This window comes from Tachyglossus aculeatus, chromosome 23 (genome assembly GCF_015852505.1).
Source record: "Tachyglossus aculeatus isolate mTacAcu1 chromosome 23, mTacAcu1.pri, whole genome shotgun sequence".
In the NCBI taxonomy this organism is placed as follows: domain Eukaryota; kingdom Metazoa; phylum Chordata; class Mammalia; order Monotremata; family Tachyglossidae; genus Tachyglossus; species Tachyglossus aculeatus.
The window spans coordinates 10,523,054-10,811,411 of NC_052088.1; the positions used below are offsets into that span (position 1 = coordinate 10,523,054).

The 288,358-nt window shown below is 46.0% G+C and overlaps 3 protein-coding genes and 1 pseudogene across 3 annotated transcripts in view; 2 read left to right on the forward strand and 2 right to left on the reverse strand.

Annotated features, from left to right (window-relative positions):
- LOC119944560 (S-methylmethionine--homocysteine S-methyltransferase BHMT2-like) overlaps positions 1–2,888 on the reverse strand; it is a 15,641-nt gene extending 12,753 nt beyond the window's left edge. The window contains 2 exon segments of the mRNA XM_038765556.1: positions 493–584; positions 2,708–2,888. Coding sequence (XP_038621484.1) covers positions 493–584; positions 2,708–2,888 — 273 coding nt within the window.
- Positions 2,889–6,865: 3,977 nt separating this feature from the next.
- On the forward strand, positions 6,866–71,186 carry DMGDH (dimethylglycine dehydrogenase). The gene is made up of 16 exons (XM_038765484.1): positions 6,866–6,995; positions 10,886–11,060; positions 15,125–15,223; positions 16,386–16,550; positions 17,945–18,149; positions 24,794–25,042; positions 29,131–29,329; positions 31,839–32,008; positions 32,620–32,773; positions 34,418–34,583; positions 37,134–37,264; positions 40,673–40,890; positions 46,592–46,749; positions 47,677–47,736; positions 66,633–66,767; positions 70,632–71,186. The coding sequence occupies exons 1-16, from the start codon at positions 6,880–6,882 to the stop codon at positions 70,842–70,844; spliced, it is 2,613 nt and encodes an 870-aa protein (XP_038621412.1). The 5' UTR covers positions 6,866–6,879; the 3' UTR covers positions 70,845–71,186.
- A 2,753-nt stretch (positions 71,187–73,939) lies between these two features.
- On the forward strand, positions 73,940–217,893 carry ARSB (arylsulfatase B). Its single transcript, XM_038765558.1, has 8 exons — positions 73,940–74,233; positions 84,829–85,015; positions 90,312–90,502; positions 93,996–94,203; positions 147,934–148,177; positions 160,393–160,463; positions 214,570–214,692; positions 215,646–217,893. Exons 1-8 carry the CDS (start codon positions 73,940–73,942, stop codon positions 215,909–215,911), a joined length of 1,584 nt encoding a protein of 527 aa, XP_038621486.1. The 3' UTR covers positions 215,912–217,893.
- A 6,989-nt stretch (positions 217,894–224,882) lies between these two features.
- On the reverse strand, positions 224,883–225,723 carry LOC119944562 (annotated as a pseudogene).
- Between the last annotated feature and the right edge of the window lie 62,635 nt (positions 225,724–288,358).

Genomic DNA, 288,358 nt, shown 5'->3' on the forward strand with positions numbered 1-288,358 from the left:
ATCCTCCCCAGCGCTTAGAACAGTGCTTTGCACATAGTAAGGCTTAACAAATGCCATTATTATGGCATTTGTCTTCTAGTCTATCACAGTCTATCTAGTCTATCACAGTCTTCTAGACTGTGAGCCCACTGTTGGGTAGGAACCGTCTCTGTATGTTGCCAACTGGTACTTTCCAAGCACTTAGTACAGTGCTCTGCACACAGTAAGCGCTCAATAAATACGACTGATTGATTATTATTATTATTATTGATGATGATGATGAATAAATATGATTGATTGATTGATTATTATTATCGGGGAATGGAAGACTGCTGGTTCCTCCAGAGGAATGGGGGAGGGCTGGGGCTCACTTTTTCTTGGTGCGGTAACCCTTGAGAAAAGTAGATAATGTCCCTGGATGAGAAACTCAAGGATGTTTTCAGGCCATTTCTGCCAGGTCCCACTAAGAAGATATTTTAATTGTGGAATTTCTTGTTCTGCATCAGAGTCTACCTTGCAGTCCAGAGAGTCCTCCCCAGCGAAAAAGGTAAATGTCTGCATGACATTTGATCCGGCCCGGAGGAACTCACGATGAAGCTGGAGAACTGCAAGATTAAAGGAGAAATTATACCGATGGATCCCGTTCTCACACCCTCCCCGGCCTCGCATCTCATTTACTGCAAAATGCTGTACCCATTTACTTGACAAAAAGACTTCAATTAAGGTGAGTATCACCCTGAGCAGCGGTCGTTTGGGGAGGGAGTGTGGCTTCATGGAAAGAGCACAAGCATGGGGAATCGGGAGACCTGGGTTTGAGTCCCAGCTCTGCCACTGGCCTATTGTGTGACCTTGGACAAGTCACTTTAACCTCAGTGGGCCTCAGTTTCCCTATCTGAAGGATAGGGATCGACTAGATCCCGAGTCCCCTGAGGGACAGGGAGAAGCAGTGTCGCTTAGTGGAAACAGCACAGGCTTGGGAGTCAGAGGTCGTGAGTTCTAATCCTGGCTCCGCCACTTGTCTGCCGTGTGACTTTGAGCAAGCCACTTCACTTCTCTGTGCCTCAGTCACCTCACCTGTAAAATGGGGATGAAGACTGTGAGCCCCACGTGGGACAACCTGATGACCCTGTATCTACTCCTGCGCTTAGAACAGTGCTTGGCATATAGTAAGCGCTTTATAAATACCATCATTATTATGTTTGATCACATAACCACGTGCCTACCCCACGTAGCACACTAAGCAAATAATACTAACGATGATGATACTATTTCTTAAACGCTTACTGGGTGCCATCATCATCATCATCAATCGTATTTATTGAGCGCTTACTATGTGCACTGTACTAAGCGCGTGGGAAGTACAAATTGGCAACATATAGAGACAGTCCCTACCCAACAGTGGGCTCACAGTCTAAAAGGGGGAGACAGAGAACAAAGCCAAACATACTAACAAGGTAAAATAAATAGAATAGATATGTACAAATAAAATAAATAAATAAATAGAGTAAAAAAAAAATATGTACAAACATATATACATATATACAGGTGCTGTGGGGAAGGGAAGGAGGTAAGATGGGGGGATGGAGAGGGGGACGAGGGGGAGAGGAAGGAAGGGGCAAGTATTGTGCCAAGTGCCAAGTACTGAACTCTGCTCTGGGGTAGATACAAGAGAATTGGATCGGACATAAATCTTGTCCCACGTGGGGCTCACAAATCCCGTAAGGATTATTACGGTTTCATAGGACAGCCGCAGCCTCATCCTCCAGGTCATTGCTGTGAGAGACCAGGCCGGTCTGGCACAAAAACAGACTTAATTGGGTTGAATCAGGTTCAGTCATTACCTCAGTTTCCACAGTCTCACACCCACGCTAAACCCTTGTTCTAATCCCGGCTCCGCCACTTGTCAGCGACAAGTTGGACCAGGCCGGGAGTTTCAGCCCCTACAGGGCTGTAGTTGAGGGGACCTTGTATAAGGCTGAGCAACCTCTGCTCTCCTGCTCTACAGGGACTTGCACTTAATAATAATAATAATAATAATAATAATAATAATAATAATAACATTGGCATTTGTTAAGCGCTTACTATGTGCAAAGCACTGTTCTAAGTGCTGGGGGGGTTACAAAGTGATCAGGTTGTCCCATGTGGGGCTCACAGTCTTAATCCCCATTTTACAGATGAGGTAACTGAGGCTCAGAGAAGTTAAGTGACTTGCCCAAGGTCACACAGCAGACATGTGGAGGAGCTGGGATTCGAACCCATGACCTCTGACTCCAAAGCCCGTGCTCTTTCCACTGAGCCATGCTGCTTCTTATTTAGCTCTTGGTCATCTGCCGCCCACTTACATACAATGAAAGTTTCCAGGAGGGTGAGAACAGAGGTCCCATCTCTCAAGCAGGTTTTGAAAAGGGGAATCATCAGAGAAGCAGCGTGGCTCCGTGGAAAGAGCACGGGCTTGGGAGTTAGAGGTCATGGATTTGAATCCCGGCTCCGCCACTTGTCAGCTGTGTGACCTTGGGCAAGCCACTTCACTTCTCTGGGCCTCAGTTCCGTCAGCTGTAAAATGGGGATTAAGACTGTGAGCCCCACGGGGGACAACCTGATTACTTGTATCCCCCAAGTGCTTAGAACGGTGCTTTGCACATAGTAAGCGCTTAACAAATACCATCATCATCATTATTATTATTATAAATGCATTTTCCTGCTGGGCAGTGGCAATGGAGAAACTCACCAGCTTCTGGGTGCTCTACGACCGCTTCTGGGGTCCAGGGTCCAGCTTTCACATACCCCCTCTTCTCCAGGGCGAAGACAAACCCTCCATCTCCAATCACCACCTCGCCCCCATTCAACCGGTCTAGAATCCCCTGTAAAAGGAAGGAGGGAAACAGTTCACAGGAGCTTTTGGAGAACATTCATGTTCTTCAAAGACAGGGCTTTGGGCTGATACCCACTGAGTAATGACTTATGTTTCCCAAAGACACATTAATTGCCCCCATTGGGCTCCTGAAGAAGCTATAATAATGATAGCATTTATTAAGCGCTTACTATGTGCAAAGCACTGTTCTAATTTTGTTAATATGTTTGGTTTTGTTCTCTGTCTCCCTCTTCTAGACTGTGAGCCCACTGTTGGGTAGGGACTGTTTCTATATGTAGCCAACTTGGCTTAGTACAGTGCTCTGCACACAGTAAGCGCTCAATAAATACGATTGATTGATTGATTGATTCTAAGCGCTGGGGAGGTTACAGGGTGATCAGGTTGTCCCACAGTCTTCACCCCCATCTTACAGATGAGGTAACTGAGGCACCGAGAAGTGAAGTGACTTGCCCAAAGTCACACAGCTGACAATTGGCGGGGCCGGGATTTGAACCCATGACCTCTGACTCCAAAGCCCGGGCTCTTTCCACTGATCCACGCTGCTTTTCCAAGCTATGGCCCTGCTACGGAAGTCTGGCAAGGAGTCTGCTGCATTCGGGCTACCGAAATGTCACAACCACTCTAACTCTCTTCAGTGAGATTCCTGCTGCACCACAAAACTGGAAAATGTCTCCGACGGTGAGGGCTCTATGCTTGCACATGCTATTTTTCCATCACAAGTCATTCTAGTAGTAGAAACATTTCATACTGGCCACAAGTAACCATGAAGGGGACAGCCAATTGTCATGTGTGACTTTGGGTAAGTCACTTAACTTCCCTGTGCCTCAGTTCCCTCATCTGTAAAATGGGGATTAAGACTGTGAGCCCCCCGAGGGACAACCTGATCTCCCTGTAACCTCCCCAGCGCTTTGAACAGTGCTTTGCACATAGTAAGCGCTCAATAAATGCCATTGTTATTATTATTATTATTATTACTCTCCCTTTAATGCAAGTAAGTGTCTACTTCAAACGAGAGCCGAAGGAGCAACTGAGAATTCCCTCAGGAGTGTCAGGCCGAATAGGTAGTTTGAGAATATTCTGGAATTTTACAGTGCTGTTCTATCAATCAGTTGTAGATAAGCTCATCGTGGGAGGGGACTGTGAATGTGTCGTCTGTTTATTGTTACACTGTACTCTCCCAAGTGCTTAGTACAGTGCTCTGCACACAGTAAGCGCTAGATAAATACAATCGAAGGAATGGTATTGGGGAAGCCGCATGGCTCAGTGGAAAGAGCACGGGCTTTGGAGTCAGAGGCCGTGGGTTCAAATCCCGGCTCCACCACTTGTCAGCTATGTGACTTGGGGCAAGTCACTTCACTTCTCTAGGCCTCAGTTCCCTCATCTGTAAAATGGGGATGAAGACTGTGAGCCCCTCATGGGACAACCTGATTACCTTGTATCTACCCCAGCGCTTAGAACATAGTAAGCGCTTAACAAATACCAACATTATTATTATTATTATTATTTAATGAGCGCTTACTGTGTGCAGAGCAGTGTACTAAGCACTTGGCAGAATACAATGTAACAGAGTTGGTACGTTCTGTGTTGTAGTTCTTTACAGAGCCTTGCTGACTAGTCATCTCACTCTGTGCACTCCCGGGGAGGCAGGATATGGGCAAAGAGATCCTCTCCCCAAGTGGACAGCACAGTGACGTATTTCCCACCCTTCCTACCTGATGTCACCCAAAAAAGGAAGCACTCTGAAATCCTGTGACATAGGAAGATAAGAGTAAGCTAAGCGTGCACACGGAATGGTAGACACAGACAGGCACACGCGTGGGGTAATCCCAGTTCCCCCTCCATCACCAATTGCACCAACTCCACCTCCACCACTACTCAATGGTATTTATTGAGCGCTTACTTTGTGCCGAGCCCCGTACTAAGCGGTTGGGAGAGTACAATATAACTATAGAGCAGGTAGACTCTGGGAGGGCTGGGGCCTGGGGGACTGAGGGGACTGGAGTCTCCCAGGACTGGGGGGCAATGAGGGCTGGGAGGATTGGGAACTGAGGAAACTGGGGGCTGGGAGGACTGGGGCTGAGAGGATGGGGGCTGTGGGGACTGTGGCCTGTGCAGACTGGGGGCTGGGAGGACTGGGAGCTGGGAGAACTGGGGCCGAGAGGACTGTGAGCTGGGAGAACTGGGACTGAGAGGATTGTGAACTGGGAGAACTGGATCCGAGAGGATTGTGAGCTGGGAGAACTGGGGCCGAGAGGACTGTGAGCTGGGAGAACTTGGACTGAGAGGATTGTGAGCTGGGAGAACTTGGACTGAGAGGACTGTGAACTGGGAGAACTGGATCCGAGAGGATTGTGAGCTGGGAGAACTTGGACTGAGAGGATTGTGAGCTGGGAGAACTGGGGCCGAGAGGACTGTGAGCTGGGAGAACTTGGACTGAGAGGATTGTGAGCTGGGAGAACTGGATCCGAGAGGATTGTGAGCTGGGAGAACTGGGGCTGAGAGGATTGTGAGCTGGGAGAACTTGGACTGAGAGGACTGTGAACTGGGAGAACTGGATCCGAGAGGATTGTGAGCTGGGAGAACTGGATCCGAGAGGATTGTGAGCTGGGAGAACTGGGGCTAAGAGGACTGTGAGCTGGGAGAACTTGGACTGAGAGGATTGTGAGCTGGGAGAACTGGATCCAAGAGGATTGTGAGCTGGGAGAACTGGATCCAAGAGGATTGTGAGCTAGGAGAGCTGGGACTGAGAGGACTTCTGAGCTGGGAGAACTTGGACTGAGAGGATTGTGAGCTGGGAGAACTGGATCTGAGAGGACTGTGAGCTGGGAGACCTGGGACTGAGAGAATTGTGAGCTGGGAGGACTGGGGTTGGGAGAATTGTGAACTGGGAGAACTGGGGCCTAGAGGATTGTAAGCAGGGAGGACTGGGGTAGGGAGAATTGGGGGTGATGGGGACTGGGGCTGAAGCCTGGGAGGACTGGGGTGGGGGTGAGACCTGGGGAACTGAGGATTGGGGGCTCAGGGAGATGGAAAGCTGGAAGGACCAGGGGCTGGAGAGCCTGGGAGCTGGGGAGCCTGGTGATTGGGGGCTGGGCAGTCTGGGGGTTCATTCATTCAATCGTATTTATTGAGCGCTTACTGTGTGCAGAGCACTGTATTAAGTGCTTGGGAAGGACAAGTTGGCAACATCTAGAGACGGTCCCTACCCAACAGTGGGCTCACAGTCTAGAAGGGGGAGACAGACAACAAAACAAACCATATTAACAAAATAAAATAAATAGAATAAATATGTCCAAATAAAATAAATAAGCTGGGGAGCCTGGGGATTGGGGGGCTGGGGGTTGGGGAATCTGGGGGTTGGGGGGCTGGGGAGCCTGGGGGTTGGGAGGTCTGGGGGTTGGGGGGCCTGGTGATTGGGGAGCCTGGGGGTTGGGGGGTCTGGGGGTTAGGGGGCTGGGGAGCCTGGGGGTTGGGGGGTCTGGGGGTTGGGGGGCCTGGTGATTGGGGAGCCTGGGGGTTGGAGGGTCTGGGGGTTAGGGGGCTGGGGAGCCTGGGGGTTGGGGGGTCTGGGGGTTAGGGGGCCTGGTGATTGGGGAGCCTGGGGGTTGGGGGGCTGGGGAGCCTGGGGGTTGGAGGATCTGGGGGTTGGGGGGCTGGGGAGCCTGGTGATTGGGGAGTCTGGAGGTTGGAGGGCTGGGGAGCCTGGGGGCCTGGTGATTGGGGAACCTGGGGGTTGGGGGGTCTGGGACCCTTCGGGCTGAGAAGAGGGGTTTGGTGGTGGCTCCGTTGGGAGGCTGGGGGTGGCAGAGGGTTGTGGGCGCCCAGGACCTACCTTGTTGCGGGCAGATCGGGCCATGGCGGAGGGGCGGGGGGAGGCCACAGGAGCCCGGAGGGCCTCCCGCCCCGCCCCGCCCAGGGGAGGGCCCCGCTCCCCGCTCCCCGCTCCCCGCTCCCCGCTCCCCGCTCCCCTCTCCCCTCCGCCGTGCCCGGGCCCCTCCCGTGCCCACCCGGGCCCACCTTGGCCGGCCATGCTCCGGGCCGTCGCCGCCCGCCAGCTCCGGGGGCAGCGGGGGGCAGCCCTGCCGGGACTCTCCAGGGGCCACAGTCACCGCCCCCACAGCAACAGCTGCAGCAGCCTCCAGCGGTGGGTACCGTGCCCTGGGGGGCGGGGGTGGTGGTGGTGGTGGTACCAGGGGGCCCTGCACCAGTTGGCCCCCTCCATCATCATTATTATCATTAGTAGTAATAGTATTTGTTAAGCGCTTACTAGCTGCCAAGCACTGTTCTAGTAGTAGTAACGGTGGCATTTGTTAAGCGCTTACTAGGTGCCAAGCACTGTTCTAGTAATAGTAACGATAGCATTTGTTAAGCGCTTACTAGGTGCCAAGCACTGTTCTAGTAATAATAACGATGGCATTAAGCGCTTACTAGGTGCCAAGCACTGTTCTAGTAATAGTAACGATGGCATTAAGTGCTTACTAGGTGCCAAGCACTGGTCTAGGAATAATAACGATGGCATTTGTTAAGCGCTTACTAGGTGCCAAGCACCGTTCTAGTAATAGTAACGATGGCATTTGTTAAGCGCTTACTAGGTGCCAAGCACTGTTCTAGTAATAGTAACGATGGCATTAAGTGCTTACTAGTTGCCAAGCACTGTTCTAGGAATAATAACGATGGCATTTGTTAAGCGCTTACTAGGTGCCAAGCACTGTTCTAGTAATAGTAACGATAGCATTTGTTAAGCGCTTACTAGGTGCCAAGCACTGTTCTAGTAATAGTAACGATGGCATTAAGTGCTTACTAGTTGCCAAGCACTGGTCTAGGAATAATAACGATGGCATTTGTTAAGCGCTCACTAGGTGCCAAGCACTGTTCTAGTAATAGTAACGATGGCATTAAGTGCTTACTAGGTGCCAAGCACTGTTCTAGTAATAATAACGATGGCATTTGTTAAGCGCTTACTAGGTGCCAAGCACTGTTCTAGTAATAGTAACGATAGCATTTGTTAAGCGCTTACTAGGTGCCAAGCACTGTTCTAGTAATAGTAACGATGGCATTAAGTGCTTACTAGGTGCCAAGCACTGGTCTAGGAATAATAACGATGGCATTTGTTAAGCGCTTACTAGGTGCCAAGCACTGTTCTAGTAATAGTAACGATGGCATTTGTTAAGTGCTTACTAGGTGCCAAGCACTGTTCTAGTAATAGTAACGATAGCATTTGTTAAGCACTTACTAGGTGCCAAGCACTGTTCTAGTAATAGTAACGATGGCATTTGTTAAGCACTTACTAGGTGCCAAGCACTGTTCTAGTAATAGTAACGATAGCATTTGTTAAGCACTTACTAGGTGCCAAGCACTGTTCTAGTAATAGTAACGATAGCATTTGTTAAGCACTTACTAGGTGCCAAGCACTGTTCTAGTAATAGTAACAATGGCATTTGTTAAGCGCTTAATGATGGTATTTATTAAGCGCTTACTATGTGCAAAGCACTTATCTAAGCACTGGGGAGGTTACAAGGTGATCAGGTTGTCCCACGGGGGGCTCACAGTCTTAATCCCCATTTTACAGATGAGGCAAAATGAGCGCTTACTATGTGCCAAGCATTGTTCTAATAATAACAATGGTGGCATAGTACAGTGCTCTGCACACAGTAAGCACTCAATAAATACGATTGAATGATGGCATTTGTTAAGCACTTACTATGTGCCAGGCACTGTTCTAAGCGCTGGGAGGATGCAAGGTAATCAGGTTGTCCCCTGTGGGGCTCACAGTCTTCACCCCCATTTTACAGATGGGGGAATGAGGCCCAGAGAAGTGAAGTGACTTACTCAAAGTCACACAGCTGACAAGTGGTGGAGCCAGGATTAGAACCCATGACCACTGACTCCCAAGCCTGGACTCTTGCCACTGAGCCACGCTGCTTCTCTGAGGGCTGGGGGATATCCAAGGCCAGCAGACCGTCCCCCGTGGGGCTCACAGTCTTCATCCCCATTTTACAGATGAGGAAACTTAGGCACAGAGAAGTGAAGTGCTTTGCCCATGGTCACACAGCAGACAAGGGGCAGAGGCGGGATTAGAGCCCACATCCTCCGACTCCTAAGCCCGTGCTCTTGCCAGCGAGCCATGCCGCTTCTCCTTTTATTACTCTTTCTGTACTGGACTTTCCCCAGCGCTCAGTACAGTGCTCTGCACACAGTAAGCGTTCAATAAATACGACTGAATGAATGCATGAATGAATGAATGAAAGGTGGGCGGTGGGAGGTGCTAGGCGCCCCGGACTCCAGGGCCCAGGAGGGAATGCTGGGGCCTGGAGGAGTACAAAGGGAGGATCTCGCTTCGGTCCGGCGCTTAATACAGTGCCTGACACATAGTAAACCCTTAACAGATACCATAATTATTACTAGGTTGTGAGCCCATGCGGGACAGGGACTGAATCCAACCGGATGATCGCCTGTCTACCTCAGCGCTTAGTACAGTGCTCAGCACATAATAAGCACTTGATCAGCGTGGCTCAGGGGAAAGAGCCCGGGCTTTGGAGTCAGAGGTCGTGGGTTCAAATCCCGACTCCGCCAATTTCAATGGCATTTGCTAAGCGCTTACTGTGTGCAAAGCACTGTTCTAAGTGCTGGGGAGGTTACAAGGTGATAAGGTTGTTCCACGGGGGGCTCACAGTCTTAATCCCCATTTTACAGATGAGGTAACTGAGGCACAGAGAAGTTAAATGACTTACCCAAAGTCACACAGCTGACAGTTAGCAGAGCCGGAATTTGAACCCATGACCTCTGACTCCAAAGCCCGTGCTCTTTCCACTGAGCCACGCTGCTTCTCAGTTGTCAGCTGGGTGACTTTGGGCAAGTCGCTTCACTTCTCTGGGCCTGATTTACCTCATTTGTAAAATGGGGATTAAGACTGTGAGCCCCCCGTGGGACAACCTGATCACCTTGTAACCTCCCCAGCGCTTAGAACAGTGCTTTGCACATAGTAAGTGCTTAATAAATGTCATTATTATTATTATTATTAATAAATACCATACATTTTTTTTAAGCAGAGCAGAGTCCAGGTTCCAGAGGCGAGAGGTAGAGCCGTCCAGCTCCTTGGTTCATTTAGGTTGCAGGTTAATGACTGTGTGACTTGTCCGCCATGTGACCTTGGGCAAGTCACTTCACTTCTCTGGGCCTCAGTTCCCTCATCTGTAAAATGGTGATTGAGACTGTGAGCCCCACGGGGGACAGGGACTGTGTCCAACCCGCTATGCTCGTATCCTCCCGACTGCCTAATACAGTCCTGGCACATAGTAAGCACTTAACAAATACTATTATTATTATTATTATCAATGCACATTAATTGGAAATTTTTTGCCACTCATCCCCGGATGACGGGATTACTTAATCAATCGTATTTATTGAGCGCTTACTGTGTGCAGAGCACTGTACTAAGCGCTTGGGAAGTACAAGTCTCTAGAGAAGCAGATGAATTATACTTAATAAAGAGACATAAACTATGGTTTGGAAGTCTTCACTGGGGAATCCATAAGCAAGAATCAATCAATCAGTGGTATTTATCCAGTGCTTACTGTGTGCAGAGTACTGTACTAACCAGCGCTTAGAACGTGCTTGGCACATAATAAGCGCTTAACAAATACAATAATAATAATAATACTAATAATACTTGGGAAAGTGCAGTGCAATGTGGATATGATCCTTGCCCTCAAGGAGCTTCCAATCTAGTAAGGGAGCTAGACATTAAAAAAGATTAAGTTTGCTGTGGGCAGGGAACATGTCTGCCCACTCTGTTATACTATACTGTACTTCCCCGAGTGCTTAGTACAGTGCTCTGCACAGGAAGCATTCAATAAATACCATCGATTGACAGTTTACAGACAGGGGAAGCATTTGTTGACGGGCATCTTCCGTGACCTTAAAGATGCTCATGAGGCTTCCTAAAATGCTCAAATATAATCCCAAATGGAATGTGATCCTGGGAAGATAACTAAGTAACTTCTTGGTGGTCCTTTTTTTGCTTTAATCCCCCAGAAACGAAAACCCATTTTCCATTTCCGAAACAAAATGGAAAGATGCAGCAGAGACAGTAATAATTGGAGGGGGGTGTGTGGGTGTGAGTCTCGCTTACCACCTGGCCAAAGCTGGCATGAAGGATGTGGTCCTGCTGGAGAAATCCGAACTCACCGCTGGATCGACGTGGCATGCAGTAAGGACATCTTTTTTCAAACCGGCACCTGTAAATCCACTGTGTATAGTTTTTTTTTATATAAAAGGGCACATTACAAATACCAAGTTCTACCAAGCTCCACCCTCAGGAGCACTGTTGCCGGGGAGTCCGTTTTCTTTCACACACCCCCGCCGTCCTTGGGCTGCTGCCATTAAATGGCCACTTTCTCCACCCCAACCCTTCGCACTGCTTCAAGAAAACGTGCAGAGGAGCGGAGCATCCGCACCCGAATTGTGGTATTTGTTAAGCACTTACTGTGCGCCCAGCACTATACTGAACGCTGACAAGTGAATCATTCATTCATCATCATCATCATCAATTGTATTTATTGAGCGTTTACTATGTGCAGAGCACTGTACTAAGCGCTTGGGAAGTACAAATTGGCAACATATAGAGACAGTCCCTACCCAACAGTGGGCTCACAGTCTAAAAGGGGGAGACAGAGAACAAAACCAAACATACTAACAAAATAAAATAAATAGGATAGATATGTACAAGTAAAATAAATAAATAAATAAATAGAGTAATAAATACGTACAAACATATATACAGATATACAGGTGCTGTGGGGAAGGGAAGGAGGTAAGATGGGGGGATGGAGAGGGGGACGAGGGGGAAAGGAAGGAAGGGGCTCAGTCTGGGAAGGCCTCCTGGAGGAGGTGAGCTCTCAGCAGGGCCTTGGCATTCTGAGGCATTCATTCATTCAATCGTATTTATTGAGCGCTTACTGTGTGCAGAGCACTGTACTAAGCGCTTGGGAAGTACAAGTCGGCAACATATAATATAATAATGATGGCATTTATTAAGCGCTTACTATGTGCAAAGCACTGTTCTAAGCACTGGGGAGGTTACAAGGTAATCAGGTTGTCCCTCGGGGGGCTCACACTCTTAATCCCCATTTTCCAGATGAGGTAACTGAGGCCCAGAGAAGTGAAGTGACTTGCCCAAAGTCACACAGCTGACAATTGGCGGAGGCGGGATTTGAACCCATGACCTCTGACTCCAAAGCCCGGGCTCTTTCCCCTGAGCCACGCTGCTTCTATAGAGACGGTCCCTACCCAACAGCAGGCTCACAGTCTAGAAGGGGGAGACAGACAACAAAACGTATTAACAAAATAAAATAAAGAAGTCCAAGAATCAGATCCCACGTGAGCCTCACAGTCTAAATAGGAGGGAGAACAGGGAACACTGCCCTCCTATGGATATTTTCCCGTTTGATGTGACAAAAACCAAGTGGCAAAAATCCCCATTTTGCAGGTAAGGGAGCTGAGGCACAGAGAAGTGAAGTGCAAGTGCCCAAAGTCACACAGCTGATGCGTGGCGGAGGTGGGATTAGAACCCAGACCCTCGGACTCCAGGGCTGGTGCTCTTTCCACTCTAGTGGTACAGACACTCCCTGCTGGCCTACTCCAAACAGCACTAACCTCCTTTAGGTGCCCACCCTATACCAAGATTAAGGCACAATGTCTTCACAGCAGGCAGGATTTTCTCCGATCCCCCTCACTTAAAGTTCCCTTAGGCTGTTTCTGGTTTACTCTCCCCAGTATTTAGTATAGTGCTTTTCATTCAGTAGGCCCTCAATAAATTGAACTGATCTATAGAATGATTAAATAATAATAATAATAATAGTATTTGTTAAGCGCTTACTATGTGCAAAGCACTGTTCTAAGCGCTGGGGAGGTTACAAGGTGATCAGGTTGTCCCACTGGAGGCTCACAGTTTTAATCCCCATTTTCCAGATGAGGTAACTGAGGTACAGAGAATAATAATGATGGCATTTATTAAGCGCTTACTATGTGCCAAGCACTGTTCTAAGCGCTGGGGCGGTTACAAGGTGATCAGGTTGTCCCATGGGGGGCTCACAGTCTTAATCCCCATTTTACAGATGAGGTAACTGAGGTACAGAGAATAATAATAATGATGGCATTTATTAAGCGTTTACTATGTGCAAAGCACTGGTCTAAGCGCTGGGGAGGTTACAAGGTGATCAGTTTGTCCCACGGGGGGCTCACAGTCTTAATCCCCATTTTACAGATGAGGTAACTGAGGCCCAGAGAAGTGAAGTGACTTGCCCAAAGTCACACAGCTGACAGTTGGCGGAGCTGGGATTTGAACCCATGACCTCTGACTCCAAATAATAATAATAATAATGATGGCATTTATTAAGCGTTTACTCTGTGCAAAGCACTGTTCTAAGCGCTGGGGAGGTTACAAGGTGATCAGGTTGTCCCACGGGGGGCTCACAGTCTTAATCCCCATTTCACAGATGAGGTAACTGAGGCCCAGAGAAGTGAAGTGACTTGCCCAAAGTCACACAGCTGACAGTTGGCGGAGTTGGGGTTTGAACCCATGACCTCTGACTCCAAAGCCTGGGCACTTTCCACTGAGCCATGCTGCTTCTTTTGGGGAAGCTCTGGTGAGGTATATTTCTTCCCTGAGATTTTGTAAAAAAAAAAATCGTTCATCGAACAGGAAAATATCTATAGGAGGGCAGTGCAATAAGATCTGTAGATTTTTACACTTTGCATATGCACTTCATTCCTCTAACACCAACCTACTTGTGCCTTGCTCTCATCTCCCTCGCCGTCTATCAGCCGTATGTACATATTATGTACATATCTTTAAATTATATATCATAAATTATATTAATGTCTGTCTCCCCTCTAGACGGCAAGCTAATTGTGGGCAGGGAACATGTCCATTAATTCCCTTGTGTTGTAATAATAATAATGATGGTATTTGTTAAGCGCTTACTATGTGCAAAGCACTGTTCATTCATTCAATCGTATTTATTGAGCGCTTACTGTGTGCAGAGCACTGTACTAAGCGCTGGGGTAGATACAAGGTGATCAGGTTGTCTCACAGTCTTAATCCCCATTTTACAGATGGGTAGTACTCTCCCAGGTGATTAGTATTAGGGTCTGCACATAGCAAGTGCTCAATAAATACCATTGATTGATTGCTGTGTTCTGACAAAACGTCTGGGTAAAAGCACACCTGGAGTTAGGGTGAAGGTGCCAAGGGTGTGTATTTAATCAAGGAAAACCAACTGGCCCTTTTGAACCTGACTTTGTAGTTTCTAGAACAAACCTTTCAAAGAAAGCTGTCAGAATCCTAAAGGAATAGTGGTGATAAGCTTCTCGCACTTGTCGTATCCCACCTCGACTACTGCATTAGCCTCCTCTCTCACCTCCCTGCTTCCAGCCTCACCCCTCTACCATCACTCTACTGCCTGGATTATTTTTCTCAAAACGTGTGATGTGCACATCTCCCCACTCTTCCAAAACTCACCAGTGGTTGCCCATCCATCTCCACGTCAATCAATCAATCAATTGTATTTATTGAGCGCTTACTGTGTGCAGAGCACTGTACTAAGCACTTGGGAAGTACAAGTTGGCAACATATAGAGACGGTCCCTACCCAACAGTGGGCTCAGTCTAGAAGGCAAAAACTCCTGACCGTCGGCTTTCAGGCACTCTATCCGCTTCCCCCCCCCCACACACACCTATCTTTGCTTTTTTCTCACCAAAAACCACCCACGGACTTTGCTCCTCTACCACCAACCTATTTGTGCCATGCTTTCGTCTCTCTCTCTATCAGTCGCTCCCTCCTTCCCTCTTCTTGCCTGCCTGGAACTCTCTCCCAACAGACCACCACCCTCCTCATCTTCAAAGCCCTACCAAAATCATATCTCTTCCAGGAAGCCTTCCCTGACTCTCCTCTCGTGTCCCTTCCTTATTGTCCTTCCCTTCTATATCCCCTTTACACTTGTGTCCATACCCCTAAGCACTATGACACTCACCCTACCTCCACCTTCAGCACATTTACGTACAGATCCTTATACTTCCTCACTTCCCCTTGCTGTAATTTAGTTCATGGCTCCCTCCCAACTATATTGTAACTATCACCCAACACTATTGTACTCTCCCAAGAGCTTAATACAGTGCTTGGTCACTGATTGATACCATTAAATACAAATAAATACCATTATACCCTAAATACCATTGATTGATTGGATGTCTTTTTTTTTTTCCTCTTTCAAGGCAGGTTTAACCACTTACTTTCATCCTGGAATCAATCTGAAGAAAATACATTACTACAGCATTAAACTGTATGAAAAATTAGAAGAAGAAACAGGGCAGGTAAATGACTTTCAGTTAAGATTTATTCAGTGGCAATATTGGCTTGGAAGAACAAGTTTTATGAAAAATCTAAAGAAGAAAAGCGTTGTTTTCCTCTTCTTCATTTATCAATACCATTTATTAAATTTCTTTTCGTAGGCTTTTTTTGTGGCCAAGCAATGCCTTCAGTTAATTATAACGATAATGATAGCAGTAATTATTAGTATTATTAAAGTGCTTGTGGGCAAACATCTTCAGTTACATATGAAATAGATACTCTGTTATAGAAATGCTTAAATTTTACTGCAATGATCTTGTGGGTTTCCTTTAAATCAATATATCTTGACATTTTGGATTATGTTCTCTATAACTATTCTTTTAAAAATCCCATTTTTCTTGTGAAAAATTAAGCAGAGATACTGCTTTAAACAGTGAATGACAGCAACAGTTGGACTAGGGATTTTGGATTTTAACTCCATTGTTTTATTAAACTTGGATTTCAGTTTGGCTAGCAAGTTTCCAAAACTCCATTATTCCAAAAACACATTAAAGCATTAAAACATTTTCTTCTAAATTTAACCAAGTATAGCTTATACTTAAAGATACTCAGCACATGACTGGCAACATGTAGTATACTTATTTACTGATCGGATCAGTCGAGCTAGTTCTAAGAAGCCTGTACCTCAGAAGGGACTTAGTAAATGTCAACAATAAAGATACTAATATAGTTCCAGATAACGAGTATGGTTTTGCAAAGCAAGTACAAGCGCTTAGTACAGTGCTCTGCACACAGTAAGTGCTCAATAAATATGATTGAATGAATACATGGCTTCTGAAAATATTGAAAAATCACTTTTGATAGGAGCAGGGTCTCAACTCCGACGCCCTCCAAGGATCAAAGATCTCAAGAATCTCCACGTCCCTTTCCCTCCCATGTGATTTAATCCTCACTTGCACATTACACGTTACTCAGCTAAAAATATGAGATGCCCTTGGGAACATTTCAGATTCTGCAACCTCTTTCGAAGGTTTACTGAATCCATGTTGGCTTTTATCTCCATTTGATAACACATCTTTCCCCACATGCTCGAATTTTTTCATTACATCACGTCGCTCATGATAACTAGGCTCCCGTTGTTAACTCCAGTGAGATCATAAACTTCTGCTGTGCGTGCCTTTGTAGGTGGTGGGATTCCATCAGCCGGGCAGTATCAGAATTGCTACTACCCCTACTCGAGTGGATGAATTTAAATACCAAATGACTCGTGCTCGCTGGCACCCGACCGAACAGTATCTTATTGAGCCGGAAAAAGTGCAGGAGATGTTTCCTTTATTGAATATGGAGAAGGTACGGTATTCCAGTCTTCTTGCCTATGGATGCAAAGCAGGTTGCTCACTGGGCAGTGCTCACTCATTCTGAAGGGAAAAATTGGGGGAAAGAGTGGTGGAAGTTTGGCCCTTTTGTGCACAGACTGTCGGGTCTCGAACAGTAATAAAGAAAAACCTGGATCCTCCTTAGAGTCTTCCTCCTATCTATAAATCACTTTGGGTCTCTCTCCCCTGTTAAGGAGTAAACTCCCTAAAGGCAGGGATTGTCTCTTCGATGTCTACTGCACTCTTCCAAGGGCTCAGTACTCAGCACACAGTTGGCACCAAGGAAATACTAATGGTGAATTGAGTGGATCATTTCCCTCTAATGCCAAACAACCAATAAGTCACCTCCCACCTCTTATCCATATCCCTCCAGAAATATTTCAAATCTGAGATCCTTTTCATTTTCTACAGAGCTTTACGCACAGTAAGCGCTCAGTAAATACAATCGAATGAATTTTAAGTCCAAACGATCTCTTTAAGGTGGAAAGGGTTGATTTGGGGAAGCACAGAAGTAAGGCCCTGGAGCCTGGGTTGTACATGGGGTATGGATCTGGAGGGCTTGAATCCATAAAGCATTTAAAGTAAAACAGAAGCAGGTTTAGATGTTCTATTTTGTGATTCCTTCTCGAGTTATATTGACCTCCAACAGCACATTGAGACTGTTTTTCTCTCTGGAAGCCCCGACTCCAGTTCTGCAATCCATGACATTGCACAGCGCTTAGCACAGTGCCCGGCACATTGGAAGGGCTTAACAAATACTATAAAAAAATAATGTGGCAGGCTACCTTAGGGGCCATACTAGTCCACAGGGAGGCTCTCAGCGAGCAGGAAACTTACGGATTTGGGCCCCTGAGCGAACCAAATGTGAATGCTTCTCCAAGAATATTTAAAGTGGCTGGTTAAGCTGTATTAAGAGCATTTCTGCTTGATTCAGGAGGTTTTACATTATGCTGTGAAACCTCCCGCCTCTGCTGGTCTTTCTCTAGGGCCTTCTTCATTCATTCATTCAATCGTATTTATTGAGCGCTTCCTGTGGGTAGAGCACTGTAACCTAAAGCCGTGGGTTCTGATCTGACATAGAGACAGCTTTCTGCTGACGGGACCCGAACTGAGAACCCTAATGCCAACTCTGACCCATTTATTGGGAACTGATTAAACACGTTTTCTTGTCCCACCATCCTGAATTTGAATTTTCCACAGTCCACATCTGCATTTTGAGAGTGGAAAACAGAACCTTTAGGAAATGCATCTAACGCCATGCTAGAGGAGGCCTTTGACCATTGAAAGGACAGTATTTTTATAGCAGAAATGTTTAGGGAAGAAACTCCAATTCCGTCTAAACTAATTCATTTTGTGTGATCCATTCAGGTCCTTGCTGGACTGTACAATCCAGGAGATGGCCACATTGACCCTTATTCTCTTACGATGGCCCTGGCTGCTGGGGCGAGGAGATACGGTGCTTTATTAAAATTTCCTGCTCCTGTGGCCGGTCTCCAACCCAGGTCTGATGGCACCTGGGAAGTCGAAACGCCCCAAGGAACAATCCGAGCAAAAAGAGTTGTGAACGCCTCCGGTAAGCATCGCGGACTGTTTAATTATCGCCTCAAATTAATAAATCATTTAATAGCTACAATCTCTCCCCTAGCTCACTCCTCTTTACTAACTGCTCTCTTCTCTGGCTCTACCCCAATTTTTGCTCTCTACTCCAACCAGACTAATGTACTTCATCATCATCTATCCTCGGTCCCCCGTCCGCTGGGCCATTAAACACTCTTTCCCTCCCTCCCTTGCAAAACATTACTAAAAATCCCATCCCCTCCATGAAGCCATCCCAGATTAACAGTAATAATTATCTTACTCTGTGCTAAGCCCTAGGGGAGATGCCAGATAATCAGATTGGGCACAGTCCCTGTCCCACGTGGGGCTCACACTTTAGGAAGGAGGACAGGCACTGAATCCCCATTTTACAGGTGAGGAAACTGATAAGTGACTCGTCCAAGATCACTTCAACCAGTAAGTAGGAGGACTAGGACCAGAATCTTCTGACTTATTCCACTAGGCCATGTTCACTCCCCTAAACCCTGCTCGATTTCGGTCCCTTTAATCAATCCAGAAGTCCTTTGCCATTTTTTTACCTCTTTGAATGATACACAATCATGTATTTCTGTCTTCTGTCTTCTCATTTATCATCTGTGTCTAAGATTTAGTCGTTTGTGTTTTATCTATCTTCATTTGAAAATTTCAGCATTCCAACTTTCTCCTCCATTAGAATGGGAGGTCCTTGTGGGCGGGAGCAACGTTCATTTAGTCTTACCTTCCTTTGGCAGATTTTGAAAATTTTATAGGCATTGTGTAATGTACAACTTTCTACTGTGATACGTAGTATAGTGTTCTGCATTCATGAGTGGGAGCTGTTCAGTAAATTCCCGTGATTGGCTGACTAATGACTGATTCTGCAGGAAAGCCAGTTTAGTCATTGTCACTATTCGATGATGATGATGGCATTTGTTAAGCACTTACTACATGCAAAGCACTGTTCTAAACTCTGGGGAGGATACAAGGTGATCAGGTTGTCCCAGGTGGGGCTCACAGTCTTAATCCCTATTTTACAGATGAGGTAACTGAGGCCCAGAGAAGTGAAGTGACTTGCCCAAAGTCACACAGCTGACAATTGGCAGAGCCGGGACTTGAACCCATGACCTCTGAGTCCCAAGCCCCGGCTCTTTCCACTGAGCCACGCGGTGATTATGGATTCCGGGGGCAAACTGCTTCCTTTTCTTAAGCCTTTTCATAATCTAATTACACCAAAAATATTTGGTTTACACTAATGTGCAGCTCGGTTTTCACCCCAAATCAGGTACTTAACGCCTACAAAGTCTTTTTGTCAAATCTCAAAAGCCGTTTGTAAGCATTACTTGCCGTGAACGGTATCTTTTTTTCGACTTTCCTGTCATCCCCATTTCTATAAGTCTCTGCTGATAAGTTCCCAGTCAGTCTTGGTAGAGCTAACAGTGCTAATTCAGAATTTAGCAGAGTTCATTGGCAGCTGTTTGTTTTTTCTAGCATCATTAACAGCTGACGTGGAACCAGAATGCTCTAGTTTAAATCAGTTTGCTCAGCCCAGACCCCTGGGAATCTTTCCGGTTACCAAAAGGAAATATACTTAAAATATCCTAAAGAAGAATTCCAGAGATAAAATAATTATACTAGCACTTGCAAAAAGGTGTGTGAGTACAAATGCCTGGACTATATCACTATCGATAAATTCCACGTAAATGTTTATTGATGAAATTAATAAACTAGCAGAGAATTGGCCTTTAATCATCTAGTGTAAACTAATCAGTGGGTGGGAGTGGAGGGGGGAAATATTTGTTTTAAAGATTTAAGAGTAATAAAACCCTGGAGGTAATAGTGTTGACAATGACTGTGAAAATGGCTTCCTGCTAAATATTCTTGTTTTATATGTTCTAAATTCCTACATTATAAGTCTGTAAAATGGTCCTTTAGCCAGAGTATATTTATTCTTCCTCGGGGTCCTAATGTTTTGACATATGTTTATAATTAAAACATCATTACAGAATAACGTTTTTCTAATAGTATTTTGCTGTTTCAGTTATATATCTTGGTATGATTTATAAATCTCACTGAACAATATCCTACTGTGTGCAGTGTAGTAAATCTCAATTGTTTGTGTAATATGCAAATGAAATAGGCAAAACACACTAACTCGTGAGTTTTCTTTTCCGCTGAAGTAGTTTGACGAACCATATGAACTTGGATCTTTCAAGTGATAAGTGCAACACCGGGAGGTTTGGCTTTTATGGATACAGCAGCGCAAGCCATCAATAATCTAATGCAAAATCATTTTCAAAAGCATTTATTAGCACCATTTATCTCATAATACCCATCTACGCATCTAAGTATTTCTGGGTTATCACCGAAATGCAACAGTTTAAACACTCCCCGAGTAGCCCTTCTGGCTAGGTCTGAGATTCCAGAAGTTATGGGTCCAGAAATTATGAGACAGGGACATCTCTTCTCGGCAAACTCGGCCTCCTTCTCCAACTCTGTGCTTTGTGCACAGTGAGCGCTCAGTCAATTCAATTGAAAGCAATATGATTGAATGAATTCTGGAAGGCCAGTTCATTTCCAGTTGAGCCCCAGGAGTGTGGGTTCAAATAAGTTGGCCCTGGCAGAGTTTGGGTAACGAAAAAGGATAAGATCATTTTTCTAGCCCAAGTTTCTCCCATTTTGAGAGACTCAGTGGAGTCTGGCTCCCTTTTTTTTTTTTTAAAGAAAATGGTATTTGTTCATTTATTCATTCATTCATTCCTTCAATCGTATTTATTGAGAGCTTACTGTGTGCAGAGCACCGTACTAAGCGCTTGGGAAGTCCAAGTCGGCAACATCTAGAGATGGTCCCTACCCAACAACGGGCTCACAGTGTGGAAGGGGGAGACAGACAACAAAATAAAACATGTGAACAGGTGTCAGGTCACCGGAATAAGCACTTACTATGTGTTAAGCACTGTTCTAAGCACTGAGGTAAATACGAATTTATCAGGTTGGACACATCCCCTGTCCTACATAGGGTTCAAAGTCTAAGTTGGAAGGAGGAGGATTTAATCCCCATTTTCCAGATGAGGTAACTGAGGCACAAGATGTTAAGTGACTTGCCCAAGGTCAGACAGTAGACAAGTGGCAGAACCGGGATTAGAACCCAGGTCCTCTGACTCTCAGGCCCGTTCTCTTTTCATTAGGCCGTGCTGTTTTTCCATATGTCTGGTTCACTTATGCAATTGAGTCAGAAGAAGTGACTTGTAGATTTGGTCCAGTCATCTGGTTCCCTACAATGGGCCCAAACCACCGGAAATGGTTCCGAAAGCGCTCAGGTCCCACTGAGATCCTACTCGTTGTGAACAGGGAATGTGTTGTCTGCTTATTGTTCATTCATTCATTCATTCAATCGTATTTATTGAGCGCTTACTGTGTGCAGAGCACTGTGCTAAGCGCTTGGGAAGTACAAGTTGGCAACATATAGAGACGGTCCCTACCCAGCAGCGGGCTCACAGTCTAGAAGGAGGAGACAGAGAACCAAACAAAACATATTAACAAAATAAAATAAATAGAATAAAGATGTACAAATAAAATAAATAAATAGAGTAATAAATACGTACAAACATATATACAGGTGCTGTGGGGAGGGGATTCTCCCCCACACTGAGTAGAGTGCTCTGCACACAGTAAGCCCCCAATAAATGCGATTGAAAGAATGAATAAATAAGTGCAAAGGTTGATGTAACTCAACTGTAAATCCTCCACCCTCTTACCAGGACCTTCTGATCAGTTCTTTCTGTTGCGAGGAGAAGGAGCACTCTGATGGCCCCTGACTGGAAAAATAACCACCAGGACACCCAGCTTTCTGTACATTCAATCAATCAATAATATTTATTGAGCACTTACTGTGTGCAGAGCACTGTACTAAGCAACATTTCTCTCCCACCACATGACCATGCCCCCACTTAGCTGGGCATTATTGTGGATTGTCTAGGGCAGCAGTTCATTCAAAGACTGCCCTTCTAGAACCAGAATAACGTTTCAGTTCATTGCCTTCTGGTTATTTATCTGGTCACCAATTAAGGCTCAAGTTATAGTATAACCAGGAAAACTCAGCTCATCCTGACTGTTAAGGAGATGCTGGTTTTAGTCTGTAAAATTGACCTATCGCTTTCTTCCTCGAGGATGTACTGCATAATGCTTATAAATAACTCTCTGGTACATACTTTTCTATGCTGCGCACATCATTTTTATAAAACATCCTGAATGCATTTCTCTACTTCTCAGAATCTACGAACGATTACCCATTCCTCTCCGCGTCAAGCAGAAATTCCTGATCATTAGCTTTAAGGCACTCCAACATTCTCCCTCTTAATCAATCAATCAATCAATCATATTTATTGAGTGCTTACTGTGTGCAGAGCACTGTACTAAGCGCTTGGGAAGTACAAGTTGGCAACATATAGAGACAGTCCCTACCCAACAGTGGGCTCACTCTTACTTACCAGCTCCCTTTTCCTACTATACTCCAGCTCTCACTTTTCATTCCTCTTAAGCTCACCTGTTTCTATGGTATTCGTCGAGTACATACTATGTGTCAAACACTGTTCTAAGCTCTGGGATAGGCGAGCTAATTAGGTTGGACTGTGTCCCCGTCCCACATGGGGCCCACAGTCTAAGTAGGAGGGAGAATACGTATTTAATCCCCATTTTACATTTGAGGAAACCGAGGCACAGAGAATTGAAAGTGACTCGCCCAAGGTCACATGGCAAACACTTGGCAGAAATTGGCGGAGCCGGGTTTAGAACCCAGGTCCTCCGACTCCCAAGCATGTGATCTTTCCACTGGGCCATGCTGCTTCTCACTTTTCCTCGTTCTCAACTTTCCCTTGGCTCTTACCCTTCTTTCTGCACGGAGCTGCCGCTCACTTCCAGTCTCTCAGACCACAGTCCTCCCCATTTTCAAAGTTCTTCTGAAATCCCACCCTTCCAGGAGGCATTCCCTGACTAAATTCCACCTTCCCAGACCATAGGCATCTAAAAGCTGTCCTTAGCCCTGAAGTTTATTCATCCCTCCTTAACACTTGAGCAGATTCTAAATTAACGTTAACTTACACCTATTTAATCTATTTCTGTCTCTAACTTTTGCTTTTAGCAACCATAGCAATTTGTGGCTGTCTTGTCAGCTGTTTCCCCATTAGATTGCAAGCTCTTTGCTGGGATTGCATTGCAAAAAGCCCCCTCCATCCTCTCCCCTTCCCCATCCCCCCGCCCTACCTCCTTCCCCTCCCCACAGCACCTGTATATATGTTTGTACAGATTTATTACTCTATTTATTTTACTTGTACATATTTACTATTCTATTCATTTTATTTTGTTAATATGTTTTGTTTTGGCTTTCTTTCATTAACTTGCCACAGCGAGTGGCCCTCATTAGCATCTATATAAGCTCTCTGCAGCCTTTTTGTAATTTCTCTAGATCAGCAACAATTTCTGTTTTCCAATACCTCAGGAGGTTGCAGATTTTTACATAATGAATGAGGAAAACAGAAAGAGAAACTGCCTTTGCCTCTACTCTGAGAAGCAGCGTGGCTCAGTGGAAAGAGCCCGGGCTTTGGAGTCAGAGGTCAGGGGTTCAAATCCCGGCTCCGCCAATTGTCAGCTCTGTGACTTTGGGCAAGTCACTTCACTTCTCTGTGCCTCAGTTACCTCATCTGTAAAATGGGGATTGTGAGCCCCCCGTGGGACAACCTGATCACCTTGTAACCTCCCCAGCGCTTAGAACAGTGCTATGCACATAGTAAGCGCTTAATAAATGTCATTATTATTATTATTATTATTATTATTATTATCATTATGTGCAAAGCACTTGTGTGCACACATACGCACAACTTCGGACACGGTAAATATTAGAACACAAATTTTCCTTCACGTGGAGTTTTGCAAGAACCTAGTCCCCAGGTTCTAGGAGAACGGGGTGTACTGTACAACCAAAATGTTCAGCCCAGCCTCAGTTAGTGATTTAAGTCAATCGCCTTTGACTGAGTTCAGGAACATAGTGTGGAGGAGCTACTGTTTAAGCGATTGTCCACACTTTTGCCAGAAAACCAGGGCCCATACTCCTCCACTGGAGTTGACTAATGAGGTTAATGAGGATGGGACATTAGGATTCACAAGGGTTCACAAAAGTGAACAGAGGTGGTTGAAGTGTTGACCTGCTTTCTGCATCTTTAGAGGTCAAGAGGACCATCCAACTTATCCTTCCCAAGCGCTTAGTACAGTGCTCTGCCCACAGTAAGCACTCAATAAATGCGATTGATTGATTCATTAATTCATTCTGTCATATTTATTGAGTGCTTACTGGGTGTCGAACGCTATACCAAGGGCTTGGCAAAGTACCATACAGCAATAAGCAGTGCCATTCCCCTGCCCACAGTGAGCTTACAGTCTAGAGGGTCTCTTATTTCACTTGCCAGACAGTGGGTGATGGAGTAAGGGAACGCTTGATCACTCCAGCTGCTTGGCGAGAGTCTGAGATGCAGGTTGGAATGGTCCAGGTGGTGGTGGGCAGAAATTTTTTGCTGTAATTAAATTACTGAAGGGAAACGTTAAAACTAAAGCTCATGGCTTGGCATTTCAACATCTGTTTATTTATTTTAGGATTCTGGGCTAGAGAAGTTGGCCAAATGATTGGGCTGCAGCATCCTCTCATTCCGGTCCACCACCAGTACGTCGTCACGTCCACCGTACCTGAAGTGAAAGCTTTGAAAAGAGAACTCCCCGTTTTGAGGGACCTCGAAGGGTCCTACTACCTCCGCCAGGAAAGAGACGGGCTTCTCTTCGGTCCGTATGAAAGTCAGGAGAAGATGAAACTCCAGAGCTCCTGGGTAACTGATGGAGTCCCACCTGGTAGGTTTTCACCACTCTTGTGTGTGTTCCTCAGCCCTCCTCTGCTCTTATTCATTCATTCAATCGTATTTATTGAGCGCTTACTGTGTGCAGAGCACTGTACTAAGCGCTTGGGAAGTACCAGTTGGCAGCATATAGAGACGGTCCCTACCCAACAACGGGCTCACAGTCTAGAATTTGGGACTGGCCCTCTCTGGGGGTTCAGCAGTAGCCAAGACTGCACAAGTACCCCCTGGGTGGCATAAAGTGTGCACTTGGGGATGTACCAGAGAGCTCGTCCGGGCTCAGGGCCTCACTCAGGTCCGGTCCTCCTCAATCCAAGCTCCTCCGGAGCTGAAAAATTCCGAATCTGTCCCATCTGAACCTCAGGAGAACTGAGGAGAATTTCCTGCCCTCCTTGTTGAGAGATTTCAGGCAAAAGGTGGAGCCTGCCTCAGGCCATTCAAAGCCCCGTGGCTCAATGGAAAGAGCCCGGGTTTGGGAGTCAGAGGTCATGGGTTCAAATCCAGCCTCCACAATTTGTCAGCTGTGTGACCTTGGACAAGTCAGTTCACTTCTCTGTGCCTCAGTGCCCTCATCTGTAAAATGAGGATTAAGACCGTGAGCCCCACGTGGGACAACCTGATCACCTTGTATCCCCCTCCAGCCCTTAGAACAGTGCTTTGCGCATAGTAAGCGCTTAACAAATGCCATCATTATTATCATTCTGGGACAGCCCTATCCTTTTCCTTGGGCTCAGGGAGAGTTCTGAGGGGGCAAGTGGGTTTCTTTCCTTTCCTCCATTTGAAGGAGAAATACGAATCCCTGAATTTCCACTCCCTCTCCCTTGTGCGGTAAGGACGGGAAAACACAGCTTCAAAAGTTTCTGCTGTGGGAAAGGAAGATTTCTTCTTTAGATAAATGAAAATTGCCTTTAAAACAGCCGGGGATGGTTGGAGTTAAAACGAGAAAATACCAGGTTCTCGCTAGGATATTAGATTGTAAACTCCTTGGGGTCAGGGAATTGGGGAAGGCCTTTTGGAGGAGAGGTAATGGAGTGTACTGAGAGCCCACCATACCCACCCTCCCACCTCCAAACAGTACCTCCCTGTTACTACAACAGGTCTTGTTACTGTTGTATTCTCCCAAGTCCTTATTACAGTGCTTAATACTTATCAGGCATTTAATACGATTGATGATAATGGACGGTGAATTTGTGAAATATTCTGCTGTGCTCACTAAGGAATCAGTACTTGATTGGCTAAAGGGCCTTCCTTTGCTTAGTTCTTAAACTTATTTTCTGCTAGTAATCCACCTGGTAGGTAAAAAGATCTCATGACCTGCAAAATATTTTACCAGCCTGCATAATTTCCTACCCATTGCAACACAATATCCGATACCAGAAACATCGGTTTCAAAAGTTATCAACTGTGGGAGACAACTTCCGTTTCCATTAAAAGTATTTCTTTCAGAGCCTATCGTTTCTATTAGGTTTAGACTAATTATTTCCTGGCAAGGTTGATATATATGTGCATATATTTATACACGCATATTTACCAATTCTTTTGTACTTTCCCAAGTGCCTAGTACAGAGCTCTACACCCAGTAAATGCTCAATAAATACCATTGATTGATTGCGTGCTTAATACATCCCTGAGGGGCTATATATAGGATAGTAAGGAATGGTTATTTCATTAAGGTTGGAATGAAGCTGCACCTACATGCCTTGGGGTAAAGTTCTGCAGACATTTTTGAAAGAAAGGCCTGATTCTCTGGTTTTATAGAACATTTGGAAAGTTTGCTTTTTCTGAAAAAAAGAAATCATGTTCTCATGCTGATATTTATTAGCATATTGTTTGTCAGGGGAAAATGAGTTTTAGAAAATTCATAAAAACGGTCTTTTAGTAGGTGACTTTATACAGGGTAGGCCTCCTACACAGATTTTACTGTACCCCATTGTAATGCTTTCAACCTGAGCCAGGACCATGACAAACTTTTCATTTTAAGAACGTTTTTATGCCGAAACTGTCTCTGCTTAATTTAGGAATATATATATCACACGTTCAATCTGTCCCCAGACCTTTTCAATCAGTCAGTCAATTGTGTTTATTGAGCATTTCCTGGATGCAGATCACTGTAATTAGTGCTTGGGAAAGTACAACATAACAGAATTGGTAGACACGTTCCCTACCTGCAGTGAGCTTACAGTCTAGAGGGGGATACAGACATTATTAGAAGCAGCGTGGCTCAGTGGAAAGAGCCCGAGCTTTGGAGTCAGAGGCCCTGGGTTCAAATCCCGGCTCCACCAATTGGCAGCTGTGTGACTTTGGGCAAGTCACTTAACTTCTCTGTGCCTCAATTCCCTCATCTGTAAAATGGAGAGTAAGACTGTGAGCCCCCGTGGGACAACCTGATCACCTTGTAACCTTCCCAGCGCTTAGAACAGTACTTTGCACATAGTAAGCGCTCAATAAATGTCATCATTATTATTATTATTAATAGAAATAAATAAATTACAAATACGTCCGTAAGTGCTGCAGGGCTATGGGAGGGGATAATGAAGGATGCGACTCCAAATGCAAAGGTGATGCAGAGGGAGTGGGAGGAGACAATATGAAGGCTTAGGCAGGGAAGACTCCCTGGAGGAGATGTGCCTTCCATTACGTTCTGAAGACGGGGAGACTTATCATCTGTCGGATGACAGAGAGAGGGCATTTCGGGCTAGAGGAAGAACGTGGGCAAAATGTCAACAGTGAGATAGACGAGATTGAGGTACAGTAAGTATGTTGGCATTACAGGAACCAAATGTGTGGTTGTAGTAAGAAATCAGGAGGTAAGGTAGTAGTGGGTAAGGTGATTGAGTGATTTAGGCCTATGGTAAGGAGCTTCTGTTTGATGCAGAGGTGGATGGACAACCACTGGAGGTTCTTGAGGAGTGGGGAAATATAGACTGAATGTTTATGTCTAAAAATGATCTGGGCAGCAGAGTGAAGTATGGACTGATGTGGGGAAAGACGGGAGGCAGGGAGGTCAGCAAGGAGGCAGAAGCAGGAGTCAAGTGGGATAGGATAAATGCTTGGATTAATTTGGCAGCAGTTTGAATGGAGAGGAAATGGTGGATTTTAGCAATATTGTGAAGGTTGAACCGAAAGGATTGTTGACAGATTGATTATGTGGTTCTAACGAGAGAGATGAGTCAGAGATCTATACTATGGCTAGGAGCTGTACTATGGCTCCGTGGAAAGAGCCCGGGCTTTGGAATCAGAGGTCATGGCTTCAAATCCCGGCTCCGCCAATTGTCAGCTGTGTGACTTTGGGCAAGTCACTTCACTTCTCTGGGCCTCAGTGACCTCATCTGTAAAATGGGGATTAAGATTGTGAGCCCCACATGGGACAACCTGATCACCTTGTATTAGGGAAGCAGCGTGGCTCAGTGGAAAGAGCACGGGCTTTGGAATCAGAGGTCATGGGTTCAAATCCAGGCTCCGCCAATTGTCAGCTGTGTGACTTTGGGCAAGTCACTTCACTTCTCTGTGCCTCAGTGATCTCATCTGTAAAATGGGGATTAAGATTGTGAGCCCCACGTGGGACAACCTGATCACCTTGTATTAGAGAAGCAGCGTGGCTCAGTGGAAAGAGCACGGGATTCGGAGTCAGAGGTCATGGGTTCAAATCCAGGCTCCGCCAATTGTCAGCTGTGTGACTTTGGGCAAGTCACTTCACTTCTCTGGGCCTCAGTTACCTCATCTGTAAAATGGGGATTAAGATTGTGAGCCCCACGTGGGACAACCTGATCACCTTGTATTAGAGAAGCAGCGTGGCTCAGTGGAAAGAGCACGGGATTCGGAGTCAGAGGTCATGGGTTCAAATCCAGGCTCCGCCAATTGTCAGCTATGTGACTTTGGGCAAGTCACTTCACTTCTCTGCGCCTCAGTGACCTCATCTGTAAAATGGGGATGAAGACTGTTGTCCCCGTGGAACAACCTGATCACCTTGTAACCTCCCCAGTTCTTAGAGCAGGGCTTTGCACATAGTAAGCTCTTAATAAATGCCATCATTATTATATTGTATATATCAACATGATCACATAACAATCAAATGCTTTCCAGGTTTTGGAAAGGAACTTTTCGAGTCTGATTTGGACAGAATCATGGAACACGTTGAAGCGGCCATGGAGATGGTGCCAGTCCTGAAAAAGGCAGACATCATCAATATCGTTTCTGGTCCTATCACCTATTCTCCAGACATTCTTCCGATGGTAGGACCCCATCAGGGAGTCAGAAATTACTGGGTGGCTATCGGTTTTGGGTGAGTATCTCGGTCGAATTTAGTAATGTTAGTAATTTTGGTAAAACTTCCAGTAGTCTCTAAGCTCTCTGTGGATAGGGATTGCGCCTATCCACTGTAGTGTATTGTATCCTCACCGTACCTCGTTCTCGCCTGTCCCGCCATCGACCCTCGGCCCACGTCCTCCCCCGGGCCTGGAATGGCCTCCCTCGGCCCATCCGCCAAGCTAGCTCTCTTCCTCCCTTCAAGGCCCTACTGAGAGCTCACCTCCTCCAGGAGGCCTTCCCACACTGAGCCCCTTCCTTCCTCTCCCCCTCGTCCCCCTCTCCATCCCCCCCATCTTACCTCCTTCCCTTCCCCACAGCGCCAGTATATATGTATATATGTTTGTACGTACTTATTACTCTATTTATTTATTTATTTTACCTGTACATATCTATTTTATTTTGTTTGTATGTTTGGTTTTGTTCTCTGTCTCCCCCTTTTAGACTGTGAGCCCACTGTTGGGTAGGGACTGTCTCTATATGTTGCCAACTTGTACTTCCCAAGCACTTAGTACAGTGCTCTGCACACAGTAAGCGCTCAATAAATACGATTGATTGATTGATTGATTCTCCCAAGTTCTCAGAGTAGTGCTTCACACAAGTAAGCACTCAATAAATGGCATTGATCGATTAACATTTTCCAGGCTCTAGTGCCAGCTTGCTCACTGTGCCTTGACCTCATCTATTTCAGCACTTCCCAAGCGCTTAGTACAGTGCTCTGCACATAGTAAGCGCTCAATAAATACGATTGATGGATTAGCCCGTGTTCTCCCTCTGGCCTGGAACCCCCCTCCCTCCACCCCCGCCCCATATACACTGTAGACTACCACTCTCGCCACCCTCAATGCCTTATTAAGGTCAAATCTCCTCCAAGAGGCCTTCCTCGATTAAACCCTCTTTCCCCGACTCCCTCTCCCATCTGCATTAGCACGAGCCTAGGAGTCAGAAAGTCATGGGTTCTAATCCTGACTCTGCCACTTGTCTGCTCTGTGACCTTAGGCACGTCACTTCGCTTCTCTGTGCCCAAGTTACCTCATCTGTAAAATGGGGATTGAGACTGTGAGCCCCACACAGGACAGGGACTGTGCCCACTAAGTTTCCTTGTACCCATCCCAGTGCTTAGTACAGTGCCTGGCACATAGTAAGCGCTTTATAATAATGATGGTATTTGTTAAGCGCTTACTATATGCCAAGCAATGTTCTATGTGCTGGGATAGATACAGGGTTATCGGGTTGTCCCACGTGGGGCTCACAGTCTTCATCCCCATTTTACAGATGCGGTAACTGAGGCACAGAGAAGTTAAGTCATTTACCCAAAATCACCCAGCTGACAAGTGGCAGAGCTGGAATTAGAACCCACGTCCTCTGACTCCCAAGCCCGGGCTCTTTCCACTAAGCCACGCTGCTTAACAAATACTATTGCTATTATTATTATTAAGTTTTTTTTACTTCTCTTCATTCTCTTCCTGAGAAGCAGCGTGGCTCAAGGGAAAGAACACGGACCTGGGAGTCAGAGGTCATGAGTTCAAATCCCGGCTCGGCCACTTGTCAGCTGTGTGACTTTGGGCAAGTCATTTAACTTCCCTGGGCCTCAATTACCTCTTCTGTAAAATGGGGATTAAGACTGTGAGCCCCACGTGGGACAACCTGATCACCTTCTATGCTCCCCAGCTCTTAGAACAGTGCTTTGCACTTAGTAAGCGCTTAACAAATGCCATTATTATTATTATTATTATTATTATATCCTCCTCTTTTCTCTCCTCCTCTACCTCCTCCTCCATCTCCTCTATTTCCTCCTCTTTCATCCCTCCCCTTCTCCTCTAACTTTCCCACCTCCTCTTCCTCCTCCATCTCCTCCTCCGTCTCCTCTATTTCCTCCTCCTTCATCCCTCCCCTTCCTCCTCTAACTTTCCCACCTCCTCCTTCATCCCTCCCCTTCCTCCTCTAACTTTCCCACCTCCTCTTTCTCATCCATCTCCTCCTCCTCCTTCTTCATTGCTCCAAATCCTCCACCCTTTCCTTGTGATGAAAACCTTGTGCTTGAATCCTGGAGACTGGAGCTAGCTGGAAGGCACATGCAGTCTGTGTCTCCCGACTGTCTCTAGAAAGGCCCGCACTGTAAAAAGGGCAGTCCTTAGTTCCCCAACAGCATTTTAGCCCAAATGAAGATGATGATGGTATCTGTTAAGTGCTTACAATGTGCCAGTTGCTGTACTGAACTCTGGGGTGGATACAAGCAAATCAAGTTGGACACAGTCCCTGTCCCATTTTACAGAGGTAACTGAGACCCAGTGAAGTGTAGTGACTTGCCCAAGGTCACATAGCAGACAAGTGGTGAAGCCGGGATTAGAACCCAGGACATTCTGTCTTCCAGGCCCGGGGTCTATCCACTGGGCCACGCTGCTTCTCAACGAAGAGTCAAAAAGCCCATCATGGCAAAACCAAGTGTATTTCCAAAGCTCAGCCTCGGATTCTGTGCTTTTCAGCTATGGCATCATCCATGCTGGAGGTGTCGGAAAGTACCTCAGCGACTGGATCCTTGATGGGGAACCTCCTTTTGACCTGATAGAATTGGATCCCAACCGGTACGGGAAATGGACCACCCCACAGTACACAGAAGTTAAAGCCAGGGAGTCTTATGGATTCAACAACATCGGTAAAATGCTCCTGGAGATGTATTCTTGTTTGCAAAATAATGTTTGAAACCGCCTCCATATCAGACGATTTAAAATTTCATACTTAGCTTGATAGGAAGCCTAGCCTGACTAAAGTGGAGAGCATTAAATGAATGTATAGCATGTATGAAATATCTAGTGAGCATTTGTGGTAGAAATGCATGAAATTCTAAAACAAAAATCATGATAATACTGTATATTTATGCTGATAGTGCTCATTATTCCAAAGCGTGTTCACGTCAACTATCTCATTTTATCCACACAAAATCTCTGGGAAGAAGGAAGAGGTAGGCTTTATTGTCCCCATTTTTCAGATGAAGAAACTAAGGCCGAGAGAGCGTAGGTGGCTCACCCAAGGTCACACGGCAAGTCCTAGATCGAGGACTCAGATCTCCTGACTCCCGGCCTATTGCTTTTCTTTTTTTTCCTTAACCCAGCTAGCTAGAAGAATGGATTTCAACTTTGTTCATCTAATGTAAACAGAGCATGAACAACAAATAGATGTTCTGAATCCTCTATTTATTTCACATTAGCATGTATGACGGCAGAGTTTTTGCTCGATTTCTGCATTTCTATATTTTCCCCTTTCTAGTTGGCTACCCTAAAGAAGAAAGATTTGCTGGGAGACCTACTGAGAGAGTCAGCGGGATTTACGATGTTCTCAAGTCTAAGTGTTCAATGGGTTTCCATGCTGGATGGGAGCAACCTCATTGGTTTTACCAACCCGGACACGAGGCCGGATACAAGTAAAGGGAAACCCTGACTTGGCATGTTGTCTGGAAGCCCAGAATCAATCAGGGATGAGGGAGGTTATTGATGCTTTCTATTTAGCTGGAGCAGGCCTCTCAATCGATCCTTTGCTTTCTTCTAAAACCCTGCAAATGCTATTATGCTTTCAGTTAAAATGATTCTGCTCTTTAAGACGTATGGCGTCTGAAAAATACCAAATAGGCAAATATTCAGTCTTTAGTTCTGCAGTGATTCATTCATTCATTCAGTCGTATTTATTGAGCGCTTACTGTACCAAGCGCTTGGAAAGTACAATTCAGCAATAAAGAGAGATAATCCCTGCCCACACCGGGCTTGCAGTGATGGCACAGACATGCAGGCAGGATACTTTTTTTTTTTAAAATGGTATTTGTTAAGCACTTTCTGTATTCAAGGCTGGGATAGATACAAGATCATCAAGTTGAACACACGTCCCACGGGGGGATCACAGGTTTAATCTCCATTTTACAGATGAGGGAATAGAGGCACAGAGAAGTGAAGTGGCTTGCCCAGGGTCACACAGCAGACAAATGGCAGATGCTGGATTAGAATCCAGGTCCTCTGACTCCAAAGTGCATACTTTAATCACTAGGCCACACTGCTTCCTTTGTGTAGAGGGCAACAGACAAGCGGCAGAGTCCGCATTGGAACCCAGTTTATTGTAACAAACTAACTGATGTTTAACTCCTACTCTAGAGTCGGTTTATCAGCCCTAGGGGAAGTGGAGGTAAATCATCAACACTTTGTTATAAATTTTGTAGATTGTCAGTCTAACACCATAATTCTCTGATTAATTCGGTAATCTTTCATTTGCCTTAGGCAGGGTAGAAGCCTTTAACTTATTGCAGCCAAGATGCCATTTTACACAAAAGACAAAACACCATTGTACGTCTTATTTTCCAGTTTGATTAATAATAATGATGGAATTTATTAAGCGCTTACTATGTGCAAAGCACTGTTCTAAGCGCTGGGGAGGTTACAAGGTGATCCAGTTGTCCCACGGGGGGCTCACAGTCTTAGAGAAGCAGCGTGGCTCAGTGGAAAGAACACAGGCTTCGGAGTCAGAGGTTGTGGGTTCAAATCCTGGCTCTGCCACTTGTCAGCTGTGTGACTTTGGGCAAGTCACTTCACTTCTCTGTGCCTCAGTTCCCTCATCTGTAAAATGGGGATGAAGACTGTGAGCCCCCTGTGGGACAGCCTGATTGCCTTGTAACCTCCCCAGCGCTTAGAACAGTGCTTTGCACATAGTAAGCGCTTAATAAATGCCACTACCATTAATCCCCATTTGATGAGTTAACTGAGGCCCAGAGAAGTCAAGTGACTTGCCCACAGTTACACAGCTGACAATTGGCGAAGCCGGGATTTGAACCCATGAACTCTGATTACAAAACTCGGGCTCTTTCCACTGAGCCACGCTGATTAGTCACCTCTTTCCACATAAGGAAGGCTAGCAGATGAATGAATGAAATTAGAGTGGAGTCCATCCCATACAATTGTTGGCCAAGCAGACTCTCCAGGCACATTTCCTGGATCGAACAGGACTTCGCAGACCCAGAGAGTATCTTATTCAGGATCAGAAAGGAGGTGCTCATTCTTTTAAAACATCCACCGTTGCATTACAGGCCAAGTTTTCGACGCACCAACTGGTTTGAACCTGTGGGCTCCGAGTATAAACAGGTTATGCAAAAAGTCGGGCTAATTGACCTCTCACCTTTCGGCAAGTTTAACGTCCAAGGCAAAGAGTCGATGAAACTGTTGGATCGCCTTTTTGCAAATGTCATCCCCAAGGTAAATACGGCATTGCTAAATGTTGCGTGTTCACCTCAAGCCCAGGGATCCTGGGGATGGGTCAGAAATTGGAGGCCAGGCCAGGCGAGGGCTGAAAAGAGCTGGAAAGGAGAATAGAGTACATCTGGGCAGGGACTGTCAATCAATCGTATTTATTGAGCGCTTACTATGTGCAGAGCACTGTACTGAGCGCTTGTCAGCTAAGCTTGTCAGCTAAGCTTGTAAGCGCTTGTCAGCTAAGCTTGTCAGCTAAGCTTGTCAGCGCTTAGTACAGTGCTCTGCATACAGTAAGCGCTTAATAAATATGACTGAATGAATGAACGAACTGGTGTATAGCTGTAATTGTATTTATTTGTATTGATGTCTGCTTATTTCTATTGATGTCTGTCTCCCCGCCCCCAGACTGTGAGGTCATTATGGGCAGGGATTGTCACTGTTTATTGCTGTATTGTATTTTCCCAAGTGTTTAGTACAGTGCTCTGCAAACAGTAAGCGCTTAATAAATACGATTGAATGACACTACACATTCAACAGAGCATCACTCTGTCACTCTTTACTGCTGTATTGTACTTTCCCAAGTGTTTAGTACAGTGCTCTGCAAACAGTAAGAGCTTAATAAATACGATTGAATGACAGTACACATTCAACAGAGCATCACTCTGTCACTCTTTACTGCTGTATTGTACTTTCCCAAGTGTTTAGTACAGTGCTGTGCACACAGTAAGCGCTTAATAAATACGACTGAATGGCACTACATATTCAACAGAGCATCACTCTGTCACTCTTTATTGCTGTATTGTACTTTCCCAAGTGTTTAGTACAGTGTTCTGCACACAGTAAGCGCTTAATAAATCCGATTGAATGACACTACATATTCAACAGAGCATCACTCTCCCCACCTTCAAAGCCTTATTAAAATCACATCTCCTCCAAGAGGCCTTCCCGACTAAGCCCTCATTTCTCCGACTCCTTCTGCATCATCCTTGCTCTTGGATTTGTATACTTATTCATTCATTCGGTCATATTTATTGAGCACTTACTGTGTGCAGAGCATTCATCTCACCCTCTGCTCCATAGCCCTTATGTTTATATATTTATATCAGTGTCTGTCTCCCCTCTAGACTGTAAGCTTGCTGTAGGCAGGGAATGTGTCTGTTATGTTGTTATATGTTGTACTCTCCCAAGAACTTAGTACAGTGCCCTGCACACAGTAAGCGCTCAGTAAATACCATTGACTGACCTTAGACTGCAAGCTTGTTGTGGGCAGGGAATGTGTCTGTTTATTGTTATGTTGTGCTCTTCCAAGGGCTTAATATACAGCTCTGCAAACAGTAAGCGCTAAATAAATACGAGTGAATGAATGAATGAATGAAAGAATATTACATATCCATAATTTATTTTTATGTCTGTCTCTCCCTGTAGACTTTAAACTCCTTGTGGACAGGGAACGTGTCTTCACAACTCTGTTATATCATACTTTCCCAAGCACTTAGCACATAGTAAGCGCTCCATAAATATGACTAAATTGATTGAAGCTAGTGGCAGAGTTGGGACTAGAATTCAAGTCCCCGGATTCCCAGGATTATGATCTTTTCGTGTGGTTAGGCTGCTTCCCCATGTCTTCTTAGCCAACATAAAGTTCAATAATCAAATGAAAAATTAGAAAGAAAGCATCATTCGATTCGGGGGGAAAGGAAGTACAACAGGAAACTGAGTTAAAAAATGCCTTTGATCAACACTGCCTTATTTGCACATCCAGCCTCCTGGTAATCATTCAAGTATGATTCTCCAAACCGTTTGCTTCTCTTGTCCCTCAAGAGGCCTGGCATTTGCCATGTGAGCTCGTCGTGCACAGGGAATGTATCTGTTTATTGTGGTATTGTACTCTCCCAAGCACTTAGTACAGTGCTTTGCGCACAGTAAGTGCTCAATAAATACTACTGAATGGATGAATGAATGAATTTCCCTGCTCTTTTACCCCTCCACCAAAACCTAGACTGGTGAAATGAATAAACCAAGTTCAGTTTTGCTCCTCCTCAGCAGTGCTGAAGAAAGGCCACCACTCGTCAGCTGTGTGACTTTGGGCAAGACACTTCACTCCTCTGTGCCTCAGTTCCCTCGTCTGTAAAATGGGGATTAAGACTATGAGCCCCACGTGGGACAACCTGATCACGTTATATTCCCGCCAACCCTCGCACTTAGATCAGTGCTTCGCACATAGTAAGCACTTAACAAATACCCTCATTATTAAATATTATTATTATTATTATGTGGGAAGAGCAGCAGTGTTTGACTGGGAGCCTCTCCCCAGCCCCGCTGAGACCCCCAGATCTTCCCTTCCACTCTGAGCATGTCTTTGGGTGGCCGTTCCCCCCCAGCAGGCCTCTTCTTCGAGTCTTCGAGTCTCTCCAATCTTTCCCTAATTTTGAAACACTCTAGAGATTTCTCTATCTCCTTCTCCTGAGGCCTCCGAATCACGAAAATGTTTAAGAGACTTTAGGCTCTAGGCAACAGAACATGCATCTGTGTGAAATGATTTTCTTCTCCTAGGTTGGCTTTACAAACATAAGTCACATGTTAACACCCAGAGGCCGAGTGTACGCTGAGCTCACTGTCTGTCAGAAGTCCCCAGGGGAGTTTTTACTGATAACCGGCTCTGGCTCAGAGCTCCATGATCTGAGGTAAGTGTGCGTTTCGTTTAAGGCGGGAAGTGCAGGCTTAACCGGCCTTAAATTTATTCAGATGGCATCAGGCCTCTATTTATTTATTTTACTTGTACATATCTATTCTATTTATTTTATTTTGTTAGTATGTTTGGTTTTGTTCTCTGTCTCCCCCTTTTAGACTGTGAGCCCACTGTTGGGTAGGGACTGTCTCTATATGTTGCCAACTTGTACTTCCCAAGCGCTTAGTACAGTGCTCTGCACAAAGTAAGCGCTCAGTAAATATGATTGATTGATTGATTGATTGATTGATTGATCAGGCAAAAACTCCTCACCCTCGGCTTCAAGGCTGTCCATCACCTCGCCCCCTCCTACCTCACCTCCCTTCTCTCCTTCTCCAGCCCAGCCCACACCCTCCACTCCTCTGCCGCTAATCTCCTCACCGGGCCTCATTCTCGCCTGTCCCGCCATCAACCCTCAGCCCACGTCATCCCCCTGGCCTGGAATGCCCTTCCTCTGCACATCCTCTTCCTCCCTTCAAGGCCCTACTGAGAGCTCACCTCCTCCAGGAGGCCTTCCCAGACTGAGCCCCCTCCTTCTTCTCCCCGCCATTCCCCCGCCCTCCCTCCTTCCCCTCCCCACAGCACCTGTATATATGTTTGTACAGATTTATTACTCTATTCATTTATTTTATTTGTACATATTTATTCTATTTATTTTATTTTGTTAATATGTTTTGTTTTGTTCTCTGTCTCCCCCTTCTAGACTGTGAGCCCACTGTTGGGTAGGGACCATCTCTATATGTTGCCAACTTATACTTCCCGAGCACTTAGTACAGTGCTCTGCACACAGTAAGCGCTCAATAATTACGATTGAATGAATGAATGAATGAATCTTCATTACACAAAAGACTGAAACGAAATGATTGTATTCTTTAAAAGATGCTTTTGACTTCATTTTCAGGGAAATATTTGCAATAATTCTGAAGCAAGAGCCAAAAACGGTACTCGGTTACTCAATCCACCCCAATCTTACTGCCCTAGTGTTGGGTTTATACCTCCTGATACTTTGAAATGACAGGTCTCCCCGTTTTCATCCTCTTGTATGCCAGTTTTCTACTAGATTGAAATTAAAGCCTCATCAGACAGAAAACATGTATGAGTCAATGTAATATAAACTCGTAGGTCCTCGATAATTGCAAAACTGCTTTAAAATTACTAGAGGTTTGGCAATCAATCTGTCACCACATCCTGTGGGTTCTACCTTCAAATCTCTAAAATCTGCCCTTTCCTCCATTCAAACTGCAACAAAGCACTTATCAAACCCCACCTTGATTACTGCATCAGCCTCCTCGCTGACATCTCTGCCTCCTGGCTCTCCCCACCCCATTCCTTATTCATTCATTTAATTGTATTTATTGAGCGCTTACTGTGTGCAGAGCCCTGTACTAAGCACTTGGGAAGTACATGTTGGCAACACATAGAGACGGTCCCTACCCAACAATGGGCTCACAGTCTAGAGAGGGGAGACAGACAACAAAACAAACCATGCGGACAGGTGTCAAGTCATCAGAACAAATAGAATTAAAGCTAGATGATAAATCTGCTGCCTGGATAATTTTTCTTGAAAAACGGTCAGTCCACATCTCCCCCACTCCTCACAAACCCCCAGTCCATCCACCTCCGCATCAAAAAGAAACTCCTTGTCAATGGCTGTAAGGCAGTCAATCAGCTCTCCCTCGCCTGACTGGACTGAATTTTCCTTAAAAAAATAATCCAGTCAGCAGAATAATCCGAGAGACAATTACCTCCCCCAACAACTCCTCCAAGAGGTCTTCCCTGACTAAGCCCTCCTTTCCTCTTCTCCCACTCCCTTCTTTGTCACCCTGACTTAGTCCAACCGCTTAGTACAGTGCTGTGCACACAGTAAGCGCTCAATAAATGCGATTGAATGAGTGAATGACTTGCTCCTTTTATTCATCCCCACCCCCAGCCCCACAGCACTTATGTACTAATCTGTCATTTCTTTATTTCTATTAATATCTGTTTCCCCATCTAGACTGTAAGGGAATGTGTCTGTTTATTGTTGTGTTGTACTCTCCCAACTGCTTAGTACAGTGCTCAATAAATACGATTGACTGACTCACAGAATGAATATTGGACTGGAGAGGGGAGACGCAGGAGGGAAGGAGGTCAGCGAGTAGGCTGACGCGGGGGTCAACATTGCACGCAATGAGTGCTCAATAAATATCGTTGATCAAAGCGGGTAGTGATAGATGCTTGGATCGGCAGCGTAAGAGTTTGGTTGGAGAGGAAAGGGCAGATTCTAGAGATGTTGTGAAGGTTGAACCGATAGGATTTGGTGACTGATAGGAAGGCCGGTTGAATGAGAGAGATGAATTGAGGATAATCCCAAGGAAACAGGCTTTTGAGGGGAGGGTTAAAGGCTTTTGAGGGTGGTCATGATGTCTACAGAGATGAGAAGCAGCATGAATAATCCCAAGGTTACAGGCTTTTGAGGGTGAGGGTTACAGGCTTTTGAGGGTGGTCATGATGTCTACAGAGCTGAGAAGCAGCATGACTTAAGGAAAGAGCACAGGCCTTGAAGTCAGAGGACCTGGTTTCTAATTCTGGCTCTGCCCAGTACTTTCTATGTGACACTGGGCAAATCACTTAACTTCTCTGTTCCTCAGTTCACTCATTCATTCATTCAATCATATTTATTGAGCGCTTATTGTGTGCAGAGCACTGTATTAAGCGCTCAGGAAGTCCAAGTTGGCAACATCTAGGGACGGTCCCTACCCAACAACGGGCTCATGGTCTAGAAGGGGGAGACAGACAACAAAACAAAACATGTGGACAGGTATCAAGTCATCAGAACAAATAGAATTAAAGCTAAATGCGCACCATTAACAAAATAAATGGAGCAGTAAATATGTACAAGTAAAATAGAGTAATAAATCTGTGCAAACATTCATTCATTCATTCAATCATGTTTATTGAGCGCTTACTGTGTGCAGAGCAATTAATCAATCAATCAATCGTATTTATTGAGCGCTTACCATGTGCAGAGCACTGTACTAAGCGCTTGGGAAGTACAAGTTGGCAACATATAGAGACGGTCCCTACCCAACAGCAGGCTCACAGTCTACAGGTCTCCTGTTCTCCCCGCTACTTAGACTGTGAGCCCCATGCGGGACAGGGACAATGAACAACCTAATTGATGCGTCTCTACCTCATCGCTTAGAACAGCATTTGACACATAGTAAGCGCTTAACAAATACAGCACAGGGTTTGAGCGGGAAGATGAGTCCTGTTTTGCTGCTAGCACAGTGCGTCTTTTCCACGGAACACTCCAAGCCCTGAAATGATAAAGGATCTGATCCAGGCCCCAATTTTGATCCCCCTGCTTGGGGCTCATCTTCAGATGGATAGAGGAAGAGGCAGCCAGTGGAGGATTCGACGTTGAGATCAGAAACGTCACAGACGAGCTGGGAGTTCTTGGGGTAGCAGGACCACGTGCGAGGAAGGTACTGCAGAAACTGAGTTCCGAAGATCTGAGCGATGCTGCATTTAAGTTCCTTCAAGCCAAACCCTTGAAGATTTCCAGTATTCCCGTGACCGCTATTCGGATATCCTATACAGGTGAGAATGGAGCGACGATTCTGCCTCCCCTTTTCTCTCTCGCCACTCCCCACAACCCCCTCCCAAAAGGTAGCCGGGACAGCTGTTCCTGTATCTCCGATTTTACTCCAGACTCGTTCATTATCTGTGAGTAATGATGTTATTAAATGTGCTATTTGACAAGAGCTTATTATGTCCCAGGCATTGCTCCAGGTGCTGAGGAAGGTCAAAGATAATCAGGTTGGACTTAGTCCCTGTCCCACATAGGGCCCACAGTCTTAATCCCCACTTTACAGATGAGAGAACTGAGGCACAGGGAAGTGACGTGACTTGCCCAGGATCACACAGCAGACAAATGGCAGAGCTGGGACTGGAACCCAGGTCCCCCTTACTGCCAGGCTCGTGCTGTATCCGCTAGACCACACTCTTTCTTTTAAGCCAAGCTGCTTCTCTCGTGAAGATGCTTCCGTGCCTTCGAATGTATTACAAATGTATTACTTTCCTGAGTCTAACCCTAGATCCAGCTAGCAACTAGGCATACAAGTAAACCCCACCTCCTCCAGGAGGTCTTCCCTGATTAATGTTCTCCCCCCAGCCGCTTGTCTGCTGTGTGACCATGGGCAAGTCACTTCACTTGCCTGGGCCTCAGTTACCTCATCTTTAAAATGGGGATTGAGGCTGTGAGCCCCATGTGGGACAGGGACTGTGTCCAACCTGATTTGCTTGTATCAACCCCAGCGCTTAGTACAGTGCCTGGCACACAGTAAGTGCTTAACAAGTACCACAATTATCATTAATTATTATTATTATCAGGTCATGTCTCCCTAACTACCTCCTCCTCACTTACACACTCAGACACCTGTGATAATTTTGATTAGATCAATTTAAATACTCTACTATTTATTTATTCACCTATACATCTTTTGGTTCTCTTTTTCCTCCCGTCTATCATTTATTCTCTCTGTTTCCCCCGTTAGAGTGTGAGCTTCCGGGATTCGGTCTTTGTTGTCTCGTGTACTCTCCCGAGCGCTTCATTCAGTGACAGGTTCACAGGAGCTCAGTAAATACTCGATTGTGGTATTTGTTAAAGTAATTTGTTAAATGCTTACTTTGTGCCAGGCAGGTTGGTGAGGAGGGAAGGGGTGTCGTTGTATGGCCTGGGACTGCACATCCAGTCAGGGGTTTTGCCGCTAGTTTGGACTCACAGGCAGGAAGGAGCCCCCCAGTTCAAACCCTCTTGCGTTGCTCTTTTTTATGGTATTTGTTAGGTGCTTACTATGTGTCAAGCACTATTCTAAGTGCTGGGGTAGGTACAAGTTAATTAGACACATTCCCTGGCCCATAAGCGGCTCACAGTCTAAGTAGGAGGGAGAATGGGTATTTAATCTGCATCTTACAGTTGAGGAAACCGAGGCCCAGAGAAGTGAAGTGATTTGCCCAAGGTCACCCAGCAAGCAATTGGTAGAGCTGGGATTAGAACCCAGGTCCTCCAGGCTCGTGCTGTTTCCAGTAATAATAATAATCATCATCATAACGATGGCATTTGTTAAGCACTTACTATGTGCAAAGCACTGCTCTAAGCGCTGGGGGGATGCAAGTTGATCAGGTTGTCCCACGTGGGGCTCACAGTCATCATCCCCATTTTACAGATGAGGTAACGGAGGCTCCGAGAAGTGAAGTGACTTGCCCAAGGTCACACAGCAGACGTGTGGTGGAGCCGGGATTCGAACCCATGACCTCTGACTCCAAAGCCCAGGCTCTTTCCGCTAAGCCACGCTGCTTCACTAAGCCACTAGGCAACACTGCTTCTCTTCCCTACTTTTCCTGGTCAGCCCGTGGAAGATTGACCCAACATGGAAAATGAGCTGCAGGCCCCCAGGCTGATTGCTGAACCCCTTCTCCCTCATTCATTCATTCATTCAATCGTATTTATTGAGCGCTTACTGTGTGCAGAGCACTGCACTAAGTGCTTGGGAAGTACAAGTTGGCAACATATAGAGACAGTCCTTACCCAACAGTGGGCTCACAGTCTAGAAGGGGGAGACAGAGAACAAATCAAAACATAGTAACAACATAAAGTAAATAGAATAAATATGTACAAATAAAATAAATATGATGGATGATGCTTGTAGCTGTAGACAATAGCCCTGCTGCTTTGCTGCCATTGAGAACTAGATGGGAAGTGTTTTAAGGGGCGTATGGAGGCTGCCTCCTCGCTATTAGAGAATCAATCAATCATCAATCGTATTTATTGAGCGCTTACTGTGTGCAGAGCACTGGACTAAGCGGTTGGGACAAGCCGGCAACATATAGAGACGGTCCCTACCCAACAGTGGGCTCACAGTCTAGAAGGGGGGAGACAGAGAACAAAACCAAACATACTAACAAAATAAAATAAATCGAATAGATATGTACAAGTTAAATCAACTTACTCTTCCAAGCTCACTCCAGGCTGCCTCTATGCCTCTCTCATCCTTAGCCTCCTTGGAAGGGGGAACTGCTCGCATTTTACTGAAATCACACCAAACTCTCCATTACCTGAGGAAACGGAACCAAGAGCATGCCAGGAACTGCAGCTCACAGATCATTCCTGAACTTCACTTTTTCCAGGGTATTTACAGAGCATTTACTTTTGGGAAACAGCATGACATAGTAGAAAGAGCCCAGGCCTGGAATTCAGAAGGTCATGGGTTCTAATGCTGGCTCTGCCATTTGTCTGCTGTGTGACGTTGGGCAAGTCACTGTACTTAGCGCTTAGTACAGTGCTCTGCACACAGAAAGCGCTCAATAAATGCGATTGATTATAAGTCACTTCACTTCCCTGGGCCTCCGTTCCATCATCTGTAAAATGGCGATTGAGGCTGTGAGCCCCACGTGGGACAGGGACTGTGTCCAAAACCCAATTTGCTTGTATCCACCCCAGTGCTTAGTACAGTGCCTGGCACATAGTAAGCACTTAACAAATACTAAGCACAGGGTAAGAATACACAAGTGGGAATTAGATATGATCCCTGCCCCCTGTGGGGAGGTCACATCCTCCCCCTACAAATTTGTTTATTAGAACTGCTAATAAGGGGTCAAAGCGTGGCTCAGTGGAAAGAGCATGGGCTTTGGAGTCAGAGGACATGGGTTCAAATCCTGGTTCCGCTGCTTGTCAGCTGTGTGACTTTGGGCAAGTCACTTCACTTCTCTGGGCCTCCGTTCCCTCATCTGTAAAATGGCGATTGAGGCTGTGAGCCCCACGTGGGACAGGGACTGTGTCCAAAACCCAATTTGCTTGTATCCACCCCAGTGTTTAGTACAGTGCCTGGCACATAGTAAGCACTTAACAAATACTAAGCACAGGGTAAGAATACACAAGTGGGAATTAGATATGATCCCCGCCCCTTGTGGGGAGGTCACATCCTCCCCCTACAAATTTGTTTATTAAAACTGCTAATAAGGGGTCAGAGTGTGGCTCAGTGGAAAGAGCATGGGCTTTGGAGTCAGAGGACATGGGTTCAAATCCTGGTTCCGCTGCTTGTCAGCTGTGTGACTTTGGGCAAGTCACTTCACTTCTCTGGGCCTCAGTTCCCTCACCTGTAAAATGGGGACGAAGACTGGGAGCCCCCCCGTGGGACAACCTGATCACCTTGTAATCTCCCCAGTGCTTAGAACAGTGCTTTGCACATAGCGCTTAATAAATACCATCATTATTATTATTATTAAATAAGAGTTTCCTTTTCTTTTCATTTCCCCTATTATTATGATGACATTTAGTAGGTGTTTACTACTAGTACTACTAAGTTTGGTACTTGTTTAGCACTTACTGTGTGCCTAGAACTGTTCTAAGCGCTGGGGTAGATACAAGGTAATCGGGTTGGACACAGTCCCTGTCATTCATTCATTCATTCATTCAGTCGTATTTATTGAGCGCTTACTTTGTGCAGAGCACTGGACTAAGTGCTTAGGAAGTACAAGTTGGCAACATCTAGAGACGGTCCCTACCTAACAGTGGGCTTACAGTCTAGAAGGGGGAGACAGAGAACAAAAGAAAACATATTAACAGAATAAAATAAATAGAATAAATATGTACAAGTAAAATAAGTAAATAAATAGAGTAATAAATACATACAAACATATATACATATATACAGGTGCTGTGGGGAAGGGAAGGAGGTAAGGCGGGGGAGACGGAGAGGGGGAGGAGGAGGAGAGGAAGGAGGGGGCTCACAGTCTTTGTCCCCATTTTAGAGATGAGGTAACTGAGCCCCAGAGAAGCGAAGTGACATGTCCAAGGTCACACAGCAGACAAGTTGGGGAGTCTGGATTAGAACTTCAGTCCTTCTGACTCCTGGGCCCGTGTTGTACCCACTAAGCCACGCTGCTTCTCTAGATATGCCAAGCACCATGCTAAACCTGGGATAGATAAGAAATAATCAGATCTGACACCATCTCGGTCCTACCCAGAGCTCACAAATTAAGAAGTAAGAATAGCAGATATTTCTTCATTCCACCTATGCTTGGAGGGCTCATCGATGATATTAACTGAGCGCTTACTGTGTGCAGAGCACTATACTAGGTGTTTGGGAGAGAACAATACAGTAGAGTGGGTCATCACATTCCCTGTTGTCAAATAGCTTACAAGACTAGAAAAAAGGCCGAAAGGCAGGAAGCAGGAAAGCAGCAAAGGCACTAAAAATCCTGTATAATAGAGATCTAGGACCCCACACACCTGAATAATTAAAAGTAAGCTCTATCTTCAGCAAGTTCTCCTTCTGAAAGTTCTTCCCAAACTATTCTCTCTAGACTGTAAGCTTCTTTTTGGGTAGGGAACACATCTGCTAATTCTGTGGTACTCTCCCAAGTACTTAGTGTAATGCCCTGAACATAAGCACTCAATAAATATGATTGACTGATTGATTCTCAACTTGAAAATTCTGATTTGGAAAGCTACTATTTAATGTTTTCAATGTTAGTCTTTGTTTTCCTGCGGGTCTGTCAACCTGGGTCACTAAAACAGATTGCTCTGAACAAAATAGCTCTTTTTTATGAGATATTTTTGATATGACCGGTGTTTCTGGTCTCCAAAATTGAGTTACTGTCCTGGCTGGGTGGTCATTCGGTCATATTTATTGAGTCCTTACAGGGGGCAGAGCACTGTACTAAGCGCTTGGGAGAGTACAATACAACAATAATCAGAAACGTTCCCTGCCCACAGTGAGCTGACAGTCTAGAGTAGGAGACAGGCATTAATATAAATAAATAAATTACAGATGTGGATGTCAGTGCTGAGGGGTTGGAAGTGGGAGATGACTAAAGGGAGCTAGTCAGGGTGACACAGAAGGAAGAGGGAAGGAGGGCTTAGTCGGGGAAGGCCTCTTGGAGGAGATGGGCCTTCAATAAAGCTTAGAATTGGGGGAGAGGAATTGTCTGTCAGATTTGAGGAGGGAGAGTGGTCCTGGCCAGAGGTAGGATGTGGGCGAGGGGTCAGCGGCAAGATAGACGAGATGGAGGTACAATGAGGAAATTAGAATTAGATGAGTGAAGTAGGAGGGGAAAAGGTGGTAGAGTGCTTTAAAGCCAGTGGTGAGGAGTTTTTGTTTGACGCAGAGGTGGATGAATAACCACTGGAGTTTCTTAAGGAGTGGGGAAACCCGGTCTGAACGTTTCTGTAGAATATTCCTACTTAGCAGAAGGGAGGGACCAGGTTGACTGGGTGTTGACTTTGGGTTTATTTTAGGTGAGCTTGGCTGGGAACTGTATCACCGGCGAGAAGACTCTGCCGTCCTTTACGATGCCATTATGAGAGCGGGCCAGGAGGAGGAAATTGACAATTTTGGAACTTATGCCATGAACGTCTTAAGGCTGGAAAAGGCCTTCAGAGCCTGGGGATCAGAGGTCTGACATTTTAATGATGTTATCGGGTATTCTGTTTTTCTTTTGGCTTTAATCTGTCCTCCCAGAACTGGCATTAGAAAACGGGATTAAAGTAAACCCCAATAAGAGACGGTCAAGGATTCTCTGTTTTATGCTTTCTTCATGATCTAGTTTGTGTTTAGAAGCTTGAATGTCTTAGTGGTGTTTATATCACCAACCCTCAATTATGAACATAAGCTTCTTTGTTTACCAGTTTAGAGTCTGCCCACAAAACAACACTTACTGAAATATTCTGAAATACCATCTTTAGGCACAGCTTGAATTTTCACCAAATGCCTTTGGAACACACATTTTTCTCCAACCCCCGTCTCTTTCTATCTCGTGCTCTTTCTGTTTTCTCCGTCTTTTCACCTTTCCCACCTTCTCTCTCGTTCACTCGTGATTTTCTCCCTCTGTCTTCTTCCTTCCTCCTTCTGACTGTCTCTCTCTCCCTCTCTCCACTTCTCTTGGCCCACACTGAAGGATATGAGAGCTTCTTTTGACTTTCTTCATTCATGACCAGTGAGTTTTATGTCAGATGAACCACTTACACTAAGTTCCTTTTCAGGAATTATTTAGCAGTGTTAAAATGATTTTATGAAGATGGAATAAAATGGCCATGTATATTTTGTGAAGCTCTATATGAGCGCATTAAACAAAATGAAGGAAAAAATGAAAATTTGAAATTCAGGAAGTAGAATTATTATTGTTGGTGTCATCCAGTTTTCTCTGGAAAGAAAATTTTAATAAAATTTCAACTGAAAGGAAGATTAAAAACCAGAGCATCATTAAAGAAAAAGTGAGGCAACAAAATAACGCTTTTGCTTAGGATAAAGTTTGAGGAAAGATGCATTGTGAAAACTTCAGTGTGATTACTGATGGTTTAAAATGTGAATTTTTCCATTTTAGATGAACTGTGATACCAATCCTTTGGAGGCTGGACTAGATCATTTTATAAAGTTAAATAAGGTATGTCTGTTATCCAAAGTGGAGACCAAATTGGAGCAAAATAGTGTTTATCTACTCTTAAAGCTAAATTTAAGTTAGTTATTAACAATAATCATAATCATGTCATTTGTTAAGCATTTACTGTCTGCCAAGCACTATGCTAAGCACAAGATAATCAGATCAATTATAATTTCTCACCTAAAAAAATGTAGGCATGTATTAAGAAATGCGACACTTGGCTTTCTTACAATGAATTTCATTGAAGATGAAAAAGACTTAAAATTTCTCCATTGTTTAAATCTTATATAATAATAATAATGATGATGATGATAGCATTTATTAAGTGCTTACTATGTGCAAAGCACTGTTCCAAGCGCTGAGGAGGTTACAAGGTGGTCTGGTTGTCCCACAGGGGGCTCACAGTCTTAATCCCCATTTTACAGATGAGGTCACTGAGGCCCAGAGAAGTTAAGTGACTTGCCCAAAGTCACACAGCTGACAATTGGCAGAGCCAGGATTTGAACCCATGACCTCTGACTCCAAAGCCCAGGCTCTTTCTACTGAGCCACGCTGCTTCTTATATATCTCATATATCTCATATATATCATATCAGACAGTTAGATAGTCAACTCTACAGATTATTCAGGAGTGAATTTTCCCCTTTTCCTTTCTGGACTATCCGTGGAAGAACGTGTTTAATCTGTCAGGATCTCCAAGCCTCCCTTCTTCTTCTTCAAATGCTGTCCAGTCATTTCCAACCCATGGCTATTCCATGGACATACGCTCTTCAGAGCGTCCAAACTTCTGTCACTTAACTGATTCCCTAAGAGTGTTCTATCAAAAGCACATAGCAAAAACATGTGCACTGGGAGAACTGAGGATATATTTTTAAAAAATAGATGTAAAATATAAAAATATATTCTATGACTTTATATATAGATATAATATATTCAAGTAAATGTATTTGAAATATATTTGGTTTTGCTAAATCTCTACTGTAAGGAATGGAAGGACTTTGAATAAGATGAGAAGCAGCGTGGCTCAGTGCAAAGAGCCCGGGCTTTGGAGTCAGAGGTCATGGGTTCAAAGCCTGGCTCTGCCAATTGTCAGCTGTGTGACTTTGGGCAAGTCACCTAATTTCTCTGTGCCTCCGTTACCTCATCTGAAAATGGGGGATTAAGACTGTGAGCCCCACCGTGGGACAACTTGATGGCCTTGTAACCTCCCCAGCGCTTAGAACAGTGCTTTGCACATAGTAAGCGCTTAATAAATGCTGTCATTATTATTATTATTCAGTCCTCAGTCCTCTGATGCCATCATCAATCAGTTGTATGAATTGAGTGCCCATTGTGAGCTTTCAACACGCTAGCCACTGCCCAAGCTAGGAATGGAATGGCTAGGCCTCTGCTCGACTCTCCCTACCATAGTGGAGATGGGTACAGTACTGGAAACTCTCCAGGTGTGATTTTGAGAGGAACTTAATAAATACCAGAGTTGTAATTATTATTATTATTATTTTTATTGAAAGGAATCACCATACGGACTGGTCCCAGGTGAACAGCAGCAGTGGATACACATTTTGAGCCCGGGAGGGAGTGTCGAGGATGAATAGATTGAGATGAAGCAGGGGGGAGTGGGTTGGTGGTCCTGGGAGTTGCCACGACAATGCCAGCTTAACTTTATCATTAGCAGACGAACCAATCAATCAGTAGAATTGATTGAGTGTGTACAGCACAAGTAGAACACATGATCCTGTCCTCCGGGAGTTTACAGTCTAATGGGTAGACAGATACTAAGTAATCTATTTAACGAAGCGCCGATCTTACTGATCGCCAGGGTCTTCGCCCCCTTCGGATGCCCAATTCGCATCGAAGGCTAAAATCCCATCCGATAAAATCGGGAGCGTCTGCGTAGGAACTAGTGCTTGGGACCTTTTCTAATGACCCAACATCAGTTACCAGCTATGCAATCTGCATATTTATAGTGTTTGACTGAGCCAATGTCCTGAAGTGTTTTCCAAAGAATGTGTTTCGGGGCATTCTTGGCAAGGTTTTTATTTTTACGGCAAGCCATCTGCCCGCCGATCGGCAAAACAGGTGCACATTATTGACCAGGCCCCAAGTGGCTGGTTGGGCTTTCGGGTAGCAGAAGTTTGGATTTAGTAGTTAAAACTATGAATAAAAATTGCCTGGCTCTTGGAAGCTGTAAAAACATCTTGCGGGACACCAATGTATAGACACATGGCTGATCTTTTTGCTTCATTGTCTGGATATTTTAGCTTTGGGAGAAAGCCTGGATAAATTTTCTCTTTCCTGAAATTATAACTAAACATAAAACTCCCTGTATAATTATTAACAGGTGTGAGGGTGATACATTTGCTGATCTCTTCACATTATTTCAATAATTGTAAAGAATATGAAGCCATTTAGCTGATAATATTTTCAACTTGCAAGGTTTGTCAATGTTGTTGGTCCATGTTTTTGGTTTCCAGAGTGTTTTTCCTGTTGAAGTCACTCAGTTGATTGGTTTTTCTAAAGTGTGAAAGAAGATAGTATACAGTAAAGACTTAATATATTTAGTTCTGCCTTAACAGAGTGGTTGCATCCTACTTTCAGGAAGGCTTTTTTGTGGTATTTGTTAAGCGCTCACTATATGCCAAGCACTGTATTACGCGCCAGGCTAGACACAAACTAATCAGGTTGGACTCAGTCCCTGTCCCACATAGGGCTCACAATCGTAATCCCCATTTTACAGATGAGGTAACTGAGGCCCAGAGGCACTGAGCTTCCCCAAGGTCACACAATAATAATAATAATGATGGCATTTATTAAGCACTTACTATGTGTAAAGCACTGTTCTAAGCGCTGGGGAGGTTACAGAGTGATCAGGTTGTCCCACGGGGGGCTCACGGTCTCAATCCCCCTTTTACAAATGAGGTAACTGAGGCACAGTGACTTGCCCAAGGTCGCATAGCAGACAAATGATGAAGCCGGGATTAGAACCATGACCTTCCGACTCCCAGTCCCATGCTCTAGCCACTAGTCCATGGTGACTTGCTCAGGGTCACCTGACAGGCCACTGGCAGTTGAGAATAAAACCCAGATTTCCTGATTCCCAGTCCCCGGCTCTTTCCCCATTCCTTCCTGCCTGGGAATTCTCTCCCTGAGGGATCTTACTGCTCTCAGCTTGAGGGATTCTTGTTCAACGTGACCCGTGCTGCCATAGGGAGCAAAAATCCAGTTTCACCAATTTTGGTGAAAGTCCTGATGACTTAACTGCGGTGATTTCCAAGTCGGGGGGAACCCAACTGCAGGTGACCTTTGTAGAGGCCCTAGTCAAATGGACCAGTGTAGATCTGAAATCAATCAATCAATGATATTATGAAGAGGTGACTCTGTGCCCTAGCACTGAACTAAGTGCTTGGGAGAACCCAGTAGAATAGAGATGGTAGACACGATCTTGCCCTCAAGAAGCTTGAAAGAGCTGTCGCCCCTCAGTTTCCTCATCTGCTGTCCCTCCCTCTTAAAGTATAAATCCCGTGAGGGCCAGTAACACTGTCCAATCTGATAATCTTGTATCTGCGTTAGCACTTAGCACCATGATGGGCAGCTCTGGCACTCCAGAGGCCTTCTTCAGGTACCGTTCCTTCACCTCTGCCCAAGGACATGAGAGCCCATTTGTACTTCCCAAGCGCTTAGTACAGTGCTCTGCACACAGTAAGCGCTCAATAAATACGATTGAATGACATCTCCTCACCGTACCTCGTTCTCGCCTGTCCCGCCATCGACCCCCGGCCCACGTCATCCCCCGGGCCTGGAATGCCCTCCCTCTGCCCCTCCGCCAAGCTAGCTCTCTTCCTCCCTTCAAGGCCCTGCTGAGAGCTCACCTCCTCCAGGAGGCCTTCCCAGACTGAGCCCCTTCCTTCCTCTCCCCCTCGTCCCCCTCTCCATCCCCCCATCTTACCTCCTTCCCTTCCCCACAGCACCTGTATATATGTATATATGGTTGTACATATTTATTACTCTATTTATTTATTTATTTATTTATTTTACTTGTACATATCTATCCTATTTATTTTATTTTGTTGGTATGTTTGGTTTTGTTCTCTGTCTCCCCCTTTTAGACTGTGAGCCCACTGTTGGGTAGGGACTGTCTCTATATGTTGCCAACTTGTACTTCCCAAGCGCTTAGTACAGTGCTCTGCACACAGTAAGCGCTCAATAAATACGATTGATGATGATGATGATGATGATGATGATGATGAATGAATCCCTCATTTTCTTGGGGGATTTTGGAGAAGACAGGGTCTTAGTCCTGCAGCTACAGCTGCTAATAATAAAATGATGGCATTTGTTAAGCGCTTACTATGTACAAAGCACTGTTCTAAGCGCTCGGGGGATACAAGGTGATCAGGTTGTCCCACGTGGGGCTCACAGTCTTAATCCCCATTTTACAGATGAGGGAACTGAGGCTCAGAGAAGTCGTGACTTGCCCAGTGTCACACAGCAGATGCTAATGCTTCTGGAATTACTGGCTGCTGACCTCTGTAATAGCCGGCACTCCAGCCATCCTCCAGTCCATCAGTCATCAATATTTCTAGTAATAATTGTGGTACTTTAATAACCGTGGTGCTTGTTAAGCACTTACTGTGTGCCAAGCACTGGACTAAGTGCCAGGATAGATACAAGATAATCAGGCTCCACCTCGGGGGTTGGATCCCCATTTTGTAGATGAGGAAACTGAGGCCCAGGGAGGTTAAGTGGCTCGTCCAAAGTCCCACAAGAGACAAGCAGCGGAGCAGGGATTAGCACCCAGGTCCTCTGATTCCCAGGCCTGTGTTTTAACGGCTAGGCCATGCTGCTTCTCATCTGAGAGCCAGTCCTTGTGGCCAAACTTACATCATCATCATCGATCGTATTTATTGAGCGCTTACTGTGTGCAGAGCACTGTACTAAGCGCTACACAGAACGCAGCTGCTCTGTGCCTGGGTTTACTGTTAACCCCCACTTTAGGAATCTGGTTTTCAGCATTCCTACCTCAGCCCGTTAGTCTGGTTCTCTATCTTTAAAGGCTGGCCCCATCCAGCCACCTTGCGGGGTACTGAATTCACAACCCGCTCCAGGTTTCATCATCATCATCAATCGTATTTATTGAGCGCTTACTATGTGCAGAGCACTGTACTAAGCGCTTGGGAAGTACAAATTGGCAACATATAGAGACAGTCCCTACCCAACAGTGGGCTCACAGTCTAAAAGGGGGAGACTCCTTTTCCTCTTTCATCCCCGCTGGAGCAGGCCTTGTTTGGCCTCCCGAAAGTGATCATCCCTGTTTCTTGCCCAGACACCTTTGGGGTGGGTGGAAGAAATGAGAAGCAGCGTGGCTCAGTGGAAAGAACGCGGGTTTGGGGGTCCGAGGTCATGGGTTCTAATCCCGGCCCCGCCGCTTATCAGCTGTGTGACTTTGGGTAAGTCACTTAACTCTTCTGGGCCTCAGTTCCCTCATCTGGAAAATGGGGATGAAGACTGTGAGCCCCAAGTGGGACAACCTGATTACCTTGTATCTCCCCCATCATCATCATCATCATCATCATCAATCGTATTTATTGAGTGCTTACTGTGTGCAGAGCACTGTACTAAGCGCTTGGGAAGCACAAGTTGGCAACATATAGAGACAGTCCCTACCCAACAGTGGGCTCACAGTCTAGAAGGGGGAGACAGAGAACAAAACCAAACATACTAGCAAAATAAAATAAATAGAATAGATATGTACAAGTAAAATGAATAAATAAATAAATAAATAGAGTAATAAATATGTACAAACATATATACATATATACAGGTGCTGTGGGGAAGGGAAGGAGGTAAGATGGGGGGGATGGAGAGCGCTTGGAACATAGTAAGTGCTTAACAAATACCAAAATTATTATTATTATTAATAATAATTAATATTAATTAATAATATTAATAATTAATAATAATAATAATAATAAATGCAAGGAAAGACCAGCTATCTGTGATAACCCAAATTAGACACTGGGAGGCAGCAAACCCCCTCTGCGACAGTATAATGTCACTTTAATCCCGTTTTTAGCTGTAAGTGTGAATGTGAACATAGAATGGATGCATATACAGGCTCTGTTTATATATAACTTTTGTTTAGGGTAGAAAGCGATTAGGAAATTTTCTTCCGCCAGAAACGAGTCTTTTCAGGCTCAAGGTGCTTCTTAATCAGAAGCAACGGCTTGACACATGTGCGTGGGGTTGTAACTAGTGAATACTGTACCATTATCCTTCATCTTTATCCCGAGGCTTTAGAAGAATGTATTCATTCAGTCAATCGTATTTATTGAGCACTTACTGTGTGCAGAGCACTGTACTAAGCGCTTGTGAAGTACAAGTTGGCGACATATAGAGACGGTCCCTACCTAACAACGGGCTCACAGTCTAGAAGGGGGAGACAGACAAGAAAATAAAAGATGCGGGCAGGTGTCAAGTCACCAGAATAAATAAAAATAAAGCTAGATACACATCATTGGCAAAATAAATAGAATAGTAAATACGTACAAGTAAAATAAATAGAGTAATAAATCTGTACAAACATATATACAGGCGCTGTGCGGGGAAGGAGGTTTAGGGCCAGGGGGGATGGGAAGGGGGACAGGAAAAAGGGGGCTCAGTCTGGGAAGGCCTCCTGGAGGAGGTGAGCTCTCAGTAGGGCTTTGAAGGGGTGTTTGTGTGTCTCTGTGTGTGTGTGTGTGTGTCGGTGTGGGGGGGACGTTGTGTGTAAAAGTCTTCTAGAATGTGAGCCCATTGTTGAGTAGGGATTGTCTCTGTTGCCGAATTGTACTTTCCAAGTGCTTAGTACAGTGCTCTGAACACAGTAAGCGCTCAATAAATATGATTCAATGAATGAATGAATAAAAACATATATATGTATACATATATTCCTAGGTAGATAGATATAGCTATATGCTCTCATTCTTCCTTTCATCATCAGTGGTATTTACTGAGCACCGAAAACTGTACTAAGCATTTGAAAGCTTTCGAGAATACAGTACAACAGAGTAGGTAGACATGTTCCCTGCCAACCATTAACTTACAGTCCACAGAGGGAGACAGACATTAATATCAATGAATAATTTATAATATTTAATATATAGATATGGACATGAGTGCTGTGGGGTTGAAGGTGGGATGAATATCAAATGGCCAAAGGTGATAGATCCCAGTGCATAGATGATGAAGAAGGGAGAAGGGGCTGGGGAAAAGAGGGCTTTTCATTCATTCATTCATTCAGTCGTATTTATTGAGTGCTTACTGTGTGCAGAGCACTGTACTAGGCGCTTGGAAAGTACAATTCTGCAACAGAGACAATCCCTATCTCTATCACAGTCTAGAAGGGGGGAGACAGACAACAAAACAAAAAAAGTAGACAGGCAGCGTGGCTCAGTGGAAAGAGCACGGGCTTTGGAGTCAAAGGTCATGGGTTCAAATCCCGGCTCCGCCACTCGTCAGCTATGTGACTTTGGGAAAGTCACTTCACTTCTCTGGGCCTCAGTTACCTCATCTGTAAAATGGGGATTCAGACTGTGAACCCCATATGGGACAACTTGATCACCTTGTGTCCTCCCCCAGCGCTTAGAACAGTGCTCTGCACATAGTAAGCGCTTAACAAATGCCATCATTATTATTATTATCAATATAAGTAGATAGAATTATACGTGTTTATATATATATATTTTATTAATAAAATAAATAAAATAATAAACATATTGGGGTAGATACAAGGTAATCAGGTTGTCCCACGTGGGGCTCACAGTCTTCATCCCTATTTTCCAGATGAGGTAACTGAGGCACAGAGAAGTTAGGTGACTTGCCCAAAGTCAGCCAGGTGATAAGTGGCAGAGTCGGCATTAGAACCCATGACCTCTGACTCCCAAACCTGCGCTCTTTCCACCGAGCCATGCTGCTTCTCATTTCCTCCACCCACCCCAAAGGTGTCTGTGTAAAAATATGAACATGGATACACAAGTGCTGTGGGGTGGGGAGGGAGGGAGTCGGGGAGATGGGGAGGGGAGGAGGAGCAGGGGAAAAGGGGGGGCTCAGTCTGGTTTCGTAGGTAGTGGTCTGGTATATATGGAGAGGAAGGGGGTTCCAGGCTAGGGGGAGGATGTGGAAAAAGGGTGAGTGGCGAGATAGTGAAATCGGGGCACAGTGAGTAATGTGGCACTAGAGGAGCAAAATATGCGGACTGGGTTATAGTAGGAGATCAGCAAAATGAAGTAGTAGGGAGCTAACTGAGCTAGTGCTTTGAAGGCAACGGTGAGGCGTTTCTGTTTGATGTGGAGGTGGATGGACAACCTTTGGAGGTTCTTGAGGAAACATGGCCTGAACATTTGTTTTAGAAAACTGATCTGGGCACCAGAGTGAAGTATGGACTGGAGTGGGGAGAGACAGGAGGCAGGGAGGTCAGCAAGAAGGCAGAAGCAGTAATCAAGGTGGGTTAATGTGGTAGCAGTTAGGATGGAAAGGAAATGGGGGATAATAATAATAATTGTGATGGTATTTTTTAAGCGCTTACTATGTGCCAAGCACTGTTCTAAGCGCTGGACTTTAACAGTGTTATGAAGGATGGGAAGGGGGATGAATAAAGGAAGTTAGGGTGATGCAGAAGACAGAGGAAGAAGAGGAAAGGAGGGCTTTGACGGGGAAGGCCTCTTGGAGGAGATGGGCCTTCAATAAGGCTTTGAAGAGCGGGAGAGGAATTGTCTCTCGGATATGAGGAGGAAGGGTGTTCCAGACCAGAGGCAGGATGTGGGGGAGAGGTCGGTGGCGAGATAGACGAGGTGGAGGGAAAGTGAGAAGGTTGGCTTTAGAGGAACAAAGTGTGTGGCTGGTTGATAGTAGGAGAGTAGCGAGGTGAGGTACAAGGGGGCAAGATGATTTAGTGCTTTAAAGCCAACGGTGAGGCGTTTCTGTTTGATGCGGAGGTGGATGGAGAACCTTTGGAGGTTCTTGAGGAAACATGGCCTGAACGTTTTTTTTTAGAAAACTGATCTGGGCACCAGAGTGAACTATGGACTGGAGTGGGGAGAGACAGGAGGCAGGGAGGTCAGCAAGAAGGCAGAAGCAGTAATCAAGGTGGGTTAATGTGGTAGCAGTTTGGATGGAAAAGAAATGGGGGATAATAATAATAATTATGATGGTATTTTTTAAGCGCTTACTATGTGCCAAGCACTGTTCTAAGCGCTGGACTTAGTGTTATGAAGGCTGGGAAGGGGGATGAATAAAGGGAGTTAGGGTGATGCAGAAGACAGAGGAAGAAGAGGAAAGGAGGGCTTTGACGGGGAAGGCCTCTTGAAGGAGTTGGGCCTACAATAAGGCTTCTAAGAGCGGGAGAGGAATTGTCTCTCGGATATGAGGAGGAAGGGTGTTCCAGACCAGAGGCAGGGCGTGGGTGAGAGGTCGGTGGCGAGATAGACGAGATGGAGGGAAAGTGAGAAAGTTGGCTTTAGAGAAACAAAGTGTGTGGCTGGTTGATAGTAGGAGAGTGGCGAGGTGAGGTACAAGGGGGCAAGATGATTCAGTGCTTTAAAGCCAACGGTGAGTAGTTTCTGTTTGATGCGGAGGTGGGTGGGCAACCACCGGACTTTCTTGAGGAGGTGAGATAGACGAGATGGAGGGAAAGTGAGAAGGTTGGCTTTAGAGGAACACAGTGTGTGGCTGGTTGATAATAGGAGAGTAGCGAGGTGAGGTACAAGGGGGCAAGATGATTCAGTGCTTTAAAGCCAACGGTGAGGAGTTTCTGTTTGATGCAGAGGTGGGTGGGCAACCACCGGACTTTATTGAGGAGTGGGGAGGCATGTCCTGAACGTTTTTATAGAAAAATGAACCGGACAGCAGAGTGGAGTATGGACTGGAATAGGGAGAAACAGGAGGCAGGGAGGTCAGCAAATAGGCTGATAGAGTAATCAAGGTGGGATAGGATGAGTGATTGGATTAACTCGGTAACAGTTTGTATGGTAAGGAAAGAGTGGATTTTAGCGCCCTTATTTTTGGCCATACCCTTCCCTTTTGGTCTTACTCTTCCTTCCCCATCATGAGGGCTCCCACCTCCATCCCTTTACTCCCATATCCTACCCCAGTTAGGCCCATGACATACTGTTTCTGGCTTTTAGGACTTCCACTGAGAGAGTCTACAGATTTCTGGATTTTATGGGAAAGGCACTTTGAAAGAAAAGGGGGTTAGACAAATGAGTATATTTTTTAATGGCATTTGTTTAGCATGTACCATGTGCCAGGCACTCTACTAAGCGCTGGGGTAGATACAAGCACAGCACGTCCCACAAGGAGCTCACAGTCTTAAACCCCATTTTACAGTTGAGGTAACTGAGGTCCAGGGAAATGAAGTGACTTGCCCAAGATTACACAGCAGAGAAGTGGCAGAGTCCTTCTGATTCCCAGTCCTGTGCTCTATCCACTAGGCCGTGCTGCTTCTCATGCATTTCTTAGAGAAGCAGTGTGGCTCAGTGGAAAGAGCCCGGGCTTTGGAGTTAGAGGTCATGGGTTCAAATCCCAGCTTCGCCAATTGTTAGCTGTGTGACTTTGGGCAAGTCACTTAACTTCTCCGTGCCTCAGTTCCCTCATCGGGAAAATGGGGATGAAGACTGTGAGCCCACCGTGGGACAACCTGATCACCTTGTAACCACCCCAGTGCTTAGAACAGTGCTTTGCACGTAGTAAGTGCTTAATAAATGCTATCGTGATTATTATTATCAATCCATCACTCTGCCCACTGGCAGATCCTGTTGATTGCTGAAGCTACATCTCTTTCTCCCACTCCCCTGGTCCCCCCAGTCCCCCACAAGGCTACTTGAAGGAAACTGTGATGTTGTTATTCAGGGGCCGTGATTTATGCGTGTCACCGGTTTGAGGCTCTATTTTAGGCGTGTTTGTGGATGGCACAAAATTTGACCATTCATTGTCTTGTGAGTCCTTTAGCACATGAGAAAGGCTGTGGGATCTGACACATTGACCCAGAACTGCAACCTTTTGTCAGCTGATTCTCAAAGCCCGACAAATAAAGGAACGATCCGAGTGGGGGCATTCTGCCTGGGTCTGGGGAGAGCTTTTAATACATCCCATTTTTCTTGGAAAATTAATTTCAAATTGCTTAGATGTGAACAGCGTTATGTAGATTTAAAACTGGCAGCAGAGGATAAGGAAAGCAAGATAAAGCATGTGTGACTGAGAAAGATATCCAGCATCTTGGCTGGGGGCTGTTAGAGCCTATTTTCTGTAACATCTTTATTAATGAGCTCTATGAAGGGATAGCCATGGTGGTAAATTGGAAGCCACTGACAAACATCTTGTGGCGAGGATTGAAATGAGTTGGACATATAGAGCGCAAGTTAGAAAATGACACCAGACTTGGAAAAAGCCCGTAATAAGTCCAGACAGCATTGCCTAGCGGAAGTAGTTCGGGACTGGAATCAGAAAGCCCGGTTAATAATAATAATGGTATTTGTTAAGCTCTTACTATGTGCCAACCACTGTTCTAAGCACTGGGATAGATTCAAGATAATTGAGTTGGACACAGTCCCTGTCCCATGAAGGGCTCACAGTCTAAATTCCCATTGTACAGATGAGGTAACTGAAGCACAGAGAAGTTAAGTGACTTGTCCAAGGTCACACAACAGACAAGTGTCAGAGCCGGGATTAGAACCCGGGTCCTCTGACACCCAATCCCGTGCTCTTTCCACTAGGCCACCCTGCTTCCATACAACTTAACCTCTCTGTGCCTACATTTCCTCATCGGTAAAATGAGGATCAGATCTATTGTGAGTCCCAGGTGGGATCGGGGCCATAGCTGATCTCACAATCTTGTATCGACCTCCTGTGTTTAGTACATAGTAAATGCTTAATAGATGCCACAGGTATTATTATTAAAAGAAAATGATTCAAAGCAGATCAGGTTGGTAGGCAGATGACCTTAGGAGAGCATCGGGGCAGGGGGAATAGGACGTGGCTATTTGTCAGGGGAAAATCAGAAAGGGGTTTACAATGTGATTTGGTAGTAAAAATGCAGAAAGAGGGCCCAGCTCTGCCACCAGCCTGCTGTGTGACTGTGGACAAGTCACTTGTTGCCTCATTTACCTCATCTGTAAAGTGAGGATTAAATCCTACTCAGTGCGGCTCAATGGAAAGAGCACGGGCTTGGGAGTCAGAGGTCATGGGTTCAAATCCCGGCTCTGCCAATTGTCAGCTGTTTGACTTTGGGCAAGTCACTTGACTTCTCTGTGCCTCAGTGACCTCGTCTGTAAAATGGGGATTTAGACTGTGAGCCCCCCATGGGACAACCTGATCACCTTGTATCCTCCCGAGGGCTTAGAACAGTGCTTTGCACATAGTAAGCACTTAACAAATGCCATTATTATTATTATTATTATTAAACACCAAGCCTCTTGTGGGATAGGGACTGTGCCCAACCTCATTAACTTGTATCTACCCCAGCATTTAGTACAGTTTTTTGATATGTAGTAAGGACTTAACAAGTATCATTATTATTATTATTATTATTATTACTAAGTGCTTACTTGATGCCAAATGCTGTACTACGGGCCGGCGCAGATCTGACCCAATCCCTATCTCGCACAGAGCTCACGATCTAAGAAGGGGGGAACAATCTCATCTCCATTTTACAGATGAGTAAATTGAGGCCCACGGAGGTTAAGTGATTCACCCAAGGTCACACAGCCAGCCAGTAGCAGAGCTGGGACCAGAATCCCAGCCTCCTGGCTCCCGGCCCTGGGCTCTTTCCCCTATTTCAGTTCTCCTTGTCATTCCGGGCAGGTACATTCAAGCCTATTGGTTTGTGTGGAGGGAAAAGCGTCCGGCTAGAATGAGTTGGATTTGTGGGTACTCACCGTGGCTTTACAAACTTTTCCAAACGTGAGAAAATGAAGTGCACAGTTTTCTAAAAAACAAACCTACTTCTGCAGCAGGACCTCGCTTCCCTGGCACCCGCACAACTGGATGTCACCTGGATGTCCAGTTAATCCGGACGCTTTGTGGGTAGGGGGAACCAAGGCCCATAGGCCCCAGTCCTTTCCCCACCCCTCCCTTTCTGCCCCCTCGTCTTACCTTTCTGGTCCCCCCGTCCTGTCTCCTATAGCTTTACTATTAAATTCATGCAGAAAAGTATGTACTGTAAACCCCTCCTACCTCACCTCCCTTCTCTCCTTCTCCAGCCCAGCCCGCACCCTCTGCTCCTCTGCCGCTCACCTCCTCACTGTGCCTCGTTCTCGCCCGTCCCACCGTCGACCCCCGGCCCACGTCCTCCCCCTGGCCTGGAATGCTCTTCCTCTGCACATCCTCTTCCTCCCTTCAAAGCCCTACTGAGAGCTCACCTCCTCCAGGAGGCCTTCCCAGACTGAGCCCCCTTCTTCCTCTCCCCCTCCCCATTCCCCCCCGCCCTACCTCCTTCCCCTCCTCACAGCACTTGTATATACATTTCTACAGATTTCTTACTCTATTTTACTTGTACATATTTACCATTCTATTTATTTTGTTAATGATGTGCATATGGCTTTAATTCTATTTGTTCTGACAGTTTTGACACCTGTCTACATGTTTTGTTTTTGTTGTCTGTCTCCCCCTTCTAGATTGTGATCCCGTTGTTGGGTAGGGACCGTCTCTTTATGATGCCGACTTGTACTCCCCCAGCGCTTAGTACAGTGCTCTGCACACAGTAAGCGCTCAATAAATGCGATTGAATGAATGAATGAATGAAAAGTATACGATGAGTATGGGCTTGCTGGGATTCTTGGACGGGGGGTAAACGAGTGGAAATGAGAAGTGACTAATAAAAAAGTCACATGTTACAAATTCAGGAATATAATATTTGTGGAATAAAGTAATGTGGATGGTCCGGTTGGGGTTTAAGGCAGATTTCAGGGACCCATCCAGAACGACTAACAAGTGATAGCATGAACTAGTGGAAAGTGCACGAGTCTGACAGTAAGAAGACCTGAGTTTGAGTCCCACCTCTGCTACTGGCCTGCTGTATAACCTCGGTCAAATTGGCGAACATCTCTCGGCCCTCAGTGTACTCCTCTGTAAAATGGGGATAAGACCCATACCCTAACTCCTTAATCTGTGAGCACCAAGTGGGAGACGGGTTGTCTCCAATCTGATGCCTTGTTTCTACCCCAGCATTTAGCGCGGTGCTTGGCATCTAGTAAACACTGTATTCATAGTCATTATTAATATTAGAATTGAATAGTTGGAGCTTTCAGTGGTCTGTCTCTTAGTTGCGTAGTTTATATCGTTCTATTTGCCCTTTTGGGGGATAAAATATTGTACTGTACAGTCCCAAAAGTGCACACCGGAGTTGGCAGACCTGTTTCCTGCTCACAACGATCTTACAGTCTAGAGCAAGCAGCGTGGCTCAGTGGAAAGAGCCTGGGCTTGGGAGTCAGAGGTTGTGGGTTCAAATCCCCGCCCTGCCACATGTCTGCTGTGTGACCTTGGACAAGTCACTTAACTTCTCTGAGCCTCCGTTCCCTCATCTGTAAAATGGGGATGAAGACTTTGAGCCCCACGTGGAACAACCTGATCACCTTGTATCCCCCCCCCCCCAACAGTGCTTAGAACTGTGCTTTGCATATAGTAAGCGCTTAACAAATGCCATCATTATTAGTATTATTAGAGAGCTTAGTGCAGTGCTCTACACACAGTAAACACTTAGTAAATACCATAGATGAATTGATTCCTCTCCTTATCTCTGCCAGACCAATATGGGGCTCTGAGCTACTCTGGATTGGAAGCAGTGAAATGAACTAGGAGGTGATTTGGTGCAAATGATCAGACCATCATCAATCATCAATCATATTTATTGAGCGCTTACTATGTGCAGAGCACTGTACTAAGCGCTTGGAAAGTACAAATTGGCAACATATAGAGACAGTCCCTACCCAACAGTGGGCTCACAGTCTAAAAGATCAAGGAGCTTTCCCTGTTTAATTCACAACACTCCAGTCACGTCAACCCAACGCCACCCTCGGCACGTTCATATTTTATTCCCCTCCTCAGCACTCACGTACATATGTATATTCTTATTCAATTGTTCAATAATCTCTATGCTTTTTGTGGTACATTGCTTTGACTCTCTATGACAGACTTGTTTATCCTCCTGCCCCCACTCTTTCTAAATAATGTTAGTCAGCCTCCTCCATTAAATTGTACTGTTCAGTGGTACTTATTGGGTGCTTCCTGTGTATAGAACACTGTATTAAGCGCTTGGGGGAGTACAATACAACAGAGATGGCCGGCATGTTCCTACCCACAGAGAGCTTGTATTATCCTGCAGGGCAGGGGATGCACGTCTTGTTTCTGGCATACTCTCCCAAATGCTTACTACAATGATTTATGCTGGTTAGGTGCTCAGTAAATGCCATGGATGAGGAAACTGGGTAGGAGGAATCCACATGGTGGAAGGGACCGAGAAGTAAATGCCATGGATGAGGAAACTGGGTAGGAGGAATCCACATGGTGGAAGGGACCGAGAACAGAAGCTGCCATGCCCCAAAATCCTTGCCTAGAAAGTCAAGCACCTTTCGGGTTCCTTTCCCCCTCATTCAGAAATTCAGTTTTCAGGCGCTGGTTTGAATTGAATTTTGATTATTTATAATTTTCCTATGCCTTTGGGTCTGGATGTGATTTTAATCAATCTCAAAAATCATGAATAATTACAAGGCCTGAAAAAAAAATCTCACCTTTAATTTGGGGATATGTAGAGTTCAGCCTTCTGGCTTAATGGCTTTCATTAATTTCTCAAGTTGATTAATTAAAAGGTGCAAGTCAAAATTACCTTTTAGCTGTCAGCCTAAATGTTCCTGGGATTTGTATACCTATTGAAGTGGTTAACTATGATCTGTACTGTTAATTTGGCAGTGACCCATTAAAAGAGTGCGCATCTGTTGTCAGGCCTCCTCAGAGCTCCAATTAAAATGATCACATTAACCTCTGAGCCTACATTTTTTTTTCCTTAATGGAGCGGTGAAATATGTAATTGTGGCAAAAAATGTGAGAATGAGAAATAGAAAAAGCTCTAGGCCAAATCTTTCCAAACCAGGAATACCATTTTACTAGCAGGAAAAGAGAATGAAGAGAAGAACTGTGGGGGCCTGCTCCCTTTTGATGCTTGAATATTTATGCATGAAATGCTCATTTACCCTTAATTGTAGGCACCTGTATGGTATCCATCATTTTTCTCTAATACCGAACTCTGGTATTTAGCGCTTACTTATATTTAAAAATGCCCTGGCTGATTCTGTTTCTCCCTGTGGTCATGGATTCCTGGCTGTGTAAACGTAAGAAGTCGGTCAAATCTTTCTTCAAGAGGGATGTCATCATCATCATCATCAATCGTATTTATTGAGCGCTTACTATGTGCAGAGCACTGTACTAAGCGCTTGGGAAGTACAAATTGGCAACATAATCATGTCATCTCATGTCTTCTGAGAAGCCCGGCAGAAACAAAGCCGAGTCCCATCCCTCAATCAATCAATCAATCAATCATATTTATTGAGCACTTACTGTGTGCGGAGCCCTGTATTAAGCACGTTGTGAGCCCCACGTTGGACAGGGACTGTGTCCAACATGATGATCCTGTATCTACCCCAGGGCTTAGTACAATGTCTGGTGCCTAGTAAGTGCTTAACAAATACCATTAAAAAATAAAATAAAATAACAGAGTTGGTAGACATGTTCCCTGCCCACAACAAACTTGCTGGAGGGACCTGATTTTTGTACGTTCTGCTGTTCTCTACCATGAAGGGACCTAAAAAGGAGTCACTTCTTCCCAACTACCATCATTTCAGCACATTCATTCATTCAATCGTATTTATTGAGCGCTTACTGTGTGCATGCATTCAGTCCCCAAGACCACTAGTATACATGCTGCTGCTGCTGCTGATGGTATTTGTTAAGCGCCTACTATGTGCCGAGCACTGTTCTAAGCTGTGGATTAGATACAAGGTAATCAGGTTGTCTATAAACCCATCAAGTGTGATGGGTAAATAATCCTGATGAAACAGTTCAGGAAACTGGATATTCTATTTATGGGCAGCTCCTGTCCTTTTAATAATCAATCAATCAATCGTATTTATTGAGCACTTACTGTGTGCAGAGCACTGTACTAAGCGCTTGGGAAGGACAAGTTGGCAACATATAGAGACGGTCCCTACCCAACAGTGGGCTCACAGTCTAAAGAAGATTGGCTTTGTGGGCAGGAAATGTGTCTATTTATTGTTTTCCTGTACTCTCCCCAGTGCTTAGCACAGTGCTCTGCACTCAGTAATTGCTTAATAAATATGATTGAATGAATGGAAACTATCCCTCCTCTCAGTACCTTCTGCTTGGTCTGCCAGTCTCCCAGAGGAATTGTTTACTCTTAAACTTTAGTTTTCTATGTAGCCATCCCAGGGATCATTAGGTGTTGAATTCCACCAATGTAAGAGGCAGAATTTAGGAACAGCCCTTGACTTGGTAGTGGTGTTCAATCAGTGAGTCAACCAATAGTGTTTATTGAGTGCTTACTGTGTGCAGAACGCTGAGCTAATTGCGTGGGAGAGTATAATGCGACAGGTGGTAGACACGTTCCCTGCCCACAGTGAGCTTTCAGTCTGTAGGGACTGTGAATTCTAGTCAATCAATCAATCAATCAATCAATCGTACTTATTGAGCGCTTACTGTGTGCAGAGCACTGTACTAAGCGCTTGGGAAGTACACGTTGGCAACGTATAGAGACAGTCCCTACCCAACAGTGGGCTCATGAGTAGAGGGTCCCTGGAGGGGGCCGGTAGGTGACCTCGTTTTTCTTTTCTTTCGGCTTGTCGTCAGTTCATTGTGCTGTCTTGATTCTGCAGAGGGGTTTATTGCCTCTTGCACACTTTGTGAGTGTGAGAGGGTGTACTTTCGGACTGCAGTTGTCAACATCCGGGAGCCCCGAGGAGTCTGCTCGATGATGCTCTTTATCTGTTGAATCGCAAGAATTTCCCAGAGGGCAAAGAAACAGAGCCCTACCACCGGCCGCCCCAGGTCCTTTGAATTTTTGAGCAAGTCTGGGAAAACAGGTTAAATGAGATTAAAACTGAAGAGGAACAAAATTTTACAACTTAAACTCTGGCTCCATTGCACATGCCATGGGACGCAATATTTGTTCTTCCTTCTCCTCCCTAGAGAGAGAGAGACACACACACACTCACATTCTCTCTCTCTCCCCCGACCAACCCCAGCTCTGTAACTGGCCTGTTGTGTGACCTTGGGTAAGTCACTTCATCATCATCATCAATCGTATTTATTGAGCGCTTACTATATGCAGAGCACTGTACTAAGTGCTTGGGAAGTACAAATTGGCAACACAATTCACTTCATCTCTTTAGGCCTCAGGTTCCTCATCCATAAAATGGAGATAACGCCACCCGCTCATCCTTACCTCCCAGCGATTGCGGGAAGATGAAATGAAGTAAATGAGGTGAACGTGTTTTGGAAAAGCGCTCTGAAAATTCAAGATATTATTACTGAGCTCAGAGTCCATAAACACAGGGGTTTCTGGAGTGTGCTACTCTTATTGCATCACTCTTATGGCTCTGCTGCCCGGGTGGCTGGGGGAATATTGAAATCATACACGACTAGGCCGAAACCTAACGGCTCGTGGAAAAAACAAGCACCGATCGTGCCACTTGGGGCCCGAGGAATATTACGTGCCCATCGTTTTGATTGAAGCCGAGTTTTGTGTTTTCATTCATGTTTAATTGGAGAGAAAATAGTAAAGAGAAATTTAAATGCTGGCATCTATAACCTTGTCACAAAGCCCGAACCATCATTTATCATCATTATCTTCCACTTCTGCAGCCGGCAGACTTCATAGGAAAGCAGGCACTGAAACAGATTAAAGAAAAGGGACTGAAACGCCGACTGGTCTGCCTCACCTTGGAAACAGATAATGTGGATCCAGAGGGAAATGAGAGCGTCTGGCATGATGGCAAGGTAAGTCCTAGAGATCGGAACGCGGAAAACCACAAGACCGGCAGCTGGGAGCCCAACCAACACAACTTCGCTTCTGGCAGGGTGAGCTCTGTGGATCACATCATGTCACGGCTGCCAATTTTCATTTTCCCGAGTGCAGGGGCGAGAAGGGGACAGTAGGGAGGGGGTAGGATTTGGGGAGCTCACAGGCCAGAAAGCCAATGTTCTGGGTCTTTTCCACCCAGATTAGACATCCTCAGGGACTGAGGAATCAGGCTGTCCAGCTCAAATAACTGTAAGGGAATCACTTCATTCAAATGACTTAACTTCTCCGGGCCTCAGTTATATCATCTGTAAAATAGGGATTAGGACTGGGAATCCCGTATGGGACAGGGACTGTGTCCAATCTGATTATCTTGTATTTTGCCACCCCAGTGCCTGGCTTGTACTAAATAAACAATTAACAAATACCGTATTAAAAAAAAAACTTAGCACCTGTAGTTCACAATAAACCCCAACGCCTTGATGGGAACAGAACACAACTTTGTTTCAGGTTTGCTTTTCCTTCAGAACAGGACTTTTCGATCATAGTCCCTCAATCTATTAATCAATAATAATAATAATAATAATAATAATGGCATTTGTTAAGCGCTTACTATGTGCAAAGCACTGTTCTAAGCGCTGGGGGGGGGGGGATACAAGGTGATCAGGTTGTCCCGCATGGGGCTCACAGGCTTCATCCCCATTTTACAGATGAGGTAACTGAGGCTCCGAGAAGTTAAGTGACTTGCCCAAGGTCACACAGCAGACTGTGAGCCCACTGTTGGGTAGGGACTGTCTCTATGTGTTGCCAATTTGTACTTCCCAAGCGCTTAGTACAGTGCTCTGCACATAGTAAGCGCTCAATAAATACAATTGATGATGATGAGCCGGGTTTCGAACCCATGACCTCTGACTCCAAAGCCCGTGCTCTTTCCACTGAGCCACGCTGCTTCTCTATAGTAATTATAGTAATCGTGTGCTTATTGCGTGCAGAGCACTGTACCGAACACTTGACTATACTTTCGAACTGAAGGTCCCCAAGTAATTAAAGCTGGAAGAAAGTCACCGACCCTTCAAAATAATGATGGAATAGTCCGAGTTCAAATCCCGCGAGCGGTGATGAAAGGGAAAATGGATCTAGAAAATATCTCTAGACCGTAAGCTTGTTGTGGGCAGGGAACGATTGGCAGGAAATGCGTGGACAGGGAAGAGGCCTTCCAACTCTGTTGGTTTGTACTCTCCCAAGCGCTTAGTACAGTGCTCTGCACACAGCAAGCGTTCAATAAATACGATTGATTAATTGATCTAACACAAACGGGCGCTGCTAGGGGGACGCAAGGATAGAAGTGGAAACAATTTCATTCCCCTGACGCTGCTCGGTGACTCCTACATACAAAAAAGCAGCATACTGTAATCTCGTTGGGGGCAAGGGAATGTGTTTATCGTTGTATTGTACTCTCCCAAACGCTTAGTGCAGTGCTCTGCACACAGTAAGCGCTTAACAAATATGATTGAATGAAATACGATTGAATGATAAATCTCCAAATATAAATATTATGGATTATAGGGTGCAAAGAAAGGGAGAGGAACGATTGAGGCAGGCCTTCAGTCTGATCTCTTTAATGGTTGGCTCTTGAAAGGTAAAAGAGGGAATTCAGAATTAAAAGCCTCGTAAAAAAAATAGGCGGCAACTCCAAGTGGGAATTGCCGACCCCGCCACCCAACTGAGCAACTTCCAAGCGCTCAGGACAGTGCTCTGCGCGCAGTAAGCGCTCAATAAATATGATTGATTGAATGAGTGAATGAATCGAAAGATCGCATTGATTTCCACTGGGGAAGTTTCGGTTGGATTTTTGTCGAGCGACGGCAGAGTTGAGGGAAGAGGATGACAAAGAGACTCGGCGGTGTTCTTTTCTTCATCGTCTAAAAATCGTGAGCCTAGTTCAGAGTTACGTGTTCGGTCCAAAGGCTTGTAACGAGCCCCTCCCCACGCCCCCCACCAATTTGAACTCCTCAGTATTCCCAAGAAATTGATTGGATCTGTTCCCTTCTTGGCCTCTCTGCCAACCCCAGGCATTCTGGAGTGTTGATGGAAATAAGGTTGAATAGAAGCATCCAGCGAGGGACATTAAAAATACCCTGCCTGCCACCGTGGGAGCATCCTACAGGGGCCAAGTAACAATTTTCAGCCACCACGGAAGCATCCGAGTCTACACAGCTTGGGCTCCCCTACCCCATTGTCAGAGGCAGCTTGGCGTGGTGGAAAGAGCACAGACTTGGGAGTCGAGAGACCTAGGTTTTAATCCTGACTTCACCACTCGTCTGCTGTGTGACCTTGGGCAAGTCACTGACGCTCTTTGTGCTCAGTTTCCTCCTCTGTGAACTCCAGGGATAGTATAGCTTGTTTTTTTTGTTTTTTTTTTAATGGCATTTATTAAGTGCTTACTATGTGCAAAGCACTGTTCTAAGCACTGGCAAGGTGATCAGGTTGTCCCATGGAGGGCTCACAGGCTTCATCCCCCTTTTCCAGATGAGGTAACTGAGGCCCAGAGAATCAATCAATCAATCGTATTTATTGAGCGCTTACTGTGTGCAGAGCACTGTACTAAGCGCTTGGGAAGTACAAGTTGGCAACATATAGAGACAGTCCCTACCCAACAGTGGGCTCACAGTCTAAGTGTGCTCTGCACATAGTAAGCGCTCAATAAATACGATTGATGATGATGATAAGTGACTTGCCCAAAGTCACGCAGCTGACAATTGGCAGAGGCAGGATTTGAACCCGTGACCTCTGACTCCAAAGCCCGGGCTCTTTCCACTGAGCCACGCTGCTGCTCTTGTTCTCCCTCCCCCCATGAGCCCTGTCTACCCCAGTCCTCCGCACAGGGCTCTCAGCGTCCTTTTTCCAAATGCAGCGCGGCTTCACTCACTCCACAAAAAGCTGAGAAGTAGAACCCAGAAAGGCAGTGACATGGGGGAGGTGATTGAGAGAAATAATAAGTGTATATAGAGCACAGGCCTGAGAGTTAGAAGGTCTTGAGTTCTAATCCCAGCTCCATCACGAGTCTGCTGTGTGACCTTGGGCAAGAAGTCACTTCTCTGGGCCTGTTCCCTCATCTGTAAAATGGGGATTAAGACTGTGAGCCCCATGAGGGACAGGGACTGTGTCCAATCAATCAATCAATCAATCAATCAATCGTATTTATTGAGCGCTTACTGTGTGCAGAGCACTGTACTAAGCACTTGGGAAGTACAAGTTGGCAACATATAGAGACAGTCCCTACCCAACAGTGGGCTCACAGTGTAAAAGGGGGACACTGAGAACAAAACCAAACATACTAACAAAATAAAAGAAATAGAATAGATATGTACAAGTAAAATAAATACAGTAATAAATATGTACAAACATATATAAATATATACAGGTGCTGTGGGGAAGGGAAGGAAGTAAGATGGGGGGGATGGAGAAGGGGAGAGGCCCTCCCCAGCCCAGCCCCAATGTGTCCAGCCCCATTTGTACATGTTTATTACTCCATTTATTTATTTATTTTACTTGTACATATTTATTCTATTTATTTTATTTTGTTAATATGTTTTGTTTTGTTGTCCGTCTCCCCCTTCTAGACTGCGAACTCGCTGTTGGGTAAGGGACCGTCTCTATGTGTTGCCAACTTGTACTTCCCAAGCGCTTAGTACAGTGCTCTGCACACAGTAAGCGCTCAATAAATACGATTGAATTTCCTTGCATTCACCCCAGCTCTTAGTACAGTGCCTTACACAGAATAAGTGCTCAACAAATACCATTATTATTATTATAGAAATGTCTTGTGTTGTATTTTTCAGGTTGTAGGTAACACGACATCTGGGACTTACAGTTATAGTGTCCAGAAGAGTCTGGCTTTTGCCTACGTCCCCGTGGAACTCAGTAAAGTGGGACAAAAGGTGGAAGTTGAGCTCCTAGGCAAAAATTATCCAGCAGTCATCATACGGGAACCATTAGTGCTAACGGAGCCAACCAGGAACCGCCTTCAGAAGAAGGGCCAAAATGGCATGTGAAAAAATAAGGGCCTTCAAATAAGCAGCCACTGCTGTAGCTCTGTTCTAATCACACAAAGCAAATCAAATCAGACCACTGTAGAAATAGTTCTCTTTAGGAATATATTTTGCAGTGGACTGAAGTGGATTGTTGAACTGAATTCAAAAAAAAAAAACCTAATCTGAATGTCCTATTGACCCCCCTTCTCTGTGTTATAAGAACAGAAGGATTTTCCTTGGGGAGATTGAGAGTTTCCAAACCAAGCAATCCAAGGTGAAAGATTCTCTCTGAACAGCAAACTTCCATGGTTTCTCTTCTCTGCAGATTATCTGGGCGCATTTTTCAGAAAATGATTTTTCAAATAACTCTAATTTTACTGTTCAATTTCTTTAATAATCTGTCGACTAAATCAATACGTCTGTGCCGTTATTTGAAACAGCTTATTGTGCGTCTAAGCTTTTCTGTTTGTGTGGGGCCCAAATTTGACCTGTAGCCCTGTGTTTTGATGATCAGTTTTCCAGGTATCCAGACACTGAGTTGGGTAGTCAAGTTTACCATTTTTATTAAAACTTTGTATTATATCAGATAAACAAGAAGATTAGATATTACTACTACTCGGGTGTAGGACGCAGGATAGTAAATCAAGGGTTTTCCTGTATGGCACAAGCCTTTCGCATATGAACAGATATTTTTTTAATATTCCTGGAAAGAGATGTATGGCCCAGTGGAAAGGGCACGGAGGACTTGGGTTCTCGACCCAGCTCTGCCAGTAGGTCTGCTGGGTGACCTTGGGGAAGTCACTTAACTTCTCTGTGCTTCAGTTACTTCATCTGTAAAAACGGGGATTAAGACTGTGAGCCCTATGTGCCACAGGGACTGTGTCCAATCCCATTATCTTGTATCCACCCCGGCGCTTAGTACAGTGTCTGGCAGAGACTAAGTGCTTAACAAATACCATTAAAAACCCCCCAAAACGAATAATCGTGGAATAACTTAGAGGCATCTTTTTTCCAGAAACAGAAATGTTTTTAATTGTACAAAATGTTCATTATTTTCATATTGCCTGTCTTGGAGATACCTGAGGCGGGACCCCATAATTGTCCTTTTGCAAGGTCGTTTCAGAATAAAAACTGCTAGCAGGAACAGTCTTCCCGGGGAATCGAAAGTTGGAAGCACTCTGGAAGAAGCTGAGCTTAAAAAGATTTGAGATGGTAGAAACACAGTTTGAATAATGAACACCTATCAGTGGGAAGGAATTAATGCAAGCTGACACCACGCTGTGCCATGCTGAATATCATTTTACAACACAGGTCAAAATAAAATATAGGAGTCGACGGGCCTGCACAGAGTAGTGCTGTGAGTGAAAAATCCATCTGGAAATTAGCTTTTTGTCATACTTTCAGAAATGATTTGGGTCTAGTTTGCTGAACCAATCAGAAATATTATTATCTAAAAGGTGACACCATCAATCACTCTATGGGCTAGAATGCCCAAACGTTGTTGTTTTTTCTTCCAGTTACCGAAGTAGAGTAGAATGTGAAACACGCAATGAATTCTATACTGATAAAATGGAATAAACCTTCATGAAAATTCCTAATGTGAAGATCTTGAGAATAGGCCAGACTTTTCAGATCCCAGTGCAGAAGAGTTGATCCATTCACTGAGTTCCCACTGGATTCAAAGCACCGTGCTAAGCTTTTGGGAGAGAATGACAAGAACATGAGGTGTATTCTGTGACCATGAGGCGCTTATGATGATGATGATGGCATTTTTTATGCTCTGACAGAGGAGGTCAAGGCCAACAGTGGCCCAAGGCGGCAGCTGTCAGTGAATAATAATCGCTTATTATGTGCAAAGCACTGTTCTAAGCACTGGGGAGGATATGAGTTGATCAGGTTGTCCCACGTGGGGCTCAGTCTTCATCCCCATTTTACAGATGAGGGAACTGAGGCCCAGAGAAGTGAAGTGACTTGCCCAAAGTCACACAGCTGACAAGTGGCAGAGCCGAGATAATACTTGTTAAGCGCTTACTATCATCCTCATCATCAATAGTATTTATTGAGCGCTATGTGCAGAGCACTGTACTAAGCGCTTGGGAAGTACAAGTTGGCAACATACAGAGACAGTCCCTACCCAACAGTGGGCTCACAGTCTAAAAGGGGGAGACAGAGAACAAAACATATTAACAAAATAAAATAAATAGAATAGATAGGTACAGAGTAATAAATACGTACAAACATATATACAGGAAGAGTATTATCTGTCTGATATAATGAGGGAGGGCTTTCCAGGCCAGACACAGGGTGTGGACAAGAGGTCAGCCGTGAGATATATGAGATCGACTTGTAGTGACAAGGTTAGAATTAGAGGAGTGAAGTGTGAGTTATTTTGTTAGTATGTTTGGTTTTGTTCTGTCTCCCCCTTTTAGACTGTGAGCCCACTGTTGGGTAGGGACCGGCTCTATATGTTGCCAACTTGTACTTCCCAAGCGCTCAGTCCAGTGCTCTGCACACAGTAAGTGCTCAATAAATACGATTGATGATGATGATGAGGGCCGGGTTGTAGGAGAGCAGGGAGGTGAGTCAGAAGGAGACAAGCTGATGGAGTGCTTTAAAGGCAACGGTGAGGAGTTTCTGTTTGCCGTGGAGCTGAATGGGGTAACCACTGGAGTTTCTGGAGGAGTGGGGGAAAACACTGCCTGAACATGCTCTTTCCACTAAACCATGATGCTTTCTCTGTGCTAAGTCTTTTAGACTGTGAGCCCACTGTTGGGTAGGGACCGTCTCTCTAGGTTGCCAATCTGTACTTCCCAAGCGCTTAGTACGGTGCTCTGCACATAGTAAGCGCTCGATAAATACGATTGATGATGATGATTTGCAGCGCACCGCGGTAGGCGCTTGGGACTAATCCACTCCAGACTTCCGTAGTGTTGCGCCCCGGGGGTGACTTCACAGGATTGGGCTTCCCCCAGTGCCATCCTCGTTATTATGATTATTATTGTTGTGTGTGTGGGGGGGTGTTGGTGTCGGTTGGGGTTGGTTTTTGCCCTGCCCGCGGGTTTCCGGAGGGGCGGGGACAGGGGGCGGGCCGAGCCGGGTGCCGCGGGGGGCTGAGGATGCTGCTGCCGTTGCTAAGGCTGCGGCCGTTGCTAGGGCCGCGGCGGTTGCTAGGGCTGCGGTTGCTAGGGCTGCTGCTGTGGCTGGGGTGGGCGGGCGGGGCTGGGGGTCCCCCGCACGTGGTGCTGGTGCTGTCCGACGACCTGGGCTGGCACGACGTGGGCTTCCGGGGCTCGGGCCTCCGCACCCCGCGGCTGGACGCGCTGGCGCTGGGCGGGGCCCGCCTCCACAACTACTACGTGCAGCCCCTCTGCACGCCCTCCCGCAGCCAGCTCCTCACCGGCAGGTACCAGGTACGGCCAACGCGCATGCGCGGGCGCCGCCGCGGGACCCCCCCCCCCCCGGCCTCACCGACACCGCGCATGCTCCGCGGCGCCGGACACGCCCCCCCCAGTCACGCGCCCCGCGGACACCGCGCATGCTCCGCGGCGCCGGCCCCGCTCGGACACTGCGCATGCCCCACAGCGCCGGACACGCCCCCTAGTCACGCGCCCCGCGGACACTGCGCATGCTCCGCGGCGCCGGCCACGCCCTCTAGTCACGCGCCCCCGGACACCGCGCATGCTCCGCGGCGCCGGCCCCGCTCGGACACTGCGCATGCCCCACGGCGCCGGCCCCGCCCCCTAGTCACCCGCCCCTCGGCCCTGCACGTGCTCAACGCCGTTGCCCCCACCCCTTCTTCTCAGGGGCGGGGCCCGTCTGGCCCTCGGCCACCGCGCGTGCTCGATGACGCCGGCCCCGCCCTCCCCTCGTGCCCGCGCCCCTCGGGCACTGCGCATGCTCCGCGGCGCCGGCCCCGCCCCCCGTCACGCGCCCCTCGGACGCCGCGCATGCTCCGCGGCGCCGGCCCCGCTCGGACACTGCGCATGCCCCACGGCGCCGGCCACGCCCCCTAGTCACCCGCCCCTCGGCCCTGCACGTGCTCAACGCCGTTGCCCCCGCCCCTTCTTCTCAGGGGCGGGGCCCGCCTGGCCCTCGGCCACTGCGCGTGCTCGACGACGCCGGCCCCGCCCTCCCCTCGTGCCCCCGCCCCTCTGGCACTGCGCATGTTCCGCGGCGCCGGCCCCGCTCGGACACTGCGCATGCCCCACGGCGCCGGCCACGCCCCCTAGTCACGCGCCCCTCGGACACTGCGTATGCTCCGCGGCGCCGGCCCTGCACATGCTCAACGCCGTTGCCCCCGCCCCTTCTTCTCAGGGGCGGGACCCGCCTGGCCCTCGGCCACCGCGCATGCTCGACGACGCCGGCCCCGCCCTCCCCTCGTGCCCCCGCCCCTCGGGCACTGCGCATGCTCCGCGGAGCCAGCCACGCCCTCTAGGCACGCGCCTCCGGACACCGCGCATGCTCCGCGGCGCCGGCCCCGCTCGGACACTGCGCATGCCCCACGGCGCCGGCCCCGCCCCCTAGTCACCCGCCCCTCGGCCCTGCACGTGCTCAACGCCGTTGCCCCCGCCCCTTCTTCTCAGGGGCGGGGCCCGCCTGGCCCTCGGCCACTGCGCATGCTCGACGACGCCGGCCCCGCCCTCCCCTCGTGCCCCCGCCCCTCTGGCACTGCGCATGTTCCGCGGCGCCGGCCCCGCTCGGACACTGCGCATGCCCCACGGCGCCGGACACGCCCCCTAGTCACGCTCCCCTCGGACACTGCGCATGCTCCGCGGCGCCGGCCCCGCTCCCCGTCACGCGCCCCCCGGACACTGCGCATGCTCCGCGGCGCCGGCCCCGCTCGGACACTGCGCATGCCCCACGGCGCCGGCCACGCCCCCTAGTCACCCGCCCCTCGGCCCTGCACGTGCTCAACGCCGTTGCCCCCGCCCCTTCTTCTCAGGGGCGGGGCCCGCCTGGCCCTCGGCCACCGCGCGTGCTCGATGACGCCGGCCCCGCCCTCCCCTCGTGCCCCCGCCCCTCGGGCACTGCGCATGCTCCGCGGCGCCGGCCCCGCCCCCCAGTCACGCGCCCCCCGGACACTGCGCATGCTCCGCGGCGCCGGCCCCGCTCGGACACTGCGCATGCCCCACGGCGCCGGCCCCGCCCCCTAGTCACCCGCCCCTCGGCCCCTGCACGTGCTCGATGACGCCGGCCCCCGCCCTCCCCTCGTGCCCCCCGCCCCTCTGGCACTGCGCATGTTCCGCGGCGCCGGCCCCGCCCCCTAGTCACCCGCCCCTCGGCCCTGCGCGTGCTCGATGACGCCGGCCCCGCCCTCCCCTCGTGCCCCCGCCCCTCTGGCACTGCGCATGTTCCGCGGCGCCGGCCCCGCTCGGACACTGCGCATGCCCCACAGCGCCGGACACGCCCCCTAGTCACGCGCCCCGCGGACACTGCGCATGCTCCGCGGCGCCGGCCCCGCCCCCAGTCACGCGCCCCCGCGGACACCGCGCATGCTCCGCGGCGCCGGCCCCCGCTCGGACACTGCGCATGCCCCACGGCGCCGGCCACGCCCCCTAGTCACGCGCCCCTCGGACACTGCGTATGTTCCGCGGCGCCGGCCCTGCACATGCTCAACGCCGTTGCCCCCGCCCCTTCTTCTCAGGGGCGGGGCCCGCCTGGCCCTCGGCCACTGCGCGTGCTCGATGACGCCGGCCCCGCCCTCCCCTCGTGCCCCCGCCCCTCGGGCACTGCGCATGTTCCGCGGCCCCGGCCCCGCCCCTTCTAAGTGACCCCGCTCACTCAGGGGCGGGGCCCGCCTGGCACTCGGCCACTGCGCGTGCTCGACGACGCCGGCCCCGCCCCTTCATCGCCTGCTCCTCGGACACTGCGCATGCTCGACGCCGCCAGCCCCGCCCTCCCCTCGTGCCCCCGCCCCTCGGACACTGCGCATGCTCCGCTGCGCCGGCCACGCCCCCTAGCCACCCGCCCCTCGGACACTGCGCAAGCTCGACTCCACTGGCGCCTCCGTCCCCTCCTGTCCCCTCTCCCCTAGGGGCGGGGCCTGCCTTCCCCTCGGCCCTGCGCATGCTCAACGCCGTTGGCCCCGTCCCCTTCTTCGTGGCCACCACTCCCTCAGGGGCGGGGCCCACCTGCCCCTCGGCCACTGCGCGTGCTCGATGACGCCGGCCCCGCCCCTTAATCGCCTGCCCCTCGGCCACTGCCCCAGCCCCGCCCTCCCCTCGTGACCCCGCCCCTCGGACACTGCGCATGCTCCGCGGCGGCGGCCCCTCCCCTTAGCCGCCTGCCCCATGGCCACTGCGCATGCTCGACAGCGCTGGCCCCGCCTCCTATTCGTACCCCCCCCCCCCAGGGGCGGGACCCGCCTTCCCCTCGGCCACTGCGCATGCTCAACGCCGTTGGCCCCGCCCCTTAGCCCCCTTCCCCTTGGGCCCTGCTAATGCTCAACGCCGTCGACCCCGCCCTCCCCTCGTGCTCCGGCTCCCCCTGGGGCGGAGCCCGCCTGCCCCTCGGCCACTGCGCATGCTCACCTCCACTAGCCCCGCCCTCCCCTCCTGCCCCCATCCCCCAGGGGAGGGGCCTGCTTGCCCCTCGGCCACTGCGCATGCTCAACGCCTCGCCCCCGCCCCTTCTTCGTGCCCCTGCTCCTTCAGGGGCGGGGCCCGCCTGCCTCTCGGCCACTGCGCATGCTCAACGCCGCCGGCCCCGCCCTCCCCTCATGCTCCGGCTCCCCCTGGGGGGGTGGCCCGCCTGCCTCTCGGCCACTGCGCATGCTCAACGCCGCCGGCACCGCCCTCCCCTCATGCTCCGGCTCCCCCTGGGGGGGGTGGCCCGCCTGCCTCTCGGCCACTGCGCATGCTCAACGCCGCCGGCCCCGCCCTCCCCTCGTGCTCCGGCTCCCCCTGGGGGGGCCCGCCTGCCTCTAGGCCACTGCGCATGCTCAACGCCGCCGGCCCCGCCCTCCCCTCGTGCCCCGGCTCCCCCTGGGGGGCGCCGCCTGCCTCTAGGCCACTGCGCATGCTCAACGCCGCCGGCCCCGCCCTCCCCTCGTTCCCCGGATCCCCCAGGGGCGGGGCCCGCCTGCCCCTCGGCCACTGCGCATGCTCAACGCCGCCGGCCCCGCTCTCCCCTCGTGCCCCCTCTCCCCCCAGGGGCGGGGCCCGCCTGCCCCTCGGCCACTGCGCATGCTCAACTCCACTAGCCCCGCCCTCCCCTCGTGCCCCCGCCCGCCTCCCGGCCACTGCGCATGCTCGACGCCGTCGGCCTCGCGCACCCTCGTGCCCCCGCTCCCCAAAGTGGCGGGAATGGGCTGCTTCCCCTCAGCCGGTCCGGCCGGGCGGCCGGCCGCCATGGAGGGGGGGACACGATGAGGAGAGGCCGGCCTCACCCACAGGGACTTTTCTTTCGTACATTTATCATTCCCTCAGGCCTATTTATGGAGCGCTTACTGTGTGCACAGCACTGGACTAAGCGCTTGGCAAGGACAGTTCAGCAACAAATAGGGACAATCCCTACCCAACAACAGGTTCATAGTCTAGAAGGGAGGGGGGACAGACAAAAAAAAAACAAGTCGACAGGGCTCAGTATCATCAGAATAAATAGAATTATAGCTATATATACATCATTAGTAAAATAGAGTAATAAATATGTACTCTCCATCTCCCCCATCTTACCTCCTTCCCTTCCCCACAGCACCTGTATATATGTATATATGTTTGTACATATTTTTTACTCTATTCATTTATTTTATTTGTACATATCTATTCTATTTATTTTATTCTGTTAGTATGTTTGGTTTTGTTCTCTGTCTCCCCCTTTTAGACTGTGAGCCCACTGTTGGGTAGGGACTGTCTCTATATGTTGCCAATTTGTACTTCCCAAGCGCTTAGTACGGTGCTCTGCACATAGCAAGCGCTCAATAAATACGATTGATGATGATGATGATCATTAGTAAAATAGAGTAGTAAATACGTACAAATAAAATAGAGTGGTAAATACGTACAAATAAAATAGAGTAGTAAATATGCACAAATAAAATAGAGTAATAAATATATACGAATGCTGTGGGGAGGGGAAGGGGGTAGAGCAGAGGGTGGGAGTGGGGGTGATGGGGTGGAGGAGAGGAAAAAGGGGGCTCAGTGTGGGAATCAATCAATCAATCGTATTTATCGAGCGCTTACTGTGTGCACAGCACTGTACTAAGCTCTTGGGAAGTACAAGTTGGCAACGTATAGGGGCAGGAGGGGGAGAGGAAGGAGGGGGCTCAGTGCAGGAAGGCCTCCTGGAGGAGGTGAGCTCTCAGTAGGGCTTTGAAGGGAGGAAGAGAGCTAGCTTGGCTGATGTGTATATATAGACTGTGAGCCCACTGTTGGATAGGGACCGTCTCCATATGTTGCCAACTTGGACTTCCCAAGCGCTTAGTACAGTGCTCTGCACACAGTAAGCGCTCAATAAATACGATTGAAATGTGCGGAGGGAGGGCATTCCAGGCCGGGGGAAGGATGTGGGCTGGGGGTTGATGGCGGGAAAGGCGAGGACGAGGCCCAGTGAGGAGGTTAGTGGTGGTGGAGGAGCTGAGGGTGCGGGCTGGGATGGAGAAGGAGAGAAGGGAGGTGAGGGAGGAGGGGGCGAGGTGAAGCTTCCCTGCCCTTCCCCACAAAGAAACCACACTCCTCCCCATGGAGCTGCCCACCTCTTTCCCCCTCAAGAAGCCATCCCCTTCCCACAGAGCTGACCCCCCTTCCCCAGAGAGCTGTCCCTCCCCCAGGGAGACATCACCCCGGTGGGGTGGTGAGGGAGAGGGCAGTGACCCTGGAAAGGGCTGCGGCAGACCTGCATTTTGACTTCTTCCCGGAGAGGGAAAAGATTATGCATCATCAGCCCGTGGAGCAGTAGCATTTGAAGGCTCACTGTATGCCGAGCACTGTACTAGGCGCTGGGGTGAGTACAATTCCTCCCTGAGGTCCCTGACTCATGTGCATTCAGTGCCCCTGTAGGCCCAGTTGGCAGGTTTTATTGGGGCACTGAGCGGTGGAAATCTAGTTTTGTTTTCCCCACGACATTGCCTCCTCCACCACCCATCAGTTGTTTAATAATAATAATAACGATGGCATTTGTTAAGTGCTTACTCTGTAAAGACTAGACTGTGAGCCCACTGTTGGGTAGGGACCGTCCCTATATGTTGCCAACTTGTATTTCCCAAACGCTCAGTACAGTGCTCTGCATGCAGTAAGCGCTCGATAAATACAATTGAATGAATGAATGCAAAGCACTGTTCTAAGCGCTGGGGAGCATACAGGGTGATCAGGTTGGCCCACGTGGGGCTCACAGTCTTAATCGCCATTTTTATAGATGAGGTAACTAAGGCACAGAGAAGTTAAGTGACTTGCCCAAGGTCACACAGCTGACAATTGGCGAAGGGGGATTTGAAGCCATGACCTTTGACTTCCAAGCCCGTGCTTTTTCCATTGAGCCACGATTTCTTTCTCTTTACCCGACACATATTCTTTTGCCAAGGACAATTTCCAGTTCTTTAACAGTGGGGTTGCCTTCTTGCAGGAACCCACATTAAGGAAAACTCACTCTGAAGTATTTACCCATTGCTCCATTCATGCACCCAGCTGTTTCTTCTTGCTGTAACGATAATAAGTGCTTTTCTAAGAGCCAAGAACTGTACTAAGTGGAGTTATAGATTCAAGATAATCAGGTCAGACACAGCCCAGACCTGCACATTGTCAGAAGAACATTCTCTCCTCTTCATCAGTGGTATTTGTTAACATCTTGAACTAAGCATTCAGCATTCCCTGATTTTTTTATCGCGTTCTAGCCAAAATGTGTAGTGAAAGCAAGTATTCTGGCAGAACTGAATGTAATTTGTGTCCGGACCCAATTCTGGGACCTTTGGGATAGCCATTTGGCACTGCCTAGGTTTGAAAGTTACGATAGATTAAGCATTGTCCATAGTAGGAATTTCTGCCTGTAGGTCAAAGGAGGTTTCTTCCTCAGGTACCCCAGACTTCATGCTGGATTGATGTCTGTGACTGTGATCCCCTGATTCTTTTATGCCTTTCTCTGGTCAGGATCTCCAGTGACTTCTGAATCAATTAATCAATCAATCGTATGTATTGAGTGCTTACTGTGTGCAGAGCACTGTACTGAGCGCTTGGGAAGTACAAGTTGGCAACATAACTTTTCTGAAGCTTTTCTGTGGCTAGTAATGGAGGCAGACAGGCACAACTTGGTAGCACGTGAGCATTTTAGCCAAAGGCCACTAGAAACAAAATGGAAAAGCGGCCTATTCGTCAGGAAAAACGTGACACAAAGGATCAAAGTGTGAATGGAGTATTCAGTATGGTATGGGTGTGACCTATTAGGAGAAAACGGTAGTCAAAAGGCCGCACAAAGCCATAATGATGATGATGATGATGATGGTATTTGTTAAGCGCTTACTATGTGCGAATTCCAAGCCTCAGAAATGAGGTGGCACTCTCCACCCCACCAAAGCAGTGTGCCTGATTGAGAAAAGAAAGCTGTGAAAAACAGCCCCCACAATGAGGGGAGTAAAATAATAATAATAATAATGACATGTAGAAAACCCCATATGTTCCCAAACGTGGCCCCAGCTGTGGCAGAAGTGAAGTCAGAGCTGGTGGTGTGTGTGTGCCCCCCACCCCCGAAAGGTGGTCTGTGCTGGGGAGAACATGCCAGCTTGGGCATGGAGAGCCCTGCAGGGCTCTACCCATGGGTTTACAGTGCCCAAGGAGACTTTTACTGGCCAAGCAAGGACTTCCATGGAGAAGCAGCACTGGAGAGATGATCTGGAGGAGGAGGAGGATAGAGGTGTGCGGGGAAATTTGGGAATAAAACTCTCCTTTGGTCAAATAATAATAGCGATGGCATCTGTTAAGCACTTACTATGAGCCAAGGACTGTACAAAGTGCTGGGGTAGATCCAAGCTAATCAGGTTGGACACAGTCCCTGGCCCACACAGGGCTCACAGTCTTAATCCCCATTTTACAGATGAGGTCACTGAGGCACAGAGAAATGAAGTGATTTGCCCAAGGTCACGCAGCGGAGAAGTGGCCGAGGCAGGATTAGAACCCAGGTCCTCCGTACTCCCTGGCCCGGGCTCTATCCACTAGGCCACGCTGCTTCCCTAGTCCGTCACCCGCTAAGCTATTCTGTTTAGACCAGGCTTTGGAAATGATTGGTGAGCATATAAATCCTACAGCTTCCATAGTTAAATGCTCTAATAGACCCGGAACACATCTTTGAGGGTGGTCCAGGATTTTGCTTCAGCTTTCCCAGTAATGTCATAAATCTGTCCGGCCCAATAAATGCTTAAGGACAGAAAGGAACAAATTCCCTGTCAGCTATTACCATAGATAATGGAGTGAGGCTTCAGCTGATAGCCTGGCGTGTTGCCTGTTGGTGAGAAAAAGCCAAATCACAGACCGTTCTCTGGCACTGCTTTGTGGTGATCAGAATTAATTTTCTGTCTAACTGATGTATTTCCATTTTTATCCACATAGCATCCTCCTCAGTAAATCTGCCAGGATCCGATCCTAGCTAGGCTCTTGGTTTTCTTTGGTGTTTACCTCCCCGCCGCCCTCCACCCATCCATGTTCCGATTAAGCAGATAACACACATCTGCACAACTGCTTTTTACAAGAAATGTGGTCGTTTTTCATCACAGCCTACTTGTTGCAACATCCCACTCGCTGATCCAAGCCAACGACCGTTGGTTCACTGTCTGAGCAGTTGTGAGGGCTACGTGTGCCAGGGAATAAAAATTACGGTGTGTGTTTGCTGCCAACAATAATCCCCAGGTCACACTTTGTAGATCCATCCTTTGTTCCATTGGGTGTGAACAGTCCCTCTAGACTGTAAACTCGTTGTGGGCAAGAAATGTCTATTGTCATACTCTCCTAAGCGCTTAGTAAAGTGTCCTGCACAAAGTAAGCACTCAGTGAATATGACTGAACAAATGAACCGCTCAGGTGGGGAGGAGGGCGAGTTGTGGAATACTTTTCAGGTGTAATTGGAGTTCTTCGCTCGTCTCTGTCCAGGATATGTGCCCTCTTGCTTGAATGCTACCAAATCCCCACACACCGAAAGAGAGCAGGTAACCATAAGTCCCTGTAATAATAATAATAATGGCATTTGTTTAGTGCTCACTATGTGCCAAGCACTGTTCTAAGCGCTGGAGGGATACAAGGGAATCAGGTTGTCCCACATGGGCTCACAGTCTTAATCCCCATTTTACAGATGAGGTAACAGGCCCAGAGAAGTGAAGTGACTTGCCCAGAGTCACACAGCGGACAAGTGGCAGAGTGGGATTGGAACCCATGACCTCTGACTCCCAAGCCCATGCTCTTTCCACTGAGCCACGCTGCTTCTCTAAGCTTTTTCTGTAGAGGAAAAGCCTAGATGAAAATCCTTCCCATGAATTCCATTTCAATGAGAATTAATGAAAATTTAATTCCATTAAATTGGAAGACTATTTATTTATTTAATTCCAAAGCTGACTTTCTCTTGAGGACACTTTCAGAACTCTACATTTATCTGTATGCCTGGAAGGGCAAACACTAAGAGGAATTTGGAGTTTGTGGCACCTAGATAAGGCAGAAACAAACTCGCATCCTCTTTGTGACTTTTGTGTAACTTTAAGGAAATTGAAAACACCTTTCCCTGTGTGTTTATCAGGTGTGAGAGGGCAGGATTTGAATCTGAGTCTTCTAATAGAAAGGAAGGAATTAAGGCAGTAGTAATACCAGGTCTCAATCAATCAGTCAATCAATCATATTTATTGAGCGCTTACTGTGTGCAGAGCACTGTACTAAGCACTTGGGAAGTACAAGTTGGCAACACATAGAGACAGTCCCTACCCAACAGTGGGCTCACAGTCTAGAAGGGGGAGACAGAGAACAAAACCAAACATATTAACAAAATAAATAGAATAGATATGTACAAGTAAAATAAATAAATAAATAGAGTAATAAATATGTACAAACATATATACAGGTCTCCATAAGTGGTACATTATCCTCAGAATCAGCAGTATTTCATCTTGGGAAAATTTCCTCAGAATTAATCGAAGCGAGTTGATCTTCCACGTCCCCCTTTATCCCACCTTCCTTCTCCCCACCATTAGCAACAATCTTGTTTTAGTAGCTGTCTTTCTCCCCTCACATTCAGTCTGTTGCTAAATCCCACCAGTTTTCCCTCCACGACATTTCCAGGCTCCCCCTGCAACCTCCTCATCCAAATGAAGGCACACCCTGTTCCAAGAGCTAATCGTAACTTGATTAGACAAAGCTTATCAGCCTCCTCACTGGTTTCCCAATTTCCAGACTCTTCTCTAGTCCAGACTTCACTGCTGCCCCAATCGTTTTTCGAAAATGTCACTTGGCACACATCGTCCTACTCCTCCAAAACCTGGAAGGTTTTGCGCACAAGGGCCCTCAGTAAATTCCCACTGGTGGACGGATTGAGCTCTCTTCTGAACACTGTAAAATCATCCATCACTTCTAACGATTAAGCCAAGCGTTGTGTTGAGCTAAGAACTGCAGGTATTCGATCCTTGAAGAGGCGAGAAACGTTCTGAGCGTGAGAGCTTCCACTTCAGGGGACAAACAGCAGCTTTTCTTGGACTCCAAAGTAGAGTCATTAGGCCTGCTGCAGGAAGGAAGAAACCGAGCAAAGGTTTTACTCAGTCTTCCTTACCGGGTTCTGTTCCCCGGGCCCTTGCTGACTCATTGAAACTTTTGAGGTCACTAACACCTGACTCTGTATTTATCTTTTCAAGATCCACACCGGGCTACAGCACCAGGTCATCTGGCCTTGCCAGCCTAACATTGAAACTTTTGACATCACTAACACCTGACTCTGTATTTATCTTTTCAAGATCCACACCGGGCTACAGCACCAGGTCATCTGGCCTTGCCAGCCTAACATTGAAACTTTTGACGTTACTAACCCCTGACTCTGTATTTATCTTTTCAAGATCCACACCGGGCTACAGCACGAGATCATCTGGCCTTGCCAGCCTAACTGTGTTCCTCTGGATGAGAAGCTCCTGCCCGAGTTTCTGAAGGAGGCGGGCTATGCCACCCACATGGTGGGGAAGTGGCACCTGGGCATGTACCGAAAAGAATGCCTTCCGACCCGCCGAGGATTTGATTCGTATTTCGGTAATGAAAGTACCCGGGACTTTTCACTGCTAACTGTAGCTCTTTTATTTGTTTGCTTTTATTGGGTTTACTGTGTGTCGAGTACAGTTCTAAGTACTGGGGTAGAGATACACATTAATCAGGCCAGGTAGGGTCCCTGTCCCACACGGGGCTCACGGGCCAAGTAGGAGGGAGAACAGGGATTCAGTCTCCATCGTACAGTTGAGGAAACTGAAGCACAGAGAAGTTAGGTGACCTGCCCAAGGCACACGCGGCAGTCAAGTGTGGGAGCCGGGATCAGAACCCAGGTCCTTGGGCTCCCGGGCCCGTGCTTTATCAGTAAAGCACCCTGTTAAACACAAGCGAGAAGTGGGAACTTCAGTGCCCAACTAATCAGTCAGCCCAACTTTGCCTACCTTAACTTTTCCTTGCATTGAGAGTGTAGCAGGTGTGATTCTTTGGAAGGCAGGTGGTTACCTTTTACAAGGAGCTAAAGGTCTTCGTACAGAGCTTGGCATATAGTAAGCGTACCCATTTTTTTTTTAAAAAGTATAGTTCTGCTCATTCCTCCAAGGGATGACCACACTTCCCCAGTGGGTCACTGCAGAGTACCGCCCAGTTGTCTGATGAAGTTTTCAGAAATTCGAATCAAAAGTTCAGACAAGCCAAGTTGTCTGAACCATGCCCTTGGTCGAACACATACCCATGGGCCCGTGTTTAGAAGTTGTCTCTGGCTCACGTGTTTTAAGTGTGGCTCAGTGGAAAGAGCCCGGGCTTTGGAGTCAGAGGGCATGGGTTCAAATCCCGGCTCCGCCAATTGTCAGCTGTGTGACTTTGGGCAAGTCACTTCACTTTTCTGTGCCTCGGTTACCTCATCTGTAAAATGGGGATTAAGACTGTGAGCCCCACGTGGGACAACCTGATCACCTTGTATCTCCCCCAGTGCTTAGAACAGTGCTTTACACATAGTAAGTGCTTAGTAAATGCCATTATTATTATTATTATTACCCTGGCACAGTTCCTGAGGAACGAGCTGCCTTTAAAATGAATGGAGGGAGAGAGACACCCCCCCCCAGCCAAAATCTGTCTTTTCTCCCTCTTGCTAAGAGAGGACAGTGGTGCTGCCTGGGGTGCCATTTTGCTCTGCGATTGGCTAGGAGATGGCACCCGATGGGAATTGGTAGAAGTTCTGGGGGCAAATGGTTAGGGTTCGAGGATGCTCAGGTCGCCATCCACATTGCGCAGCAGGGCCGTCTGCCCCACGGCTGCGGTGGATTACGGGGTGCGTGAAAACCCCAGCGGCCGTGGGCCCAGTCCCGCTACCGTCTCCCCGCAATGTCGTAGAGTCCGCGGAGGGTAAAAGTATCGTCTGTGGAGCATGCCAGCGGCTGTGGACCCGAGGGAGAAACGATAAACCCTCTCCGGCATGCGGCAGCTCGGTCCCGTCTCAGGCGGGACTGGAACCGAGACTCACCTTGGAGAGCAGCGGGGCTAGAGAGCCAGGTGGAGAAGCGTCTGGCCTCCTCCTCGCCATGGCCGGCTCCAGACCGTACATGAGCAAGGGGGGCACTGCCAGGCGGTAAAAATATGCCAGGGGGAAGCGGTAAAAATATAGAGAAGGGCCCAGCTTCCTTCCGCTGGACTTGGAAATGGCACCGATGTTAACAGGGATCTGGCAGGGGAACGCAGTGCCACTGGAGCAGGGGGTTGGGCACGCCCACTCATTCATTCATTCAGTTGTATTTATGGAGTGCTTACAGTATGCAGAGCACTGTAATAAGTGCTTGAGAGAATAATCATAATTATGGTATTCGTTAAGCGCTACTATGTGCTGGGCACTATTCTAAGCACCGGAGTAGATACAAGGTAATGGGGTTGGACACAGTCCCTGTCCCGTCCCACATTGGGCTCATATAACAATATAACAGGCACATTCCCCTCCCAGAACGAGCTTAAGAGAAACGATCTTTGGATAGGCTTTGGGAAAATGATGTGTGTGATGCCATTATGTTACAGGAGCCAAGAAAGTCACCTCTGCCTTGGAGGAGAACTGATCAATCAATCAATCAATCAATCAATCGTATTTATTGAGCGCTTACTGTGTGCAGAGCACTGTACTAAGCGCTTGGGAAGTACAGGTTGGCAACATATAGAGATGGTCCCTACCCAACAGTGGGCTCACAGTCTAGAAAGTACAAGAGTTGGAAGATATGATTCCTGCCCTCAAGAAGCTTCTGATCTACCCTCATCAATCCATTTGAATTGTGAAAAATAACCAGGCAGTGAGAACGTGAGACCAAAAATCAAAGCTCACAATCACTGTACTCAAGTACAGTGATGATGCGCACACTCACACACACAGTCTCTCTCTCTCTCTCCCTCTCTCTCCCTTCCTCCCCACCCCAGACGAATGAGGAAGCCCCTTTACCACAAATGGTAGTATCCTACGGGAAATAGTTCGACAATTCTATAATCTGTGACCTTTGGACATTTGGAATTCACCCCACCCTTAACCCCACAGCACTTAGGTGCAAATATTTAAATGATTTATTCCTATTCATGCCTTTCTCCCCCTTTAGACTGTAGGTTCATTGTGGGCAGGGAATGGGTCTGATACTTTCTCTTCTACTCTCCCAAGTGCTTAGAGCAGTGCTGTGCACATTAGTAAGCACTCAAAGATACCATGATTGATTCTAATAACAAATTCCTACTAAATCCTTGGGGTTTTTTTCTAAATTTGCCCCTTTGACCTTTTAGTGCATGTGTCTTTTGTCAGAGCATTGTGCTCGGAAGGGACAGCTCAGCTCTGAATTTCCCCCAACCTTCCCAGACTGAGCCCCTTCCTTCCTCTCCCCCTCATCCCCCTCTCCATCCCCCCATCTTACCTCCTTCCCTTCCCCACAGCACCTGTATATATGTATATATGTTTGTACATATTTATTATTCTATTTATTTATTTTACTTGTACCTATCTATTTATTTTATTTTGTTAGTATGTTTGGTTTTGTTCTCTGTCTCCCCCTTCTAGACTGTGAGCCCACTTTTGGGTAGGGACTGTCTCTATATGTTGCCAGCTTGTACTTCCCAAGCGCTTAGTACAGTGTTCTGCACACAGTAAGCACTCAATAAATACGATTGATTGATTGATTGATTGATTGATTGACATAACTGTAGTGGCAGCTGCCATTATTCAAATTAAGTTTTGGATGTCGTGATGAAACAAACCCAAAGATGGAATTGCCCCAGATATTTTTCTTGTTTTTTTCCTCTCTCCCTTATCTTTTTTTAAGACATGGGCAGTAGTCATCTCAAGATTTAATTGCTTTCAGAACATAAATTAATGTTTATAAATTTGGGTAATGATGGCAAGCTCTGGGTAACTCCTATTATTATTATTTTATTACTTGACATCAGGTTAGCAATTAAGGTATTTACAACTTAATGGAGCAGAAGAATGTGAACAGGTAGCTGGCATTTTCCTGGCATCATCTTAATTTTAGTACTTAACATCTTTTCACTGGGTATCAGATCAATCAATCAGTGGTATTTTTTGAGTGCTTACGATGTGTACCACACTGCACTAGATAATAATAATAATAATAATGGCATTTATTAAGCGCTTACTATGTGCAAAGCACTGTTCTAAGCGCCGGGGAGGTTACAAGGTGAACAGGGTGTCCCACAGGGGACTCACAGTCTTAATCCCCATTTTACAGATGTGGTAACTGAGGCACAGAGAAGTTAAGTGACTTGCCCAAAGTCACACAGCTGACAATTGGCGGAGCGGGATTTGAACCCATGACCTCTGACTCCAAAGCCCATGCTCTTTCCACTGAGCCACGCTGCACTAGGTGCTTGGGAAAGTACAACAGAGTTGGCAGACATGTTCCCTGCCCACAGCGAGCTTATAGTCTAGAGTGGGAAATATGTATTAATAAAAATAAGAATATCAAATAGATGGATTCGCCGAGCTCCACCTATCCCTTACAAATACAACATCCTGGTCTTCCCCTTGGTCCCTCATTTATGGAGCAAGGAAAAAAAAGCCCCGTTCTCCAGAAGTCCCTGTTCACCCAAGTAAAGACCCAGATTATTTTCTTGGGAACATTTCTTCTTTTCCTTTGCAAGTTACAATAGCAGCCAGCTGCTTCAGCCATATGGAGGGAAACAGCATCTCTTTTGGGGAACAGATTTCCCTGAGTGTGTTTAATATATATTTCTCTCTTTGTTTCCCAGTGGATTTTGCACATACATCATTTAACCGGGAAACAAAAGCATTAGTCCCATGTAATGTTTTGAGAATTCGATGAATCATGGAAAATGAGGAGTTGTGCAAAAACAAATCATTTTCTTTGATAATTTATGTTGTATTGCATGACAAGAGTTCTGGAGCCAGGGGAGATCTTTGGCCGACTCCAGTATTGTTATTTAAGATCAGTTTCTGCTGTTTGCAAGGATTTGGCTGCAGAGAGCAAGAGGAAGTAGGATCGGCTGATTAAAACCTTTGAGGAAAAGAGAACAGGAGTATTTCCAAAAACAACCCGTCTTGGAGACTTCTTTACTTAGGTTTGATGGTGAAGTTATGCAACTAATCATATATTTATCCAGGATAAATTTGGCTTAATAGATGGGCACCTAATTTCAGGATTACTGTACTGAATATGGGTGTTTTTTGTGGTTTCTCCCCACCATCGTTTTAAGTGATACTGTGTACACTGTTTCTCTCTCTCTCTCTCTCTCTCTCTCTCTCTCTCTCTCTCTCTCTCTCTCTCTCTCTCTCAGAATTGATTTGTTTCTTCCACCATTTGGTGTCAGTATCTGATTAGAGATGACTTAACTGTATGTAGGACTGTCGTTCCTGTGAACAACCTAAATTGCCCATTTTGAAAATGATTTTAGTATTGTTTGCATCGCACAGTGGGATGTCAAAAATGCAGTTATTTTCATGAACAAATAATTCATGGACTTTTGTCTCTCTTCCCTAGGCCTTTCCTAGACAGATGGTTTTACTTTGTTCCAGGCCTGAAATTTTTTACGTAGGTGATAGGTGTCAACCAGATACATCTGAGGTTACTGAACTGCTCCTTTCAAGACCTATGTGGGCAAATAGGTTGGGAGCTTCTCATCAAAATTCATTTTCGACGCTTTATCTTGTCAAACGAAGAGTCATTCAGGAGACCTGCTCCTATTAGCCTTGTCTTCTGATTAGCTTTGTCACGGGTAATCCAGTGCATTAGGCGATTAAATGCTGAAACATTAGTTTACATAAGAAGTTGTGTACTGTGCTGACTGCTTTCATCTTCCATCCCTGTTCTAGGATATCTCCTAGGTAGCGAGGATTACTATTCCCACGAGCATTGTGTGTTAATCAGAAGCTTGAATGTCACCCGATGTGCCCTTGATTTTCGAGATGGAGAAGAAGTTGCAGTTGGATATAAAAATATGTATTCCACCAATGTATTTACGAAAAGGGCTACAGACCTTATAGCTAGCCATCCACCTGAGAAGGTATGCTTCAGCCGTTCCTATACTGTTGAAATGCTCTCCAGCAAACATGTAGATTGCCAATTCTAATGACCTGCCAAATTAGGTAAATACAATTAATTATCCATATAAAGTTCGAACTCATCCCACTGGCAGCAACCATTAAGAACCAACAAGACTTGTGACTATTTTTTACTAGTCTCAAGACCTTTTCTAAAAGCCCCCTGAGCCTTGGTGACTGGGAGAATTAATTATAATAAAACATTCCTTGGGCAGGGAACGTTTTGACCAACTCTCCCAAGTGCTTAGTTCAGTGCTCTGCACATAGTAAGCACTCAATAAATGCCATTTTTGATGATGATGATATCTTCAATAGGCTGGACGTAGATTAGGAATGGGTGGCACCAGGATATTCAAGGAACTCCTGGATTGTGGCTGAAGAGAGACCTCTGTCATCATCATCATCATCATCAATCGTATTTATTGAGCACTTACTATGTGCAGAGCACTGTACTAAGCACTTGGGAAGTACAAATTGGCAACATATAAAGACAGTCCCTACCCAACAGTGGGCTCACAGTCTAAAAGGGGAAGACAGAGAACAAAACCAAACATACTAACAAAATAAAATAAATAGAATAGATATGTACAAGTAAAATAAATAAATAAATATTTATTTATCAGGAAGGATACAACAAGGATGAAGGATTCCTTCATCAGGAAGGAGACAACAAATTAAGACTCAGTGAAGCAGTCTCACTGTCATTCGCAGTAGCAAACAGCTGCCAACAGACCCACCAAACTGATTTTTGGCAGTGAGGTAGTGAAGGAATTATTCTTTTTGAGCAGAGGTTTAGGGAAGAACATGATATCAGAAGCAAGCTCTCCAACAGTGACAGGCTCTGTAATAGTGAACACGTCAGTCAGGACAGGGCTCCCTTCAAGTGTCCACGGTATTAAATACACTGTCAGGCAAAGATTTATTATTCCAGTCACTCCTGCTCGCAGGATTCGATTTGACTGTCACTGATGTAATCTTCAAGCGCAAACAAAAATGAAAGAAAATATACATGTATGCACACACATACACGCATATAGACTGTAAGCTCATTGTGGGCAGGGAGCATGCCTGCCAACTCTGTTATATTGTACTCTCCCAAGCACTTAGTACAGTACTACAGTACTGTGTACGTAGTAAGCACTCAAATACCATTGATGTTGATGATATAAATATCTAGGGATATTTCAAAGGGAGAAAACCCTACTAAAATAGCAGCATCTTACAGGGAATTTTAAGGAAGTGAATGATTACGGGCCCGGGGTTGAAGCCCGCTGCATCAATTGGGAAACCTCACCCAAAGATCCCTTTATGATAGGAGAGCTAATGATAGGCTCGAAAGGTAGCATACACTCAGAGTCAAAAACTTTCCTTATGAAACGTGCCTGGAGTAGCGAAGGTTTTTTTTTTTTTTAGGTAGAAACTAGTTATCTTAGCAAGGGGAGAACCTCTTTGGATATATGCCTCAATTAAGCATCCAGTATGATTAGAAAAGAGCTTCTTTGTCTTGTCTAGAAAATGCTACGATGTTAGACTAATGAGTTTGAAGAAACTGGTCAAAAGATTAACTTCTAACTTTATTCGAAGCAGTTTGGCAGTAGCAACTTATCATCGCTGGGGATTTATTAATAATAATAATGATGGCATTTTTTTAAGCACTTACTATGTGCAAAGCACTGTTCTAAGCACTGGGGAGGTTACAAGGTGATCAGGTTGTCCCAAGGAGGGCTCACAGTCTTAATCCCCATTTTAAAGATGAGGTAACTGAGGCACAGAGAGGTTAAGTGATTTGCCCAAAGTCACACAGCTGACAATTGACGGAGCCGGGATTTGAACCCATGACCTCTGACTCCAAAGCCCGGGCTCTTTCCACTGAGCCACGCTGCTTCTCATTGATTCTTATTGCTTCTTATTGATTTCTGTTTATTTAAAGCGCTAGTTAAGCAAACCATAATGAGATTTTCTTTTATGGGTATTTGCAGTGCTCTCTAGGAAAACCCCAGTGTAAAACCAAGCTTTCAAATGGGATACATTGAATCTGGAGTGACTTGCTCATGTTTGAGGAGGTAGTTGGACCCTGAATCTAAACTCCACTTCTGAATTTCCACCACTCATGTGTTGCGGTGTTGCACCAAGTAACTTATCCTTTTTGGGCTTCAGTTTCCTTTAACAGGAAAATGAGGGTCATAGCCAGCCTACTAAGCCGCTGTGTAAATCTAGACAATACAGTGATAATTTTTGGTGGAAGACCTGTGGCCCAGTTTGTCGATGAAAGGTCTAATAGAAAGACAAAACACAGAGGTGGAATATGGGACAGGAGTGGTTTGGAAGGAGGGAGAAAAATATCTAAAGGTGAAGGAAAGACTGGTTTAAATACCATAATAATAATGATAATGATAATGGTGGCATTTGTTAATGATAATGATGGTATTTGTTAAGCGCTTGCCATGTGCAAAGCACTGTTCTAAGCGCTGGGGAGGTTACAAGGTGATCAGGTTGTCCCACATGTGGGGGCTCACAGTTTTAATCCCCACTTTACAGATGAGGTAACTGAGGCACAGAGAAGTTAAGTGACTTGCCCAAAGTCACACAGCTGACAGTTGGCGGAGCCGGGATTTGAACCCCTGACCTCTGACTCCAAAGCCCGGGCTCTTTCCACTGAGCCACACTGCTTTGTTAAGCACTTACTGTGTGCCAAGCATTGTACCAAGGGTTGGGGTAGATACAAGGTAATCAGGTAGGGCATTCTCTGTCCCACATAGGGCTCATAGTCTAAGCAGGAGAGGATAAATCCAGCATTCAGAACAGGAAGGAGGAGGAGAGAGAGGAAACAAATGGTATCATCCACTCCATTTCCCGATTTTAATAATAATAATAATGATGGCATTTGTTAAGCACTTACTATGTGCAAAGCACTGTTCTAAGCACTGGGGAGGTAACAAGGTGATCAGGTTGTCCCACAAGGGGCTCACAGTCTTCATTCCCATTTTACAGATGAGGTAACTAAGGCACAGAGAAGTTAAGTGACTTGCCCAAAGTCACACAGCTGACAATTGGCGGAGCCGGGATTTGAACCCATGACCTCTGACTCCAAAGCCCGGGCTCTTTCCACTGAGCCACGCTGCTTCTCCCCGAGAAGCAGGAATTTTGAGGAATTAATTTTGAGGAGTTTTGATTTTGAGGAATTAATTGGTGACACATTTAATCCTCAATCGAAGGCTAAGAGCAAATGGTTTCTTGTGTTCTCCATTCTCCCCTGTAAAATATGTGAGCAGAAAAGTCAAACCTTTCCCAAGAAAGTGGGTGACCAATCCTCCTTTTATAGGAGTCTCCTTGAGCAAAATGGGAAGAGCAGGGAAAAAAGGAAAAGCAATCACAGTACTAATAAGATGATTCATCCAGGCCTACATTTAATGCATGGGTGCTTTCTTAACCAGTTTCTGTGACTTTTTTTTCCAGCCTCTTTTTCTTTACCTCGCCTTCCAGTCTGTTCACGAGCCCCTTCAGGTCCCAGAAGAATACGTGAAACCCTACAGCTTCATCCAAGACAAAAAGAGGCGTCATTTTGCAGGAATGGTGTCCATAATGGATGAAGCAGTGGGAAATGTCACTGACGCCTTAGAAAGGCATGGGCTGTGGAACAACACTGTGTTGATCTTCTCCACGGGTAAGTCTGACAGACGTTAAAATCACGTCCAGGCCACGTGTTCGATAAACTGAAACGAAGAGAAATTGGAGAATTTAGCAGCTTCTTATGAAAATAGAGTCTAACTGCAGGCCTGGAGCCAAATAGCATAGGGTAAAATGATGTCCCTGAAGTGAGAGACATGCAACCGCTTTCCCTTTTAAATGGCAGAACGTTTGAGGATGTTCCGAAAAGCAAGAAAATAATGACCCACTGCGGGAATGGGTAGACATTGGGCAAACCTGGGTAAATGGAGCCCAGCAGCCCTCTGGTCTTAGCCCCCTTTGCCCAGTGTGGCTCCCTATTGATAAACCTGAAGAGAGTTCTGCAAAGATGATTTGCAGAAAGATAAGCAAGAAAATGGATAACTTTCCTGGTTTTTTAAGAGTTGAAAGCCAGTTGTTGGTATTCTTGATGAAAGGATCTGTTTGTCAGGGAGCGGTATTAACATGTTTTTGTTTATCTTCATATTGCATTTTTGACTGAATGGGATTTTTACTTCGGTCCTTATGAATTTCCAATCTTAAAACAACTTCCAGATTCTCTCCCCTTCTGATTGAATTATCTTGTGTCTCAGCACGGAATACAGGTGCACTTAATATCTGCTTACCAAATTCCATAGTAATTATTAATATTATTGTTATGTGTTGAGCAGGATCCTGCAGAATAGCAGGAATCCATGTAGGCCTAGTAGAATAGGCAGCCTAGATGCCAAAGTCAGGATCTTGCCTTAGGAAAATGATGGAATGCTAGTGTCACAAACCGTGGGGAATACGGGCCTTTTTTTGTAGAAGAGTTATTTCAACAGATTGTGGTTTTAGACAGTTGAAAAGAGCAGGCGCCGAACCTTGAAGAAGACATCCCAGATTAATTACCGTTCAAATGAATTGATGCCATGTTTATACAATTCTGTTATGGTTCCCATTGGTACTATATGTTTTTAATAGCAGCTATCAACACAATCAATTTCTGTTTACTCCTAGACAAGGGCCAGGCTATTAGGAGAAACTAGAGTTGCAGGTCTATTCCCTCGGGAAGTTTCCCTGTGATAACTGACAATTTATTCGGCCCAAAGTGAAATCTAATAGTATGATTGAAACCCAAGGAAATTGGGCATAGATCTGGGAAATCACAGGACAATGATTCATTTTTTCCAGTCTCCTCACTTCCCTTCACGCAGCAATACTTTCTAGGCATAGGAACATCACGTGCATTAGAGACGCAGCTTCCAATTAAACAAGTGTTGAAGCCCTTTAGATAGAGAAAACCGTGAAGTGCATTCAGCCTCTCAGTATTACCCTTATGTTATGTGGTGATTTGGGGGAGTCAGAAAGACAAGGTTAGAAAAAGAGCCACGGGGATCGCAGAGGGCATTGCATCCGCGGACATTGTGGAATGGGCTGGGCCGGTGGTTCTTAGATTACTCCTTTTCCCCCCAAAACACACACCCCACACTTCCCACCCCCTGATTACATGGTGGCTGCATTCCTGCTAACCAGCCATTCAATCAGTCAATTTTATTTATGGAGCGCTTACTGTATTCGGAGCACTGTATTAAGCACTTGGGAGGGTACAATATAACAATATAATAGATACATTCCCTTCCCACCGTATTGCCCCTCTAGATTATAAACTCATCGTGGGCAGGGAATGGGTCTACCAGCTCTGTTGTACTGTACTGTCCCAAGCTCTTAATACAGTGCTCTGCACAAAGTAAGTGCTCCTTGATTGATTATCTAGAAATTATGCCGGGGCACCAGTTGTCACAGAGGGGAAAATGGAGTCTCCCGTCAGGATGGGGAGGGACAGATGGATCTTGATCTTTAGACCACAGGACTGAGGAATCTGGGTGGAAGGATTGAATGTAGAGCTCGTGGTTTGTGCAGTGCCACTTGCCAGCGGGCTCTCTTTCTTGCCACCAAGTTCCCACCGGGCCACGGCATTCAGTGAAAAAAAGGGGTTTGGAGAAGATGGTTCGGAAACATTTGAAACAGTATACGACTTAGAGTAGAAGCAGCCTAACTTAGTGGAAGAGCCCGGGCTTGGGAGTCAGAGGATGTGGGTCCTAATCCCGGCTCCACCACTTGTCTGCTGTGTGACCTTGGTCGTCACTTCACTTCTCTGTGCCTCAGTTACCTCCTCTGTAAAATGGGAATTAAGACCGTGAGCCCTGTGTGGCTGTGTCCAACTTGATTAGCTTGTATCGCCTCCAGTGCTGAGTACACAGTCCCTGGCACATAGCAAGCCCTTAACAAATACTATAGAAAAATGCAGTTGTGATTTGGTTCTCTTAGCAGTGCTAAAATAAGTCACTTTCTTGTAGGAGTGCCTAGCGTGTCACTGTTCATTCTTTCAGTCATATTTATTGAGTGCTTACTGTGCGCAGAGCACCGTGCTAATTGTTGAATTCCATGTAGATCTAGAATGAAACAACTTTGTAGTGTAATGGTTTTTGCATTAAGAAGACATCCCATTTTTCTCTTAGAAGCCCCTGGGAACCTTTCTGTTATTGTCTCTCCACTCTCACCAGAGTGAGGGAGGGTGAGGTCATGGGGAGATCGGCGAGCGATGATTTCAGTCTTGAATTACCGAGGACTATGGTGGCCAGATTCCAAGGAGGATCTTGTACATATTTATTACTCTATTTATTTATTTATTTTACTTGTACATATCTATTCTACTTATTTTATTTTGTTAGTATGTTTGGTTTTGTTCTCTGTCTCCCCCTTTTATACTGTGAGCCTGCTGTTGGGTAGGGACTGTCTCTAGATGTTGCCAACTTGTACTTCCCAAGCGCTTAGTACAGTGCTCTGCACACAGTAAGCGCTCAATAAATACGATTGATTGATTGATTGATTGAATTGATCTAAAACCCAGCCTTTCTTCTGTAAATGCAGAATTTTTGAAGCCCTATTCCAGACACGAGGTCTTTCCCTAGGAGGACTTCCTTGCAGGGATTAGCATATAAAATACACCTAAATTTGGCTACCTCCCCCTGACTCTCCTTCCCACCACCAGCCTTCTACAAAGCTCCATCATAATGCTGTAGGTGTTTAGAATCTCACCCTGACAGGCAGTGAAACTGATGCATAGTGATTTCCTTTTGATGATTTGTTGGCTTGACACACACACTTTGGTTTCTATTGTTAATGATGGGCCCTAGATTTGTATTCATTCATTCATTCAATCGTATTTATTGAGCGCTTACTGTGTGCAGAGCACTGTACTAAGCGCTTGGGAAGTACAAGTTGGCAACATATAGAGACGGTCCCTTATTAAACTCTCCAATAGTGCAATTAGGAGTCTTAATAAAACCCTTTCCAATCGCTTCCCCCCTGAATAGGATGCGTTACACAGCCCCCCTGCCCTTTCCCCCACTTCCCCCCCAAACACACACACCTGGTTAATTAGCACATGGAACTCTGAACATTTTAAAAGGAGTTTACATGTTTGAAGAGGGATCTAGATCCCTTTAATTAGCATCCTACAGTGTGTCCCAAGATAGCTGACAATGAGAAAACCAATTACAGAAGCCTTACTACGATTTTCACATGGGTACGTGATTTTTTTGTTGTTGTTGTTGTTTAGTTAGGCTAAACCTGCCGGGCCCATTAGTCCCCAAAGATTTTCCCATAGCAAAAAAACCTGCATTACTCTCTGTCCACTGCGAAGGCCAGTGTGAGTTTGGACACCGATGGTTCAAAGTCGTTTGAGTGACAGAGATGAAGAGAATTCCCCTTAGCCCCAACCAGATGTATCTGGACGTTTTCATGGTATTCAATACCAACCTACTGTCTGCCTCGTTCTTGTCTCTGTCACTGTGGACCCCGTCTTCCTACTTGGAACTCCCTTCCCCTTCGCATCCGACAGACCACCACTCTCCCAATCTGTAAAGCGCTCCTAAAATCCCATCTCCTCCAGAAAGGCTTTCCTGACTAATCTCTTTTCTCCCCACCCTATTTTTCCTCCCTTCCTATTTTTCCTCCTCCCACATAGGCACGGAAGTGTGTACTCCTTGAGTATTCAGGTACTCCACCCCACCACCCCCACACCACTTCTGTAGTAATAATAATAATGATGGTATTCGTTAAGCGCTTACTATGATGTGCCAAGCACTGTTCTAAGCACTGGGGTAGATACAAGGTAACCAGGTTGTTCCACATGGGGCTCACAGTCTTAATCCCCATTTTACAGATTAGGGAACTGAGGGACAGAGAAGTTAAGTGACTTCTCCAAGGTCACACAGCAGACAAGTGGCAGAGCTGGGATTAGAACCCATGACCTCTGACTCCCAAACCTGGGCTCTTTCCACTAAGCCACGGTGCTCCTTATACTCAGTTGCCTCCCCTCCTGTAATTTATTTTCATGCCTGTCTCCCCAACTAGATTATAAAATCCTAGAGGGCAGGAATCATGTCTTCTTACGCTGTTGTACTCTTCCTAGTGCTTAGCACAGTGGTCTGCACACAGTAAGCAATCCATAAACATCATCGATTGATGATCCGTGGACAGAGCCGGCTTGAGGCAAGCTTAATGGCAAGTTAAAATGTTTTTAGATAAATCAGCAATTTTCTTAACCGCTCTGATGATGTCGTGCTTCTTAGCCAGCTAGTTTGATGCTATTATTTCATGTCTCATCTGTGCGTAGGAGGACTGAAAAGCATTGTGCCTGCCTGGGACCAACAAGGGATATTCTTTTCATGAGGTTGCGAGCTTATAAGGGTCTCCTGTTTGGTCCAACAGCCCACCAGGTTGACAACTCCAGCTCTCCCCCGTCTATCACTGGCCTTGGTCGGAGCACCTGGATTGTGGCTTTTCAGGGTAATGGAAGGGTGATGGGGTGAAGTCAGGCTCAGGAAAGCCTCAAAGTCCATCAGGGGAGAGTGCTGTCTTGTGAGTTCTCCAACTAATGGTCTACAGCTTTAAAAGCATTTGGTTCATCTGCAGGGCACAATCCCTACCCACATCAACGTGGCGTGGAATATTAGGTTTGCTCAACACAGATTCAAGCCAAAAAATCCATCTACTCCTTCTCTGACAGGGAGTTTGGTAGGAAACAAGATATTCTGGCTCTATAAAGTAGGTTTCATACCAGAGTTTCTCATAGCACTCTCAATACTGACCTTGATGTTAATAACGGGCAAGGTAGATGGTATACATGGAGCTGTAGCAAAACCCCAAACTTTCCATATTTGGGTCCATTTAAGCAGAGGCCCTGCTTTCTTGCAGCTGGCTCATAATTCGACAGAACTTGCCTACATTTGTCGTACGGGTGGACGTTAAATCCTTACCCTTATGTAGAAAGACGGCAGTCTGAGCCCAGAGAAAGACTGTAGCTTCACCAGCTCTTCAGATCACGTGGAAAGTGAAACGTTACCGAATAGCACCCCTCCATCAACTTTACTACTTACTGGACACTGACGTTAATTTATCTGTGTTTTCCTTCCGGCAACTATAAAAGACAAGGAAACAAAGACAGAAAAGTAAGAATTTGTCCTGCTTCTATCGATCGATCAGTCATATTTATTGAATGCTTTCTGTGTGCAGAGCATTATACCAAAAGCTTGGTAAGTGTACAGTAGAACAGAGTTGGTAGATAAGTTCCCTGCCCGCCAGGAGTTTGCAGTCTAGAAGGGGAGACATACATTAACGTAAGTTATGGTTATATGCATTAGTGTTGTGGGGCTGAGGATGGGTGAATAAAGGGTACAAATCCAAGTGCAGTGGAGCAGAAGGGAAGTGTAAGCCCGTCGTGGGTAGGGAACACATTTACCAGCTCTTTGGATTGTACTCTCCCAAGTGCTTAGTTCAGTGCTGTACACTCAGTAAGTATTCAATATATACCATTGATTGACTGAAGTGTCCTTTCGTCCTTGTGCTTTTCATTCATTCAGTTGTATTTACAGAGCGCTTACTGTGTGCAGAGCAGTGTACTAAGCGCTCGGAAAGTATAATTCAGCAATAAAGAGAGACAATCCCTGCCCACACCGGGGTTACGGTCTAGAAGAGGGAAGACAGACATCAAAACAAGTAAGCAGGTTTAAATATAAATAGAATTGTAGATATATGCACATCAAAACAAGTAAACAGGCATCAGTATAAATAAATAGAATTATAGATATATACATCTAATGCATAAGAGCTGTGGGGCGGGGAGAGGTGGGTAGAGCGTAGGGAGCCAGTCCAGGTGATGCGCAGGGGAGGGGGAGCTGAGGAAAAGGGGGGCTCAGTCTGGGAAGGCCTCTTGGGGGAGGTGAGCCTTCAGTAGGGCTTTGAAGGGAGGAAGAGAGCTAGCTTGGCGGATGGGCAGAGGGAGGGCATTCCAGGCCAGGGAAAGGATGAGGGCCGGAGGTCGATGGCGGGACAGGCGAGGACGAGGCCCAGTGAGGAGGTTAGCGGCAGAGGAGCGGAGGGTGCGGGCTGGGCTGGAGAAGGAGAGAAGGGAGGTGAGGTGATGGAGAGCTTTGAAGCCAACAGTGAGGAGTTTTTGTTTGCTAGATTTTGCTAGCTTTTGATTTGGGGGCACTGTGGCAGTATTTCAGAGGAGGGTAGCGGCAGAGGAGCGAAGGGTGCGGGCTGGGCTGGAGAAGGAGAGAAGAGAGGTGAGGTGATGGAGAGCTTTGAAGCCAACAGTGAGGAGTTTTTGTTTGCTAGATTTTGCTAGCTTTTGATTTTGAGGCAATGTGGCAATGTTGCTCTTCCCAAGCGCTTTGTACAGTGCTCTTCACACAGTAAGCGCTCAATAAATACGATTGAATGAATGAATGAATTTCAGAATTACCACTAGAGGGTAGTAAAAGACGTATTAATGGATAAACTGCCTTTCCCACTACATTTTGAATTAGATTAGGTCATTCAGACACATTCTTCTCCTTGTCTTCAACGGAATATAAAACAATATTCATTCAGTCGTATTTATTGAGCACTTACTATGGGCAAAGCACAGTACTAAGCGCTGGGGGAGAGTACAGGATGACAGACATACTTCCTGCCCCTAAGAAGCTCATAAAAGGAACATTGTTTTCACATTCTTACCATGGCCATTTTGCATCGTTGCATAAAATGTGGCCCAGATTATATTCATCTTTGCATATAATGAGAGTCTTTTTGGTTTTTTATTTTTAGGGCATTTGTTCAGCACTTTGGGCAAGTGACTTAACTTCTCTGTGCCTCAGTTCCCTCATCTGTCAAATGGGAATGAAGACTGTGAGCCCCACGTGGGACAACCTGATAATCTTATATCTCCCCCAGTGCTTAGAACAGTGCTTGGCACATAGAAAGCGCTTAACAAATGCCATTATTATTCAGCGCTTAGAACAGTGCTTTGCACATAGTAAGCGCTTAATAAATGCCATCATTATTATTTTTATATGACAGGCACTGAACTAAGCACTGGGGTAGCCTCAAGTTTATGCGGTTGGATGAAGTCCATAGTCCTAATCCCCATTTTACAGATGAAGTAACTGAGGCACAGAGAAATGAAGTGACTCGCCTAAAATCACACAGCAGACAAGTGGCAGAGCTGGGATTAGAACCCAGGTCCTTCCAACTCCCAGACCTGTACTTTATCCATTAGGCCATATTTTCTCATTTGTTGGGAAAGGGTCTCAGAATTTTTTTCTTTTGATTTTACTTTCTCTGGTGCATCTGTATTCTATTTGAAAGGTCGTATTCCCGCCAAAACCATTTTTCATCTTGCTCCACTCCTATCAGTGAGCCTGTTCCCTCCCTTGGAAGGGTGCAGGAGTTCTGGGCTTGGATGAACTCTGAAGGATAGAGTGGGAAGAGAAGGGCAGCCAATACAGAAAAGTCATCTGGGAATTAGGGTTGACCATTGATTATGTTAAGTATGCTCCATTCCATCTGATTAAAATAAAATCTAGCCAGAGCTGCCCTTATCTGTGAGACATCTTATCTGATGCCTAAAACTTGGCCGGTAGCTAAGCAGCCAGATGCGATATATGCAGAGACAGCCCCGCAGTGGAGTCTGCCTGGCTGTTTAATATTTGCCTGTAAACTCTGTTAAACCCTTTTATATTGCCTTGCAAAATGTTATTAAAAATGTTTCCATAGTGGGCACCCGCCCCATGACAGATACAAATTCTTTTACAACCAGACGGAAAAAAAAAAGCGGTTGCAATCGCACTCCGAGGGGAAGCATTAATCTGCAGGGTGGAGTCTAGCATGCTTTGTTTCAGAGGTACGGAGGGCACAGTCCTCTGCAGGAATAGATTAATCAGCCTCTCTGCCGAAGACATCTTCACCAAATGTAGTTAACCGTGAAGGTTTAAAGGTATAGTTTGTTTGTGCTTCCACCTTAGGGATTACATTTAGAGGTCTGATTTATTAATACAATAAAACTGTGTGATCTGGCACCTTACCAACCAGAAGTCTGTACTAACGGGGACTTAAATTATCCTCCATTTGGGGCCATCCTAGATGGATGCCTGGTGGAGGAGAACCCCCAGTGAAAATGCAGGCCCCCTGGGACATTTGCATCAACTCTCTGCTAATGTAATTAGGAAACAGCTTCAGATCCTGCTGCCAATTAAGGGACCCCCCTCTTTCTCTGATGTCTGTTATTCTCATTCAGACGGCCCACACTTCCCAGGGGCGCATGCTCCATAACCCTTCCTGGAATCTTTGCAGGCCTGGTTTGCGCTGCCCGGGATATGCTGGGATGCTAAAGTGAGCAGTCCTCTTCCTCCGACAGTTTCAGAGCGGGAGTTCTCCTCATCTGACTAGCAAACCGTCCTGAATTTAAACACAACCCCTGAATACCGTACTGGGGCTTCTAGAGGTGCTTTACTCGAACCCGCTTGGGGAATGATGCTGAAGGAGCCTTGACTCTTGTTAACTACAATTTTAAGTGGAGGAGCAGCGTGGCTCAGTGGAAAGAGCACGGGCTTTGGAGTCAGAGGTCATGGGTTCGAATTCTGACTCCACCACATGTCTGCTCTGTGACCTTGGGCAAGTCACTTAACTTCTCTGAGCCTCACTTACCTCATCTGTAAAATGGGGATGAAGACTGTGAGCCCCACGTGGGACAACTTGATCACCTTGTAACCCCCTCCCCAGCGCTTAGAACAGTGCTCTGCACATAGTAAGTGCTTAACAAATGCCATCATTAATTAAGTGACACCTACTATTCTGGAAGCATGAAAGTTAAAAATCAAGGGGGCACAAGCCCACCTTTTGAAGAGTGAAGTTGGAATTATTCATCTTTTTCTGCCCTCCTAAATAATCTCTAGAATTTTTCCCCTTCCTTGCCCTTCATTTCTACTATACATTTCGGTTACCAAGCTGTTGCTGGAGATTTGATTTTTACTGTAGTCCATTCAACCTGAAGTGATCATACTGCACACCTGTAGGAGTGGCATATTTTACTCATTTTCTATAGGTTTTATATTCATTTGACACCTCTGCTCTTCTCGAGTGCTTCTGAGAAAATTCAGCCATAAGCCTAATTCCATTTTCATTGGTTCCAGAAGGAGTCCAAAGAAGCAAAAACCCCATTAAATTCATTTTTTAATCAATAATAAAATGTAAGTGTATATTAAATGCAAAACATTTATGGTATGCTAAGATATCCTTTCCTTCTTGGTTCTAGTAACATTATAGAAATTCATTATCTTACCAATGCATCAATCGATCGATCATATTTAAAGAGCATTTACTGTGAGCAGAGCACTGTACCGAAATGCTGGGAAGAGTACAGTGTCGCAGAGTTGGTTAGTCACATTCCCTGCCCACAACGACCATACTGTCTAGATGAAGAGACAGACATTAAAATAAATTACGGCTCCAAATCCAAGTGCAAGGGCGATACAGGAGGGAGAGGGAATAGGGGAAATGAGGGCTCAGCCGGGGAGGGGCTCTTGGAGGAGATGGGATTTTAATAAGGCTCTGAAGAGCGATGGTCTGTTGGATATGAAGGAGGTGGGAGGGATTGTAAGCTCATTGTGGGCATGGAACTTGCCTACCAACTCTGTTTTATCATACTCTTACAAGCGCTTAGTTCCACACCCTGCATACAGTAAGCACTCAGTGGATATCACTGATTGATTGAGGGAGTTCCCGGCCAAAAGTGGGCCATGGGAAAGGGATCAGCAGCGAGAAGATCGAACCACAGTGAGTAGGTTGGTGTTGGAGGAGCAAAGCGAACCTGCCGACTTGTAGTAGGAAATCAGCGAGGTCAGTTAGGAGGGGGCAAAATGATTGACTGCTTTAATAATAATAATAATAATGATGGCATATATTAAGTGCTTACTATGTGCGAAGCACCATTCTAAGCACTGGGGACGTTACAAGGTGATCAGGTTGTCCCACGGGGGGCTCACAATCTCAATCCCCATTTTCCAGATGAGGTAACTAGGCCCAGAGAAGTGAAGTGACTTGCCCAAAGTCACACAGCTGACAATTGGTAGAGCCGGAATTTGAACCCGTGACCTCTGACTTCAAAGCCCGGGCCCTTTCCACTGAGCCATAAAGCCAATGGTAAGGAGCTTCCGTTTGATGCAGCTAGATGAGCAACCACTAGAAGTTCTTGAGTGGGGAAACATGGACTGAATGGTTTTGCAGAGAAATGATTCAGGGAGCAGAGTGAAGTTTGGATCAGAGTCAGGAGAGACGGGAGGCAGGGAGGTCGGCAGGGAGGCTGTTGTGGTAGTTGAGGCAGGATAGGATAAGTGCTTGGATCAACTTTCTAGACTGTGAGCCCACTGTTGGGTAGGGACCGTCTCTATGTGTTGCCAACTTGTACTTCCCAAGCGCTTAGTACAGTGCTCTGCACACAGTAAGCGCTCAATAAATACGACTGAATGAATGAATGAATCAACTTGGAGCAGTTTGGTTGGAGGGGAAGGGAAGTTTTTAAGCCATGTTGTGAAGGTAGAATCGAAGGATTTTAATGACAGACGGAATACGTGGATTGATCGAGAGAGATGAGTCAGGGATAACACTGAGGTTAAATCTTGTGAAACAGGAAGGATGGTAGTGTTTTCTACAGTGATGGGAAAGCCACGAGGAGGACAGGGTCTGGGTGGAAACATGAGGGAGCTCTGTTTTGGACATGTTTAGTTAGAGGTGTCGGCGGGACGTCCAAGTAGAGAGGTCCTGAAGGCAGGAGGAAATAGGAGGCTGCAGAGTAGGAGAGAGATCGGGGCTGGGAATGTAGAGTCAACCGCCCTGAGATGGTAGTCAAAGTCACGGGAGTGAATGAGTTTTCCACGGGAGTGGGTGAAGATGGAGAATAGAAGGGGACCCGGAACTGAGCCTTGAGGGACACTCACAGTTAGTGGGTAGGAAGCAGAGGAGACGCTCGTGAAAGAGACGAGAATGATCGGCCATAGAGATAGGAGAAGGACAAGGAGAGACAGTGTCAGAGAAACCAAAGTTGGGTAAGGTTTCCAGAAGAAGGCATCTGAGAGATTGAGGAGGATTAAAATAGAGCAGAGGCCATTGGATTTGGCAAAAAGATCATTGGTGATACATGACAAATTGATGGCAGATATCTCATAAAAATTATTTCGGTGGACATGCGGCCTTTTTTAAGAAGGAAAATTTGGAGGAACAAGTCGCCCATCGTTCTCCATTTACTTTACTATACAAAGCCACAAACACACATTCCGACAAATAAAAGTGTAAAATGAAGTCTGGCTCCATTGAACAGCCTTCTCACATAAAGAATGTAGAGAAGCAGCATGGCATAGTGGAAAGAGCACGGACTTGGGAGTCAGAGGTCATGGATTCTAATCTCGACTCCACTCCTTGTCAGCTGTGTGACTTTGGGCAAGTCACTTCACTTCTCTGTGTCCCAGTTACCTCATCTGTAAAATGGGGATTAGGACTGTGAGCCCGACCTGGGACAACCTGATTACCTTGTATCTCTCCCAGCGCTTAGAACAGTGCTCAGCACATAGTAAGTGCCTAACAAATGCCATCATCATCATCATGTGATAATAAACTGGACACATAATCTCTAAGCTAACATCTTTGAAAAACCAGATAACAGAGTATGTCACAATTTTCTTCTTCTTCTAAGAAGGTTGTTTACAGGTCCATAATTTTGAATGATAAAGATGATTAAGGGTTTTAAACTGCAGGCCTTTTTGTGTGTGACAGAGTCCAGATATGAACAACTTTGAATAAACAGACGACTCCTGGGGATAAAACTCCCTGCCTTGAATTCCAAAGAACATCCCTATTATGAGTTGTACGCTGCTCATATTTTTCCTAACTCCTTGAAATTAATCTTTAAAGTATGTGATTCATTCCATTCAATTGTATTTATCGAGCGCTTACTGTGTGCCGAGCACCGTACTAAGTGCTTGGGAGAGTACAATACAACAATGATCAGACACTTTCCCTAAAGACAGCGAAACAGGTTCCCTTTTTGGTAAACTACTCTCTGCCTGTAAGCGAGGGAGGTTGGAAAGCTTCTTGTTACCACGTCATTGTTGCAGATGGATGAGGGGCAAGAGGTTTGGATTTGGGGGTTACGGTTTTAATATGGGTAAAAATCAGGCTCAACTTTGAAAAAATATTTTAAATTTTATAATTTTCTAGTGTTATTGGAACTTTTATTTTTATGATTCCCATACAGCCGTATCAGCAGGACAAGTGTTTTTCGACTGTATGGTCGTAATGGGCAGGGAACATGTCTGCCAACTCTTTTATATTGTTTTCTCCATAGTGGTTAGTACAGTGCTTTGCACAGGGTAAGTGCTCAATAAATACGAATAGTTGATTGATAAATGGGCGTCAACATGTTAAGTCCTTACTATGTACTAAGTGCTCAGATAGATACAGGATAATTAGGTCAGATACAGTCCCTGGCTCACAATTGAAGTATTGTATCAGTATTAGTACTAATTAGTACTGAGTATTCCTTTCCAGTTTTTATAAATGAAGCAAATGGCAGAACAGCCCCTCGATATTCGTTGGCACGTTTAGCAATGTTACGGCAATCTCACTTTATGTCGGGTATCAGATTGCAACTGAAATTCCAAAATTTCATCATCTTAGTTTTGAAATGAGGGCAGAGATAAGGAAAGGCTGACCATGGGAACTTGCTACCCAAGGAAACTCCAGTCCCTTTTCAAAGTGGTAGAAGGGAAACCTCCCTGCAAAAAAAAGTTAAATTTATATATACATATAAACACTTCCATATAAACCTTCCAGATAGCACATTCCAAATAGTTGCTTATGCTATTGATGACAGCGGAGGTAATGACAGTTTGACATACAAATGTGTGAAATCTACAGTAGCAGATTTTGGTGTCAATTTCAGTATGAACTATTTGTAGTGAAAATTTTTAAAAAAATTTTTTGATTTTTTTTCCAGGATTAATCTAAATTAAAAGAAAAAAAACAGCAACCACAGATTTTAGGGGGTATAATAATCAGGTAAACCCCTAAATAATCCGTACCCTGAATTTCTGTAGTGCTTCTAGATAAAGGAATCTACTTAAAAAATTGCATTATTCATTCATTCAATTGTATTTATTGAGCACTTACTGTGTGCGAAGCACTGTACTATGCACTTGGGAGAGTACACAGTAAACAGAAGCATTCCCTGCCCACAACAAACTTACAGTCTAGAGGGGTAGACAGACATTAATATTAATAAATGCTGCATAATGCTGCCTCCACAAATGAAAGCTTGGCCCACAGAACCTATCTGCATTTGCTCAAAATGGTTTTCATTAATTCATTCTCCCTGCCTCAAAGAGTTTATGAACTACATTTTTTAAAAAACAAAATAGGCTCCATATCCCCCAGGCCACCCTGTGAATAAGCCACCCACTGTCACAGGAATTCTTATATATTGGGAGTTTTGGTTGTCCCCATGGCTGGGGAAAATGGGTTCCATCTCAGGACTCTGAAAACTACGCTGGCTAACCTTGAGAGGACTCCCCTTGATAATTAACTTTCCTTAGTTAAAAACACGTTTGACAAGTGTTCGTTGTCATGTTTTATTTTCTACTGCTCAGGGTCTATATCAACCCCATCTTCTCAGGGAAGAATAAATCAATTAATGGTATTTATTGAGTCTCTGTTGAGTGCTAAGTATTGTTTTTAGCCCTCGGGAGAGTACAACAGAAAAAAGACATGCCTCAGATAGGAGTTTTTTCTTGACTTTTTGGCTCTCTGGGGTTTCCCAGAACAGGGAGATATAACCAGAAGGAGCCCGGATAATACCCAATATGGATAATTGCAGCATGGCCTGGTGGGAAGAGCCTGGGCCTCGGAGTCGGGGGATGTGAGTTCTAATCCTGGCTCTGCCACCTGCCTGCTGTGTAACTGTTGGTAAGTCAATTAGCTTACCTCTGCCTCAGTTGCACCCATAAAAAGGGGATGCAATACCTTTTCTCCTTATCCCTTAGGCTTTGAGCTGACATGATGATCTTTTATCTACTCCAGCACTTACTACAGTGCTTGGTACATGGTAAGCATAATTATTATTATGATTAGGATTAGGATTATTGTTCACTATTGGCCCCTGACTAATTGAGGGTGGTCTATTCAGCCTTTCCTGTCAGCTAGCATAGAGATATGTATTGATAATTATGGCATTTATTAAGCACCTACTATGTGCTGAGTGTTGAGATAGGGCCTCAGAGGGCTAACAGTCTGTAGTCCATCACGTCTCCATTCACAGATGAGAGAACTGAGGCCAAGAGAGTGACTTGTCCAAGGTCACATAAAAGGCCAGTGGCAGAACTGAGACTAGAACCTCCCAGTTTTTTGCTCTTTTCCCTAAACCCTGCTGCCTCCGTCTTCATTGTCAGATTGAAGTGATTAATAATAATAATAATAATGGTATTTGTTAAGCGCTTACTATGTGCAAAGCACTGTTCTAAGCTCTGGGAGGATACAAGGTAATCAGGTTGTCCCACGTGGGGCTCACAATCTTAATCCCCATTTTACAGATGAGGTAACTGAGGCACAGAGAAGTGACTTGCCCAAAGTCACAAAGCTGACAATCGGCGGAGCCGGGACTTGAACCCATGACCTCTGACTCCAAAGCCCGGGCTCTTTCCACTGAGCCACGCTGCTTCAGCATCAGATTTTTTATTTGAGCAGAAAAGTGAGAACAAAGAGAAATAAAACAAATTCAATTTTCTAATGATAATTGTGGTATTTAAGTGCTTCTTTATTTCCCTAGCACTGTACTAAGCAGTGAAGATGACACAGGATAATCAGGTCAGATACAGTCTCTGTCCCTCATAGGGCTAAATCTAATTAGGAGGGAAAACAGGGATTCCCCATAGTATAGTTGAGGAGCATGAGGCACAGAGAAGTTACCTGATTTGCCCCAGGTCACACAGCCTGCAAATTGTGGAGCTGGGATTAGAACCCAGGTCACCTGACTCCCAGGCTCTTGCTGCTTGCGGTTCTCTACTTCCACAAGCATGGAATTCCCCTCCCAGATTTAAAAGTATTAACGAAAATGTAAAAATTCACCCCTTACTCCTCTTGTTGACTTTGGCCATGTTTACCAGCACTTCATCCAAACCCAGTAAACAGAAACTCTGCCTTCCAGTTTTTCGCCTCCTTCAGAACAGTCCTTAACTTCATGTATTTTAAGAAGTAAATATTTCAGAAAATATTGACACCGAGCAATTCCTTCCCTTTTTTAAAAAAATCCCCAATTCCTGGATTCTCCTTGATCTCTCGCTTTTTTATTTTAGTCTCTTCCTAGGACATATTAACACCCCCAAAGCCCTTTGATAGTTATTGTGGTGTTCTTCCTATTATGCTTTTCCCTCACACAACCTTTTTTCTTCTTCTAATGAAAGCCCCCTACAGCACACCATCTCTCTCATAGTCACATCAAGGAAGAGAGGGGGAAAACAACACAGCTTGAATTGAATGCACAGATGGGAGAGAGATGATAGAGAATCCTAAAGGTGGGAGGGACTCTCGAGCTATCGTCTGGTCCACTTCAGTGAGGGATTTGGCCTCCTGCTTTGAAGACAGGTCCACTGTAGGGACCCCAAGGGGATCAGGGTGGAATTCAGGCCCTGCCTGTTGCCAGAGCCCATCGGGATCGAAGCCAGCGTTCTGGGATTTGAATTCCAGGGAAATTGGTAGCGGGGACACGGCGGGATGCTGGCTTGGGATCCAGTTACCATGACTGGTAACTGATAAGTGGGAATCCCATTGGCCACCCCGGAGGGACCGGAAGGATCCCAGACTCTTGGCCAAGAGGTTAAACTGCCTTCCCTGATCTTCTCTCTCCCTTGGCCTCCCCGCCCCTCAGCCCACAGCATGACGTAGATCCAGAGCAGGAATGTCCAATCAAAGCCTTAACTTAACCTGGAGAACCTTAGTTCCCACTCCTCCACCGGCAGAGTCAGCCATGACCATCACCCAGGGAAATTCCCGTGACCCCGCAGCAAGTCCGAGCTGATGGGGGAGGTGGAGAAGAGGAGGGGCAAGGATTCTCGTGGCCCTTTCTGGAACTGGACCGGAGTCCCGGATGGCCCAAGGGGTGGGCTACTTCTCTCCCCGGTGGTGGGCCTCCGGGCTCCGGTGATGGGGAGGTCACCAAAGCCAAGCGCTGCCTTGGTTGCTCTTTTCGTGCTCTGCTCTAGCAGGTCAGGGCGGGAGCAGTGGTTGGTGTGTGGGGGTTGGGGGGGACGTGTGTGAGTGGGGGGCACAGCGTCTCTCTTGGGTGGTGGGCTTCAGGGCTCAGATAGTTGCCAGGGTCGTGCAATACTGCACCAATTCTGCTAGCAGGACAGGGCAGCTTGTTGTGGGCAGGAAACGTATATGCTTATTGTTGTACCCTCCCAAGTGCTTAGTACAGTGCTCTGCACACAGTACGTGCTCAATAAATATGAGTAAATGAATGAAGTTATGAGTGGTTTTGATGCCGGGAGGGAAGGGGAGTTGGAGTCTCTCCCCAGTGGCATAGTCACAATCTGAGTAAGTCGAGGTTGGCTAGAAATACATATGTTGACTGGAGACTAGACTGTGGAGTCTAGACTGTAAGCGCCCCTTCTAGACTGTAAACTCGTTGTGGGCAGGGAATGCATCTGCTTATTGTTATCAATCAATCAATTGTATTTATTGAGCGCTAACTGTGTGCAGAGCACTGTACTAAGCGCTTGGGAAGTACAAGTTGGCAACATATAGAGACGGTCCCTACCCAGCAGTGGGCTCACAGTCTAGAAGGGGGAGACAGACAACAAAACAAAACATATTAACAAAATAAAATAAATAGAATAGATATGTACAAGTAAAATAAATAAATAAATAGAGTAATGAATACGTGCAAACATATATACATTATATACATGTGCTGTGGGGAAGGGAAGGCAGTAAGGCGGGGGGATGGAAAGGGGGAGGATGGGGAGAGGAAAGAGGGGGCTCAGTGCAGGAAGGCCTCCTGGAGGAGGTGAGCTCTCAGTAGGGCCTTGAAGGGAGGAAGAGAGCTAGCTTGGCGGATGGGCAGAGGGAGGGCATTCCAGGCCCGGGGGATGAAGTGGGCCGGGAGTCGATGGCGGGACAGGCGAGAGCGAGGTACAGTGAGGAGATTAGTGGTGGAGGAGCGGAGGGTGCGGGCTGGGCAGTAGAAGGAGAGAAGGGAGGTGAGGTAGGAGGGGGCGAGGTGATGGACAGCCTTGAAGCCCAGGGTGAGGAGTTTCTGCCTGATGCCTAGGTTGATTGGTAGCCACTGGAGATTTTTGAGAAGGAGAGTAACATGCCCAGAGCGTTTCTGGACAAAGACAATCCAGGCAGTTATATTGTACTCTCCCAGCACTTAGTACAGTGCTCTGCACCAAGTGAGAGCTCAATAAATACGATTGAATGAATGAGCGAGTACTAGAAGTTGCTCTTGGGTTGATAGACATTGGGTGCTGGAAATTATTCAGGGGAGGCTTATTGGACAAGGTGGGGTTTGAAGAGGGCTTTGAACGTGGGGAGAGCTGTGACCTATTGGATGGCAGGGGGAAAGGGTTGCCGGCTAGGAAAACAGGATGAGTGAGGGATGGATGGGAGAATCAAGAGAAGTGGGGTTAAAAAGGTGAGCTCGAAATGAATAAAGACAGTGATCTGAGAAGCAGCATGGCATGGTGGATAGATCATGGGCTTGGGAGTCAGAAGGTCATGGGTTCTAATCCTGGTTCCACCATTTGTCTCCTCTGTGACCTTGGGCAAGTTACTTCACTTCTCCGGTCCTCAGTTACATCATCTGTAAAATGGGGATTGAGACCGTGAGCCCCACACGAGACAGGGATAGTGTCCAACTAGATTTGCTTGTATCCACCCAAGTGCCTAGAACAGTGCCTGGCACATAGCGCTTGACAGATATTATCACTTTAAATTTTTAATCTGGGAATTTAGTGGGTCAGTCACTCAATCCTATTGATGTTTTTTGATAAATAATATTGCGAAAGGCATTTTAAAGAGATTTTGATGAATACCAAATGCCAGCTTCTCACGTTATTGAGTCCCTTGATGTGTCCATTATATCACCTGTATATATGTTTGTACATATTTATTACTGTATTTATTTATTTATTTTACTTGTACATATCTATTCTATTTATTTTATTTTGTTAATATGTTTTGTTTTGTTCTCTATCTCCCCCTTCTAGACTGTGAGCCCACTGTTGGGTTGGGACCATCTCTATGTGTTGCCAACTTGTGCTTCCCTAGTGCTTAGTATAGTGCTCTGCACACAGTAAGCGCTCAATAAATACGATTGATTGATTGATTGATTGATCATCCATATAGGTATCCATTATATCTCATGGATGCTCGAGGGTCAGTCGGCCAGTGTTTTGAATGCGTACTGTGGCTAGAGCAATGTAATATATGCTTGGGACATGGTTCCTGCCCTTAAAGGGTCTTACAATCTAATGAGAGGGACACAGAGACACTTTTGTTGTAAATAGTGGGAGTAGGAGAGAAAACAAGAATGTAACTGGTAGGGGCAAGAGTGTGAAAAGAGGGATAGAACAATCGATCATATTTGTTGAGCGTTTACTGTGTGCAGAACACTGTACTAAGTGCTTAGGAGAGTTCAATACAATAGAGTTGGTATACACATTTCCTGCCCACAAGGAGCTTCCAGTCTAGATAGATGAATAAGTGAGTATCCACATATGTAGAATTTGCCGAGAATGGATGTACTGTATCATTCTTTATCAGTTGCAAATATAGCTTTGAAAGTGGTTCGGCTGGTTTTCTGATCGCATTACATGGTTCATATGCACCTTCATCCTCTGAAGAAGGTTTTTGGTTTTCCACTATTTGCAGTGTGGCGTAGTGTAAAGTGTAAACTCTGCCTCCTGAGGGATCTTCCACTGCACAAGTCACTTAACTTCTCTGCACCTCAGTTTCCTCGTCTGTAAACTGAGGTTGGCATACCCGCCATCGACCCCCGGCCCACGTCATCCCCCGGGCCTGGAATGCCTTCCCTCTGCCCATCCGCCAAGCTAGCTCTCTTCCTCCCTTCAAGGCCCTGCTAAGAGCTTATCTCCTCCAGGAGGCCTTCCCAGACTGAGCCCCTTCCTTCCTCTCCCCCTCGTCCCCCTCTCCATCCCCCCCATCTTACCTCCTTCCCTTCCCCACAGCACCTGTATATATGTATATATGTTTGTACATATTTATTACTGTATTTATTTATTTTACTTGTACATATCTATTCTATTTATTTTATTTTGTTAGTATGTTTGGTTTTGTTCTCTGTCTCCCCTTTTTAGACTGTGAGCCCACTGTTGGGTAGGGACTGTCTCTATATGTTGCCAATTTGTACTTCCCAAGCGCTTAGTACAGTGCCCTGCACATAGTAAGTGCTCAATAAATACGATTGATGATGATGATACCTGCCTTCCCTCCCTCTTGGATTGCACGTCCCATGTGAGACAGTGGCTATATCTGCTCTGATTATCTTGTGCCTACCCCCAATGCTCGAGACCTATTAAGTGTTTAATAACTATCATAGCTCGCTTAACTAACTGTAAAAAGAAAGAAGTCCTGAATTTTAAAGAGAACCAAGGTATTGATCTTGGCCCTTTTCCTTTTGTGAAATGGTAATGAAATAGATTTAGATACCCCTGCTGGTTATTTAAGGCAGGTTTCCTGGGGTGTCATGAAACCTTCATTATCCTATTCTTCTTGCTTTCCTTTTCAGCTCGTATTCTTGAGGAATTTAATCAGTTTCGTGGGCAGTGTATGTCTAAAATACCAGTGGCATTCATCCACTCCTTGGGAACTTATTTCACCTTCCTTTTGAAGGGAGCCTCTTTGCTGATAATGTGCTCTCAAGTTTTGAAGCACTGATTGATTTCTAAGCTTAAGCAAAATCAGTGGTTTCAGTGACACCCCCTCTCCCCTCTGGCCATAATGTAATCATTGGGTCTGTAAACCATGGACCCCCAGAACATTATAAATTAGAAAGAGATGGTGGGATTGATAATACTTGATGGTGGCTTGGAAAGGACAAAAATAAATGATACTAGAACTTGGTTTTTGGAGCATTTGAGATGTTTGCTAAATATACAGTGTGTTGTTTGGACATAACGAATAGTAAAACCTTTCTTCTAGCAAACACAGCAATGGCTTTGCACGCCTAAACCTCCTGTGCCGATCAGGTTGTAGAATTCCCGATCATTTGGCGGTACGTGATTTCCAATCAGGTTCACCTAGGGATGAACTCATTTTGAAAAGGAAGCATCTGTTTCTATTAGCTCTGTCGTATGCTCCCAAGCTCTTAGAAGAGTGTCCTGCATATACTAGGTGTTTAGTTCATACTGTTGATTTCGGTTCACTAGAAGTGAATGTTTTAGTTTCAGAATTTAGATCCTTCCCTCAGAGGTTGTGGGTTCTAATCCCGGCTCCGCCACTTGTCAGCTGTGTGACTTTGGGCAAGTCACTTCACTTCTCTGGACCTCAGTTACCTCATCTGTAAAATAGGGATTAAGACTGTGAGCCCCATGTGGGACAACCTGATTACCTTGTATATATCCCAGTGCTTAGAACAGTGCTTGGCACTTAGTAAGCGCTTGTCTTCTTCAGAGCATCTTCCAAAGCTTTCATCTGTGTTCCAGTGTAATTGTTCCCCTGCCGATGTCATCCCTTGGCTGCTTGTCATCAATGCTTGAAAGGCTTGGTAGCCAACCAGCATTGCCATTCAATATCAATCAAGACATTTCCATTACATTTCACCAGATTGTCCAATCCCAAGTGCTTTATTAGAGCACGCCCCTAGCATAACAAGAATGAAAAAAATGTCTTACTGCATCAGACAGATGGTCCACCCTGTCTGGTACTCATTCATTCTTTCATTCAATTGTATTAATTAAACGCTTACTGTATGCAGAGCACTGTACTACGTGCTTCCTTTGATGCTTGGAGGAGAAGCATGACACCAATCATATTTATTGAGCACTTACTGTGTGCAGCATACTGTACTAAGTGATTATCCCTCTTGACATCCATCCTCACATTTAGGTTTGTACCATCCAACATCCTTAACTTTCCTTTTAGCAACACAATATGGATCTCTCATCCATGAATAATCCAAGCCCCCTTGTCCCTACAGACACTTGCAGCCTCCATAGCATCCTTGGTAATGAATTCCATGTGCCGACCACCCTCTGTGAAGATGTGTTTCCTTTTGGTCGTGTTAAAGCTACCACCGTCAAGCTTCGTTGGGTGCCCTTTTTCCCAGCGGAGTGGGATTTGGTGAACAGCAGTTCTTTGTTCACCCTTGATCTGTTAGACTTCAGCCGTGCCCTCTTCAGCCTTCATCTTTCCAGACTTAAGAGGCCGAATCTTTTCTGTGTTCATTCATTCAATTGGGTTTATTGAGCGCTTACTGTGTGCAAAGCACTGAACTAAGCACTTGGGAGAGTGTAATATAACAAAAACAGACACATTGCATGCCCGCAGAGAACTTCAGTATTAGAGGGGGAGACAGACATTTGGTTGCCTCATGCCCTTCCCCTCATGTGGTGGTAAAACCTGCCTGCAGTGGTCTGGGTACTGATGTACCCAAGCTTTATCTAGGGCAGAATTATGCCATTAGCTCCCTTGTCTGTCTGTCCCCTTCTCGGTGAACATTGCAGAAAGGTAGCAGGATTCAGTCAATATGAAGGGGAAACCCTTCTTCCCCCTCCTGCCCTCCAGTAGCCAACCGCAATTGCTCAGAATTACCCCTCGAACCATGTAAAACTATCTCAGGATCATTGTGATCGGAAACAGGAGGAGGCCACGTGTCGGCCACAGCACATATGGAATCCAAAAGCAAATCTTTAAGTAGGATTCACTGTAGATGAAGGCTGAACAGACCAGGCTCAGAAACGTGTCGGGGACTCATAAAGAATCTGGTCTTTACAATAAAGTTAAAGGCCGCCTACTTCCCTCAATCCAACCATGCAAATTTCATTCGCTGTATTGCTTTATCAAGTAAGTCACTTTGAGTCGTGTTATTTCCATATTTTTTTTCAATTCTTAAATTTCAATTGCTGAGGTGTGCCTGTAATTCCATAGCAGGGTTAACAATTGGCACCTCCAGTGCGTGGAGGGTGAATGCTTTTTGCACATATCTTAAACTGGAAACTGTCCATTTGTAGTGGGTGGTCAATCAAAGTACAGGCATGTCCCTTAAAATTCACCACTGTGCTGGAAAAAAGCTGGGAATGAGAACTCTTCTAGACTGTAAGCTCATTGTGGGAAGGGAATGTGTCTGTTTATTGTTGTGTTGTACTCTCCCAAGCGCTTAGTAGAGTGTTCTGCACATGGTAAGCTCTCAATAAATGTGACTGGATGAATGAATAGATTTTGCAACATTGTCAAAATTAACATATTTTCAATTAGAAGCAATTCATAGTAGTAATATTGTTTATTAAGTGCCTACTGTGTGCAGAATTCTGTATTAAGCACTGGGAAAGAAGTACTTGGATGAGCATGGTTCTGGCTCTCGGGTCCACAATCTAAGCGTAAGGGGCTATTTGGATCAAGTAACAGACGAATAAGCAAAGATGAAACAAAAATATAAAGGACAAGGATGACCTTATAATTTTCTTCCAACTTTATAATACATTCCACAATCCTAAGAACATAATCAAAATAGTCACCTATCTGTACTGCTTCTCTTTGACAAGTATCCTACTCCGAATCTCTGACTTCTGGAAACAGGAAGTTCCAATGGAAACAATCATTTGGATTTTTAGGTCTAATGCATCTTTCATACTCAGATCATCTCAAAAGATTATCTTGTATATAATCATCCAGCTCTGTATTATTGTAAGAGTCATTACAGGAAGAGTCTGAAAGAATTTCCCCACAGGGATGACAATATTCTGCATTTACCTAATAATTTCTGTCTTCTGTCTCAGTCTCAGACACTTGCTGTTTTCCTCTTTGAGGGGGTCAAGCTTTTATTTCAATATTTAGGAAAGAGCCTATGGAATAATTTGCCTGAAAATGAAAAAAGATCTTGAGATCATCCGATGCTTGAAGAATAGAATACTGTATTAACTCTGAAGTTGCCAACCAAAGATGTGGGGCGAAAGGACTTTAGATAATTGCAAATTAGGACCAAATTAGAAATCACAGGAGCAGCCCGATCCAGTAATCGATCAATCACATTTATTTAGCACCTACTGTGGGCAGAGTATTATAACAGGCACTTGGGAGAATATAATATAACGGAATCGGTAGACACAATAGTAGCCACACACTCTGTCACCTACCTGTCAGTCAGTCAGTCGTGTTTATTGAGCACTTTACTAAGCACTTGGGAGAGTACAGTACAACAATAAACTGGCATTCCTTGCCCACAACGAACTTGCAGTCTGGAGGGGAAAACAGACATTAATATAAATAAATGACAGATACGGATATAAGTGCTGTGGGGCTGGGTGGTGGGGTGAATAAAGGGAGCAAGTCAGGATGAAGTCTATTATCTTATGCCTAACCTAGTGTACAGGGCAATACTTTGGCACACAATATGTGCATAAAAATGCCATTATTGTTATTCAGTGGAAGCCATACTGTAATAGGTGATTATTGCTTATTTTCTAAATGAGGGATAAATGTGAGGTGGATAGAATATGTTTTCGGAAACGTATTCCTCTACTTTTCTCATTCTAATTTTTATGCTAATCCCAAAAAGGAGTGATGGACCAGAAACAAACAAGCAAGTGCCAAGCACTGTGTAAAGTTTTGAGGTAGTTAAAAGATAATTGGACACAGCCCCTGCCCCCACAAGGGGCTCACAGTCTAAGAGGGAGGGAGAATGGCTATTTTGTCCCCATTTTATAGATGAGGAACTGAGACCCAGAGAGATTACATTGCTTAGCACCACGCAGCAGGCCAGTGGCTGGGATTTGCCCTACAAAGGCTGAAAAATCCAGGAGTTCCCTCATCTGCAAATTTGGGCTTCGGTACCTCTATTCCCACCTACTTAGAATGTGAGCTCTATGTGGGACCTGATTATCTTGTGTTTTTTTTAATGGTATTTGTTAAGCACGTACTATGTGCCAGGCACTTTACTAAGCGCCGGGGTGGATACAGGATAATCAGGTTGGACACAGTCCCTGTCCCACATGGGACTCACAATCTTAATCCATATTTTACACATGGGGTAATTGAGACACAGATTAGTCAAATGACTTGCCCAAGGTCACAGAGCAGACAGGTGGTGGAGCTGGGATTCGAACCTAGGCCCTTCTGGCTTCTAGGCTTGTGCTGCATCCACTAGGCCATGCTGCTTCCCTTGTATCTACTCCAGTGCTTAGTACAGTACTTTGCACAATTTAAGTGCTTAACAAATGTTGTTTTTCTGAGGAAGAAGGGAAAAGGGGATATGTGAATGAATTAGCGCTTAAATAATACATGGTGTAGGGAAGATATGTATGTTAGAGCTAGGAGTAGTACTTACATGAGTAGGTGTCTCGGAAGTGCTGAACAAAGAGAGTTGAAGAGACATAAGCAGGGTAGATTAGAAATTGATTGGGGAAGGCCTCTAGGAGGAGATGGGATTTCATAAGGAGTTGGAAAATGGGGAGAACTGAGGCTCAAGAAAAAAAGAGGGAAAACATTTTTTGGATTGGCTAGAAAGGTTTTGGATTGATCTGTCAAAAATGAAAGTTTCTAGAAAGTATCATGGCTAGAGCAGAGCCATGATTCTCCATTGGAACCTCCAGGCGCGTATTTAGAAAGGAAAGGCCAATTAGATGTTGGTGGGTTGAAGAGTAGGTATTTGGAGAACTTAGTAAAGAACCTGAGAAGTGAAGGCATATTAAGGGGGAGGCAATACAGACCATGTTAACAGTCCGGCACACTGCTTGTGAGCAGTTTGCTTCTATTCACCGACTGCAGGCCTGGGATTTGGCAAGGCAGAAGGAAGAGGCTAACCCAGGTATTACCAGCTTGTTTCATTCTCGGTTGTAAGAGTAGAGCTCTGTAACATGGCAAGTCTGCCTTAAAAAGGCTCCAGGTTGGATCCAGCTCCAGCTTTTTTTTTTTCCATTTTTTCCAAGTGTTCGAAAAGCAATCCTCTCTCCAACCTTTGAACCATCAAATACCATCTATCGATTAATTGGACATATCAGTTTCATCCCGGACGACGTCCACCTTGCTCTGGGACAGAAACAAGCCCAAGTAGCTGGTTCAGTAGCAGTAGAGTTAACGCTCAAATGGAACCAGAAGCTAAATTTGAAATTTCCTGCTGTATCCTCCAGCATGGCTGAGTGCAGCGGATTGGGCCAAATTGTCTTAACTTCCCTGTGCTACACACCTCTGGTAACAGGAAGTGGCTTCAGCGTGGCATCATTAACTTAAACTTGATTAGCCACACTACTGTTAATGAACCTGTATCCAAACCTGTAAAAAGGTTCTAAGGAACCTGTATGTCACCATTATTATTTGAATTTGCTTTTCACAGATTAAACTCGTCTGAACAGACTATGTACTATAATAATATAGGCAATTAACTGAGGCCACTCTGATTTATATCTGCTGTTGAGGTAACAATATCTTGGTTATGTCACAACTGTCTTTGACAGGGAATGTGTCTTATATTATTATGTTGTACTCTCCCAAACGCTCAGTACAGTGCTCTGCTCACAGTAAGCACTCAGTAAATATGATCGACTGACTGACTGCTGCCTCTTCATTCATTCATTCAGTCGTATTTATTGAGCGCTTTTCATTCATTCATTTCATTCAATCGTATTTATTGAGCGCTTACTGTGTGCAGAGCACTGTACTAAGCACTTGGGAAGTGCAAGTCGGCAACATATAGAGATGGTCCCTACCCAACAACAGGCTCACAGTCTAGAAGGGGGAGGCAGACAACAAAACAAAACATGTGGACAGGTGTCAAGTCATCAGATTGAATAGAAATAAAGCTACATTTACATCATTAACAAAATTAATAGAATAGTAAATTTGTACAAGTAAAATAAATAGAGTAATAAATCTGTACAAACATATATACAGGTGCTGTGGGGATGGGAAGGAGGTAGGATTGGGGGAATTCGGAAGAGGAGAGGAAAAAGGGGGCTTGTTTTGGTTGTTGAAACCAACAAACAATTGTGTGCAGAGCATTGTACTGAGCACTTGAGAGAGTATGGTGTAATGGAGTTGGTGACTAGCCATGCTCCCTGCCCACAACGAGCTCACGGCCTAGAGGGGGGAGACAGTCATTAATATAAATGAAACTTGGATATGTACTAAATTGCCGTGGCGCTAAGGAAGGGGTGAATAAACGGTGCAGATGCAAAGGCCTGGGTGATGCAGAAGGGCGTGGGAGAAGAGGAAATGAGGGCTTAGTCGGAGACGGCCTCTCAGAGGAGATGTGCTTTTAATAGGGCTTGGAAGGTGGGGAGAGCGATCATCTGTTTGATACAAAAACATATGGAACGCTTCACAAATTTGCGCGTTATCCCTGCGCAGTGTTCCTTATGATTTTTCACTAATCCCAGGTCCTTAAGATTTTTAACTCTTAGGTTGTTTGGAAACAGCCCTAGCCACCGAGCTGATAATTGGCTCTACTCGCTAAATTTCAACCTCCATCTTTGATTCACTTTTTTTTACCAGGCCCACGTGCTTTTTTATCCACGGAGTAAAGAACAGCAAGATCAATAAGTCCCACTGTTGTATTAAATTTGATTGGACAGCAGAGTGCCTCCCCTGAGGACTTGAATTTGTTGTTCAGGGACCATGTTTCAGTCTTAATTTAATTTTATGGAGGTGGGGCTTCGCATGTTCTTTGGATCATATTTATGGTCCAAGCTACTTATTCAGTAGCTTGCTTTTGAAGGCTAGCTCTTTAGTTCAGTCTTGGTAATAATAATAATAATAATAATAATGGTATTTGTTAAATGCTTACTATGTGCCGAGCACCGTTCTAAACACTGGGGTAAATACAAGGTAATCAGGTTGCCCCACATGGGGCTCACAGTCTTTATCCCCATTTTACAGATGAGGTAACTGAGGCACAGAGAAGTTAAGTGACTTGCCCAAAGTCACACAGCTAACAAACGGTGGAGCGGAGATCAGAACCCATGACCTCTGACTCCCAAGTACATGCTCTTTCCGCTAAGCCACGCTGCTTCTCTGTTTCTGTAATGTTTCTGTTTCTGTCGATTTTACTCACAGCAGCGTCTTCAAAACTCATGTTCGCTTGTCTTGGCAGCGGTCTACTCCTTCAATATGTACTTTTCCTTCCACATTTCCTCGTGATTTTTTATTTGGTGGGATTCACCCATTCTGCACTACTAAAGCAAGTCTCATCAGAAAGTCCCAGTGCACCAATACATTTAGACTACTCATCTAGAGAAATGTTGGCTACCCTAGATCAGTTTCCAAGTACTTAGTGTACGGAACCCTTAAAAATCCTATGGATTTATTGATTGATTGACGTGGAAGGTACCATACAGCTTTTTGTTTCTTATTATAATAATAGTGGTATTTGTTAAGCACTTACTGTGTGCCAAGCACTGTTCTAAGCACTGTGGTAGACACAAAGGTAATGAGGTTGTCCCACATGGGGCTCTCTGAAGCAGCATGGCTTAGTGGAAAGAGCCCGGGCTTGGGAATCAGAGGTCATGGGTTCTAGTCCTGGCTCCGCCACTTGTCTGCTGTGTGACCTTGGGCAAGTCACTTCACTTCTCTGTACCTCAGGTCCCTCATTTGCAAAATGGGGATTAAGATTATGAGCCCCATGTGGGACTACCTGATTACCTTGTATCTACTCCAGTGCTTAGAACAGTGCTTGGCACATAGTAGGTGCTTAACAAATACCATTATTATTATTATTATTAATCCCCATTTGACAGATAACTGAGGCACAGAGGAATTACAGATGAGCTAACTGAGGCACAGAGAAGTTAATTGACTTGCCCAAGTCACACAGCTGACACGTGGCGGATCCGGAATTGGAACCTATGACCTCTGACTCCCAAGCCTGTGCTGTTTCCACTAAGCCACACTGCTAGCCTCTGGTCCCAGATACAATTCATTCATTCATTGCCGTATTTATTGAATTCTTACTGTATGCAGAGCATTGTACTAAGCTCTTGGGAGAGTACAATATACCAATAAATGGACATACTACTTGCCCACAACGAGCTGCTCTCCCCACCCTGCAGCACTCCAAGACTTGAATAAAATCTATCAGACCTGCTCTAAGCCACAGACACCCTAGGGAAATTCAGTCCATCAGTAGAATTTATTGAGCACCTACTGTTTACTGAGAATTGTGCTTGGCAGAGTTCAGTAGAATTAGTCGACACGATACCTGCCCCCAAGATGCTTGAAATCTAGCAGGGGAGGCAGGCACTAAAATTATTCACAGTTGGGATGATTTATCGAGTGTGGAAAGTACTTCAGGAAATGGCCCAATGTGTGGTTTTTGGATACCGTCCAGAGGGGTTGGGAATGGTTCTAAGGAAAAGTTGGGATGTTAAAAGTTGTCCCCTTAATACGGATTTAGATCCCCAAAAGGACCGCCGTCACACTGTTTCTCAAGCATCTTGTGGGCCCACTTGCCAGAGGCAGAGAATGCCATGCTTCAGTGTAAATGAGTTCTGGTTTTCTTTGGGGGAGAGGGAATCTTCGTATTTGGGAGTTGGGGGAAGAATGCCTGTTTCACCTCACTGGGGATCCATTACTAACATGGTTAGACTCACCAAAAGATCAAACACATCAGGGCTGTCCCTTCCCCGGGTGGCTGGAAAATGTCCTGAGCTCGGCTAGGCCAGGAAAGGGACAATGAGGGAGTAGTTTAAATTCTATTTCCTGGTTAGCTGGATGATTTGTTTGTTTTTACAAGAACTTCCAGATGTAACTCTCCTGAGTGAACACAGACAAGTGCTTTTCAGGTGTTTTCTAAAAATTCATTGGAAGGGGTAAAAAAGACATTGATGTAAGGTTTGTGTTTTCAGAGGAAGCTATTTTGACTCTTGGAGATTTCCAGTGGAAGTCACGATATGGCTCCTTCTTTCTGTGACTGAGGGAGGGTCACCGTGAGGGTCCTGCCTCCAACCCATTGCTGGCCTAGAAGGGCCTCCTGCCTCGACCTTGCCAAACCCATCCCTCCCTCCTCCCTCAGAGTCCTACTTAAACAGCCACCTCCTTTGATTCATCCCTCCACTGTCCCAAACATGCCATCCCATCTGCCCGGGGGTAGCATGAACGGGACAGTGGAGGGATGAATCGTGGAAGGCCTCCCAGAGGACGTGGCTGTTTGAGGGATTTTACCTGTTTCTGGATGAAATCCGCCCTTTCCTCTCCACCCAAACTGCTATCACGATAATGCAGTCACTCATCATATCCCGCCTGGATTACTGTATCAGCCTCCCTGCTGACCTCCCAGCCTCTTGTCTCTCCCCACTCCAGTCCATATTTCACTCCTCTGCCCAGATCATCTTTCTACAAAAAAGTTCAGGACATGTCATCCTGCTCCTCAAAAAACTCCTGTGATTGCCCATCCACCTCTGTACCAAACAAAAACTCTTCACCATTGGCTTTAAAGCACTCCGTCACCTTGCCTCCTCCTACCTCATCTCGCTTCTCTCTTTCTACAACCCAGTCCACACACTAACCTATAGCACTAACTATAGTGCTAACCTTCTCACTCCACCTCGATCTCTGTCTATAATAATAATAATGATGGCATTTGTTAAGCGCTTCCTACGTGCAAAGCACTGTTCTGAGCACTGGGGAGATACAAAGTGATCAGGTTGTCCCACCTGGGGCTCACAGTCTTAATCCCCATTTTACAGATGAGGTAACTGAGGCTCAGAGAAGTTAAGTGACTTGCCCAAGGTCACACAGCAGACATATGGCAGAGCTGGGATTAGAACCCATGACTTCTGACTCCCAAGCCCGTGCTCTTTCCACTGAGCCACACTGCTTCTTTGGTGTCTCGCCACCAACCTCTCGCCCGCATCCTGCCTCTGGCCTGGAATGTCCTCCGTCCTCAAATCCAACAGACAATTCCTCTCCCCTGCTTCAAAGCCTTATTGAAGGCACATTTCCTCCAAGAGGCCTTCCCAGACTAAACCCCACTTTTCCTCATCTCCCACTCCCTTCCGCGTCACCCTGACTTGCTCCCTCTGTTCTTTGCCCCCTCCCAGCCTTGCATCACTTATGTACATGTCGGTAATTTTATTTATTTGTATTGCTCTCTGTCTCCCCAACTCCACACTGTAAGCTTGTTGTGGGCAGCTTGTTGTACTGTACTTTCCCAAGCACTTAGTCCAGTGCTCTGCACACAGTAAGCACTCAGTAAAATATGGATGAATGAATGAATTCACCTGCGATTACTATTTTCACCTCTGATTACAACAGAGCTGTATATCTCTGGAAGTGAATCTTCTCCATTCCCCCCCAAAAAAAAGGAAAACACACCCCACAGTACCAGACCCAAACAGTTCTTTTATTGGAAACACACCAGCAATCGTCTTCAGATTGGCTGCTCTGCTCCGATTACTATTTGCACCTCAGTGCCGCAATATGACTGTTATATTGTGCCCTCCCAAGCGCTTAGTACAATGCTCTGCACACAGTAAGCATTCGACAAATACGATGGATTGACTGATGGATGCCTCTCCTCTCTTCCCTCTCCCATTGGCTTGCAAGGGCGGGGAGTCTGACATTCCCAAGATCCTAACTCAGTGCTCCAAGCCATCAGCCATGGCAGCTACAGCCAAACCACCTGGATTTCTGTGAAGGCGAAGCCTTTCCCCCGGCAGGAATTCCTTCAGTCACTTGCCGGCCGAAGCGTCGTCCTGGCACAGTAACCTCAGCAACCGTGATCAAACTGTCCTGCCTCAGCAGATGGGAAAAGCCATCCCTGCTGCTGTGAAGGAGCTTTGACAGGATCCACCGTACATGCATCCTGGATCTGGCTTGTGCTTAATAAGGACGGAATTTCATCATCATCATCAATCGTATTTATTGAGCGCTTACTGTGTGCAGAGCACTGTACTAAGCGCTTGGGAAGTACAAGTTGGCAACGTATAGAGACAGTCCCTACCCAACAGTGGGCTCACGGTCTAAAAGGGGGAGATTTACTAAGCGCTTACTATGTGTCAAGCGCTGCTTTAAGCGCTGGGGTCGATACGAGCTGATCAGGTTGGACCCGATCCTTGTCCCACATGGGGCTCACGCAATCTCCATTTTACAGATGCGATCACTGAGGCCCAGAAGAAGCGAAGGGACTTCTCCAAGGCCACACAGCAGACAGGTGGCAGGGCCGGGATTAGAACTCAGGTCCTCCTGACTCCCGAGCCTGTGCTCCAGCCACTAGTCTGTGCCGCTTCTCGAGGTTAAGGAGCTCGCTTCCTCCCTCACGCCCACCTCCCGATTTCCAGGCAAGGGTATTTCTAGTAGTATAGCAGAAGTAGGTAAGAAAAAGGTTGTGGAGCTGTAAAATCAGTGCCCAACTTTGCATTGTGTGTGCTTCATTCAAGAGGGAAAATTCAAGGCTCTTTAGCATTGTTGCAGAGAGCGTGCCTAGTTCCCTGAAAGGTTCGATGTCACGCGACCTCCTCCGCAACATCTAATTCATCCATTCAGTCAATCAATCAATCAATCAATCGTATTTATTGAGCGCTTACAGGGTGCAGAGCACTGTACTAAGCGCTTGATGTCACGCGTCCTCCTCCGCAACATCTAATTCATCCATTCAGGAAATGCCTTCCCTCTGCCCATCCGCCAAGCTAGCTCTCTTCCTCCCTTCAAGGCCCTACTGAGAGCTCACCTCCTCCAGGAGGCCTTCCCAGACTGAGCCCCTTCCTCTCCCCCTCGCCCCCCTCTCCATCCCCCCCATCTTACCTCCTTCCCTTCCCCACAGCACCTGTATATATGTATATATGTTTGTACATATTTATTACTCTATTTTATTTGTACATATCTATTCTATTTATTTTATTTTGTTAGTATGTTTGGTTTTGTTCTCTGTCTCCCCCTTTTAGACTGTGAGCCCACTGTTGGGCAGGGACTGTCTCTATATGTTGCCAATTTGTACTTCCCAAGCGCTTAGTACAGTGCTCTGCACATAGTAAGCGCTCGATAAATACGATTGATGATGATGATGATTCAGTCAATCAATCAGTCGTATTTATTGAGCACTCACTGAGTACAAAACACTGCCCTCAGGACCACAGCTTGGCCCCCTCCCGCCACCCGCAGCCGTCAGGGAATTCGGTCTCGTCGCAGGCCTCAACGAGTTAAAAATCCAATCAGCCTCCACTGCCAGAGACATGATGTCAAAAACAGATGTTCGTCCTCTGTGCACCGTCTGGATACGAGGCCTGGAGAGAATCAAGATGGGGTGTGCTCTCACTGGAGATTGAAAAGGGAAGATTTCTAGCCCGTCTCAGGGTTGACCAGGCACCTCCCGCCAGTTTTCTGCCCGCCGTACCCTTCCCTTTCCCACATCTTTCCTCCCCCTCCCCAGTTATCATGGGGAGGGGAGCAGGGCAGACGTGCTCCCGGGAGATTTATGACCGTGACACTTCAGTCATTAACTGGGAACCCTTGCTAATCCCTTGTTTTTATTATTGGTGTTCCCGGGCTGGCTTAGGAGGCGAGCAGCGGGCCAATTTTCATTGGCTACGGTGATTGTTATTGGAGTGGCTGACAGCTGTCTGCCAGTCTGTCTGCTCAGCCTTCCTGTGCGCTTGCTCTGCTGTTCAGCTTCACAGCGCTATTGTTCACTTGGAGCCTTTTGCTTCAAATCTATCCCAGCTGTATCCTGATATGGTAAACCACTTAAATTAGCTCCAGATTGGTCTGTTTATTTTCTGTTAGATAAGCGACAAAATGCAGCCCCACCGGCAGTCCACCTCTTGCAGACCAAGGGAGAAGGGGGACAAGGTATTATTTCTTAGCGGCTGCCAGGCACGGCCGAGCGCAGCATTAATATGTGCCGATTAGATCACTGGTGTGCGCCTTTTGCGTGTGACACTGATGGTTCGACAGAGCTGTGGATTTCTGGAAGTGAATCCTCTCCATTCCAAAAAAAGAAAGGAAAGAAAAATGTGGTGGGGGGATGAGGAAACAACACCCCACAGTACCAGACCCAAGCAACAGTTCTTTTATTAGAATGGACATGCGATTCTCTTCAGATTGATCTTCTTGTAGTCCTTGACGCTCTTATTGTTTCTGAAATTTTAAGAGATGCCCATTGCCCCTACGTAGTAAGAAGCAGCATGGCTTCATGGAAAGACAGTGGAGGATCTGGCTTCTAATCCCAGCTCTGCCACTTGTCTGCTCTGTGACCTTGGTTGGGCAAGTCATTTCACTTCTCTGTGCCTCAGTTTCCTCATCTGTAAAATGGGGATTTATCACCTATTCTCTCTCCTACTTAAACTGTGAGCCCCATGTGGGACAGGAACTATGTCTCATCTGATGGCCTTGTGTCTGCCCCAGTGCTTGGCACGTTAACCGCTTAAGAGGTGCCATAATAATTATTTATTATTATTATTATTATTATGTAGTAGTAGGTTTGAGGCCCTGCTCTGGCTCTCTTTGGGTCTAGTTCTTCCATGTGCTCAGTAGTTGGCCATCTGTCTTTCCTGGGCTGGGACTGGAAAGTAGAAATGGAACAGACTTGAGTCACCCCTAGCAGGTACTTTCCATCCAGCTGGAAACATAAATTCACAACAGAAGCTTTCAGCTTCCTCTCCACCACTGGGACGGTGTTATGATGGTGGCCTCATCCTTTGTTTTCAAATAGGAGCTATAAATAAAAATTCTCCTCCTCTGCTCGCTCATTCCGGAAGACAGTGTGTCCCACTCTAAAATGAAGACACCCTTTGTGAGCGCAGGAATCGGCCCAAATGTAATATCCAGAACAAATTTATAATCAGTGGAGAAGGGGTGCCGTCAGGCGGCTGATTTCCAAGATTGAAGGGTTTACGCTGGGTGAAGTTTAAGATGCTCTGGAGAAAATCATTCATTCATTCATTCAATCGTATTTATTGAACACTTACTGTGTACCAAGTGTTTGGGAAGTACAAGTCGGCAACATACAGAGACGGTCCCTACCCAACAGCGGGCTTGCAGTCTAGAAGGGGGAGACAGAGAACAAAACAAAACATATTAACAAAATAAAATAAATAGAATAAATAGGTACAAATAAAATAAATAGAGTAATAAATACGTACGAACATATATACGTATATACAGGTGAGTTCCATGTCTTTGGCTGTAACTCTTTAGGGCAAACGCACACATCTGGAAGATTATGCTGGGATGACATACCCTGGTTTACCTGGGTCACTTGAATAAACAGGCAGTCTCATGGGGGAAGGTCACATGGAAGGATCATCTTGTTACCCAAGAGAAGCAGCGGTAATAGATCATCCAAATGGTGAGGTCGAGAAGCATATGGTCCCAGCAGATGATGGGAGTTGGGGGAAAGGGAGATCGCCCCTTGAGTTTTCAGCCTTTTCCCTTCATATTACATTGGCAGACCCATGAGCTAATCTCAGCTGACGTGCTTTGAGGGAAAGATGGGTCAAACCAAGGTACCGGAGATCTTGATCTCATTTTCCGTCAGCCCAGAGAGACCCGTAAATCAGTGTGCCAGCGGCCTGCACCCATCCTCAATTGGCATTGCTGAATTGGTTCTGGAAGAAGCCCGGCACTTGGCACCGCCGCTGCAGCCAGGGTACTTGAGAACGAGAGATGTGCTGGGCAGGAGTTTGAAGAAGCCAAAACCCTTTTTGGTCCAGCCCAAATTGGCTCCCGTGACAAAGCGTGGCCTAGTGGAAAGAGCACAGGCCTTGGAGTCAGACGCCGTGGTTCCAATCCCGCCCCTGCCACTTGTCCAGTTTGAGACTTTGGGCAAGTCACTTAACTTCTCTGAGCCTCAGTTCTGTCATCAATACCTACTTAGATGGTGAGCCCTGTGAGGGACCTGATTATCTTGTCTCTGCCCCAACCCTTAGCACAGTGCTTGGCATATAGTAAGCACTTAGCTAATACCACAGGCATTATACGTGAGCCCTTCGCCCAACCCATCCAGCTGTGACAGTCCCTATAGGGGATACTGAGGAGCCCCCTCACAAAGTAACTCCTGGAAGTTTGTGTGGAAGGGGTTGACTGAGGAAAACTGCTTTTAAAAATTCCATTTTCTCTTTTAATCAAAGTAAATTTGTCACATAGGAAAATGAGCCCAAATCATCTTTTTGAAAAATGGACATGAAGCTCTTCAATAAGTGTTCAACCTTTATGCTCCTTCCGTAAGATCAGGCTTCATTCCTAAGACTCATCTGTCCAAAATTCAAAACTCTTAGTCACAAGCCCTTGGCTTTTTTCTTGTAAATGACGTGGGTATAGTTTCACATTGGATTAACTGTAGCTGGGGTTCAGGTGTCAGTACAGTAGAGTGTGGAAAAGGGATTCATGTCATCTCTTTTGGGTTTTGAAGTCATTTTCTACTTGACTCCACATTCAGGCTTCCCAAACACAGACTAGAGAAAAAGAAACAATGAAGCAATCGTTTAAGCCTGAAGGATCTTTTTTTTTTTTAAAAAAAAAAACCCTCCAACCAAGATTGTGCATGGTTCACGTGCCAGACAGATGTGCATGGGATCTGCTTACTGCGAAGGCCCTGATGAGAAATTGGGGTTGGTTAGTTGGGTAGGGGGAAACAGGACCAGCAGGGAGGGTGGGAGAAAGGAGGCACGGGAGGAATATTGGCCCTAGAAAAGTCGTGCTGCTTTTTAGAGCTTCGAAGGCAATTTGGGGCGCCAAGTGCGCTTTGCCTTAGGAGCGCTCCATATGAGGAAGGAGTCCAAGAGATAGAAGGTCCCGCATTACCAGAGAAAACACACCGGCTGAGGTGGAGTCCTTCGATTTTAGGAAAGGCACTGCACCCTCTGTCCTGCCGAAGAGTGTGTTTTCATTTTGCTCTCTGGCTAGAATAATGCTGGGAAATGAGGGAACGTTCCTCTGACACTGTGAGCCAGTTGGAGCCTAGCAGGCCTCTTTTTCAAAGAAACTGCACCCGAGCCTGTTTATGGTGTCAGGCTCAGAGGCATATACAATAAGGGCTTTCCTTTATGCCAGGTTTCATGCCTAACTTGGTGTATACGTTCATTCCTAGGTCTGGTTTTGTTTATTCGTTCATTTACTTGTATTTGTTGAGCCCTTACTATGTGCAAAGCACTGTACTACGCGCCCGGGAACGTACAATATAACAATAAACCGACCCATTCCTAGCCTACAAAGAGTCTGCTAGCCAGAGCCACGGTCTTTCCTGCGCTCATCTGCCCACTGAAGGTATATAATAATAATAATAATAATAATGAAGGCATTTGTTAAGCGCTTACTATATGCCAAGCACTGTTCTAAGCGCCGGGGGGGATACAAGGTGATCAAGTTGTCCCACGTGGGGCTCACAGTCTGCATCCCCATTTTACAGATGAGGTAACTGAGGCGCCGAGAAGTTAAGTGACTTGCCCAAGGTCACACAGCAGAAGTGTGGCTGAGCTGAGATTCGAACCCATGACCTCCGACTCCAAAGCCCATGCTCTTTCCACTGAGCCACACTGCTTCAGGGGTATATGCGGTATATCAATCAATGTAGTTGTACACATTGACCCGTTCTATTGATTGATTATTCTGAAAGGTTTCGGGTCAAAACAATCAGATTCTTGTATCTACCCCAGTGTTTGGAACAGTGCTTGGCACATAATAAGTGCTTAATAAGTACCATAATCATTAGTATTACTTATTGAGCACTTACTGAGTACTGTTTGCAAAGGGGCCATCAAACCCTTGCACTATATCAAGATGTTTTTTCCAGACTATTGGACGTCAGGAGTTGGTCTTCTCGATTTAAGGTTTCCGATGAGCCATCCCGTGATTCTTCAGAGAAACTCCACGCGGATCCAAACGTTGACTACATTTGCACGTCGCCCCCCGCTTCATAGTCTGACCCTGCCCTAGAAAAGACATCGATCAAGGCTTTGGCCAGCCTTCTGAAAAGGATCCCCAAGAGACAGAACAGCCCGTCTCTTCTGTTTTGCGTGTTGATTCTTCCTGCCAAACAGCCCTAGTTGCATAAAAATGACAACTTCAGTAAAATGGTGCTGGTCCTTCATGAAAAAACTTAAAACATTGAACAACTCTGCTGTATCATACTCCCCCAAAATGCTCAGTACAGTGCTCTGCACACAGTAAGCACTCAACAAATACCATTGATTTGATTAACACAAAGCACACACTGGATACAAAAAGGGAGCGTAGGTAATAATTGAGGGCCCTTGTGGGTGACTAGATAGCAGAGTCTTTTAAAAGCAACTTCACAAGCCCCAGGTTTGACACTGGGAAATGGAGGTTTCAAACGACAGTATCCGAAACTCTAAAGAAAAGTATATGCAATTATAAATGGTGGTGATTTATCTGGAGTGAAAACTGTTGGGAGTTTGTGAGAAGGGAGAATTGTTTTGCAACAGGCTTTACTTTTCCAGATGTTTTAGGAGGGAAAAAATCAGTGTGTTGGATTTCTTTTCTTAAGGAGGAAAAAAAAACTGTGGTCATTCATTCAGTCATTTATTGAGCACTTACTGTGTGCACAGCACTGTACTAAGCGTGTGGGAGAGTACAATACAACAAAAAACAGATTCCTGCTCACAGTGAGCCTTCAGTCTGGGCAGGGTGGGGAGCAGGGCGTGAAGAGAGACACCAGTACAAATAAATAAATTACAGATATGTACATAAGTGCTGTGGGGCTGGGAGGGGGAAAAGGACAGAGGGAGAGGGAGAAGAGGAAAAGAGGGGCTTAGTCGGGAAGGCCTTTTGGAGGATATGTGCCCTCCATAAAGCTCTGAAGAGGGGGAGAGGGGAATTGTCAGCTTTGAGGAGGGAGGGCGTTCCAGACCAGAAAGAGGGTGTAGGCGGTGAGATCGAGGCACCGCGAGAAAGTTGGCATTAGAGGACCAAGATGTGTGGACTGGGTTGTAGAAGGAGAATAGTGAGGTGAGGTAAGAGGGGGCAAAATGGTGGACTGCTTCAAAGCCAATGGTGAGGCGTTTCTGTTTGAAGCGGAGGTAGGTGGGCAATCGCTGGAGTTTTTTGAGGAAAGGGGTAACTTGTCCTGGGCTACCCTAAGTGTGGTTTCTGCTTTGAAAACACTAAGCTCCTTTCTTGGATGATGATGATGATGATGGCATTTATGAAGCACTTACTATGTGCAAAGCACTGTTCTAAGCGCTGGGGAAGTTACAAGGTGATCGGGTTGTCCCATGGGGGGGCTCACAGTTTGAATCCCCATTTTACAGATGAGGGAACTGAGGCCCAGAGAAGTGAAGTGACTTGCCCAAAGTCACACAGCTGACAGTTGACGGAGCTGGGATTTGAACCCATTACCTCTGACTCCAAAGCCCGGGCTCTTTCCACTGAGCCCTGCTGCTTCTCCATCCAGCATGCAGCGTGGTACTTTTGAGGGAAGGGATCTTTGCTTCTAATTCTAAGGACCACTACCAAACGATAAGTAAACACTCAAAAATACTATTGATTGTTAGGTTGAGTGTATTCATTTGAAGGGCTTTAGAGGAGCAGCACGGCCTACTGGAAAGAGCATATGGGCCCGGGAGTCAGGGGACCTGGATTCTAGTTCTGGTTCTGCCACTTGTCTGCTGTGTGACCTTGGGCAAGTCACTTCACTTCTCTGGGCCTCAGTTTCCTCATCTGTAAAATGAGGATTCACCACCTGTTCTCCCTCCTACTTAGGCGGTGAGCCCCTTGTGGGACAGGGACTGTGTCCAACCTGATTAATTTGTATCCATCCCAGAGCGTAGAGCTGTGGTGAACATAAAGTATATATGTTCACATGTTTGTACATATTTATTGCTCTATTTATTTATTAATTTATTTTATTTGTACATATCTATTCTATTTATTTTATTTTGTTAGTATGTTTGGTTTTGTTCTCTGTCTCCCCCTTTTAGACTGTGAGCCCACTGTTGGGTAGGGACTGTCTCTATATGTTACCAATTTGTACTTCCCAAGCGCTTAGTCCAGTGCTCTGCACATAGTAAGCTCTCAATAAATACGATTGATGATGATGATGATAAAGTAAGGGCTTAACAAACACTATAATAATTGGTAAAGCAAATATTTTTTTTTTTTGGTGAGAGAGCTGAAATTTCTGAGCGTAGAAGCACCGCATTGTCCTTCATTTAGCTTGCCTGCAGTGTGCCACAAGGGACTCCATTTTACTGATATCCTCAAGCCAATGGATTAATTTGGGGCACTTCAGAAAAGCCACGTGGAGGGGCAACACAATACTTGGAGCCTCGCGTTTCAGCCTGCCCACAACAGAAACAGCCACCTGCCTTTCACGCAAGGCTCCTCCCTGACTTCTACTCTTTAAAGGCAAACCAGAGATACTGTTTGCCCACCACCACAGAGCGGGCAAGGCCAAACTGGCTAGCAAATCTTTATGGGCATTGTTGGCACGAGAGCGGGGAGTGGTTTGAGATGCAGAAGCTCCTTTACGGCAGGATGCCTCTTTCCCAACTGGTTCCATGATGGTCTTTGTTTGTTCCACCCCAGCCACCCCAACCCCCGAGCCAGTAAGGAGCTACTCAGAGCCAAGTGAGGGGCAGAGGAGACTTGACTGGCCCACAGGGCTACTCACTCTCAGGGTGGCTCTCAACATCCCAGTGGGTCAATCTGGCCAGTGTGCCTAACCCCTAACCCCTTCAAATCTGATAGACGATTATTCCCCCCTCCTTCAAAGCCTCACTGAAGGCTCATCTCCTCTAAGAGGCTTCCCCTGACTAAGCCCCCCTTTCCTCTTCTCCCACTTCCTTCTGCATCTCCCTGACTTGCTCCCTTTGTTCTTCCCCCCTCCCAGCCCCACAGCACTTATGTACATAGCTGAAATGTATTTATTTATATTACTGTCTGTCGCTTCCCCCACACCAGACCATAAGCTCGTTGCAGGCAGGGAATGTGTCCGTTTATTGTTGTATTGTACTCTCCCAAGTGCTTAGTACAGTTCTTGGCACACAGTAAGCGCTCAATAAATGCAGTTGAATGAATGAATGAATGAATGAATAGGCTATAACCTCCTTGAGGCATTTTGATGGTATTTGCTAAGCACTTACTATGTTCCAAACACTGTACTAAGCTCTGGAGTAGATACAAGCTAATCATCTGATAGGCGATTATTCCCCCCTCCTTCAAAACGTCATTGAAGGCTCATCTCCTCTAAGAGGCTTCCCCTTGACTAAGCCCCCCTTTCCTCTTCTCCCACTTCCTTCTGCATCACCCTGACTTGCTCCCTTTGTTCTTCCCCCATCCCAGCCCCACAGCACCTATGAACATAGCTGAAATGTATTTATTTATATTAATGTCTGTCTCTTCCCCCACACCAGACCATAAGCTCGTTGCGGGCAGGGAATATGTCCGTTTATTGTTGTATTGTACTCTCCCAAGTGCGTAGTACAGTGCTTGGCACACAGTAAGCGCTCAATAAATGCAGTTGAATGAATGAATGAACGAATGAATAGGCTATAACCTCCTTGAGGCATTTTGATGGTATTTGCTAAGCGCTTACTATGTTTCAAACATAGTATTGTATTGTACTTAGTACCAACTACTTAGTACAGTGCTTGGCACACTGTAAGTGCTCAATAAATGCAGTTGAATGAATGAATGAACGAATGAATAGGCTATAACCTCCTTGAGGCATTTTGCTGGTATTTGCTAAGCGCTTACTATGTTTCAAACACTGTACTAAGCTCTGGAGTAGATACAAGCTAATCATCTGATAGACGATTATTCCCCCCTCCTTCAAAGCCTCATTGAAGGCTCATCTCCTCTAAGAGGCTTCCCCTGACTAAGCCCCCCTTTCCTCTTCTCCCACTTCCTTCTGCATCTCCCTGACTTGCTCCCTTTGTTCTTCCCCCCTCCCAGCCCCACAGCACTTATGCACATAGCTGAAATGTATTTATTTATATTAATGTCTGTCTCTTTCCCCACACCAGACCGTAAGCTCGTTGCGGGCAGGGAATGTGTCCGTTTATTGTTGTATTGTACTCTCCCAAGTGCTTAGTACAGTGCTTGGCACACAGTAAGCGCTCAATGAATGCAGTTGAATGAATGAATGAATGAATGAATAGGCTATAACCTCCTTGAGGCATTTTGATGGTATTTGCTAAGCGCTTACTATGTTCCAAACACTGTACTAAGCTCTGGAGTAGATACAAGCTAATCAGGAGGGACACAGTCCATGCCCCATTTGGGGCTCACAGTCTTAGTCCACATTGTACAGATGAGGCAACCGGGGCACAGAGAAGCCAAGTGACTTGCCCAAGGTCACCCAGCAGACAAATATTGGAGCCGGGATCAGAGACAAGCCCGGGGCTCTGCTTCTATGTATCCGACGATTCTGGCTCAGTGGAAAGAGCACGGGCTTTGGAGTCAGAGGTCATGGGTTCGAATCCCGCTCCGCCGCATGTCTGCTGTGTGGCCTTGGGCAAGTCACTTAACTTCTCTGAGCCTCAGTTACCTCATCTGTAAAATGGGGATTGAGACTGTGAACCCCACATGGGACAACCTGATCACTTTGTATCCCCCCCAGCGCTTAGAACAGCGCTTAACAAATGCCAACATTGTTATTGTTGTATCTCCCAAATCCTCAGTGTAGTGTCCTACATGCCGTTGTTGCTCAACACATCCTATATTGATTGATTGAGAGTTTCCAGCTCTCAACCCAATTTCCACTGCCCTTGCCACCTAACGTCTTCCCCTCTTTCAAAAAGCACGGTCTCTGTCTCTTCTTCCGTACCGCAGATGAAACCGGTCTGAACTAAACCCGTTGGCATCTCTGTCTGGTCTGCACGAGGAAATCTCTCCGTGCAACTTTTCGAAATTCTCTCTGAAAAAAAAAAAAAATCTCATTAAATTCTCGGCCTTGCCCTTTCCCCTGGATCTTCTTTATCTTGGCCTCCCCGGTGGCAGCATCAGTCACGTGGCGTCCCAGCCAATTTCATTACATCAGCGTCCCCTTCTAATGCAGGCCCTGCAGGAACTCTCCCCCTGCTGCTGCCTTTAATCAGGATGCACAGTCAGATTAGTGTCTCTCTGTGGGCCATGGGTCACCGAGCTTATCTGGCCTGTGGGCCATGAACTGTTCTGGCAGAACTGCTTAGGACTTCCCCACAGGTGGGTGAAAAAAAAGGTTGCATAAACATCTTCCAGGCCGTCTTTGGCCAAACACTCATTTTAGACGTCTCACTTGGATCCTAGGCCGGGACTATTGTATTTCTTTCTTTGATAATACCCGATGGGCTTTTTGAAAGCCTGAGGGGGCATAATACCACTGCATGAAGCGGCGAGGCGCAGTGGAAAGAGCCTGGGCTTTGGAGTCAGAGGTTGTGGGTTCAAATCCCAGCTGCGCCACTTGTCAGCAGTGTGACTTCGGGCAAGTCACTTACTTCTCTGGGCTTCAATTACCTCACTTGTAAAATGGGGATTAGGACTGTGAGCCCCCCGTGGGACAACCTGATCACCTTGTAACCTCCCTAACGCTTAGAACAGTGCTTTGCATATAGTAAGCGCTTAATAAATGCCATCATTATTTTATTATTATTATAATAGAGCCCCCCCCAAACCCATAATCCAGAATTCATCCATGACATAACCTGGATTCTAATCCCAGCTCCACCACTTGTCTTGCTATGTGACCCGGACAAGTACTTTCCTGAGGGTTCAAAGTTCTGCATTCTTGTGAGCAGAGGCAGGGAATGTGATTGTTTATTGTTACATTGTACTCTCCCAAGCATTTAATACAGTGCTCTGCACACAGTAAGCGCTCAATAAATATGAATGAAGTCACCTAACTTCTCTGTGCCTCAGTTACATCTGTAAAATGGAGAGTAAGACTGTGAGCCCCTCGTACGACGGACTGTGTCCAACCTGATTAGCTTGTATCTATCCCAGCGCTTAGTACAGTGCCTGGCACATGGTAAGCCTTTAACAAATACCATTAAAATAATCATCGTGGTTTTGTTTTCTGAAGTGACTAGAAATTGCCCAGGATGGGAAGGTGGCCACCGGAGCAGGTTTCAGGCCTCTCGGGAGGAGTTCCCACTTCCCAGGGGTAAGAATTCTCCAGCGTCGGCACTGCCTAAATCCAGTCACGGAATGACCTGCAGCCTCAACAGAAGTTGTTCACTTCATTTTTGATTTGGAAGCAGCTTCTGTTTCATGTTGACTGAACCTCTGGGGGCCAACAGATTCATTCATTCAATTGTATTTATTGAGCGCTCACTGTGTGCAGAGCATGTACTAACCACTTGGGAAGTACAAGCTAAGAGGACTGAATAACCCACCTAAAGCCATCTTCAGGCTTGGTTCATATTCTACCCTCAGATACTGTGGTTCCTTCTAGACTGTAACCTTCTTGTGGGCAGGGAATGTGTCTGTTTATTGTTGTGTTGTACTCTCCCAAGCACTTAGTACAGTGCTATGCACACAGTAAGTGCTCAATAAATACGATTGCCAGACTGAGAGCGACTACAGTGGAAGAGTTCCTGAGCTAATGAGGGCCTCCGGCACCTCATCTTCTCTTCCTATGCCCCCCACCCACCAGGGTAGGGGTGGCCCTCAGAGCCCCCAACATATGTGAACATGAGTTACCACCCTGGCCATGGGGAAACAAGAAGGATTGTTGCTTAGCAATCCAGCAGTTCCCAAATCTACAACTCTAGCCTTGACTTCTGTGCAATATCGTACTTTCTCCTACCTTCAGGACATCCCTACTTTGATGACCCACTGACCCCTCACACTTAACGTGCTCAAAACAGAAAGTCTCTCCTACCCTAACACTGTCCTCCCCCTGACTTACCCATCACTGTAGGCAGCATCACCATCCTTCCTGTCTCACAAGCCCATTACCTTGGCAGTGTCCTCGATTTATTTCTCTCATTCAACCCACCTATTCGACGTCACCAAGTCTAGTTGATTCTACCTTCACAACGTCGCTAAAGTCCACCCTTTCCTCTCCAGTCAAACTGCTACTGTTCTAATCCAAGCACTTAATCCCGCTTTGACTATTTCATCAGTCTCCTTGCTGATCTCCCTGCTTCCTGTCTCTCCCCACTCTTGGCACTCTGCTATCCAGATGGTTTTTCTGGGAAAAAAAAACCCCAAAACTGTTAAGTCTATGTCTCCTCACTCCAGTGGTTGCCCATCTGCCTCTGCATCAAACAGAAGCTCCTTATCTTTGGTTATACAGCACTCAATCAGTTTGCCCCTCCCATTTTACCTCACCGATTTTGTACTACAACCCAGACTGCACACTCTGGTCCCCTAAAGCCAACCTATTCCCTGTTCGTCAAGCTCATCTGTCTTGCCCCAGCCCCTTTCCCATGTCTTCCCTCTGGCCTGGAACTCCCCCCCCCCCCCGACTTCATATGTGACAGACCACCACTCTCCCCACCCTCAAAGCCAAATTAAAACCACATCTCCTCCAAGAGACCTTCCCCGACTAAGCCCTCATCTCCCCTATTTCATCTCCCTTCTGCTTCACCGTTGCACTTGGATTTGTACCGTTTAAACATTTGATATTCATCCCACCCTCAGCCCATAGCACTTATGTACAACATCCATAATATATTTTTATGCATCTCTCGCCCTCTAGACTTTAAGCTCCTAGTAGGCAGGGAACATATCTAACAACTCTGTTGTATCTTCAAAGCACTGTACTCTTCCAAACACTTAGTACTAGGTATGTGAGACAGTTAAAGAAGCAGCGTGGCTCAGTGGAAAGAGCCCGGGCTTTGGAGTCAGAGGTCATGGGTTCGAATCCTGCCTCCACCACAAGTCTGCTGTGTGACCTTGGGCAAGTCACTTCACTTCTCTGAGCCTCAGTTACCTCATCTGTAAAAATGGGGATTAAGACTGTGAGCCCCACGTGGGACAACTTGATCACATTGTATCCCCCCAGCGCTTAGAACAGTGCTTTGCACATAGTAAGCGCTTAACAAATGCCATTATCATTATTATTATTATTATTACTATGCTCTGCACACAGTAAGTGCTCAAAAAATACCGTTGATTGATTGATTGGGGTCCAGCACTGAAGGAAGGTGAAATTGACCAGCTGATAATGGGCCAGTATTCCTTTTTTTTTGTGGTATTTGTTAAGTGGTTTCTATTTGCCTGGCACTGTTCTAATCTCTGGAGTAGGTAGGAGATACTCAGGTTGAACTCAGTCCGCGTCCCACATAGGGCTCACAGTCTTAACCCCATTTTACAGATGAGGTAACTGAAGCCCAGGGAAGTGAAGGTCACACAGCAGATAAGTGTCAGAGCTGGGATCAGAACCCAAGTCCTTCCAACTCCCAGACCCGCTCTCTATCCACAGAGCCCTGCTGCTTCTTTGGATGTGGGAGGAGAGAGAACCTTTACCAGCTCCAGGAATTCCCTCTGTGTACAGATCACACCTCCCCTCAGGGCCTAGGTCCAGGCAGGTTTCGTGGACTTTGGGTTGCATTCAATCTGAAATGACCAGGGGTGGCCCAGCCCCACACAGAGCGGTAACCCCAGGCCTCCAGGAAGTCGATATCCGACTTGGCTTCCCCAGCCTCGTTGAGTCCTAGCAGAGGCCCAGCCCTGCCTCATTTCAATCCAAATCGAGCCACTTTTCAGGCAGAACGTTTTCCAGCTCTCCCGTCGGAAATTGTGATTGAACATTGGTTGGGATGGTGTCCGGGCAAGTTCCACGATGGGGAACCATGGGACCATGCCTCTCAATCAATCAATCTGTTTATTGAACCCCTATTGTGGACTGAGCACTGTTCAGAGGGCTGGGGAGAGTACAAGAGAGACCCCAAACACAATCCTTGCCCTCAAGGAACTTAGAACCTAACAGGGGCTTAGACACCAAATCATTTACCTCAGTGTCCTGAACCAGACACCACAATAGGCAGGATGAGACCAAGCTTTCCCCCTGAGCCTGCCCCTTCCTCAGCACCCCGCCGAATGGCTGACAAGGCCAGGAATTCATTCCTGAGACCCACCCAGTCCTTCACAGCTAGAAGCCCAGGCTCCCCATGGCCTCGTCCAAATGCAGTTGTTTTCTCAGCTCAGTTTTAACCAGCTAGAAGCAGGATGGCTCATGACCGACTGTCGCGCGTTTCAAACTCTGTGTGATTACTGGCAGCCAGCTGTTTTTCCATGGAATTTCTGAGAGCTGATTTTATCCATTCCTGAGTAATAACGCAGATCTGTGTGTTTTTTATTATCTGTTTGTTACCCTTTTCATTTGAGTTGAGCGTGACTTAACTAGACACCGAAGGTTTAATAACCAGATTTTTCTTCTAGCCAAGGCATTGCTGAAAGTCTGATGCCGCCTTAGAAAATGTATCAGGATTTCCGTTATCAAACAGAGCCCTCTTATTTTGATTTGAAACCTTTCTTAGCAGTTTAGTCAGGAAATGAAACAGGAAGAGTCTCTCTTGAAAATGAATTCTTAGGAAAAAATAGAAAGCTCCTAGCGAAGAGAAATTAGGGGAAGTAAAATTGCTGTCGATTTGGTCTTTAAGTTCGATCGCTAATCTGTCATTTACATTAGGCTGAAATGGTTAAAGCAGAAGCCATCCCCCCACTTCATGAAGAGCTTTCTTTTATGTCAGTTCATATCATTCAGATTCTTTTTAAAGTACACTGAATCTCTCAGCGATCCTGCTGGAACAGATTATTCTGTTTCTAAAAGTTGAACTAACTTGATATCATGCTCATTTGATTCGGCTAAGCGAAAGATTCGGGGTAAGTCAATCACTGGTATTTATTAAGTGCTTACTATATGCAGATCATTGAACTAAGCACAAAAGAAATGGTAGACACGTTCCCTGCCCGCAAGGAATTTACAGTCTAGAGGGCTGACCGACATTAAAATAAATTAAGGATATGTTTGTAAGTGCTGTAAGGCTGAGGATGGAGTGACTCTCGAGTGCTTAAAGGGTACAGCTCTAAGTGTCTAGATCTCATGAAGTGGGAGAGAGTAGGCGAAATGAGGGCTTAGTTGGGGAAGGCCCTTGGACAAGATATGATTTTAGTAAGACTTTGAAGGTGAAAGAGTGGTGGTCTGAGGACAAAAAGAGGAAAGAGTTCAGGCAAGGGGTTGGTGGCATGGTAGACAAGATCAAGACACAGTGAGTAGGTTGATGTTAGAGGAATGAGGTGAACCTGCTGGGTCATGGTAGAAAAGCATCTAGGTAAGGTAGAAGGGGCCAAGCTGATTGAACGTTTTAAAGCCGTTGGTAAGGCGCTCCTGTAAGGTAAGGTGACTGGTCAACCCCTGGAAGTTCTCAAGGAATGGGGAGATATGGCCTGAATAGGTTTTAGAAAAATGATCCAGGCAACAGAGTGGAGTAAGGACTGGGAGTGAAACTCTCCAGGAGGCAGGGAGGTCAGTGAGGAGGCTGGTGCAGTAATCAAGGCGGGATAGGATAAGTGTTGAATCAGCATAGTAACAGTTTGGATGGAGAGAAAAGGGAGGACTTAAGTGATGGTATGAAGTAGAAGATAGATGTTGTGAAGGTAAGGAAGCAGCATGGCCTGAGGAAAGAAAGAGCCCAGGCCTGGGGGTCAGAGGACCTTGGTGTTAATCCCAGCTCCACCACTTGTCTGTTTGGGCGTGTGACTTTGGGCAAGTCACTAAACTTCTCTGCAAAATGGGGATTAAATCCTCCTCTCTGATTTAGGCTGTGAGCCCCATTTGGGACAGGGACTCTGTCCAACCTGATTATCTTGTAACTAACCCAGCACTTAGAACAGTGCCTGGTGCCACTGAAAGCCCTTAACAAGTACTGTTATTAAAAAAAAGAAACAATGAAAAACTGACAGGATGCGGGGACAGATTGAATGTGTGGGCTGAGTGAGATAGTTGAGTGAAGGATAATGCCAAGTTTATGGGCTTGTGAGACAGGGAATATGGTGGTGCTGTCTGTAGTGATGGGGAAAGTCCGGGAAGGACAGGGTTTGGATGGGATGATAAGAAATTCTGATTTGGACATGTTTAGGTTTGAGGTGTCAGTGGGGCGTCCAAGTAAAGTTGTCTTGAAACCAGGAAGAAATGTGAGACTGCAGAGAAGGTGAGCTCTCAAGGCTGGAGATGAAGATTTGGGAATCGTCCACATAGAAATCGTAGTTGAAGCCATGGGAGCGAATAGGTTCTCCAAGGGAGTGGGATAAATGGAGAATAGAGGGGAACCCAAAACAACCTTGAAGGACCCTCACTGTCAGAGGGTGGAAGGCAGAGGAGCCTGGGAAAGAGACAGAGAATGAGCGGCAGGAGAGCTAGGAGAACCAGGAGAGGACAGTGTCAGCGAAGCCGAGGTTAGATAATGTTTCCGGGAGAAGGGACTGATCATCAGTATCAAGGCACCTGAGAGGTTGAGGAGGATTAGGATGGGATAGAGGCCATTGATTTGGCAAGGAGACCATCGGTGACCTTTGAGAGGGCAGTTTCCAAGGAGTGAAGGGGGCGGAAGCCAGATTAGAGGGGGTCAAGGAGAGAATTAGAGAAAGTGGAGGCAAAGGGTGAAGACAACTCGTTCAAGGAGTTTGGAGAGGAATGGTAGGAGGGAGATGGGCCAATAACGGGAGGGAGTTGTAGGGTCAAGGGAGGGTATTTGGGGGATAGGGGAGATATTAGCAGGTTTGAAAGCAGTGGAGAAGAAGCCATTTGAAAGTGAACAATTGAAGATGGTGGTCAGGGAGAGGAGAAGGGAGATGCCAAGCAAGTATTTTAATAAGGTCTAAAGGGATGGGGTCAGAGGTGCAGTTGGCAAAGATAGATTTTGAGAGGAGGTGGGAGATCTCCTCTTGTGGTACTGATAGAAAAGATGGAAGAGTTGAAGAGGGGGCAGGAGGAGGGAAAGACTGGAGAGTAGCAGGGGAGATCCAGTTGAAGGCAGCTGAGTGATTGAGGAGGATTTGGATGGAGTAGAACTTATTGGATTTGGCAAGAAGAAGGTCATTGGTGACCTTAGATACCTTGATCTTGGTGACCTTGGCAGTTCCATTGAGTGAAGGGGAGGGGGGCAAAGCCAATTTGGAGGGGCTCCTGGAGAGACTTGGAGAAGAAGAAATGGAGGCAAAGAAGTGAATGTGCTAAGAGACCCTCTCCTTGACAGAATTTGTTGGGCTACCTGTCCTGTACTTATTATGCATTTATTTTTGTACTAATTTATTCATATTAAAGTCTGTCTCTCCCTCTAGACTGTGAGCTCACTGTGGACAGGGAACATACCTGCTAATTCTGTTGTATTGTACCCTCCCCAGCGTTTAGTGTAGTGCTCTGCACATGGTAAGCACTCAATAAATGCAATTGATTGATTGACCAACTGTAAGTAATCCTGAGAGCCAGCTACATATGAATTCCCCAGTAGTCACCCTCTAAGGAAACCGCAGGTATGTCCTTGAGAGGAAAAGATAACAGAAGAGGAATTTTGTACTCTACACACTGCCTCTGAAAACTGGCCACAACAAAATGTTATTGCTAATAATGAAAACAACCCTGGGGAGTGCCCTAACTCACTCTTCTTCAGAAAATAGGTTGAACCTATTTCCTGCTACCCGGACAATGGCATCAGTTGGTTTCTGTTCAGTGACTGTGGTTCCCTTGATGGAGTAGGCCACTGTCTATTATGGGCCACAACAGAAGAGTTCTCTACACAGGCCAGATTGCCACTGTGCTGTTACCCTTTCCTTGTCGTCATCGTGCAGTACTTGCTGAGCGCCGAGGAGTGGTAGTCCAGCAACCTCTTTAGAATCCCAGCTCCGCCACTTATCAGCTGTGTGACTTCGGGCAAGTCACTTAACCTCTCTGTGTCTCAGTTACCTCATCTGTCAAATGGGGATTCAGACTGTGAGCCCCTCGTGGGACAACCTCATTACCTTGTACCTACCCCAGTGCTTGGCACATAGTAAGTGCTTAACAAATACCATCATTATTACTGTTATTATTATCAATATACTACCCGTGCTTCGTGTTGCATTATTCACTTTATTAATGCACAGGAAACCATGTGCCAGGTACTGTTCTAAGCACTGGGGCAGATACCATATAGTCCGGTTGGACACAGTCCTTGCCGCACATAGGGCTCACAGTGTTATTCCCCATTGTACAGATGAGGTAACTGAGATGCAGAATAGTTAAGTGACTTACCCAAGGTCACCCAGCAGCCAAGTGGCAGAACCATAATTAGAACCCAGGTCCATCTAATGCCCAGGCCGTGCTTTAACCACTTGGCCACGCTGCTTCCATGCCGCCTCAAGGGACTCCCAATCTAAATAGGGAGGAGTAAAAAGTGCCCCAGTCATTCCAATAGTGGGTTTTTGTCCTACGTACAGCACAGCTGATACAGATTTGCTCAATAGTTTTCATGCCACTTTGGGACTAACGGGTGTTGTTCAGAACATAAGCCAGAAAATGTATGAAGCAGACACGTCAAAGTCACAGCAGGGAAGCACGATGAGAAGGGCACAGTGGAAGTACTCTAGGGAGAAAATCAGGTCTGAAATTTATGTAGTGCTTTCATATACAGAACATTTTGCTAGGTGTCAGGGCTTCTTCCCTCTCCAAATCTCTTTGAAAGCTCATGACATCGCCTCCCTCCTTTTGCCAAATGCATATCCCTCCCCCCTTCAAAACTGTCTAAATCTCATCTCCTTCAAAACCTTTCCAGATTATCCCACCAGGTTTCAGTCATTGCAATAACTCCCTCCTCCGTCTTTCCCACTCCACCCCTTGAAAATAGTTTTCATAAATTTATTTCTACACATCTGGAGTCGGTATGAATACATTTGTTTCCGCCACTTCGTCTCGTTTCTCCCATTAGACAATAGCATCCCTGTCTCAGTTTAGTTCTCTGTACACAGTTGACATGCAGTAATTGTTTATTGACAAGATGCCACAGAAGGCAACAGTATGACATATTTTTAGGCTAAAGACAATCCTTATTTTTAACTCAACTCTGGTAGGCATTTCCAATACATGCAGATTTTATTTATAAAACTTTCCTTGAAAAAAACCTATATTTCTCTATAATAATAATAATAGTAGTTACGGTGTTTGTTAAGCAGTTACTATGTGCCAGGCACTGTTCTAAGCGCTGGGGTGGATACAAACAAATTGGGTTGGACACAGTCCCTGTCCCACATGGGGCTCACACTCTCAGTCCCCGTTTTCCAGATGAAGTAACTGAGGCCCAGAGAAGTGAAATAACTTGCCCATGGCCACAGAGCAGACAAGTGGCAGAGCCGGGATTAGAATCTATGACCTTCGGACTCTATCCACTTCATCATGCTGCTTCTCAGCTGCTTCATAGCCTCTGTGACATTTATAAATATTTATATCTTTCTCCTTTATTAGAATCTGAGCTCCTTGTGGGCAGGGAACTCAGTCAGTCAGTCAGTGGTATTTATTGAGTGTTTACTGTGTACAGGAGGAATGTGACACTTCTCTGTTTGTTTCCCCTGGGGGGGCTCTCAAAGAACTTGCTCTGCACAGCCCCCATGCCCACTGTCTCCCTGGGCAGCCCCCTCATCTACCACTTTCCTGGGAGCCTCCGCACCCACCGCCTCCCTGGACTGCCTTCGTGCCCATCACCTCTCTGGATCTCCCTCTCGGTAAAACAGAAATCCTAATCTTCCCACTCAAACCCTGTCCTCCCCCTGACTTTCCCATCACCGTAGACAGCACCACCATCTTTCCTGTCTCATAAGCCCATAACCTTGGCATTATCCTTGACTCTTCTCTCTCTCTCTCTTGGTCAACCCACGTATTCAGTCCATCACTAAATCGTGTCAGTTCCACCTTCACAACCTGGCTAAAATCTGTCCTTTTCTCTCCATCCAAACTGCTACCACGGTAATCCAAGCATGTATCCTACTCGTTCATTCAGTCAGTCGTATTTATTGAGCACTCACTGTGTGCAAAGCACTGTACTAAGCATTTGGGAGAGTATAGTGTAACAACAGACAGGCACACTCCTGCCCACAATGAACTCACAGTCCTATCCCACCTTAATTACTGTTCAGGCCTCTCTTCAAGAACCTGTAGTGGCTGCCCATCCACCACTGCAACAGAGACTCCTCACCTTCAGCTTTAAAGCACTCTATCACCTTGCCCCCTCCAACCTCACCACTCTCCTACTACAACCCAGTCTGCGCACTTCACAACCTTCTCACTGAATCTTCATCTCATCTATCTTGCCGCTGCCCCTGCTCCTGGCCTGGAATGCCCTCCCCTCCTCAAATCCAACAGACAATTACTCTCCCCCTCGACACTTAAAATCCTTACTGAAGACATATCTCCTGCAAGAGGCCCTCCTTTCCCTTCTCCCATTCCCTTCTGCACCACCTTGACTTTCTCCCTTTATCCATCCTCCCTCCCAGCGCACATATCTGTAATTTTATTTATCCATATTAAGGTCTGTCTCCCCCTCTGAACTGTAAGCTCAATGTGGGCAGGGAATGCATCAATTATACTGTTATATTGTACTCTCTCCAGCACTTAGTGTACAGCTCTGCACAAAGTAAGCCCTCAAAAAATGTGATTGACTGACTGGTAGCCCCTTCCCTCACCACTATTTAGTTACCATAATTACCCTCCAAAAAACTAAACTATCTTCTCCGCTCATGTATCAGGAAGAATGAATGAACACAAGCTAGCGGGACTCAAATAACAGGGGCTCGGGAAATACTTAAGTCTTCCTCACTGGCCAGAGGCCTTGAGCTCCAGTGCATAGTCTATCTAGGGATTTTGTCACCAGATGCCAGTCTCAGATCTTATTTTATGTCTTGTATTATTTAATTCTGATGTCTTATTTCTCAGAATTTATTTTTTATCTGCCTCTCCACTAGTTGTAGGTTCCTGAGGACAAGGGTTGTATCTTCTTGTATTATCCTAAGTGATCAGTAAAGTGCTCTGCACATAGTAGATGTTCAATAAATGTGACTGATTGACTTGGTAAGACCTGGCATGTTTTGAATTGTGCTTGAATCTGGGTGATTTAACTATCCTGGAACCTGAATCTATGTAATGGCTGATACTTGGCGGACAACATTGTCATTCATTCACTCATTCAGTCACATTTTTTAAGTGCTTACTGTGTGCAAGGCACTATGTTGGGTACTTGGGAAAGTGCAAAGCAGCAGTAAACAAGTCCTCACGGAAGGCTTACTTGTCTTTCAGATAATGGAGGGCAGACTTTGGCAGGGGGCAACAACTGGCCTCTAAGAGGAAGAAAATGGACACTGTGGGAAGGCGGTGTGCGAGGGGTCGGCTTCGTGGCGAGCCCCTTGCTGAAGCAGAAGGGAGTCAAAAATCGGGAGCTCATCCACATTTCCGACTGGCTGCCCACCCTGGTGAACCTCGCCGGCGGGCGCTTAAACGGCACCAAGCCCCTGGACGGCTATGACGTGTGGAAAACTATCAGGTAAAAGTGGCTCAGAGTGGGTTGGAGGGACTTAGTGTAAATCAAACGGAAGCTGGGCCATTTGAGGACGTTTGACCGTAAATAATGAGAAGGAAGAGAATTGCTCCTGGAAATCAATGCAGTTTCAAAAGTCTCAATTTCAAAATTTGAAATTTGAGAAGCGGTGTGGCCTAGTGGATAGAGCACGGGCCTGAGAGTCATCATCATCATCATCATCAATCGTATTTATTGAACGCTTACTGTGTGCAGAGCACTGTACTAAGCGCTTGGGAAGTACAAGTTGGCAACATATAGAGACGGTCCCTACCCAACAGTGGGCTCACGGTCTAAAAGGGGGAGACAGAGAACAAAACCAAACATACTAACAAAATAAAATAAATAGAATAGATATGTACAAGCAAAATAAATAAATAAATAAATAGAGTAATAAATATGTACAGACATATGTACATATATACAGGTGCTGTGGGGAAGGGAAGGAGGCAAGATGGGGGGGATGGAGAGGGGAGAGGAAGGAAGGGGCTGAGTATGGGAAGGCCTCCTGGAGGAGGTGAGCTCTCAGTAGGGCCGTGAAGGGAGGAAGAGAGCTAGCTTGGCGGAGGGGCAGAGGGAGGGCATTCCAGGTGCGGGGGAGGACGTGGGCCGGGGATCGACGGCGGGACAGGCGAGAACGAGGCACGGTGAGTCAGAAGGACCTGGGTTCTAATTCTGGCTCCTTCACTTGTCTGCTCTGTAACCTTAGGGAAGTCATTTAACTTCTCTGGGCCTCAGTTACCTCATCTGTAAAATGGGGATTAAAACTATGAGTCCCATGTGGAATAAAGGACTGTGTCCAACCTGATTAGGTTGTATCTAACCGTACACTTAGTACAGTGCCTGGCACATAGCGCTTAACAAATACCACAAAATATATATATAGTCATTAAGCCTTCCCTTTCATTCATTCATTCATTCAATTGTATTTATTGAGCACTTACTGTGTGCAGAGCACTGTACTAAGCGCTTGGGAAGGACAAGATGGCAGTATATAAAGACAGTCCCTACCCAACAGCGGGCTCACAGCCTGGAAGGGATTATTCAATCATTCATTCAGTCGTATTTATTGAGCGCTTACTGTGTGCAGAGCACTGTACTAAGTGCTTGGGAAGGACAAGATGGCAATATATAAAGACGGTCCCTACCCAGCAGCGGGCTCACAGCCTGGAAGGGATTATTCAATCATTCATTCAATCGTATTTATTGAGCGCTTTCTGTGTGCAGAGCACTGTACTAAGCGCTTGGGAAGGACAGGATGGCAATGTATAAAGACGGTCCCTACCCAACAGTGGGCTTTCCTCACCCAGCACTATATGTGTATATGTATATGTATATATATATATATATACATATATATATATATATATATATATATATATATATGTATATATATATATATGGTGCTGGGTAAGGGAAGGCTTAATGAAGGCAGGAAAGTTGCTTCTGTTGTGCTCTTCCAAGTGTGTAGGACAGTGTTTAGCTTTCATTGGGTTCTCATTAAATACCATTTTTGCCCAAGCCAGGCCTGTGATTATGAGGACCTGTCAGTCTCCATGCTAGGAAAGCAGTGTGGCCTAGTGGAAAGTGCACAGGCCTGGGAGTAAAAGGGATTCTAATCCCTGCTCTGCCACGAACCCACTCTGAGATCTGGGATTAGTCACGCAACTGCTCTATGCCTCAGTTTCTTCATTTGTAAAATGGGGATTCAGAATCTGTTTTCCCTCACACTTAGGCTGTGAGTCCCATGCAGGGCAAGAACTATGTCCAACCTGATCTATGCCCCAGTGCTGAGCACCAGACTTGCTCCGTAAGTGCTTAACGAATACCATCACTACTATTATTTTTATTGGAGATTGCAGCATGTTTGCCATCAGGCTCGGGGTTTGGGACATTTTTCATGCCTGACTGACGGCAGTAGTTGGAGTGAGTGCGTCATCTTCACATGTTGATAGATTGTTTATGGCTGTAAGGCCTTTGAAACCAATAGAATATAGTATGCTCCAAGAAGAGAGGCCTTCAGGGTTGTTGCCCTATCAATCAGTTCCTTCATGGAGGTTCTCCATCTTGTCCTTCGTTCTTGTTTGCTCCATCCGTTGCCCTCACCTCAAGCTTCCCACTTTGTCTGTATTGAGGTTGGTGCCATCTTTACTCTTCAGGAGTGCTCCACTGGGGTGTCAGGGGCAGTGAAGCTTCTTTAGTCACGTGAAACCCTAATTACCTCACTGAGGCCCACCGGGCCACTCAGCAGGATGCCCAAACCAAACCCCCCCGGAGCCGCAGAACCCAGAACCTCTGGGCTGGCCCCACGGGGCCTAACAGATTTTGTGGTGACTGCTTTTCATTTGGGAAGTTATTTCTTACCTGGCATTTCCTTGGAAAATGAATGAGCATGAAAAAGCATATAAGGAAGCCCAGAACGGGGATAGCCTCTGGAAACCTCAATATTATGGTTCTCTCTTCCTCTGGTCCAGAGTCATTTATAATCCCCCCCCCCCCCCCCCCCCCACCACCCCATTCACACTCATATAGTTTTTGCAGAGCATTTGCTTTTAAGATGAACTTTCATGCTGGACCGAATCGGGTGAGTTGGAAGGTGACTAGTGCCACATCTTGGCTTCAAAGTTCTCCATCCCCTCGCCCCCTCCAATCTCACCTCCCTTCTTTCCTTCTTCAGCCCAGCCTGCACCCTCCACACCTCTGCCACTCACCTCCTCACTGGGCCTCATTCTCGCCTGTCCCTCCGTCAACCCCCGGTGCACGTCCTCTCCCTGGCCTGGAATGCCTTCCCTCCTCACATCCTCCACACTACCTCTCTTCCCCCCTTCAAAGCCCTACTGAGAGATCACCTCCTCCAGGAGGCCTTCCCAGACTGAGCCCCCCTTTTCCTCCGCTCCTCCCCTCCCTATCACCCTTACTCCCTCCTTCCGCTCTACCCCCTTCCCCATCCCACAGCACTTGTGTATATTTGTACATATTTATTATTCTATTTGTTTTATTAAAGATGTGTGTATATCTATAATTCTATTTTGATGCTATTGATGCCTCTCTATTTGTTTTGTTTTGTTGTGTCTCCCCCTTCTAACTGTGAGCCCATTGTTGGGTAGGAATTGTCTCTATCTGTTGCCAAATTGTACTTTCCAATTGCTTAGTACAGTGCTCTGCACACAGTGAGTGCTCACTAAATACAAAGTTATCATCATCATCATCAATCGTATTTATTGAGCGCTTACTGTGTGCAGAGCACTGTACTAAGCGCTTGGGAAGTACAAGTTGGCAACATATAGAGACAGTCCCTACGCAACAGCCCAACAGTGGGCTCACAGTCTAAAAGAATGAATGAATGAATATCTACCGGCTACCCAACAGAATGCTGACCATCAGGGAGTGGGTGGCATTATGCTCGCCCAAGTGCTTATTACAGTGCTTTGCACACTGTAAGCGCTCAATAAATACGATTGACTGACTGAATGAACTAACTTTTCAGCTAGAGCAAAAATTCTGGGTATTTTCTCACCAATTACTTCAAAAAGTCTTTACCTCTGTAAAGTCTGTAGTTTCTGTTTAGGTTTCTCTTTGTTCAGGAAGAATCAAACAAAGGACAATGAAGTACGGTATTCAAGAGCAACTCAGTGCACATCTGAAGGAGAAAATGGAATCCTACCCGAAAACATTTCCCTTCTCAAGTTTACATTAGTGAGACAAAAATAGAGCCAAGAGTGATGAATGATAACATCCGTGTGGTCCATTCAGGGATGATTAGTCTAATTAGTAAATCATTTTTCAAGCCAAATACATTTTGTTTTCTCAGACCATTTTCTCATTTTTGTTTCCATAGCTGGAAATTTTATGCTACTTCCTTCTGAAAGACTAATGATTGGGAGAGAGTGCACAAGAAATACTAAAAATGTGGAGCTTTATAACAGTTTATTTGTAGGAAAGTATTTCCACATCCACACCCCACCCCTTAACTGGTTGGGAAATAGCTGTCAAAACCTGGAAATTGTATTTTTCTCCTGACAGAATCTGAAATTTCATTCTTTTAGAAAATATTTATACCCAACTGACATCAAATTTTACTGATCAACAACCCTTTTCTTAATTTTTTTTTTCAATCTGAAAAAATGTGGGATTTTGGGTAAATTCACAATGTGTACATTTCAATGTTCTAGGGAATAAACCTAGGACCATATTATGGAAAAAAGACAGGATGCTTAGCCATTTCTTTAATATTAAGAATATTTTAAACTGTGGAACGAATAGAAAACCAACCCCAAAAGAGGAACAAATTACCCTCTTTTATGGTCATCTGTGGCATGGATCTCACTGTGCAGTGTGCTAGGAATGTACCCTGAAAATACTCTGAATACATTCAAAATGCATTCTGAAAGACCTAATCAGCCTAGAATATTTTACAATTCCTGTGTCTGTTACTTTCTTTCAGATATTTGTGGTTTGGATTGTATGTAAGCGGGCCCATTATTAGGGACATTCAGCGTGGCTCAGTGGACAGAGCCCGTGCTTTGGAGTCAGGGGTCATGGGTTCGTATCCCGCCTCCACCACGTGTCTGCTGTGTGACCTTGGGCAAGTCACTTAACTTCTCTGAGCCTCAGTTACCTCATCTGGCAAAAGGGGATTAAAACTGTGAGCCCCATGTGGGACAACCTGATCACCTTGTATCCCTCCCCCAGCGCTTAGAACAGTGCTTTGCACATAGTAAGCGCTTAACAAATGCCATCATTATTATTATTATTATTATTATTTGTGTAAGGAGAGGTTCATCATCCTAGATCCCCCACCTGAGGCTAACCTGAAAGGAACCATATTTCCTGGAAACTCAAGGTTTCCAGAAGCTGAGGCCAGTAGTCCAAGCCCATGGACTTGAAGAAGAGAGAGAGGAAAGAAAGAAAGAAAGAAAGAAAGAAAGAAAGAAAGAAAGAAAGAAAGAAAGAAAGAAAGAAAGAAAGAAAGAAAGAGAAAGAAAGAAAGGAAGGAAGAAAAGAAAGAGAGAGAGAGAGAGAGAGAGAGAAAGAAAGAAAGGCGGGAAGGCAGGCAGGAAGGAAGGAAGGAAGGCAGGAAGGAAGGAAGGCAGGAAGGCAGGAAGGAAGGAAGGCAGGCAGGAAGGAAGGCAGGAAGGCAGGCAGGAAGGAAGGCAGGCAGGAAGGAAGGAAGGCAGGAAGGAAGGCAGGAAGGAAGGAAGACAGGCAGGAAGGCAGGCAGGAAGGCAGGCAGGCAGGAAGGAAGGAAGGCAGGAAGGAAGGAAGGAAGGCAGGAAGGCAGGCAGGAAGGCAGGAAGGAAGGCAGGAAGGCAGGAAGGAAGGAAGGAAGGAAGGAAGGAAGGCAGGAAGGAAGGAAGGAAGGAAGGCAGGAAGGAAGGCAGGAAGGAAGGAAGGAAGGACATACAGAGAAACGCACAGAACGAGACAGACTCATATCCAGGTGCCCCTTCTCTGCACTTCCCTTCTGCTCCCATTACTGGCTACCCTGTGCTGGGTTCACTGCAAGTCACTTAACTTCTCTGGGCCTCAGTTACCTCATCTGTGAAATGGGGATTAAGAGTGTGAGCCCATGTGGGACAGGGACTGTGTCCAGCCTGAATAACCTGCATTTGCCCCAGCAGTTAGAATGGTGTTTGGCACACAGTAAGCGCATAACAAGTACCGTAATAATAATTATTATTATTATTACCACCACCTGGTTATCTCCATCAGTGATAGGGCCCCGGACAGGACTTTGTGGGTCACACCCTCCACCACTGGGGGTTGGGTCAAGTATTCTGTCGGGTTCTGCTCAGTGACAGGGACCGGACCGTGTCCTTCTTCTCACTTGTGAAATAATAATAATAATAATGATGGCATTTATTAAGCGCTTACTATGTGCAAAGCACTGTTCTAAGCGCTGGGGAGGTTACAAGGTGATCAGATTGTCCCACGGGGGGCTCCCAGTCTTCATCCCCATTTTACAGATGAGGGAACTGAGGTCCAGAGAAGTGAAGTGACTTGCCCAAAGTCACACAGCTGACATTTGGCGAAGCCGGGATTTGAACCCATGACCTCTGACTCCAAAGCCCGGGCTGTTCTCCACTGAGCCACGCTGCTTCTCAAAGTGAAGTGACTTGCCCAAAGTCACACAGCTGACAATTGGCGGAGGCGGGATTCGAACCCGTGCCCTCTGAGTCCAAATAATAATGATGGCATTTATTAAGCACTTACTATGTGCAAAGCACTGTTCTAAGCGCTGGGGAGGTTACAAGGTGATCAAGGTGTCCCACAGGGGGCTCACAGTCTTAATCCCCATTTTACAGATGATGTAGCTGAGGCCCAGAGAAGTGAAGTGACTTGCCCAAAGTCACACAGGTGACAATTGGCAGAGCCGGGATTCGAACCCATGACCCCTGACTCCAAAGCCCGTGCTCTTTCCACTGAGCCACGCTGCTTCTCTAATAATGTTGGTATTTGTTAAGCGCTTACTATGTGCAAAGCACTGTTCTAAGCGCTGGGGTAGATACAAGGTAATCAGGTTGTCCCACGAGGGGCTCCCAGTCTTCGTCCCCATTTTCCAGATGAGGGAACCGAGGCCCAGAGAAGTGAAGCGACTTGCCCAACGTCACACAGCTGACAGGTGGCGGAGCCGGGATTTGAACCCACGGCCTCTGACTCCAAATCAATCCATCAATCAGTCGTATTTATTGAGCGCTTACTGTGTGCAGAGCACTGGACTAAGCGCTTGGGAAGTACAAATTGGCAACATATAGAGACAAGCCCTTCCCATTGAGCCACGAAATCTCTCCCAACGCTTAGTCCAGTGCTGTGCACACAGGAAGCCCTTAACAAATGCTATCCCTCTCTGATGCCGGACTCGTGATCCACCGCTTTATGCCAACCAACGTCACATTTTGTAACGCGGTTGCCGACTGCTGCCTCTCCCTCGTAACTCCAAGAAAAGAAAATCTGTGAGGAAAATACGGCAGAGGATTTCATGGCGCATTTGGGGGAAGGAACCCGCAAGTTCATCTCGATGTTATTTGAAAGAGCAGAACTATCCTGTTAATGGGCAATTTTAAAGTAACCTTGTTCACTCAACAGTGGGTTTGGGTTGAAGCCATTTTAGCATTTGCGATTGTCACTCACTCAATCGTATTTATTGAGCGCTTACTGTGTGCAGAGCACTGTACTAAGCGCTTGGGAAGGACAAGTTGGCAACATATAGAGGCGGTCCCTACCCAACAGCGGGCTCACAGTCTAGAAGGGGGAGACAGACAGTTTATGAACAAGAGTTCTCACAGCTGAGATTTCACCCCCTAGACAATATGGGTTAATTAGAAGTGCACAACGGTTGCACAAAGTGAAGTATCCATTTTGAAGTGTGCCCAGCTTTCTTAGGACAGCATTAAATTGCAAAACCATGCCTGATTAATATAGACCGGTGGGTGAAAATTAAAACTTCTCCTGCCTTTAACCACAGAGGCTCTGGATTTGTCTGCATGTCTTCTTTCAGATGTCATGATGATGATGATGATGGCATTTATTAAGCACTTACTATGTGCAGAGCACTGTTCTCATGGTGCTTCTTGGTGTTTGAGCTGTTTAATTTGGTGTCTGTCACTCTTCTTTTCAAAATCTGGACTTTGGGATCTTTCTTAAATTCAGTGAAGGAGGGCTCATTTGTCACCTAATGGATAGAGCATGGGAGCCAGAAGGACCTGGGGTCTCATCCTGACTCCGTCACTTTTCTGCTGGGTGAGCTTCGGCAAGTCACTTCAATTCTCTGTGCTTCAGTTCCCTCACCTGTAAAATGGGGATTATGAGTGTGAGCCCCATGTGGGATGTGGAATGTGTCCAACCCGATTAGCTTGTATCTACCCCACTGCTTAGCAAATAGTAAGTGCTTGACAAATACCATTGTTAAAAACAGTATTTTCTGAATGGAAATGTTCCCTTTCGGAGTAGCTTTACCATAAAGAGTAACAGAAGGATACTTTCGGGCAAAAGTCAACCCCGGAGAAAGAAATAATAGAAGGTTTTTAGTCTCTAATGACCTCATGTCACTGAGGATGTTTTGATGGTTTTTTTTCATCTCTTGCCACTTATTGTATTTTTCCGCATCATATCTCTAACCACTTCCCTATCAAAATATTCGTTACTTCTGCAGCTTTTTTTAAAAAGAAACATCTTGACATGTTTTCCTGAAGACATCATTTTCCTCAACTTCGGCTTATAGGACATTATAACTGACTCAGAGCTTTTTTGATAAATGCATAATCATTAGATTATTCATAATCTCTGGTATCCTGATCTGTCATCTCACCACAGCTAGGCTTGTTATTTTTGAATCCATGTGGTTCCTCCAGATTAAGGAGAAACGGTGTTCCCCGAGTTGTCTATTTTTAAAGCCGTTTACTGTGTAAGACTCAAATCATCTCTTCCGTGGGTCACAACTTTTTAGAGTTGAAGGGGGTAGCCTTGGGGGGTCTCCCTTAAATGGCACTAGCCCTATTTTTGGTAGAATCACCCAGGCCTTATAGCTTAACCTGCAATAGCGATACCACACCAGTGATCCTGAAGAAAAGATCAATCAGCCAATCAACCAATCAATCAGTAATACTGAATGAAGGCCTGTTTGGGGCAGAGAACAGTAGTAGTAGTAATGGTATTTATTGAGCACCCAGGGGGTGCAATACACTATTAATTGCTTGGGGAAGTACAACAGAAGCATAAGACAACCTGCATAAGCGTAAAACAGCAAAGGCGAGAAGCAGCGTGGCTTAATGGAAAGAGCCCGGGCTTGGGAGTCAGAGGTCATGGGTTCAAATCCCGGCCCCACCAACTGTCAGCTGTGTGACCCTGGGCAAGTCACTTGGCTTCTCTGTTCCTCAGTCACCTCATCTGTAAAATGGGGATGAAGACTGTGAGCCCCACGTGGGACAACCTGATCACCCCCCCAGCGCTTAGAACAGTGCTTTGCACATAGTAAGCGCTTAACAAACGCCATCATTATGATTATTGTAAGACATGCTTCCTGCCTACATTCTTACGGTCAAGATAGATATGAAAATATTTAGAACTCGTGAAATCAGAATAAATGGCTGAGTGTCCAGTTGAACGTGCATACCGTATTCACTTGCATAATTGCTTCACTTTTTGCATAATTTTTGCAACATTAAAACTGGAGTGGGGCTATTTTATAGGTCAAATAAGAATGGGGGCTTAAAGCAGACTCTCTTGAGCCTATATTGCCAGGCGTCAGCCTTGCGAGCCCCTGCACTAATTTGGCCTTGCCCCCCCCCTTCCTCCTCCTCCTCTCCCTCCTCTACCTCTTCTCCCTCCTCAAGAGTGGTCTCATTTCAGTGAAGAATAACAAGGATAGTAATAATAATTATGGTATTTGTTAAGTGCTTAATATGTACCAAGCACTGTTCTGAGCTCTGGGGTAGATACAAGGTTGTCTCACGTGGGGCTCACAGTCTTAATCACCATTTTACAGATGAGGTAACTGAGGCACAGAGAAGTTAAGTGACTTACCCAAAGTCACACAGCTGGTAAGTGGCTGAGCGGGGGTTAGAACCCACAACCTGTGTCTCCCAAGCCCATGTTCTTTCCACTAAGCCACACTGCTCCTCATCCCCTGGGGCAAGCCCTGTCTGCTGCATTATTGCATTCCATCCTTCTCCTATTTTTCCTCTGAGATATCCTATTTCAATGAAGCATTGTAGCCTAATGGACAGGACATCAGCCTGGGAGTTAGAAGGACCTGGATTCTAATCCTGACCCCTGCCTCTTGTCTGCTGCAGGACTCTGGGCAAGTCACTTAACTTCTCTGTGCCTCAGTTACCTCATCTGTTAAATGGGGATTGACTGTGAACCCCATGCGGGGCCTGGACTGTGTCCAACCTGATAAGCTTGTGTCGACCCCAGTGCTTAGTACAGTGCCTGCCACATAGTAAACCCTTAGATACCATTTTAAAAAATTTGAAGAAATGTTTTAATCCCCCTGCCCAAGCCAGTCTCTGTGGCTTTGTCATGTTCTTATCCTTCTCCTCTTTCTCCCCTGGCGCCTGCTACTGTCACTGCTTATAGTTAATATGGTTCAAAAATTATCTTTTATCTCCTCCTCAAAAAATCAGGGAAGGACAATTCCATGGTGGAGGCAGTTATGCAAGTAAATGCAGTATAATACACAACTGAAGCAGCATGGCTCAGGGGAAAGAGCCCGGACTTTGGAATCAGAGGTCAGGGGTTCAAATCCCAGCTCCGCCAACTGTCAGCTGTGTGACTTTGGGCAAGTCACTTCACTTCTCTGGGCCTCAATTACGTCATCTGTAAAATGGGGATTAAAACTGTGAGCCCCCCATGGGACAACCTGATCACCTTGTAACCTCCCCAGTGCTTAGAACAGTGCTTTGCATATAGTAAGTGCTTAACAGATGCCATCATTATTATTATTAAGTGCTCTGGCTGAGTACAAATAAGTACGTAACTGGTAGAGATAGCTCTTGGGTTGGAATGATTTGGGGTGTTGGGAAACGATTGGGAAAGGCTTGGGAGAATACAAAAGAGGTTAAAAAAACATGAATGGGGAGGCAGACAAATACATGAATTGCAGGTGGTAGGGAGCAGATGCAACTGAAAGAGTATGGAAAGGGAAATGAGTAAATGGGTAGTGTACAGACATCAGTCTATACAGTAGTCCTAGGGGTGACTGAATCTTCTATTTTCAGGTGAATTCCCTACGGTAAAAGGGAGTCATCGGAACAATATATGCCTTGAAAATGAACAGGCTAGACCAAATCGTAAACAGATGGCAAAGGAGAAGAATAAAACATTAGGAGCATGGGATCTTAAAATATTAACTGGAATGGAAGAATAGAGAGAACCGGGGAAAGGGAAAACAGAGATGGACAGCCGCTTGCATGGTGGTGTGGTTTATCTATAGATTCCCCATCCCCCCTGCCTTACCTCCTTCCCCTCCCCACAGCACCTGTATATATGTATATATGTTTTGTACGTATTTATTACTCTATTTTATTTGTACATATTTATTCTATTTATTTTATTTTGTTAACATTTTTTTATTTTGCTCTCTGTCTCCCCCTTCTAGACTATGAGCCCACTGTTGGGTAGGGACCGTCTCTATATGTTGCCAACTTGTACTTCCCAAGCGCTTAGTACAGGGCGCTGCACACAGTAAGCGCTCAATAAATACGATTGAATGAATGAATGGATGAATGAATGAATGAATGAATATGGCCATCTGTTCCTTCGTTTTTGAAGGTGATGATACTGGGCTATAGCATGGCCCAGGGGAAAGAGCATGGGACTGAAAGTCTGGAAGAACTGGGCTTTAGGTCCAGCTCTGCCAGTGGCCTGCTGTGTGATCTTGGACCTGGTCCTCAGTTTTCCCATCTCTTCTCCCTACCTCTTATATTTTGGGTCCCATGCGGGACTGCGGCTGCTTGGTACATGGTAGTGCTTAATACATCCCATAATCGTTATTATTACTGACAGTGAGATCCGGCCAGTGCATGTGAGCGTGACTGAAAAGACCGGTGTACATGGCCAAAACTCCTTCACGGGACCTTTAAAAGGGGAAGTTTGATAAGAGAAAGGAAGAATATTGAGCTCTCCAGGACTGGCTCACAGAGAGAAAGTGAAGGAAGATGTTTGGAATAATGTGATACGACAGTTGAAGATTAGATGGCAGTAAATTACAAGTTCTTGAAACGGTACCAGAGGGAAAGAGACCCAGGAGACAGTGAAAATGGACACTTGTAGGTCAGATTGGAAGATCTGGGGATTAGAAGAGAGAACAAAAAAATGGAATAGAAATGCTTCCGTTTTGGAGTCAGATGTGGCTGTCCCCTTTGCCTAATTAGCATTCGCCTTAACTTGGCTAATTTTTCAGAAAGATAATTGGGTTCACATTTACTTGTCATCAGCAGATATTCTCATTGTTTTCCCGGCAAGGGGTCTTTATATCATATCTGTCATATCCCGGACATAGTGATTATACCCTAGAAAGTCCTGAGCCTTCAAATTTAAAGTTCAAAATGAGACACGAACAGCAGCTCTGCCATTTCCTACGAGCAGAACAAGAGGAAATATGAAAATAGCACATGGGCATTGCATTGTAAAATAGCATTGTAAAAAAGGAAATTAATGCTTCCTAATAAATTGTTTTCTAGCGAAGGAAGCCCATCCCCCAGAGTGGAGCTGCTGCACAACATCGACCCTATGTTCGTAGACCCCTCGCCATGTGAGTACACTGCCAACGCGAAAGCCACTTTGGAGGGCGACCGTCCACTGGGTGCTTGTGGGGCTTCAGAAAAAACCTTCTCTTTCCCGAAAGGGAGGAAAGGCAAACCATCTCTCCTTGCACATGTCTCCGAAACCTCCTTTACCCAGCTCCTAATAGTAACAACAATAATGATGGCATTTGTAAAGCGCTTACTATGTGCAAAGCACTGTTCTAAGCGCTGGGGAGGTTACAAGGTGATCAGGTTGTCCCACAGGGGGCTCACAGCCTTCATCCCCATTTTCCAGATGAGGTAACTGAGGCACAGAGAAGTTAAGTGGCTTGCCCAAAGTCACGCAGCTGACAGTTGGCGGGGCCGGGATTTGAACCCCTGACCTCTGACTTCAAAGCCCGGGCTCTTTTCCACTGAGCCACGCTGCTTTTGTAGTAATAGTGGTATTTGTGAAGTGCTTACTATGTGCCAGGCAGTGTACCCACCAGGGTGGGTATGAGCAAATTGGTTTGGACACGGTCCCTGTCCCACATGGGGCTCACAGTCTCAGTCCCCATTTTACGGGTGAGGGGAACTGAGGCACAGAGAAGTGAAGTGACTTGCCCAAGGTCACACAGGAGACAAGTGGTGGAGGCGGGATTGTATTCCCTTCTGTATTCCCAGGCTCATGTTCTATCCACTACGCCATGCTGCTTCTCTAATAATAATAATGGTACTTTTTAAGCACTTACTATGTGCGAAGCACTGTTCTAAGTGCCAGGATAGATACAGGTTAAGCAGGTTGGACACAGTGCCTGTCCCACATGGGGCTCAAACTCTTAATCCCATTTTTACAGATCATCATCATCATCATCAATCGTATTTATTGAGCGCTTACTATGTGCAGAGCACTGTACTAAGCGCTTGGGAAGTACAAATTGGCAACATATAGAGACAGTCCCTACCCAACAGTGGGCTCACAGTCTAAAACGGGGAGACAGAGAACAAAACCAAACATACTAACAAAATAAAATAAATAGAATAGATATGTATGAATAAAATGAATAAATAGAGTAATAAATATGTACAAATATATATACATATATACAGGTGCTGTGGGGAAGGGAAGGAGGTAAGATGGGGGGGATGGAGAGGGGGACGAGGGGGAGAGGAAGGAAGGGGCTCTGTCTGGGAAGGCCTCCTGGAGGAGGTGAGCTCTCAGCAGGGCCTTGAAGGGAGGAAGAGGGCTAGCTTGGCGGATGGGCAGAGGGAGGGCATTCCAGGCCCGGGGGATGACGCGGGCCGGGGGTCGATGGCGGGACAGGCGAGAGCGAGATGAGGGAACAGATGAGGGAACTGAGGCCCAGAGAAGTGAAGCGACTTGCCCAAGGTCACAGAGCAGACACGTGGCAGCACCAGGTCCTTTAGACTCCCATGCCCGTACTCTATCCACTAAGCCACGCTACTCCTCAATTCAGCTTCCTTGCCAGGCCGAACTCTTTTCATTCCTCCGCACTCCAGAGCAGGCATATGGAAAGAATTACCCGCAGCAGGCAGGGTGATTATTCTGCACTAACCACATGTTTCAGGTGCCAGAGCGGGGAGGGCTCAGGCCCCAGGCCAAATCCCGCCCCCCTCCAGAGATGGGCGGCTCCCGCCCAGCAACCGTGCCATCCCCCTCCTGCCCTATTTCCTCTCATGGTTGATTCTGAGAGGGGGAAAGTTGATCTCTGGCATCAAGCCCGTGGGTTTTCCTTCTGCCTCAGCCACTTTTAACCCCTGTCACACGCCCAGTCATGCATGACAGAGATGTGGCGCACCAGGCCGCCCAACCTGACGTGCTAACTTCCAATCAGGACCCTTCCACTCTCTCCCAACCCTCTTGGCCTTGTTTCAGCATCCCACTGGGCAGGGTGCCACCTGCTCCCTGAGCCGGCAGGGACAGTTACTCGGAGGTGGTGTGAACTCGGAGGGCACAGAGCCTCTGCAGTAGCCTGACCTATGTCCCTTCATCATCATCATCAATCGTGTTTATTGAGCGCTTACTGTGTGCAGAGCACTGTACTAAGCGCTTGGGAAGTACAAGTTGGCAACGTATAGAGACAGTCCCTCCCCAAAAATGGGCTCACAGTCTAAAAGGGGGAGACAGAGAACAAAACCAAACATACTAACAAAATAAAATAAATAGAATAGATATGTATAAGTAAAATAAATAAATAGAGTAATAAGCACTGTTCTAAGTGCTGAGGAAGATACAGGGTAATCAGGTGGGGCTCACTCTTTTAATCCCCCTTTTACAGATGAGGGAACTGAGGCACAGAGAATAATAACAAGGTGATCAGGTTGTCCCACGCGGGGCTCACAGTCTCAATCCCCATCTGACAGATGAGGGAACTGAGGCCCAGAGAAGTGAAGTGACTTGCCCAAAATCCCACAGCTGACAAGTGGCGGAGTCGGGATTCGAACCCACGACCTCTGATTCCCAAGCCCGGGCTCTTTCCACTGAGCCACGCTGCTCACTGATTGATGGATCGACGCAGCCTGGCGTGAGAAGCAGCACGTCATAGTGGCTTCATCATCAATCGTATTTATTGAGCGCTTACTGTGTGCAGAGCACTGTACTAAGCACTTGGGAAGTACAAATTGGCAACATATAGAGATAGTCCCTGCCCAACAGTGGGCTCACAGTCGAAAAGAGCCATTAATTAATTAAAAGTCCCTTCCCGTGCCAGCAAGTCTGAATTAGGAGTGGGAGGGAGGACTGTCCCTTCCCACCCCCTTGCTGTTCCTCTCTGAAACCCCCAAGCCACGCATCACCCCGTCCCATCTCCTGCTCCTGGGGGAGCATCTGGAAGGATGATAATTGGTCATCTGATTGTATTGTATCTACTCCAGCGCTTTGTACAGTGCTTGTCATAATAATAGTAATAATATTGGTTAAGCCCTTGCAGTGTGCCAAGCACTGTACCACGCACTGAGATAGAGACAAGATAATCAAGTTGGACATATTCCATGTCCAAGGTGGGGCTCGCAGTCCAAGTAACAAATCATCATCATCATCATCATCATCAATCGTATTTATTGAGCGCTTACTGTGTGCAGAGCACTGTACTAAGCGCTTGGGAAGTACAAGTTGGCAACATATAGAGACAGTCCCTACCCAACAGTGGGCTCACAGTCAAAAAATGCTAAATCAGTTAGCATTAAGTAATTATAAATGCCGCACTTATTATTATTATCACTGTTACTGGTCAGAAACTCCAAACTCGCGTAGGAGTGTCAGACAACCAAGCAGCAGCCTTCCGGGGTGAAGTCAGTAGAGAGAATTCCCGTCTAGATCTACATATAATTCCTGTCATTCAAGTTCAAAGACAGTGCTCTGTGGATTCTGTAGAACTCCGAAAAGAGTTTTTGCCCTAAAAGATCTCCTAGCAAGGAGTGTGCTCGTTGTGGGCTGGAATGTTTTTGTTTGTTGTTGTATTGTACTCTCCCAAGTGCTTAGTACAGTGCTTTGCACACAGTAAATATGATGAATGAATGAATATGTACCCCGGACAGCTGCAAACGGGGACTGCCGATCTCCCATCCCTGTCCCGTTTCAGGGAAGCAACCAGCCGGGGAGACCCTGACCAAATGTCCCTGACTGTTATCTCCATGTCAGCGTTGAGTCACTGACACTGACATCATGCTGGCCCCTCAAGTCCCACCACAAGCAGCTTGGAAGTAGGTGGTCCCAGGGAGGCGGTGGCAACTCCTAGCCTGAGCCCTGGAGCCAATCTCCCCCACCTCACTCTCTCCACACCTCAGTTCCTGCTCTAGCCGTGCTCACTACTTGCCAGAGACTCCTTCCAAGGCTGAGGGAAGCTTTTCCAAAGCCCTGTAGTAGGGTGGTTAGGGAGCCATTAATTAATTAACTAATTCATTCATTCCATTCGGTGATATTTACTGAGTGCTTGCCGTGTGCAAAGCACTGTGCTAATCGCTTGGGAGAGTCAGGTTCAGCAGAGTTGGCGGAGGCATTCCCCACCCTCAACAAGCGTACAGTCTAGAGGGAATACTCCGGTCTCTTACCCCCTCTCCCTCCCACTCCTAGCCAAGCGATTAGGAGCCTGGAGTGAGCTGGAGCCCCGTGGAGCAGAGACCCACAAAAACCAGGCTGATGAAATCAGGAAGGTAGGGGCCCAGACAGGCCACTGTGGGGGAAAGTTGTGGGGGATGCAGATCAGAAGCAAATCGGGACCAGCTACAGGTGGATCAGGAGAAGCAGGAGATTGAGCTGCAGGGCTCAGGGGAGGCAGTGGAGGAAACAGCAGCTAGCAAGCAGGAGTCCCGCATAAGTAGAACCATTAAGAGAAGCAGCGTGGCTCAGTGGAAAGAGCCCGGGCTTTGGAGTCAGTGGTCATGGGTTCGAATCCCGGCTCCGCCTATTGTCAAGCTGTGTGACTCTGGGCAAGTCACTTAACTTCTCTGCGCCTCAGTTACCTCATCTGTAAAATAGGGATTGACTGTGAGCCCTCCGTGGGACAACCCGATCACCTTGTAACCTCCCCAGCGCTTAGAACAGTGCTTTGCACATAGTAAGCGCTAAATAAATGCCATTATTATTATTATTATTATTATTATTATTATTAGATTTAGGAGGAAACGTCAGTCACCTAACCGAGAAAACAGGAGCCGAGAGCTCATTTTAGGGCCCAGTGAAGGCAGCTCGCCACCGGATGCGAGAAGCTTTTGGTGCTGGCATGGGGCTCTGAACTCCAACACAAGCCTAGAATGAAAGTGCCCATTTCAAACAGCTCACAAGATTTCCTTAGAAGAGAGCCATCCCAGCTCCTGATTCCTTTCCCTGGGAAACCACATGAAATGACCAGACCGGGCGGGCCAGACAGAGCCCACCTGATCAGGTTCTTTTCTTTTTTTGTGTATGTGTTTGAAAAATCCATCTGTCAAAATGTCCAGAAGTGTTATGTCTTGGGTGAAGGTTAACAGGAATATATAGAAAGTAAACTTTAGACTGTGAGCTCATTGTGGGTAGGGATTGTGTCTATTTGTTGTGGTATTGTACTCTCCAGAGTGCTTAATATAGTACTTTGCACATAGTAAGCACTCAATAAATACAATGGAATGAATGAACTGGTGGGAAAAATAATTTCATAATAATAATAGTGGTGTTTGTTAAGCGCGTACTCTGTGCCAGGCACTGTTCTAAACGCTGGGGTAGATACAAGGTAATTGGAATGGACACAGTCCCTGTCCCATATGGGGCTCATAGTCTTAATCCCCATTTTGTGGACGAGGTAGCTGAGACACAGAGAAGTAAAGTGACTTGCTCAAGGTCACAGAGCAGACAAGTGACAGAGCTGGGATTAGAATCCAGGTCCTTTGGACTGCCAGGCCCGTACTCTGTAATAATAATAATAATAGTAATAATAATAATAATAATAATAATGGTATTTGTTAAGTGCTTATGTGTCAGGCATTGTACTAAGTTCTGGAGAAGATACAAGGTAATTGGGTTGGACAGAGTCTTTGTCCCACAGGGTTCACAGTCTTAATCCCCATTTCACAGATGAGGTAGCTGAGGCCCAGAGAAGTAAAATGACTTGCCCAAGGTCACAAAGCAGACCCATGGCAAAGCCGGACAAGAACCAAGTCCTTCTGGCTCCCGGGCCCATCCTTTATCCACTAGACCATGCTACTTCCCTTGAAACCTCCAAACAGACGGGAAATCCCACCGCACCCCACTTCTAAGGAAGGAAATCGGACCAGGAAGATCCCATCCACTGGGTTTCACGATTGAGAGCAGCCCCACTTCACAGCTCTCCTCTCATTCACAGCCCTCACAGTCAGAGAGATGGCATTTCATTGAGAAAACACAGGTACATAACACCCACATGCACGCATGTACATACACACACACCCCCACACACTGCAGCCCTCTTAGCTGTGAATCTAATCGCAGCTGGCTGGCTTTTCGAAGGTAATGAATATTCCACCCTGTATCTGAACCCACAGCAGGCCCCGGGGGGGTTCAGTCCACTTGAACGAGCAAGGCCATATCCACACTTGTGATTTTTTGATGTGTATTTTTCTACAGTTAAATTCCTCTTACACTTGTCCTAAACTCATACCTGGCCCCAAACCAACACCTGAAGGGAGAGCCATATGCAGAGAGGGAACATTTCTGAATCTCTTTATACGAGAGCTTACCTGTGAACCTTGCTTCACAAAGGACACTTTCTGTTTCATTTTTATTTTATTTGTGCTTACTGTGTGCCTGGCACTGTACTAAGCACTGGGGATAGATACAGGTTAACCAGGTTGGACGCAGCCCCTGTCCCTCATGGGGCTCCGAGTCTTAATCCCCATTTTATTGATGAGGTAACTGTGGCCCAGAGAAGTGAAGTGACTCAAATTGCCTGTCAGGATGACTTTTGCCATACTTGAGACACCCTTTATATTGATATATTTTATTTACTGTGGTTGGTTGTTGGGTTCATTCCTGCTGATTTTGTTCTTGTGGTTTTTTTTTTCACTTTCCTCAAATTCATCATCAGTAGTATTTATTGAGTGTCTGCTATGTGCAGAGCACTGCACTACTGAGCACTTGGGAGAGTAGAGCAGAAGGAGAAGATGAGGTGCATGCCCACTAAGAGCTATTATCTAATGAGGAAATGGGTAGACTTAAAGTGTCTGCAAATACTAGGAGCAAGAAAACAGTCAAGGATATTTCAGATAGTAGTGTGACTGTCATAATGAGATAGCGAAATAAACGACGGAACATATATACGGATAAAATGCCGAGGATGGATAGAAATACGTAAGTGTTAAGGTTGGCATGCCTTAGGGTGTTGGGAATTAATTGGTGAAGGTGTCTTGAAGGAGATGCTCTTAGGTGTAGCAACAGTAAGGAAAAATGTAGAGGAGACAGAGGAGGGAAAGGGATTAAACTAGGGATGTTAAACCTTCTTCCTTCCTTTCTTCCTTCAGTCGTATGGGATGTTAAACCTTCTTCCTTTCTCCCTTCAATCGTATTTTTTGAGCGCTTACGGTGTGCAGAGCACTGTACTAAGCCCTTAGAAAGTACAGTTCAGTAACAGAGACAATCCCTACCCAACAACGGGCTCACAGTCTAGAAGGGAGAGACAGACAACAAAACAAAACAAGTAGATAGTCGAAGTCCAATTCTTTAAATAGTATTTGTTAAGCACTTACTACGTGCCAGGTACTGTACTAAGCGCTGGGGTGGATCCGAGCTAATCAGGTTGTCCCACATAGGGCTCGCAGTCTTAATCCCTTAATAAACCATAATAGTCTTAATAAACCTCTCAAGGCAAGAAAATGTGACCACAAATAGTAGTTGTAATAATAATAATAATAATAGTATTTTTGTAAGAACTTGCTATGTGCCAAACCCTGTAACTAAGCAGAGAAGCAGCGTGGCTCAGTGGAAAGAGCCCGGGCTCTGGAGTCAGAGGTCATGGGTTCAAATCCAGGCTCCATCAATTGCCAGCTGTGTGACTTTGGAATGTTAATAAATGCCGTCATTATTATTATTATTAAGCACTGGGTTGCCATTTCTGCCACAGTTTAAAGGGGAAGGAGAACAGGTATTGAATCACCCTTCTATAGTGAGGAGACTGGGGCACAGAGGAGTGAGGTGACCTGATTAAGGTCACCCAGCAGGCAAGCAGTGGACCCAGGATTAGAATCCAGATCCTCTGACTCCAAAGCCCATGCTTTTTCCATAGGCCACACTGCTCGAAAAGCCAGGTATGTAACTGGCACTTTTATTCCTCCCTGCAAGTTCATAGCCTGCTGAGTTGGAGGAGTTCCCCACTGTCCGTACAGTGACAATATAGAATAGGTTGAATGGGATGAGACACAGATCAATAAATACGATTGATTGATTGATTGATTTACTCGGTGGTGGAAGGGACTGGATCAGATAAGACACTTTCAACCCTGACTCTACTAGTCATAGCTTCATCAAGCAGCTTTGGAGAGACCGATAAGCATCTCAGGTCTGCCAGATCTGCTTTAGTAGTGGCCAGCGATGTGTTCCAATGTTTTCAAAATGATTGTGGCTTAAACCACATGTTTCCAGTGTTTTACAAAGAATCTCCAGTAATAATAATGGTGACTGGGGAGTTTTTCTGTTGGTTTTGTGTTCTGTGTTGTTTTTATGGTATTTGTTTAGCACTTACGGTTTCCCCCGGCACTGTACTAAGTGCTGGGGTGGGATACAAACTAATCAGGTTGGACACAGTCTCTGTCCCACATGGGGCTCACCGTTTTTAATCTCCATTTAAAGATGAGGTAACTGAGGCACAGAGAAGTTCCGTGACCTGGCCAAAGTCACAGAGCAGACAAGTGGCAGGGCCGGAATCAGAACCCATGTCCTCTGGCTCCCAGGCACTTAGACGATTGTGCTAAGCCCAGAACTAAGCACTGGGGTAGATAAGATAATTCAGGTCAGACACAGTCCCTGGCCCTCATGGGTCTCACAGTCTAAGTGGAGAGAGAACAGGCCCTGAATCACCACCCCAAAGATCAACCAAACAGTTACAGGTCATATAATGTTGCCAACTTGTACTTCCCAAGCGCTTAGTACAGTGCTCTGCACACAGTAAGCGCTCAATAAATATGATTGATGATGATGATGATGATATAACAGGCAAGTAGCAGTACCAGGATCAGAATCCAGGTCCTCTGACTTCCAGATGCCCGCTCTTTCTAAAAGGACATGCTGCTCTTTAATCTAGTCTAAATAGCATCTGTAATATCATATTTCTTAGCTCTTCCAGTAGTCTTTAATCCAAATATACTAGCCACCCAGCACCCACAAAGAACATTTCTTGGAGGGAGCAGTGTGGCCTAATGGCAAGAGTGAAGTATCTGGGAACTTAACGCTTACGAAGAGTCTAACTGGGATTTAAAGATTTGTTGTTTTTTTAAGGTATCTGTTAAGTACTTACTATGTGCTAGGCACTGTACTCAGTACTGGCGTAGTTAAGCTAGTCAGGTTAGATCCAGTCCATGCCCCACATGGAGCTCACAGTCTTAATCCCCATTTTACAAAGGAGGCACAGAGGAGTTAAGCGACTTGCCCAAGGTCACACAACAAAGTGGTAGAGTTGGGATTAGAACCCAGGTCCTTCTGGCTCCCAGGCCCATTCCCTATCTACTAGTTGCTGCTTAGTTAAGAGCCCACTAAGAGAAATGGAAAGGGTTTACAGCCTTTATATGCTATTATTAGGTTCCTTTGCTACAGACCCTGGTTTCCTGCCATCTTTCACTGACCCCAGTTTGAGAAACGGTTGCTCTTTGGGTTTACAGTGCAGCAAACTAGCTACACTCCAAATTCAGGAAGAACGGAAGAAAGTCCAGGACAGGGGGTACCCATTAAAATTTGGAAATGGTAGCTTTAAAACAACAAAAAAAGAAAAACCGTTCTTCACACAGTGAGAAGTGAGGACATAGACTTCATTACCACATGGACGAGAGCAGGCCGCAAGTATCAGAAAGGTCAAAAGGTATGTGGATATAAATTGGAAGCTCCTTGTGGGCAGGGTTTCTGTTTTCTTGCATTACACTCTTCTAAGCAATTAATTCAGGGTTCTGCACGTAGATGCTCAATAGATATAATTGATGGTTTAATTAGAGGCTGTTGGGGCTGTTGGATGGAGAAGCAATACGGCCTAGTGGAATGAGTTAGGACTTGGGTTCTGTCCCCAGTCTGCCACTTACCTGCTCTGTGACCTTGGGTAAGTCACTTCACTTACCCGTACATCTGTTTCCTGATCTATTAAATGTGAACTCATCGTCCGTTCTCCCTTCCACTTTGAATGAGAGCCCCATGTACGGCAGTAGCCGTGTCTGATTGTTTTGTATCCCCTAGTGCTTAGTACAATGTGTGGCCCACAGTAAGCGGTTAATAAACAAAACAATTCATTCATCCCTAGTTATTGGATGGAAGTCCCGGAGGGCAACAATCCCACAGTTCCTGCACACATCCTCTTGGCACTGTTGGAGACCTAACACTAGACCATTAGTCTGACTCAGTGGTGCCCTGCCTTTCTGTTCATATGAGTCTGTGTTTCAAATTGTGCTCCAGGGGAAAAGAGCCCGGGCTTGGGAGTCATTCATTCATTCATTCATTCATTCAATCGTATTTATTGAGCGCTTACTGTGTGCAGAGCACTGTACTAAGTGCTTGGGAAGTACAAGCTGGCAACATATAGAGGCAGTCCCTACCCAACAGTGGGCCCACAGTCTAGAAAGGGGAGACAGAGAACAAAGCAAAACATATTAACAAAATAAAATAAATAGAATAAATATGTACAAATAAAATAAATAAATAGAGTAATAAATGCATACAAGTCAGGGTAAGTAAATAAATAAGAGTAATAAATACATACAAGTCAGAGTCAGAGGTCATGGGTTCTAATCCAGGCTCCACAGTTTATCAGCTGTGTGACTTTGGGCAAGTCACTTAACTTCCTCAGTGCCTCAGTTACCTCATCTGGAAAATGGGGATTAAGACATTAAGACTGTAAGCCCCACATGGGACAACCGGATTGCCTTGTATCTACCCTAGTGCTTAGAACAGTGCTTGGCACATAGTAAGCGCTTAACACATACCATCGTCATCATCTTGCTTCCAAAGAAGGAGGGAAGGACTGGAAGAGAGAAATGTGGAGTGTCAATTCAAGAGCCTCTTGAATCTCCCGGGAGATCCTTAAGAATGGAAATTCCCATGAGGAGGAACATGATTCATTTTAATATTCTTTAAATATCAGCATTGCATCACCGAGAAAATCCCAGAAAAAAAACACCGTCCTCACAAAATCCTTTGCAAGGAAATTGAAGTTAATTATCTTATCAGCTATTTCATGTCACCAGGTTGGCCAGATTTTAAGTGTCTTGGACACTAAGGGCTTCTGCTTAATTACAAGTTGAAGTGGACTCCAACCTTCACCTCTTCAGAGAGTCAAAATGTTAATGATAGCCCAACGTCTCTTTCCTTAATGTCAAGTGCGTAACCTCAAGGAAATTGAACTGCTGTGAAAATAAGTATAGGCGTTTGCATTTTCTGACTTTCATGTGTTTAAAATTGTTGCATTTCGTGCTTGCTTTCATTTAGAAGCTTGAGACCATGTGCGACAAAGAGCATGTGGCGATTCGACTTCCTGGGCCACAAGTTAAAGTAGAAAAGGACAGCCCTAATTAGAAGTCCACGTGGCACGGATGTGCTGACATAGATAGGAAGACCCATTTGGGTGGCACATGCCAAAATGCATCCTAATTTATGCTGTCTTATTTTAAGCGTAGACTGTGAGCTCTTATGTAAGGTAGGGGATTGTGTCTGCCCTGATTACCTTGCCCCATTTACCCCGGTGCTTAGTACAGTGCTTGGCACATAGGAGGTACTTAGCATATACAATTATCATTAATAGTAGTAGTGTTAGTAATAATGGTAATAACAAACAGCTTCCATGAAATAGTTTGGACTGTCGTCATCAGATAGTCTCTGAGAAGTTTTTATAGAGGAGAGGGAGAGGAAAATGAAAAGAGAGGGGGAGAGATTCTGAGCTTGACCGAGTGAATGCCTTCGCTCTCCTCACAATGGTTTTCTCAAGATATACTTTTGGTTCCAAAACCCTGGCTCTAAAGGGGATATCGAAGAAAGGAGGCAGTTTTTGCACAAGATGGAACAATGATAATGCACCCTAATTGCACCCCAACTACTAACCAAAAGTAATAGATATAAAAGGGAAGTTAAGGATTGCAAGGCAGAGATTAAAAGAAAATGTCTAGACCTTCCACTTCTTTTTCCAATTAAACAGTCATATTTTCAAATTCACATGAGACTTTTTTTAAAATAACTCAACAAAATTGCCAACAGCAGTACTTACACTACATTGAGTTCAAATGAAGGTTCATTTCTTTAAATGTAAATGTTTACAATAGAGGCTCAATAAAGGGAGAATTAGGAAAAGGGGCACACATCAAAATTAATGGGCATTTTCATTCCTGAGACGGAAACGTCATCGAATGTGAGAACTGCCCATGTCTCCTCATTTTGCTCTTTCCCTTTAAAAAACCCGTTTTCCAAGTTGTCATTGGTCTGGCAGGCGCCAAGGTGACGTCAACTCTTCCACTGTGCAGGATCTGCCTTCTTTTAGATGGCCTGATGGCATTTCGTCAAGTTTTGGGGATTCAGCTCAATTAAAAACCGACCTGGTTTGAGTTGCAATTCCCCCAACTCGCTAAACCAAACAGCCCCACTCCGGAGCCGTCACGAGGCGGCCGGCCTTCAAGCCCGGAGGAAACTCTATATCCCCTCTGTAGGCTGCTTTATTCCCACCACCAGAAGTCAATGAGTAAGTGAAAGAAAACACCCTCTTTCATTCTGAGCCTTTAATCGAAATCTCTCTCATTATCTTTTAATCTGGCCCACTAATTCCCAAATGAAAGGCCTGCCCTTGATATCTCACTGACTGTTTGTTGAGCTTGGATTAATAGATCAGCCTAGCCTTATTTTCTTGAAGAGCAAATAGTTGGTTTGATGGAATGAATTTAAGGAATAGTGGAGGCTGTACTAACTGTATTAAGCGCATAGTACAGGGCTCTGCACACAGTAAGTGCTCAATAAATACGACTGATTGAATGAATGGAGGGGTGCAAGACAGTCATCATCCAAGTCTTCCTGCAGAGTGCCTTGATTCTCCCTGCCGTATGCCCTGAAGTCTTCCATAAATGATTATGGTCCGACTGACTGACCTACCAAAATGGGTGGTGGGAGGATTTTCAGGTTGTTCTTATGAGGAGAGCCATGGAGGCTTCCCCCCTTTGTTTTGTCCATTTCAGCAGGATCCAGTTCAGGTGTATTTATTCAGTTGTATTTCTGAGGTTGGGACAGATTAGAAGGGAAGGAGGGGGAATGACAGGAAGTAACTAGTGAAGACAATATGACTTGATTGGTAGAGTTTAGGGATCCACCAAAAAGATGAGAAGTTCAGAGAAGATGGGATTAACACGTTGGTAGCCCATCGTAGATCAATCAGTCATTGGTACTTCTTGAGCACTTAATGGTGTACCAATACAATATGATACACCAATGCCAATATGATAGAATTGGTTGACGTAATCCCTGCCCATAAGTTGTTAACAGTCTGCAGGGGCAGGGGGAGAGATGGGATGATAGACTTGAAAATAAATTAAGGTAGGGGAAGTAGAGTACGAATATATGTACCTAGGTGCTGTGGGCCTAGGGTGAGTATCAAAGTGCTTATGGGGCACACGGCCAAATGCGTAGTTCATGCGGAGGGGAGGTGTAGATGGGGAAATGAGGGCTTGGTCAATGATATCTTATACCAAAGAACCCTTCCCTCACTGCCCCATTTAACCCTCCCCTCAATTATTGCAACTGAAACTACATAAAAGCCTGCTAGACTTGCCAGTTATAATCAGTGTCTTCGGAGTATATGTCTGTGCAAGGGCAGAGATCCAAATCTTTGAAATACAGAACTGGTGTTAAAGTGTTTGTGACTTTTTTTTTCCCATGCTAGCATGTAGGTCAAGTGAAAAACAATGTGCATTGTCCTTCTGACTAATAGAAGGGTTAACTGGAGTGTCAGACTTTTAATTGTTACGTACACTTAGTGCACTTTGAAAGGGAGGCACTCAGAATTCACTGGTGAAGGGATGGGAAAGAAAGCTCTTTCCGTTTAGTTAAAAAGGAATACGCATTGACATTCCTCTAGCATTTCAAAAGCATCCTTGGAAAGACTAGCTGCATCCTGCTGAATGAATTGGTCACTCAGTCAATCAGTAGTGTTTATTGAGTTCCCACCCTTTGCAGAACACTGTACTGAGCACTTGGAAGAGTACAGCACTTGGAAGAGTACAATATAACAATAAGCAGACATATTCCCTGCCCACAACAAGCTTACAGTCTAAACCCAAAGTCAGTTCATCCTGTCACTGTCCAGGCATACAAGAAGACTCCAGGACTTTTCCGAAAATCTCCCTTGTTAAATTGTAAGCTCCTTGAGGACAGATAACTGGTCCTTTGACCTGTATTGTACTCTTCCCAAACATTCAGTACAGTGTTCTTCCCCCATGGTAGATGCTCAGTAAATAGTGCCTATTGATTTAACCACCTCCTGTTCCATTTTAGCTACTTGAACAGTCAAAATGAAGAGCCAGTGTAGTACAAGGAAAAGATCCATTTGTTGTTATGCATTGTGACTGCTGTTCGCTGGAAATCACCCACATTTCTTCTCCAATTCAAGCAACTCTTTGAAATTAAACCAGGATGAAAATGCCCACTGTACCAACCCTCTACTCTTTGTCTCTTTCACTGAGTTCAGTCCATGACTTCTGGGAAGTGATTATTGTGTGCCAGCTTTCCGGGTTCAAAGAAAATTAGGGGTAAAAGAGTGGGCATCCAGTTTTGTTATAATTCTGCAAAAGTGAAGTAAATAGTGTTTTTTTATATACCCCATAGCTATACCATGAGAGATATCCTTTTTCTTCAAGCTTAGAAATAAAACAAACCTGTGTAATCAGGCTAAAGAGTCTCCCTGGAGAAGGGAAAGGGCACCCAAATCTGTCTACAGAAATTGAAATCTGAAGGTTATTGTTTGTTTTTATTTAGTATGGATCTGTTCACTACCTGTGTGACAGTAATGAATTACAGATTCTGGGTAAGGACCAGCATCTCATCAATTCTTTCAAAATCTATATTCCATTAATTCTACAAAGGTCAAGGTCACAGTCATCCCTCAGAACTTTTTATTTTAATAAAGTAGCTGAAAGTCTTCCAGGTTCATTAGAAATTCATTAGCACCAAAAGCAGGAAAAGGTCACAAAATGTCTCTTTCCTTAGTCAAGTAATAAAAAAAATCTTATTTCTTCAATAATTCATTACCCCAGAAGATTCAGAGAAACCCTTGACATTTCATATCCATTTTCTTTGGAGGAAATAAATATCATGGGAAAAATGACAAATTAATGAAAAACAAATACACTCACACAATAGACCCAGCCACGCCAGACTGAGCACGTCAAAATCTGCCTTCTTTTTAAGACCTTTCCAACTTCTAAGAGTTACAGTTAAAACAATAGCATCCACACTTTAGTTACAGAAAGCCATATACCCACAAATGAAATATAAATTACAAAAATGTGGGTTGGAAAAGTAGAACAATTCCATCATGTTCATACATGTTTAAAGTGCAGTGGGAGAATCATTGTATAAGAAGCTCTTCGAGGGCAAGGACCATGCCCTTTACTACTTTGCGTGTTTCCAAATGCCCAGTTGCAACACTGTAGGAGCTCATTAAGTGCTGTTGCTGCCGTTGACTTTGGCAAAAAGATATCGAAAGCCTGAGACGAATGGAAATATTCTGGAAGGAATTTTATAGTTGCTGAAGAGACAACTTCAAATGGCAATAGTGCTTTAGTATATTCAAGACACTAAGTTCTGCTGAAACACATGTTTTCACTCCGCATTTAAGTTGAATGCAGACGCCAAATTAGGGAACGTTTTTCTGACGGCCTGCATCTCTCTGGATGCACCAAGGCTCAGTGTCAGAAGGAACGGTTATAAAGTCGTATGCAGAATTGGATCTGGGGCTAGTACTAAAGTGCTGGTATTTCTTTGTGCGAGTTCTGTGAGAATAGCGATATCTCTCTTTTGTGTGGGATAACAAAAACTGTAGTCAGTTCAGCAGGAAAAGGTCTCAAGGGATCAATCTATGCATGCCAATTCATGCCCGTCTAAGATAACTGGCTGTCTAGTTTATTTCTGAAGAGCTTCACATCTAGAGATGTCATATCTACTAAGCTGCCAGTTCCAGTATTTTAGCACCGTCACAACCGATAAGTATTCCCTTATTGTTAATGAACTCCTTCCTACAATTTAAACCTCTTTTCCTCCAAGGTGGTCAACATTCTCCTCATAATAATCCTTCGCAGAGTTAAGGATTTCAGTGTTAAAGTCCTCCCATAGGCCTGGGAACTAGAGGACTTGGGTTCTAATCCTGACTCTGCCACTTGTCTGCTCTGTGCCCTTGGCAAGGCACTGAACTTCTCTGTGCCTGTTACCACAACTGTAAAATGGAGATTAAATCCTACTCCCCCGACAGACTGGGAGCCCCATGTGGGACAGGGACTGTGTTCAGCCTGATTGTCTTCTATCTACCCCAGTGCTTGGCATGTAGTAAGTGCTTAACAGGTACCATAATAATAATTATTATTATTCTCAGCCCTCTCCTCTCCAGACTAAATGCCTATATCCGTTCCCTTAACCTGTACTGATAAAATGTATTTTCCAGTGTTTCTTTTGTTCTTCCTTTGGCCTCTCTTTCAAAATGTACTGACAAGACTAGACCCAAAACTAGGCCCAAATTGAGATAAATAGAGCAGATGAGGATGAGTTTGAGTTGGACAAGGTCAACTGATGCCTGAATTTACTCCAACAGCACTCCTCAGCGTGAGCACAAGAGTAGGGGAAGCAGGCTGTAGAGGTGATCCAGGGCTGCAAGGTGGGAATATGAGCTCGACAGAGGTTTGAGGGAGTTGAGTTCAACGGAGAAGGTGGTGAAGAGGGCTGGGATTTATGCATCAAGAGAGGGGAGGTTGTTGTATGGAGACCAAATAGGATGTGATGGCCCAGGAAAAGCGGAGGGCATGTGTCAGGAGAGCAGAGTTTTCTGTGTAGGGAAAGGGCAGCTTTGCAGGGAATGTGGGTGTGTTGGAGAGAGGGCAGGTGAGGAGTTCATGGCCGAGAGTGGGATTTCAGAAAGACTGAGATTAGACATTGTACAGTAATTAGGGTTAGGAGATCCGGAATGTGCCCAAGTTGGCGAGTGGGTGAGATGGGGTGGAGCAGGTGGTTGGTGGAGTTGAGGAGTGAGAGGAAGCGGGTGGCTGGAAGCTGATCGCACCTCAGTCTCATGGTCTTCAAGGGGGTGAAGGGAAAGACAAGTTAAGATAGCATCCCAACCAACTGGATCCCAGCAAAACTAGTACGGGTTTCCTGCCTCAGTTTCTTCACCCTGACACTGATATGCGTATTAAAATAAAAAATATAGCAATTATTAAATATCTATTTAACAAAGAGGTAAAATAATGGTAACCTTGAAGCATGGCCTTTAATCGTTTTCCCTAAGTGTTTTATAACCTAATGATCCTCCAACATTTTCCTCAAACCCTCCTCTGAGAACTCACACTACTTCGCATATCCCCCCCAAAACGTGTATCGGGATATTTATGCCATTGAGAAAAAAAGCACGATTGTGGCACCCTTCATTTGTTTAACCTACCTCCTGTACTATTTGGAAATTAAGCTAATAAGAGGATTATAATGATTAAATTAAGGTTTTTTTGCCATCTCCAAGCTCTGCCGAGTTCTCCAGTCTTCAAGGCCTCCCCCAGATAAAATCTATTGGAGAAACCCCCTCTAACCATTCTTTGGCTTGTGTTCCAGAGGCCACTATTGTGTAGAAAACAATGGCCCTACTGGCATGGAGCAGACGCAACTTCAGGTTGAAAAGATTTGGAAAAATCCGTTGGCTAAGGCTTGTAGTGAAATCTGACTCATTAGGTCGGCTCTGTCGAGATTGGCAGAGCTCCCTCATTGCCCCCAAAAGAAAATGCCGCTGGTCAGATGTTGTCCACCTACACACTGGGTGTTCTGTCTTTGGCTGGATTGTGTGTTTGAGTTTGTTTGATGTCTTATCACAATACCTGTCTGCCTCCTGCTGCTGGGTTTGCTAATTGCAAATGGGATTATTGCCAGTTTTAACAGTTATTTCTCGTGGTTGAAGAGTATATTTGCCGAACCCTGCTAAGCTGGTGTGTCTGGCAACACTGTTGTGTTATCCTGTAGTCTCCCAAAGGCTAAACACTCCGTAAATACCATTGATGCTGAGGGGCTGTGGGGGCTAGCAGCGATACCTCTGAGTTATCATCATCATCATCAATCGTATTCATTGAACGCTTACTGTGTGCAGAGCACTGTACTAAGCGCTTGGGAAGTACAAGTTATGTCCAGGACTCTGAAGACTGCCAATCAAGCAGTCGATCAAAGTTACTTATTAAGCCCCTACTGTCTGCAGAGCACTGTACTAAGCACTTGAGAAAGTACAATAGAAGAAGAAGACATGATCCCCACCCACACTGAAGGTCGAAGGGATATGTCCATCACGTGGCTGTACTAATGTCAGATTCCTGTATATATGTATATATGTTTGTACATATTTATTACTCTATTTATTTTACTTGTACATATCTATTCTATTTATTTTATTTTGTTAATATGTTTGGTTTTGTTCTCTGTCTCCCCCTTCTAGACTGTGAGCCCACTGTTGGGTAGGGACTGTCTCTATATGTTGCCAACTTGTACTTCCCAAGCGCTTAGTACAGTGCTCTGCACACAGTAAGCGCTCAATAAATACGATTGAATGAATGAATGAATAAGCTAGACCCCCTCCATTGACAGTCATTTTTCTCCATCACGGAGTAATAGTCTCTTTCAGAAATGGTAGGTTTGCTAGGGTTTCAGATTGTGCTGTAAATTAAAACACTAAAGCACTGTTCTAAGCGCTAGGGTAGATACAAGTTAATCAGTTCAGACACAGCCCTGTCCCAAATGGGGCTCACATTGTTAAATAGAGGGGAGAGCAGTCATTGGATCCCCATTTTACAGATGAAGAAACTGTTAATGTTGAGAAAGAAGCTTCTGTAATACCAAAGTTTCTCTTTTTGATAACAGATATTTTGAATTGAATGCTCTTAAATAGGTCATCATCGAGGGCAGCTTGGTTGGCAATCTGTTCCTGCTCCTGTCACCTCAAAGCGTCTCTTCATTTGGGGTCTTTTATCATCATTCATTCAGTGATGTTTATTGAGCTCCTTCTGTACTTGTACAAGACCCTTGGGAAAATACTGTCCAGTTAAAACTACCCAAGCCCTGCCTGGCTGGACCTTAGAATTTGATGAGGGAGACAGACACAAATCATCATAAAAAAATAATAATAATAACTAGAGTAAAAAATGGTAGAGGCAATTGGTAACTTGTCTGCTGTGTGACCTTGGGCAAGTCACTTAACTTCTTTGTGCCACAGTTGCCTTATCTGTAAAACGGGGATTAAGACCATGAACCCCACATGGGACAACCTGATTACCTTGTATCTACCCCAGCGCTTAGAACAGTACTTGGCACATAGTAAGCGCTTAACAAATACCATCATTTTTAATAGCAAGAGTATGAAAAAAAGAATAAATAAACGGAGCCTGAACACAGGGTGGCTGAATAATAATAATGATGGCATTTATTAAGCACTTACTATGTGCAAAGCACTGCTCTAAGCACTGGGGAGGTTACAAGGTGATCAGGTTGTCCCACGGGGGGCTCACAGTCTTAATCCTCATTTTACAGATGAGGTAACTGAGGCACAGAGAAGTTAAGTGACTTGCCGTAAGTCACACAGCTGACAGTTGGCAGAGCCGGGATTTGAAGCCATGAGCTCTGACTCCAAAGCCCGGGGCTCTTTGCACTGAGTCACGCTGCTTCGTTAAGCACTTACTATTTGCTAAGTACTGTGCTAAGCCATGGGGTAGACATAATGCAGTTAGATCGGACATGGACTGTCTGACACAATTGAAGAAAAGGTTCCATATTTAATTTGTCCAGAAGCGGATGAAGTAAAACTCTAAACACACATAAATCCACTAAATGACAGATTGGAAGTTTACACAGTACATCTGTTCTACTATTTTAGGCTGCAAACATTGTTACATTAGAAAGAAAAAAACATAAGTGCTCTTCAGGCTTTAAGAAACAGATTATTTCTAGATTTTCGAAGTGACCGTCTGTTTAGATAGAAAAAGACTGTTCTAAAATGAATCAGTGATTACTCTACTATCCTAACTGACCAGTTATACATTTGCAGTCCTATTAGGTGCAGGCAGGGTGGTTTTTAAAAAATGTAGGATAAGCTATCTCCCCTGGAAAAGAATTGGGGGTTTATTAGCATACCTCTGCTTATCCGCATGTCTCTCTGCTTGGGTGAACCCTATTGTCAAGTCGATACATTTCATAGATTCTGCCTGTGTCTTGATATTTCTAATGATAACTCCTTAGCCACCACTGACACTTAGGTTTGCTACTAACTCTTTAAAGTGTAATTCAGCACAGAAGTAGGAGGAATACTAATAGTCGTCAGTCAGTCGGATTTACTGAACGCTTACTGTGTGCAGAACGCCGTACTAGGCGCTTGGGAGAGTACAATGCAGCAATAAACAGGTGCATTCCCTGTCCACAATGAGCTTACTTATTAAGCACTTAACTGTGTTTAGCGCACTATAGAGAACTCACAGGTGGGAATTAGGCCTGATCGCGGCCCTTCTGGGTGCTCCTAATCTAAAAGAGCTGGAAAGTGATCATCTGAGCTAAAAACAGAGTATTTTTGCTGCAAGATTCTGCCCCTGGTCCCAATGCCCTTGACTGGTGGGAACTCACTCAGGGCATCCGGCTTTCTAACCCAACCCCCAAACCCTAAATCCCGATCCACCTGGCCTGAGCTCGGCGTTCCTTGTGCTCCATCCAAGTGATAGCAGCAGGTGTTGGTGGGAAGGGAGAGGATGAGGCTGACAGGTGGAAATGCCTTCTGCAAGCAAGTCAGCGGGCTAACAGCAGAGTTCCTGGGGCATGCTAGGAGATGGGTCTAGTGTTACGTGGATCCAGAAATGATGCTCTAAACCGCACAGCCATTCCCCATGATTTGTTCTGAATTTGTCTTGTGCAGCTTCATCTCCCCAGTGGTATTTTCTAACAAGAAATGATCTCCAAAGAGTTTGCCCTGAGCATACCCAGCTCACATGTACCAGTGACCTGTATCGGATTGTAAATTCCTTGAGGACAGGGAACGGCATCTTTTTTCTTCTGTTATTTGTTTCCCTAGCACCCAATGCATGATCTGCCCGCAGTGATGGATGGCAGTGATGGGAAAAAAAGGAAAAAATTGTGGTTCTCATGGCTTTGGGTAAAGGAACTGCATTCAGTGTCCTGCTGCATGAAAAGGAAACTCAGAAAAAAATAACGTAGTGCAGTCCAAGTCAGGTATAAAATAGGCCACTGTACTACACATGAGAACAAAGAACCAGTCAGTAGTATGTATTTAGCGCTTACTGTGTGCAGAGCATGGTACTAAGAGCTTGGAAGAGTACAATATAGCAATAAACAAGCAATTCCCTGCCCACCACGAGCTTACAGTCCCGAGGACGAGCTTACGGTCTAGAGTTTCCTAGCGCGGAGCGGATCGACACAGTGCTCTGCACACCGTAAGGGCTCAATAACCTGATCGACTGATGTGGTGAGAAAATCAGATACCTTGCCAGAAACCGAGGCTTACGTGCCTCTTCTCACCATGGATCAGAGCTCCCTGATCCATGCCATATAGACTATTTCTGAACTGACAGTATGGGGCAGGCTTGCTTGGGATCCCTACCGATCACGTGTCTGGAGAGTGAAACCGTCTGAACTTTCTGTAATTAGGCTGCTCTGTTCCCTATTTGGTATTTTTTTCCAAAAGAGTCAGGGACAGCAATGGGCTCACCCAGAGCCGCAGGTTTTTGCAGTTGTGAGTTCTATTAGGTGGCATCTACCTTGCTTAGCAAAGTGTTTGGTGCATAATCAGTCTCAAATTAGAATCCGTGAAGTTGATGGCTGTAGTTATTGCTAGCTTGATTGCTTATTCGAGGACCAGTGATCCAGTATGTGGATCATCCTTGCTCCTTGACTCATCTCCTTCCTTCTATGGTTACCTTTTAGCCATTTCTCTGCCCCTACAGAGAGCCATTCTGGACCAAGAGATTAAAAAAAAAAAGTACAGTGATTTACTTGCCAGGGAAACCAGGTTCGTTTGGGGATTGGGGATTTAAAGGCCCCCACTCCCCCTCCCCAACCCAGGCACTCCAAATGGCCCACAGGCCGCACTAAGTAGCCTCTCCACCCTGTAATGCCTGGTACACTGACACCAGTACAACCATCACACACTTGCTATTTTGGTATGAAACCCCAGATCTATTTGCCATATTTCCAAGGCATTTGGTCAGATTATCCTTTATCAGCTTTATCAGCCTTTATCGGGCGGTAGAATCCAGATCCAAATCCATGTGAATTGAGGCTTCCATTCTAGCAAGATTTGCCTCTCGGTTGGGGCCTGGTCTAAAAATATCTAGGCTCCTGAGTGTAGGATGGATGGTCTATGGATCTAGGCCCCGATCTGCCAGCAGCACTTTCATTCATTCATTCAGTCGTATTTATTGAGCGCTTACTATGTACAGAACAGTGGACTAAGCGCTTGGGAAGTACAAGTTGGCAACATATAGAGACGGTCCCTACCCAACAGTGGGCTCACAGTCTAGAAGGGGGAGACAGAGAACAAAACAAAACATATTAACAAAATAAAATAAATGGAATATGTACAAGTAAAATAAATAAATAGAGTAATAAATACGTAAAAACATATATACATATATACAGGTGCTGTGGGGAAGGGAAGGAGGTAAGGTGGGGGGGTGGAGGGGCGAGTAGGGGGAGAGGAAGAATGTCAAAAGAATCAGAATATTTCCGCCTCGATGGAAGCCCAGATGAAAAATCCATACTGCCAGTGAAACATCGCATACAGAAACACAGGCCCCTTGCAATAGCATTTACTGCCCAGTTAAGTCATTTAAAATTATGGGTTAGTCCTCAGTCCTTGGCATTAGTAATTTTTCCAGAATATATCAGCTCATTTGCTCAAATTTCGCTATTCCACACCTGCCATACTGACCCCCAGTTGACAGAGGGTTTCTGTTTCCAAGCTTGGCCTGCCCCACAAGTCTGCAAATGAAAAGAGGGACTGCTCCCCGTGTTTTTTGAGATGGTTCAGCAAGGACGGGCAGTGAAGTGAATGCTTGGATCCCCGCTGGAAAGGCAGACGGTGCCAGGGTCCTTTCTCACATGTGCCTCCTGGTTACCGTGCGAATCCTCCCAACTGCCAACCGCTGCTCACGGCTGCTGGGGGGCCCAGCCGCCCACCAGCCCACCTGGCCTCTGGAGGCTGCCCTGGGATGGCATCCAGGGTGGCAGGAGAGCAAGGGGGAGTGTCTGAAAGGTGGAAAGGGCTGAAATGGTGACCACCCACCAGGCAGACAGCCTGGCATCAGGATTAATGGAGGGCATCCGGAGTCCTGACCCAAAGCCTGGGCTTGCCTTATCTCACCCCTCCCTCAACTCTAACAAGTGCTTAGCTTGTCACATGCAGGCCTGCCTAGGACTCGGCTGAGACAAAATAATACGTCCAGTAGTAGTAGTACTATAGTAGTGATAGTCGTATAGTAGTAGTCAGTCCGACCTCTCGCCCACAATCTGCCTCTGACCTGGAACGCCCTCCCTCCTCATATCAGACAGATAATTGCTCTCCCCCATTTCACAGCGTTATTGAAGGCCTGTCTCCTCCAAGAAGCCTTCCCTGACTAAGCCCTCCTCTCCTCTTCTCCCACTCCCTTTTACGCTGCTCTCACTTTCTCCTTCATTCATCCTCCCTCCCACCCCCACAGCACATATATATAGATCTGTAATTTATTTATTTATCTGCTTATATTAATGTCTGTCTCCCCCTCTAGACTGCGAACTTGTTGTTTGGTTTTATATTGTACTCTCCCAAGCCCTTGGGCACACAGTAAGCACTCAGTAAATGCTGAATGACTGAATGATCGTGCGGGAGAGCCCACTGTTGGGTAGGGACTGTCTCTATATGTTGCCAACTTGTACTTCCCTAGCGCTTAGTACAGTGCTTTGCACACAGTAAGCGCTCAATAAATACAACTGACTGATTTTCCCTGTCCCTGTGGGCACAGAGCATGCTAGGAGCAGGACCTCTGAGTGTGCTGGGAGCGGGAACTCTGGGAGCGACTGGAAGCTCTTCTCATTTTGGCAGCATGAGCCCACCTGGATCTAAATTTGATAATAATAATAATAATAATGGCATTTATTAAGTGCTTAGTATGTGCAAAACACTGTTCTAAGCCCTGGGGAGGTTACAAGGTGATCAGGTTGCCCCGCAGCGGGTTCACAGCCTTAATCCCCATTTTCCAGATGAGGTAACTGAGGCACAGAGAAGTGAAGTGACTTGCCCAAAGTCACACAGCTTACAGTTGGCGGAGCCGGGATTTGAACCCATGACCTCTGACTCCAAAGCCCGGGCTCTTTCCACCGAGCCACGCTGCTTGATCTTTCCTCTCACTCATCGGCTTTGCTTTATCGCCGGAGACCTTTCTCACACCCAAATGACTTGAAGCAGATACAAGCACTATTCTTCTTGCTGAGCTCTACGATCTACAAACATGAATGCTTTAGCGCTCCTGGGTTAACCGCCTCATTTTTCCATTGAGCCTCTGTCCCTCCCAGCCCATGTCCTTTGGTACACACTCATTCCATTTAATAAAAGTCTTCACCCCCTCCCCAACCCCCCGCACCGTGTGGCAGTGGGTTTTGTAACCTCTTCTCACCCAGTTCACATTTTTAACTGAAAGGGGATAAATTATCCCTTCTATTAAAGGCCTCGTCTGTGTGCATTGTGGAATGTACTGTACTTAAGAGGGTAGCCCCGTCTGGGTTTCAGTAGACTAATGAATGACATAGCATTCTGACTTGCCTTTGTGGTGGTGGTTTAGTCCCCACCGTGCTGGAAAAAGGAGGAAAGACTCCCGGGAGCAAACTGGCTGTCCACATCTGCCCACCACTTTCCAAGTGAAAGGCTGGAAATCAAAACCGCCGGCCAATAAGTGAGGAGCGCAAGAAATCCAAAAATTCACCAAAGTTTCCCCTTGGTCCCCACAGTGTTTTGTTTTTCCTTTGTCGAAGAATTATTTTCCATAAAAAGCCTTTTGCCTTTCGAATAAATTGTGGCACTGAGTGATGCTATCTGACTGGATAAAGATTTCAGTCGGTTAAACCGTATAAATATAATTGGAGCATGGATTCAAGCTCTTTCGGGAAGTTTGGAGAAGTCCAACTGAGAGCCACGTTCCGACAGAACTGAAATTTCAGCCTCCAAATTTGACCTCTGTGAGCCTGATAGAGACCACTCGAAGCCCTTGACAAATGTACTCCTTGATAATCCCTGTGTTTTCATTAAATACATCAAGGCAACTTTCTAGATAAAAGCCCAAATGTTGCTGTTGTTTTCTTATTGAAGTTGTAGCCTTGTCTGTGAGCAGAAGCAGGAAATGTGCACTGTTTAGCGTCAGCTAGACATCCAGCTTGTTCGGCAAAATGGAACAAAGCCTTTTCACCTACAAACCGATCATCAGAGGCAGTAGAGGTTGAAGTGATCGTAGTGGTAGTATGTGTTAATGATGGTATTTATTAAGCGCTTACTACGTGCTGAGCACTGTGTTAAATCCTGAGGCAAAAACAAAACAGTCATTAGAACCGGTGCCTGTCTTAGATAGGGCTCACAGTCTGAGAAAGTTGGAAAATGGGAAGTGTTCACTGGATGCTTCATTCTGTAGTAATCACTTGGAAGTACCATCATTCTATCAATCCGTGGTATTTATTGACTTGCTTGCTATGTGCAGAGCACTGTACTAAGCGCTTGGGAGAGGACAGTATAACACAATTAGAAGACGCGTTCCTTGCCAAGAACAAGCTTACAGTTTAGAGTATAAGCAGAGAAGCGACAGGTTCCCTCACCATAAGGAGCTTACACTCTGACGGAGGAGACAGAAGAAAAAAGTACATTTGCAAATAGAGTAATCAAAGTAAGTAATTGAATATGCAGTTGAATAAGCGTATATGCATAAGTACAGAAGATGGGTACAAATAAGCAGCATGGCCTAGTGGATAGAGCACAGGCCTGATAGAAGGTCATGGGGTTCTAATTCTGGTTCCACCACTTCTCTGCTGTGTGACCTTGGGCAAGTCACTTCACTTCTCTGGGCCTCAGTTCCTTCATCTGTAAAATGGGGCTTAAGACTGTGAGTCCTATGTGGGACAGGGACTGTATTTAACCCGACTCTCTTGTATACACCCCAGTGCTTAAACAGTGCCTAACACATAGTAAGCACTTAACAGATACCATCATAAGTATTAAATAAGCGCATAGGTGCTGGAGTAGATTTCCCACCAGATTCGGTAGTCATCCTCTCCCCAAGTAGTAAGGCTACAAAGTAAATCATAGGAAGGTTAAATTAGGCACTTTTTCCTAAGCAAGGAAAGATTTTGTTCCGCTCATTGTATCTGTCTTTAAAGCTCTCTGTCCTGGGTTGTGGGGAGTAGAGTGGATATGCTCAGGGGGTTCCTGTTTATGATATCAATCAATCAATCAGTCAATCGTATTTATTGAGCGCTTACTGTGTGCAGAACACTGTACTAAGTGTTTGGGAAATACAAGCTGGCAACATATAGAGACAGTCCCTACCCAACAGTGGGCTCACAGTCAAGAAGGGGGAGACAGACAACAAAACCAAACATACTAACAAAATAAAATAAATAGAATAGATAGATACAAATAAAATAAATAAAAGTTGAGGGTATCCCACAGGGTAGTAAGAGACATTGAGTGTAATTTTCCTCAGTGTTCAGGAGGCAGGGTGATAAAAATCAAAATATTGGACAGAATTGTCTCTGGCACCTTATCTATGCTAGACGAGAGAGAGACCAGCTAAAAGTAATAATAATAATAATACTGATGGCATTTGTTAAACGCTTACTATGTGCAAAGCACTGTTCTGAGCACTGGGGAGGATACAAGGTGATCAGGTTGTCCCACGTGGGGCTCACAGTCTTAATCCCCATTTTACAGACGAGGTAACTGAGGCACGGAGAAGCTAAGTGACTTGCCCAAGGTCACACAGCTGACAATTGGCAGAGCTGGGATTTGAACCCATGACCTCTGACTGTCAAGCCCGTGCTCTTTCCACTGAGTCACGCAGCTTTTCTAGTAGACATGTCTAGTATAAATTCAGGTAAATTGATCATTCTACCTCCGTACCTGCTACACTGTAACCTCACAGGCTTCTAAGCCTAGCCAGACAAGCCCAAGAAACTCAAGGACCTGCCCTCCAAATGTGAACTGCCGTTTGCTAGTGATTTTTATTTTTCTTGCCTTCTCTTGACTCTCATCAATTGTTTCTTATCAATTCTCTGTCTAGCAAATCTCCCTCTGGGGAAGGAACAGAGGGGACAAATGTCTCCTTTACCCTACCCAAGGGCTGCCTCTCTGAGAGTAAGCAGGAATATGTTTTTTTTTTTTAATTTCCCCTACAAGCAAATTTGGAATTTGCGAGGGAAGGGTGGTGTTTTTCTTGGGGATTTATAAATCTTTACGTAGAGACTTGTGGCTTCTCTCAGCTTACTCTTGTAGGTATTAATCACTCACCTCCCTCTAAGCAGAAATAACCGCCTCAGTGACATGTGTAGTAAGCTATGGAAGAGAAGTACACCACCCTCATTATGCCTGCTTCCCAGAGAACCTGGCGTGGGGAGTTAGAAACGAAAGACATTTTAATGGGGGCAAAATGTGGTTAGGAGCCATTTGAAGGAGATTTATTATCTGACAGGGTGAAAGATCCAGTTGGACGCATAACAATGAGAGGCCAAGAATGAATTAATGAATCTTTCTAATGTTATTAACGTATCTCCTCTACAAACTGCAGCCTCCAAAGCCCGTTACCTTTTTTTTTTTCTGAATGGTTTGAACCGGTCTCCTTTTAACCAAGATCCATCCCCCCAACACACACACACAAGAAAAATATTCCCAAACACTTATACCCCTAACATGAGTTTCTCTGTTTACTTTCCTGCACGGACTTTTTCCATATGGTTCCTATATGATGAAGCAATGTGATGAGTTCCTCACTGCTCAGCACCAGTCCCCTCCGTATGAAAATGCTGTGCATTGCACTTCAGAGTCAAGTATCTAAAGATAATGATGATGATGGAGTCTTCCATTAAAGATGGGAGGCAGAGAGCGAGAGAATACTGTTAGGTACCCCATTTGAATTGGAACCCAATTTGCTATCATCATCACATCAATCGTATTTATTGAGCGCTTACTATGTGCAGAGCACTGTACTAAGCGCTTGGGAAGTACAAATTGGCAACATATAGAGACAGTCCCTACCCAACAGTGGGCTCACAGTCTAAAAGACTGCTATCTCCTGTATCCCGAAGGTTAAGAGAAAATGACCATTAGAAACCAAGATTGTGAATCAGAACTGAAAGGCATAGCGGTCCTTCCTAACAATTCTGTTTTGTTTTCACTGTAACCCTGTTAGATCTTTGTCATGTATCCTATAAAATCACCGGTCCAAACCTTGCACCGAGGTATGTAAAATGGATAGGCTGCGATGCTGTAATACTAACTGGCCACGTGTTATCTTAGCTCAGCATTGCTTAAGCATGTCACTAATATGTCAGATCCCCCACCCCCCAAGAGGTGGCAAGTGAAGAAGGAAACTTAATATTACTAGACAGACTCGGTGTGCTTAGAGGATTATGCCTGGTGGTGGTTATCTGAATCAGCCATTATTTGGGAAAGGCTTTGTTGTTTTTAATGATCCCTTTGAAAAACCATTTGCAATTTGGTTTCATTCTAGCCTGTTTGCATTCCTTTAGTGAATCGGTGGTGCTCTTTCTGCTTCAGAACAGCAACCCTTTGTATCGACTCTGCTGTCGATTCTGGGTGAGCCAGTTCATTCATTCATTCATTCAATCGTATTTATTGAGTGCTTACTGTGTGCAGAGCACTGTACTAAGCGCTTGGGAAGTACAATTTGGCAACATATAGAGACGGTCCCTACCCAACAGTGGGCTCACAGTCTAGAAAGGGGAGACAGACAACAAAACAAAACAGCCCAGCCCGGCCACGGTGCCTCTCTTGGGGTCCCCCCGGCCTGCGGAATCAAGTCCGTTCCACCCCCACAGGTGGGAAGTTCCTTGCGGACAGGGAACCTGTATCCCGCTTCTGATGAACTCTCCCAAGTATTTAATACAGTTCTTCACAGGAAGTAAGGCACTCATGAATTCCGTCGATTGATTGCCCGATTGATCCCCAAAGCTCCAGTGCTGGTCCTACAGCCCTGGGTTCTAAGGGCCAGCCCTCCCGATGGTATCGGAAGCAACCGGGTTTGACACCTGTCTACATGTTTTGTTGTCTGTCTCCCCCTTCTAGACTGTGAGCCCGTTTTTGGGTAGGGACTGTCTCTATATGTTGCTGACTTGTACTACCCAAGCACTTAGTACAGTGCTGTGCACACAGTAAGCGCTCAGTAAATACGATTGAATGAATGAATGAACTGGGGCCAGAGTCCCGGGTAACCTGTCCGCTGTCTCCTGGGGCTGGGGCAGCGACAGCCCTGTTTGTGCGAGCTCTCTCATTCTCTCGCTCTCTCTCTCCCCCTCTTCCCCTGTCTCCCTCTCCCCCTCACCCTCTCCCTCCCTCTCTTCCCCCTTCCAAGGACTTTTCTGTAATTACAGCTTCTCTTTCCGCCTGCGATTGTTCGTTTCACCACATTCACGTGATCTGTGGTGAAAGAGACTTCTGACCCCTTAGAGCTCTCCACTCTGTCTTTGTTGGCATCCAGGCCCTTGGTTTTGAACCTGGACGTGCCCAAGCAAAACACTCCTTGGTCCCATTTCCTCCAGGCTTAGCCTTCCACCCCTAACAGACATCTCTTTACTCAAAGAAGCGCAGCTTATAATAATAATATTAATTATTATGGTATTTGTTAAGCACTTACTATGTGCCAGGCACTGTACTAAGCGTTGGGGGGATCAATCAATCAATCAGTCGTATTTATTGAGCGCTTATTGTGTGCAGAGCACTGTACTAAGCGCTTGGGAAGTACAAGTTGGCAACATATAGAGGCAGTCCCTACCCAACAGTGGGCCCAAGCAAATCAGGTTGGACACAGTCCCTTGTCCCACATGGGGCTCACAGTCTCAATCCCCATTTTACAGATGAGGTAACTGAGGCTCAGAAGTGAAGTGGCTTCCCCAAGGTCCCACAGCAGACAAGTGGCGGAGGCAGGATTAGAACCCACCACCTTCAGACTCCCAGGGCCATGGAACATAAGAACTTGAGAGCATGACAGTGCCATTATTGGCTCAGACCAATGGTCCATCCTATCCAGCCCAATATTCTCTCTTCAGCAGTGCCAAAAGGACGCTTGAAGAAACAGCGAGACGGGTGCCTACCTTACTATTCACGGAGAAGTGAAGTGAATCACCCAAGGTCACACAGCAGACAAGTGTCGGAGCTAGGATTAGAACCCAGATCCCCCTGACTTCTAGGCCTGTGCTCTAACCACTGGGCAACTCCTACGAGCAGTGCTTTGCACATAGTAAGTGCTTAACAAATGCCATCATCCTTTTGGATCCCTCTGCTGACCTCTCCTTGAATCCAGGGCGAAGACCGCCAGGCCGTTTTCAAAGACTGTGAGCCCACTGTTGGGTAGGGACTGTCTCTATATGTTGCCAATTTGTACTTCCCAAGCGCTTAGTACAGTGCTCTGCACATAGTAAGCGCTCAATAAATACAATTGATGATGATGATGATGATTTCCTGTCGATGATCTCGGCCCTTTCAGCAGATTCTCGCCAGGACTGGAGGGCAAACCCCCTCGCCCCGGGGAAGGGCCTGCTCTGGGTGTTTCCAGCCCAGCTCAGACAGGGAAGTGGTAAATCCAAAATCACTGCCGCTTTGGATAGTCAGCAGAGTGAAAACACTCGCCAACACCCTCCTCTCTCCCTTCCGCCAGACTTTCCTCTTTTCCCTTCTTTTGGCCTTGAATGATCTCCTGAAATGTTTCATAAAGCCTTTTGGGACTCACAGACTGCTTTCTCCACTCATCTCTAGAGTAGAGGTGGCCAGCAAAAGTGTGCAAGATACAGATAATCATTCCTTATTGGCTTCGTGTCTGCGGGATTTGTATTTTCTTCGGTCTCTGTACATCAGTGGTTTGTTGGATATGAAGTAGAAGGGAGTCCCAAGCCAGAGGGCAAACGGGGGGCAAGGGGTCAGCAATGAGCTAGGTAAGATTGAGGTACAGTGAATAGATAGGCATTAGCGGAATGAATTGTTGTAATAATAATAATACTGGCATTTATTAAGTGCCTACTATGTGCAAAGCACTGCTCTAAGCGTTGTAGAGAAGCATTGTGGCCTATTGGATAGAGCGCTAGCCTGGGCGTCAGAAGGACCTGGGTTCTAATCCCGGCTTCACCCTTTGTCTGCTCTGTGACCTTGGGCAAGTCACTTCAGAGAAGCAGCATGGCTCAATGGAAAGAGCCCAGGCTTGGGAGTCAGAGGTCGTGGGTTCAGATCCCGGCTCTGCTAATCATCAGCTGTGTGACCATGGGCAAGTCACTTCACTTCTCTGTGCCTCAGTTCCCTCATCTGTAAAATGGGGATTAAGCCTGTGAGCCCCCCGTGGGACAACCTGATCACCTTGCATCCTCCCCAGCGCTTAGAACAGTGCTTGGCACATAGTAAGCGCTTAACAAATACCAAAATTATTATTATTATTACTTCACCTCTCTGTGCCTCAGTTCCCTCTTCTGTAAAGTGGGATTAAAACTCTGAGCCCCATGTGAGACGGGGACTGTGTCCAACCCAATTATCTTGTATCTACCCCAGTGCTTAGCGCAGCGCCTGGCACATAGTAAGTGTTTAACAGTTATTATTATTAATGGTAGTAGGAAATTATCAAGGTAAGGTAGGAGGGGGCAATGTGATTAAGTGCTTTAAAGCCAAGGGTAAGGAGTTTCTGTTTGATGTGGGGGAGGATGGGCAACCACTACAGGCTCTTGAAGAGCAGGGAGACATGGATTGATCATTTTTCCGGGAAAATGATCTGGGCAGCAGGGTAAGGTAAGGACAGAAATGGGGAAAGACAGGAGGCAGGGAGGTCAGCGAGGAGGCTGATGCAGCAGTCAAGGTGGGGCAGGTTAAGTGCTTGGATCAATGGGCTACCAGTTTTAATGGAAAGGAAAGAGCGGGTTTTACCGATCTTGTGAAGGTAAAACTGACAGGATTTTGTGACAGATTGGATAGGTGTCTTGAACCAGAGACAAACCGAGGATCATGTCAAGGTTTTGAGGTCGGGAGGTGGAAGATAATGGTGTTATCTACATTCTCGACTACTACATCAACCTCGTCCCTCACTGGTCCATATTTCAGCCCACTGTGCAGGTATTTTTTTGTCAAACTGGTCTGCGCCCGCCTCCCGATTCCTCACAAACCTGCAGTGGTGGCCCATCTATCCCTGGATAGCGGCGTGGAGAAGCGGCGTGGCTCAGTGAAGAAAGAGCACAGGCTTTGGAGTCAGAGGTCATGGGTTCGGATCCCGGCTCCGCCACGTGTCTGCTGTGTGACCTTGGGCAAGTCACTTAACTTCTCTGAGCCTCAGTTCCCTCATCTGTAAAATGGGGATTAAGACTGTGAGCCCCACGTGGGACAACCTGATCACTTTGTACCCCCCCCCCAGCGCTTAGAACAGTGCTTTGCACGTAGTAAGCGCTTAACAAATGCCAACATTATTATTATTATTATTATCCCTGCACCAAGCAGAAACTCTTCACCCTTGGCTGTGTGGCACACATTCAGCTCTCTCCCCTACTAATCCTCGCTCCTCACCCACTACAACCCAGCCCGCCCATTTCGCTCCTCTAATACTGACCTACTCACCGTCTCTTGCTCTCATCTCTGTCCCTGTGGAACCCTTTCTCCCACCTGGAACATCCTCCCTCTTCAATGCTTCCCAACTCCAAAGTCCTAGTGAAATTACATCTTCTCCAGAAAGCCTTCTCTGACTCATCTCCCCATCTGCTCTGCCCCATCCTATTTTGCCTTCCTCCTGCCTCACCCAATCCCTTGGGTCTCCGTCCACCTCCATCCCCAGAGCACTAAATGTATTTTATAGTCTGTAGCTTCCCCTACCTGTAATTTCTTTTAAGGTCAGTCTCCCCCACTAGATTCTAAGCGCCTCAAGGGCAGGCATCATCATCATCATCATCATCAATCGTATTTATTGAGCGCTTACTATGTGCAGAGCACTGTACTAAGCGCTTGGGAAGTACAAATTGGCAACATATAGAGACAGTCCCTACCCAACAGTGGGCTCATAGTCTAAAAGGTCTATGCTCCTAAGGGTAGGCATCATGTCTACCTTATTCTATTGTACTTTCCCAAGTGTTCCGTACAGTGTTCTGCAGCTGGTAAGCACTCAGTAAATACCACTGATTTATTGACTGATTGGGTGTAGTGTACATCCACAATAGTGCCTATTTAAGCTTAAATCTCAGAGATTGTACTCCTGTTTAATTCCTAGCTGAATGTCTTGGGCATGAAGATCTTTAATAAGTATTATTTATCTATAATGATGACTTCCTGTCCTTCTTCCCTTTTTTCCTTACCTTTTTCTGCCCCTTCCCACCTCTCAACTACTTTTCCTTTTCCCCATTTCATCCCTCCCTCATCTGTCTTCTTTTCTAGAATGGTATCCCCGGGGAAGTAGTGGGGCCTAATAGAAAATGATCCTGGGAGTCAGAGGACGTGGGGTCTAATCCCGGCTCTGCGACTTGCCCAAGGTCACACAGACAAGTCTGCTCTGTGACCTTGGGCAAGTCACTTAACTTCTTTGTGCCTCAGTTACCTCACCTGTAAAATGGGGATTAAAACCGTGAGCCCCAGGTGGGACAACCTGATTACCTTGTCTCTACCCCAGCGCTTAGAACAGTGCTTGGCACATAGTAAGCGCTTAACAAATACCATCATTGTTACTATTATTATTACTTGTTCTTCCTCCCCCTTAGATTGTGAGCCCCATGTGGGCAGGGACTGTGTCCAACTCTATTATTGATTACCCTGTATCTGCCTCAGTTCTTAGTACGGTGCCTGGCACATTATAAGTGCTTAGTGAATGCCAGTATTATTATTATTATCATAATTATTGTTATAGAATTGCCAGGGTACTGCTATGATAGGTATCAGAGTAGGAAGGGGATATCTTTGTGTCACTTTGGTAATAGAGGGCTTCACCGACACTGCCTTTTTAAGAGCTCCCAACCTCTGCTGGACCAGAACCAGTGTTCCGGCCCCCAGAGGCCCCAGGAACCCGCACATTTCCGCCCAAGGCCCGACTCATGCGGATTCAAACTCTCATCAGGCTGTAGCCATCACCTCTAAGGCTCTCCTTGGCAAGGGGCTTCATCCTGAGAGCTATTTTCCCTCTCTGATCTTTTCTCTCAATTCCTTCCCTTCTGAGTCAGCCTTCTCTGGAATATTTGTATTGGGAATTTCTCTCTCTCTCTCTCCCTCTCTCTCTCTCTCTCTCTCTCCTTTTTTCCAGGCCCACTGCTTTCCTTTGTCAGTTATTACTGTCGAAAATGAGAATTGGCTAATCAGAGCACTGTGATCTCAGAGAACAGAAACTTTCTGATCAGCAAAGAGAATGGAACCGACCCGATCTGGTCTAGCTCCCAGCTTAGTAAATGACCTACCTAACCGCTGACTACCAAACTCAGGAATCCCCCGCACCATGTTTACCCCTGAGGATTGTTTTTAGAGTATTTGTTAAATGATTACTAGATGCCAGGTGGAGAACTAAGCGCAGGCTAATCAGTTTGGACACAGTCCCTGTCCCACATGGGACTCAAAGTCTTAATCCCCATTTTACAGATGAGGGAATTGAGGCACGGAGAAGGGAAATGACTTAACCAAGCTCACACTGCAGACAAGTGTGATTAGAAGCCAGGTCCTTCTGATTCCCAGGCCTATGCTCTATCCATTAGGCATCACTGCTCAAACAGGACCATCAGGGAGATAGCAGGGTGTCAAGAGCTCAGGTATGAAAAATGAAAGCCCTGCATCTCTTCCTGACTCTTCCCTTGCCTCCCTCCTTTAGGGAAGTCACTTGCGGGCCTTCTTTCAGTTTGCCTTGGTTACCTCAGTCTGAAAATGGGGGAAATATGTCCCCTTCTCATTCCACCATGACATTTTGGTTGTGGAGATGGTGTGATAATGTTGTCTCTCTGGAAGTGGGTTCTTTCTACAACAGCTCTTCTTCACTCCCTGTACCGGCCTCAGAGCCCTCAGAATGCAAGTTCCCACGCACCTCCAGTCAGGTAGCCTTCATTTCTGCCGTGTTAGCACCCGGGGCTGAGACCAGACCGGGCTGCAGCAGTACCCCGAGCTCTGGGGTCCAGGCTGGACCGGTCAGGCCTGGACTGAGTTTGGGGTTCAGACAGGGCTGGATGGGACCCCAGAGGACCTTTCTATGTCCCGGGTGGGAAGCAGTTCAAGCAGAGCGGTGCAGGGGCTGCTCTGAGGAGGTCTGAGCAGGTCACAGATGACTGTCCGGTCCAGGCCGATTACAAGCGACTGACGGCTGGAAGGTTGCTAGTGGCAGTGCTGGAAATTTTGTTTGGTTTTTTTTTGACATGGGGCACTTCTACCTTGTGGTTCTTGGTTTGTCAGGACCCCACCTCAGCCTAGTAATTATCTTCCAAACAGCGAGACAGGGGCTGGGGGAAAATCACTTTCTAGTGGCAAGTATCTCTTTTGGAAAAACCCCAAGGAGCTGCAGGCTTTGGCCCAAGTTCTCTCTCAAGCATTAAGAGGGCTTTCCAGCAGTTTTAACTCTGTTCATGAGACTGTTTCCAGTTCAAGGGGAAATATTTTTCTGTGAAGTAATGTAGTGTTCGAGTCACTGTGTCCCTTTACTGAGAGAAAAGAGGAGTCGAAAAAGCTCTCCCAAGTTATAGGAGCAAAGTCACTCTTTGCAGGAGTGCAGATCCCCAGATAGGATCATTTTCCACTTGTGGGTGTCATTTTAATCAATCAGTGGATTTACACAGCACTTACTATGTGCAGAGCACTGAACTGAGCACTTGGGAAGGTACAGTACAACAAAATCAGCAGACACATTCCTTGCTGGTAATGAGCTCAAAGTCTAGAGGAGGGCTTACGGTCAGGTGGGCAGGGCCTCCATGGTTAAAGAGACCAAGATACTCATTTTCTCATTCCAGTGGAGAGTTTCTTTCCTCTCCTCCTTGGCCAACACCCACTGTGAGACGATCCTCGATCTGCAATCATGGGAGACTGTAGGAGGACGAGACAGGTCCCCGGAGGCATCCTTCTGCCCTTCCCTCTGACTCTTTACCGCTGTGTCCTGTCCTTCCCCTGCAGAACGAGGAGGATGCCTCTCTTGGGTTACAAGGTCGTCATCATCTCCCCTCCCTCCCCAGCACCTCCTCAATAATTCTTACCTGTATCATTCCATGTTTTCTGATCACCAAATTCCTAATAATAAGGAGAAAAAGAAGAATTGCGGTATTTGTTAGGCACTCACTACGTGCCAAGCGCTGTACTAAGCATTGGGGTAGATGCAAAATCATCAGGTCCAAACATGGGGCTCGCAGGCTAAGTAGAAGGGAGAACAGGTATTGAATCCCCATTTTGCAGATGAGGCGACTAAGGTTCAGAGAAAGTTACGTGATTTGCCCAGGGTCACAGAGGTAAGTGGCGGAGCTGGGATTCGAACCCAGGACCTCCAACTCCCAGGCCAGAGCTCTTTCCACTTGGCCTCGCTGCTTCTTATTACGTGGCCTTGGGGCACACACGTCAATAGGACATAATGTGTGGCTGCTACAGCCATGAGTATTTAGAACATTGAGGACTGGAAATGTGACATGAGGAGGAAAGGACTTATTTTTGGTGCTCACTTAATTATTAAGGTATTTATCAAGGACTTATTAGGTGCCAAGCATTGTGCTAAACTCTAGAGGAGAGGTTAAAATAAACACAATGGACATGGTCCCTTCCCCATTCAGGGCTCACACCCTAAGAAAGCAGGTGTCTTATCCCCCTTTTTCAGATAAGGAAACTGAGTCACAGAGAGGTTATGCGATTTGCCCCAAGTCACACAGCAGGCCCTGGGACAAAGCTGAGATAAGAACCCAGATTTACTGATTCTTCGTCCCTTGCTCTTTCCACTAGGCCATGCTGCCTCCCTAAATAACTAATTAATCATTAGTTACTTTCTGGGTGTGTCTTTCCCTTTTGGATTGTAAATATCTTCTGGGCAGGAACATTTTTAATTTTTTTTTGTAGATTTCTAAACATCAAGTATAATACTATGCACAGAGTAGTTGCTCATGAAAAATTAAAAGTATAACAAAAAAAAGGATTTGCACAAAAATAAAATATACTCTGTCCAGTAAGACTGTGTTACCATTAACTATCAGTATAAATGCCGCATTTAATATTTTTTTTAAATGACTACTTACTGCTTTATCAAAGCTTGAAATGAGTGTTTCGGATAAAGCAATGTGATGATATTCTGTAAACTTAAAGAGAAAGCAGAAAATGAAATATGAAGAAAAGATGTGGTTGGCTTGCTGGCTAAGACGAAGGTAGTGGAGTTGAATCAGTAGTTGTCACCCAGGAGGAACACTGGCAACTGTGGGAGAAAACAACAAAGTGATATTTCTCGAAAAAGCTTTATTTTCCAGAGTATAAAATGTTGGGATATCTCTCACGTGGCAGTCCCTTCCATCAGCTTTATTTACTGTGCGTGGGTATTACCTATCTGAGTTTTAGGCCTGAGTCTCAATAGCCCCTTTGTAGCTTCAGAAACCTCATTTTCATTGCTTGGAAATGTACCCATTCTTATACTTCCTCCCTGACTTTTGGCAGGGCTTGCTTTGTCTCTTCAGCATCACAGAAATTATATCAGAGGGGTGTTCACAATAAGTCAATCAGGGACATTTCCCAGTCCCTTTATGGGGCCACCCCAATCCAGGAGTAATGCTTGTCCTGCTTTTTTTAATCAATCAATGGTACTTATTGAGCGCTTTGTATTTGCAAAGCACTGTACTTAAGCCCTTGGGAGAGTTCATTGCTTGGAAATGTACCCATTCCTTTACCTCCTCCCTGACTTTTGGCAGGGCTTGCTTTGTCTCTTCAGCATCACAGAAATTATATCAGAGGAGTGTTCACAATAAGTCAATCAGGGACATTTCCCAGACCCTTTATGGGGCCACCCCAATCCAGAAGTAATGCTTGTCCTGCTTTTTTTAATCAAACAATCAATCGTACTTATTGATCGCTTTCTATTTGCAGAGCACTGTACTTAAGCACTTGGGAGAGTTCAGTACAACAGAGTCGGTAGACACATTCCCTGCCCACAAGGAGCTTACAGTCTAGAGAAGCAGCTTACAGTCGGAGAAGCAGCGTGGCTCAGTGGAAAGAGCCCGGGCTTTGGAGTCAGAGGTCATGGGTTCAAATCCCAGCTCCACCACTTGTCAGCTGTGTGGCTTTGGGCAAGTCACTTCACTTCTCTGGGCCTCAGTTACCTCATCTGTAAAATGGGGATTAAGACTGTGAGCCCCACGTGGGACAACTGGGTCACCTTGTATCCCCCCCCAGTGCTTAGAACAGTGCTTTGCACATAGTAAGCACTTAATAAGTGCCATCATTATTATTATTATTATTATTATTGTATCCCCCCCAGTGCTTAGAACAGCGCTTTGCACATAGTAAGCGCTTAATAAATGCCATCGTTATTATTATTAGAGGGAGAGATAGACACTAACATACATTATGGCTATGTGAGTAAGTGCTGTGGGGCTGAGGGTGAGGTGAGAAGTGCTTAAAGGGTACGGATCTGAGTGCAGAGGTGGCCCAGAAGGGAGAGGGAGGTAGGGGAAATGAGGGTTGGGAGAGACCTCTTGGGGGAAATATGATGTTTAGTAAAAATTTGAAGGTGGGAAGAGTGGTGGTCTGTCAGAGGTGAAGGGGGAGTGAGTTCCAGGCCAGAGAGAGGACATGAGCAAAGGATCTGTTGCAAGATAGACAAGGTGGAGGTTCAGTGAGTGGGTTGGCATTAAGAGAAGCGAAGGGCTTGGTTGTAGAAAGCATTTTCTCCTGGCCACCACCTTGAGAGGTAGCTTGGACTAGTGCGACCCAGGTCTGCTGGTCAGAAAGCCTGAGCTCAAGTCCCAGCTCTGCCATTGGTCTGTTTTGTGACCTTGGGCAAGTCTCTTTTTCCTCCCTGTGCTTCTCCACTGCCTTTAAGGCATTCCTTCAGCTCTCTCTTCCTTCTTCCCTATCCATTCTCCTCTCCTACTAACACCCCAGCCAGCTCCCACTGGGCCTGTCAGCTCACCTTCTCACCGTGCCTTGCCCTCAACATTCGTGCCTCCAACATGTGGTTCACTTACCTCCCACCTGGAACTCCCCCAACCTTTGAATCCACCAGAACACGACTCTCCCTATCTTCAAAACTCTTTTTTAAATCCCACCTCCTCCAGGAAGCTTTCCGTGATTGCATTTTTCTTCTCCCCAGGACTCATCCTTCCCACTATCATCTCAGCACTTTTGCTCCACCTTAGCAATTTTTGTGGCACTTTTTTTTTTTACATATTTGACTATTTGAGCACTTCAAATGATTTCGTGCCTGTCTCCCTAGATAGACTGTAAGATTCTGGTGGGTGGGAATTGTGTCTTCCTCTAGGGAATTCTCCCAAGCACAACTGTCTGCACTGAGACGGTATTCAATAAATACTATTAATTGCTTGATGATTAGTTCCCTCATCAGTCAAATGAAGAGAATGATACTTTCTTCTCCCTGAGTACCTCACGAGGATGTGTGAGGATAAAATGAGATAATTGTTGTGACATAACTTTGGAAAAACTAAAAAAAAAAACCTAAAACTTTGGAAAAACTAAAACAAATTGAAAGAATTATTTCCTGCAGTCAGCTCCCAGTTAATTTGAATTATCCTGTGGTGGACTATGATCCCTCCTGTCTTTATCTTTTAACCATTTCCCTACTCGCTACAATTTTTTTTTAGGGTACTTGTTAAGCGCTTACCATGTGCCAGGCAATGTAGCAGTGTACTAAGTGTTGGGGGTAGATTCTTCTAGACTGTGAGCCCACTGTGGGTAGGGGCTGTCTCTGTATGTTGCCAACTTGTACTTCCCAAGCACTTAGTACAGTGCTGTGCACACAGTAAGCGCTCAATAAATACGATTGATTGATTGATTCAAGGTAAATGGGCTGGACACAGTCCCTGTCCCACATGGGCCCTACAGTCTTGATCCCCATATTAAAGATGAAGTAATTGAGTTACAGGCATATGAAGTGAGTTGCCCAGTGTCACAAAGGAGGCAAGTGATGGAGTCAAGATTAGAACCCAGGACCTCCGACTCCTAGGCCCATGCTCTTTCCTCTAGACCATGGTGCTTCCCTACCACCTTTAGTTTTGTGGGGGAAACCAAAGAAAATAAAGGTACATGGGATTTAGCAGCTATTGAATGGGGTGGGGAAGGTCAAAGGGAGGTTATGCTTTACAACCGGACTATCTGCAGATTTCAGTGTTCCTTCCTATCCTTGGCCCCACGGCCACGAGTGTTGGCTGGATTCCCTGCGGCCATTTCTGCAGTCACTTCCAGGGTCGGTCCATATCAAACATAAATACCATGGGATTCAACACCCAGTTTTCCGGGAACAACAGGGGGTTGCGTCCTTGCGGAACCCCGCTTTGCGTTAGGGATCTCACCGTGTGTTTGACCTGGTGAGCCCACATAGAAACATTTCTCCCAACACTGCATCAAGCTGTATCCAGTCAGTTACATGTTGTCCAAAGGTTCCCTACTTCCGCCAATGTGTTCTAGCCAAAACACATAGTGAAAAATACACTTCAGCGGAAACGCGTGTCCTCGCACTGGAGGTTTCCAGACCTTCAGCTGAGGTCACTTCCCTGGCCTTTCCCATGGGCAACAGAAGCTGTGATTGCCAGATATGGTAACTACAAGGAACTCTCACAGTTGAGCAGCAGTCATCATCATCCTCCTCCTCCTCCTCATCAGAATTTATTTATTTATCAATGACATTTATTAAGTGCTAACTATATACCAGGCACTGTTAAGTGCTGGGGTAGATACAAGCCAATCATGGGTGGATGCAGTCGCTGTCCCACATGGGGCTCACAGTCTTAATCCCCGTTTTACAGATGTGGTAACCGAAGCACTGTGATGTTAAGCGACTTGCCTAAGGTCACACAGCGGACAAATGGCGGAGCTGGGATTCGAACCCAGGACCTGTGACTCTTAGGCCTGTGCTCTTTCCACTAGGTCGTGCCACTTCCCATTGAGCACTTACCGTGTGCAGAGCGCTGTACTAAGCACTTAGGAGAGTAGAACAGAGTTAGTAGACATATTCCCCACCCACGAGTTTGCAGTCCAAAGGATCAATCAACAAGTGGTTTTTATTGAGCTCCATTTGGGACAGTATGAGAAAAATAGATGACAAAGTCCCTGCCCTCAAACTAGGGGTGGATGCCCTCAATCTTCCTCCCAGATCCAAATCCCGGTTTGGGTGGTGCCAGTGGTAGACTCAGTCAGAACCCATGTAGGATTGAGCCTCCCCAGCCTACTGGTAAAATGTCCTCCACTCTGCCAGGGAACGTGTGCCATCATCGCCACAAGTCCGTTTCTTCCTCCGAAGAAGGAGACCCGATTAGATGGAAAATACCATTTGGTCACTTCCTTCCACCATTGGCGCTTTACTCCGTGCAAAGCCGCGACAACTGGCACGCGTTGACCGGCCCTGCAGAGAGCAACGGGTGTGGCGGAGGGGGTCGTCGAGATAGTGAGACCGCGTGATTTGGCCGGGGTTGGTACCCACAGAGAGCCTGACGGAAAGAGGCCGCTTTCCCCTTGTAGGTGGGAAACCGTGACCCCCACCCACCCTCCACACTTGCTGAAAGCCCAAGTGTGGGTGGGGTGCCCAGTGCCAAGGGAACATTTCTGGTTCATTCATTCATTCAGTCGTATTTATTGAGTGCTTACTGTGTGCAGAGCACCGGACTAAGCGCTTGGGAAGTACAAGTTGGTTCCAGCTGCGGAAGCTAATAAAGTATAGTGGGAGGCCACAGGAAGCTCGGAGATTCCCTGATTCCTAGAACGTGGAGTTTCTCTTCAGCCTCGAGGGAATCCCTGAGACATTTAGCAATATGAGGCCTAGATTGGCACGAAAGTACCCGATGGCTCTGCCCATCTGGAAGGGGGTTCTAGGTTCTAGTCCTACTCTGTCACTGGCCTGCCGGGTGACCTTGAGTTAGTCTCTTAAAAACCTCTGTGCCTGCGTTTCCTCACCCAGAAAATGAGGCTAGGATAACTGCCATCCCGCCTCTTTACCCCGAACCTCCTAAGGGACAGGGACTCGGACCAATCTGATTATCCCATTTCTGCCACTTACATATAAATCTGCCATTTATTTATATTAATGTCTGCCCCACCTCCCACCAGACTGTAAGCTCGTCATGGGCAGGGAACGTGTCTACCAACTCTGTTATATTATTATAGCGTACTGTCCCGAGTCCGTAGTACAGTGCTGTGCACACAGCGTTCAATAAATATGACTGATTTATTGATTGCCATAGTACTTGGCCTATAGGAGGTACTTAATAAGTGCCATTTTAGAAACCCTAGTGGTTCATGGAAGTGATTAGGGTTTCTGAAGTTTCCCTTCTCCCCACCCTTGTCCTCACCTCTGTTCCCGTTGCTTTTTTTTTTTTAGGACTGGCCTGAAGGGAAGTAGTGTTTGTTTTTACAAAATGTGGGTGAACGATGACCTAGTTGGAGCCCCCTAATAATAACTGTGGTATTCGTTAAGCATTTACTATGTGCAAGGCACTGTATTAAGCGCTGGGGAGATTCAAGACTGTGAGCCCTCTGTTGGGTAGGGACCGTCTCTAGATGTTGCCAACTTGTACTTCCCAAGAGCTTAGTACAGTGCTGTGCACACAGTAAGCGCTCAATAAATATGATTGAATGAATGAATGAATGAATTCAAGTAAATCGGGTTGGACACACACCCTGTCCCGCATGGGGTTCACAGTCTAAATCCCCATTTTATAGATGAGGTGACTGAAGCATGGAGAAGTGAAGTGACTAACCCAAGGTCACACAGCAGGCAAGTGGTAGAGCTGGGATTAGAAATAATAATAATAAAATAATAATGATGGCATTTATTAAGCACTTACTATGTGCCAAGAACCGTTCTAAGCGCTGGGGAGGTTACAAGGTGATCAGGTTGTCCCACGGGGGGCTCACAGTCTTAATCCCCATTTTACAGATGAGGGAACTGAGACCCAGAGAAGTTAAGTGACACAAAGTCACAAGCTGATAATTGGTGGAGCTGGGATTTGAACCCATGACCTCTGACTCCAGAGCCCGGGCTCTTTCCACTGAGCCACGCTGCTTCTCAGATGGGTTTCCACTTTCCGCTAGAAAGAGGGATTCAGTTCTGAATCCATTCCAGACGGGATTCTGGTGACTTTTCCAATTACGAAACTTTTCAGCTTCTTGAGTTTCAGCTGGGCAGCTGCAAACGGCTCAGCCAAGTCTAGGGAGAATGAGCGCACTGCAGTGTAGAATGACCTTTTTCCTCCAGCAAGTAGTAGTAGTGGTGGTATACTATGTGCGTGGCTCAGTGGAAAGAGCCCCGGGCTTGGGAGTCAGAGATCATGGCATCTAATTGTCAGCTGTGTGACTTTGGGCAAGTCACTTCACTTCTCTGGGCCTCAGTGACCTCATCTGGAAAATGGGGATGAAGACTGTGAGCCCCCCGTGGGACAACCTGATCACCTTGCAACCTCCCCAGCGCTTAGAACAGGGCTTTGCACGTAGTAAGTGCTTAACAAATACCATCATTATTATTATTACTGTTATGCGCTGAGCACTGTTCTAAGCACTGGGGTGGATACAAGGTGATCAGGTTGTCCCACGTGGGGTTCACAGTCTTAATCCCCATGTTACAGATGAGGGAACTGAGGCCCAGAGAAGTCAAGTGACCTGCCCAAGGTCACACAGCTCATCAGTGGCGGAACGAGGATTAGAACCCACGACCTCTGACTCCCAAGCCTGTGCTCTTTCCACTAAGCCTCGCTGTTTGCCAAAGGGCTTCCTCCCAGCCACGGAGACGGCTCTGGGGCCAGGGGACCAGCGTGTCCATCTCTTTTTTTTTTCATGATGGCATTTGTTAAGCGCTTACTATGTGCAGAGCACTGTTCTAAGCGCTGGGGGGAGATACAAGGTGATCAAGTTGTCCCACGTGGGGCTCACAGTCTTAATCCCCATTTTACAGATGAGGGAACTGAGGCTCAGAGAAGTGAAGTGACTTGCCCAAGGTCACACAGCAGACATGTGGCAGAGCTGGGATTCGAACCCATGACCTCTGACTCCAAAGCCCGTGCTCTTTCCACTGAGCCACGCTGCTTCCCAAGCCTCTTTTCAGGGGTCTTCTGAACCAGAGCCTAAAGCAGCCCAGAGAACCAAGGCCTGAGCAGAAGTGGCAGCCCAGGTGCAGTAGGCCGGATCAAGGCCGATTTGAGGATGGACTGTCAGCTCATGGTGGGCAGGGGACGTGTCTGCCTGCTCTGTGACCTTGGGCAAGTCACTTAACTTCTCTGAGCCTCAGTTACCTCATCTGTCAAATGGGGATTAAAACTGTGAGCCCCCTGTGGGACAACCTGATCGCCTTATAACCTCCCCAGCGCTTAGAACAGTGCTTTGCACATAGTAAGTGCTTAACAAATACCATTATTATTATTATCACTGTTACATTGTACTCTCCCAAGTGCTCAGTACGGTGCTCTGCGCACAGTAAGCGCTCAATAAATGCGTTTGAATGAAAGAATGAAGGAATGGGGAGGTGATGAGGTGTCAGGCCTGTCCAGGATTATCATCAATCGTATTTATTGAGCGCTTACTATGTGCAGAGCACTGTACTAAGCGCTTGGGAAGTACAAATTGGCAACATATAGAGACAGTCCCTACCCAACAGTGGGCTCAAGTCTAAAAGGGGGAGACAGAGAACAAAACCAAACATACTAACAAAATAAAATAAATAGAATAGATGTGTACAAGTAAAATAAATAAATAAATAAATAAATAAATGAAAGTAAATAAATAAATAAATAGAGTAATAAATATGCACAAACATATATACATATATACAGGTGCTGTGGGGAAGGGAAGGAGGTAAGATGGGGGGGGTGGAGAGGAGGACGAGGGGGAGAGGAAGGAAGGGACTCAGTCTGGGAAGGCCTCCTGGAGGAGGTGAGCTCTCAGCAGGACCTTGAGCTCTCAGCAGGGCCTTGCAGAAGCTTGTTGAGCTGGTTGGGTGTCCTGGGGCAGACAGGGAGGGGACATCTCTGGCCTATAGGTGAGATAGAGGGCAGGATGGCCGAGGTGGGTGAGGCCCATGGGATGGGGAAAGCAGAGATGCTGGCCAGAAGTGGGAGTGAGTGCAGCCGGGACAGAGTGAGCAAGAGAAATGCAAGAGAGAGAGGGCACAGGGAGGGAAGCAGAGGAGAGGAGAGAGACAGAGAGAGACCAATCCTTGCCACCTACTCCTCTGCTCTGTCTGGCCCTAGGCTGATTTCTCTGTCTTTAGCTTTTTCCTCATCCCTCCCACTTGAAGCCCCGCTCCAGTCTCACTGGGTCGGCCACCCTCCCTGACCATGAAATGTTAAGTTAGCTCCTGGGTTTTACGTGTCTGACGCTCATCCATCAGCCAGAGGCTCGCCACATAACCCAGGCCCTGCCCGTTCTTCTCCCAGGCGGGTTCTCTCAGGACTTTTCGGGTGGCGACTCACGGAGGCCGGGCCCATCTGACAACCATTGTAGGCTCATTCCTTGGGCAGGGCTCCCTTTCCAAATTAAGTATTAAATTAGCATTTTTTCATCCTCCTCCAAAATTGCTCTCCGAGTCCAGAACTGGGTTGCCTGCACACTGGAATTTGAGACCGCACAGCCCAGGAATACAGGAAGGGACCAGAGAGGGCTTGCGGTTGGGATTTCACTAAATGCCATGTTGGGAAAAGCGGTTTGCTCTTTGATCTCCAGCCAGACAAAAGGCTCCTCGGTGTGGTTCGTTCTCGTCATCTTAATCACAGGCTGAGGATGAATATTTTCAGTTAGTTTTCTTTTTCTTTCATACACATGGTACCTATTTATAGCTCAGAGCTGAGGGACTCTACCAATTACTAGAAGAACGTATATTTAAGGAGAGAGACGGTCCAAAAGAATGGAAATGCAGTGAATACTGTAACTTTGTATTGCCTTGGTCTGTTGTGAAATTAAATCTCAGTGGAAGGTTCACTGACATCTTCATCACTGGTATGACGACGAGAAAAGTCTTGTCGAATCTGTTCTTCTCTGGAATCAATCAGTCAATCAATCAATCGTATTTATTGAGTGCTTACTGTGTGCAGAGCACTGTACTAAGCGCTTGGGAAGTACAAGTTGGCAACATATAGAGACAGTCCCTACCCAACAGTGGGCTCACAGTCTAGAAGGGGGAGACAGAGAACAAAACCAAACATATTAACAAAATAAAATAAATAGAACAGATATGTACAAGTAAAATAAATAGAGTAATAAATATGTACAAACATATATACATATATACAGGTGCTGTGGGGAAGGGAAGGAGGGAAGATTGATCGCATTGGAGGCCGCATTTCATTTTCTTCTCGAATGAAACTTCTGCAAATGTAGCTCAAGTCGCCAGTTTTATTCGCGGTGTTATACCAAAGGCTTCTTTCTGCATCTGCTGAAATCTGTCCTTTTCTTTCTGTTTCCTGTTGGAAAGTAAGGTGGGCCATCGCTCCTCTGTATGATGTGTGCACACGCTGACGGTGCCTCATGGTAATATTTCACATTTGAGGTTTCATGATAATAATTGTGGTATTTGCTAAGCGCTTACTAGGTACAGAGGAAGGAGTTCCACCTGCCAACCTGCTCTTTCTTCCGCCTCTTCCCCTCTATCTTCTTTTTCGGCTGGGGGCAGGCTGAGTCTCACCGGGCAACAGTCCTGCCTCAATCCACGCCAAGCCCCATGAGCATGGGGTTCTGCCCCACCTCGACACCAGTTTTCCTTCTGATCAGCCTGGCTGGCTTCCAGTGGGGGAGTGAAAGGTTACTCCCCCCCGTGCATTGACTGCTGGAATTTTTTGTGCTGGTTTGCAGGGCCGCGGACTCTTTGCACTTTCCCTTTGAATGCTCAGGTCCAGTGGGGAGCAACCTTGGGCTCCGATCCACCCCCCGCTTGGCCCTGCCTCAGTTACCAGGAGCCCACTTGGCATCTTCAGGCCCCAGTTCAGCTGGCAGACCAATTAGTTCCTACCATTCTTGAGGGAAAAGTTGAACTTCCCTCCCATTCATGAAACAGCCCTGCGGGCTTCTTTAGGCATTTCGCATTCCTGGAATCAGGGCCTCAGTGTGCAAATTGTGCCCCTCCTGCCCTCTCCTTCCCCCCCAAGATATGCAAAGTAGCATTTGATTCTGGGACTTTTTCTTAACGGGACCGGCGTGCTGGGAACAAGAAGCCTGGCTATTGGCAAATGCATGTGGACGACACAAAAGCAAATAGTGTTTCATCCAGGATATAGTCATTCTGAGAAATGAACTCCCACAGGATGGAGTGGAATCCAGTGCTGTGGTTAGATACTTCAGAAACTCTGCAGAATTCTCCAACTGAATACAGTAATATTTGCTGGGAAGGAGTTGAATGCTTTGCTTGAGCCAAGGCAGGGGCAGAACTTAGGGATGAGGGCCTGGTGACCTCTGCTAGAAGGGATTGGCCATACAACTGCAGTCCTTAGTGGCCAGGGCTCCCATTTGTTTGACCCCAAAGCCCATCCTCTTCCTTCTCTCCACCAAACAGGGCTGGAAAATGTAATCAGAAAATCCTTCCGTTCATCGGCAGCGTTCTGAAGTCCGTCCTCCCCCATTTCCCCAGAGAAGTAGCGTGGTCTAGTGGAAAGACAAAGGCTTGGACATCAGAGGACCGGGCTTCTAATCCCAGCTCTGCCACTTGCATTGCTGAGTGACCTTGAGCAAGTCACTTCACTTCTCATCGCCTCCGTTTCCACATTTGTAAAATGGGGATTAAAGGGCTGTTCTCACTCCCGCTTAGATTGCCAGCCCCATGTGGGGACAGGGACTGTATCCAATCTGGTTATCTTGTATCAATTCATTCAATCGTATTTATTGAGCGCTTACTGTGTGCAGAGCACTGTACTAAGCGCGTGGGAAGTACAAGTTCCCAAGTTGTATCTATCTTGTATTGCTATCCAGGACAGTGCTTGACATATACTAAGCGCTTAACAAATACTATCATTATTATTATTGTTGTTATTACTGTTATTAGATTGTAAACTCCGGGCAGGGATCACGTTTTCTAATTCTCTTGTACACGCTCCCAAGCTCTTAGTGCAGGGCTCTGCACACCGGAGTTGCTCAGTAAATACTATGGCCCGATTAACTTGTACTTCCCAAGCGCTTAGTACGGTGCTCTGCACACAGTAAGCGCTCAATAAATACGATTGATGATGAACTGATACCACTAGGCTAGTCCTTTCGCGCTAGTAGACACAGAGAGAGTACTGTGAACTAGATTTACCACCGTGAGACTAATATCCCAGAGAAGCAGCTTGGCCTAATGGATAGAACATGGGCTTGGAAGTCAGAAGGTTGTGGGTTCTAATCCCAGCTCTGCCACTTGTCTGTTGTGTGACCCTGGGCAAGTCACTTCACTTCTCTGGGCCTCAGTGACCTCGTCTGTAAAATGGGGATTGAGACTGTGAGTCCTGAGTGGGACAGGGACTGTGTCCAACCTGATTAATTTGTATCTACCCCAGCACTTAATACAGTGCCTGGCATATAGTAAGTGCTTAGCAAATACCACAATTATCATTATTACTGTGTTTATTCAGCCACATCCTCTGGAGTCAGTTAATCAAGAGTATTTATTGAATACTTACTGTGTGCAGAGCACTGTACTAAGCGCTTGGGAGAGTACAAATAACAGGCACATTCCCTGCCCACTACGAACTTACAGTCTAGAGGCTGTATTTTACCGTACTCTCCCAAGTGCTTAGTACAGTGCTCAGTAAGCGCTCAATAAATATGATTCAATGAACGAATGAATTCTCCCTCTACTCCCCTACCCCCTCACCCTCTGTAGGCCCCTGCAATAATGACTTTCCTAGTTTACTATCCTGGTGTCACACTCCAGGCTTATTTTCAGAAAATCTTCCAGGGTGCTTGGGACACCCATTTAAGGAGCATTAGTCGACTTAAGATGAGTGATTGTCCATTTTCCCCACATTTTGACTCCAAAAAAGCTGACTTGGGTATATCACGGCCTCTGCTCCTGAAAATAGTCTGCAGCCCTGGACCTGGACACCGAAGATCATGACCAAGAATTGAATTGTGATAGACTGCGGTACCGTTTCTCCAACACCCAAATATGCCGGCTTTAGCAAATCTAAGTCTCATCCCGGGAAAGAGACACAGCCAGAAAGGAACACTCCCAAAGCTAGTAGACGCAGCCAGGTAACAGACCTGGAAATTAGAAAGACAGAGACTCAGAGAAAAGAGAGACACCAGGAGAGAGGAGGGTGGAAAGAGTAAAGGGAGAGGCCCAAATACCAAGGGACAGAGGCAAGTGTGACTTTGGGCAAGTCACTTAACTTCTCTGGGCCTCAGTTCCCTCATCTGTGAGATGGGGATTAAGACTGTGAGCCCCCCGTGGAACAACCTGATCACCTTTTAACCTCCCCAGCACCTAGAACAGTGCTTTGCACATAGTAAGCACTTAATAAATGCCATCATTATTATTATTATTATTATTAAAAGACTGTGTTTTCCTCCTTGGACCCAGGGAAGCAGGCGCCAAGCCAGGGAATCCATGGATTCAGGGCAGACCCGAACCGAACTGTCCAGAGATGAGTGGGGAGGTGGGAGGAAGAACAAGACCAGCAGATGTTGAGGGATGGGGGAGCGAATTAGGGGTTGGGCCAGCGTTTTGGCATGCCAGCTTCCAGCTCGCCTCACAGCAGCAGCTAAACCCAAGTGGGTTAGTGCCAGCTCTCCAGTCCACCCTGCCCAAACAGCTGTGGGAGCAAAAGAAATGAGAGAGGCCACACCTCCTCTTCATCCTCCCTTCCTTCTCCTTCAAGTTGTACCACTCTGGGGACTCTCTCCATAAATAGGAGTAGTAAGTGTGAGTCATTTTTAGGGAGACAGCATGGTGTAGTGGCTACAGCATGGGCCTTTGAGTCAGAAGGTTATGGGTTCTAATCACGGCTCCGCCACTTTGCTGTGTGACCTTAGGCAAGTCACTCTACCTTCTCTCTGCCTCAGTTAGCTCATCCATAAAATGGGAATTGAGACTGAGCCCCACCTGGGACAGGGGACAGACCCCCTTTTCCTCTGCTCCTCCTCCCCTCTCCATCGCTCCTCTGCTCTACCCCCCTCCCTGCCCCACAGCACTTGGGTATATATGTACATATTTATTCTATTAATGATGTGTATATATCTATAATTCTATTGATTTATATTGGTGCTACTGATGCCCGTCTACTTGTTTGGTTTGGTTTGGTTGTCTGTCTCCCCTCTTCTAGCCTGTGAGCCCATTGTTGGGTAGGGATTGTCTCTATTTGTTTCCAAATTGTACTTTCCAAGCGCTTAGTACAGTGCTCTGCACACAGTAAGCCTTCAATAAGTACGATTGAATGAATGAATTAATGAATGAATAGGGACTGTGTTCAACCTGATTTGCTTGTATGTATCCCAGCGCTTAGTACAGTGCCTGGCATATAGTAAGCACTTAACACATACCGTAATTATTGTAGTAAAAATCGGGAGTATTATGTGAGAACCACAACAACGGTTATAACTCCAGGGAGTAAGCCCTATCAATCAGTCAGTGGTAGTAATTGAGCGCTTACCGTGTGCGAAGCATTGTACTAAGGGCTTGGAAGAGTACAATACAACAGAGTTGGTTGACTTGCTCCCTACCCACCAGGAGATAAGGAGGAAAAGGTTAAAGGAAACTGGATTATTCATCCTAGAGAAGGTAAGGCTGAAAGTAATTTAATATAGACAATGTCAGTATATGTCAGGGTTTTACTTCGAAGAACATATCCAGCTGTTCCCCTTTCCCAGAGGATGTTCATCCAGTGCGATAGTGAATGTTGGGCTAATCATGTCTTTATCTTCTCATTTTCCCTTAAAAGGCTGGGGGTGGGGAGTGGGGGTCAGAGGAAACAGCCTAACCGCCGGGAACTTCTCATGCCGTGGTTTTCACAATAGAAAGATAACCCAGCCTTTTTGAATTCATGCTGTACTTAGAGATTATGTCCTTTACCCAACGTCCTTTAGCAGATCTCAGTCAAATAGTAGCACTTGTGCTGGTCTTCTGAGAATGCAAATGCGCTTCCTCCAGCTGCTACTCCTGCAGAGCCCGTGCCGGGCCGTCGGCCTTTGCTGCCTGTGACAGGCCAGTGCAGTTGGTGGCTGAGCAGTTGGCCCAGAGGATGGGTGATGCAGGGGTGGGTGAGCCCGTGGGACAGAAATATTGGATCTGCAATAGGCGAATCGCACGGTCGGTGGAAAAAAAATGGAAAGAATCTGAGTAAATATCGGCTGCTGTTTAGGATTCCCCATCTTGGTTACAAACCAGGAAAAGTGGAATGGGAAACTGGGGGGCGTGGGGTGGTTTGTAGCTACTGAGGCTTGAGGAATTGTAGGTTGGCCAGTGGAGATAAGGCAGCAGGGCTGTGGTTTCAGTTATTTTGTATGTGTCCCTGATTGGCATCGGGCAAAAATGTTTGACAGCCGATGCCAGGGGTTGTTGGTAGCGGTCCCCTCCCCTACTCTTCCTGACCTGATCGTCTTAAGGCCATCTACACCAGAAATGGGGTGTAGTGCCAAATATGGGACAGAAAGAGGCCTAGGGTGCCCACACGTGATAAGATCGAGGTCCTGACAGCAGTCTTTGGGGTGGAATCTGAGGCAGGGCTGATGACAGGGCCTTCAAGTGGTTTGTTGTATCCACACAACCCACTCACCTAAAACATCCATCTCGCCCAATATGGAGTCAGGGAGGAGGAGCCATCATGGCTAAGATGAAGCTTCAGACTGAAAAATTCACTTTGGCATAGTATGATTCCTGGGTGGACCCCCAATGACAGAATCCTTGGATCTATTTAGGGTAGTCATGGAGCACAGTGTCTATCAAGGAATGACTTTGGTTCTATGACTGTATTTGTTCAGCATTCCAGTGAGCCACGAGAAGCAGCGTGGCTCAGTGGAAAGAGCCCGGGCTTTGGAGTCAGAGGTCATGGGTTCAAATCTCAGCTCCGCCAATTGTCAGCTGTGTGACTTTGGGCAAGTCACCTAACTTCTCTGTACCTCTGCTACCTCATCTGTAAAATTGCTTAATAAATGACATCATTATTATTATTTGGCTACAGTGTGGGGATAAAGCAGATGAGGCTTAGGTAGCAACCAGGGTCATATATGGTTAAGACTTGGACTTACTTCCCTGGCATTTTATTTTCCAGATGTATATTTGTTTCAGGCCAAAATGTGATTCAATGCGAGCAGAACTAAATTGACTAACATTTCATCTTTTAGTTTACATCTTCACAAAACATGGTCTCATGTCATGAAGCAAACATCCTCGGTCTCAAAGCTGTATACAAACTAATTTGAAACAAATAATGGCTGTTTACATTTTTTTCCACAGTATGTACATTAAAAGCACACTTCCCTTGATAGATATCCACCCACACCTCAGGCGTCAGAAGCATCTATTTACCCTGAACCAAAACATACCCAAACAAACATGGCGTCACCAGTAAGAAACATTTCTTCTCTGAGTTTTAAAGATGTTGGATGGTTAAGAGTTAGCAGTTTGGAACCACAGCTGTTTATTGGATCATTCTTCAGTGTTGATCTTGTAGGCCATTGTTTTTTTACTGGTCTAAAAAGAACTCTGTGACCTATGCATCCCCTCCCACCAAATAATTTAGCAACTATGCTTCATTCTTCTTCCCTGAAATTGTATATTGTAAATTGCGTATTCATATTAATGTCCATCTCTCCACCTCTAGACTGTAAACTCCTTATGGGCCAGGTATGTGCCTGCCAACTCTGTTGTATTATGCGCTCCCAAGCACTCAATGCGGCGCTCTGGAAACAGTAAGGGCTCAGTAAATACCACTGATGATGATGATGACAACAATGTAAGAGGGTCAGTTACGGAAAAATGGGCAGATACCAATGCAACCGTGCTCCATATTTCTAGTTAGGGTTTCTGAACCCTGTAGTATGAAATTCCCGGCTAACGTTTGGCTTGGTGGCTTGGCTCCTAACAAAAATTGTAAAGAATGAGCTTAGAGCTATTGATCTGTGATTGAAAAGTGGAAAGGCAGATGTGGACTTTGGGTCGAGTTCTGAGTGGAGCCTTTAAAGAACTGAGCCAGCAGGCAGTCAGGGCCATCCCAAGGGTGCAGTGAATCCAAGCATAAGTCAAGCAGCCAGTGGAAACATGGGCAGAGAAGATTACCAGGCCTATTCCCATTGCTCTCTGGGTTCCATCCTCCCTGAGGACAACCCCACAGACCCATAAATGCAGATTTGACACATAGGGTAGTAATCAACTTATTTCCTCACCCAGCGTAGTGAAGAAACAGTCAGGGATTTGCACGGCCATTGTTGCCTGCCCCTTTTTTGCACCACCATTCCATAAATGCCATCAGCAAAGTGTATCATGATCACTACAAGCCCAGCAAGGCCTCCGTTTCTGAGAATTTCGCCCAAAAGACCAGAATCAATGAAGAGATCAGAGAGCCCGGCCAGACATTTTGTTTCTAACCAGAAAATGCCAAGAAAGAGAGCGGCGTGTTTTCGTAGAAGGCTAACAGGACGGGCTGCGGTCCGAAGGCAGAGAGTAGGGGGATTTGAAGGCGTGAGTCGCAGCCTGTGCTCTTCTGGATATCCTTTATTTCTGGTGGTTTGTGAAAGACATTTAATGTAACTGGAGCACTCTCTCTGAAGGTAATAGAACATTCATTTCTGTGGCAGGATACACGTCTGCACTTCAGCATGGAATAAAGGCTGCTGTTTTGAAAGGCAAACGAGAAGTGCTGATATATTACTATGGAACCATAACAGCCCACTCCTTTCATGCTCTTTTCAGGTCAAAGGAATAAAGTGACTCCCTCAAAGGATGCTTCCTTTCCTCAGGACTATTCCATTTTCAATACATCTATCCATGCTGCAATTCGACACGGAAATTGGAAACTGCTCACTGGATACCCAGGTAGGGAAATGATTGTATTTTTGTACCAATCACACCTCATAAACTTGCTGGGCAGTTTTCATGGTTCTTCCATACTCCCAAACTGTCACTTCTCCTGCTTCTGCCTTGCCACCCTCCCGTGGCTTTCTCCCTTTCCTTCTCTCCACCACCAAGCCCTCCATCACTCTCCGCTCCCAAGCAACTGGACTGCCCCAGACAGATAAAACTGTCTTAAAAACCTTTTATGACCCCACATGCTGGGTGGCATACCAGGGTGCCCTTCCTTAGGGGGTTTTATTTTCTTCTTTGTATTTTTCATTTTCAACCTGTTCCAATTTACACAGCATCCACTCTTGCTGATTCCCAGGCCGTCCCACAGGTTTGGACCCGGGGAGGAAAATTTATAAAGTGAGCAGGGCACCCGGGGTGACCAGTTTCTGGAGGGGTAGGGTGATGACCCTGTTTTTAATCAGTCTTCAAGGCCTAGGGGAATTGGAAGTTAGGCCTCGAGGAAAGGAGGAGAAGTCATTTCATTTACAGAATGTGACTTCTAAAATGAAACGTGGCCGCTCGGCTTCCCAGACTGAGCCCCTTCCTTTCTCTCCCCCTCGTCCCCCTCTCCATCCCCCCATCTTACCTCCTTCCCTTCCCCACAGCACCTGTGTATATGTATATGTGTTTGTACATATTCATTACTCTTTATTTATTTATTTTACTTGTACATATCTATTCTATTTATTTTATTTTTTTAGTGTGTTTGGTTTTGTTCTCTGTCTCCCCCTTTTAGACTGTGAGCCCACTGTTGGGTAGGGACTGTCTCTATATGTTGCCAATTTGTACTTCCCAAGCACTTAGTATAGTTCTCTGCACACAGTAAGCGCTCAATAAATACAATTGATTGATTGATTGATCGATTGATAGGGTCCCCCGGAGCAGAGCCCCACACGTTACCTTATTTCCTGTTTCTCCCCCAGGCTGTGGCAACTGGTTCCCACCACCATCTTTGCTCAATGTCTCCAGGATCGAGTCACCTGACCCTCCGACCAAGACTCTGTGGCTGTTCGACATCGATCGGGATCCTGAGGAAAGGCACGATCTGTCGAGAGAGCATCCTACCATAGTGAAGAAGCTGCTTGCCCGGCTCCGGTATTACTCGCAGGATTCAGTGCCCATAAATTACCCCGACGAGGACCCCTACTGCGATCCGAAATCCACCGGCGTGTGGGGGCCGTGGAGGTAGAATGCCTCGTGCCACCGGAAAACAGGAAACTGCCCTCAGGTGGGAGGCTGGAGCCCTGGGCATCCAGTCACGTCACTCTCCCCTCGTTCGTTTCCTGCCACCCCCACCCCCCCCCCGGCCAGGCGCTCCCCAGACCTTCTTATCCTTAAACCACGATGGAGAATCCGGTTTCAACCCCGAGTGCCTGATGAGCGTCGACGTTTGTGTGGCTGCTGGCCTTTGGCCGGGCCATCTGTCTAAAGCATAGGGGTCCCCACTTGTGCCCTTGTTCCTCAGCTGCAGGGCAGCTGGGGAATTTTATTCTGGGTAGGAAGTTCACAGTGAATCCTGGAGGCAGGCCTGGCCCTCTCTTTCACCTCACAAGTCCGTCGTCTGTTGGATTCTGCAATTGCCAACAAACCAGACTACTGGCGACTGACTCAGATTCTTGTAAAATTCAAAGGGAGCAAACAGTCACTAGCAGCCACGTCGACAAGGGTTTTCATTCCACCCATAGGAGTCAGAACCGGACTTTTCCACCTGAATTCAAAATCTGTCCATCACCCCCTCCCCTCCCCAACACATGATATGTTTTATTGAGGTGAGACTTCACCTGTACCCTCTTCCTCCAATTTCCCCTTCTTCACAGTGATCCTTTTAGTTTCATGTGCCCCTCTTCCTACCCTCAGACCTCTCTGCCAGTGCCCTTCTCTCATCTTCACCTGAGGCTAGGATTGGGGTGGAGGGGGAGGAGACAGATATCAGAAAGGGATGCAACTCTCCTCGGGGGGCTCAGCACCACCAAAACTGAATAGTAAGCCCTCCTCCCTCTCCTTCCCTAGATGAACCAGAGGTTGATGGCATGAGCTGAATGGTTAAGACTGCACCCTGACTCAGAGACCGTGCTCATATCCAGCTTAGCTTTGCAGTTGGAGGCAGTGTTCCCGTCAGGGAGAGGGAGGGGAGGGATTGGTAGGGTTTGTGTTGTCTTGGGTTTCTTCAGGGACTGTGGGAGCCCAGATATACCTTCCCCAGTGGGGATAGACATAGCTGAGGCTCAGACCTGAAAGAGGTTATTCCTGAATGCAGTGGCAGTGGTGGCAGTCCATGCACAAGAGCAGGGAGGAATGTAAAGGGGCGTTATAGGATGGACTCAGAAGGTGCAGGGAAAGGTTTGGAGCGTGGGATACTGATGGGAGCAGCTAAAGGATGACGGGAGGCGGCGGAGGTACCAGTCAGATTCCAGGATCTGGGCAAGGGGTTGTAGGGGGAGATGTGTCCAGCTCTCTTAGGGCTATGTCACAACTCCTAGCCTGGGCCACCCTCAACTCTCAGCTCCCCCAAATCCATGAGGAAACGTTTGGCCCCCGGGGATGCTTGTGCCAAGAAGACCGAGCTAGAGGCTCTGTGGGCCACGGTCACCAAGAGCATGCACTTCCTGAAACTGCTTCTTTCACCTCACTGTTTTCCCACAAGCCCCCCTATTCCACTTTGAGGCGGTAGTACATTCTCCATTCTCCACGTGGTCCCCCCAAAACATTAGTTAATAAAGGTACCAGTCCCCGCTTCTCCAAATATCCCCTCCCAAGCCCTTCTCCCAGGGTTGTCCCAAAGAAGTTGAGCGTCTGAAGTCGGGTCAGATTTTACTCAGGTTACTGTCTCCTCCATCAAGGCCCCTGAGCCCGAGATCATCAGCATCATTTCCCATAGGCCACTGGAGGGTCTTTCCTCATTCCCATTTTCTTGTCATTTTCAAACACGAGGGCAAAGTTTCCCCCAACTTCACGAGCCAGTCGTAATCTTCAGCCTGTAGTTGTTGGGTATGGCTTTGTACTGAACAACCATTTCAGGCACTTGGTAGATAGTGGTTAATCAGTCACTCTGATTCAGGCTTTAGATTTTGTGTTAAGAATCTTTCATTATATTTTTTAAAATGCTCTTGCTTGATATGTAAACAAAATCCCAAAATGCTGAGTAGGCATTAAAATTTTGCTTTCAATGTTTATTTTTCTTTTCCGTACCGTCTGGTTTGGGGAAGGTTGTGGGTAGTCATTTTTACAACATGACTGTGCTGGGAGATAGGGAAAAAAATTATTTTAAGAAACGTCGCTGATCTTGCTGTAAGATCATTGGCATAAAATCTACTGGAAAGGGGACAAAGGAGCCGTTGGGGGGTGGGGGGGAGAAGTCAAAAGGGAGGGTTGGAAAGAGGGGGCAGAGAAAGTGGGAATGAGGAGAAGCAATAGGAGGAAAGGGAGAGAAAGAAAAATGTATTTGTTTTGTTTGTTTTAAAATGTAATTTTAAACTAACTGGTTTAGTGCTAAAGGGTCCCAGTAAATACAGTACAAATCGACAGAAGTTAAGAAAATTTCATTTTATCTTCTCCGTGTCATTTACATTACAAAATTGCTTTCATTTTTCCTAGTGTTTATGCCTTGCGGAGCATTGTGGCTTTCGGAGGTGTGAGAAAACCCCCTCCTTTCAGAATCGGAGAGCAGGCGGAGGGGTGCGGGTGTGACCAGTGACCGGAGAAAGGGAGCCACCTGATCCCCAGGCTACCAAAGTAAGCTTAGTTGGTGCTGCTGCAGGACAATCTGTCTCACGGGCACCTAACCCCGGGCCTCTAGTTCGAGACGAGTGCTGCACAAACCCAGTGGCAGTGTCTGTGCGGAGCTGGAGATATTGCTTGAAAGAGAGTTCTCTTATGGAGAATATCTTTATTGACCTGCTATTTCCAGGGCAAAACTAATTCAAGCCCCAAGCTAGCATCGGCGCTGCCCTGCCCCAGAGCACCACGCAGAGTCCACTCGCCACTACCAGCCAGGCCTTATGTCTCTTTGCCACCCCAAGACCCGTCATGAAGGGGGTGCCAAAACTGGGGACGGAGTGTAAGTTCCTTTGAAGGCAGGGAATGGGTCATGTCTATGTTCAGTACTCTCCCGAGTTCTTGTTGCCCCCTTGGGCATTCAATCAAAACCAATACTGCTGTTATGGCTACTGCCCTTCAGGAGTCTTGTCAGAGTCCACAGCCTCTGTACTGTGGGGAGTAGGGTACGCGGGGGTCGCTTCTCCTCCCCAGGAACTGCATCATTCAAGCCACTTCCCTGGCTAAGCCGAGGTAAAACACAGTGATGATGATAAGATTAATTGTGCTATTTGGTAAGCGCTTTCTATATGCCAGGCACTGTACTAAACACTGGGGTAGACACAGGATAATCAAGCCCCACCTGGGGCGCACAGATTACGCAGGAGGGGGAACAAGCAGTGAATCCCAATTCTGCAGATGAGGGAACTGAGGCACAGAGCAGTGAAGTGATTTGCCCAAGGGTCCCACAGCAAGTACATGGCGAAGCCTGGGATTAGAACCTGTGTCCTTCGACTCTCAGGCCCGGGCTCTTTTCACCAGGCTAGGCTGATTCCCAGTTAGGTCACAAGGACATGATCTCAAGGGGGGAAAGAAACACCCCCTCTCCATACACTCAGCCTAATCCTTTTCATTCTTTCCAAGCTAAATTGTAGCGAAAAGAGCCGGGAGGTAGGAAATTCCCCCAGCGTTTGCCGGCAAACGAGGCAGATTTCATTAGTGCCACCTGTTTAATACCGGGAAACTATGTACACGACTACAGGCATATTCAGGGTCACTACCGCACCGAAGAGTTTTGTGGTCTGGGCTTGGGGAGCTTTTGAAAGAAATATGTAAATCTCACTCACTTCTTGGGGATACATAAAAAGACGTGGCTGAAATAAGAACTTTTTCACTAGCTGTCAGTTTGGAGTCTACTACATAGAAGACATCTTCTGTAGAATTAGGGGTGAAGCCATACCCCTACACCCTACAGGGCATCCATGAGGAGAAGCCCCCAAATGCCCATCTTAATAGGGCAGACAGCTGACATAAATTAGCTGACCCAAATAAGGTTCTGGCACAGGTGGCTATTTATCAGCTGACTGTCATCAGTGATTTTTGGAAAATGTGGATTCTGGGAAAATGTTCCAACCTGACTTTATGCGTACTTAACCCACGCAGACCCGGACGATGAGACACTCAGGAAATTCACTTCGTTCTCAGAGAAGCCTAGGATGGGCTTATCGTGCAGTCAGCCGATTGTATTTATTGAGGGCACGCTTAGCATTGTGTTAAGCACCCGGGAAAGCACAGTATAACAACATAGCAGATACTTCTGGCTGGGGCAGTAACGGGGGTTTGCCGAGAGCTGACAGCAAGCCCCCGTTGCCCTGTCCCTGTCTCCCCCTTCCCTCTCCCGTAGGTCAAGGCTCCAAGCAGCAAGATGGACAGGCAAGGTCTCAGTCCTATCCAACCCTGGCCAGCTGCGGGAAGGTCCATTGGCACAGCCTGGTGCAGCTTGGCAAAGGAGGCAGAACCCACCTTGGAGCCAGCGGCTTCATCATGCTGCCCAAAGGCAGTGTTCGCTGCAGCTCCCTGGAGGTAAGAGAGGGACAGGGAGTTGGTGGGGGATGAGAGACAGAGAGAGATGAATTGGTCCTGGGACAAGAGGGGAAGAGAAATAGATTGGAAAGCCCTGAAGGGCAGAGATCTTTCTTTTCCTCCTGGTATACTCATTCAAGCACTTAGTACAGTGCTCTGCACCCAAAAGGCACCCGAAGCAGTGTTCTCCACTCAATCAATCAATCAGTGGTATTTGTTGAGCATTTACTGAGTGCAGAGCACTTTACTGAGCACTTGTAGACACAGTCCCGGCTCTCTCCCGAGTTCTTGTTGCCCCCTTGGGCATTCAGTCAAAACCAATACTGCTGTTATGGCTACTGCCCTTCAGGAGTCTTGTCAGAGTCCACAGCCTCTGTGCTGTGGGGAGTAGGGTATGCGGGGGTCGCTTCTCCTCCCCAGGAACTGCGTCATTCAAGCCACTTCCCTGGCTAAGCCGAGGTAAAGCACAGTGATGATAATAATATTAATTGTGCTATTTGGTAAGCGCTTTCTATATGCCAGGCACTGTACTAAACACTGGGGTAGACACAGGATAATCAAGCCCCACCTGGGGCTCACAGATTACGCAGGAGGGGGAACGAGCAGTGAATCCCAACTCTGCAGATGAGGGAACTGAGGCACAGAGCACTGACGTGATTTGCCCAAGGGTCCCACAGCAAGTACGTGGCGAAGCCTGGGATTAGAACCTGTGTCCTTCGACTCTCAGGCCCGGGCTCTTTTCACCAGGCTAGGCTGATTCCCAGTTAGGTCACAAGGACATGATCTCAAGGGGGGAATGAAACACCCCCTCTTCATACACTGTAGACACAATCCCGGCTCTCAGTGGGTGTTGTTTATGTACACTTGGTTGACTGAACAAAAAAGGAGAGAGGGAGGAGGGGAGAAGCTAAGTAGAGAGGAACATAGGGGAAGAGTGAGGATATTTTCGTTCTCTCCTATGCCTGTCCCTGATGTGGGCTCTCCTTTCCATTAATGGCATTCCCTAAGGAGAAGGATGTGCACATGTGTGTGCGCGCGCGCGCGCGCACACACACACACACACGGTAAAGTCATCAGGACAACTCGCTGGCCCCAACTCAAACACTTTTTGCAGAGCTGGGAAAGCACCAGCAAAGACGGATTGCTTCATTTGTGTGGAAGACGGGGCAGGGCAGCCAAGTTTCAGAACTAGTGGGGCCCTGGGCCTCCCACCCCTCTCCTGATCAGCCCCGGTTACGGTGTTCCGAAATCCGGCACTCCGGGTGTCACATGCATGGCTGGAGTTGGGAAAGAGGGGTGAAAGTAGCGAAAAAGAGAGTTAGGGAGGAGAAGAAACAATCAATGGTATTTATTGAGCACTTATGTGCAGAGTACTGTACTAAGCGCTTGGGAGAATGCAATACAACAGAGTTAGCAGACGTGTTCCCTATCTGTGATGAGCTTGCAGTCTAGGGAGGGAGAACACTTCATATTTCGGTAACCTTGAGACCTTCATCCGAGAGAGAAGGGAAAGCGTAGGAAAGGGGACTCAGAGTCAAGGATCTTAGGACTGGGCCAGCCAGTGAGCAAAGCTGTGGAAAGCAGATGAAGAGTTCTCTCTCCAGCAGGACAAAGGAAGCCAAGCAACAGAAGAATCCGATTCAAAGCCCAGGAAGGGGCCTCTGCTTTTTTCCCTCACTCTCGTTGAACTACCCGGGGAATGGAAGATTCCCTTTTGTTTGAACTTGGTCGAAATCTCTGACCGGAGGCCTAGTAGATTCTGATGAGGCGGGGTGGTTTGGGATGACACGGCACGGAACGGAGGCAACGTTAAAGTCTCCAGCCCTCCTTAGGTCCAGGTTTAGTCCTGGGATGGATCGGGATGGGCAATATTGACCAAGCAACTGCTACGGGGGTCAGAGGGTTCCTAAGGGAGTTAACCTAGAAATGCCTAGTTATGACAAATGGGCTTCATATTCATTTATACCCAGTGGGAGCAAGGCAAGTAGCCCATGCAAACATCCCGGAGTCATGGCAGATGAGACCCAGGCTCCCTCCACTCTGGCCGGTTATCCTTCGGGGCTGGATGAAAGAGCCATGTTCTCCCCACCCGCCAGCCTGTTATAGTGGATGGGTCTCTGGTTTTCCCTTTGTGATGAATTTTTGCAACTGCTTAAGGTGGGCCACAGAAATTCACATCTTGGTAACCCTCTGGACGGCAGCACAAAGACTCTGGAATCCACAGCAGTGTCTAGATTTTCCACTGGAAATTGTGGGCAGAAAAGTCCAAGACAGCATGTATGCCAACAGCTCCAGATGTGGTTTTCAATGCTTTGCCATCTTGGAAAAGGGTGAGGCGGAGAATGAGGAGGAGGTAGGCAAAGCCAGATTCATCTGTTGCTGCTTTATAGCCCTGTGAGGTCGGGCAGGGCTTTGCCGTCACCATCCACATCCTATTTTGTGTCCTAGGAAGCATGGCCCCTCTAGACTGAAAGCTCTTTGTGGGCAAGGAACGGGTCTGTCAACTCGGTTGAATTGTACTTTTCCAAGTGCTTAGTACAGAGCTCTGCAGGAAGTAAGCACTCAAAAAATACCAATGATAGTGATGATGGCCTAAGGGAAAGAGCAAAAGCCTGGGAGCCCAAAACCCAAGTTTCTGCCTTAGTTCTACCACAGTCTGGCTGTGTGATCTTGGGACAGTCACTTAACCTTTCTGAATCCCACTGTCCTCATCTTTAAAATGGGAATACAGTACCGGCTCTCCGCCCTTCAGTTTGTGAACTCTGGAACTTATTCATTCATTCAATCTCATTTAGTAAGTGCTCACTCTGTGCAGTGCACTGTACTAAACACTTGGGAAAGAACAATACACAATGACAATCCCTGCCCACAACGAGCTCACAGTCTAGAGAGGGGGAGACAGACAGCAATACAGATAAATCAAATGACTGATCTATACTGAAGTGCTGTGGGGCTGGGAGGCGGGGGAGAGCAAAGGGAGCAAGTTGGGGCAACGCAGAGGGGAGTGGGAGAGGAGGAAAAGTGGGGCTTATGGCTTCAGTAAGGCTTTGAAGGGTGGGAAGAGTGATTGGCGGTTTGAGGATGGAAGATTTCCAGACCAGAGGGGTGTCATCGTAGAAATAACCAAAGCAGAGTGGGACAGGGAGAGCCACATCACTCTGGAACATCAGCCAAGAGGAAGTATTAGGAGACCAAATCCAAGAGGCTGAACATGCACTAAATTGGCATCTGTGCCAGAGGATACTATGCCAGGTATGCCAACCTCCACGTGTATCCTGGGGTTTACCCAGGCTGGACCAGGGCTTTTATCTGAGGAGAGAGAGGGTCTTTGTCTGGAATTCTTTTTCTCTGGACCAGCCGAGGGCTGTTGGTCTGTGCTTCTGGACCCAAAGGGCCCGTGACCTCCACCTGGCTTCTGCCCCTGTCCTCCAAGGGGAATCCTGGCTGCAGCTGAAGTCTGGCTGTTGGCTTCGTGTTTCGTTCATGTGACTGGGGGTTCAGAGCAATGGGAGTATTTAAATGAGTCGAACATATAAACACCAAAAGAAATCAGCAGCCACATCCTCTAAAGTACACAGTTGAAGAGTCATAAATGGAGGCTCCTCAAACGTGAACAGGCAGACCCGGAAAGTCAATAAACAAGCTGATGAAGACTCAACATACCCAGATGAAATGTTTAGAGGAAACGAGAACTAAGCAGTGCTGGGGGCAAGAAAAAACCACACAGCACTTGGGCTGAGAAGTAATCCGCTCACCATGAGGAAACCAGACAGTGTTCTCTCCAGAAAAGACTTGTAATCTCTAGGGTTCAAGGAGAGGAGGTTTTAGGGGGCCGCATTCTGAGGTGACCAAGGTAATGATCAAAAGGACTGGTGGGAAGTGTGTGGGACTGGGAGAAAACAATAATAATAATAATGGTAGCTGTTAAGTGCTTAGTTTGTGTCAAGCACTGTTCTAAGCCCTGGAGTAGATACAAGCTAATCAGGTTGAACACAGTCCCTGTGCCATATGGGGCGCACAGTCTTAATGCCATTTTGCAGATGAGATAACTGAGGCACAGAGAAGTTAAGTGACTTAATAATAATAATAATAATGTTGGTATTTGTTAAGCGCTTACTATATGCCAAGCACTGTTCTAAGCGCTGGGGTAGATATAAGGTAAATGATTCGAAGACTACCTACCTTACACCAAAATAAAAATCTCTAGAACACAAACGAATATCCACATTTTTCTCCATGTGTAAGAAAACAACTTCCAGGCTTTTTGAGGCCAATTTCTACTGGCACCAAAAAATATACAATAATTCATTCATTCATTCATTCAATTGTATTTATTGAGCACCTACTGTGTGCTGAGCACTGTACTAAGCGCTTGGGAAGTACAAGTCGGCAACATGTAGAGATGGTCCCTACCCAACAACGGGATCACAGTCTAGAATAATAATAATAATGGCATTTGCTAAGTGCTTACTATGTGCAAAGCACTGTTCTAAGCGCTGGGGGGATACAAGGTGATTACGACTTGCCCGAGATCACACAACAGACTAGTGGCGGAGCCTCGACTCGGCAGTTGAGTCAATTTTCCCATGGTTTTGGAGCTCTTTGTTCTCTAGCATCTCCATTTTCTGTCCCTGTTGAGTACCATATGGCATTAAGCATCGCTCTGACCATTGTCAGACCAGGCACTATATATCCATCCACCAATGCATTCAGTATGGAACTTGGGAATTTTCTGGCCAGCCATTCGCCTGGGCGGGATTCTTGTCTGTAACATAGTAGGACTGTATATCCATCCACCAATGCATTCAGTATGGAACTTGGGAATTTTCTGGCCAGCCATTCGCCTGGGCGGGATTCTTGTCTGCAACATAGTAGGACTGCAGGTCTAAATGGTGTATAGTGATCCAAGTTCAATTCTTCAATTTTGGTTTCCACTTCACCCTTCACTTGTAGATAGAAAAAACGGCTTCACTTATTAGCTCCTTTTGAGAACAGCAGAGTTGAAATGTTTGCATCTTCCAGCTTTTGCTAACTCTGCCGACTTCAAAACATCATCCCGGACAACACGAATAAATCCCTCCAGGCCTGCTTTGGATTTAGTCGTCCCCAAATAACAGAATGCAACATCAGAGCCTTGAAATGCTGAGAAATGTTCATCCAATTTCTCGAAGCCCACTATTTCTTGATTCACATTTTTATATGCTTTCCTCTTCAGTGTTCAGTTTTCTCTGCCCAACGAAGGGTGACCTTAGAAAATAATTGCCATTTCAAGGTATCTTTTAAGAGCACTTGGCCAGTTTCCCCTGAGTCACTCAGAACAGAGACAGATTTATTCTGCATCTTTGATTCTCCCCAGAGGTTCTGCATATCCTAAGTGGTGGCCATTCATCCCTGTCTGGTCTACAGGCTTCATGGGATCCTTATCCTAGCTCTGCCACTGGCCTACTGTGTGACACTTTTGTCAAATCACTTTTCCTTTCGGCTTCAGTCTCCACATCTGCCCAATGGGGATAAAAATCCCTGCTTCTCCCAGGGATTTCATAAGGGGAAAATGAGATAATTAATATGGAAGTGCTGGACAAATACAAGGGAACATTAGAGAGTATAAGAATGTGAGCCTCATGTGGGACAGGGACAGTGTCCAACATGATTATCTACCCTACTGCTTTGTAAAGTGCCTGGCACACAGTAAGGCTCACCAAGTACCATAAAAATAAAAAGAGTAACATAGCATACCAACCCTAAGAAGTTGATAACGCAGTATAAGTCAGCTCCTAGAACTTCTCCCTATACTGCATATCTTTAGGTCTCCTGAAAGGCTTCTGGTTTGGAAAGGGTCTAGAGAGTGAAGAGAGTAGGATTCGGGGAAAACAACCACTGTGACTTGGTAAATCCTGACCAACTTGTTTGATGCAGTCTCCTACGCCAGCCAGTCAGCCAGTCGTATTTATTGAGCCCTTACTGTGTGCAGAGTAGGGTCCTAAGCACTTGGGAGAATGCAGTACAACAGAGTTAGTAGACATGTCGCCTGTCCACCAAGAGCTTACAGTCTAGAGAGAGGCCTGCTAAATCTATAGTCCCTCAACTGCCACCAGCATTTCCATGCTATTATCATTATAGTACTTGTTAAACACTTACACAGCTGATGTTCAAAAAGTACTGTTGGTTGGTTGATTGATTGATCGACCTTGAGGAAAATCTTCAATCCTGTCCTGGGAAGAATACTTGAAAAAAGTTAGAAAATGTAGTCTATTTTCAATCGGTAAGCTTGAAAGGAACCTTGAAAGGTGATTGAATCGATCCCCCTGTCCTCAGGCAGAGCTATTCTCATACTAAATTCATACCTAGTTTGTTTTTAAACTCCTCTAAAGAAGAAGAAGGTTCTCCAGGCTCCCTCAGTGATCAGAGTAGGCATAGTGATCATGTTTGTAGTACGAGGAGTGGTTCATAGTAGGAGTATTTATTGAGCACCCACGATGCAGTACACTGAACTAGGTACTTGGGAAGGACAGAGTTTTACAGCCATCTCTGTCAAGAAATTCTGCCTTCCCTAACCTGAAACCCTAAAACGATTGATTGATGATTGATAACCCTGCTGCCCAAACCCATTTTCTCTTCTTCTGTCCTCAACAGGACACATCCTCTTTAGGGTAAACACCCCCTCCTCAACCCCTCACTCTTCTCTTCTCTGTGATGAATAATCCCAGCTCCCAAACACTCATTTGACTGTTGACTTAAATGTAGGCTAATAGGAGTTAATTCAGGTGAGCAGCTTGTGAAGAGACACTGCACTTCATTTTGGAAGAAAGCCATACTTTTCGGGATTCCTAAAACGTGGCTAAGATGAAAACCTTTCCAGGTCACCATTTCTTGTGGTCCTAAATAATAATAATAATAATAATTTTGGTATAAGTGCTTACTATGTGCCAAGCACTGTTCTAAGCACTGGGGGAGATACAAGGTAATCAAATTGTCCCACATGGGGTTCACAGTCTTAATCCCCATTTTGTAGATGAGGTAACTGAGGCACAGAGAAGTGAAGTGACTTACTCAAAGTCACACAGCTGATAAGTGGTGGAGCGAGATTAGAACTCATGACCACAGACTCCCAAGCCCGTGCTCTTTCCACTGAGTCACGCTGCTTCCCACGCTGCTAAATGAAAGATTATATTATTATTAGATTATTATAGATTATTATATTATTATTAGATTATTATTTTGTCATGACACTGCGGCCATATACTTGCAGCCCAGATTTAGAGTCTGAAAAAAACCCCTAACTTGTGAACTTGATACCTGAATGTATGATATGTACGGCTTCCAAAATGTTGGTGGTTCTTATGTCTAAGGTCCCATTTGTCAGTTACCAGTCTTAAGTGGACTTTCAGCTTTTCTCTTGGCGTTTATATGCCCAGTCCCACATTAGGCACCCTCTCTGGAGTTGAGAGGCAATTTCTGCCCTTTGGCTTCAGAGCCTAGTCTCTATTTTCCAACTTTTCCATTCCACACTCAAACTTCCCACTATATTTACTCAGCCCCGAAGAAGAATTCACTCTTCTGATTTATCTCAGGAAACGCACAAGAGCGTCTTTGGCTCTCTTCAAAAGGAATCTGTGTTGTCCGGGAAGACCCCCCAACCTCCTTTCTCAAATCAAGGGGGGAAATCACATTCTCCAGAAACAACTCAGACTAGCTTGTTTATCCTGGGATCCCCTCCAAGATAGCATCTCCGAGCTTTCAGTGCTTTGAGGGGGGCCTTATGGATTTGGACAAGGACAGACTTCCCTGGCAACGGCTTCCGTTTGTTCCCCTTCCTTTGTTTCTTGAAACATTTGCTCACAAAGAAAAGCTCTCCCTGCCCGAGAGAGGCAGCATGGCCTAGTGGTCAGAGTACAGGTCTGAGTCACTAAATCCAGATTGTGACCTCAGGCCTGTTACTTAACCCCTCTGTACTTCTGATTTTTCATCTGTAAAATGGGGAAATTAATACTCGCTTTCCCTTCTTAGATTGAAGACTCCTTGCGGGACAAGATCTTGGGTCTGGTCTTAGTATCTTGTATTTACTTCAGTGCTTAGTGTAGTGCTCTGGCCTATTTTCAAGTGCTTAAAAAATGTCACAATTATTATTATCATTATTATTATTCTCCAGCTCTCACTCATAGATGATGGAATCATTTTTCACCAAAATGCCAGTGCCCCTTGGATGGGGCTAGGCAGGGCCCAGGTTTGTTTTTGCAAACAAGTATTCCTGGATGCTTTCTCCCCCGAGTGACAGGAAGGACTTTTAGGTTATTTCTATGAGTTGGTGGGCCACAGTGTGGTTTTCCATAGGAAAATCAAAAGCTCGGTTAATCAAGTGGAACTTTGGGTGGCTAGGCTCGAGGCAGCCAACACGCCCAGTGTTAATTTCCCGGGGCAGTCCACTCATATCAGCAGAGCCTATTCGGGGTGTGTACATGCACCCCACACACACAAACACACTAAGAACCGTGGGTCTCCTCTTCGGTGAGGGCAGGCAAGTGGGTAAGGGAAGCAGAAAAGCCATGGACCGACGGCCCCCGAGCTTCTGTGAGCCCAAGGAGTACACATCTGTTACAGCCATCGAGGTGATTCAGAGTTTCTGGGCCCCTTCTCCCGGCCGGACTCGGGAACCGAAAAAGTTCCTGTGTTGCGCTGACTTCCAAAGAAAGGCTCTGTGGGGCTGCTTTCTATTACCAAGGGGAAACGGGCAGGAGAGAGAGGGATTCTATAGCTGCAGGAAGAACTTCGAGTTGGGCCGCGTTTGAGCGTGTTAACCAGGAGACTCTAGGATCCTCATTCCTAGGGTCTGTGAGAGGGAGAAAGTGATACTTTTAGACTGTGAGCCCACTGTTGGGTAGGGACTGTCTCTATGTGTTGCCAATTTGTACTTCCCAAGCGCTTAGTACAGTGCTCTGCACGTAGTAAGCACTCAATAAATACAATTGATGATGATGATGATGATACTTGTCTATACTATACTATACTTTTCTATAGAAAGTAGACCAGATGTCTTTCTGGAAAGATTTTGCCTGCGAGCAGCAGACGGGGCTAGAAAATCTCTCTGCATCCCCGCCAGGACCAGGATTCTTTAATACTGGCTTAGGCGATACGACTCTTTGGGCCAGGAACCCAGATTCAGCTCTTGTTCCTATCAGAAAGTAACCTGAGGGTTTTAATCCAGACACAAACAGAGTCCAGTCCCCTCGCCTCAGATCTGCAAGACGTTAGCTTGGCCAAAGAGAAACTTTAATGGGGCTAGGAAAGACTTTGATCTAAAGTACGGCGCAAAGTACAAAAGAGTCTTCTATGGTGTGATTTTTTTTTTCATTGCTCGATTTGAATAAGACGCTATGGAAGATTTAGGGAACAGCCTTTCTACAACACGCATCTTTCCAGATAGAAAGCGATCTCTCTGTTGGCGTAAATAGTTTTGGTGTAGGAGGAAATGGTTGTGCACACACAGGTGGCATCAGTCAAGGCGAGAGGGTTGATCCTAGTTGAACAACCAAGAATCATTCCATCAGTGGCATTTATTGAACACTTACTCTGTGCAGCACACGATAGGAAGCTCTTGGGAGAGTACAACAGAGTTGGGAGATAGGTTCCCTTCCCACAACAAGCTTACAGTGTAGAGGGACACAACAACTACCACATCAAGAGGAGAACTGACTGTCCTAGGCTTCTCTGCAGCTCCTAACAGATACGCTCTCTCTGGCCCTCGTTCCCAGTGTAACAAGGGCACGAGGAAAACGTTTGCAGTCAGGGAGTTCGGGAGCATCTGCATGGTTGATTGTACGGGGGCAGTTATGATCCAGAATTTGAGGCAGCAGACGGACTTTGCTAAATGAACCCGCAACTGGAGGCCTGAGAACTTGGAAAAACCCTGGGAAGCTTGTAATTATAGCTGCAGCTGTAACTGTTGAAGTTTGGACAGAACCAAGAGAAGCCAGAAACTCATTATCAATTATCCTTGTCTCATACGTTGTATTTGTACTTCTATTGTTTCATCTTTTCTTATGTGTCTCTCGCTGCCCTTTTCTCCCCCTCTTTATTCTTACACTGGTAGTCTCTTAGAGCCCAGAGACTGTCTGATTCTACCCATGACTCTTTCCCAGCGCTTAATACAGTGCTTAGCTCCCAGTAGGTGTCCGGGAAGCAGCATGACATAGTGGATGTCATAAGGAGTCATAAGGTCATGGGTTCTAATCCCGGCTCTGCCACTTGCCTGCTGTGTGGCCTTGGGTAAGTCACTTCACTTCTTTGTGACTCAGTTACTTCATCTGTAAAATGGCGATTGAGACTGTGTGCCCCAAGTGAGTGGGTCTGTGTCCAACCCAGTTTGCTTATAATAATAATAATGATGGCATTTATTAAGCACTTACTATGTGCAAAGCACTGTTCTAAGCGCTGGGGAGCTTACAAGGTGATCAGGTTGTCCCACGTGGGGCTCACAGTCTTTATCCCCATTTTACAGATGAGTTAACTGAGGCCCAGAGAAGTGAAGCGACTTGCCCAAAGTTACACAGCTGACAAGTGGCGGAGTCGGGATTTGAACCCATGACCTCTGACTCCAAAGCCCGGGCTCTTTCCACTGAGCCATGTTGCTTCTCTTATATCCACCCCAATGCCTAGTACAGTGCCTGGCACATAGTAAACCCTCAACAGATACCACAGTTATTAGTAGTAGTAGTAAATACTGTCACTTCTGAGGTTTGGGGCTCTGTTCTCAGCCCCTGAATCATGGCCTCACTTATGGTGAGTCATTTCACCTCCCCTGTGACTCAGTTTTCTCTTAGATTAAAGTGTGGTCACCAGTTTAGGCCCCAGATCTTTTCAGATGCTTCTCGGGAAGGATGCCTTGGAACTCAGTTAGCATAACACCACCATCTTCCTCCATTGGTGATCTTCATCATCATCATCTCAAATCCTCTCGCATGGTCTAACTGCCTAACTTCCTAGCGGCTTACTGTTATCAGTTGGCATTGGGTCGATATCAGAAGCTGGTTTCATTAGCTCTTATCTGGCCCAAGTCTATGACTAATCTCTGTTCCGTGACTCGCTCCCCCTCGCCTGCCCCTGCTGAAAGGAACATATAATAATAATAATAATAATAATAATGGCATTTATTAAGCGCTTACTATGTGCAAAGCACTGTTCTAAGCGCTGGTGGGTTACAAGGTGATCAGGTTGCCCCCCATCCACTCCCTCTATCTGTAAGGCTTCAAATCAGTCAATCAATCAATCAATCTTTAACTGTGTACACGGAACATCCTTGGGAAGCAGACAAAAAAGAGTTTACAGGTAGGAGGAAGAAGAAAATGTAAAACAATATGTTAAAAAATGTGATGCGTGACTGGAAGTACATGCATTTTCTCTAAGGATCATGGGGAGCTTCAAACTGTTTTAGGGGGAGAAAACGTCAGGGTAGAGGCCTGCCTATGTAGCTGAAGTAATTATCGTACTTCTGGCTAAATCTTCTGGACTCGTGGGAGAGAGAGAGAGGAAAACCTTGGTAAAAATTAGCTCATCGTTTTTCCTTTCCGTAAACTCAACCTGAAAAAATGTAAACCAGCTGAAATGACATACTCTTTGGCTGACCGAAAAGCTGGCGTTTAAAGGGATCAAAGAGAGTTTACTTAAAAGCATCTCAACTTCGGTCGCCTCAGAATGAAATGGGAAAAAAGGGAATGGATAAGATCTGGGCAATTGTGGCTTTCCTCATTTACATTATTCATTAAAACCCAGTTCCCCTGAAGGCCAGGGAGAGAGGAAGGTTAAAGGCTCTGAGGAAAAGGGTGGGGAACCCCACCCCAGAATTCCTTTGTCCTCAATCAATCAATCAATCAATCAATCGTATTTATTGAGCGCTTACTGTGTGCAGAGCACTGTACTAAGCGCTTGGGAAGTACAAGTTGGCAACATATAGAGACAGTCCCTACCCAACAGTGGGCTCACAGTCTAAAATGGGGAGACAGAGAACAAAACCAAACATACTAACAAAATAAAATAAATAGAATAGATATGTACAAGTAAAATAAATAAATAAATAGAGTAATAAATATGTACAAACATACGTGTTCTGAGGCTTGGGAAGAGAGTGGAGAACCCTCCTGCCCCCACTTCCACCTTTGGGATGAAGAAAGTGAGATGTGAAGTCTCTCTTCCCCTCCAGATTTCCAAAGCATAGGTGACCGCTCCCGATAGACGTGTCCCTGGCAGGCGGACCGTATCGCCGGTGAGCCCTAATCCTGAGGGGTGAGTGCGGGGGTCGACGTACTGCAGGAATGACCCCTCTGGGGGTGGCATCACCACCTGGGGAGGGGCCCAGTGGACCGAGCCAGTTATCTCAGCTGGGAGAAGTGGGGGGCACAGGGCCTCCCCTCGGTGACCTCTGGGGTCATTTATCTACACCAAGGCCCTGGCTCCCTCTGGCCAGGCTTGCATCAAGTTTCCCTCCCTCCCCTCTTGTTTTCTCTTTGAGGCTGCTGCAGGAGTATATTGGCAGCACTGTTGGGTAGGGATTGTCTCTATATGTTGCCAATTTGTACTTCCCAAGCACTTAGTACAGTGCTCTGCACATGGTAAGCGCTCAATAAATACGATTGATGATGATGATGATGATAGAAAACCTTGTTTGAGAAAGCATTCTGCTCCTCGCCTCGCTGCAGAGCAGGGAGTGGGATTAGGGGCTCCTGATGGTGGACAGTTAATGAGGGTCAAAGACCCCTGGGGTTCCTCCTGAGAGGATCCATCACCTGCGCACCCCTTCAGCTATCCAGAGAGGATTGTTATCTCAGTTGCTTTAAATACCCAGTGGAGACTTCAATGCCTCTTAAAAGCTTTCTGTCACCCGGAATCCCACAGAGTTCTGAGTTCTAATTCCACAAGGACAAGGGCCTTAAAAATCCCCCCAGAGCTCCGCGGTGCTTGCGTAGTGATTTGGACTGGCTACTTCCTCTTTCCTTGTTGTAGGGCCCCAGTTTCCTAGCTGCTTCCAGGGCATCTTTCTCAAAGGAGTCTGTCCCACGGGCCGGATCAGAACACTCCCAGAGAATTTCTGGTGTCTGGGGAGTCAAGAAATATGGGCCTGGAGAAAGTCTAGACTCACCAAACCCTGGTTAGGCAGAAGGTATACTCTCCTAGGTGCATAAGGTATACTCTCCCAGGTGCATAGTATATCATTCTGCTATCAATCAATGCTATTGATTGATTGGATCCAAAGTATAGCTCTCTAAATGGGCCATAATCAATCAATCAATCGTATTTATTGAGCGCTTACTGTGTGCAGAGCACTGTACTAAGCACTTGGGAAGTACAAGTTGAGGCAGAAGCCTTAAAGAAAGCAGTCTGTAGACAAGCCAAACCCAATAAAAATGGAAATTTCAACCAATCACTCAATCAGTTGCATTTGTTGAGCGCTTACTGTGTGCAGAGCACTGTACCAAGCACTTGGGAGAGTACAATGTAACAGATTTGATAGACACGTTCTCTGCCCACAGCAGCACTTAATGTGTGCAGAGCGTTGTACTAAGTGCTTAGAAGAGTGCAGTAGAGTGACTATGATCCCTGCTAATAATAATAATGCTAATAATAATGATAATCATATCTATTGAGTGTTTACCATGTGCAGAGCATTGTACTAAGCACTTGGGAGAGTACCGTACAACAGAATAGCAGACACGTTCCCTGCCCATAATGAGCGTACATAATAATTTAGCATTTGTTAAGTGCTTTCTTTGTGCCAAATGCTGTACTAAGTACTGGGTAGACACAAGATCATCAGATCCCACTTAGGGCCCACAGGCTAAGAGAGAGAACAGGTATTGAATCCCCATTATGCAGTTGAGGGAACTGAGGCACAGAGAAGTTAAGTGATTTGCCCGAGGTCATAAAATAGATATGTGTCAGAGCTGGGATTGGAACCCAGGTCCCCTGGCTCCCAGGCACGTGCTCTTTCCACTAGGCCACGGAGTTTACAATCCAGTGGGGAAATCTACTGGCTGGCCTTATTCAGTTTTCCAGTTAGCGGGGGAGGGATGGTAGTTCAGATGAATTAAATTCCCAGAGAATCCCAAAACCTCACTCTAGGAAATAGTTCCAAGCTCGTCTCCTACCAAACCTTTCCACCAGCACTTCTAGCAAGCCAGAGATCAGATGCCTTTGAGCTACATCGCCTCTTTTCCCCTTCTGATAGGAAGTCAAATGTCCATCTGAGAAGTAACTCCAGGAAAGGGAGGAAGACTGTGAGCCCACTGTTGGGTAGGGACTGTCTCTATATGTTGCCATCTTGTACTTCCCAAGCGCTTAGTACAGTGCTCTGCACACAGTAAGCGCTCAATAAATACGATTGATTGATTGCAGGCCAGGGGATGGAAAATCCACAGTCTGGATAATCAGGAGTGGAGCAAGGTGGGAAACAGCCAAAATAAGCCACCAGAAAAGTGCTCAAATGCATTCATTAGTCACTTCGCCTTCATTTTTAATAGCGTTGTTATTATTTGATAACCATTTACTATGTATAAAGCACTGTTCTAAGCCCTGAGGTGGTTCTGAGCGCTTAGAACAATCAATCAATCGTATTTATTGAGCGCTTACTGTGTGCAGAGCACTGTACTAAGCGCTTGGGAAGTACAAGTCGGCAACATATAGAGACGGTCCCTACCCAACAGCGGGCTCACAGTCTAGAAGGGGGAGACAGAGAACAAAACATATTAACAGAATAAAATAAATAGAATAAATATGTACAAGTAAAATAAATAAATAAATAGAGTAAATAAATAAATAAATAAATAAATAAATAGAGTAGAGTATTATTCTGAGTCAATCAGGTTGGACACAGTCCCTGTCCCACATGGGGCTCAGAGTCCTCTCTGTCTATTTTGTTAGTATGTTTGGTTTTGTTGTCTGGAAGAGTGGGATGGTTGGATGGGCTGAACAGGAAGGCAGAGAGCGTTGTAGGAAGAATTTTAATAGTGAGGCAAAGGACAGCTATGTTTAATTGCAGCAGTAAAGTACATTGGAATTTCTTTAGTCTTCATTGTTTGTCACTATTTGCTTGGTAATCCTGCACATTGAAAGCCAGATCTGCTGTGTGGCCTTGGGCAAGTCACTTCACTTCTCTGTGCCTCAGTTCCCTCATCTGTAAAATGGGGATTAAGACTGTTCTGTTAGCCCCATGCGGGACTGTATAATACTAATAATAATAATGGCATTCATTAAGCGCTTCCTATGTGCAAAGCACTGTTCTAAGCGCTGGGGAGGTTACAGGGTGATCAAGTTGTCCCACAGGGGGCTCACAGGCTTAGTCCCCATTTTACAGATGAGGTAACTGAGGCCCAGAGAAGTGAAGTGACTTGCCCAAGGCCACGGAGCAGGTCCGTGTATGACTTGCACACAGCTGACCATTGGCAGAGCCAGGGTTTGAACCCATGACCTCTGACTCCAAAGCCCGGGCTCTTTCCACTGAGCCACGCTGCAAATTAATCTGATTAGTTTGTACCTAACCCCAGCGCTTAGAATAGCGCTTGACATGTAGTAAGCCCATAACAAATACCATTATTATTATTATTATTATTATTATTATTATTATTATTATTACTGTCCCTGTTCCACCCAGAACTCACCAATCTAAGAGGTAGGAAGAACAGATATCTCATCTCCATATTACAGATGAGGAAAAGGAGACAGAATGAGGCTCGGTGGTTTGAGTAAGATCACACGACAGGTCAGCAGCAGGGCTGGGACTAGAACCCAGGTCTCCCAACTCTCAGTCCCATGTTCTTTCCACTAAGCCATAATAATAATAATAATAATGGTATTCGTGAAAGTGCTTACTATGTGCCAGGCACTGTTCTAAGTGCTGGGGTCGATACAAGGTAATCCGGTTGGTTGCAATCACTGGAGACACCGTGTTGTCTCTCCATGTGTGGGTGGGTAGGGTGGGTTGGGAGAGGGGCAGCAGTGTAGAGCAGCTCTGCTCCATGCTCCAAGATTGGGCTTACCCCATTCATTCATTCATTCAATCATATTTATTGAGCGCTTACTGTGTGCGGAGCACTGTACTAAGCGCTTGGGAAGTCCAAGTTGGCAACATATAGAGACAGTCCCTACCCAGTAGTCTAGAAGGGGGAGACAGAGAGCAAAACAAAACATATTAACAGAATAAAATAAATAGAATAAATAGGTACAAGTAAAATAAACAGAGTAATAAATACGTACAAACATATATACATATATACAGGTGCTGTGGGGAAGGGAAGGAGGTAAGGTGGGGGGGATGGAGAGGGGAAGGAGGGGGAGAAGAGGCAAACTTCCAAGATCTGATGAGATAATAAATCACTTACACTTCACTCTTCATGTTTACCATAATACTTAGCACTTATATAGTGCTTTCTATCTTCCAAGAGCCTACAAATTTTAACTAATTAATCCTTACACTACTCTGTGAAGTGGTGATAAGAAGACCCTTGAGGAGTCTAACTGTATAATTCACACTTGCCCATATAGAATCACACACACACACACACACACACACACACACACACACACACACACACACACACACACACACACACACACACACACTGTAATGTGGGCTTCGGTCTCCTTTTCTGTCTCTCAATCAATCAATCAATCTGGACCCCCAGTCCACATATTCTTGCCCCTGCCATCTCTGGGCCCAGAAGGTCTCTGGTCTCAAGAGGTGAAATCAATCAATCAATCAATCAATTGTATTTATTGAGTGCTTACTGTGTGCAGAGCACTGTACTAAGCACTTGGGAAGTACAAGTTGGCAACATATAGAGACAGTCCCTACCCAACAGTGGGCTCACAGTCTAAATTCAGCCTCCTCCGGCAGGGCAGGGCCCTGCTAGTCAGTGGGCCCGAGGCTGTAGCCTCTCTGGCTCTCAGTCAATCAATCAATCAATCAATCAATCTTATTTATTGAGTGCTTACTGTGTGCAGAGCACTGTACTAAGCGCTTGGGAAGTCCAAGTTGGCAACATATAGAGTCAGTCCCTACCCAACAGCGGGCTCACAGTCTAGAAGGGGGAGACAGAGAACAAAACCAAACATATTAACAAAATAAAATAAATAGAATCGATATGTACAAGTAAAATAAATAAATAAATAGAGGAACAAAATATGGACAAACATATATACATGTATACAGGTGCTGTGGGGAAGGGAAGGAGGTAAGACGGGAGGGATGGAGATGGGGACGATCAATCAATCAATCAGTGGTATTTAGTGAACATTTACTAGGTGCAGAACACCGCTCCAAGTGCGTGAGGGAGTCCAATATAACAGAATTATAGGATAGAAGCAGGGAGGCCTAATGGATAGAGCACAAGCCTGGGAGTCAAAAGGACCTGGGTTCTAATCCTGGCTCTGCCACTTGCGCTGTGTGACCTTGGTCAAGTCACTTCACTCCTCTGGCCCTCAGGTACCTCATCTGCAAAATGGGGATTAAGACTCTGAGTCCCATGTGGGCAAGGGACTATGTCCAACCTAATTAACATATATCTACCCCAGTGCTTAGTACAATGCCTGGCACATAGTAAGCACTTAACAAATGCCATATAAAACAAAGTTAGTAGACACGATCTTTGCCCAGAAAGAGCTTACAGACTACAGAGGGAGGCTTTCCCCTCCCCTCAGCCTGGGAGCCAGCAGTGACCTTGGTGGCAGAGTGGATGTGTAATATATGTATGTATGTATATATGTATATATATGTATATATGCTTGTACATATTTATTAGTCTTTTTATTTATTTATTTATTTTACTTGTACATATCTATTCTATTTATTTTATTTTGTTAGTATGTTTGGTTTTGTTCTCTGTCTCCCCCTTTTAGACTGTGAGCCCACTGTTGGGTAGGGACTATCTCTAGATGTTGCCACCTTGTACTTCCCAAGCGCTTAGTACAGTGCTCTGCACACAGTAAGCGCCCAATAAATACGATTGATGACGATGATGATGATGATGATGTGGTTACGTCTCTCAAGAGACACTCGCTAATGGCTAAAGGCACAAAGCCTATTAATCTGTAAGCTCCTCCATTGGACTGGAAAATCCTCCAGGATAGGAATCGAATCTTTTCATGTGTCAGTATCTCCCACAAGAACTTCATCCAGGGCTCTGCAGCCAGTCAATCATATGGTATTTAGTAAGCGCCTACCGTGTGCCGAGTACAAGACTAAGCACTTGAGAGAGTAGATATAATCAATCAATCGTATTTATTGAGTGCTTACTGTGTGCAGAGCATTGTACTAAGCGCTTGGGAAGTACAAGTTGGCAACATATATAGATATATAGATAGATAGATATAGATATAGATATACAAGTTGGCAAGATATAATAACAGGGTTGGTAGACTCGTTCCCGGCCCACACTCAATGTGCACAATTAATGCTTTTGATACTGATGGTGAGAGACGGCTTTCCTGCTCTAGACTGCATCCAGAGAACTCAGTATGGGGGCCACAGTTTTTCCTCCATTTGGTTTTGTTTCCAGAGGTATCTGTGAAGCGCTTTCTATATGCCAGGCTCTTTACTAGGAGCTGAGGTAGATTCAAGATAATTGCACTGGACGCGGTCCCTGTCCCACAGAGGGCTCACAGTCTTAATCACCATTTTACCAATGAGGGAACCGAGGCCCAGAGAAGTGAGGCGACTTGCCCAGGATCCCACAGCAGACAAGTGGCAGAACTGGGATTAGAACCCAAGTCCCTCTCACTCCTAGGTCCGTGCTCTGTCCACTGGGCCCTGCTGCTTCCCTGTTGGTGGTCCAATCAATCAATCAATCAATCAGTCATATTTATTGAGCGCTTACTGTGTGCAGAGCACTGTACTAATCACTTGGGAAGTGCAAGTTGGCAGCATATAGAGACAGTCCCTACCCAACAGTGGGCTCACAGTCTAAAAGTCCAGAGTCGATCGCTTCTGGAGCTCAGGCCTCTGAGGGCGGAGGAACTATTTTAGGGCAAGCCCCCCGCAACTCACCCCCATAAATAACTCAGGGCCCAGCCCTGCAGTCTGCTGACATTTGCAGTGGGAAATGAACACTTGTATGCAGTGTTGTCTTTAATTATGAAGTCACAGCGATGTAGCCCAGCAGAGCTGGGGTACCTGATAATCCCTCCTTGGCGGAAAACCAAGCAGCAGGGTGGGCGGCCTGACCCCGGCCTGACAAGAGCAGGACCACCCAAGCAGGTCCGGGTCACCAGTAAAGCAGCAGGTCTCCAGGGGCCCAGGCCCCTCCAGGCCCTCAGCTGATCCGCAGCCAAGGAAACTCAACTCCCTGAGTCAGTCGATCGTATTTATTGAGCGCTTCCTGTGTGCAGAGCCCTGTACTAAGTGCTGGGGAGAGTACAATATTCCAAGGTAACAGACCCATTCCCTGCCCGCAACGAGCTTTCAGTCTGGTGGGGGGAGACCTACTTAAACAGAAATAACTCAGATTACAATTACAGATATTAATTGTGGTATTTGTGGTATTTGGTAAGCGCTTACTAAGCGCTGGGGTGGAAACAAGATAATCAGGTCAGACGCAGTCCACTGCCCAAATGGGGCTCACAGTCTTAATCCCCGTTTTACAGATGAGTAACTGAGGTGCAGAGAAGTGAAGTGACTTGCCCAAGATCACACAGCAGACAAGTGGCGGAGCTGGGATTAGAACCCAGGTCCTCTGATTCCCAAGCCCGGGCTTTTTTCACTGGGTCATGCTGCTTCTCTAAAGGACCAGGACCTGTCATCCCCCGGCCTCCCCACATATCCAGGAGGAAAGAAATGATGGGGTTCAAGTGCCGCCACATTATATGGCCAATTCTCTGCGGAACTGCCTTTTTTCTCTCCTCCTCCCCACCCCCCCGCCCTACCTCCTTCCCCTCCCCAAAGCACTTGTATATATTTGTACAGATTTATTACTCTATTTGTTTTACTTGTACATGTACAGATTTATTACTCTATTTGTTTTACTTGTGCATATTTACTATTTTATTTATTGTGTTACTGGTGTGCATTGTTTGTTCTGATGATTTTGACACCTGTCTACGTGTTTTGTCTTGTTGTCTGTCTCCCCGTTCTAGACTGCGAGCCCGCTGTTGGGTAGGGACCGTCTCTATACGTTGCCAACTTGGACTTCCCAAGCGCTTAGTACAGTGCTCTGCACACAGTAAGTGCTCAATAAATGTGATTGAATGAATGAATGCCGCTTGAACTCAAGTCCCTGTAAAGAAATGCTCACAATAATAATAATAATAATAATGGCATTTATGAAGCGCTTACTATGTGCAAAGCACTGTTCTAAGCGCTGGGGAGGTTACAAGGTGATCAGGTTGTCCCATGGGGGGCTCGCAGTCTTAATCCCCATTTTACAGATGAGGCAACTGAGGCACAGAGAAGTTAAGTGACTTGCCCAAAGTCACACAGCTGACAATTGACAGAGCTGGGATTTGAACCCAAGACCTCTGACTCCAAAACCCGTGCTCTTTCCACTGAGCCATGCTGCTTCTCCTGCTTCTTCTGCTGCTTCTCACAAGTAGTGTAGCCTGCTAGGTAACCAACAAGTTGGGAATGGGAATTCCTTCTTATGGATGTACTGCTTTAATCAGTCATTCAATAGTATTTACTGAGCGCTTACTCCGGGCAGAGCATTGCACTAAGCGCTTGGGAGAGTACAGTACAACAGAATTAGCAGGCAGTTTCCCCACCCGTAACGAGCTTACAGTCTAGAAGGGGAGACAGACTAATAAGAATAAATAAGTAATTTATAAGATGTAATTGAAAGATATGTACGGAAGTGCTGTGGGGTTGCTTGTGGAAAGAACATCAAGTGTCCCAAGGTCACAAATTGAGGTGCATGGAAGGTCAGGCCGGGGGCACCAGGGCTTAATCAGGGAAGCCCTCTTGGAGGAGATGTGACCTTAATAATGCTGTGAGAGCATACATTACCTTGCATTTGCATAGCCCTTTTATTCTCCAAAGCCCTTCCAAAACCATTACCTCAATTTATTCATTCATTCGATCTTATTAATAATAATCATAATGATGGCATTTGTTAAGCGCTTACTATGTGCAAAGCACTGTTCTAAGCGCTGGGGAGGATACAAGGTGATCAGGTTGTCTCACTTGGGGCTCACAGTCTTAATCCCCGTTTTACAGATGAGATAACTGAGGCCCAGAGAAGTTAAGTGACTTGCCCAAAGTCACACAGCTGACAATTGGCAGAGCTGGGATTTGAACCCATGACCTCTGACTCCAAAGCCCGGGCTCTTTCCAATGAGCCACACTGTTCTTATTCATTGAGCGCTTACTGGGTGCAGATCACTGTACTAAGTGCTTTGGAAAATATAACACAACAATGAATGGTGACATTCCCTGCCCACAACGAGCTTACAGTCTAGAGCGGGGGAGGCGGACATCAATAAAAATAAATTAAGTTACAGATTCGTTCTTTCAATCATATTTATTGAGCGCTTACTGTGTGCAGAGCACTGTACTAAGCACTTGGGAAGTACAATTTGGCAACATCTAGAGATGGTCCCTACCCAACAGCGGGCTCACAGTCTAGAAGGGGGAGACAGACAACAAAACAAAACATATTAACAGAATAAAATAGATCAAATAAATATGTACAAGTGAAATAAATAGAGTAATAAATTCATTCATTCATTCAGTCGTATTTATTGAGGGCTTACTGTGTGCAGAGCACTGTACTAAGCGCTTGGGAAGGACAATTTGGCAACATCTAGAGACGGTCCCTACCCAACAGCGGGCTCACAGTCTAGAAGGGGGAGACAGAGAACAAAACAAAACATATTAACAGAATAAAATAGATCGAATAAATATGTACAAGTAAAATAAATAGAGTAATAAATTCATTCATTCATTCAGTCATATTTATTGAGCACTTACTGTGTGCAGAGCACTGTACTAAGCACTTGGGAAGTACAATTTCACAACATATAGCGACGGTCCCTATCCAACAGCGGGCTCACAGTCTAGAAGGGGGAGACAGAGAACAAAACAAAACATATTAACAGAATAAAATAGATCGAATAAATATGTACAAGTAAAATAAATAGAGTAATAAATTCACTCATTCATTCAGTCGTATTTATTGAGCGCTTACTGTGTGCAGAGCACTGTACTAAGCGCTTGGGAAGTACAATTTGGCAACATATAGAGACGGTCCCCACCCAGCAGCGGGCTCACAGTCTAGATATGTCCATAAGTGCTTTGAGGCCGGGACCAGGGAAGAGAAAAGGGAGCAAGTCAGGGCAACGCAGAAGGGAGTGGGAGATGAGGAAAAGTGGGGCTTAGTCTGGGAAGGCCTCTTGGAGGAGGTGGGCCTTCAGTAAGGGATTGAAGCGGGGGAAGAGTTGGATTTGAGGAGGGAGGGTGTTTCGGGCCAGAGGCAGCAAGTGAGGGAGGGCCAGTGGTGAGATAGATGAGATCGAAGCCCAGTAAGTAGGTTGGCATTAGAGGAGCGAAGTGCAGGCTGGTTGTAGTAGGAGAGTAGCAAGGTGAGGTAGAAGTGTCAAGAAGACGGAAGGCTTTAAAGCCAATGGTGAGGAGTGCAATTCCCGCACCACAGCAGTGCCGGCGGGTCTTGGTTTTGCGATTCTGCAGGACGTCTTCCTGACTGAACCGAAAAGCCAAACTATCGCTCCGTCTCCCTGCCGGCCTCGGGTTTCTCCATCATCATCATCAATCGTATTTATTGAGCGCTTACTGTGTGCAGAACACTGTACTAGGCGCTTGGGAAGTACAATTTGGCAACATATAGAGACAGTCCCTACCCGATAGTGGGCTCACAGTCTAAAAGGGGGAGACAGAGAACAAAACCAAACATACTAACAAAATAAAATAGATAGAATAGATATGTACAAGTAAAATAAATAAATAAATAGAGTAATAAATAAATTGATGCGATTGATTGATTGAACTGATTGAAAAAACGGGGATGAAGACTGGGAGCCCCACGTGGGACAACCGGATTGCCTCGGATGCGCTTAACAAATACCATCATTATTACTATTATTACTATTAACAGAAGCCATCATGCACCCGGCACGGCCTGAGGGGAAGGCCGTCTTGGTTTTGCGATTCTGCAGGACGTCTTCCTGACTGAACCGAAAAGCCAAAACTGTCGCTCCGTCTCCCTGCCGGCCTCGGGTTTCTCCATCATCATCATCAATCGCATTTATTGAGCGCTTACTGTGTGCAGAGCACCGTACTAAGCGCTTGGGAAGTACAATTTGGCAACATATAGAGACAGTCCCTACCCGATAGTGGGCTCACAGTCTAAAAGGGGGAGACAGAGAACAAAACCAAACATACTAACAAAATAAAATAAATAGAATAGACATGTACAAGTAAAATAAATAAATAAATAAATAGAGTAATAAATAAATAGATGCGATTGATTGATTGAACTGATTGGAAAAACGGGGATGAAGACTGGGAGCCCCACATGGGACAACCGGATTGCCTCGGATGCGCTTAACAAATACCATCATTATTACTATTATTACTATTAACAGAAGCCATCATGCACCCGGCACGGCCTGAGGGGAAGCGGGCTGAGGGCCTACAGCAGTGGCGCAGGCAGCTCGGCCCTCCCGGCTGCTGAAACCAGGCCCAGCCCGTGGTTGCGCCCAGGCTAATGAGATCAGCTCCCTGAAACCAGAGCAGGGCTCCCTAATTTGACTGAAATCACAAACTTCAACTCCAATCCCTCTCCGTTCTCCTCTGCTAACAGACCGGATCACCGAGCGGGCTGAAAACCGATGGAAGCCGGCCAATCTCCCCTTCGCCTTTCTGACTCTTTCCTCGGTTTCACAACCCTTTGGGCCCAGGGAATCGGAACAGCCCTGTTCACGGATGATCCCCAGCGCGTCCCTGGGTGCGGAAGACCAGGTGGGGAGAGAGCCAGAATGCTAAGGCTTTTATTGTCTCTCGTATTTTGGGGGTTTTTTAGGGTGTTTATTAAGTTCTTACTGTGTGTCAGGCTCTGTATTATAGGCTGAGGTAGGTAAAAAGGTAACAGGTTGGATACAGTCCCTGTCCCACAAGGGGTTCACAGTCTTATTCCCCATTTTGCAGATGAGGTAACAGGCACAGAGAATAATGATAATAATTAATAATAATTACGGCATTTGTGAAGCATTTACTACATGCCAGGCAGGCTTTGCTCCGCCTCTCCCGCTGCCAACTCCTTGCTCACGTCTACCCCTCTGCTTGGAACTCCCTCCCCCTGCAAAACCGACAGACCAATCAATCAATCAATCGTATTTATTGAGCGCTTACTGTGTGCAGAGCACTGTACTAAGCGCTTGGGAAATACAAGTTGGCTACATATAAAGACGGTCCCTACCCAACAGTGGGCTCACAGTCTAGACCACAGCTCTTCCCATCTTCCAAACCTTCCAGAAATCACATCTTGTCCAGAGGTCCCTCCCACTTAATTTTGAATTTCCTCAGGTTTCATCCCCCACTGCCACTTCAACGCCTTCGTGCCAACTTGAGCACCCGGGAACTCACATCCTCCCAGGCACATGGGCACATATCTTACGTTCCCTAATATGTCTGCCCTATCTCATTCATTCAGTCGGATTTATTGAGCGCTTACTGTGTACAGAGCACTGTACTAAGCGCTTGGAAAGTACAGTTCAACAATAAAGAGAGACAATCCCTGCCCACAATGGGCTTATAGTCTTTTTCCTCCTTTCATTCATTCATTCATTCAATCGTATTTATTGAGCACTTACTGTGTGCAGAGCACTGTACTAAGCACCTGGGAAGTACAAGTCGGCAACATATAGAGCCCACTGTTGGGTAGGGACTGTCTCTATATGTTGCCAACTTGTACTTCCCAAACGCTTAGTACAGTGCTCTGCACACAGTAAGCGCTCAATTAATACGATTGATTGATTGATATAGAGACGCTCCCTACCCGACAACGGGCTCACAGTCTAGAAGGGGGAGACAGACAACAAAACAAAACTTATAGACAGGTGTCAAAATCATCAGAACAAATAGAATTAAAGCGGATTCACTTACTGAGCACTCGTAAGTGCTCAATAAATACCACTGTTGGACTGGTGGAAATCTAAAGTTTAACTCTCGATTTTTAATCTACCTTTTAAACTTGGCACAATCTACGAACCGGGGACTAATCAACCATGAGTAGCGGGTAAGATGACAGTCTTATGTTTAAAGACACATCACTACTTTTTAAAGTGCTTGGGCCCAACCCACCACAGAGCCCTTAGGTATAGATAGTCCAGTGCTCTGCACACAGTAAGCACTCAATAAATACGATTGATTGAATGAATGAATGAATCTTCACCCTCTATTTCCTTCTTTCTCCTATCTGTGGATTCGTTTAATGTCCGTCTCCCTTGTTAGATTGTGAGCTCCTTGACAACGGGCAAGTCTCAAAACTGTTGTTCTCACCTGTGTGCTTAGTGCACTTCCCTGCACCCAAAAGGATCCCAAGAAATATTATTGATTGATTGACTGATTAAGTGGCAGGGAGCCTACAACCCAGGAATCCACTCCAGCACAACACCCAGATACTTCTGCAAAAAAAAATAATAATAATAATAATACATTTTTCAACAGAATCGGTGCTGTATATGAGACACAGGCCTTGGGTTTGCTGTCAGCCTTTTTTTCTAGGCTAATAAAACAGAATTTAAGTGAGATTTCCCTCTAGGCCTTATATAGTCAGAACAGCGCTTCCTATAATATTGTTTCATCTTCCAGTTCATTCCAACATCCTGTTTGCCTTTTTGTTAAATGCAGCTGTTTATTGGATTTTGACACTGGGAAAATTATCTGCTAATAATACTCCTATCTCCTTCCTGGTCTACATGAACATCACTCACCCCAGGACACCCTTGACTTTTTTGTGTGTTTTTTTTTCCTTTGGTTCATTTTTTCTGCCGGGTTTAGAAGGGTTATGTCCAGCCCCTGAATCTCACTGGCTCCCAGCCACGCCCAGCCCCTTAATGAGTTTCTCTAATTTCCCCTCGACATCCTCCGCCACGATCTCTGCAACTTTCCTGCGTGTGAACTCCACTTCCCGGATCACGGCCATCTGCGGTTTAAGGGAAACATTGGCTTTTCTTATTGCTCTTCGAGTCAGCTGTGCAAATCGTTAAAGTCGAGGGGAGGCCCAGGCATGGCGGCTGGTCAGATCCATTAACGCTGCCTCCGCTAGCAGAAAGTTTACTTTTCCAGCCCAGGATCCCCAAAGCCTCGCTCTTTTTAAGTGCGTTTACAGCTTCTGGAAGGGGCCCTGGGACGATTTCCTGTTTATGCTCAGGATAGATCCGCGACCGCTGCCAGGGCACGCTTCCCCCCACACCTCCGCCAAAAGGTTTTGACCGTGACCTGAAGGTCCACCTCCACGGTTCCGCCGGTTTGGAAATTCCTTGAGGATGGGAATTGAGTGCTTGAATTCTGGTGTTCTCTCCCATGCTACATGTGAAGCGTAGCGCTCTGGACCGTAAGCTCACTGTGGGCAGGGGACATGTCTGCTAACTCTGTTGTACTGTAGTCTCCCGAGTGCTTGGGATAGTGCTCTACACGTAGTAAGCGCTCAATAAAAACCATTGATTGACTGATTGCTCTGCACGCAGTAGGCGGGCTCGCAGTAAATGGTATTGATCGGGAAGAAGAGAGCAATCCTATCCGGCTTGTGGTTTGGGCTCTGGGAGATACCGTCCTGTAAGAGGCTTTGGCGGGGTGGGGAGTGGGACTGACCGGGATGGAGGATGGAGGAAGAAGCCAACGTCTCCTTGTCGGCGGGAACCGTCACAGCAGGGCCTCAATTCCGGCAGTATCCCGGCTCAGATCGGGGCCTCGGGCCGGACGGGGCCACTTTCACTCCCCGGGCCAGTCCCTTTGGGGCCATGGAGAGGCGACGAAAGCGATACTTCTTAAGCGTGGGGAGGCTGGAACCCTAGGCCCTGGAATGGAGGCAAGGATCCACAGAGCTGGGAGCTGGGAGGAAAGGGAAGAAGTTAGGGAGGGGAAAGACGAGAAGGGGAAGCCAGAGCCCAGCTCAAGTCCAGGACCCCCTCTGCCACGTGTCTATTGTGTGGCCTTGGGGAAGTCCCTACCTTTCTGTGCCTCAATTCCCTCATCTGTAAAGTGGGGATTAAGAGCCCCATGTGGGACAGGGACTGGGTCCAACCCTATTTGCTCATATCTACCCTATTTTTACTCTATTTTTACTCTATTTTTAGACTGTGAGCCCACTGTTGGGTAGGGACTGTCTCTCTATGTTGCCAATTTGTACTCCCCAAGCGCTTAGTACAGTGCTCTGCACATAGTAAGCACTCAATAAATACGATTGATGATGATGATGATCTACCCCCGGCAATTACTACAGTGCAAGGCACATAGTAAGGGCTTAACAAATACCATTATTATTATTATTATTACAGTACTCAAGCCCAGGATCAGGCTACACATGAGCTAAGCCAAGAAAAAAGGGCAGAGGCCTGGATAAGAGAAACCAAACAATGGAAACTGATTTTTTTTCATTTCCTGGCCAAAACCAAAGGTTCTGGAGCCCAGGGAAGGAGACTTCACCTAGGAAAGTTCACTGGAAGAACTTTGGCTGTTTCCCACCTGCCGTTGGAACATCCCAGCTTGCTACAAGGATGGCCAAGGTACCTCTTTGGGACCCACCCTGGCATGGTCGGGACCCCCAACTCTCCCCAGACTACACTCACCCATCCCTCCCTACGAAAGCGCTTAGTACGGTGCTCTACGCACAATAAATGTTCAATAAATATGATTGACTGAGAGTGAGGCAGGAAGGGATATGGTTCAGAGGAACAGCTCCAGCTCCCTCCTTCCGTGTGTTGGCTTTACTGAAGGCAGAGAGGCTTCCCCAGAGGAGGGAGGGAGGCCGTAATGCTGAGGCCCGTTGAAGGAGTGCTTTCAGCCAGAATGAGGTTCATCAGAACCTCAGCAAGACGCTTCGTCCAGAGCCCGGGGCGATCACCCTGGTCATGCAACGCTCGGTGTCAGGCACTGCCGAAATGCTGCCTAGGAGAATAAGAATGATAATAACGGTATTTGTTAAGGGCTTACTGTGTGTCAAGCACTGGGGTAGATATAAGCTAATCCGGTGGGACGCAGTCCCTGGCCAACGTAGGGCTCACAGTCTTACTCCCCTTTTTACAGAGGAGGGAACTGAGGCACAGAGAAGCACAGTGACTTGCCCAAGTTCGCATAGCAGAAAAGTGGAGGAGCCAGGACTAGAACCCAGGACCTTGTGACTTCGAGGCCCGTGCTCCACCCACTAGGCCATGAAGGCAAAGGATGTATGCAGAGACTTGGGAATTGTATCTCATTTATTGAGTCATGTATTGAGTGCACTCTGGATGCCAAGCGCTGTAGTAAGCACTGGGGAAGGGGACACAGTCGCAGCCCCACATTTCTTGCCCCCGACTTCTTGGTCATATCCCCATGGGACAACCTGATCACCTTGTACCCTCCCCAGTGCATAGAACAGTGCTTTGCACATAGTAAGCGCTTAATAAATGCCATCCTCCTCCTCCTCATCTGCCGCCGTGGTGATGCCGTCCTTATAGGCCGTGACCAGCTCCAGCCAGCTCCAAACGCTGTTTGACCCTCTTCTCCCTCAGTATGTTGCTTTTTGCCAGCACCACCTCGTGGCTCAGTGGAAGGAGCCCGGGCTTTGGAGTCAGAGGTCGTGGGTTCGAATCCCGGCCCCGCCACATGTCTGCTGTGTGACCTTGGGCAAGTCACTTAACTTCTCTGAGCCTCAGTTACCTCATCTGCAAAATGGGGATTAAGACTGTGAACCCCACATGGGACAACCTGATCACTTTGTATCCCCCCAGTGCTAAGAACAGTGCTTTGCACATAGTAAGCGCTTAACAAATGCCAACATTATTATTCAGGAAGGAGGTACTTTGCCTTTAGCCTTGGTTTACTGGAGCTCACATGGGGCTGGGAGTCAGGGGACCAGTGTCGTAGACCAGGACTGCCACTGACATAATAATGAAGGTATTTGTTAAGCGCTTACTATGTGCCAAGTGCTGTTCTAAGCCCTGGGGGAGTTACCCAGGTTATCAAGTTTGCCCCAGGTGGGGCTTACAGTCTTAATCCCCATTTTACAGACGAGGTAGCTGAGGCACAGAGAAGTTAAAGTGACTTGCCCAAAGTCACATAGCAGACAAGTGGCAGAGCCGGGATTAGAACCCACGACCTCTGACTCCCAACCCGTGCTCTTTCTACTGAGCCATGCTGCTTCTCCCTGCTGTGTGATCTTGGGCAAGTCACTGAACTTTTCAGGCCCTTAGCTCCTCCTTTGTAAAATGGCGAGAAAATACCTGCTCTTCCTACCCTTTAGATGGGCCAGGGACTCTGTCCGATCTGATTGTCTTGCATCGATCCCAGTACTTAGCAGAGGGGCTCGGTACATAATAAGTGCTTAATAGATGCCATAATGATAATAATAGTAACTATTATTATTCTGGGACCGTTCAGCCTGGAAAACAATGAGCTTGAGGAAGCAATTTGTTGTCCCAAAGTTTTTATATGCAAGTTTGGGATGGTTCGGGTCCAAGAATCGTTGACTGCTGCTGTTTAAGGGCTTCTGATACCCCTCTTGGGATGTGGGATTGACATCTTGAAAAGAGAAATAAGTTACGTACATACCGTCACCCTTCGTGCTTATGCACAGATCGAACTACCTAATCCATTTATGTATTTCCTTATTCATCTGTTCAGCATTCCACGCTCTTCACTTACCAGGTGCATTTTATTTCTCTTCCTGGTCCCACTAACTTAAGTAATTTTTGCCTGCCTGCCTCTTCTATTCGATTATCAACTCTTTGAGGAGAGGAATTGAACCTTTGGCTTCCATCGTTTTAATACAAAGCTCTGCCCGCAGCAGGTCCCAGGGAATTATAGTGATTAATCGATTGGATATGAGGAGGAATGTGTTAGGAATTGGACGTTTTCCAAGGTTTCATTTAACTTTCAGAAAACAACAAAGGCAGTGGAGTGAGAGTGAAATTTTAAGCCCCCCCACCCCTACCCCTCCATGCTCCCTCTTTTGGAAAATGGCGGTCAGGCTCCTGTCTACAGAAAAGGTGAAGGGAAGCGTGAGGAAGCCCAGGCTGCTGGGGCTGAGACCATTGTTATGTGATGGGAATTGGCAAAGGTACATTTCTCATGTCTGGACTAGAAACAGAGCCAGGCACTGAAAACCATTCCTGAAGGGGTCCAGTGAACCACAGCCAAAAAGCTCAACCACAAAACATTCACATGCAATGTGTGTGCATGCATGCCACCCCCCGCCGCATATATATATATATATATATATATATATATATGGGGGTGTGTGTGTGTATATATATATATGTATATATATGGGTGTGTGTGTGTGTATATGTGTATATATATGTATGTATGCATGTATGCATGTATGTATGTATGTATGTATATATGGGTATGTGTTATATATATATATATATATATATATATATATATATATATATATATATATAATACACACATACACACACATACCCACCCAAAGATTGTGAGCCCCATATGGGACAGGGATTGTGCCAACCTGATTCACTTGTATCTCTCCTAGAGTTTAGAACAGTGCCTGACACAGTAAGAATTTGACAAATACCATAATCATGATAAAGGAATGGGCATATATATACATATACATATATATATATATATATATAATATATATATATATATATACCCATTCCTTTATCATATATATGATATATATATATACATTCCTTTATCATATATATATATATATATATGTATATATACCTACACCTGTTTATAGACACATGTATATTCGCCCATGAACATACACAGTATCCATATACAAGGGTATATGCATACACATGTATGTATAGCCACACATTTAGACATTGATACACACACACACACACACACATCCTCTTGCTGTCTATGTAATCCCTTTTCCTCTCTTTCTCTAAATATGGATCCATATGTGGTTCATAAAGTCCTTGAGCAACCTTAAATTTCAATAAATTTTGATGTGCATATGGCAGAAAAGCTCTAAATGGTATTTAGAAGCATTATTCATAGTTTTTTTATAGCACGATTCAAATCACTACAAGCCATACACTTTAAATGCCATAATATTGCTTGACAGCAATATAACCATGGTACAAAGGAAGGTTAAATGTGTGTTGTACTTGGCTGAATCGAAGTCAGTAATGGCGATGCAGAGGAGTAAGTCTATATCACAGTGAAAGATTATGAATGATACTCTAAAGTATCATTTAAATGATTTTTTCATCATATTTACATCAGTGGTTATTGAAATTTCAAGCAGCCCAAGGACTTGATAAACACCTTGGGCCTGTTCCTCAAACACGCTGGACACCCAGTTCTCCTAGCACACAGGGCCTGAATTCTTGCAGAACCAGGGTAAGTAAAACTTGCTTTGTGTACTCTCTGTGTGTGACCCTGGATGTGTGCACTCGCATGTTTTAATTGTATCTGTTTTAAAATAGTATTTGCTACGTGCTTACTCTGTGCGAAGCACTGTAGTAAGCACTGGGGTAGATACAAGATTGGACCCAGCGGATTACATAGACAGCAAGAGGATATGTGTGTGTGTGTGTGTGTGTGTATCAATGTCTAAATGTGTGGCTATACATACATGTGTATGCATATACCCGTGTATATGGATACTGTGTATGTTCATGGGTGAATATACATGTGTCTATAAACAGGTGTAGGCTGTTTAAGCACTTAGTACAGTGCTCTGCACATAGTAAGCACTCAATAAATGTGATTGATGATGTCATCATCATCATCAATCGTATTTATTGAGCGCTTACTATGTGCAGAGCACTGTACTAAGCACTTGGGAAGTACAAATTGGCAACATATAGAGACAGTCCCTACCCAACAGTGGGCTCACAGTCTAAAAGGGGGAGACAGAGAACAAAACCAAACATACTAACAAAATAAAATAAATAGAATAGATATGTACAAATAAAATAAATAAATAAATAAATAGAGTAATAAATATGTACGAACATATATACATATATACAGGTGCTGTGGGGAAGGGAAGGAGGTAAGATGGGGGGATGGAGAGGGGGACGAGGGGAAGAGGAAGGAAGGGGCTCAGTCTGGGAAGGCCTCCTGGAGGAGGTGAGCTCTCAGCAGGGCCTTGTCCCACATGGGGCTCACAGTCTTAATCCCCGTTTTACCTATGAGGTCACTGAGGCCCAGGGAAGGGAAGTGACTTGCCTAAGGTCACACAGCAGACAGGTGGCTGAGCCAGGATTAGAACCAGGGCCTCGGACTCCCAAGCCGGGAGTTCTTCCAATATGGAGGCCTGCCGTGGCCAAGCAGGCTCACGTGGCTGGGCGACCGTTCCTCAACTCTGTTACAGGATTCGAGCCAAAACCCAGAACCGAGTGCTGAGAGCTCTCCTTCGTTCTTGAGAATGGAGTCACCGGATGACTCTTTTAGACTGTGAGCCCACTGTTGGGGAGGGACTGTCTCTATATATTGCCTATTTGTACTTCCCAAGCGCTTAGTCCAGTGCTCTGCACACAGTAAGCACTCAATAAATACAATTGATGATGACGATGAAGCACTGTCCATGGGCCCCGGTGAAACGGGAAAATCCGATGTGGGACTGCAGATCCTCTCTGCACGACACCCTCTAACACGGTATGTCGGTCTGCGGCTGTAGCTGCCACCCACGTCACCGTCGGTTCAACTTCACCTCCTTGGTTCCCAGTCTTGCCCAAGTCTGTCCCCGAGAAGAGTACCCCACTTGCCATCTGCCTCTCCCTAGGGTCAGTCTGTCTGTCTCTGTATTTCCCGGGCCTCAGTCCTTGAAGATGCGCTTTGTTGGGCCTGGAGACTTTCTTCTGCTCTCTCTTTCCCGGCTCCACCAACTGTCAGCTGTGTGACTTTGGGCAAGTCACTTAACTTCTCTGGGCCTCAGTTACCTCATCTGGAAAATGGGGATTAAAACTGTGAGCCCCCCGTGGGACAACCTGATCACCTTGTAGCCTCCCCAGAGCTTAGAACAGTGTTTTGCACATAGTAAGCGCTTAACAAATACCATCGTTATTATTATTATTATTACCCACAGTCAGTCCTACTTCAATCTGGCAACGCCACCCTCCCCACCTTCAAATCCTTATTACGGTCGCATCTCCTCCAAGAGCCCTTCCCTGATGAAGCCCTCTTTTCCCCATGTCCCTCTCCCTTCTTCATCGTCTATACATTAGGATCGTGACCTTAGGGCATTTGATATTTGCCCCGCCCTAAATCCCACAACACTTACCTTTAAATCTTTAAATTATCATAACAATAATAATGATGGCATTTGTTAAGCGCTTACTATAAGCAAAGCACTGTTCTAAGCGCTGGGGAGGATACAAGGTGACCAGGTTGTCCCACGTGGGGTTGGCAGTTTTAATCCCCATTTTACAGATGAGGGAACTGAGGCACAGAGAAGTTAAGTGACTTGCCCAAAGTCACACAGCTCACAAGCGGCAGAGCCGGGACATCTTTAAATTATACATTATAAATTACTCATTTATATTAATGTCTGTCTCCCCGTCTAGACTGTAAGCTCGCTGTGGGCAGGGGACATGTCTGCTAACTCTCTTGCATTGTGCCCTCCCATTAGTAAGTGCTCAATAAATACCATTGATTGAACCAATGGTATTTATTGAGCACTTACCGGGCGCAGAGCATGATCCATGTGCAGAGCACTGTCCTAAGTGTTTGGGAGAGTACAGTACCAAAGAGTAGGTATAGAGAGATCTCTGTCCTCGAGGAGCTTGCAGTCCAAGTCTGCCCAAACCTAGAGTCTTTCTTCCGGGGGAACTGTTGTCCCACTCCACTTGTCCCAGAGCCTTTATATTTCCTCCAGTTTCCAATAAAGCCAGTACCACTTCCGAGTTCCCAGAGCTCCATAGTGAGAGCTGAGGTGGAGAGAGACTTCAGTGAAAAACACCAGGCATCATCATCATCATCATCATCAATCGTATTTATTGAGCGCTTACTATGTGCAGAGCACTGTACTAAGCGCTTGGGAAGTACAAATTGGCAACATATAGAGACAGTCCCTACCCAACAGTGGGCTCACAGTCTAAAAGGGGGAGACAGAGAACAAAACCAAACATACTAACAAAATAAAATAAATAGGATAGATATGTATAAGTAAAATAAATAAATAAATAGAGTAATAAATATGTACAACCATATATACATATATACAGGTGCTGTGGGGAAGGGAAGGAGGTAAGACGGGGGGGATGGAGAGGGGGGCGAGGGGGAGAGGAAGGAAGGGGCTCAGTCTGGGAAGGCCTCCTGGAGGAGGTGAGCTCTCAGTAGGGCCTTGAAGGGAGGAAGAGAGCTAGCTTGGCGGGTGGGCAGAGGGAGGGCATTCCAGGCCCGGGGGAGGACGTGGGCCGGGGGTCGATGGCGGGACAGGCGAGAACGAGGCCTAACGGTGAGGAGATTAGCAGCAGAGGAGCGGAGGGTGCAGGCTGGGCAGTAGAAGGAGAGAAGGGAGGTGAGGTAGGAGGGGGCGAGGTGATGGACAGACTTGAAGCCCAGGGTGAGGCTTAACCAGGCATAAAGGCATCTGGTTCTAGATTAGTAGTGGACTGCTCAGGAAAAAAAAATCAGTCAGTGGTCTTTATTGAGCGTTTACCATGTGCAAAGTACTGGACTAAGTCTTTGGGGGAGTGTAGCGTAACAGAGTTAATAATAATAATGGCATTTATTAAGTGCTTACTATGTGCAAAGCACTGTTCTAAGCGCTGGGGAGGTTACAAGATGATCAGGTTGTCCCACGTGGAGCTCACGGTCTTCATCCCCATTTGACAGATGAGGGAACTGAGGCCCAGAGAAGTGAAGTGACTTGCCCAAAGTCACACAGCTGACAATTGGCGGAGCTGGGATTTGACCCCATGGCCTCTGCCTCCAAAGCCCGGGCTCTTTCCACTGAGCCACGCTGCCGAGTTGGTAGATACTTTCTCTGCCCACATCGAGTTGACAGTCACGAGGACCAGATGAAGGCCCAGTAGAGGTATAAATCAATAGCTCTCCAATTCACCTACACGGGGAAAATATGGGAATTGGACGAGGAGTCTTTCAACTCATACATCCATTCTGTTGTTAAATCTTGTTCTGTACTCTCCAACGTTTCCCCATTCTCCCCTTTTCTCACCTTCCAAACAGCTCCCACCCTGGTTCAGGTGCTCTTCCTAGCTCAGCTTGACATCTGCATCAGCCTCCTCAGTGGCCACCCTGCCTCCAGTCTCTCCCCTTACCAGTCTGTACCTCCCTCTGCTGCCCGGATTATAATTCTAACACATCATTCTGCACACACTTCCCTATTTCTACAGTAAAATCTCAAATGCTTACTTATTCTCCCCTGCATCAAGCAGAAACTCAGCACCATTAGCTAGTTACGCGACCCCCCGAGCGGCCCTAATGAGAGCTCACCTCCTCCAGGAGGCCTTCCCTGACTGAGCCCCCTCCTTCCTCTCCCCCTCCTCCCCCTCTCCATCCCCCCCCTGCCTTACCTCCTTCCCTTCCCTACAGCACCTGTATATATGTACATATGTTTGTACATATTTATTACTCTATTTTACTTGTACATATCTATTCTATTTATTTTATTTTGTTAATATGTTTGGTTTTGTTGTCTGTCTCCCCCTTCTAGACTGTGAGCCCGCTGTTGGGTAGGGACCGTCTCTATATGTTGCCTACTTGTACTTCCCAAGCACTTAGTACAGTGCTGTGCATACAGTAAGCGCTCAATAAATGCGATTGATTGATTGACCGATTGATTGAGAGGCCAAGGGGAGCTGAAATGGTTTGAATGACAAGGCTATGGCGCTCCACAGAATGAGACTGGAGTGGTGAAGGGATTTTCAGCCCTGCAAGAATAGTGGGACTATTTCATCAGCTAAGTTACTCCAGCAACCATCTTGAGAAGCAGCGTGGCTCAGTGGAAAGAGCATGAGCATTGGAGTCAAAGGTCATGGGTTCAAATCCCGGCTCCCCCACTTGTCAGCTGTGTGACTTTGGGCAAGTCACTTCACTTCTCCGGCCCTCAGTTGCCTCATCTGTAAAATGGAGGTGAAGACTGTGAGCCCCACCGTGGGACAACCTGATCACCTTGTAACCTCCCCAGCACTTAGAACAGTGCTTTGCACATAGTAAGCGCTTAATAAATGCCATTATTATTATTATTATTATTATCTCTGCTGCCCGCTTTAGCAGCCAGAGTGTGAGTTTTGTCTGGGTGAAGTAGCTGAATAAATATGTGAGAGCCCAGTTGAATATACAACTTAGTTGAACCAAAGCACCAAAGATGAGGGTGAATGCAAAAAGGCTAAGGGTGGCGGTTGCGGGCAAATGAATTAGTGGGGTGGGACTGAATTGGGGAAGGCTTCCTGGAGGAGGTGAGGTTCCAGAAAGGCTTTAAAGGTGGGGAGAGCTGAAGCTGGCCAATTTGAAAGTGGAGGGAGTTCCAGGCTGGGAGAGCAGCTTGAGCAATGGATCAGAGGCAGAAGACTCTTTTGTGCCAAAAGGTTGCATCAATAAACACATCCCAAACCACTGGAAACTTATGTCCAGGTTTTAAAAAAAAGACAGAAAGACCTCACCAAAGTGCCGCACCAATATCAAAACGCAAACAGTCCAGTCACTCTGAGTGCCGGAACTGCCACTGTCATGGGGCTCTTTGATCAGGAGCGACATCTGTTTTCAGTTTCTCATTTAAACAGCACACACGCCAACTTGAGCAAACCATCGCCGGACCCAAATAACAGGAACAGGAAAGCCGTCTAAACCGCAGAATAGGCAGACAGGACTGAAGATGTTGAATATTCAAAGACCGTGTTTATGTTTTCAGGTGCACTTCCAAGATCCGGGCGTAAACATGCACCATTGTATATTTAGATTGGAGATGCTCGTATGTGTGTGGAAGCAAAAATAATGGATGCTGCGTGCTTATATTTGTGAGCAATCTGCCATTCACTTCACACAAGAAAAGCCCAGAATCCAGCCTTCTTCGGGAAGCTTTCCCCATCCAGTCCGAACGTTTTAGAGAAAATGGTGCTTTTATGGAGCAGTGTGGCTTAGTGGCTAGAGCCCAGGCCTGAGAGTCAGAAGGACGTGGGTTCTAATCCCAGCTCTGCCACATGTCTGCTTGTGACCTTGGGCAAGTCCCTTCACTTCCCAGTGCCTCGGTTACCTCACCTGTACAATGGGTTTTGAGAGTGTTAGCCCCATGTGGGACAGAGACTGTGTCCCACCTAATTAATTTGTATCTACCCCAGCACTTAGGACAGTGCTGGGCACATAGTAAGCGCTTAACAAGTAGAATACTTGTTAAGTAATTAATTAAGTTGTTAATTAATGCTTGTTCATTGGGAAGCAGCGTGGCTCAGTGGAAAGAGCCAGGGCTTTGGAGTCCGAGTTCATGGGTTTGAATCCCGGCTCCGCCAATTGTCAGCTGTGTGACTTTGGGCAAATCACTTCACTTCTCTGTGCCTCAGTTACCTCATCTGTAAAATGGAGATTAAGACTGTGAGCCCCCCGTGGGACAACCTGATCATCTTGTAACCTCCCCAGCGCTTAGAACAGTGCTTTGCACATAGTAAGCGCTTAATAAATGCCATTAAAAAAATAACAATAATACTACTACTAATAATAGCTATCATTATCATTAACAATATTGGGGAGGGTAAAGCGGCTTTTATGCACTTCAGGCATTTACAGGTGGGCCCAGAGAAGTGAAGTGATTTGCTCAAGGTCACACAGCAGGCAGGTGCTCTGACCTCCAGGACTGTGCTCTTTCCACTAGGCTATGTTGTTTCCCCATACCTGCAATTGACTTGTTTTCTGTAAACCAAACGCAGCCCCACAAAGCTATCGCTAAGAAATGAAGCTCATAGACTTGGCCAAGTTTTCAGTCATCCTCTACCGTCTTGCTCCTTCCTTGGTGTGACGGGGACTGTGGAGTTCCTTTGGCCTCTTGAGGCTTCCCAGATGTGACCCCCAATATTTACAGCCCCAGGGACCCCTGTAGCCGGGGAGGGGAGCTGGAAATGCACTTGGCATTCCCAGCATGTAACACTTCAATTCCCAGCACTTGAGGGGATCGTGGATAGTAGAGCCAGATCTGAAAAGAATTTTTCATATGGTGTGGGGAGCGGATATTCAGATGCAGTGGTGGACGACTCCGGGGAACACGGTCATTGCTAGCAAAGTGCTGCCCGTAGGGACTCCATGATTTAACTCCTATAGTTAAAATATGCAGAGCACTCTACTAAGCGCTTGGGAGAGTATACTATAGCAGACACATTTTCGGCCGACTACAAGCCTACAGTCTAGAAGAGCAGACAGACATTAATAGAATGTTGCCAACTTGTACTTCCCAAGCGCTTAGTACAGTGCTCTGCACACAGGAAGCGCTCAATAAATATGATTGATTGATTGATTGATTAGTTGATTGAATAGAAATAAATGAAATTACAGATATGTACATAAACTAAGCCAAGCGCTTAGTACAGTGCTCTGCACATAGTAAGCGCTCAATAAATACGATTGATGAAGTTACCTCATCTGTCAAATGGGGACTAAGCACATGAGCCCCACGTGGGACAGGGATTGTGTCCAACCTGATTAACTTGTATCAACTCCAGTGCTTAGAACAGTGTGGGGCACATAGGAAGTGCTTAACAAGTACCATAATTAATATTATTATATCTTAATGAATGAGGAGAGTCTATGAGTTTCATTTCTTAGCGATAGCTTTGTGGGGCTGCGTTTGGTTTATGGAAAACAAGTCAATTGCAGGTATGGGGAAACAACATGGCCTAGTGGAAAGAGCGCAGGCCTGGAGGTCAGAGCACCTGGCTGCTGTGTGACCTTGGGCAAATCACTTCACTTCTCTGGGACTCAGTTTTCCCATCTGTCAAAAAAAAAACATTGTTCTCCCTCCAACGTAGACAGTGAGCCCCTTGTGGGACTGGGACTGTGTCTGAGTGGGGCTGATGATAATAATAATAATAATAATAATGGCATTTATTAAGCGCTTACTATGTGCAAAGCACTGTTCTAAGCGCTGGGGGGATACAAGGTGATCAGGTTGTCCCGCGTGGGGCTCACAGTCATCATCCCCATTTTACAGATGCGGGAACTGAGGCTCAGAGAAGTTAAGTGACTTGCCCAAGGTCACACAGCAGACATATGGTGGAGCCGGGATTCGAACCCATGAACTCTGACTCCAAAGCCCGGGCTCTTTCCACTGAGCGACGACTGACGCTATGTGACACTTGGGAAGCACTTAATAATAATAATGATGATGATGGCATTTGTTAAGCGCTGACTATGTGCAGAGCACTGTTCTAAGCGCTGGGGAGGATACAAGGTGATCAGGTTTTCCCACGTGTGGCTCACAGTCTTCATCCCCATTTTACAGATGAGGGATCTGAGGCCCAGAGAAGTTAAGTGACTTGCCCAAAGTCACACAGCTAAGTGGTGGAGCCAGGATTAGAACCCAAGACCTCTGACTCCCAAGCATGTGCTCTTTCCACTGAGCCACGCTGCTTCTCACTAAATACCACAGTTATTAGTATTTTTATTAATGCTATTTCTTCATTTTATTTCTATAAGAAAAAACTACATGATTCGCTGGTGGCCATACATGTAAAAGGACTCTTAATTTAATTGCTCAATCGATGGTATTTATTGAGCACTTACTCTGTGCAGAGAACTGTACTAAGCACTTGGGAGAGTACAATACAACAGAGTTAGTAGACATTCCGTGCTCACAATGAGCTTACAGTCTAGAGGGGGAGGCAGACATCAGTATGAATAAATAATGTTAGCAAAACCATAACTGCGTACTAGGGACAAAGAATAAAACATCTGTTAGCACTTGTGAGGTCTTTGATGGATCAGTCAGTCAATGGTATATAGTGGCTAGAGCACAGGCCTGGGACCTGGGTTCTAATCCTGGCTCTGCCGCATGTCTGCTGTGTGACCTTGGACAAGTCACTTTACTTCTCTGGGCCTCAGTTAACCCAAATGTACAATGGGGATTAAGAGTGTGAGCCCTTTGTGGGACAGAGACTGTGTCCAACCAGATTAATTTATATCTACCCCAGCGCATAGACTAGTTCTTGGCATATAATAAGTTCCTAACAAGTACCTTAATGATAATAATAATAATACACTATATACTAACTACATAATGTTGGAAGTCTATGGCAATAGCAAAACATAATGTTCCCTGCTTTCAAGGGGCCTAAAATCTAATAGAGGCCATAAATGCTTTATTCTTAATTGAAAGATCAGCTGACCAGCTCAATTAGCAATAATAATTATAATAATTATTCACTCATTCAATCGTATTTATTGAGCACTCATTGTGTGCAGAGCACTGTACTAAGCGCTTGGGAAGTACATGTTGGCAACATATAGGGACGGTCCCTACCCAACAGTGGGCTCACAGTCTAGAATACCATAATTATGGTATTTGTTAAGTGCTTACTATCTTCCAGGCGGTAAATTCATTAGGGGTAGGGAATGGGTATGCTAGTTCTGTCGTGTTGTACTCACTCAAGCGCTTAGTATGGTGTTCTGCACATACTAACCAGTCAGTAAATACCATTGATTGGTAGATTATGTGTCAAGCACTGATTAAAGTGCTGGAGTCAATATAAATTAATCTGGGTGGACACAGTCCCTATTCCACATGGGGTTCACAGTCTGAATAGGAGGGAGACCAAGTACTGAATCTCCATTTTACAACTGAGGAAATTTAGGCTCAAAGAAATTAAGTGATCTGCCCAAGGAGGCACATGCTAGAGCAGGGACTAGAACCCAGATCTTCTAACTCGCGGGCCCACGTGCTCTTTCCACTAGGCATCACTGCTTCCCAGTGACACTGAATTGTCAGTAGGGAACCATTCTAGTTAAATTCTAGTTTCCATAAGCTTCTGGAGACTGGTGATCATATTTCTTACTTCTGTTGTACTCTCCCGAGCACTTAGCACAGCGCCTTCACCCTGTAATGATGCCTGCCTAGAACCTTGACATTATCCTCAACTCATCTCTCATTCAACACACGTATTCAATCTGTCAGCGAATCCTACCAGTTCAACTGAAACGACATCGCCAAAATACTCCCTGTCCTCTCCATCCAAACTGCTACGCCTTAATCCAAGCCTTTACCCTATCCCACCTTGATTACTGCATCAGCCTCCTTACCGATCCCCCGCCTCCTGCCTCTCTCTACTCCAGCTCATACTTCACTCTGCCGCCCAGATCATTTTTCCTCAAAAACATTCAGTCCTTGTCTCTCCACTCCTCAAGAACCTCCAGTGATTGCCCAGCCACCTCTGCGTCAAACAGAAACTCCCGACTGTGGCCTTTAAAGCAGTCAATCACCTTGCCTCTCTGATTTCTTCCTAGAACTCAGTCTGTACACTTTACCCTTCTAATGCCAACCTATTCACTGTACCTCTATCTCATCTATCTCACCGCCGACCTCTCGGCCCCGTCCTGTCTCTGGCCTGAAACTCCCTCTCTCTCGTATCTGACAGACGATCACACTCCCCACCTGCAAAGCCTTATTAAAACCCCATCTCCTCGAAGAGGCCTTCCCCAACTAAGCGCTCATTTCTTCTACCCTCTCTCTCTCTCATTTCTGCATGACCCTTGCACTTGAATTTGAACCCTGAATCACTCCACCCTGGGCCCCACGGCACTTATGTCCACATCCACAATTATTTATATTAATGTCTATCTCCCTCCCTAGACTGTAAGCTCAGTGTGGGCAGGGAATGGGTCTACCAACTCTGTTATGTTGTACTCTCCCAAGCTGTTAGTTCAGTGCTCTGCACTCAGTAAATACGATTGAAATACGATTGAATGAATGTTCTATACACGGTAAGTGCTCAAGTAATATGTCCGATTGATTGATTCACATGTAGTAGGCTCTCAATAAATACCATAGATAACGATTGGACTGTAAGTCCCTTGAGGACTGAGAAGTTGAGTTGAACCCTCTTAAGCATTTAGAACAGGGCTTCTAATTCAGTAAGCATCTAATAAATACCATCGCTTGTTTGATTTTTGTTTCGAAAAGAGCTGCCCCGAAAGTCAAGATGAAAATCATGAATAATCTCTCAAGTTCATTGTGGAGAGCCAAATATACAACTGTGACTAATTTTGGAGAGACTAAATCTAAGAAAGATTGTCTAGCCAAATGGATGCTGCCTGAAAAAATGGAAAGCAGATGTTCTATCGTCTCCCCCATTATTTTAAGAATCCTTCAGGGAAGCAACTCCCAGAAAACCATCATGCCTCATGTCTTCTTCTAGGTACAGTCTTCTTTCCACTCGACTAAAATGAAACCCTTTTAATTTCTGATCTGGGAAATTTTAAACATTCACATCCATATCTGGCTAATCCAAAAAAGAAAGTCTCCCAAGAGATCTAATACAGCCAGAGAGCTGTATTTGTCTATTAATCACCCAGAAAACACCAACGCTAAAGGATCTCAAGGCCAAAATTTGCAAAACATTAGCATACACACAACTCCAGAATGTATGTTGTCATCTCAAATATGCAATTCCAAAAGTCAATCCCAATCTGTTCCCTTGTTTATCTTGTCTGACTCATATTTCGAATTACAACCAGAATATCTTGCAGTCCTATCATTTCCAACAATGTCTGGGAAAGGAAATGATCCTCTATTATTTCTAAGAACGGCATCTTTTAAAAAATATTTGACGTGATTGGTTTTATCACTGCCAATAGTCAGAAAATTAAAAAAAAATACCAGTTCTCACAACTTAGAGCCACGTCAACGTCTACAAATAAATAAACTGCAAAGTCAGGGTGTGTGATAGTAGTTGCAGAAACTCTGGTGTCATCAACTACATCTCCAGAGACACAGTTTCAATTTTTGTTTGTTTTGTTTTTTTAATTGAGGTTTTCCCTTCTCTGTTTAATGTCAAGGTGGGATCTCCTGAGCGTAAAATTTCTTCTAAGTGTCATATAAGAGCCTCAGCCTCACGCCAGTTTACCCATTTCTCCTTGAAAATGGGGGTTACCTTTTTGCAGAAGCCCACATCACGGAGAATTCATGTGGAAGGACTCACATTATCTGCAGCTGGGAGCCTGCCCAAAACCCATTTCTTCTGTGAGCCCACTGTTGGGTAGGGACTGTCTCTATATGTTGCCAATTTGTACTTCCCAAGCGCTTAGTACAGTGCTCTGCACATAGTAAGCGCTCAATAAATACGATTGATGATGATGATGATGATGATGAGGTGTCACACTGTATCCAGACAGGTCCGTAAGGCTGGAAGAACGTTCCCTGACTATACATGCCGTGACCATTTCGGTGGAAAATCGTGGTTTTATGAGCATGAACTCATTCTCAGATCAGACTTTAGGTAGATTAGTAGCAAATAGTTTCGGCCCCATCTTACAGTCACTACACTGCTCTGCACACAGTAAGTGCTTAATAAATACGATTGAATTCATTCATTCATTCAATCATACTTATTGAGTGCTTCAGAGCACTGCACTAAACGCTTGGAAAATACAATTCAGCAACAAAGAGAGACAATCCCTACCCACAATGGGCTCACAGTCTAGAAATGAATCTGTGGTATTTATTGAGGGCTTTGGTGTGTGAGAAGTATTGTATTAAGCTCTTGGGAGAGTGCAGTGGAGTTAGCAGACATGATCCCTGACCTCAACTAGCTTACAATCTAGTAGGGGAGACAGAAACTAAAGTAAGTTATTGGTAGGAGAAAGAAGGGAGAGGGGATATATACAAGAGTTAGTGCTTAAGGGAAGGATAATGTATGCAAGATAAGCACAACAGTGAGGCAAGCAGCATAGCTTAGTGGAAAGAGCCTGGGCTTGGGTGTCAGAAGACATGGGTTCTAATCCCGGCTCCGCTGTCGGCTGTGTGACCTTGGGCAAGTCGCTTAGCTTCTCTGTGCCTCAGTTGGTTACATCATCTGTAAAATGAGGATTAATAGCGTGAGCCCCACGTGGGACAACCTAATTACCCTGTATCCACCCCAGTGCTTAGAACAGTGCTGGGCACATAGTAAGTGCTTAACAAATACCATAATTATAATTATAATATAATTAAATTATATATATAATTATATATATAATATATGTTATATATATAATTATATATAATATAATTATAATATAATTATAAGTGCTTTAAGGGAGATTGAGAAAACCCCAAGTGTTCAGAAGGCACAGAAATGCTGAAGTGTCCACTGGGGTATGTAACCCTGGAGCACTAAAATGACTTATCAAATCAAATTAAAAAATAATTAATTTATTAATTATTGATTAATTAATTAATTCCACGCAGGAGAAGCGGCGTGGCTCAGTGGAAAGAGCACGGGTTTTGGAGTCAGAGGTCATGGGTTCAAATCCCGGCTCTGCCAATTGTCAGCTGTGTGCCTTTGGGCAAGTCACTTAACTTCTCTGTGCCTCAGTGACCTCATCTGTAAAATGGGGATTAAGACTGTGAGCCCCCTGTGGGACAACCTGATAACCTTGTAACCTCCCCAGTGCTTAGAACAGTGCTTTGCACATAGTAAGTGCTTAATAAATGCCATTGTTTTTATTATTAAATATCCATTGAGCCCCTACTGAAACCAAGGAGTTGTGGAGCCGGTCATAATAATTGTGGTATTTGTTAAGCGCTTATTATATGTCAAGCATAGTACCAAGCACCGGGGTAGATCATACAATAATCAGGTCCCACGTGGCGTTCACAGTCTATGTAGGAGGGGGAACGGGTATTGAATCCCCACTTTGCAAATGAGGGAACTGAGGCACAGAGAAGTTAAGTGTCTTGCCCCGAATCACACAACAGACAAGTGGCAAAGATGGGATTAGAACTCAGGGCCTCAGACTCCCAGACTTGTACTCTTTCCACTAGGCCATGCTGCTTCCCGGTCATCAGGAGAGAGGGAGATATGAGCTGGCAATGACGGGGGAGGCGAAGCCTGGGCGTGTGGCAGAGCAGGAAAAAAATCTGTATTGGAGCTGGAAAGGGAAGCGATATCTATCATCATCATCATCATCATCATCAATCGTATTTATTGAGTGCTTACTGTGTGCAGAGCACCGTACTAAGCGCTTGGGAAGTACAAGTTGGCAACATATAGAGACTGTCCCTACCCAACAGTGGGCTCACAGTCTAAAAGGGGGAGACAATCTATCTCCCCTGTCAGATTGCAAACCTCTTTACGTTTTCAATCAATCAATCAATTGTAATTATTGAGCACTTACTGTGTACAGAGCACTGTACTAAGTGCTTGGGAGAGTACAGTATTCAAGTTGGTACGCACATTTCGTGTCTGGAAGGAGCTCACAGTTTAGAAGGGGAAACTGACATTAGCAGTGTGGCTTAGCAGAAAGAGCACAGGCTTGGGAGTCAGAGGACGTGGGTTCTAATCACAGCTCCACTACTGCATTCATTCATTCATTCAGTCGTATTTATTGAGCGCTTACTGTGTGCAGAGCACCGTACTAAGCGCTTGGGAAGTACAAATCGGCAACATATAGAGACGGTCCCTACCCAACAATGGGCTCACGGTCTAGAAGGGGGAGACAGACAACAAAACAAAACAAGTAAACAGGTGTCAATACCATCAGGGTAAACAGAATCATAGCTATATACACATCATTAATCAAGGCCAGGCTCCTGTGGCCTGAATCAGGTGATTACATCAGCAGAATATATGTGGGAATGGCCATTTAGATGATGAATTACCTGTAATTGAGAACATCTCTGTCTCCCCAGCTAGCTCGCAAGTTCCTTGAGGGCAGAGATCAATCAATCAATCGTATTTATTGAGCGCTTACTGTGTGCAGAGCACTGTACCAAGCGCTTGGGAAGTACAAGTTGGCAACACATAGAGACAGTCCCTACCCAACAGTGGGCTCACAGTCTAAAAGGGGGAGACAGAGAACAAAACCAAACATACTAACAAAATAAAATAAATAGAATATTTATGTACAAGTAAGATAAATAAATAAATAAAGTAATAAATATGTACAAACATATATACGTATATACAGGTGCTGTGGGGAAGGGGATGGGGTCTACTTATTCTACTGTTCTCCCCCAAGCGCTCTGTACAGTGCTGTACACGCAGTAAATGCTCAAGACACACCGGCTGATGGGTTGACGTATTGACTGATGATCTGACTTGAAGCCAGACAACCATATGGTAGTAACCCTCAGCGCTAGCAGGTTAGCTCGCCTAGTGAAGCGAAAGTGGTCCCCCTCAGCGTGCAGGGTAGCTTGTCTGCTGTGTGACCTTCTTAACTTCTCTGGGCCTCAATTACCTCATCTGTAAAATGGGGTTGAAGACTGTGAGCCCCACGTGGGACAACCTGATTACCTTGTATCTACCCTCAGTGCTTAGAACAGGGCTTGGCACATAGTAAGTGCTTAACAAATATAATAATAATAATTATTATTATTAAGAAATAAATTGCAGATAGGTACGAAAGTGCTGTGGGGATAAGGGAGGGGTGAAGAAAGGGACCAAATCCAAGTGCAAGGGCGATGGAGAATGGAATGGGAGAAAAGAAAATGAGGGCTTTGTAAGGGATGTCCTATTAAAGGAGGTGGGCCTTTGATAACATTTTGAAGGTGGGGAGAGTTATTGTCTGTCAAATATGAAGAGGGAGGGCATTCCAGGCCAGAGGCAGGATGTTGGCAAGAGGTGGGGCAGTGAGATAGGGGAAATCGAGGTACAGGGAATAGGTTAGCATTAGAGGAGCAATGTGTGTTGGCTGGGTTGTAGTGGGAGAGCAACAAGGGAAGGTAGGAGGGGGCAAGGTGATTGACTGCTTTAAAGATGATGGCAGAGAGTTTCTGTTTGATGTGAGAGTGGATGGGCAACTCCTGGAATTTCATGAGGAGAGGAAAAACATGGCCTGAACGTTTTTGTAAAAAATGATCCGGGTAGTAGAGTGAAGTTTGAGCTGGATTGTGGCGAGGCATGAGGCAGTGCGGGGGGGAGGCGGGGGAGCGTGGATGTCAGCAAGGAGGCTGATACAGTAATCAAGGCAGGAAAGGGTAAGTGTTTGTATGAACAGAGTGGCAGTTTGGATGGAGAGGAAAGGGAAGATTTTAACACTGTTGTGAAGGTTGATCTGACACGGAGAAGGATTTAGTGACAAATTACATATTTATGTTGAATAAGAGAGGGAAGTCAAGGATAATGCCAAGGTTTTGGGCTTGTGAGACGAGGATGGTGGTGCTCTCTGCAGTAACGGGAAAGTCAGGGGGAGGACAGGATTTGGGTGGAAAGATAAAGAGTTCTGTTTTAGACATGTGAAGCTTGAGGTGACGTTGGGACATCCAAGTAGAGATATCTTGAAGGCAGGAGGAAATGCGAGACTGCAGAGAGGGAGAGAGATCAAGGCTGGAGATGGAGGTTTGGGAATCACCCACATAGAGATGGTAGTTGAAGCCATGGGAGTGCATGAGTTCACAAAGGGAGTGGTCATTCATTCATTCATTCAGTTGTATTTATTGAGCACTTACTGTGTGCAGAGCACCGTACTAAGTGCTTGGGAAGTACAAGTTGGCAACATGTAGAGACGGTCCCTACCCAACAGCGGGCTCACAGTCTAGAAGGGGGAAACAGACAACAAAACAAAACATATTAACAAAAGAAAATAAATAGAATAAATATGTTATAGATGGAGAATAAAAGGGGACCCAGAACTAAACCGTGAGAGACACCCACAGTTAGGGCATGGGAGGCAGAGGAGGATCCTGAGAAAGAGGCTGAGAAGGAGAGATAGGCCAGAGAGATAGGAGGAGAAGCAGCAGAGGACAGTATCAGTGACGCCAATGTGTCTAGGAGAGGGTATGGTCTAAGTGTTGAAGGCAGTGGAGAGGTAGAGGAGGATTAGGATGGAGTAGAGGTCATTGGATTTGGCAAGAAGGAGACCATGCGCGACCTTTAAGAGGGCAGTTTCTGGGGAGCGAAGGAGACGGAAGCCAAATTGGAAGGGGTCGAGGAGAGAATTGGAGGAGAGGAACTGGAGAGGAACTCGAGGGCTGAGATTGTGTCTTTCACCTCCGATGTACAGTCCCCAGGTATTTAGTAGAGTACTCTGCACACTGTAGGCACTCAATCAATCAATAGTATTTACCAAGTTCCCTCTCTGTGCAGAGCACTATGCTAAGTGTTTGAGAAAGTGAGTGATTCCTGCCCACAGAGAACTTACAGTCTACAGGGAGGGAAGACAGACATTAAAGTCAATCAGGGAGAGAGGAAAGCCGTGGAGAGCTGTGGTCTGGAGGATCTGAGGAAGGAGAGAGTTGGAAGCAGGAGGGAGGGAGGGATTGATCGGAGATGGGAGTGGTAGTCACGAGGGGCATCGAGAAGATGAGCTGGGGAAGAATTTAGGAGCTGGGGAGCAATTAATTAAAGCAGCGGATCTCTGCACATCAGTTATTTTAAATTTCAGGTCGCTGATTAATGGCGTCACTGCAGACAAAGGGCTTAAACTTGATTCATTACCTAGTTCTTCATAGCGGAGGACCTGATCGAACAGGTGCCGAGAGCTCCATCAGACCTCGGTGGCCAGGGGCTGAAATCAAGCCCTTCCTCTCTCCCAGTTTGGGTGGGAATGGCCTGTTGCAGCTGGAGCAGAGGGATGAAACAAATCACTCCAGGAAGTTTACCTCTTAGCATTCCACGTGAAACCAAAAGCAGAGCACCTGCAGGTGTTCCCCTGTTTCCCGGAACACGGATTTTGCCCATTCATTTTCTCAAGGTCAGATGCACATAAATAAAAAATGTTGACAAACGGTAGAGCCAAGAAGCCTCGAAAGTCAAAACATTCACAGGCACTCAATCTCATTCTCTGGATTGGAGTCAATGAGAGGGAACCAAGTTCAATACGACTTGGTCGTGAGGAAAGAGGCAAGAGACCCAAGGAGTTTAGCTGACTCACTCCTCATACGCCTAGTCAGCAAAGCCTTTTCCCTTAATGGTGAGTACCTTCTAAAATTGTTCTCCCAAATGTCAAATGGAATTGGAAATTCATAACTTTAAAAAGCTTTTCTCCATTACCTGTTCTGTAGCCATCAATAACTGTTGCATAAATGGATCATTCTGTCAGGTTGTATGATATTAGCATTCGCTTCTCCATTTGCTAGAAGGGGAGGAGTGAGTGTGTGTATTCACATATAGTACTCGAGGGGCAAGTGAGAATAATAATAATAATAATAATAATAATGATGGTATTTGTTAAGAGCTTACTTTGTGCCAAGCACTGTTCTAAGCCCAGGGGTAGGTATGAGGTTATCAGGTTGTCCCACGTGGGGTTCGCAGTCTTAATCCCCATTTTACAGATGAGGTAACTGAGGCACCGAGAAGTTAAGTGACTTGCCCACAGTCACACAGCTGACAAGTGGTGGAGCCAGGATTAGAACCCAATTCCTCTGACTCCCAAGCCCGGGCTCTTTCCACTAAGCCACGCTGCTTCTATGGACAGCAGCAGAATATTTCTATCTTTGCGTAGATTACAACTCCCAACACAGGCTTTGGGTGGATGGGGCAGACACACGCAGACCTGGAGGTAAAGAGGAAAGGGAAACATATCTCGAGGCAAAAATGCCAGTGTCTGAGTCCCTGGGATGGGCCCAAATGATTTGAGGAACTTGCCTCATGAATATTCATCCTGCCTGCAATCAATCAATTAATCAATCAACAGTATTTGAGTGCTTACTTTGTACAGAGCGCTGTGCTAAGCGCCTGGGAGGGTACAATACAATAGAGTTGGTAGAAGAGCTCCCTGTCCACAAGGAGCTTACAGTCTAAAGGGGGTGACTGACAATGATATGAATAAATAAATTACAGTATGTACATAAGTGCTATGGAGCTGAGCGTGGGGTGAATATCAAGTGTTTACAGGGTAGAGATCGAAGGGCATAGATGACGCAGGAGAGAGAGGGAGTAGGAAAAAGAGGAAGGCCTGTCGAAGGAGATATGGCTTTATTAGGGTTCTGAAGGCGGGAACAGTGGTTGTCTGTCATATGTGAAGTGGGAGAGGGCTCCAAGCCAGAGGAAGGATGTGGGCAAGGGATCAGTAGTGCCGTAGTTGAGATGGAGGTACAGGAAGTCGGTTGGCATTAGAGGAATTAGCTGTGCTGATGTAGGAGATGAGTAAAGTACCTCACCGTACCTTGTTCTCACCTGTCCCGCCATCGACCCCTAGCCCACGTCCTCCCCCGGGCCTGGAATGCCCTCCTTCTGCCCATCCGCCAAGCTAGCTCTCTTCCTCCCTTCAAGGCCCTGCTGAGAGCTCACCTCCTCCAGGAGGCCTTCCCAGACTGAGCCCCTTCCTTCCTCTCCCCCTCGTCCCTCTCTCCATCCCCCCATCTTACCTCCTTCCCTTCCCCACAGCACCTGTATATATGTATATATGGTTGTACATATTTATTACTTTATTTATTTATTTATTCATTTTACTTGTACATATCTATCCTATTTATTTTATTTTGTTGGTACGTTTGGTTTTGTTCTCTGTCTCCCCCTTTTAGACTGTGAGCCCACTGTTGGGTAGGGACTGTCTCTATGTGTTGCCAATTTGTACTTCCCAAGCGCTTAGTACAGTGCTCTGCACATAGTAAGCGCTCAATAAATACGATTGATGATGATGATATTTATTACTCTATTTATTTATTTTACTTGTACATATCTATTCTATTTATTTTATTTTGTTAGTATGTTTGGTTTTGTTCTCTGTCTCCCCCTTTTAGACTGTGAGCCCACTGTTGGGTAGGGACTGTCTCTGTATGTTGCCAACTTGTACTTCCCAAGCGCTTAGTACAGTGCTCTGCACACAGTAAGCGCTCAATAAATACGATTGATGATGATAAAGTAAGGTAGGAGGGGGACAAGCTGATTGAGTGCTTTAAAGACCAATAGTGAGGAGTTTCTGTTTGATGCAGAGTGGATGGGCAACCCCTGGAGTTCTTGAGGAGTGGGGAGACATGGAGTGAATGTTGTTTTAGAAAAATGAATCCAGAGGCAGGGTGAAATATGGGCTCTGGTGGGGAGAGGCAGGAGGTTAGGCAGGTCATCATCATCATCATCAATCGTATTTATTGAGCACTTACTATGTGCAGAGCACTGTACTAAGCGCTTGGGAAGTACAAATTGGCAACATATAGAGACAGTCCCTACCCAACAGTGGGCTCACAGTCTAAAAGGGGGAGACAGAGAACAAAACCAAACATACTAACAAAATAAAATAAATAGAATAGATATGTACAAATAAATAAATAAATAAATAAATAGAGTAAAAAATATGTACAAACATATATATATATATGTTTGTACATATTTTTGTACATATACAAACATATATACATATATACATATATATACATATACATATATATAAATATACATATACATATATACTTATCATATATACATATATACATATACACATATACATATATACATATATACATATATACATATACATATATATACATATATACATGTCAGCGGGAGGCAGATGCAGTAATTAATTAATTAATTAATTATGGCATTTATTAAGCGCTTACTATGTGCAAAGCACTGTTCTAAGCACTGGGGAGGTTACAAGGTGATCAGGTTGTCCCACGGGGGGCTCACAGTCTTCATCCCCGTTTTACAGATGAGGGAACTGAGGCCCAGAGAAGTGACTTGCCCAAAGTCACCCAGCTGACAATTGGCGGAGCCGGGATTTGAACCCATGGCCTCTGACTCCAAAGACCGTGCTCTTTCCACTGAGCCACGCTTCACGCAGTAGACAGGTCATTTGATCTCTCTGTACTCGGTTTATGATCCTGAGGGGCAGTATCTGCTCTCTTCCCTCTTAGATTGGGAGCCAATTGTCAGGCAGGGACTCTGCCTGATCCTGCTTAGTTACTGTGAGCCCAGTGTGGGACAGGGACTGTGTCCAACCTGATGAATCTGTACCTCCCCCAGGTTTAGAACAGTGCTTGGCACGTAGTAAGTGCTTAACAAATACCGTCGTTGTTATTATTATTATTTCCTGACAATTTCTTAGGGGAGCCGCAGAGACATCTCTGATGAGCAAGGTAGTTAAATCCAGTTCAGAAAGCAGTAGCATAAGAAGCAGCATTGCCTAATGGCAAGATCATGGGCCTGCAGCGGCGTGGCTCAGTAGAAAGAGCCCGGGCTTTGGAGTCAGAGGTCATGGGTTCAAATCCCGGCTCCGCCAACTGTCAGCTGGGTGACTTTGGGCAAGTCACTTCACTTCTCCGTGCCTCAGTTCCCTCATCTGTAAAACGGGGATTAAGATTGTGAGCCCCTCCGTGGGACAGCCTGATCACCTTGTAACGTCCCCAGCGCTTAGAACAGTGCTTGGCACATAGTAAGCGCTTAATAAGTGCCATTATTATCATTATTATTATTAGTGCTGGATCTATCAGTCGTTTGCTGTGTGACCTTGGATTCTCTGTGCCTGAGTTTCCTCAACTGTAAAACGGGGATTAAATCATACTCCCAACTACCTAAGACTATGAGTCCCAAGAGGGAAAGGGACTGTGATGAACTTGTATCTACCCCAGGGCTTTGGAAAGGCATTGACAAATAGTAAGCACTTGAATATAATAATAATAATATCTACCACAACATTTAGAGTGTAGTGATAAATGCCATTAAATAATAATGCTGGTTGTAATTATAATTATTTTTAAGGTGCCACAGTTAGCAGTGCCCTCCAAACAGATTCATCCATTGAAAAATTGTCTTCAGAAAGGAAACCTGGCCCTTAGAGGGCTGGCCTGGGTGAAGAGGTCTATAATGGCTATCTATCTTCGTCCTGCGGTTATTCTGCCACACACGTAAAATAGATGAAAGGATGTGATGAAAGAATGCAACCCCTTCCCCTCCCGAGCCCCCAACTCCAGAGAGCACTTGAGCAGGGGGGAGAAAAGTCAATCTGCAGTCTCTACTTGTTCATTTTGTTCTCCATGTTTCCTTACTCTTCCTTTTGATGGCTGAATTTTTATTTTTCCCACAGCCCTCATTTTTTAGTGGTATTCGGTGCTATGTGCCTGGCACTGTAATAATCGCTGGGGTGCATCCGAGGTACTCAGATTGGAGTCCAGGTCCCACAGGGGGCTCACAGTCTTAATCCCCATTTTACAGTTGCGGGAACGGAGGCACAGAGAAGTGAATTGACTTACCCAAGGTCACACAGCAGACAAGTGGAGGAGCCGGGATCAGAACCCAGATAAAACAAATAAGAAGCAGCATGGCTTAGTGGGTGGAACTCAGATCCTTCTGACTCCCAGCCCTGTGCTCTTGGATCTTTCTGTCTCCCCTTTTAAGCCTTATGCTTTTGGAGGCCAGGTACCCTTTCCTTTGCCTCCAGTATATAATCCCAAGAGTTTAATATGTATTTTGCATTTAGTAGGCACTTGTGATTACTACAGATTCTTTGAGCTGTCCTGTAAAGGATTGAGATTTGCTAAATGGACCGTAGTTCCACTTTATTATTGAGGAATTGTGGGGAAACATTCAACCGGTCTCAGAGTCTCTCCGTGAACAACCTCTAAGGAGATAGTTATAGAAACTGTCCATCTGCAACTGCTGTGATACTCAGCTTGGGCATAAAACCCTTGAGTCCTGAAACATTTTCCTCTATCTGGGAATGACATCATAATGGGCCTGGAAGCTTCGTGGAGCATTACGAGCTAAGAGAAATAGGAACCCGCTCTTCTGCGTACTGGACTGCTGCCAGTAGAAAATAAAGAGCATGAGAAAGTTAACAGTTTTTTTTTGTTCAAACTTGGTCATTTTTCCACCAAGTTCCTTTTGTGTTATCGGTGAGCATTGAAGTTACTCTTTCTCTGAGGTCTCAGAAGGTGAAACAATTGTTTATTTTGGGACACGCATATTATATTGTCTTTCCTTGTAACAGTGGCTATTTTGTGGGAGGTCAAAGAGAGTTCAGGTTTTCAAAGGAATTTTTTGCCGTGAGTGGAAAGAATCCTTTATTAGAGGATACAGGAATGCCTTCCAATGAAAAAAACAACAACAATTTTTAGGTTGTAGCTTCAGGTCATTTTTCCAGGATGAGATTTCATGATTGATTTTGACCGATAGCCTCTATAGTTAATCAATCAATATTTCCATTACGATTGGAAGGCCACCTTGATTCATATACACTATCAATGACTCCATTAAGATTTGAGCTGGTTCAGAAGATTTGGAAGCAATGTCTTATTAAATGAACTTGGGCTTATGTCAGAAAGGTGGCTGGATTGTTTCTATTCACATAAACCTTTACCAATCATTTTTGAATGATGAGGATCATTTTATTGAATTCTTTAATATTAGTTTTGAAAAACCTCTCTTGGTAGTTACCAAATGAATCTGCTACTTTTGAAAGAAAGCAAATGGACCACCAGATACTGAATTGTTCAGTCATTCATTGGTATTTATTGAGGACCTACTGTGTAAAGAGCACTGTACTAAGCACTTGGCAGAGTACCATAGAATTACTGAACGTGATTCCTGCCCTCAAGGAGCTTATAATCTAGTGGGGGAGACAGACACTAAAATTAATGGCAAAGAGGAGGACGAAGGGGATATGTACATAAGTTAATGTGTAAGTAACAGGCATTGGAAGATGTATACAAAAGTGCTCTGGAGGTTGTGAGTACTTAAGTATGTAGGTGGCCCAGTACTGCTGAACAGGCAGAAGTGGATTTACAAACAAGGGAAATTAGAAATTAATGGAGGAAGACCTCCTGTCTATGTTTTGTTTTGCTGTCTGTCTCCCCCTTCTAGACTGTGAGCCCGCTGTTGGGTAGGGACCGTCTCTATATGTTGCCAACGTGGACTTCCCAAGCGCTTAGTACAGTGCTCTGCACACAGTAAGTGCTCAATAAATACGATTGAATGAATGAATAAGGGTTTTCAGAAGGGCTTTGAAAATGTGGAGAGCTGTGGTCTGGCAAATTCAAAGGACAAGGCCGTTCCAGACAGGGCCCGAACAAGAGGATGGTGGCAGGAGAGATGAAAACGAGGCACACTGTGGAGGTTGCTGTGAGAGAAATGTAGAGTGCGAGCTGGAGTGTAGTGGGAGAAGAGAGTAGATAATTAAGAGGGAACGGGCTGATTGAATGCCTGAAAGGCAGGGTGGAAGTGAGTTAAGTTTCCTGCAGTGGAAACAGAATAGCTACTTGGGGTAGCCCCTGGAAAAACGGACTGATCCTCCTTCACACCAATCCGTCCAAGAGCTAAGGATGGCTCGAGTTTTAGGAAATGACATATTTGACTTCATCTCCGAGTGGTTTGGAGCAGGGAAGAGGTCGTAGCGTGCGTATGGAGGCTGTTTCAAACTCTGGGTGCCTGCAGAGGGAAGGGTGAGTATGTAGGGTGCTAGAAATCAGGGTCGACTCAGCAGCCGGATACGTAGATGGGTACAAGATAGATATTAGGGACAAGCTCTAAAATGTAGGAATACTAAAATCAGAGACAGGAAGTACACTAGTAATAACCATAATCATGTATGTATTAAGCGAGAAGCAGTGTGGCTCAGTGGAAAGAGCACGGGCTTGGGAGTCAGAGGTCATGGGTTCGAATCCCGGCTTTGCCACTTGTCAGCTGTGTGACCTTGGGCAAGTCACTTAACTTCTCTGGGCCGCAGTTCCCTCATCTGTAAAATGGGGACTAAGACTGTGAGCCCCATGTGGGACAACCTTGATCACCTTGTATTCCCCCCCCCCAGTGCTTAGAACAGTGCTTGGCACATAGTAAGCGCTTAACAAATACCACCGTTATTATTATTATTACTTAGAGCTGAGCACTAAGCGAAGAACTGGGGTACACACAAAATAATCAGCTAGGACACAGGTCCTGTCCCACACAGGGCTCACAATCTAAGAGATGGGGAGAGCAGGAATCTTGTCCCCATTTTATAGGTGAGGAAACGGAATGCACAGAGAGGTTGTGTGACCTACTCAAAGTCATAGAGCAGGCCACTGAAAAATGCTAGGATTAGAACTCAAGTCTCCTAACTCCAGCCCCATGCTCTTTCCACTAGGCCACGGTAATTCCTGCCAATAAATGACAGCATTTATTAAGCAATCAATCCGTGGTATTTATTGAGTGCAGAGCATGGTACTAAAAGCTTGAAAGAGTACACCAGAGTTGGTAGACACATTCCCTGGCCGCAGTCAGCTTCCAGTTTAGAGGATAATTGTAATAATAATAATAATAATGACATTTGTTAAGTGCTTACTATGCGCAAAGCACTGTTCTAAACACTGGGGAGGAGACAAGGTGATCAGGTTGTCCCACGTGGGGCTCACAGTCTTCATCCCCATTTTACAGATGAGGTAACTGAGGCCCAGAGAAGTGACTTGCCCAAACTCACACGGCAGACAATTGGCAGAGCCGGGATTGGAACCCATGACCTCTGACTCCCAAGCCCGGGCTCTTTCCACTGAGCCACGCTGCTGACAGCCTAGAGGGAGCAAGGAGACAGACACAACTAGCTCAGGAAGCAGCAGGGATCATCATCATCATCAATCGTATTTATTGAGCGCTTACTGTGTGCAGAGCACTGGACTAAGCGCTTGGGAAGTACAAATTGGCAACATATAGAGACGGTCCCTACCCAACAGTGGGCTCACAGTCTACAAGGGGGAGACAGAGAACAAAACCAGACATACTAACAAAATAACCAGGTGGGATTATTTCAAATAGGTGGTTGAAAGATCAGCCCCGCCTCTGAACCCATGAGAGGATGGAGGGGTCCATGAGCAAATGCAAAGCTGACTCTAGGGCCCAACTCAAAGCCACTGTTTCCAGGACGCCCATCTTACAGCATCCCTCCCCTCGTCCTCCCGCTCCCCCATTAGGAGCTAAAATGGGGGCCTCCTTGGATTTGGATAGAACACCTGTCCATTCATTCATTCATTCATTCATTCATTCAATCGTATTTATTGAGCGCTTACTGTGTGCAGAGCACTGGACTAAACGCTTGGAAAGTACAATTCAGCAACAAATAGAGACAATCCCTACCCAACCAGAACCGGTATTTTAATTGTACCTATCTATTCTATTTATTTTATTTTGTTAGTATGTTTGGTTTTGTTGTCTGCCTCCCCCTTCTAGACTGTGAGCCCACTGTTGGGTAGGGACTGTCTCTATATGTCGCCAGCTTGTACTTCCCAAGCGCTTAGGACAGTGCTCTGCACACAGTAAGCACTCAATAAATACAATTGATTGATTGATTGATTGACTACCCATCCCCTCCGGAATCCCGGCTCCCTGCACTTGTCAGCTGTGCGACTTTGGGCAAGTCACTTAACTTCCCTGTGCCTCAGTTACCTCATCTGCAGAATGGGGATTAAGACTGTGCGCCCCACATGGGACAACCTGCTTACCTTGTATCTACCCCAGCGCTTAGAACAGTGCTTGGCACATAGTAAGCACTTGCCAAATAATAATTATGGTATTTGTAAGGCACTTACTGTGTGCCAGGTACTGTACTGAGCACTGACCATCATCATCATCATTTCCCTCTGCTGGGTAACTCTGCCCCAGAGCACCTACTAAGTACTTGAGAAAGTTCCATAGAAACAAAAGGCAGATTGGCTCTACTCTCTTTCTGATCCTTATTCTTCCTACTATTCCCACAATTTGAAAATATTTTGTGTATCCATCTCCCCCAACAGGGTGCAAGCTCTTTGTAGAGGGGGAATGCGTCTGTACACCGCAGCCGCACCACCTAGTTTCCTGAGAAAACTCTTCCATTCAGCTTTCAGAGGAAACATTCTTCCTCTAAAAAACTGGGGCTTCATTTATTTACGTAGCATAAACTGCTCCCTTTAGGATGAACCCAATGTTCACTGACCAGTTCGCCACATCATTAGTTTAACACAATGTCATTTTGCTAAAACAAAAGCCCCAGCTGATCCGGGCTGTGAGGGTTGGCCGGAGGCCACCCACGTGTTTCCCGGGCTTTTCCAACGGGAACAGGGGAATTGCTGGATGTCAGACAGGCTCTGAGTGAAACAAAAGGAGTCTGAGAGTTGAGAGAGGATTTGCGAAGTCAGTGGAAACAGCATTTATTTAAACCTAATCCCTTTCCTACAAGGCGCCCTTTCTTTCCCGTGTTAAACCAGAGCACAAAGAACACCCCACGGGAGGAAACCGGGTCTCGATGTCGTGCCTGAGGTCATGACAGAGGCAAGGTCTGGACCTGTTTCATCAGCCCCCCGTTAACTTTCGGCCCTCATCTCTCACACCAGGTGACTGAGGAATGGCTGCGGAGAAAGCCAGTTTGAGTTTATACAATCGATCAATCAATCAATCGTATTTATTGAGCGCTTACTGTGTGCAGAGCACTGTACTAAGCTCTTGGGAAGTACAAGTTGGCAGTCAATCAATGCGATTTCCTGAGCGCTCACTGTGTGCAGAGCACTGTACTAAGAACTTGGGAGAGTACAACCCCCATCTTACCTCCTTCCCTTCCCCACAGCACCTGTATATATGTATATATGTCTGTACATATTTATTACTCTATTTATTTATTTTACTTGTACATATCTATTCTATTTATTTTATTTTGTTAGTATCTTTGGTTTTGTTCTCTGTCTCCCCCTTTTAGACTGTGAGCCCACTGTTGGTTAGGGACTGTCTCTATATGTTGCCAATTTGTACTTCCCAAGCGCTTAGTCCAGTGCTCTGCACACAGTAAGCGCTCAATAAATACGATTGATGATGATGATGATACAATAGAACAGAATTGGTATTCATTCATTCAGTCGTATTTATTGAGCGCTCACTGTGTGCAGAGCACTGGACTAAGCGCTTGGGGAGTACAAGTTGGCAACATGTAGAGACGGTCCCTACCCAACAACGGGCTCACAGTCTAGAAGGGGGAAAAAGACAACAAAACAAAACAAAACATGCGGTCAGGTGTCATCAGAATAAATAGAAGTAAAGCTAGAAGCATATCATTGACAAAATAAATAGTACATATGTACAAGTAAAATAAATAGAGTAATGAATCTGTACAAACATATATACAGGGGCTGTGGGGAGGGGAAGGAGATGGGAAGGGGGAGAGGAAAAAGGGGGCTCAGTCTAAAAGGGGGCTCAGTCTACACATTCCCTGCCCACAATGAGCTTGCAGTCTGGAGCGGGAGACAGACATTCATTTAAATACGTCTTTATATATAGCCCAGGCTGTTTCTCTCTTTAAATGACCCTTTCCCCACCCAACATGTCCCAAACTTGAGGTGGGCTTTCTCTTGCGGATTGGCCTTGCAGAGACAACGGGGTGGTACTGCTCGAGAGTCAGTCTGTCGGAAAAAAAACCCAAAACAGTGAGATTTGGAGAGAAACATAATGTGACAGGTGAAAGGCAGAGGAGACGAAGATGACCCCAAGACTGTGAGTTTCTGGAGCAGGGAGAGTGGTGGTGTTCATTCATTCATTCATTCAATCGTATTTATTGAGCACTTAGTGTGTGCAGAGCACTGGACTAAGCACTTGGGAAGGACAGGTTGGCAACATAGAGACGGGTCCCTACCCAACAACGGACTCACAGTCTAGAAGGGGGAGACAGACAACAAAACAAAACACATTAGCAAAATAAAATAAATAGAATAGTAAATATGTACAACTGGGTTAGGAAAATGGGAGCAGGAGTGGGTTTGAGACGGTAAGCTCGTCCTCTAGACTGTAAGATGGTTACGAGCAGGGGACGCGTCTGCTAATTCTGTTGTATTATACTCTCCCAAGTGCTTAGAGAAGCAGCGTGGCTCAGTGGAAAAAGCACGGGCTTTGGAGTCAGAGGTCATGGGTTCAAATCCCGGCTCCACCACTTGTCAACTGTGTGACTTTGGGCAAGTCACTTAACTTCTCTGGGCCTCAGTTCCCTCATCTGTAAAATGGGGATGAAGACTGTGAGCCCCACGTGGGACAACCTGATCACCTTGTAAATTCCCCAGTGCTTAGAACAGTGCTCTGCACATAGTAAGCACTTAATAAATGCCATTATTATTATTATTATTATCCTGGGAAGCAGCACGGCACAGTGATTAGAGCACAGGCCTGGGATTCTGAAGGTCATGGGTTCTAATCCTGACTCCGCTACTTGTCTGCCGAGGGACCTTTGGCAGGTCACAACTTTTCTGTGCCTCAGTTCCCTTGAGAGGAATTGAGACTGTAAACCCCACGTGGACAGGGACTATGCCCAACCCAATTTGCTTGTATCCACCCCAGCGCTGAGTACAGTGCCTGGCACATAGTGAGCACTTAACAAATACCAGAATTATTATCATTATTAGTATTACTAAGTGCTTAGTACAGTGCTCTGCACATTGTAAGCACTCAATAATAATAATAATAATAATAATAGTGGCATTTGTTAAGCACATACTATGTGCCAAGCACAGTTCTAAAGCGCTGGGGTAAATACAAGGTAATCAGGTTGTCCCACATGGGGCTCACAGTCTTATTTCCCATTTTACAGATGAGGGCCAGACTGATCCCCCTCCTTCCTCTCCCCCTCATTCATTCATTCATTCATTCATTCATTCAATCGTATTTATTGAGCGCTTACTGTGTGCAGAGCACTGCACTAAGCACTTGGGAAGTACAAGTTGGCAACACATAGAGACGGTCCCTACCCAAAAGTGGGTTCACAGTCTAGAAGGGGGAGACAGAGAACGAACAAAACATATTAATCCCCATTTTCCAGATGAGGTAACTGAGGCCCAGAGAAGTGAAGTGACTTGCCCAAAGTCACACAGCTGACAAGTGGCGGAGCCGGAATTCGAACCCCTGACCTCTGACTCCAAAGCCCTTGCTCTTTCCACTGAGCCACGCTGCTTCATCCCCCCGCCTTACCTCCTTCCCCTCCCCCCAGCACCTGTATATATGTTTGTACAGATTTATTACTCTATTTATTTATTTTACTTGTACATATTTATTCTATTTATTTTATTTTGTTAATATGTTTTGTTTTGTTGTCTGTCTCCCCCTTCTAGACTGTGAGTCCACTGTTGGGCAGGGACCGTCTCTATGTGTTGCCAACTTGTACTTCCCAAGGGCTTAGTACAGTGCTCTGCACACAGTAAGGGCTCAATAAATACGAATGAATGAATGAATGAGGGAACTGAGGCACAGAGAAGTTACATGACTTACCCAAGGTCACACAGCAGATAAGCAGCGTGGCTCAGTGGAAAAGAGCACGGGCTTTGGAGTCAGAGGTCATGGGTTCAAATCCCGGCTCTGCCAATTGTCAGTTGTGTGACTTTGGGCAAGTCCCTTAACTTCTGTGTGCCTCAGTTACCTCAGTTACCTCATCTGGAAAATGAGGATTAAGACTGTGAGCCCCCCGTGGGACAACCTGATCACCTTGTAACCTCCTCAGAACTTAGAACAGTGCTTTGCACATAGTAAGCACTTAATAAATGCCATCATTATTATTATTATTATTATTATAAGTGGCAGAGTCAGGATTAGAACCCACGACCTCTGACTCCCAAGCCCATGCTCTTCCCGCCGAGCCACGCTGCTTCTCATTAGATACCACTGACTAATTGGTCGGAAGGTGAGGAGTGCTGTTTCTGCACATTGCCCATGACGTAATTTCTGATCGAAAATAATAGCTGTGGGATTTTTTTAGCGCTCACTGCGTGCCAGGCAGTGTACTGAGCGCTGGAAAGTGAAAAGCCCAGGAATGATCAAGGGGGAAATGAATTGCGTGGCTCGTTGTGGGGAAGATCCAAGGTGCAGTCTTCCGGATTGATCTGGGCCGGCTATGAATAATAATAATAGTAATAATGATGGCATTTATAATAATAATAATAATAATGGCATTTATTAAGCGCTTACTATGTGCAGAGCACTGTTCTAAGCGCTGGGGAATTTACAAGGTGATCAGGTTGTCCCACGTGGGGCTCACAGTCTTCATCCCCATTTTACAGATGAGGGAACTGATGCCCAGAGAAGTTAAGTGACTTGCCCAAAGTCACACAGTTGACAAGTGGTGGAGCCGGGATTTGAACCCATGACCTCTGACTTCAAAGCCCGTGCTTTTTCCACGGAGCCACGCTGCTTCATGAAGCGCTTACTATGTGCAAAGCACTGTTCTAAGCGCTGGAGAGAGGTGATCAGATTGTCCCACGGGGGGCTCACAGTCTTCATCCCCATTTTCCAGATGAGGTAACTGAGGCACAGAGAAGTGAAGTGACTTGCCCAAAGTCACACAGCTGACAATTGACGGAGCTGGGATTTGAACCTCTGACCTCAAAGCCCACGTTCTTTCCACTGAGCCACACTGCTTCCCCAGATTTTAACATGGCTAAAACCTGCCCTTTCCTCTCCATCCCCTTTCCGCTCTGAAGCCGGTCGGGTGGGTCATCCCCGAAGCTCCTTCGGTTCCGCGTCGCTTCCGACAAAGCCGGAGGCCGCCGGGGCTGTTTTCTACAGGGGAAGCTCAGGAGGGAGTCGAAGGTTGACTCCTTCTGCAAATCACTCATCAGTCGGCGGCTAAAAAACACCGCAGACTTTGCACATGCTCCGGGACGGGGTAGGGCACAGTCAACAGTTTCTCACGGAGACAGATTTCCACCTGCTTCGTGATTAGGGCCTCGGGGACCGTGGCCCCGTTGGCGGCCAATAAATACCGCTCCACCGAGGCTGGCTCCTTGAAGATCGAGCATGCGGCGAAAGAGTACTTCATTTCCCACAGGAAATAAGGTAAAGTGGGTTAATGGGATCCCACCATCCACTGCTTTGACCAAAACAAAATCACTACAGTAAGAAACAACTGATTAAACAGCACAAAAGGTACAGTTGCAGGATCAAGTAGCAATGTGGTCCGATATTGAAAGATATTGAATTACGCAGTACTTGATTTTCAATTCATTTTTCCCATCAATGCGGTAAATAAGCTTCTTGTGCTAACGCGCTAGGTTCAGCCATTGTCTAAGTAGATGGCATTACCTAATGCTAAATTTAAATGGGTTGGAATCGCTATTAAGTGTGTCAAAATACTTCCAAGGGGGATGAAAGGAAGTACATAGGATAAGGTTTAAATTGGAAGCATTATTCTGAAATGTGAGAGTGCTGTATTATTTTAGTAATGGTTAATCAGGCAGTCGATCCTGCGAGCCCGTTGTTGGGTAGGGACCGTCTCTATATGTTGCCGATTTGTACTTCCCAAGCGCTTAGTACAGTGCTCTGCACACAGTAAGCTCTCAATAAATAGAATTGAATGAATGAGTAGTATTTATTGAGGGCTTATTGTGGGCAGGACACTGTACCTGCCTTCAGGACATCTCTTCCTGGATGTCCCACTGTCACCTCAAGCTAATCACATGCAAAACGGAAATTCTTATATCCCCACCCGAACCCTGTCCCCTTCCTGTCTTTCCCATTACTGTAGACAACATCACTATCCTCCCTATCTCAGGAGCCTGTAACCTCAGCGTTATCCTCGACTCGTCTCTCTCCTTCAACGCACATACTCCCTTTGTCACCAAATCCTGTCACTTCTACCTTCACAACATCGCTAAAATCTGCCCTTTCCTCTCCATCCCCTTTCTGCTCCGCGACCCTGGGAAAGTCACTTAACTTCTTCGAGCCTCAGTTACCTCCTCTGTAAAATGTGAGCCCGCTGTTGGGTAGGGACTGTCTCTATGTGTTGCCGACTTGTACTTCCCAAGCGCTTAGTACAGTGCTCTGCACACAGTAAGCGCTCGATAAATACGATTGATTGATTGATTGATTGATTGATTGGGATTAAGCCCGTGAGCCCCATGTGCGACAGGGACTGTGTCCAACCCGATTTGCTCATGCTCACTCCAGTGCTTAGTACAGTGCCTTGCACATAATAAGACCTTAATTATTATTATTATTCATTCATTCAGTCGTATTTATTGAGCGCTGACTGTGTGTAGAGCACCGCACTAAGCGCTTGGAAAGTACAATTTGGTAACAATTAGGTCCCTACCCAACAACGGGCTCACAGTGTAGAAGGGGGAGACAGAAGACAAAACAAAACAAGTAGGTAGGGGTCCTCTTACTGGGGTCCCGGGTGGAGAGGGGGCTGCCCTTCCGGCCTCCCCTACAAACTTTCCTTTCGCTTAGTCCAGTGCTCTGCACACAGTAAGCGCTCAGTAAATACGATTGAGTGAATGAACGATTGAATGAATGAACTTTCTGGGGATCCCCCCACACACACACACTCTCCCTGCCCACCCCCCGGGGAGCAGCATCGAGGAGGGGCTGTGAGCCCCAAGAGAGCCAAGCCCAACTGAGCCGAGCCTAATGGCAGCGTGCTTGACGCACACTAAGCAGCGTGGCTCAGTGCAAAGAGCCCGGGCTTGGAGCCAGAGGTCATGGGTTCTAATCCTGGCTCCGCCACTTGTCTGCTCTGTGACCTTGGCCAAGTCACTTCACTTCTCTGGGCCTCGGTTACCTCATCTGTAAAATGGGGAGGAAGACTGTGAGCCCCACGTGGGACAACCTGATCACCTTGTATCGCCCCCAGCGCTTAGAACAGTGCTTCACACATAGTAAGCGCTTAACAAATGCCATTATTATTATTATTAGTAATGGACCCGAGGATGACCCAGTCCAGACCAAACAAGCCCAACTGAGCCAAGCCTGGCCGGCAGCCGGGCCAAACCGAGCCGAGCCTAATGGCAGCGTGCTTGAGGCATACTAAGCAGCGTGGCTCAGTGGAAAGAGCCCGGGCTTGGGAGCCAGAGGTCATGGGTTCTAATCCTGGCTCCGCCACTTGTCTGCTCTGTGACCTTGGCCAAGTCACTTCACTTCTCTGGGCCTCAGTTACCTCATCTGTAAAATGGGGATGAAGACTGTGAGCACCACATGGGACAACCTGATCACCTTGTATCCCCCCCAGCGCTTAAAACAGTGCTTCACACATAGTAAGTGCTTAACAAATGCCATTATTATTATTATTATTATTATTATTATTATTATTTTTATTAATGGACCCGAGGATGACCCAGTCCAGACCAAACGAGCCCAACTGAGCCAAGCCTGGCCGGCAGCCGGGCCAAACCGAGCCGAGCCTAGTGGCAGCGTGCTTGACGCGTACTAAGCAGCGTGGCTCAGTGGAAAGATCCCGGGCTTGGGAGCCAGAGGTCATAGGTTCTAATCCTGGCTCCGCCACTTGTCTGCTCTGTGACCTTGGCCAAGTCACTTCACTTCTCTGGGCCTCAGTTACCTCATCTGTAAAATGGGGAGGAAGACTGTGAGCCCCACGTGGGACAACCTGATCACCTTGTATCCCCCCCAGCACTTAGAACAGTGTTTCACACATAGTAAGTGCTTAACAAATGCCAACATTATTATTATTATTATTAATGGACCCGAGGATGACCCAGTCCAGACCAACCGAGCCCAGCCGAGCCAAGCTGGGCCGGGCTGAGCCGAGCCAAGGCGAGTTGAGGCCCAACTGAGTCAAGCCACGCTGAGCCGAACCCAATTGAACCCAGCCAGGTTTGAGGAGTCAAACCTGTTTTTTCTTACGTTCATCCAAACTGCTTCTATGCTGATCCCACCTCGATTACCTCAGCCTCCTCACTGACCTCTCCGCCTTCTGACTCTCCCAACTCCAGTCCAGTCACTGCCGCCTGGATCGTCTTTCTGCAAATTTTTTAGTCCATTCATTCAATCGTATGTATTGAGCGCTTACTGTGCGCAGAGCACTGTACTAAGCGCTTGGGAAGTCCATGATTCCCCACTTCTCAAGAACCGCCTGTAGTTGCCCTATAGACTGTAAACTCCTGTGGGCAGGGAGCGTGTCTACCGACTCTGTTACATCGTACTCTTCCAAGCATTTAGTACAGTGCTCTGTAGGAGAAGCAGTGTGGCTCAGAGGAAAGAGCCCGGGCTTGGGAGCCAGCGGTCGTGGGCCCTAATCCCCGCTCCGCCACTTGTCTGCTGTGTGACTTTGGGCAAGTCACTTCACTTCTCTGTGCCTCAGTTCCCTCATCTGGAAAATGGGGATGAGGACTGTGAGCCCCACGGGGGACAACCTGATCAACTTGAATCTTCCCCAGTGCTTAGAACAGTGCTTTACACATAGTAAGCGCTTAACAAATGCCATCATTATTATTATTATTACAAAATAAGTGCCCAGTAAATACAATTAATTGATTGCCTGTTCACCTCCACGCCAAAGAGAAACTCCGTACCACTGACTTTAAAGCAATGAATCAGCTCACACCCTCCTACCTTACCTCCCTGATTTCTTACTATAATTCTGCCGGCACACTTTAATGCCACTTTTCTGAACCTTTATCATCTCACTGCTGGACTCTTACCCACATTCTCCCTCTGTGCTGGCCCTCCCTCCCCGTCCATATATGACAGACCACCACTCTCCCCACTTTGGGAGCCTTATTAAAATCCCGTCTCCAAGAAGCCTTCCCCTATTAAGCCCTCTTTTCCCCTACTTTTTCTCCCTTCTGCATCACATATGCACTTGGATTTTTACCCCTTAAGCCCTTGAACTTCACCCAGAGCACTTGTGCATATATTCGTAATTCATTTCAATGCCTGTCTCCCTGTCTAACCTGTAAGCTTGTTGTGGGAAGGGAACGTGTCTACCAACTCACTTGCACTGTAACACTTCGTGCAGTGCTCTGCACACGGTAAACCCTTAATAAATACAATTGATCAATTGATTGATGGAGCTAAGAACTTACCGATCAAGTTGGGTCTAGCCCGTTTTCCCTCCTGATGTCTTCTAGACTGTGAGCCCACTGTTGGGTAGGGACCGTCTCTATATGTTGCCAACTTGTACTTCCCAAGCGCTTAGTACAGTGCTCTGCGCACAGTAAGCGCTCAATAAATACGACTGAATGAAGGAATGAATGAAAATCATCAGCTGAAGCCTCCTCTATGGAGATGGACTATTGCCCTTGAACTGGAAAAGTCAAACAGGGTGGAAAAGGAAAAGAAGCAGTGTGACCTAGTGGATGGACCATGGCCCTGGAAGTCAGAGGACCTGGGTTCTAATCCCAGCTCCGCCACTTGTCTGCTGCGTGATCTTGGACAAGTCACTTCACTTCTCTGTGCCTCAGTTCCCTCATCTGTAAAATGGGAATGAAGACTGTGAGCCCCATGCGGGACAACCTGATTACCTTGTATCTACCCTAGTGCTTAGAACAGTGGTTGGCACATAATAAGTACTTAACAAAAACCATAATCTGGATTGAGTAGTGGAGCATCATCATCATTACCATCATCCTCTTGTTTAATGGTATTTATTGACGGTCCCCTTGGTGGAGATAGCATGTATTAAGACTTGGAAGAGTACAGCAAAAGCAAGAAACATGGGCCCTGCCCTTTAGAGGCTTACAATCTAATGGGGGAAGACGGGCAGATTGAAATTGTTTACAAATAGTGGGAGCAGAAGAAAAAAGTATATGGTAGTAGTACAAATATGTCAGATAAAATCACTGAATAAATAGATTATAGGCCATTGAATCTTTGCATACATAAATGAGGAGGATGGGTGTAAATTCATAAGTCCCAAGACTGCTGAATGGATATGACTGGGCTGCAGGGAATTGATCAGGGAAGACTTCTTGGAGGAGATGAAACTTTAGGAGGTTTTTGAAGATGGGTAAAGTGGTGGTCTGGGGGCATTTGAAGGGGAAGAGAGGGAGAGGGTTCCACAGAGAAAAGCAATGAGTGTGATCTGGGGAGTAGCAGGTGAAAAGAGCGGATATGTAACATCATCATCATCATCATCATCAATCGTATTTATTGAGCGCTTACTATGTGCAGAGCACTGTACTAA

Coding starts and splice junctions, on each gene's coding strand:
- ARSB (XM_038765558.1), top strand. CDS start 73,940: ATGCTGCTGCCGTTGCTAAGGCTGCGGCCGTTGCTAGGGCCGCGGCGG. Junction 94,204..147,933: donor TGTGTTGATCTTCTCCACGG/GTAAGTCTGACA, acceptor CTTGTCTTTCAG/ATAATGGAGGGCAGACTTTG. Junction 148,178..160,392: donor GACGTGTGGAAAACTATCAG/GTAAAAGTGGCT, acceptor ATTGTTTTCTAG/CGAAGGAAGCCCATCCCCCA.
- DMGDH (XM_038765484.1), top strand. CDS start 6,880: ATGCTCCGGGCCGTCGCCGCCCGCCAGCTCCGGGGGCAGCGGGGGGCA. Junction 34,584..37,133: donor TTGCAAATGTCATCCCCAAG/GTAAATACGGCA, acceptor TTCTTCTCCTAG/GTTGGCTTTACAAACATAAG. Junction 47,737..66,632: donor ATTTTATAAAGTTAAATAAG/GTATGTCTGTTA, acceptor CCACTTCTGCAG/CCGGCAGACTTCATAGGAAA.